Genomic DNA, 288,358 nt, shown 5'->3' with positions numbered 1-288,358 from the left:
AGCGATAATGAATAATACATCAAACAATGGAATAAAGATCGGTTCTCTCCATCTCTAGCTATCAGTGTATTGGATTATGGCAATACATAGGGTTGTCATGTTTATAATTAGAGGTGGAATGGGCTGGCAAATAAAAGAGGATTTAATAGTAAGCTTAATAATTAAAGGAATACAAAACAAGAAGGTTGTATTGGTTTGGCAAGATGTCACATTTCATTGTTTTATTCCGTTTATTTATTCCTTTCATGCCTAAGCCTATTTCTCACATTTGTTGCTTGTAAGTTAAAATCCGTATTTTTTGCTAGAAAATTACTTTGAACCCCCAAACATTATATATACCGTGTTTATCGGCGTATAACACACACTTTTTCACCCTTAAAATCAGGGGAAAATCGCGGGTGGGTGTTATACACCAATCCCCAGCAGTTGTGAGCCTCTGGGCGGCTTTCAGCTGCCTTCGGCTCTTCTCGGTGTCTCTCTCGCCCACCTTCGGCTCTTCTTGGCAGCTTTCGCGCCACCTTCGGCCGTTCTCACCAGCTTTCTGCTGTTCTCGGTGCACGAAAGATGCCGAGAACGGCCGAAGGCAGCCTAAATCTTCAGAGAATAGCTGAAGGCGGCCAAAATCTTCACAGAACGGCCGAAGGTGGCCGAAATCTTCCGAGAACGGCCGGAGGCAGCCGAAATGCTAATTGTCCAGGCGTGGGCTGGCTTTATAATAGGCCCAGAGCTAGAGCCAAGGCCTCACCCAACAGACAGGAGGTCTGTGCATGGGAGTCAGGAGGACTCCCATCCTCTCTAGGAGTCAGAGAGGCTGCTTGGGAGCAGCCATAGCATGCATTTCTGTAGGAGGCAGATATAGTCTGTGACAGAGCAGCAAGGAGCTGATCGTGAGTAAGCTATGAGAGAACTTGTCTTTAAGGAACTATTTGTATTGGTCTGAGGAGCAGACCTAAGGCCTAGGCTTGAGGCCTGAAGCAGCCGTGTGGCAAAAGAGTAAGCTAGGAGGCTAAAATATAGTGATTGTGCAAGTTACAGTAATGGTGGGTCCCCCCATATATAAAATAGGTGTCTAAAAATCAATGATTCACTGTTCCTGCACCCAGGACTCCTGTTAGAAATCACTGACAAGGCCACCTCCCCGAAAATATCAAAACGATATTTTCACTAAATATACCATAAAATCATTTTTAGCCGACACAAACACAACATAACTTACACAATTCCTATTAAATCTAAAAGATAAAACGGTGTTGAGTTAATAAAGCTCTGTGTGTGAATGAGGTCTTGGGGCTCCTTCTCTTGGGTGCTGTACAGCCGCTGCATGCCCAAAGAGAAACAGGCAGCTCCACCCACTCAAACAACCACTCATTTACACTGTATGGGCCAGAGAACCTGTGTGAATAAGCCCTTCATTTTTATTTTTTTTACAATTTTTTAAAATTATGTTTTACATTTTTTTTTTTTTATTTCTCTTTTTTTGAGGGGGGAAGGGGGCTTTAATGAAGTTCCGGTGGGCGGAACTAAACATGTAGATGCCGTTCACATAGGGACGAACTCCCTACTGATGACCTATCAGATGGTCCAACCACAGGCTTTTCAGTACAGCTGACTCCCAATATGATACCACGCTGGATGTTCTCACATGTCACCAGAGCATACCGGAGTTTACAGCCACCATCACCAATTACACTCTACACGAGGTATGGGAATTCAGGAGAGCATTTGTGCATTGTGCACTATCCCTATGAGATTGGAAGCACCTAAGGATACCCACACCTGCTCTTTTGAAAAACGGCTAAACGTAGGACTGTGAGCATGATATGTAACATCCCGCTTATCTGGTTATTACACATTGGAAGTTATGTGTACAGGTGGAGAGGTACTCATTTGATCTGCGACCCTCCCTGTGTATGCTAGCAGCGAATTCTACCACATGCCTGTGATCTCACACTTACCAATGAGGATGTATTATGTGCCCCGATGAGTGTTTACCTGCTGGTTTCTGGGTTATCCCCACATATGGATTCAGTCCATACTACTGACTCGCTGGTTGATTGATTACCTAGTCTACTTTACATCTATAGGATGGATTGCCACTGCCGTTTATAGTCTCTGCAGCTAATGAACTTCTTTCCTGGCTCAGTCTTCAGGGACTTTTCAGCTGCCTGCAGTGTGACTTTCCATTCTTACCATCCTTGGCTATGACTGCCCATATCTAGCGGGCATTGCGGGAGGTTTGTTCCTGTGTTGGGCTCAGTCAGCAATGTGGTGAGGTGCCCCACTCGCCCATTAAGGTTTTTAAGGTGCGACACCTTTAGCAGTGGAGCTACATCTTACCACAGTAGTTATTTTAGGGCCATTGTTCTGTAGGGGGTTCTTCTGGGGATAGGTTAGGCCCAGCTCCCTTGAGCTGGCATTCCACACCCCATTCATTTAGAGGTGTGTGGGGGGTTCCCCTTTTGTCAGGGTTGGGTTTTGGAGAGGGTGGGTTAGGGTGAATTTTATGCTGGGTGGAAAGGTGCATTGTCTGGCTTCTAGGGGGGTCAGTTTGCTGTCATACACTGATATTTATACTTTTTGATAAATAAACTTGTTGGGTTACTCTCTATGGGTGTGTTATATCTCTTGTTTTTTTTTTGTTGTGTTTATTGTTTGTGCATCTGATTTTCTGATACACACCCTCCTGATTTTCTGATATGCAACCACACATCTCATCTTTAGCAGGACTCCCATATGTCTATGTTTATTGGGTAGAGGATAGTGAACAGGAGAAGGTATGATCAGCGGGGGGGGGGGGGGATTCAGGATCTGATCCCGTGTGACTCTCCCTGTCACACAGGGGATGGGTTCCTGTGCTTGCCCTCCACCTCCCCTTCCCCGCCACACTGGTCGCCTCCTCTCCTATCAATAATCCAATTCCCCCTGCTGCCCATGCTTTGCTTATGAACTGATTGGACCCAGGCCCCATAAAGAAGGACCGACTGTACCCCACTATTGGCAGCCCTTCTAGCACTCTCAGTGGTATATTTCTGTTTGGAGAACAATGCAGCTGGCATAGAAAGCCCAACCTGGTTTGGGTTGCCGTTTGGGCTTGCATGGTTTAAGGCAAACTCTGCAGGTTCAAGATTTGGGTCCTGGAAAGTTTATGCACAGATTTTCCTGGGAAAACTTTTTAAAGCCATAATGCACTGCATGGCCTCTAAACTATGACCAGCAGACTTAGAATGGCCAATAAGGGGGCATGTATTTGGCATACCTGTAGAATCCCCGTGGAAGCTGGAAATCACAGCAGTAGCAGTGCTACTACAGTGATCTCCCCTAGCTTCTTGGCCCCATTCTATACGGCCACACTGCTGCTTATTGAACACAAAGGGTCACTCATTTGGCAGGAGAACCATTCAGAGAACACTTTGCATTTTATCAATGAATGCAAAGTGCTCCTTGATTGGACAAGGTAGAGATTGTGATGTCAACGTGTCTAATTAGAAAAACACTTTGCATTCATTGAGAAAATTCAAAGTGAATGGCCCCCATGTTGAGCAAGCAATCTCCTGTGTTTACAATGTAGCCTAGGCTAGGAGACATCATCCTCCTTCTGGAGAATGTATATGCCTCCAAATATCAGCAATGCCGCGTACACACAATCGGACTATCCAGCGGACCAGAGTCCACCGGACAATTCGATCGTGTGTGAGCTCCAGCAGACTTTTTCTTCCCAAAAGTCCAGCCAACTTTGAAAGAAGTCTTGACTCAAAATTGTCCGCCGGACTAAACTTTCTAGCGGACAATCCGTTCGTCCATGTGCTAGTCCGGCAGACCAAAAATGACGCATGCGCTGAAGCAAGTACAGGACGGAAGCGCTCGGTCTGGTAAAACTAGTGTTCGTATTGAAGCTAGCACATTAAATCTTTTAATACAGCACATTCTTTTCTTCTTTATATGCTAGAAGAATTAAGTTGCTTTGCTGCTTATATTCACACAGAGTTATCACAAACGTCTTTCTTCATTATTTATCCTCATCTCATGACTATTATTCTAGTTTTTAAAAGTCACATCTCCAAAAATGTTTACAATTATTTTTTAGACTCGTCTTTTATGGTTTTAGATTCCAACAATATATATTTTTTTCCAATACCAAAAAACACAAAAATCTAGGGCTTTCCATTTTTTTCGATATTTTTTTTTTTTTTGAGTTTCAAGTTACCACAATAACATTGTTAGCTTGTATTTTTTTATGAGCCTTAATGAGGTTGGTGTCCCTTGTTAAATTGACATAGGGGGGTTATTTACTAAAGGCTAATTCATTTAGCACTACAAGTCCAAAGTGCACTTGAAATTGTTCAGAAAGAGCACTTGGAAGTGCATTCGCTTTGGATCCAAGGGGCATATGCAATGGAATGTCAAAAAACAGCATTCTAGCTTACACATGATTGGATGATAAAATCATCAGTTTCCCCTGATTTCAGATATTACCCTCAGATTTACAGCGACTGCACTTCCAAGTGCACTTGCAGTGCAATTTCAAGTGCACTTTGCACTTGTAGTTAGCACTTGTATTGCAAAATGAATGTGCCTTTTGTAAATAACCCCCATAGTCTTTTGACATGTACCTGCCTACTCACAAAATGTTGTTTTGGAATAAAAACACATTACATTTTTTGGGGAAAATTAAATGTCCATTTATTATGATTAAAACAAAATAAAGAGGAAGGCAACACTGGAGGTCACTTTTTGAGTTTGTGAAGCCTTTTGTCCCCAGGGCACACATTAAGTCAGTGGCCAACAAAATTGGGATCGTGCATAGTCAATAAAATAGAGAGCACAACATGGTCCAGGAATCCCACAGACCAGGAACAGCAGCAGATTACATCTATGTCCCCAGGCTGTGGTGCTACAACAGCCTGCGTCTTCTGTCAGACCAGACTGAAGCCAGGCAATCACTTCTGACTCTTCCGTGCAGCGTTCCCTCCACGCTTCTCTGCAGCCTTCCTTGGAGGCTGTGCCTCTGGTGGTGGACTTGTGGGAGGAGGAGGAGGAGGAGTAGGAGTAGGGGCTGCATCATACAGATGGGTGTTTGATGTATGCTTGCCCCTCAAACCCTTCTGAAGGGCCTAAAAAATACAATTGCACAGTTGTCATTGGCCCTTCTCCATCTCCAGCAACCTGGATGTTCCATAGGTCTCTCAGCATTGGGGGGTTGGCTCAGAAATTGACTTGCCTCACGAATAAGAGCAAGTGATTCCTCCTCAGTTTGTGTCATCCTCCTGGGCCTTCTGGTGGTAATGTGGAGGGGAGGGACTTGGCTTTCTGTCAGGCTCCTGCTGGGCCCAGCCACCTCCTCTATACCACTGAACCCGACCTCCTCCTGGGTGAGCTCATCCTGTGTATAAAAAAATGGACATAGTTTTATTTTTTACTTCATCAATCACAGACAATTTTCTGTTTCTCACTTGCAAATAGATTTTTCCACAAATATAAAAGGCTATCATTTTGACCCCAGCATTTTTCAAGCTGATCACAAAGATTTTATCTACATTTTTGGCCACTACTGTATAGTGATATGTATACATAATATAATTTGGGATTAAATCATAGATTTAACTTTACATCTTTAATATTAGGACAATCAATATTTCCTAAAATAAAATATACCTGGCTCCAGCTGGGAGCATCCACTTCTTCCAGGATGGAAGGGCCTGGTTCTTCCTGGGACGCCTCAGCTGGGGTGGAGGGAAGGGTCGAAATTGATTGTCTTGCTTCCGTCTGGTCATCCAGAAAACTGAGTTTGTTGTAGTACCACAGCTAGGTTACATAAATCTTATCTGCTGCTGCTCCTAAAGTGCAGGACTTCTGGATCTTGTTGTGCTCCCGCTTATACATATTACGCATGATCCCAATTTTACTTTCCACAAACCTAATGCCTGCCTCAGGGAGTTGAGTCTTCACAAACTTCAAAAGTGTCCCCAGTGTTGCCTTCCATGCTTCTAGAATACAAAGGGCGCTTTAGCTCCCACAGGTTTCTGTTTGTACAATATAATTCAATGAAATGGCTCATATAAGCCTCCTCCTTAAAGGGATTAGGGTTAAATGTAGTCATTTCTGAAAGACAATACACAAGACAAAAACACGAATGTCAGACCAAACTCACAGTATTATTTTTCTCACAATATAGGCCACACACCACACACACACACACAAACACACGCACACCACACACCACACACACACCCAAGAATATAAAACACCTATGGTCAATCCAAAGTCTCAGCATCTTGTCTCAATTTAGGCCTATATTATATACAGAAAGATGGCGGAGACATTTTCAGGAACTAGCGCAGAGGAAAGCCCGGAACCCCATACATCAAGATCCAGGAGGAGGTTTAAGGCCACCAACATGGCCTTTGAAGAAATGGTGGAGATTGTGGACATCTTGAGGAGGGGGAACTATGATGGCAAAAATGATCCGTACCCCCGACCCAATTTGCAGAAAGGACCAAATTGAAGAAGCTATGGTCCGATAATAAAACAAGGGAGCCGGATCAGTATCGAAGAATCAAAAAGGTGATTAAAAAAAGTAAGTACTTGTCGTGCGTTCTTATTCTGATACTTAACTTGCATGCTGATCAATGGACTTTTCGTTTAAACTGTTTCATGTCCATGGTCGTTTGTAAATATCATTCGTATATATACACGTTTGTAAATAACGTTAATTTGCTGATAATATATACAATATGAGCCAGTTCACACAGGGGCGACACGACTTCCAGGACGACTTTGTGAGGCAACTTGGAGACGACTTGAACATGACTTAGACACGACCTGGGGCGACTTACAACACAACTTTAAGTCGCCCCAGGCCAGGCGACTTTTGCCGTGGCCAATCAGAGAATGAGCTCTGAAGGGGGAACTCCACGCCAAATTTATGAAAAGAATTTGGCGTGGGTTCCCCCTCCGAGAGCATACCCTTAGGTCTGGTATGGATTCTAAGGGGAACCCCCTACGCTGAAAAAACTGCGTGGGGGTCCCCCCCAGATCCATACCAGACCCTTATCCGAGCACGCTACCCGCCCAGCCAGGAAAGGGGGTGGGGACAAGCGAGCGCCCCTTCTCCTGAGCCATACCAGGCCACGTGCCCTCAACATGGGGGGTGCCTTTGGGAAGGGGGGGCGCGGCCCCCCACCCCAAAGCACCTTGTCCCCATGTTGATGAGGAAAAGGGCCTCTTCCCGACAACCCTGGCCGTTGGTTGTCGGGGTCTGCGGGCGGGGGGCTTATCGGAATCCGGGAGCCCCCTTTAACAAGGGGGCCCCCAGATACCGGCCCCCCACCTTATGTGAATGAGTATGGGGTACAATGTACCCCTACCCATTCACCTGTAAAAAAAGAAAATGTCAAAAAAAACACAACACACAAGGGTTAAGATAGTTTATTGCACAGCTCCGGGGGTCTTCTGTCCGTCTTCGGGGGTCTTCTCGCCGGACTCCTCCGCTATCTTCTGCTAGCTCTTTTGCTAGTGGAGGAGTAAGGCTTTCTTCTTCGCCGCCGCCCTCTTCTTCTGACTTCGGGGGTCTTGTCCCCCTCTTCGGTTCTTCTTGCCAGGCCACCGTGCCTTCTTCTAGCTCTTTTACAGGCAGTGGTCTTCTGTCACTGATGTTGCTGTCTTCTGTTCTTCTCTTCTTCTCTTCAGATGTTGCCTCGTCGCTCCCTCCGCTCACAATGGCAGGCACGCGGCGCGCGGCGACTTATATAGGGACATCACCGGATGATGTCCCCGCCCATTATGATGTCACAGTCCCAGCATCCTCTGGGACTGTGACATCATAATGGGCGGGGACATCATCCGGTGATTTCCCTATATAAGTCGCCGCGCCGCGTGCCTGCCATTGTGAGCGGAGGGAGCGTCGAGGCAACATCTGAAGAGAAGAAGGGAAGAACAGAATATGGCGACAGCGGCGACAGAAGACCAGGCCACCGCCTGTAAAAGAGCTAGAAGAAGGCACGGTGGCCCTACAAGAAGAACCGAAGAGGGGGACAAGAGTCAGAGGATCCCAGGACCCCCCAACCTCACCAGCCTGATTGGGTAGTTAGCCCAAGCCCACCCGAGGATGTGGAGAAAGGAGTGGTGGTGGAAGTGGCTGAGATATGCACCCCACCAAGTGAGTGTCTGACACCCCAGTTTAAGGTAATCTACTTATGCCTGTATATGTATTAAAAAAAAATTTGTACACAATTTTTAGGTGATATTTCTGGTGGTGGAAGGGCAAGCTGCAGAGCCATTTACCTGGAATGGGCACACTGACAATATGCGCAACCAGATACGCAGCATGCGCAACCAGGTGGACAGGATGCAAAATCAGCTGGGCACCATGCAGCAGGAAATGATCATGTTCTTCATTTCCTTTGTAAATCAGAAGATTGTTATTTTTTAAGATTTTGAAGATTTTATATGCCAAATTTTGAAGCTGCACATGGTGTGTCAACATGTGATATCTGCCATAAGGGGATCTCAATGTACGTATTTTGTGTTTGCAACCCCTTCCTCATAATGCTAGTAGGTGAGAGGAAGGGATTGCACCCACAAAACACGTCCATTAATCCCCCATGATGGGAGATAGCACATGTTGAGATTACGCATTTGGACTTCCAATTTGTGTGCATCTTCAAAATGTAGCTTTTACATGGGTGACATCACCTGATAATTTTTTACATGTTGAACTTTGTAAGTTCCAGAGTTGTATATTTTATTTTTTTTATCAAAAAACCTTGTTTTAAAATACACATTTTCAAAAAAATTAAATAAAAAAATGCAGAAAATAAACAAAAAGAAAAAAAATATTGTTTCCCCCAAAAATTTAAAAACAATATATATATATATATATATATATATATATATATATATATATATATATATATATATATATATATTTTAGCTTGAAATAAAAAAAAACATAAAAGTTTTACCAAAAAAAGAAAAAGAAAAAAACGCACATGTTTGAATGTGCACTAATAAAAATTTTAAACAACAACAATGTGTGTGGCTTTTTCTTTCAATACTCAATACCAGTTTTGGAATTCATTTTGTGTTTTCAGTGACAAAGGGGCTTATTTACTAAAGGGAAATGCACTTTTCACTACAAGTGCACTAGGAGAACCTAGGAGACAGCCAAAAAGAAAAGCAAACAAGAAGAAAAACTCAAGATTTTATCATACAAAAATGTCTTTATTATTAAATTTTAATGTTTAAAGGTGAGCTGGCATTGCAATGGCCCCCTTACCATTAAAATAATTAACGTATCTGTCAAGCACTTGACGTGCTGTTTGGGGGGGCCAAGCCAGGACGGCCAAGATCCAAGCCTGTGAGTTGTGGTGATTGTGTAAGTCCGGCCTCAGGCCCAAATGATTGCAAATAAGTGACAGAATGTCTCCTTAAAAAATTATGTAGCACACAGCAGCAGAAGATTAGATGGTTTAGCTTGTACTCTGCAATGTTTATAGGAACCAGCTGGCCATAATTCCGAAGGCATTCTCAACAACTCTTCTCGCTCTGGCCAGCCGGTAGTTAAAAACCCTCCTCTCCGGGGTGAGGGTCCTTTGGGAGAACGGCCTCATCAGGTGGTCGGCCAGACCAAAGGCTTCATCAGCAATGAAGAAAAAGGGGAGTCCCTCCACATTATCCACATCAGGTGGCAATCCCAGGCCACCAGTCTGGAGACGATGGCAGAAATCCATCTGGTTGAACATTCTTCCATCTGACATCTGGCCGTTCTTCCCCACGTCCACGTATAGAAAATCATATTGTGCCGACACCACCGCCATCAAAACTACACTATGGAACCCCTTGTAGTTATAGCAGTAAGACCCCGAATGGGGTGGTGGCACAATCCGCACATGTTTCCCCTCGATCGCCCCTCCACAGTTGGGAAAGTCCCAACGGTCATCGAACTGGGAATCCACAGTCTGCCATTCCTGTGGCGTGGAAGGAAACTGTGGAGTCAAACAAAAATAAAAAAGTATAAGTACTTTTAAAACAAAAACTTTGCAAACAAATTAAGCAAAAACATTTTTTAACAACAGCAGTATAACATTTTTTAGAAGTAGTATTTAAATAAATAAAAGATAAGGCCCACTTATCAGATTCCTCACCCCCTCTGATGGCCCATAGAAAATAATTTATGGGGGTGGGAGAGGGTTCTAAATGATTTGAACACCACGCATTACACCTGAAGACATTTAAAAGAGGGTGGGGGGGTTTTAAATGATTTGAAGACCACACTTTACACCTGAAGACATTTAAAAGAGGGTGGGGGAGGGTTCTAAATGATTTGAACACTACACATTACACCTGAAGACATTTAAGAGGGTGGGGGAGGGTTCTAAATGATTTGAAGGCCACACATTACACCTGAAGACATTTTAAGAGGGTGGGGGAGGGTAACGCAGTACAATGGAGCTGACAATATAAATTGTTAAAGGGACTAGGCTATGGATGTATATGGGCCCAGGATTGCATGCTGGGGAGGTTAGTGAAGGCAAATATGCATGTAGGCCACAAAAGGAGAAATAAAAAATAAACAAATTTTAAAAATGCATGCATGAATATAAAGGGGACATTCACAGCATATTCCTATCATGGTAATTAGGTAATGATGAATGTTAAATTATAGTGTAGCGCTATGAAAGAAAGGAAAAGTGACCTATTTATGACCACATAGTGATACAACAATATATATAAGTGTCAAAATTAAATAACATTCATAAATGATGCTTCTCAGAATACACCACACTTGCATAGAATCGTGAAAAAATGAAAATAAAAAAATCGAATATTGTGAAAAATCCAAGAAAAAGTCCAAAAAATGATATACAAGAAAAAGTCTCTTATTTATTTTAAATCCAATCCACACGTGAAAGGGAAAGAACCATCAACCTTCTTCTTATGAAGACCGCATGCAGACACCTTGTGGCATTTCCATCACCAAATAGGATGTAAGCTTACCAGATTAAATGGATCCAAACGAATATATATTCGAAGGATCACTCAGGCTTTGAACACTCTTATGCAGAGCTATCCGACATAAAAGACTCTCCAGGGAATTTTCAATCAAGTACTCAAATGATGAGAAAATCTTCCGCTTTAAACTCCAACGCACATTGTAGAACTCATACAGAAAGGAAATGAGGGCCACAATAGTGTAAATCCGTTTAAAAAAAATTTAATAAAATAAGTAATGAACTTACATGTATCCAATGAATCAAGCGCTTATATCATATAAAAAACAGAGCTGCAGTAGGAGTCCCGACGCGTTTCGTCCTCAAAAGACGTCATCTGGGGTACTACTCCACTGCAGACCACTTACTTATATACTAGACATACCAATCTGGGCGAAAATTCAATCTGCCTGTGTCACCGCATGTTACTTCCGGTTTGACATGGCGTCCGGCGTGCGTTCCATGCCTCGTTGCCGCGTTATCATATAAACGACCCCATAATAGTATGTCCCAAAATATTGAGAATAAAACCTTCCATAATTAGTGTCATGACTGACTTTAAAATCGCTCTATGCCCCAGAAAAATAAATATTAAGGACCGCGACGCTTTGTACTAAACGTCACTTCCGGGTCATGGCTGACAATAAACTAATCAGCTGGATATATACGATCCGTTCCCATTTCCCGTTTGGTTTAAATATAGAATGGGACATTAATGCGTTCATCAATGATGGGTAGGTTAAAAAATGGCCTTATGTGAACATAGGTTTTTCTGTATATTTTATTTTCTGTGTAGCTGCTATTTATGTAATGTATGGTTCCTGGGATAGAATTCTATCTGCCTTTTGTGTCAACGCATTGGTTTCTATGTGCCTACTGACATACAGTAAATTATGGTGTGTATTATATGCCCATATGTGTATTACCATGTATATATTTATTCTTGGTAATTTCTGGGATTTAGGGACCATTTTACTGAGTTTGTGGTAAAAATCTTTTTACTTAGTATAATCTGATATTTTTGACAAACATAATCTGGCATGTAATATTTTTGCCAAATTTAATCTGGCATGTAATATATTTGTTACGTTTGTTTAAATTTTTTTATATTTTATTTTATTTTTCATATTTATTTTTTCTTTCTTGATATGAGGGTAGTGTATTAATCTTATTTATTTTTTCGCCTGTTCCTTTTTTCTTTTCTTTTTTCTTTTACCGTTCTTTGAGACCCGGAATTGTTATGAGTTCAGCTCGTAATGTGTGCGCTTAGGCGCACGTCCATTTGCGTTCCACCAGTAACCTGTAGTGGGGCGTGTCTATTGACATCATTTTTGGTGTCTGATGTATCCCCACATTAAAGTTTTATCTCACAAGGTGTGCGCTCCGGCGCACGTCCATTTGCGTTCCACCATTAACTGGCATTGGGGCGTTTCTATTTGACATCATTTCTGGCGTCTGACGTATCCCCACGTGGAAGCTTTATATGTGCGGTGCGTTTCAGCCTCTGTCTGGTCGTAGCCTAGCGTAGACCGGAAGTGATGTCTGAGTGGCTTTGGGTCGCCCCTCTGATTGGCTGATTAGTTTATTGTCAGCCATGACCCGGAAGTGACGTTTAGTACAAAGCGTCGCGGTCCTTAATATTTATTTTTCTGGGGCATAGAGCGATTTTAAAGTCAGTCATGACACTAATTATGGAAGGTTTTATTCTCAATATTTTGGGACATACTATTATGGGGTCGTTTATATGATAACGCGGCAACGAGGCGTGGAACGCACGCCGGACGCCATGTCAAACCGGAAGTAACATGCGGTGACACAGGCAGATTGAATTTTCGCCCAGATTGGTATGTCTAGTATATAAGTAAGTGGTCTGCAGTGGAGTAGTACCCCAGATGACGTCTTTTGAGGACGAAACGCGTCGGGACTCCTACTGCAGCTCTGTTTTTTATATGATATAAGCGCTTGATTCATTGGATACATGTAAGTTCATTACTTATTTTATTAAATTTTTTTTAAACGGATTTACACTATTGTGGCCCTCATTTCCTTTCTGTATGAGTTCTACAATGTGCGTTGGAGTTTAAAGCGGAAGATTTTCTCATCATTTGAGTACTTGATTGAAAATTCCCTGGAGAGTCTTTTATGTCGGATAGCTCTGCATAAGAGTGTTCAAAGCCTGAGTGATCCTTCGAATATATATTTGTTTGGATCCATTTAATCTGGTAAGCTTACATCCTATTTGGTGATGGAAATGCCACAAGGTGTCTGCATGCGGTCTTCATAAGAAGAAGGTTGATGGTTCTTTCCCTTTCACGTGTGGATTGGATTTAAAATAAATAAGAGACTTTTTCTTGTATATAATTTTTTGGACTTTTTCTTGGATTTTTCACAATATTCGATTTTTTTATTTTCATTTTTTCACGATTCTATGCAAGTGTGGTGTATTCTGAGAAGCATCATTTATGAATGTTATTTAATTTTGACACTTATATATATTGTTGTATCACTATGTGGTCATAAATAGGTCACTTTTCCTTTCTTTCATAGCGCTACACTATAATTTAACATTTGTAATTTTGTTCACGTTTTTATCCTTGTGATCGTGTTAGCAGCTTTTTTTCGTTTATAGTTTTTTTGGGGATAGCGCAGTGTCGACTGATATTGACAGTTTTTGGATACACAATTAGGTAATGATGAAATGAATACAATACATTAGCAAACATTCAATACATAGAATGTAATGTTAAAGGAGAAAACTTACCTTAATATAGTCCTTCTGCAGGACCTGAATAATGTCAGAACAGGTCTCTGGACTAATGATCCCCAGAGCCTGGGGGGAGAGGCCTGTCATGAACTTGAGGTCCTGCAAGCTTCTCCCTGTCGCCAAGTACCGCAACGTGGCAACTAGCCTCTTCTCCGGAGTGATGGTTTGCCACATGTAGGTATCCTGCCTGCTAATAGAAGGGGTCAGCAAAGCCAGCAGACTGTGAAAAACGGGGTCCGTCATCCGGAGATAATTCCTGAAATCCTCAGGATTATTCTCACGGATCTCACGGAGCAAAGGCATGTGCGAGAATCGGTCACGCTGGTGCAGCCAATTCTTCGTCCATGAACTCCTCCTCGCCCTGTTCATGAACTGGGCTCGGGTCAAAGTATTAACACCAACACCAAGCCCCCATATAGCACGAACTCGAGAACGAGTACGTCCACGCACCATGGCTTCAAAACGGCCGGCTGGTCAAATGAACTTAACAGAACGCACTGAAGAACAGCAAGGCCTATGAAGAGCGACCTGAAGAACAAGAACGAGCGGGCCAGAACTGCCTGCAAATAGGTACGAACTGATCCACACGCACTGAAAACCAGATACAAACCTCACAAGCACAGACTGAACCGCAGAAAATTATCAAATTAAGCTGAAGTCTGAAAAGCGCAAATCGTCTCTAACCAAATTTCTACTAACACGTGATTAGCAGAAGGAGCCCAAAGGGCGCCGTACTGGGTCTTGGACTTCCTTTTTCTAGTCCTGTCGTACGTGCTGTACGTCATTGCGTTAGAAACCGCCGGACTTTTGGAGTGATCGTTTGTGGCCAAGTCCATTCGCTTTAAAGTCCGATCGTGTGTACGGGGCATTAGAACTTTTCCAGCACTGTGCTGCAATGTCTTCTTGTTACCGTATTTGCCGGTGTATAAGGCGACCCGGCATATAAAACGACCCCCTAATCTTACAGGACAAAAACGCTTTTAAAACTGTACTTACCGTATAAGACGACCCGGCTTTCGAGGCTTCCAAGGCTTCATATTTCTTCCTTCTTCCTGCATTTGCTGGAGCCAATCACGGCGAGCGATGTATTCTATTAATGAATACAAAGCCTGCTTGGATTTGCAGAGGCTGTAACATCATCAGCCAGCGCCGCTCTGACTCTCCAAGCCAATCAGAGCAGGCTACAGAGTAGCCTGCTCGGATTGGCAGAGGTCGTTACTCCAATCCGAGCAGGCTTTGTATTCATTTGAATACATCGCTCACCAGGATTGGCTCAGCGGTATATACTGTATGTAGCCGAAGCTACATACAGTATTACTGAACACCCAGCCGGCATCCGAGGGGCTGACCCGGCGTATAAGACGACCCCTGCTTTTTGGCCAATTTTTTTACATGCAAAAGGTCGTCTTATACGCCGGAAAATACGGTAGATTTGGAGTGGTCACCATCTTGATAGCAGAAGGATAACATCACCCCATGCAACACAGAAGCTGAATCTTTTTTTTCCCCTGACAGGTACAATATTAATATTGGGTGGGGTCACTTAAAAAGCTGATCTTCTGCAGAGTGCAAGGTCAGCATTAAACTAACACCTACAAAATATAAGGCAAGGTTTACACTGCTGCGACCCCATAGTGACGTGCCTTTCAGTGTAACTGTGCATTGCAACTTGCTTGATGTGACTTCAATGCTTCTTTCATGTGATTTTGATGTTTTATGACTTTGGCCTTGACAAATCATAACAATATAGAGTGTGACACATATTTTTGAACTTACAAACCCTCTGAAGTCGCAGCCAAAGTTGCATAGATAAGACAAAGAAACAATTTCCTTGTGATTTTTGCGATTTTAACATTGTGACATTCATGATGCAAGGAAGACTCAGAAAAGTAGTGTAGGAACTATTTTTTTGTCGCTGCAACCTAAGTCGGACCAAATAAGATGGCACCGATTGAAAAAATGTGTTATGACTTGTCATGCAACTTTCTGTGTTGCATGTTACAGCAAGTCACATAGGAAGTTGCAAAGAAATAAAAAAACACACATTTAAACATTCATTGCTGTATGTGCAAAGCTAGAATGTCCAGACAAATATATGAAAAAATGTGTCCAAAGAAAAAATGGAACAAACAGCATGGAAACAAGTGAAGAGTTCTCAGAATTTTCCAAAGTATCTGTGTGTGATACGATGAAGTGAAGACAGTCCTACACCTTCTCCAAGGAATAATCACACAATCACCGCGTGAACCCTCCACCGCATAAAATGGGGGCTTACCAGATTTAATAGATCCTACTCAAAATTATATTTGGAGGATCATATATGCTTGTAGATATACATAGGCTGTTTTTGGGGTGTTGTCCTTTTCTGAAAGACTTTCAAGTGTGGCTATTTCCTCTGCGGTATGTCTCCATCCACATAAATCATCATAGGTAGTGGGATAGATATAAAGGAAGAAAGCAGGGACCACAATAGTGTAACTCCGTTTTTCGTTTCAAGTAATTTAATAAAAAATTATCAAACTCACGTGTACAAAGAACATAAGCGCTTTTTCAATAAAATCTCAGGCTGCAGTGGGACTTCACTGCAGCCTGAGATTTTATTGAAAAAGCGCTTATGTTCTTTGTACACGTGAGTTTGATAATTTTTTATTAAATTACTTGAAACGAAAAACGGAGTTACACTATTGTGGTCCCTGCTTTCTTCCTTTATGTGGATGGAGACATACCGCAGAGGAAATAGCCAATTATAATTATAATTATAATTACTCCAAATATAATTTTGAGTAGGATCTATTAAATCTGGTAAGCCCCCATTTTATGCGGTGGAGGGTCCACGCGGTGATTGTGTGATTATTCCTTGGAGAAGGTGTAGGACTGTCTTCACTTCATCGTATCACACACAGATACTTTGGAAAATTCGGAGAACTCTTCACTTGTTTCCATGCTGTTTGTTCCATTTTTTCTTTGGACACATTTTTTCATATATTTGTCTGGACATTCTAGCTTTGCACATACAGCAATGAATGTTTAAATGTGTGTTTTTTTATTTCTTTGCATAGTCTAATACATGTATTGACTACATTGGTCACATTGTAATGTGGTAAAAACAAATAAGCGCTACACTGTTTTTCACAAAATTTATTATGTCACATTTGCACACCTAGATGTTGTGTTAGCTGCTGTTTGTATACTGGTTACACATTTGAATAGCGCAGTGTTTTTGCTCTTTTTGACATAGGAAGTTGCAGCAGTGTGAACCAAGGCTAAAACCTTCTGTAGTACACCCTATGTAGGGGCTACAACGGAAATGGAATCCCTCACCTGCACAGCCAGGCACACTGAAATTCCACAGGCAGACTTGAGACAGAAAACAGTCCAGTGCTTAGTTTTTATTAAAATTTTATTGAGGGAATACAACTTGGATGGGGGAGTAAGGATGTTATGGGATGCCCAATTAACTTCATACAACTTCAGGGACAACTTTCCTATATAAAGTCTATATACACTCCTCCAGCACTAGCTTGCTTGCAGAACTTCAGCTGGCGTACTGTTGGTTAATCCGATAAAGACTCAGCCAGACTTTCAGCAATAGCCTTTCACAGGAAGGGAACCCGGGCCCTTTTGGTTGAGTAGCAGCGTCCAGCATTCAGCTTATATCCCTGTGGCTAATGATTCCAGCAACACCGTTTCAGGCACTGCCAACCCACCTGGCTGCAGCTGCTCCTTTCACTAGCCCTCCTGGCAGAGCCGGTACAAGGGGTGGGCAGAAGGGACGGATGCCCTGGGCGGGACCATTTACTGGAGGAAGGGGACGCAGTAGAGGCCACGCTACAGACTGCCTGTCCTGGGACCGCTGTGTGTCAGGGAGCTGGATCTGTGTGTGTTTGGCAGCGCCGTAACAAGGTCCCGCCCCCTTACACCGGCTCATGTGGTAGCAGATTGAATCTATGTTCCGCCTATCACACGAGCTGGTCTAGGGGGGGCGGGACCTTGTTATAGCGCCACTCAACACACACACAGACCCAGCTATGTGACACACAGTGCTGCAGGAGATGTGTGATCCAGGGCAGGCTATGGTGAGTCTGCATTCATAGGCAACGTGAGGCTGCTATTATGGGCACAGAGATGCTGCTATTATGGACACCTAGAGGCTGCATTTATGGGCACCTAGAGGCTGTGATTATGGGCACCTAAAGGCTGCGAGTATGGGCACCTAGAGGCTGCGAGTATGGGTACCTAGAGGCTGGGAGTATGGGCACCTAGAGGCGGAGATTATGGTCACAGAGAGGCTGCGATTATGGGGACCTAGAGGCTGTGATTATGGTCACAGAGAGGCTGTGATTATAGGCACCTAGAGGCTGTGAGTATGGACACCTAGAGTCAGTGATTATGGTTACAGAGGGGCTGCGACTATGGGCACCTAGAGGCTGCAATTATGGTCACAGAGAGGCTGTGATTATGGGCACCTAGAGGCTGTGAGTATGTGCACCTAGAGGCGGTGATTATGGGCACCTAGAGGCTGTGAGTATGGGCACCTAGAGGCTGCGATTATGGGCACCTAAAGGCTGCGATTATAGTCACAGAGAGGCTGTGATTATGGTCACAGAGAGGCTGCAAGTATGGTCACAGAAAGCCTGTGATTATGGGCACAGTGAGATGGCATTGATGGGCACAGTGAGACGGCATTGATGGGCACTGGTGAGACTGCATTGATCTCTTGTATCATGTCGGCAGTCTCTGACCATCTCCTGTGTCATGTCCTCAGTCTCTAGCCATCTCTTATCTTATATCATGTCTGCAGTCTCCGATGGGAGTTTGCTTAATTAGCAATGGTATTGGTAATATGCAGCAGCAAGGGGGTTAATGCACTGTCACTGATGCATTAGTATAGAGCCCATCGTCTGTAGGCGCTGTGGCTTTTCACAGCGGGGGGGTGGGCGCAGGTTTTCATCTTCGCCCTGGGCACCGAATGAGCTTGTCCCGGCACTGCCTCCTGGCCACTACTCATCAGTCCTCCCAAACTGAGGACTGCACACTCTGCTGGAGAACTCGTGGACATGCTGACCGGCTCCTGCTGCCCTTTCCTTGCTCCCATACCCCCAGGAAGGATATCCTCCATGTGTTGTAGAGGGTCCATCCAGCACTCGAGCCCCAGGCCCAGGGTCTCCCCCCAAACTAGGGGGCACCATCAGGGGCCACCGACAGCCTCCTCAGCACTCCTTCTCCATTTTCCACCTGACTGCCCCTGCTTGAAGAGTTTTTCCAGTTTGCTGGGGATTGGCTGGGGTCCTCATCAATACTCCAAGCAGCTCCTCCTAGACTCCACCCTCTACTTCTGGAAGCTTCTCCAAATACTTATTTTCCTTGCTGTAAATGGGGGGTGTCAGAAGTGGATAACAGAAATTTATCTGATAATGCCCCTTTCTCATTGTTGTACTTTTGTTGTGCTTTTGCAAGGCAACGAAAGTGCATGAAAGCTATTCCCCATCAAATACTGTGTAACTGTTCACACTGCAGGTGTACTGCACTTTGAAAAGTCCTGCATGCTGCATCTTTGGTGCAGTTTTGCAAAAGTCTTCAGCTTTCCGACTCTGCTGGTGCACAAGCATAACATCCAGTTCCAGACTTTCGCAGAAAATCACTTTTAGATGGACTTTGGTTTTATTTTATTAGGATTTCTCACTGTTATCATTGATTATGTGGTATGTGTTGTGTTTCACATAAGGACATCATTTTATATCATGTTTTTGGGGTAGCACTGCACTGGTGTGGGCTTTAAAAGTCCCAGAAAAAAGTCCAAAAAATCTTGAACACCTCAAACTTTCCCCGAGAGGACAAACTTTAGTGATACATCCATCCACACCATCCACCAATAGTGAGCACATGGAGCCTCTACCAGAGAATATTGACCCTCTAAATAAAGAGTGGTAAAATATCACTTTTGTGTAAACCTGCAAGGTTTCACAGCCTCCACCCGATCTGATCTGTTTCCACAGGCTCAGATGGGCCCTTCCTTAAAAGCCTGGAACTTTCTATCTGGTCCCAGTGTGAAAAGCTTTCCAGGACCCTCATTTAGCCTTTTAGAACCAGTGTAGAAATATATCCAAAAGGATAACACAGACTTTATAAATTCACACTGTTTATTAATGTATGTGGTTATCTTTTACATATATTTTTGCGCTTCACTTTATTTTACATCTGTTGTTAGAATATGTTGGGAACTAATCTTAATTGTAAGCTGCTCTGACTTTACAAGGAGCTTGAGTGTATTGTGTATATTTTTGAGATACTGGTGTGGGATAGTTAGTGGGGGAAGTTAAATCACCTTTGAGTGCTAGCTGGTAGCCTCTATATCTATTTATATATATATATATATATATATATATATATATATATATATATATAAAAGATCTTTTGGACAGCTTCATGACCCAACTTTGCGGAAACATTTTGGGGATGGCTGCTTTCTGTTTCAACATGACTGCACACCAGTGCACAGAGCAAGGTCCATAAATACATGGATGAGCGGGTTTGGGGTGAAGAAACTTGACTGGCCTTCACAGAGTCCTGACCTCAACCCGATAGAACACCTTTAGGATGATTTAGAGTGGAGACTGCAAGCCAGGCCTTCTTGTCCACATCAGTACCTGACCTCACAAATGTGCTTCTGGAAGAACGATCAGACATTCCCATAGACACACTCCTAAACCTGGTGACAGCCTTCCCAGAAGAGTTGAAGCTGTTATAGCTGCAAAGGGTGGGGCAACTCAATATTGAACCCTGACTAAGGCCTCCCTATACAAAAATCAGAAGGAAAAATTTGTAAGCTGTCTACGGATTTTTGGATCATTAGTATGGTGCTTTCAAAAAGTCGATTTGACTTTTTTGTCAGACAAAACCTGGATGTGCAGGCTATAGAATTTTTGTCGGATGTAACCCAACTTCTTATTAGAGATCGTCACACAAAAGTTGAAAGTACAAACACGCATGCTCGGAATGAAGGAATGACTGGGAAGAGTCCGGTCTTGTAAACTACTGACTCTTCTTAATATAAAATTAATATTTGTGACGCGGCAATTGATGAGATGCAGCGTACATTCTCATCTTCTTTAATGGGATAATAATGAAGCTGCTTTGCTGGTGATACTGATGTAGTTATGCCAAATGTATTTTAAAAGGAATTTGTTTTGTATCATCTGAAAATTGTGAATCGGCGCTCACCAAACTTCTACTAACATGAAATTAGCAGAAGGGGTGGCAAAGGGTGGCGCTTGAGAAATTAAATTCATCTTTATATTCTCATAGTACGTCAATATGTTCGTGTTTTTCAAATGACAATTTACGGATAGTTAGTATGCTAGACAAAATCCTGCACACGCACTTTTGACAAAAATCAGACAACAATCAAACCGTGTGTACGAGGCCTAAGACTAGGATGCCATTAAAATTCATGTGTGTAAAGGCAGGCGTCCCAATACTTTTACCAGTATAGTGTATATGGTTTAAATGTGAGGTAGGCTGCTAGAGCACTTAGTGTGGATGTCAGGTGTTGCATGGGAGTGCGATCACATTACACAAGGAATTTTATTTACCGTATATACTCGAGTATAAGCCGAGATTTTCAGCCTCTTTTTTGAGGCTGAAAGTGCCCCCTCGGCTTATACTCGAGTCACCGCTGTCTGACTGCTCGATCAGCGTATCGAGCAGACAGACGGCGGACATTAAAATTTAAAAGCCGCGCCTCCTTCTCCGCCTCCGCCTGTGATAGGCGGAACACTGAATTTCCCAGCAGTCAGTGTTCCACCTATCACGGACATCCGCTCATTCTCATACTACGGACGAGTATGAGAGGATGTCCGTGATAGGCGGAACACAGGCTGCTGGGAAATTGAGTGTTCCGCCTATCACAGGCGGAGGCGGAATTTTGAATTGTAGAATGGCCGCCGAGAAGAGCGGCGATCCATCGGCACGGCACGGGACGGAGGAGGCACGGCACGGGACGGAGGAGGCACGGGAAGGAGGAGGCACGGCACGGGACGGAGGAGGCACGGGACAGAGGAGGCACGGCACGGGACGGAGGAGGCACGGGAAGGAGGAGGCACGGCACGGGACGGAGGAGGCACGGGACGGAGGAGGCACGGCACGGGACGGAGGAGGCACGGGAAGGAGGAGGCACGGCACGGGACGGAGGAGGCACGGGAAGGAGGAGGCACGGCACGGGACGGAGGAGGCACGGGACGGAGTAGGCACGGCACGGGTCGGAGGAGGCTCGGGACGACGGCGGCTCGGGACGGAGGCTTGGGACACAGGTAGGCTGGACACACACACAAGGCTGCACGGACACACACACACACACACACACACACACACACACACAAGGCTGCACGGACACACACACACACACACACACACACACACACACACACACACACAGGGATGGATGGATGGATGGATACACACACACACACACAGGGATGGATGGATGGATGGATACACACACACACACACACACACACACACACACAGGGATGGATGGATGGATGAATACACACACACACACACACACACACAGGGATGGATGGATGGATGGATGGATACACACACAGGGATGGATGGACACACAGGGATGGACGGACACACACACAGGGATGGACAGCCATGTCTCACCCTCGGCTTATACACGAGTCAATAAGTTTTCCAGTTTTTTGGGGGTAAATTGGGGGCCTCGGCTTATATTCGGGTCGGCCTATACTCGAGTATATACGGTATATGAACTTAAGCAACACTTGACTGTAGTTCACTTACTTATTGACACTTATATCATTTGTATTTTTAGCACATAAATTGACTATATATTGATATCATACTGATGCTTTTTAAATATTGTTTTATAAATTTGTTTAATTTATGTGTTTATGTATTTACACAAATCTTTGCAGCATTGGTGATTTGAATGCACCCAATAATAACCTATTGAATTTATGTTTTTTATTTATTTATGCAATTGTGCATTTTGCTAATTTTATAAACTCTTTTGCAGTACCTAGTTTTTCATATTATTACCCAGAGGGGAAAATATATTTTCTTACCTTGGCTTTTTTCACTGTATTTTATATTTTCATTTTTTCACATTTTTTTTTTTTATTCACACAAGTATTATGTGACTGTAACAAAGTGACATATCAAGAACACAGCAATGGGGGTTATTTACTAAAAGGAAAATCCACTTTGCACTGAAAGTGCATTTGGAAGTAAAGTCACTGTAGATCCGAGGGGGACATGCAAGGAAAATAAAAAACAGCATTTTAGCTTGCACATGATTGGATGATAAATTTAGCAGAGCTTCCTCTCATTTCAGATTTACCCTTTAGATTTAAAGCGACTGCACTTCCAAGTGCACTTGCAGTGCAAAGTGCATTTGCCTTTTCATAAATAACCCCCAATATCTCATTTTTATTGAATGTAATCAGATGACAACAGGATTGCTAATTTGGTATAACACAAAGACATAGTTTGGCCCTACGTGTCATTTATATTCTTGGGCCATCTTTAATGATACCGTACACTTCCATACCATATTCCTCAATACTATAAGGGAACATATTACATATGATATGAGCCTACACCTGAGAATCAAATTGATCTCTTACAATTAAAGTCAAGTTCTTTTTATCTATTGAATTAATGTCTTATCTCTGTAGGCTACATGGTTCAATTGCAGCAGTGAAAAATAAGAAAGAATACATTATTGTGTAGCTGGCAGAAGGAAACAGCATGGGGTGTTTTCTTCAAATATTTATGCCAACTTCACCCAATGAATTACAAAATATTTTTTTTAATATAAAACAGTGACAATAAATACTGTTTGAGAATAATATTTTGCAGTTAATATGATATTAATAGCTATAGAATAAAACCAAGTTGTTATATAATATGTCATATTAAGGAATAGGATCTGTTGGTCACGTACATGTTATATATTAACAGATCTGTAGCCAGGCATCAGGAAATTAATAATAAATTCTTCACGTGCGAAGAAAAAAAATCAATTTATTACTAGTGATTTGCGGATTAGCCAAGGTTAATTTTACCCAGGGTTTAACAAAGCTTGTTCAAAATTGTGTGAGCTCAAAGTTTAGGGGGGTGGGGTGGTTTGTCGTATGGGCAATGCAATGGGGAATTTGCATTAATGCAAGGAAATAAAAAAAAAAAAGAAAAGAAAGAGAGAGAAAAATGCAATTTGTGATTTTGAGAGAGGAGGGGGCTGGGGATGAGATGGAAGAAAGTAGCTGGGGAGGGTGAAGGTCAGCTTTAAGAATTAAGAGATGATAAAGCAGTAAAACATTGACCATCAGCAGGACATTTTCAATGAGTCAGAATTGGCCATCATTTAATAGTAGTTACATTACATATTTATTTTCTTGTTTTGACCTTAGTTCTTTTTTAAATCAACCACAAGAATAAAATGAATAACAACCCCTCCCCCCCCCCACAAAGAAAAAATTGAACTAAAGAGGTATTAGAGGGGTTGAATGCCCAATCATAATTAAAGTACATTTTTCTAAATGCCCCTAATCTTTCACCAACGCAGTTTGTCAGCTTCTAATTCATTTTCACTATGGCTGCTCTGTGTCCCTCCTTTTATAGTGTGGAGTTGGGTTATTAAAAAAAAAAACCCTTATGGTCTTTATGAAGCTAGCCATACACAAGTAGAATTTTGTTTAAAAAAATTCATTTTAAGAACGTTCTTCTGATTTTCGAACATTTGTGGGATCAAATAGATGTTTGTTTTTGACCACAGTGATGAGAATATTCAAAGCTGCAAGATGGAAGATTTTTCTTCAACTGAATTAAAGTGGAACTTTAGTCTGAAAATTAGGTCCTGCGAGATAACTTCAGGCTGGCCCATTTTAAAAGGTATAGCTATGTAAAACATAAAAAATAAGTGCCTATACTGTGTAAAGTCCAGTAATGCACTGTCTTATGCTGCTCTGCACATGCTCAGTTGCTCTCCATTTTTAGGCTCTTTGTAGCGTGCAGAGGCTGATCTGCTGGCCTCCTTAAAGCAGATTTAAACCCGTCTATCTTTTGCAGCCAAGGAAGCTGCTTCTGTTTGATCTGCAACTGCCATGGTGCTGCACATGTGATCAGTTATGACACCAGCCATTTGATGGTTTGACAGTTTGGTTGAGGACACACAGGCAAATGTGATAGCAATCTCAGCATTCCAGGAATGTAACTGTTTTTTTAAACTGTTAAATCAAAGGGTTTAGTTACACTTGATGATGTACTGCTGCTCAGGGGCTCTGGACTTCAGCAAAATGGCAGCCTCTGACAAGAAGAAGCAGGAGAAATGCTGGAGGCAATTTACAGCACACACTAAATTTTGGTAGCATAATTATTAATGTGGAATGTATGTTCTTTGCTAAAAAAACATTATTTTTTATCAAGTAGTTATGGGTAAAGTTTCACTTTAATTCTAACAGTGTATGTGGTTTTTGTTTGGGAAAGCCTTTTCATTTCAAAATTGAATGTTAAAAGCAAATGTTTTTTTAATTACTTTTGATCGATATTCATCAAGTCAACTGTACTAATGAGAATTTTTGTACGAATGTTCAAATATCAATTGGTGTATGGCCAACTTTAGCCTGTTGACTATAGGAAGTGGGGTTTATTTTCTAAAACTGGAGAGTGCAAAATCTGGTGCAACTCTGCATAGAAACCAATCAGCTTCCAGGTTTTTTTTGTCATGTAGTTGAACAAGCTGAATTTAAAAGCTGATTGGCTGCCATGCACATCTGCTCCAGATTTTGCAACCTCCAGTTTTAGTAAATCAACCCCAGTATATTATGGTTGTAAAAAATTCTCCTGGGGCGAACCTGTTGAAACATTCACTGCAACAGAAAATCTTGAACCCACAGATATCATCTTGAACTCATGGTAGCTGTCAACCTAAATCTCATCCCTAGTTATTGCAAATGGGGAGACAGTAAACAAGATCATCTAATGATATCAAATAGATGCAAATCTGTCAGTATTTGAAACTTAGCGTGGACTATGTTTATTACACTGGGAATTTTCTTCATTCATTATAAAACACAGTGGCTGTTTCTACAAAAAGCATGTATTTAAACTGATGTTGCATTGTTATTGAACTGTACTATGTTGTCTTGTTTATAACTTAGCCTCCAGCTTCAACAGAACATATTGGACCCTGGCTATATGCTGTAAAGAAGATTGCTGCTCTTTGTGTGAAAACAGCGGTCTCTCTGCAGCTGTCCAAAATGCTTCCTGCTGAGTCATGCCACGTACACACGATCGAATAGTCTGGCAGACTTAGTCCAGCAAACAATCCGGCAAACAATCCGCCGGACTTTCTAATGAACGGACTTGGTCACACACGGACACTCCGAAAGTCCGGCGATTTCTAACGCGATGACGGACAGCACATATGACGGGACTAGAAAAGGGAAGTTCAATAGCCAGTAGCCGATAGCTTCCTTCTCATACTTGCGTCTGAGCATGCGTCATTCTTAGTCCGCCAGACTAGCACACTGACAAATTGATTTTCCGCTGAAAGCCCAGTCCGGCGGACAAATTTTGAGTCAAAACTACTTTCTAAGTCCGCCGGACCTTACGATGAAAAAGTCAGCTGGAGCCCACATGCGATCAAATTGTCCGGCGTAATGTGGTCTGGCGGACTAAGTCCACCGGACAATTCGATCATGTGTACGCGGCATCAGAGTTAAAGACTTTTCTCTCACACAGATAGCAGCGGTTATCACTGTGGCATTATGCTAAGTTTTGACATGGTCTGTTGAGGACAACCAAGTTGGCAAGTAGGCAACTTCTGCTCTGGTGAAAACCCTAACCATTCTCATTATGATATGCATTGTACAAAAAATAAAATAAAAAATTAAGCATTATGGGGTTATATAATTCTTTGGCACAGGAATTAGTTAATTCACCGAAAGGAAACATTTGTGTCCATTCTTGTAAGTCTTCTGCTATTGTCAGTGACTCGTCTTCATTAAATTTCACATATATTTGCAAATACTGTAGTGCTTTAGTGTATGTAATTGATATACATTTCTGTTATACTTTGTGAGTATAACTATTATGCCATTCATAAAAAATAATGCTGTTGCTTGAAAGTAGAAAATAGGCGGCAGAAATCTGATGGTAGAGAAGTCAATAAATTTGATAGGAATAAGCAGTGTCAAGAATTGATAGTCATAATGGGACTATAGACTCAAATGTTCAGCACCATGGACAGAGAACTCTAATGGGCAATGAACAAGTATTTGTGAAACAAGCATGCACTGATGCACACGACGGAACTAAAATTCACTACACTTTCAGCAACCACTAAGACCAAAAACATGGCCATACAAGGCCATTTTTAAACTGGTAAATTAAGCAGAAAACTACTGTATATATCGAATCAGCAGATATTGTAAGTATTGGTGTAATGTTCACCTCAAAGCAATTTTTATGACTTTCATTTTTTTTTGTAAATGTACTTTTCGTGATTTTCATGACTTTATTTCAAATTAATGTAGCGGCCATAACCCTTGGCAGGGCGGCCTTAACTTTTGGGCTTACCGGTTACCTCCGCTTGGATGGTTCTTCCACATCTAGGGGTTCCCAGGGTTAGTACCCAACAACTTTGGACGCTGACACCATAAAAGTCCTTTAGAAAAGGTTTTTAATTGCATGGGTAACATCCAACAAACACAGTCTCATATGGGAACAGAGGGCAAGGGTGAAGAAACTCAGGCACCTTGAACCACTAATATCAGAAAGTCTCTAATACAACCCAGAGAGTAGCCACTAGCAGCTGGGCTCTTCAAGGCTGAACAAATCTCTAGCCAGAGATTATGGCAGTCAGCACTTTGATCCAGAACTTGTGAAATCTTTGACCTTGAGTAACTGGTAACAGAAGTTAACAGGAACCTTTTTCCTCAGTACCTGGAACGTTCTCTGTCTCCTTGACAGTACTGGAAAAAAGCGTGAATTCGTCAGTGTCCTACCGAGACTCTGGAACAGATGGATCCCTACCCCAGACCAGGCGGGTCTATTAGGGTTAGCCAAATGAAGCATGTTGCGGAGCGACGAACGCTCCCGTGACCAGGACCCCTCGCGGGGCTACCCCGGTCCAGTATCAGGAACAGGCCGCTATGGCCTCATAAACGAGCCTAGAACACGTGACTTCAACATCTTAAGTACCCTTCTCTAGACTCCTCAGTGGGGCCAGGCCACCCACTGATTGGCTCCGGGAAAGCTGATACCTAAAACGTCCAACCAGGCCTGGTTCTGAGCCTGTCATGTGCACCTAACTGTACACAAGACCAGGCAGAACTCTAACACAGCCCAGCCAAACTGATGTCAAAGTTAAACCTACACAATTAACCTTCAGAACCCCTGTACTGTTCTGAGGCAAAAACTAAGTTTGTACATGACAGACACTTTGTCCAAAGTGTCATCACTACATTAATATTAATAGATTTTCTCTCTTGTTGTGATTTGCATATCAAATAATCAGCATCCCATCTGGAAATTAGCTAAAATATAATCTCATGAAAAGTGTATTATTTTCAGTTTCAGCAGAATGATAGACTTGCTTTGAGAAAGAGGAAAAGTAGAAAACAGGCAGCACTGTAGAGGAAGTAACCTGAACCTGTATATGTAATGGCTAAATATGGCTGCACCCATGCACAGTGATAATTACAAATTGTACATAGTGTGAGGTACTGGCTGTCAGGATATGGACAGTGTACATGGGCCACATCGGTTTCTAATTAACACATGGTGAGATATCCAGGGTATATGACTAAAGTGGAGAAAAAAAACGTTTTCTTTTCACAGACTCTTAATAAGTTCTGTTCTAAGTCCAAAGCCTAGTGGGCTAACAGTCCAGACAGGATCATTGCTTGGTCCATGACTGGACCGCGGTCCGCTATTTAATGACAGCTGGCCTAGAGGATTTGTAGAGCTTTGGGTGGGAAAAACATACTAAATGGCTGTGTATCTAACTGGGTGGTGTAGTGACCAACGGCTGGAACCAATTAAAGTAAAAAAAGAAAATGTCAGCAGCACACTAGGGATCTGTCTGATGAAGGGGTCCTGCGTGGCCCTGAAACCTTGCTTTCTGCTGTAATGATCTGAACGCTAATAAAACTTTGGACCCGTTTTAGAGATCCCTGGTGTAGGTAGCGGTCCATCCATTAGGGGCGCCCCCTCTAGCCATGGCTGCCACATCCTAATTAATGCTCTATGATCCCCAGCTGCTATCCCCTATTCATGCATCTGGCCCATTTCAGGACGCCAGGCGCATGATTTACAGCAGCAGGGTTTTTTTTATAAACACCTGATTAGAGCCAGAGGCTTTAATAGGCTTCAAAATAGGGTGGACTTGTGGCGCAGAGAATTGCGCCATGAGCCCACCCAGGTGTTACAACAGAAAATTAATATTCGCTGTTGTAACACTGATCCTCCTCCCAGCCTGACACCTGTCACCTGATTGGCTGAAAGGAAAGGCGATCCTATTGCCTAGGAGAAGGGGAGGAGACGCACGCTGGAAGAGAGGAGGAGAAGACACAGGAGCCGCTGCCGATCCCTGCTGCTGCCCGATCCCAGACGCTGCCCATCCCCACCGTTGCCCGATGTACCCGACGATGCCTGATCCCCACCGCTGCCCAATATGCCCACCGCCTAGGTGGGTTAAGTGCCAGTGGACCGGCAGACAGTGAGGTGAGGGGTTGAGGAGGTGCCGCGAGACTGGGGTGGCTGTTTGCCACCCCCCCAAACAAAAAAACACCAGCTGCCACTGCCTGGTGTGCTGGTAACATTTTTGGGTGGGACCACAGCTCAAGTCATAGCCAGACCTCATTACTAGTCTCAGATGTCCATGGGCCTTTTAGCCAGGGGTCTTCCCATCATTGAGTATAATTGAAACCACGCCGCATTTTTTTCAGCCCATCCCAAACCACGTCTACAAAGAATGCCCCGCCCCTCATTAAAATAATACTCCACCTACAGACAAAAAAGTGCCCCTATACATTTTTTCAGAATGTTGGCAACTATGCAGTAGGTTAGAAAATAATCTTATTAAGCTTTGTAGAGGGTTATGGATTAATATTTCCATTTACAAAACAAAATATGGACCATATTAGAAGAAACTATGGCATAAAGAAATCATGTACCCCATGGAAGTATGGATATAGTGTATATATATCACATCTCTGAAAGAAAGATGTAAAGAATAAAGAGGGAATATATATTGCCCATTACTCTCTCCCATAAAGGACATGAAACGATACCCCTTCCTTCCCAACACAGAAAGGAGAGGCTGCTTGGGCACCTGGAAGTTAGATGGTTTAACAAATTAGCAGTAGCGCAGCATGAAAATTTTCAAAGCACCCATTGCTCATGCTATGTGCACAATTTGAGTAAGGCTTTCAAACATTTTACAGTAACTCTGGTTTTCCATGACTGGAGTACTGCAGACTTACCGGCTGCTGTGGCCCATACCTCAAAACCCCCAACAACCTTAGTAATAAATTAAAACACCACAAATATCTATGGGTTTTAAATGGCCATAGCAGCCTTTTATTAAACATATTGTAAAAACATAACCAAACATTATTATATATATTCCTGAGACTAAACTGGCTCTTGAAAGCAGGTGTTTTGAAGGAGGAGCCACGGCCCACAGCCGCGAATGATCTGGCTCGAGGACACTTTTATCAAACCTTACCAGCCTGATACAGCCCCAATACCAAAATTGTCAAGATGACGTCACTGAATTATAGGAGGGTCCCATACCACAGATGAGACCCTCCCACCATACACCACCTAACCTCTTGACCATGCCCACCTTCAAAACCCTGAAACCCCTGCCACCAACGCCACAAGTGAGAAGCCTCACACTTGTGCGGCCCGCCACACACTCAAGGCCCGCTGGATTCCATCCTGCAGGCCCAAGCACCACATGTCTATCCCAACAGCGTTCAAATGAACCCCGTCACTCCTCAGGTAGAGCCAGTTATCCCCCTCCAATTCGGCATGGCGCACAGCAAGGCCACCATTCCGTACAAAAAATCTAGCCACCTCCTTATTGAGCTTGATCCGAGCCTTATTCAGCCTCTCCACCGATCTTGCAAGACGCCAGGAGGCCCTACCCACAATGTCGGACCAAACCAGAAGATCAAACTTTATGTCCCTGATCAATTCCCTAGCAGGACGGAGTCCTAAATCATTCACCCCAGCGTGCACTACTAAAATATCAGGAGGCCGGTCCAATCTGGCATAGCGGTGAACCTCTGGCAACACCCTTGACCACACCATCCCCGGGACTCCAATCCAGTGCACTCTTGCCAACCTTCTAGGGAAGCCGAGTTGGTGGCCGTCCGGGTGAACCGCAGCCCGCTTTGCACCCCAAAACACATAGGAGTGTCCATGGGCGTCCGCAGAATTTTTTTCAGGGGGGGGCATCATTTTATGGTCTGGTCATGTGATCTTACCTGTGTCAGTCAACAGCGGCTGCAGGGGAGAAAGAGCTTGGCAATGGCTGATAAAGCCTGATGAGGTGATGTCACCCCTAGATTTCCATGTCACAGTTGGTATTGTTGCTCCCCCCTCTCCCCTGCATACGCTGCTGGATCACACAGGTGAGATAACATGACCAGATTGGAACAGTCTGAAAATAGGTTAGTCCACATAGGTCTTAGGGGTAAGTGGACGGGGGGCAGTTTTTAAGGCTAGCGCAAGCTGGAATTCTACTTTCAATCTACCCTCCCTATTGGTGGTTTGTGGCAGTGTTAAAGCAGAGCTCCACCCAAAAGGGGAAGCTCCACTTGTTTGCACCCTCCCCCCTTCCACTGCCACATTTGGCACTTTTTTGGGGAGAGAGTATACCTGGTTTTGCCGGAGCGATCTGAGCCACATGTAAAACCATGCAAAAAAATATGCTGCAAGGGACCACAGCCAGTGAAGGTATAAATAACCATACAATTAGGCAATCAATTACAAAAAAAAACAAAAAACCTACACCTGCATGGTGCAGCATTGGCTTAAGACAGTGGAGATTTTCAAATATGTATGGACACAATAGCATCTTTATGCTGTTGTTCCCATATAGCTGCTTTTGTGCCCATATTGAAGCTGGTGTGCTTCTATATGGGTGCAACAGCATCTATATAGGCACAATAGCATAAAGATGATATTCTGTCCATACTGTATAACTCCTATTGTGGCCATACAAATGCTACTGTCTCCTATGGTGTCCAGTGACACTGAACTTGCAGTGCTCCCAGTGATGGGACAAGTTTTTCTGGTGACCAGAGCGAAGACGCCAAACTGCGCTTAATGTTGGGCATCTTTAGTTAGCCTAAAATACAAATTTCTTCAAAAATATTAACAGCTACATACAGAATGCCCAAAAAGATTTATACTGAGTGAGAGATTTTTAGACATTTGTAACTGACCTTAAAGAATATGTAACTGATCACATGCTTGGTCAGAAATGAATTCTTGCAGACGCTCACCTCCTTTGCAATCAAAACATGTAGCCTTAAACATGTCCATTACAGATTTGTAATGAGCCTGGGAAGTAGTCCTGGTCTGGGGTCCTATCAGAGTTGCTGGATACTTATAATTAAATAGTAATCTGCGAGCACTGGTGATTACAGACAGACCATGACACAGAACAAGCTGACACTAACCCAGCTTGTTCTACAAATATCATTTAGCACTTCACCTTAATGGCAGCTTCCATGGCTTCAGGAACTTCTTAGCTGGTCTGGGGTGAGCTCTGGTGACTGTTGGGCTGGACAGTGGCTGCTGAGTGAACTTTATCTTCCTGCTCCGCCCACCCTCACTGCTGCTCTGACTGTGATCACTCTGACTTGGACAGCAGACAAACCTGGGAGAATCGTCTTCCTCCTGTCTGGTACGGCTGCTAAAGTGAAGGAGGCAAGCACAGCCTCAGTTCAGTGTGCGGCTGTATCAGAGGTCAGAACATGGGGCAGTGTGGCAGTTTGGCAAGTTGCTCAAGAACTTCTCCTGAGTGTTATGAGCATAGTGAAGCTCACAATCTGGCACCCCCCCTCCTCCCTGCCGTGCCTGCAAAGACTGCTCATGGACACCAGTGTCTCTGTGCAGACACCTTGCCGATTCCAGGGGGGGCACTTGACCCCCCCTTGCCTCTATCTGTGGACGCCCATGGGAGTGTCCGATAATCCACACCAAACACTCGCTCTCTAAAAGACAAAATACAGTAAAAACAAACAACACTTAGACAAACCCCACCAACACATGGAAACACAGTACATACCACAACACGACCACCAAAAAACACACCCAGGTAAACACGATACAGGATACATCACAGGAGATGTGGACGCACATACAAACGAAAATGCCGGGATTCCCAACAACCAATTCTCCTTCCCTGGCTAATTACTGACTGACCCTGTCAAACCCCCCTTACAGCCTACACCCTCTTAGACTCCGCCCTGACTTGACCTACTCCCCCTACCACGCTTTCCCCTGACCCAATGCCTGTGTACCTCAATTCTTGTCCTAACCCCTTTTAACATCTGCCCATCTACAGCCTACCCTGCCCCCCCCCCAGTCATGAGGGCCTTCCACTATCATGCTCTGCATAACATTCCAGGCCTTCTCCTTGTTTGTTCATTAAAAAACTGAGCTGTATAAAAGATCAAGTTACATCACATGTAATAACAGAATATAACACATAATACCTGTACCTAGACTGTGATGTATTTCTAATCAGTGTAGAGTAGCACACTGTAAAAGTAATCTTGTTGCCATTCTTTCCAAACACCAACTTGAAGAATCACTGGTGGACCTTTAAATCAGCAAATGAGTGCCACCATGTGGAGAAAAGTGTTAGTCCAAGCAGATGTGAAATGAGATGTGAAATCAGATCAGCCAATCTTTGGAACTTTGCTTAAAATAAGTAAAGACAAAGACAAAACTTTTTTTTCCATTTTGGATAGAATAAGGGATAATCATAACCCTGTTTTCTTTTTTTCTAGGTGTTTTTCCTTTATTTTCACCTACTGATCCAGCTAGTAAATCCGTTTCTTTTTCAAAAGTCCTTTAACAGACCAACCTGTTCAGCAAAATTGACAATTTAGAAGGTTGAAACAAGCAATTTAACAATGACAGGAGTGCTTGCAATGGTCATTTTTTTATTTATTTATGTAAAACCTTTATCCCAAAAGGAAAAAAATATGTTGCTATAGCTGCTTGAAAAAAGTTAACCGGATATTTCACCCAAATTTGCTAGTGCATCTAAAGCCCCATACACACTATCAGTTTTTCTGCTGAGTTGTTCCTTTAGATTTACCAAAACCATATAATATGAGGTCAAACCTTAGGAGTTTCAACTTGTATGCAATCAGGCAGGCCCTTTCACTACATGGTTTTGGTAAACCTGAAGGAAAAACTCCACAGAAAAACTGATAGTGTGTATGGGGCTTAACACCACCCTCTCCAAATTTATGGCAGTGCTGCTGTCCAAAGGTGTCCACGTTGCTCCATCCAGCCAGAGTGAAGCTACCTTAAAGGGGTTGTAAAGGTAAATGTTTTTTCACCTTAATGCATTCTATGCATTAAGGTGAAAAAACATCTCACACTGCCGGCGCCCCCAGTCTCCCCGTTTTACTTACCTGACCCCTCGAAAATCCCGCGCTCGCCCCCGCCGTCCTCTTCGCCACTCAGCCTGGCCGCTGATTGGCTGGAGTGGATGGATTGAAAGCAGCGCAGCCATTGGCTCGCGCTGCTGTCAATCACATCCAATGACGCAGCGCGCCGGGGGGCGGGGCCTTGTGATACAGCGAGCGGCTATAGCCGCCGGCTGTATCACGGGAGCACGCCCACAGTGCTTCTCACCAATGCGAGGGAGCTCGCATTAACGTGAGAAGCACCTGCGGGAGGAAGCAGAGACAGCCGCCGAGGGACCCCAGAAGAGCAGGTTCGGGGCCACTCTGTGCAAAACGAGCTGCACAGTGGAGGTAAGTATGACATGTTTGTTATTTTAAAAAAATATTAATTTTTACTTTACAACCCCTTTAAATCAGGAAGTGTGTTACTGGCTGAATTACTAGATGACAATAAAGAAAAACATAAAAAGAAAAGCCACAACATTTAAGGATTGGTAAGCTGCATTATAATAAATATTTGATTTTGGGTTTATATACACATATTACTATTTACTTTCCATAGGTGAAATTTGGTTTGGCATTCCCCAGTGCTGAATGTTGCGTCTGTGCTACCTAGGCTATGGCTATATTGGTTAATGGTGGTTCCAATACTTGGTATAAGATTGCTGATTACTGTTGGAGGCTGTCCACATGTAACTTGAGCTACATAGAGCTTTGTCACACCAGTTATGGTAAAATATATATATATAAAAATAAAAATAGACCACATTAAATGCAAGCTATGTCAGATCATATTTTTTTTTATGTTTCAATATTTTTTTTATTAAAGGTTTTTCACCAAAAAAATGAAAGAGATTTCAGCATTGATTCTGAACAATATGTAACAATTTGAATAACATACTGTATAAAAATGGAAAGTCATACTTTATAATTGCATAAGTATAATGCGAAGGACATATTACCACAATCCACATAGCGATAGGCCATGCTTTCTCAGACAACTTGCCTCTTATGTTTCAGAGATATATAACCATAATCTGTAATAATGATGCTCTGTTAATCACAGTCTTGATTGTTGTCTCAAAACAGGCTGAAAAACCTAGACGTCTCAGTATGTTTTTCTACGTTATGATATCAACTCAGTTTAGCATGATTCAGAGTACGCTCCTTTTGCTAAGAAATGTGCATGCTCCCACTCAAGTAGAGGAGGATGCTCCATCCCCGAAAAACATGGAAGCACGCAGTCTGGGCCCCTTAATACCAAAATACAAAAAGGGTAAACCAAAACCAACAAAATAGGGATGAAAGGAGGAAGAGGGAGAAGAAAGGAGAAAGGAAAGGACTCCGCGCTCTGGTCCATGTCAATGAGGAGGAAACCTAGCCGGTCATAATCCGGGGATCATTAGTCAAATATCCGATCCATGGACCCCATACCTTTTCAAACACCCTCAATTTATCCTGTAAGATTGCTGTCAACCATTCATTTAACATAGAAAATGTGAAGTCAGTCAGCGCAAAATAATAATAACTTTAAAAATATAACAAAGCAGCTTAACACTAAAGGTAGATATAAAAAAAACTCAAACAGACATTAGATACATAACAGTGCAGCGCTGATAATAAACCCACTAACACTTAAAAGTCTTTCAGAAGATAAAAAACATAAAAAGTTGAGGTAAAGGTTTTTACAGCGATAGTTGATATTGATGGTCTCCTCTGTGATGATAGAGATACATGCAGATATCCTTATGGTGCAAACTACATTTGTGATTCCATCACCAGCCAACCAAACTTCTCACCTCAAATTATAGACCCCTAAGTTAACAGATGGGTCAAATGCGCATTTCACCATTGACAGTGGTCACAAACCGGGATCTTGGTAGACAGATAGATGAACTAATACTTCTTATTGTTTAACGCTGCCACCAATAGTTGCTTTTGTTCTCCAAGCATGATGTCATAGAATGGAAAAGGGTATATAGTGCAGACCATATAGATAAAATTCTAATTTATTTCAAAAGACAGGTACTCACATGCAAAACACTAAGCCCTAGTGCTGGGTTACAAGCATAAAATCATTCCAAACGATATGATACAGTAAGGTGGTTGCAGTGACATTCCAGGGTCCCCCCGCATGCGTATCGTCCAAAACAGGACTTCCTCAGCTGAACCACTTGGAGAACAAGAGCAACTATGGGTGGCAGCGTTAAACAATAAGAAGTCGTAGTTCATCTATCTGTCTACCGAGATCCTGGTTTGAGACCACTGTCAGTGGTAAAATGCGCATTTGACCCATCTGTTAACTCGGGGTTCTATAATTTGAGGTGAGCGGTTTGGTTGGCTGGTGGTGGAATCACAGATGTAGTTTGCACCATAAGGATATCTTTTTTTTATACTGTTTTTATTATTCTTCAACACATAAAGGATACATTTACAAACGTATTACATAAACGATTCCTTATACATTTTTCAAATCATCAACAACTTATGTCAACCATAAGAATATCTGCATGTATCGCTATCATCACAGAGGAGAACATCACTATCAACTATCGCAATAAAAATCTTTACCACAGCTTTTTATGTTTTTTATCTTCTGAGAGACTTTTAAGTGTTAGTGGGTTTATTATCAGCGCTGCACTGTTATTTATCTAATATTCATTTAACATAAGCTATCTTAATTTTAGCAGATACAAATATAAATGTGAGGCGTCATCTCTGAGTTTTGGAGGCCTCCTTAACCTTACATCTCAGTAACGTGTGTTTTGGGGACAGGTTAATTTGAGTAAGTGTAAAAATTTAAACTCCGATCAAGAACCACCATACCATGAGGCATTGCCGTCATATGTGGTAGGCCACCCCTTCCTGCCCACAGCCTCTAAAACATTTAGAGGAAGCCCCCGGGACAAAAGTAGCCAATCTGGCCAGTACCAAATACCACCTCAGTAATATCTTATGGTTTGCTTCTACAATAGAAATGTTGATGAGTGACCTTGAAGCTGCTGGCGCTATCAAGTGCCATTCCTCAAGTTCAAGGGTTTCCTGGATATCCTGTTCCCATCTAGCCATATGTTCATATTGGGTTTTTTTTGTTTGTTTTTTATTTGTCAAAATGTCGTGATTGCATTCCATGACTATAAAAGCAGCATAGTAGTATAGATTCAGAACATTAACGTTAAAAATACATAGCTGCTATACTTTATTAAAATTATTTCTGTAAACATTCATGATTGACTGTTATTCTTCTTACATAACGGTCCTATTAATTCTTGATGCACCTTCATTAGGTTGTAATATGGATTGTGGAAATCAGTTGGCAATGAGAAATGTTTCTATTTGCACACTTCCTGCTTGTATTGCATGTGGTAGGGACAATAGATTGTAAAAACTGGGAGACAGTGACTGATGTGAACGGAACTACAGTATGTACTGCTATGTATTATGTTAATGAGACTAGTGGAAATAAATACCCTGTAAATAAACTATTATTTAATTGTCTTGTGTAGCACTACCCCCTAAGGAGCCACTGTTATCTATCAAGATCTTTCCAAAGATTCGTGCAGAGGCAAATAGTTCACTTACTCTGGCTCAGTAATCAGTCTCTAGGGGATGTCTTTTTAGGATTTTTATTGTTGAAGAACTTGGATGGGATATAGGGTGATATGGGATATTTCAAATTTCTGAATATTTATATATATATATATATATATATATGTAGTCAGTCTTCTTTCATTGCTGAAAATGTCTTAAATAGGAAAAAAATACACTTTCATGAATTAAAAAAAAAAAAACAGTAAAGTTAGCCCAATTTGTTTGTATAATGATAAAGATGATGTTAAGCCAAGTAAATGGATACCTAATATGCTTTGAAATTACGCATGCTTGCGGAATGGCAACAAACTATGGTACTTACAAATCTCCACAGGAGATACTTCAAAAATGTCTATGGGTTACCTATTTAGAGTTACAGAGAATTGAGCTAGAAGTATTGCCCTTGCCCTAACGATCGTGGGCCGTGGCGATATCTCACATGTGTGGTTTGAACACTGTTTACATTTACGGGTGCGACTTACAAATGCTTTCGCTTCTGCACGAACACGGAGGGACAGGGCGCTTTAATTTTTATTTTTTTCCCCTTTTGTTTTTATTTTTCCACTGATACATTTTTATTGCTGTCACAACAAATGTAAAAATCCCTTGTGACAGTAAAAGGCAGTGACAGGTACTTTTTATAGAGGAATCTGGGGTCTATAAGACCCCAAATCCCTCCTTTGCTCTTAAAAGAATTCAAAACGGCAAGTTTGGCAGTTTTGAATGCTGTAATTTTTAAAGATTTGGCATCTTTAAGTCTTCAGTAAACCGGAAGTGATGTCAGTACATTGCTTCCAGGTTACTAGAACCGAGACCCGATTTGACACGAATTCTGGCTTCATTCAGGTCTCCGGCAGAGCCCGGGCGAGCCGTGGAAAGGTGGTAGGAAGGGGGATGTCCCCTCTGGCTCCTTGGGATAACAGCCGAGTGGCTATTAACCACATCGGTTGTTACCCCAAGAAAGCCAACCGCCGGCTCTAAAAAACAGTACCGGGGTGGTGAATGCAGCTGTGTACAACCTCTTCAAGCCAAGGCTGCATATCTGTGTATAGTCGGCGTGAAGGGGTTAAACTTACCTGCAAACATTGTCCTTGCTGGAGGCTGCATCCATCTTCACCTGTTTTCTTTCCAGGTTTGCAGACTCCGGCTGTGTGACTGGCCGGAGCTGCGTGACATCACTCCTGAACATGGACTATAAGTTCAACAACAAAAAGCATGCCAAGGTTGCCTACACCTGTTATAGATTCTTCACTGGCACCTCTCTGTACTGAATCATTGAGCCTAGTACAATTTTTGTTCAACTGTTTATGCTTGGCATGCATGTAGTAGACTACCGGTACATGTAAAGTTACTCCTAAGAACATTCAAAAGATATAGAAATGCTTCCGAATATGAAGGATTTTATTTTCCATTTTTCAATACAGAATCAGTATATGTCAGTTATTTCATATATTTTATATGATCTTCTATGTTTTACCTGTTCTGCGCTTCCAATTGCTCAATTAAACTAACCTTTTTTTTTTAAACACTTTCCCTTCAAAGCCAGAAACACAGAGTAAAACAGTAGGAGATAAGATCAATGAAGGCAGATGTTGGCATTTTTGAATACCTGGCCTGTCTGCAGTATGTTATAGCCCTACCTATGATCCCTTAGATGTTAAGATCTGAGAACCTGAAATATATTTTTAGGTGTGATGTCCATTGTAGTCTAACAATTCCCTGGTCAGAGATGAAATAGAAGAAACATTTGATCAATGCATTTAAAAGTTCAAAACTTCATATTTTTTCTTATTCATGTTGTCTAGTTCTACAGATGGGCAGACTGGCATTCTCTAAGCAGAAAACATAAGATATGTCAGTCACTGTGAACCAGCTGACATCCCATCACTTCTATTCCCTTAAAAAGTGTAAAATGTTATGGTACTATCTATGGTTCTCTTGTTATGGACATTCAAAAGGCAACATACGTAAAGGGGACCAAAAAGGAACTGTCACTCCCATCCACAGTCCACATTCTTGGCGGTCCCACCAAGAGCTCGCCTACTTTCTAGGTGGGCTTATTACTATATATGTGGGAATCCCCCCATTGCAGCTGTTATCCTCTCAGTTATCCAGGACAGTTGGCATTTATGTATTAAATAAAGAAAATATTAGTACTAGTATTAGTAATATTAGCAATATGTGTACAGAGCTTAGACAAAGGACTTGTTGCGCTCAATTGAAAATAAACAAAAAAAACTAAGGAGCTGCTCACACAGTATTGCTGGTTACAATATGCATAATGTGGGTTGAAAATGTGGCACTTAGTAATATTACAAATACAATTAATAAAATAAATTCATCTAAAATTTAAGAAAAATAACAAATGCAAATAGTCCAAATGGGAAAGAAATTCCACCAATCAGGAACAATTAGCCATCCACCATATCAAATAGAAAAGGGATAGTAGGGTCCCATCACCTTCACCCAATACAACTGACCCTTACCATCAGTGCATGGGTAATGCACATATATTACAGGAACGGCTCAGATAGTGAATCCTCCCAGTCAGCGTAATGATGTGGACTTCCTCACAACATAGGACAAAGTTGGAGACCTCTAGATATGGCTCCATGATCATGAAAATATAGAAAGACACCGCTCATTGCGCAAACATCTTAAATTAGGTTCAGCGTTTTATTATGTATAAAAAAATATACTCACATTTTAAAGTCCGAATGTGGCAAAATAAAAAGCGACCAGCGCTTCTAACTATTAAGGTAGCAGCTGTGCTCCGTTCGCGCATATGTAGTTCCACCCAATGTTTCGTCATTAGTATGCATCATCATGGGCCGCCCCTGATGATGCATACTAATGACGAAACGTTGGGTGGAGCTACGGATAAAGCGGAACGCGAACGGACCACAGCACAGCCAATCGTATGTGGGCTCCATCTGACTTTTTCCGTGGGAATTTCCGACACACAAAGTTTGAGATCTGGCTATAAAATTTTCTGACAACAAGATCCAATTGTTTAAATTCCAAATGCCACGCATGCTCAGAATAAATTACGAGATGAAAGCTAGTGGCTACTGGCTTCTTAATAGTCCCGTCGTACGTGTTGTACGTCACCTCGTTCTGAACAATCGGATTTTCCGACAACTTTGTGCAGCCGTGTGTATGCAAGACAAGTTTGGGCCAAAATCCGTCAGAAAAAAACAGACGGATTTTGTCTGCGGAATGTCCAACCATGTGTACAGGGCATTAGGGATTGTTTCCCATTGACCAGAATGGGAAAGTAATGTGACAAATCATTTAGTATTTTGTTGCTGTTGAGCCCTCAATGTGCAGATTAATCATTGACTGTAGAGGAGTCGGTGATGGCATACAAAATGCATCTCTGCAACACACTTCAAAATGTTGATTCATTTGTTTTGTTTTTTAGTTACCTGGGAGTTTTGCCAGCATTACCAGCAGAATATTTTCATTCAGTAACGGACAGTGATAGTGTCTTCCAGATGATTCATTCATGATATTTTATAGCAGAACAGAGATCAGACTATAGACTTAAAGCTTTTAATTTCCCTTAGTACAGAAGCCACGGATAAAGAAAACCATTCACTGTGTGACCCAATAAAATGTTTACTCGAAAAATACTGCATTTCACCATTTGTATAGAACTGACAATAGAACATCATTTTAATGAAGTTTATAGTAGAACTAAAGACAAAACATTTTTTCATCTTAACTAGAGCATAGGAGATCTTTAACCCAGTTTTTTTGCCATTGGGATCCCGTTGGGTAGATTTTCATTTCTGTGCAATAGTCAAAACAATACAAGGGTGGAAATACTTCTAAAGTAAGGCAATCCCTGGTTGTCACCAGAACTATTGTCTCCATTGCAAGATTTATCCTCTATTCCTGTTCTAGGCACAACAAAACATTGAGATTTTTTTTTTTACTTTCATAGTGATCAACTGGACAAATTGAAAGGGGGGATATCCTGAACTGGGACACAGACAGAAATGAAGATCAGACAGGTGTTCTAATACCTCTCCACTGTATCTAAAACAAACAAAAAAAGGTTTGACATAATTATACTTTAAGAATAAAACAATGTACTAAAAAACACGCTATTTATGGGGTCTGTGCGACTCTAGTGGTTATGCATAAGAGGGAATAAAAAAAAAAGAATAAGAAGCCATGAAGCCAGTCTTCTTTCATTGCTGAAAATGTCTGAAATAGGAAAAAAAAAAACATTTCTTCCATGAGCCATCAGCTCCTTTCCTTCTTGTGCTCAGGAATAATGATACAATAATCGGGGTGGACACAGACAGGCACCAACAATATATTATGCTGGGTTTGAAAAACAGTTAGTTTTCACATTAGCAACTTTATAAACTCACCAGATTGTCATGTTAAATGTAATAGCTTGCTATTTAAGGCTTGATTATACTGTTGTGCTACGTTTGCACATATATGTTATGGCGTGTGTTCATGCGTGTTGTGTTATAGCAGTCCATTTATTTAAATGGGCTGCCTAATGCACCAAAACAAACCAAAAAAGGTGCATGCAGAATTTTCAGCAGTGCTGCAACATTGAGGTGTGTTGGGGTGTCATTCAGAATGGATGGTACCACATCCCAACAAAAGTTGTGAGCATAAGTTTGGTATTACTCACATTACTGCAGTACAACAGTGAGGGTAAAGCTATGAAAAATTTACATTTTGTTTCTTTTAGACAAATAATTAAATAATTAATATTAATATAATATAATTAATATATATATATATAATTAATATTTAAACTATGTGTGGAAGAAAAACAGAAATGTCAAATTTCTCTAGGAATCTACCATTCAAGCCAACCCTTGACGGCCTTCTAATGTTAACCCCTAACTCCCAGTGACCTCACAATGAAGAACTCATAGAAAAGTGGACAGGGGTATGTGATTTACTGGGTTTGCTAGGCGCAGGGGTTTCAACTGTTAAAGCAGGGGTCCCCATCCCCCAGGCAACAGCTGCAGCTGGAAATCTGCACAGAGAAGGCAGGAGTCTTTCATATTAACAAGTAGGTAAATACCCTCTTGTTAAGATGATAACTTGGGCATCTCCTGCCCCTTTCCCAGATCTGCAGCTCCTTTCGTCCCCTGCCCTGTTGATAGGATGACATTGTTGGCAGAGTGGAAAACCTGGGAGAGGACACACGGGCTAATAATTGCCTCTGCCCTGTCGAAGTTAGGACTGTGCAGGGGAGGCAGAGAGTGAAAAGGGGTAGTACAACATTAGAAAGAAAAGGGGGCAAAACTGTAAGGGGCACTGTGATGAGGGGCTGTGATTTCTAGGGGCACTGTGATGAGGGGGACTGTGATTGCTAGGGACACTGTAATATAAAGGGGACTGCACTGTAAAGGGCCACTGTAATGATCAAAATGCCCCTTTGCAGTGCAGTCCCCTTTGTATTACAGTGCCCCTTTACAGTGCATTCCCCTTAACATCACAGTGTCCCTTTACCTTACAGTGCAGTCCCCTTTCCATCACAGGCTTCCCTTTACAGTGCAGCCTTTATTACATTAATGTAAAGGGGCTGCAATGTAAAGGGAACTGCACTGTAGTGTATAGGGGCATGATAATGTTAAAGGGGGACTGTGATGTAAAGGGGGGCTGTTGAGACTGATACAAAGGGGGGTATTATGTAAAAATTGGCTACCAAAAATGTTGGGGACCACTGTGTTAAGTATAACTATACAAAATGTACAGTTATCTTTTAAAATCTCTATTAGAGGTAAAACTGGTTACCAAAGAGTTCATTCACAGCTGGTGCAATGAACTGCATTGACCTGAGTTGATGTCAGTCAATCTTAGTTGTTCAACACAAGGACACAGCAAAAACAAGTGATGTGTATGTGCCTCGGTCCTACCAAACTAGTGCATTGAAGAAAAATGAAGGTGTGCTACATCTTTGTGTAACTTACAAAGACACCTTACAATGTGTGTCAGTGGGTCACAATGCGCTGTTGAGCACTGCAGTGGTTCAAAACAATGCCATCCAGGACATGTTATGCACTCCATGACACGTGCCTACTGGTGTGAACTATCCTGTGGCAGTGCGGTACCCTGCCAAGGTCTAAATAGAGGTTATAACCCATGATTCTCAACCAGCCAGGTTGAAGGGTTCCAGGGGGTTGCTTAATGTAGAGGAAACTGGCTGTTCAGTTTCCTCATTGTTTTGTAAAGTCCGTTTTTAGGACCTGGCGCCTACAGTTCATTGAGGTGTAATTGCTCTTCTAGTTAATTACAACCGGCTGCCGCTGCCCACTGCCTTCCCTGGTGGAGTGATACTATGATGCTCTGATTAGCTCCAGCCTCCCATTTTCGTGTGCCGACTGCCAAGACTGAGGTGAGGAGATAGGGGGCTCAGTGGATGAGAGGGAGCAAGAACCTGGAGGACAGCTTGTCTGCACCTGCACTGCACGCAGTGGAGAACAGAACATAGACCTCACTGTGTCTCACTTAGGCTTACACATAGCATAGCAGGTATGATTATCAGCATTATGATAATCACACAGGCAGCACAGTCAGCATGTACCCTGTCAGGGATCTGTCACAGTGTGTCATATTGCTGTTTGGTACTTACCCAGTACAGCCATAAGTTAACAAAAAGTCAGCACCCAAAAGCCATGTGACGCTGTGACAGAGCACATGCTGACTGTGTTGCCTGCATGATTATCATATTTCTAATAATCATCAGATGCAGAGATATGCTACTTTACACTTGCATTTGGGGGGGGGGGGGTCAGTAAACATGTGCCCCCCAACCCCTCCCCTTTAATCGCTTCCTGTCCAGCAAAGTACTGGTACGTTGCTGGATTGGAAAGGTGATATCTTGGTCATCACTGCAACAATGATCAAGATATCATTTTTTAGCCCCAATGAATCTGCACACATTTTTTAGCCCCAACTAGTCTGCACAATGTAAAAGTAATCCGAGTGATTAGGAAGCCCCTGGATTACTTTTACAGGCAGTGGAAGGGGGTTCCACCAACGACACCCTACCACCTTTGCTGGGCTCTGCCGTGCAGTCAGGGGTCCCATTAAGGATGTGAGCAGCAACATCCAGTTCCTGGGACACAGTGAGAGGAACTTATGTTTTTCCTCCTATTGTGTGACATACGAAACCAGAAGCGACAAGGATTTCAACACTTCTGGTTTCGGTCTCATGTAAATAAGCCATTACTGGCTTAAACAAGCATTTGATCAAATCGATCTTAGTTTGATCAGCTGCTTTGGAGGCCAGAGGAGAGATCTGGGGTCTAATAGACCCCAAATCTCTCCATAAAGAGGACCTGTCACTGCCCCATGCTATCACAAGGGATGTTGTTCATCCCTTCTGATAGCAATAAAAGAGATAAAAAAGAAATTAAAGATACAGCGTAAAAATATTTTGTAATAAAATAGAATTGAAAACGTTTTTTAAACCACCTCTGTCTCCCTGTACTCATGCACAATCATAAACATATGGGCATATGTAAACTGTGACAAATCTACAGAGGTAGGGTCAAGAGAGGAGCCTGGGGTGGGGTCAAGGGCGGGGTTAAAGGGTGCCCCCGTTGGGTAGGCTGTACGGGGCCCCATGATTTCTAACAGCGGCCCTGGTCACATGACACCAGGGAGGGACAATGGCTAATTGGGCCCAATTTGGACATTTTTACTTAGGGGTGTACTCACTTTTGTTGCCAGCGGTTTAGACATTATTGGCTGTGTGGTGAGTTATTTTGAGGGCACAGCAAATTTACACTGTTATACAAGCTGTACACTCACTACTTTACATTGTAGCAAAGTGTCATTTCATCGGTGTTGTCACATGAAAAGATATAATAAAATATGTACAAAAATGGGAGAGGTGTACTCACTTTTGTGAGATACTGTATATGTATAAACATATATATATATAACCACGCTGATGGGTGTAGTGCAAAAACAACCCATGCAAAAATATAGAAAGTATAAATGTGATATTGCGGCTCCTTTAAAGGTGTAATGCCTTTAAATCATGTGAATGTGTGAAAAAAAAGGGCACTCTCGCTGTGAATCCTAATATCAAATTCATCTAAACAAGTATATTAAACTCATATATACAATATTTGAATGTTCAAAATTCAAAAATCTATTTAAAAAAGTCCATCATAATTTTTGATATTCGTAATTGAATATTAGTTGTAGCTGTAGTGCTAAGTGCTGTAGACAGAATCAGTGCAGTCCGTGCTCCCCTCCTATGTGCCTACTCACAAGACTCCCATAACAGAAGTCATATGTGCTTTTATAAATCCTCTTAGATGCTGGGATTAGTTGTCCTCCAACAATATTCCTTCTTTACAATAGATTTTTCTCATGTGTAGTCAAGTGCCATAGACTCCCATGACAGAAGTCATATACGCTTTGCAAATCCTCTTAGATGCTGGGATTAGTAGTCCTCCATCAAGGCTCCTTCTTTATAGATAGAGACTTTCCACCTGTATAGTATTATCGCAGAAAAAAAAGGGCAGGTATATAGCGTAATTCCATTTATTAAAAATTGTATTAAACACAGCAACCCACTCACATTTTTACACAGTAAAATAAGCATAAAAACGGATGCCAGAAGTCTACCGCCACTTGGTTGTCACCGGCTGGATCTGACGTCACCACCTGTGGTCAACTGACGTGTTTCGTCCTACCCACAGGACATTATCAAAGGCAAGAGCTGTGAAAATGTGGCATAGACTCCCTTAAGTACTAGTTCTGGCCAGCTCAGTAGATTGTTTTTTTTTTAGAAAGGAGCTGGATGCATTCCTAAATACACAAATGTGAATAGCTACTTACAAGAATAGGTAATAACACAAGGGGTTGTAGATCCAGGGAATAGCCGATTGCTTTCTGGGGGATCACGAAGGATTTGTTTCCACAGCTAAAGCAAATTGAATCATGCCTTGTTGTTTTTTTTTCTTTCCTCTGGTTCAACTGTGGGTCTAGGACTGTATATATGGAGCTGTTGGTTGTTTCTTTATTCAACATGATTAAGTATGTAACTGTAATTTTTTTAGTGAGATGCACATGATAGGTGTAGTTGTGGTCTTGTTTTCTGTGGTCAATTTACCATGTGTGCACCCTAATTCATACATGTTGAGCACCCACTGGCACAGTGATCGATCACTCAAAAGTGTACACGCTAAGCAATTTAATGTTTGATAGATGGTGAAACACATGGCTATTAAACTAACAGAGTGTGTGGTTGTGACCTAACTCAGGGGTCCTTGAACTTTCTAAACAAAGGACCAGTTCGCTGTTCTTTAGACTTCAGGGAGCCAGACTGTGCCCAGTGGGAACAACAAATTCCCTGGTGTCAGTGGGAATAAAAAAATGTCCCAGGGTTTGTTAGCAGTGAAAGTAAAAAATGGCTCTGCCACTGATGTCAATGGGAGTAATAGTGATCCATCATTGGTGTCAATGGGAACAACCCTCCCCCCCCTCCCCCCCCCATTGTTAGCATCACTGGCAGAAATAGTGTTCCATCATTTCTGTCAATGGGGAGAAAGTGCCCCATCATTGGTATCAATGGGAGAAGTACTGACTCAACATTGGTATCAGTGGAAAGAATAGTGCTCCATCATTGGTGTTAATGGGAAGAATAGTGCCTTTTGTTAGTATTAGTGGGATAAATAGTACTCCATCATTGGTGTCAGTGGGAGAAATAGCACATCATTATTGGTATCAGTAGGAGTAATATAGCCCCTCTATTGGTGAAAAGGGGAAGAATAGTACCTCATCATTGGTGTCAATGGGAATAATAGCGTTTGATCATTGTTATCATTCGGAGGAATAGTGCCACATCATTGTTGTCAATTGGAAGCATAGTGCCCCATCGTTTATATCAGTGGGAGAAATAGTACTCAATCATTGGTGCCATTGGAAAGAATAGGGCTCAGTCATTTGCATCAGTGAGAGAAATAGTGTTTTATCATTGGTGCCAGTGGTCAGAATAGTGCCCCGCTGTTGGTACCAGTGGTTAGAATAGTGCCCATGATTGATATCAGTGGAAGGAATAGAGTTCCATCATTGGTGTCAATGGGAAGAATAGCGACCCATTATTGATATCAGTGGGACGAATAGTGCTCCATCATTGGTGTAAAAGGCAAAGAATAGTGCCCCATCATTGGTGTCAATTGGAAGAATAGTGCACCATCATTGTTATCATTGTAAGGAATAGTGCTCCATCATTAGTGTCAGTAGGAAGAACAGTGCCCCATCATTAGTATAAGTGGGAGAAATAGTGCTCCATCAGTGATGTCAATTGGAAAAATAACACCCATCATTGGTATCAGTGGGAAAAATAGTGCCCCATAGTTGGTGGCAGTAATAGTCCTCCATCAGTGGTGTCAATAGGATTAATAGTGGCCCGTTGTTGGTTTAAGGGGGAGGAAATGTGCTCCATGATTGGTGTCAATGAGTAGACTAGTGCCCTATCATTGTTGTCAGTGGGAAGGATAGTGCCCCATCATTGCATTGGAAGGAGTTATGCCCTGTACACACGACTGGTTTTCCCATCGCAATAAACTGTGAAGGTTTTTCCGATGGAGTTCTGATGGAATTCCGCTGAAACTGTCTTGCGTACACACAGTCACACCAAAGTCCGATTGTCAAGAACGCGGTGATGTACAACACATACGACAGGACTAGAAAAAGGAAATTCAATAGCCAGTAGCCAATAGCTTCCGCCTCGTACTTGCTTCAGAGCATGTGCTGTTTTTGGTCTGTCGGAACAGCATACCGATGGCGGTTTCCCTGATAAGAATTGGTTCCGTCGGAAATATTTAGAACATGTTCCATTTCTAGGTCCATCAGAATTTTTGACATAAAATGTCTGATGGGGCATACACGCGATCAGAATATACGATGAAAAGCTCCCATCTGACTTTTTCTGTTGGACATTCTGCTCGTGTATACGCACCATTAGTGCTCCATCATTGGTGTCAATGGGAAGAATAGTGCCCTGTTGTTAGTACAAGTGGGAGAAATAGTGCCCCATCATTGGTAATCAGTTAGAAAAATAGTGCTCCATAGTTGGTGTCAGTGGAAGGAATAGCTCTCCATCAGTGGTGTTAATTGGAAGAAGAAGAATCCCAGAAGGAAGCCTCATCATAAAGATGGTGCACAAAAAAAGCCCTCAAACAGTTTGCTGAAGACAAGCAGACTAAGGACATGGATTACCGGAACCATGTCTTGTTGTCTGATGAGACTAAGATAAACATATTTGGTTCAGATGGTGTCAAGCTTGTGTGGTGGCAACCAGGTGAGGAGTACAAAGACAAGTGTGTCTTGCCTAGTATGCCTACAGTCAAGCATGGTGGTGGGAGTGTCATGGTCTGGGGCTGCATGAGTGCTGCCTGCACTGGGGGGCTACAGTTCATTGAGCGATCCATGAATGTCAACATGTACTGTGACATACTGAAGCAGGGCATGATCCCCTCCCTTCGGAGACTGGGCTGCAGGGCAGTATTCCAACATGATAATGACCTCAAACACACCTCCAAGACAACCACTGCCTTGCTAAAGAAGCTGAGGGTAAAGGTGATGGACTGGCAATGCATGTCTCCAGACCTAAACCCTACTGAGCATCTGTGGAGGAGCACAAGGTGTCTAACATTCATCAGCTCTGCGATGTTGTCATGGAGGAGTGGAAGAGGACTCCAGTGACAACCTGTGAAGTTCTGGTGAACTCCATGCCCAAGAGCGTCAAGGCAGTGCTGGAAAATAATGGTGGCCACACAAAATATTGACACTTTGGGCCCAATTTGGTCATTTTCACGTAGGGGTGTACTCAATTTGGTTGCCAGCGGTTTAGACATTAATGGCTGTGGGTTGAGTTGCTTTGAGGGGACAGAAAATGTATACCATTATACAAGCTGTACACTCACTAATTGTAGCAAAGTGTAATTTCTTCAGTGTTGTCACATGAAAAGATATAAAATATTTACAAAAATGTGAGAGGTGTACTCACTTTTGTGAGATATGTATTATTATATATATAAAACTCTACATCAAGCTCACTATATGAACCCCTTATATATTTATACATGTTGGTCATATCCTCCCTTAATCTCCTCTTCTCAAGAAAGAATAACTTCAGTTCCTCTAATTTATCCTCATAGCTGAGCTCCTCCATGCCTCGTATCAGTTTGGTTGCTTTTCTCTGCACTTTCTCCAGTTCCCTGATGTCCTTTTTGTGTACTGTACTGGTGCCCAAAACTGAACTGCATATTCAAGGGGAGGTCTTACTAATAACTAGTACAGGGGCAAGATTATATCTCACTCTCAGTCTTTCTCTCTCTTAATACAAGAAAGGACTTTGCTCACTTTAGGAACCCCAGCTTGGCATTGATTGCTATTATTAAGCTTATTATCTACCAGAACACCCAGATCTTTCTCCACCATTGATTCCCCCAGGTGTACTCCCCCTAGTATGTATGAAGTATGCATACTTTTAGACCCCAAGTTTTAAACTGCATTTGCCACATAGTTGCCCACTTAAACAGTGCATTAAAGTGATTCTAAAGGCTAGAGTACTTTTTAGTCTTAATGTATTCCCCGCATTAATCACTTGACCTTGACCCCAGACCTTCTCTGGCACTTTTTGTTTACATGTAACAATCAATATTTTTTTGCTGCAAACTGCAAAATATCTTAGGACCTCAAACATTATATATATATATATATATATATATATATATATATATATATATATATATATATTTTTTTTTTTTTTTAAGTAGAAGCCCTAGATAATAAATTGGCGGGTTTTTAAATTTTTTATGTCACATGGTATTTGTGCAGCGGTTTTTCAAATACAATTTTTGGGGAAAAATATACACTTTTTTAATTTTAATGCAAAAAATAAAAATAAAACACAATACATATGCAATATTTTGTAAAATATAAAAGATGTTATAATGGGTAAATAGATACCCTGTTTCCCCGAAAATAAGACCTAGCGTGATTGTCGGTGATGCGGCTGCAATATAAGCCCTACCTCCCAAATAAGCCCTAGTTAAAGTCCTTGTAGGTCTTATTTTCAGGGTAGGGCTTATTTTAGGGGAAAAGGGGTAGGGCTTATATTGCAGCCATTACCGACAATCACGCTAGGTCTTATTTTCGGGGAAACAGGGTACATGTCACAATTAAAAATTGTGCACGCCCATGCAACGGCGACAAACAGTGTACATTTTTTTTTCAAATATACATTTTATTGTTTTTCAAGAAGAAACAAAGGCAAAAGGACAAAGAAAACCAAATGGAAAACAATAGGCAATACAGTACAATGCCACCCTTAACAACTGATGTGCACAGGTGAGTACATGCAACAATGATGACAGCAATATTGACAGAAACCATGAATCAGACCGAGACAGAAGTACAATTAAATCACACTTGTTTATTAAATAAAAATAAAAAGGTAGATAGAGAAAGCGTAGTCAAAGCATAGCCAGAGTCCAGTAACCGGATCGAGTAGTCAGCCAGTCCAGAGTTTAATAACCAGATTGGGAAATCAGCCAGGCCAGAAGTCAGGTATCCAAGTAGAGAAACAGCAAGCAGGATAAGGAGCCAGAAGGGATGTCAGCAATCCAGTCTTTGAACAGAACAGCAGGAGATGGTTTCTTGTGATGTGACCAAGGCTAATGCAGATATGAAGTGAGCTGGACAGCTTTAAGTAGGCAGGTCAGACGAGCTGGATAAGGAACAGCTGGTAACTGTGGAGAGAGATGGGAGCTGGCAATTAGCTGACAGCTGAGCAGCGAGCCCAGAGAAGGAAGGGCTAAGCCAGCCCTTACAAATATCAGTACTAGCCATAATCATGGTGGTACAATAATCTTACGTACTCTCTATCTACAAGATAAAAAAGGGGTGCACTGAGCAAGAAGTCTCACCACATCTTTGTAATTGCAAGTCTGGTTGTACTGCCCAATCCCTGAGTCCAAATACCTCATAAAACCAGAGAAGACAGAGGGGAAAGGGAACGAAGAAGAAAGCAAAGGTGTGGCAAACGGTGTAAATTTTACTACCTATAGGCGACACTTTAAAAGCCTTTACAGGTTACCACTTTAGATTTACAGAGGATGTCTGGTGCTATTAGTATTTTAAATTATAGAGACAGAATATCAACCAAAAATGCAGAAAAAACAAAACAAAACAAAATACAAATGTTATAAATTGAGTTGCAGCTCAATGAGTAAAATAAGTATTTGATCCCCTACCAAACAAAAATAATTCTGGCTCCCACAGAATGGCTACAGTATGTGCTACACAGATTAGTCCTGTCAATTTAAGGAGGTGCCCCTAATGACAACTCGTTATGTGTATGAAACACACATGTCCACAGAATCTTTCTTCCATTCAGCCCAGGTTGACATCGAGGGCGGGCTTGAAATCATGCAAGTTCAGCTGAACTCGCATGATTTTAAACCGACCATGCAGTCTGACTTTGGGGGGATTTCACAGATATCTGTGCTTGTTCAAGCACAGATGTCTATTCAAATTGCCCCCAAAGTCGCCAAAAGTAGGGCAGGAACTACTTTTGGGAATCGCTGCGTTGCTGCAAAGTCAGCGTCACACCGATTGGGATGGTGCCCATTGCCAGCAATTTATCATGCGATTTGACATGTTAAAATGGCCCCATGCGAACGTGGGCTCAAACCTCACCATCATGGGCAAGACCAAAGAGCTGTCAAAGGACATCAGGGACAAGATTGTAGATCTACACAAGGCTGGTATTGGCTACAAGACCATCAGCAAGAACCTTTCTGAGAAGGAGACAACAACTGTTGGAGTGATTATTTGCAAATGGAAGAAATACAAAATAATCATCAATTGCCCTCGGTTTAGAGCTCCATGCAGGATGTCGCCTCATGGGGTAAGGATGATCATGAGAAACATGAGAGTTCAGCCCATATCTACAACGTCATGATGTGAGAATAAGCACAACATGATGTCGGCACGCCGTCTGATGTGAGGATACGGACAGGCCACCACTCCGACCACTCCCTCTGTGCAATATTGCAAGGACCCGAGAGATCTCCGTCTACACTCTTAGCGTGCATAGGAGACATGTGGACCTTGGAGGAAAGTGTCCCCCCTACCTTCTAAGACTTTAACCCAGCCATAAACAACTGGATTTACTACCCTCAACTAAGGACTTGGACGAGACAGATCTCAAACGCATGGAGAAGTGGTGAGACCTTTCCAATATTTATTTGGAGTTATCTAACAATCTACTATACTCACCTCTGTCCGATAGGATCCAGTAGCCAGTCCCCAGCTACGAGTGCTAACTGGGTAATTTATGTATGATATTAAGGGGGACGCACCTACTCTAACCCAAAACCAAAGTGGACTATGCCATTAGGGGTATTACTTGACACATTAAGTGGACATTACTATCCATTCAGTCATCAGACGGATGTCCGCAGTATTGACTTTACATTTATTAGCATTTTGCTAGGATCACTAAATGGACTGCTTTGCTCCTTCATGTTTATCCCCAATTTGTGTTTGGAATAGGATTTAACACAGAGACCCAGCTGCGCATTACAATAGAGAGGCCTGTATGTCTGCTTGTGGTGGCCACCCGTGTCCTTAGACAATTGTCTCATTTTATATGTATGTGGTGGAGGTTTGGTTTCTTTATTCATTAGGTATTCTTGCATAGCAAGACCACTTACTGTTATCTCACATATATATTATTATAGCCAAATTTACCACCCTAACTCCTCCCACAGCTTTTACACTACATACACAGTAATATACCAAAATGTGCGGATTGTTCCTGATTGGTGTGCTATTACTTTGTTGAACGTTTCGCCGAATGGTTCACGAAATATAGTCATTTTTGCGGCGAAATTTGTCCCATAGGAATGAATGGCGAAATGTTCAAAACGAGAGTGGGAGGGGACAAAAGCTCTGAGGGGAATTATAGCTCCTCCCACACAGCTCTAAGGAGAATTATAGCTTCTCCCACACAGCTCTGAGGTGAATTATAGCTCCTCTCGCACATCTCTAAGGAGAATTATAGCTCCTCCCACACAGCTCTGAGGAGAATTATAGCTCCTCCCATAAAGCTCTGAGGAGAATTATAGGTAGTCCCACAAAGCTCTGAGGGGAATTATAGCTCCTCCCATAAAGCTCTGAGGGGAATTATAGCTCCTCCCACAAAGCTCTGAGGGGAATTATAGCTCCTCCCACACAGCTCACGACAATTATAGCTCCTCCCACACCGCTCTGAGAATTATAGCTCCTCCCACACAGCTCTGAGGTGAATTACAGCTCCTCCCACACAGCTCTGAGGGGAATTATAGCTCCTCCCACAAAGCTCTGAGGAGAATTATAGCTCCTCCCACACAGCTCTAAAGAGAATTATAGGTAGTCCCACACAGCTCTGAGGGGAATTATAGCTCCTCCCACACAGCTCTGAGGGGAATTATAGCTCCTCCCACACAGCTCTGAGGGGAATTATAGCTTCTCCACAGCTCTGAGGGGAATTATAGCTCCTCCCACACAGCTCTGAGGGGAATTATGAAATTAGGAAATTTAGAAAAAAAATTTTTTTAGAAAAAAATGATTTTAGAAAAAAAATGAAAATTTGAAAAAAAAAAAAAAATAATTTAAAAAATAATTTTAGAAAAAAATAATTAAAAAAAATATTTTAGAAAAAAATTTCCATCCTAGATTCCACCAGAGGTTCTCCCCCAGTGTAAAGATGGCATTCATATTTTTGCCACCCAAATGCACTATTTTTTTTTTAACAAGAAGTAAATGCATTAATTTACATTTTTCCACACTAAACCTAACCTCTAAAGATTGTTTACCCCATTCTCCAGGTTGTTTATGAACAAATTACATAGGATTGGTCCCAGGACAGAACACTGGGGGACCCCACTACCACCCCTGACCATTCCAAGTACTCTCCATTTATCACCACTCTCTGAACTCGCCCTTGTAGCTAGTTTTCAATCCATGTACTCACCCTATGGTTCATGCCAACTGACCTTATTTTGTACAGTAAATGTTTATGGTGAACTGCTTTTGCAAAATCAGCTCCTCACAGAAGGTTAATTCTTTGGCAAGAATGATTCATGCTGATTACTGATAATGATACCATTTTAATTACTAAAATCTTGTATATAGACCCTTATCATCCCCTCCAAGAGTTTACATACTATTGATGTTAGGCTAACTGGTCTGTAATTCCCTGGGATATATTCTGGGCCCTTTTTAAATATTGGTGCTACATTGGCTTTTCTCCAATCTGCTGGTATCATTCCAGTCAGTAGACTGTCAGTAAAAATTAGGAACAATGGTCTGGCAATTACTTGACTGAGTTCCCTAAGTACCCTCGGGTGCAAGCCATCCGGTTCCGGTGATTTATTAATCACAGTCACCAAACAAACCATTGGTAACACAATACACCGCCATAAATTGAAATTCTGCAGTGCCTGCAAGGTCCCCCTCCTGAAGAAAGCACATGTACAGCCCCGTCTGAAGTTTGGCAATTAACATGTAAATGGCATCTTTGGCATTAACTCGACTCGCCATGTTTGGAGAAAGAAAAAATGCTGAATTTGACCCTAAGAACACAATCCCTACAGTTAAGCACGGAGGTGGAAACATTATACTTTGGGGCTGTTTCTCTGCTTTCTCAGGCTGACTTTGCCACATTGAGGGACCAATGGATGGGGCCATGTATTGTAAAATCTTGGGTGAGAACCTTCTTCCCTCAGCCAGAACACTGAAGATAGGTCGTGGATGGGTCTTCCAGCATTACAATGACCCAAAACATACCGCCAAGGCAACAAAGGAGTGGCTCAAGAAGAAGCACATTACGGTCATGGAGTGGCCAAGCCAGTCCCCAGACCTTAATCCATGGGCCTTCAAACTATGGCCCTCCAGTTGTTCAGGAACTACAATTCCCATCATGCCTAGTCCTGTCTGTGAATGTCAGAGTTTTACAATGCCTCATCGGATGCGTAGTTCCGCAACAGCTGGAGGGCCGTAGTTTGAGGATCCCTGCCTTAATCCAATAGAAAATGTATGGGTGGAGCTGAAACTTCGAGTTGCCAAGCGACAGCCAAGAAACCTTAAAGTGTAACACGGACCATAAACTTCTCTCACGTTTCCTTAGATCTCAGCAAGGACGCCAGGTCATGGGTAGAAAGAAAAGAGCTAAGTGCTCACAGCTTAAGTATAAGATTAAATGTTTGTGTTCAAACACAAACTACTCACATAAAGATGATAAAAACACAGCATGTAAAGCCGGTAATCGTGATAGTTCCGTAGGGCAGCAGCGGGTGACATCATGCGTAGCTCCTCCCACATATGCGTTACGTTCAATCAGAACTTTGACATCACCAGACTCCTGCCCCCTTCCCTAGCAGACGGAGGCACTTGGGGAAATGGGGAGGAGTCCGGTGACGTCAATGTTCGTAACGTCACCGGATCTCCGACGGAACTCCCTGAAGACCCGGAAGCCGGCAGAGAGGTGAGTACCAATCAAAAAAATTTTGATCGATCAAAAAAATTAATCGATTAATTGAGGAATTGATTTTTAATTTCCACAGCCCTAGTTTTTTTATTTTATTTTGCTTACATATTGATTATTAATACATGTTAACCACTTGCCACCCGCCCTATAGCAAATAGACGGCGGCAAAGTGGTGGCATAATCCTGACCGGACGTCATATGACGTGATCAGGATTATGAGCCGCTGCGCGCCCCCGGGGGCGTGCATCGCGGCGATCGTTGTTGCGGGGTGTCAGTCTGACACCCGGCAACTACGATCTCGGTAAAGAGTCTCCGACGGAGACTCTTTACCACGTGATCAGCCGCGTCCAATCACGGCTTATCACAGTGTAAATAGGAAAAGCCGGTGATCGGCTTTTCCTCACTCGCGTCTGTCAGACGCGAGTAGAGGAGAGCCGATCGGCTGCTCCTCTGACAGGGGGGGTCTGTGCTGATCGATTATCAGCACAGCCCCCCCGAGGATGCCCACACTGGACCACCAGGGACGCCACCAGACCACCAGGGATGCCAAGGACAAGGTATGCCACCCTAGACCACCAGGGATTCTAGTCAGTGCCACAATGGATGCCAATCAGTACCCATAATGGATGCCAATCAGTGCCCACAATGGGCATCACTGATTGGCATGCATTATTGATTGGCACTGATTGGCATCCATTAGTGCAATATATTATAATACAATGCCGCCTATCAGTTCCCATCTGTGCCGCCTATCAGTGCCTACCCATGCCCACCTGTGCTGCCTACCCATGCCCACCTGTGCCACCTACCCATGCCCACCTGTGCCACCTACCCATGCCCAACTGTACCGCCTACCCATGCCCAGCTGTGCCGCCTAACCCATGCCCACCTGTGCCACTTATCCATGCCCATCCATGCCAATTTGTGCCACCTATCAGTGCCCATCCGTGTCGCCCATCAGTGCCACCCATCAGTGCCACATATCGGTGTCCATCAATGCCACCTCATCAGTGCCACTTCATTGGTGCCACCTCATCGGTGCCCATCAGTGCCGCCTTATCATTGCCCATCAGTGTAACCCCATCAGTGCCCATCAGTGAAGGCGAAAACGTACTTATTTGCAAAGTTTTGAAACTGAAACAAAAAAAAAACTATTTTTTTTTCAAAATTTTCGGTATTTTTTTATTTGTTTAGCAAAAAATAAAAACCGTAGAGGTGATCAAATACCACCAAAAGAAAGCTCTATTTGTGGGGAAAAAATGATAAAAATTTCATTTGGGTACAGTGTAGCATGACCGCGCAACAGCGCTGAAAGCTCAAAATTGGTCTGGGCAGGAAGGTGTTTAAGTGCCTGGTATTGAAGTGGTTAATATTGATCTGTTTTGGGGTGGAGACGCACATTGTAGGTGTATCTGCGGTGCGTTGTAATCGATCGCTGGATTGATGGGTGAGCTCTGGCTGTCATTACTAACCATCCCCGGAGTGCTGGGTGACGCAGCTCTTGTAGAAGAACAGGTACATTGCACACCATAGAAGGACATGGTGGGGATCACAGAATCCTCCATTCATACCTAATACAAAGGAAGCCCCAATCCCTGGAAGCTGTATTGTCCTCAGTGATGAGCCCTGTGCTCTACTCTACCCAATAGCCTGTTGTATAACTGACACCCAGACTCCTCCCCCCTCCTGGGTCGCAGCATCCGGCCGCAGCCATGACAACACCCCAAACATAGACGAGGCGTGCTGCTTCTCACCTATACACCGGCTATTACCGAGGCCAGCCTGACACCCCATAATACCGCCCGTCCCCAGGCGAAAAGCCCCGCGAAGCATCCAATCATCCCTCCACCACAAGTCCCCACCAGCTGGATCGCCGACCCCCCGCGCGGGGCATGCTGGGAGATGTAGTCTGCTGCTCGTGCACTGATTGAGACCTCTGGCCTTCTAGAACTACAAATCCCGGAACCCCCGCGGCCGGCAACTCCATCCCTGATCACAGCTTCATTTATCCCTATTGTGGTGATTCTGCTGGGTGAGAGGACGGAGCTCCCTCCACTGAGGAGGTAAGACTGTGCTATAATCATACACATACTAAGGAGAGAAGACTGGCCTGTCATACTACATAAAGGGCTTCATTTACTAATACTGAGGAGTGCAAAATCTGCTGCAGCTTTGCATAGAAACCAATCAGCTTCCAGGTTTTATCGTCAAAGCTTGATTGAATAAGCTGGGAGTTAGAAGCTGATTGGCTGCCATGCACAGCTGCACCAGATTCCGCCCTCCTCAAGTTTTAGTAAATCAACCCTCCAGGGAAGAGATGGCTCGGTTCTGACATCAGTCTGATACTGGCATATATTGGAGATTCTTGGACCAGCTGGTTGGAATGACTTCTGTTTAGGTTCATTACCATGTTATGGTGGACCATGTCAGGAAGTCTGCTATGTGATGCATCTATTGTGACAGGTTCTCCTAATGAGCCACCAAGGGTCCAATAGACCCCTGATGTCCCGCCTGTCCCCCAATGAAATTAATGCAGGGCTTGTGCAAGGATTTTTTACACCCTAGGCAAAACCTAATTTTGCCGCCCCCGGCTCCACCCCTGACCCCACCCCCTTTCCCTGCCCATGTATATCCTACTTTTTTAATGTAGTGTCCAAATGCAGCCTCACCAGCATCTTTAAAATATAGCCTCACCAGCGCCCTTAAAGAGGAAGTAAACCCTGATGGGGTTACTTCCTCTTTGATTCCCTGCAAAGGGTAAAGCATAAAGGACTACTATGCATCGCATAGTAGTCCATTATGTGTCACTTACCTGACACAGGAGCCAGCGAAGTCACCGCTGTCCCCTTGTGTACGGAGCCTCCATCTTCTTGGTGGGTCTCGCTGCTCCGTAGCTGTCATTCGACGGAGCCGCGATGACGTCTCTCCCGCGCATGGGAGCCGCCACTCACGGCATATCGGCATTAGCATGGGCGCGCTCAGTGCGCTTGTGCGCCGCTGTCTGTGGTGCATGCGCTGTAAACAGCGGTACTTGTCTTTTGGCAAACATCTCCTAAACCGTATAGGTTTAGGAGATATTTCTTGGGCCTACAGGTAAGCCTTAATCTAGGCTTACCTGTAGGTCAAAGTGGTTTGTAAGGGTTTACAACCACTTTAAAATGCATTTGATGGGTGCTGGTGCAGCCTCACCAGTTCCCCTTTAAAGAGGACGTAAACCCTGATGAGTTTACTTCCTCTTTCATTCCCTGCAAAGGCAAAGCATAATGGACTACTATGCATCGCATTGTAGTCCATTATGTGTCACTTACCTGACACAGGAGCCAGCGAAGTCACCGCTGTCCCCTGTAGTTCGGCGCATCTATCTTCTCGGTGGGGTCTCGCAGCTCCGCTGCTGTCATTCGGCAAAGCTGTGATGACGTCACTTCCGCGCATGCGCACGGGACCCAAGATGTGCGGCATTGCACGGCATCTTCGTCATCGAGGATGCCACGCTCAGTGCGCCTGCACGCCGCTGTCTACGGTGCATGCGCCATAGACAGTGGTGCCCGTCTTCGGGCAAATATCTCCTAAACCGTGTAGGTTTGGGAGATATTTCTTGGACCTACAGGTAAGACTTAATAGGCTTACCTGTAGGTCAAAGTGGTTTTTGTATGGGTTTACAACCACTTTAAATGCAGCCTTCACCAGCGCCCTGAAAATGCAGCCTTGCCAGCGCCCATCAAATGCAGCCTCACCAGTGCCCATCAATGCAGCCTACCAGTGGCCATCAACAAAATGTTTTCTTGCGTCCATTCATTCATTCGGGAGTCGGACACACAGTCCTCCAACACCACTGCACCTCTGACACTATGTACGAAAGGAGTGGCCACTCCCTGTTGATGCTGAGACTTAAAGAGATTAGGAAAACCAGTGGCTGGGCACCCCAGGTAGCGGGGCACCCTAGGCGCTGCCTAGTTTGCCTAGTGGTAGCACCAGCCGTGAATGAATTCTGTGTAGATTGCACGCTATTCGATTCTTCCCCAGCCATACTGGATGAGGACAGTGACACTGGGACTTATGGCACACACGATCCAAAAATCAGATGAAAAATGTCGCTTTTTAAAGGATCACGCAATAATCAGATCGTTCGTACAGAACTTTCGAGAGCTGATCACAACAGTTCATTAGATATTATCCAATTGGACAAACACAAACATTTTTCTTGTATGATACCAGATGGTACGATTTTTGTTTTAATCAGTACAGTTGTCATCTAAAAGTACAATGGAAATACACTACAACATATTATATCACTTTTGTAACTTTAGTCACCTCTCCATTTTCAATATGCAACTAGCATACAAAAAAAAAAAAAAAAAATATGTCATCTGATTTTCGGATCGTGTGTACGGGCCATTAGAAATGACAGGAAGGGGAGATCTGCAAACTCCCTCCCCTGTACCTGGAAGCACCTACCATGCCAATCCCAGGTCCACTGATGGGCACACAGAGCCCAGGAAACATGGTGGGGACTAAGGATGAGGTCAGGCGTGTTCATATGGTCCACATGCAGAGCCTGCCAGGAAGTCAGTGCAGCGCTGCGCAAATCACATGCAGTGAGACATTGCCCGATCTCTGCAGCCGCACATCAGGCAATGTCTCACTGCCTGTGATTAGAGCAGTTCTGCGCTGACTTCCTGGCAGGCTCTGCACGTGGTCCATGCGAACACACCTGAGCTCATCCCTAGTGGGGACATGTGGGAGGACTAGCAGTTCCCGAAGTGTATGAAAGCGATCAGGCAACTCTACAGCTGCTGGATCACTTCCATCTGAGAGCTGACAGCTTGTCAGATTCAGCCTGGGTTCACAATTGTGCGTTACAGGCACTGCATGTGATTTGTACGGGAATAGCACTGCATTTCTGTGCACATCACGATGTCTGTGCAGTGCGATTTGAGCCATACTTTTTGTATAGCTCAAATTGCATCACATTGCATCCACACCAAAATGGTGCAGGACCCTTTTTTTTTTTTTTTTTTCTCTGCACCTTAATAGCATCACATGGTGGTTCACCCCCATGCGATTCCAGCAACCGCACTGCATTTTGCGATCTGTTTCAGGGTTTCGTTAATCTAACATTGACACCCGCAACAGATCACATGAATGCCGCGAGATTGCAATTCAGCTCTCGCTGCTGTCAGTCATAGCCACTGAGCCAATGAGGAGGGAACAGGGGGCAGGGGCGAGCAGCGCTTTGTGTGTGACTGGACACACACAAGCAAAATAGCATAATACTTGTTATTGGGGTCACTTGGCAGGGAGTCCGGACCCAAAAAAGAAGAGGATTGGGGCTGCTTTGTGCAAAAGCATTTTACTGAGCAGGTAAGTATAACATGTTTGTTATTTAAAAAAATAAATAAAAATTACAACTTTTAGAATGATTTTAAGGTGGCAATATGTGGATCAAAATTCAGCTGGTTCAGCAGGGACCGGCCAAATTTAAATCCATGTATGGGCAGTCTGGTTGTACAGAAATCAATCTACTGATTGACTGACTGCTGTACAACCAGCCTGTTGGATTTTCTTCACTGTCAGTGCTGATCCGTGTATTCTGACAGTAGGGAAGTTTCCCCATTGTTAGAATACAATAGCTCAGCAGAGAGGGTTCCCCCATCCATCTCAAACATGTAGATGGGAGAATCAAGAGTTTTTTCACTCAACCCGCTGCTTGAAAAAAAGAAAAAATTGACTTGTGTATGGGTTGCCTTACACACATTTACAGCAGAGTGCATGCAAAACCCCCCACTGCCACCAACATACTTGCCTGCCAGCACAGTTTATTGTACATTCTGGCCCCAGTCCTGTGTCCCAGGACAACTGAACTCATGCACATGAGCAGGAGTGACATTATTATTATTATTATTATACAGGATTTATATAGCGCCAACAAATACAATACACTTTAACCACTTCAGCCCCGGACCAATTGTCAGCCTAAGGACCAGAGGTCTTTTTACAATTTCGCACTGCACTGCTTTAACTGGTAATTGCGCGGTCATGCAATGTTGTACCCAAACGAAATTTGCGTCATTTTCTTCCCACAAATAGAGCTTTCTTTTGATGGTATTTGATTGCCTCTGCGATTTTTATTTTTTGAGATATAAATGGAAAAAGATATTTTCTACTTTTTGTTATAAGAAAAATTGAATTAACGAATTTTTAGTCATACATTTAGGACAAAATGTATTCAGCCACATGTCTTTAGTAAAAAAAATGTCAATAAGCGTATATTTATTGGTTTGCGCAAAAGTTATAGCGTCTACAAACTAGAGTACATTTTCTGGAATTTACACAACTTTTAATTTATGACTGCCTATCTCATTTCTTGAGGTGCTAAAATGGCAGGGCAGTACAAACTCCCCCCCAAATGACCCCATTTTGGAAAGTAGACACCCCAAGGAAATTGCTGAGGGGCATGTTGAGCCCATTGAATATTTTTTTTTTTGTCCCAAGTGATTGAATAATGACAAAAAAAAAAAAAGTTTACAAAAAGTTGTCACTAAATGATATTTTGCTCACACATGCCATAGTTATATGTGGAATTGCACCCCAAAATATATTCTGCTGCTTCTCCTGAGTACGGGGATGCCACATATGTGGGACTTTTTGGGAGTCTAGCCGCGTACGGCACCCCGAAAACCAATCACTGCCTTCAGGATTTCTAAGGGTGCAAATTTTAGATTTCACTCCTCACTACCTATCACAGTTTCGAAGGCCATAAAATGCCAAAATAGCACAAAACCCCCCAAAATGACCCCATTTTGGAAAGTAGACACCCCAAGCTATATACTGAGAGGCATGTTGAGTCCATGAAATATTTTACATTTTGCCACAAGTTGCAGGAATATTACAATTTTTTTTTTTTTTGCACAAAGTTGTCACTAAATTATATATTGCTCACACATGCTATGGGCATAAGTGAAATTACACCCCAAAATAAATTCTGCTGCTTCTCCCGAGTACGGGAATACCACATGTGGGGGACTTTTTGGGAGTCTAGCCACGTACGGGACCCCGAAAACCAAGCACTGCCTATAAGTGACACTTATACGGTAATCGCTGGTGAAAGGGTTAACTAGAGGCAATCAGGGGGTTAAAACCATTATTGGGTAGTATATCGGGGTACCTAGCGCTATAAAAACCTGGCGGTGAACCTAAAAAAAATAACTAGCTACTTAGCGGCACCAGTGACACTAATGCAGCGATCAGAAAAACGATCGCTTAGTGACACTGGCAAAAGGGGGTGAAATGGTTAACTCTAGGGGCAATCAGGGGGTTAAACCTTTATGGGGGGGTAGGGGGCTACCCTGGACCTAGCACTAACTGCCCTGACAGTTTTTACTGTCACAACTGACACTGAATGCAGTGATCAGTAAATAAATGATCACTGCAATCAGTGACACTGTGACTGGGAGGGGGAGGGGGATCGGGGGGGGGGGGTTTGTGTGCCTATGTGTGCCTACATGTTAGTGTAGTGTTTGGTGCACTTACTTTCAGTGTTCTCCTCGTAGTCCGGTCAAAAAGACCGCCCCGCGGAGAATTACATCACTTCCTCCCTGCCTGTGTTTACTATACACAGCAGGGGGAAGCTTCTCATTCGCCAGGAGCGATCGAGAGGGGATGGCCAGAAAATAATGGCCATCCCCTCATCCCGGATCGCTCCTGCAGCGAAACGGACCACCGCATCCAGCGGGAGGGCGTCCGATCGGACCCCCCCACCTGCTGGAAGGCGAGCACGTACATGTATGTGCTTGTGCCTGTCGGTGCCATTGCACCGACGTACATTGCCATGCGGCGGTCCTTAAGTGGTTAATACAGTAGGAATCAGAGGGCCCTGCTCCTTAGAATGCAAATTAGCTGTTTTAAGGCAACATCCGACCGTGTGTACGCTCCATCAGACAAACGTTTTCATTTTTTATCAGACTTTTGTTGGCTGTGCGAACGGACAAACTTTCTGGCAACAAAAGTTCGATGGAGCAAAGTCCAATCGTGTATACAGAAAACCATAGGACTTTTGTACAAAGTACAAACACGCATGCTCAGAACCAATGTAAAAGATCAGACAACAATACAGAAGTTGACCAAAGGTGGCGGTAAAGAGCAGAAAAAAACCCTGTGATTTGATGAAAGTTGGTTGAAAATATCCTGCCGTGTGTATGCAATACAAGTTCACAGCCGACGCCCTTTGTACAAAAATCCACAGGAGAGTTTGTACAAAGTCCAATCATGTGTATGAGGCTTAAGAGGGAAGGTCAAGGGTTATAAGAGGTAGTAATTGTGGGAGATGTGCTGATTGAGAAGATAAATGTACAGTTGTTAGGTGGGGGCCAGATAGACTTCTCTGAAGAGATTCGATTTCAGGGATCGTCAGAAGGTGGATAAAGTAGGAGAAAATCGGAGAGATTGGGGTAGAGCATTCCAGAGGATGGGAGAGGCTCTGGAGAAGTCCTGAAGGCGAGCATGGGATGAGGTGACAAGGGAGTTTGAGAGCAGGAGGTCTTGGGAGGAGTGAAGAGAACGATTAGGTTTGTATTTGGGGGCCAGGTTGTGGATGGCTTTGTAAGTTATAATTAGTATCTTGAATTTAATTTAGTGGCTGAGTGGCAGCCAATGGAGGGATTGGCAGAGGGGTATAGCAGATGGTGAGCGGTTTGTGAGGTGGATGAGCCTGGCAGCAGCATTCACGATGGACTGAAGTGAGGATAGCCTATTTAGAGGTAGGCCAATGAGGAGGGAGTTGCAGTAGCCGAGGAGGGAGATGACCAGGGAGTGGATTAGAAGCTTTGTGGTGACATTGGTTAGGTAGGGGCATATCTTGGAGATGTTGCGGAGTTTGAGGCGGCAAATTTTGCAAATCGATAGGATGTGGGGCCGAAAGGTTCGTTCAGAGTCCAGGATTACACCGAGGACCTTGGCGTGGGGGGACAAGTTGATAAAGGGAGGAAAAGTCATGAGCTTGGTTTTGGATAGGTTAAGTTTGAAGAAGTGATGTGACATCCAGGCTGAGCCGGCCAATGAAGACCACCACAGCCTGGCACCTAGAAGTAGGTGGGTGGAAGGGGCCAGTAAGGACACTGGGCAATTAACCACTACAATACAGGCCACTTTCGCCTCCTTCCTTCCCAGCCCAATTTTCAGCGCTCTCGCACTTTCAATGACAATTGCGCGGTCATGCTACACTGTACCCAAATACATTTTTTATCATTTTGTTCGCACAAATAGAGCTTTATTTTGGTGGTATTTATTCACGACTATTTTTTGCGATTATATAAGCGCAAAAAGAGCGTAAATAAAAAAAAACAAAAAAACTTTTCTTCTTTCTATTTTAAAATAAATCCAATAAAATCTAATTTTGTCATGAATTTAAGCCAAAATGTATTCTGCTACATGTGTTTGGTAAAAAAAAAATCCGTTAAGTGTATAATAATTTGTTTGTGTGATCATGGACATATGTACGCAAATGATCATGTACAGATGTGTGCAGATAATCATTGGGATGTGATTTTAGTGGGACATATGTGGGGGACATGTGTTTTTATTATTTGAGGACATGTGTGACTAGTGATCAGTGAGTAAAAAGCTGTAAAAACAGCTCATACTCACTGATCACCAGCCGGCTGCAGCGATCCGCTCTCCTCTCCTCAGCGATGACTTCCGTGCGAGGAGAGGAGAGCCGATTGCCTAGCAACTGGCTGTTTGATTACATCACATGACGGCTGTGATTGGACATCATGTGATCAGGGGGGCCAATCACAGAGCCCTCCTGCCGATCCGAGATGCGCCGTGTCCGGGTGACACCCCCTCCTTATGAAGGACGTTCCTGAATGTCCAGTCAGAAAGAGGAGGCTCCCACCCGGCCGTATATATATACATTGGAAGTAGTTAAAGGAGAGGTAAGTAAGTATCATTGTTTTGCTATTTTCGTACGTATGTGCATCTGCCATGTGTGTTTATGTGCTTATGTGTGTGTACATGAGGGAAACATTTTTTATTTTATTATGTTACTTAGAGTGGTTCTAAATCTAAAATGTTTTTTTACCGAAGGTAAATAACATTTTGCCAGTTGCTGTGTCCCCCCCCAAACACTTACCTGAGTCCTGTATTGCTCCAGCGCTGTGCCCATCTCCAGTTCTTCTTCCCTGTCTTTCTCTTATCAGAGAAGGATCAGGCAGCAGTGCTAGCCATTGGCCTCGTGCTGCTGTCAGTCAAATTGGGGGCGAGTGAATTGCGTTGGGGACGTGGCCTGGTCAGACCCCATATTGAGGTTGCCACTACATTCATTGCAGTAGGATATCAATGATGTGCGTATTCCAGGGGTCACCCTTCCTTCCTTTAACCTTTGCAGGAGCCAGGACGGGCTCCATCCCCTGTCAGCACTCTAGCAGCAGCTGCAGATGCACTGTCTACATACCCCCTCCCTATGGAGCCTGAGCGGCACACACACTTTTCCCTTCCCTGAGCCCACCTGTACAGTTTATGTCTTTATACACCACACAGTGGGCAGGGGTGGACTTGTGATTGATCTATGGGTGGTCAGGGTGGATTTGTGTCCATCAACATCAGACTACCTGATCTGTGACATTTTAGGTCTGGAAAAGCGCAATCTTTTTCCATTTTTTCTTCTTCTGGACCTGAATGGACGTGGAGGTAGGTGTAGACCTACATGGCGCTTTCAGTTCGGTCTGCTTGAAAAGCTGACAGACCCCCTAATTAGAGTGGTTGGGGGCAGTAAAAACACAGCTCTTCTGTGCATTTTTATTGACTCCCCCCAAATGCATGTAAAGTAGCATCTTACTGTCTCTTATGATCATCAGCATTGGATAATCACACAGCACAGCGGGTGATCTATGGCTCTGTCAGTGTGACACATGGCTGTTGGGTGCTGACCTTGTTATGGATGTACTGAGCTACAGTGTGTAACTCACAGAACATCCATAAACTAACAAGGTCAGCACCCAACAGCCATGTGTCACACTGACAGAGCCATAGGTCACCTGCTGTGCTGTGTGATTATCCTAATGCTGAGGATCATAGGACAGAGTGAGCATTCTAGAGGCTCTATCCAGATATTAATGTGACAATTATGCCTCGTACACATGTTCCGATTATCGCACGACGTATCGAATACAACAGTGCAAAATGTGCTCTGTGAATCGTTCGATTTTTGTCATGCGATTCTGGAAAAACCTTCCGCTGTGCTCAGCTACGTATTTGAAATTATGTCAAATACGCGTGACCCCTGTGTCTTTATGGTTTATTTTCATGTTTCCGATCATGAGTGGTGTTCATCTATCGATTTTTAGCAGACGCATACTGTACTGAATTAAACGATTGTCGTACGATAGGCCGTCGTTCAAGCAAAGTTTTCGTGTTTGTCCTTTCGGATTTTGTTAGACGGCTGTCGAAAGTTGTGTACTAACGATCAGATTATGGAATGATCAATCCAAAAGCGATTTTTATCATCCGATAATCGGAACGTTTGTATGAGGTATTACTGTGTGATTAAGTGCTGCCACGTGACGCTCCCACAACCGCCAAGGTTTAGTACTGCTGCTGCTCGCTGTTAGTGTCTCACATCAGTCTCTGTACCTGTGCTGGGGGGAGATGAGCATGTACAGAAGATCACACCGCAAGGGAAGGCAGCCGGCTGGAACTTTATTTTAGCAGTGCAGGTTGCGGTGTGGAATTGCAGTATGTACCTGCGCCCAGAAAATGATTAAGGCCCCTTTCACAGGGGGCGGATCCGCTCAGCTCAGTGGGGGGATCGCTCCATTGATCCCCGCTGAGCAGGCGGATGACAGGTCTGTCTCTGCTCACTGTGCAGGGGCGGACCTGTCAGAGCCTCGTTGTTCTCAATGGGAAGATCGGATGAAAACAGACAGCATGTCAACTTTCATCCGATCCAATCCACTGGACGGATGGCGAACGATTTAATCGGATTGCAGGAGGACACATCTCCGCTAACATGCGTCTGCTCATGCAAGTCAGTAGGCGACCCGCTCGGATCCGCCTGAAAATGGACAGGCGGATCTTTGCAGGCTGATCATGTGAAAGGGGCCTAATGCCTGTTGCACACTGCAGCTTGTAAAAGCTCAGTACAGCTTTTTTTTTTTTTTTTGAGCTAAAATATAGCCTAATAATTGTAATGTGCCTATGCACACAGGCGCGTAAAAAAAGCGCGGTGCATTCTTCAGTTAAAAAAAATAAAAGTTAATTCTACCCGTCCAAGCTACAGTGGTGTGAAAAAGTGTTTGCCCCCTTCCTCATTTCCTGTTCCTTTGCATGTTTGTCACACTTAAGTGTTTCGGAACATCAAACCAATTTAAACAATAGTCAAGGACAACACAAGTAAACACAAAATGCAATTTGTAAATGAAGGTGTTTATTATTAAAGGTGAAAAAAAATCCAAACCATCATGGCCCTGTGTGAAAAAGTGATTGCCCCCCTTGTTAAAACATACTATAACTGTGGTTGTCCACACCTGAGTTCAATTTCTCTAGCCACACCCAGGCCTGATTATTGCCACACCTGTTCACAATCAAGGCATCACTTAAATAGGAGCTGCTTGACACAGTAAGGTCCACCAGAAGATCCTTAAAAGCTACACATCATGCCGAGACCCAAAGAAATTCAGGAACAATTGAGAAAGAAAGTAATTGAGATCTATCAGTCTGGAAAGGGTTATAAAGCCATTTCCAAAGCTTTGGGAATCCAGCGAACCACAGTGAGAGCCATTATCCACAAATGGCGAAGACATAGAACAGTGGTGAACCTTCCCAGGAGTGGCTGGCCGCCCAAAATTACCCCAAGAGTGCAGCGACGACTCATCCAAGAGGTCACAAAAGACCCCACAACAACGTCCAAGGAACTGCAGGCCTCACTTGCCTCAGTTAAGGTCAGCGTTCATGCCTCCACCATCAGGAAAAGACTGGGCAAAAATGGCCTGCATGGCAGAGTTCCAAGGAGAAAACCACTGCTGAGCAAAAAGAACATCAAAGCTCGTCTCAATTTCTCCACAACACATCTTGATGATCCCCAAGACTTTTGGGACTACATTCTGTGGACCGATGAGACAAAAGTGGAACTCTTTGGAAGGTGTGTGTCCAAGTATATCTGGCGTAGAAGGAACACTGCATTTCATAAAAAGAACATTATACCAACAGTAAAATATGGTGGTGGTAGTGTGATGGTCTGGGGCTGTTTTGCTGCTTCAGGACCTGGAAGACTTGCCGTGATAAAAGGAACTATGAATTCTGCTGTCTACCAAGAGATCCTGAAGGAGAATGTCCGACCATCTGTTCGTGTACTCAAGCTGAAACGAACTTGGGTTCTGCAGCAGGACAATGATCCTAAACACACCAGCAAGTCCACCACCGAATGGCTGAAGAAAAACAAAATGAAGACTTTGGAGTGGCCTAGCCAAAGTCCTGACCTGAATCCTATTGAGATGTTGTGGTATGACCTTAAAAAGGCCGTTCATGCTCGAAAACCCTCTAATGTAACTGAATTAGGACAATTCTGCAAAGATGAGTGGGCCAAAATTCCTCCAGGACGCTGTAAAAGCCTCATTGCACGTTATCGCAAATGCTTGGTTGCAGTTGTTGCTGCTAAGGGTGGCCCAACCAGTTATTAGATTTAGGGGGCAATCACTTTTTCACACAGGGCCATGATGGTTTGGATTTTTTTTTCACCTTTAATAATAAACACCTTCATTTACAAATTGCATTTTGTGTTTACTTGTGTTGTCCTTGACTATTGTTTAAATTGGTTTGATGTTCCGAAACACTTAAGTGTGACAAACATGCAAAGGAACAGGAAATGAGGAAGGGGGCAAACACTTTTTCACACCACTGTATATCATGAGATCCCCAGCTTCTGAGATCAGCTTCTAGTTTACAGGTACATTGGCGGGTAGTTTTCCTGATAAAGGCGTTCAATCTTAGACGTATTATTAAGTATTTAATGGAGGTATCACTCCATTCAGATTTATAGGTTTTCTGTAGGTGGGAGACCAGGGAGCCCGAGAGAGATACATTCAAAGCCTGGGACTTTAACATATTGACCTGGAGGCCCAAAATCACTGCAAAATTGTTTAATAGTGTGCATATTGTTGGGAGGGAGGTTACAAAAAGCAGAAGGTCATCTGCAAATAAGGCGCATTTATGTGTTGTGTCTCCACACTGTACCCCCCCCCCCCCCCCATGTCTGGGTGTTTACGGATAGCGTTTGCTAGAGATTCTATCATTATGGCAATTTTTTATTTTTTATTTTTTTTTGTGATGCGGCTCTGCATTGCTTTAACTGACCGATGCAACGCTGTGCCCAAATAAAATTGATGTCCTTTTTTTCCACAAATAGAGCTTTCTTTTGGTGGTATTTGATCACCGCTGCGGTTTTTATGTTTTGCGCTGTAAACAAAAAAAAAAACCCAGACAATTTGAAGAAAAAAAAACAATATTTTTTACTTTCTGCTATAAAACACATACACAATTTTTTTTATTTCTTTATCAATTTAGGCCAATATGTATTCTGCTACATGTTTTTGGGGAAAAAAATCCCAATAGGCGAATGCTATGACTGGTTTGCGCAAAAGTTTTAGCATCTACAAACTATGGGATATTTTTATGGACTTTTTAAAAAAAAAATCTTTTACATTCACTGACTGACACAGCTCCTTTATTCTTGACCATTGGGTTGTTACGCCACCTTCAGGAGAAGGCAGAACATAGGCAGAACATGTTAACATGTACAAAAAAACAGAACTTTCTAGTTCCGCCCAAGGGACGGTCACTTCAGTAACAACCCTCCAGCCTGCTTCCTGCAGCCTCAGTTTTTTTTTCTGCCTAGTGAAGAAGGTCCTAGGAACCCTGCGGGCCCATCGGTCTGTGGATTTTTTTTCTGCAGAAGTTTGCCTTTTGCGCAAGATTAAGATCCTGTGATCTGCTATCAACAGCCGGCTGGGTGACAGGCTGGATACCCTTATCCTTGTAGTCTCCCCAGCCTGGCCAGCGAGCGTGTGCAGACCAGAGCTCCACACTGGGGTCGGCCACGACATGCCTCCCAGGCTCCAGGGGCGACCGGTGAGCGTAATGCTCTGGGGCACACATATGACCAGACTACTGATGTCTGCATCACAGTGTGTCGTGCCAGCAGCAACTCCGTACTGATTGGAGAGTGGGTCTGTGATGGAATGTTCCCCAGCTCGTCAGGACTGGTAAGTACAGCTCTCCCTGCCTCGGTGGGGCTGAGCAGCTGAGCATTCCCTGGGAGGTCAATTCGGGGGTCCCTCACCTCCCTCTCCTCTCTCCCTGATTCTATCTTCCCTCCCCCCGGGGGATGCTGCATGGGCTTCTGAGCGGTGTGTGTGCCACATAGACAGGGGTCCCTTGGGGGGGCTCTCACCTTAGGTGGGGGGCTGCGCTGGGTGCCTGTGCCCTGGATGTCTGTTGTCTCTCCCCTGGGTGTCTGGAAGTCTGTGTCTGCTGATCGCTGTAGCGCTGTTTACTGTCATTTCCTCTGCCTGTGTTTCACTGTCCCTCTCTGCATACAGTGTTCGGTGGCCATTTTTGGTGTGACCAGGGAGAAGCATGGTCAGTAACCATTTTTCTGTAGTTCGGCGGCCATTTTCCCTGTGATTATGTGCTTTGTACTGGGAGCTCTGTGGCCATTTTGTTGTAGCCTAAACACGCTTTCATGCCTCAGCGCTGTTCCCTGAGAATCAGCACAGCGCGGTTTTCTCTCACAATTACCTGGGAGCTGACACAGGACATGGGCACACCTAGCTGGACAGAGCAGAACTCGGACCAGGTGGTGAGTCCTGCTGTGGTGACCCCTCATCACTGTCCTAAGTCCCCAGCATGTGGTAGACAGGGTAGGGTCAGCATGGCTTCAGAAACTGGTGTTTCTTCCCCCAAAATCCAGGCAATTGCAACTGGTTCTGCAGATGCTGCAGTGCCTCTGGACTCTTGACGGCAGTCCTTAACACGTTCATTGCCAAGATGGAGGCGGTGCGTGGGCGCAAGGGTGGTAAAAAGCCCCCGCCCTCCGGGGAGAGCTCTGACGCAGACTCGGGCCCCGCTGAGGCTGGTGACCCCTGCTCTGTTGTTTCAGATGACGCTGACCAGGACCGATCAGACAGTGAGGATGAACCCCCATCCGGGTCCGCGCACAATAAAAGCGCTTGTTGGAGCACTTATCACAGCTGTGCGTGATACCCTGAAAATTCAGGACACAGCAGATTCCTCTACACCTAAGTTTTTTCCGTATATGACTTATTTCGATAAGTTAATTTACAGGCATGGGGGCGACCGCAACTGATCTTTTTAGGTCCCAAAACGCATGGCGGTGCATCCCCCTTGAGGAGAGCCTTCCTAAATAATGGTTGATTCCTCCAGTCGTGGACCCCCCAGTATCCAGGTTAAATAAAAGTAACCACAATCCCGGTAGAAGACGTTCCTGTGTTTTAGGACCCCACGGGCAGGAACCGAGACAGTGGCCCGCTCCTTATTTACGGTTGGGGGGTCAGCAATATGACCAGTACTGACCACAGCACTTGTGTCGCAGACACTTACTGAATGAGCAAAACTTTGCACCGCAAAATGGAGAAGCAGCAGGCTACTCTCGTCTGCGTGGAACTAGCAGACCAGTTAGTGCACGGTCATAAGAACGTTGTAACGTGGCTCTGGATATGTTTCCTCTGATATCCAGGGTTTCAGTGTCAGCAGTGGTGCTGAGGCGCCTGATTTGGCTGAAAGGCTTGTCGGTGGACCAGGCATTTTAAAAAAGCTTTGACGGATTTACCCTTCCTTGATGAGTGGCTCTTTGGAGCCTCGTTGGATGACATTATTAAGAATGTCACAGGTGGGAAGAGTACCTTGCTCCCACAGGCCAGGAAGACTAAGGTGCCACGCCGCAGGCAAAGGCCCTCATTTTCCGCTCAAAAGAGGCTTTTCCATCCGTCCGGGACTTCGGCTAGATGCTCCCAGTCCAACAGGACGATCCTTGGGGGCAAAAGCGTCCCTGGAACCGCAAGCCTGCGAGAAAAGTGCTACCGCACGAAGGTTTGCCCCCTCATACGGGGGGGGGTCACCTTTTTGGGAGTTTGCAGCCCGGTGGGCCTCTCGGCTATCTGGCCAATGGGTCTGCAAACTGATTTCCTTGGCTACAAGATAGAGTTCTTCTCTTGGCCAAAAAACAGATCTTCCCTTCCAGCATGCCCTTACTCCCTGCTCGCTGGGGGGCCCCATGGGGGCAGTATGGGACCTGCTAAACCTCAGGGTGATAGCGTCTGTTCCGGTGTTGGGAAGTTTCAAGGGGTTATACTCCAATCTGTTTGTAGCCCCCCAAAGAAGGAATGGGTACGTCCAATCTTGGACCTAAAAAGCCTCAATTGCTTTGTTTAAGTAGAGGCTCAGTGTGAAATCAGTTTGCTCAGTTGTCACTGCACTCCATCAGGGGGGCTCCCTGGCGTCACATACCCATATACTTCAGGCATCAGAGGGTTCTGTGAAATGCAGATGGGAAAGCCCACTTGTGGAGACAACGCGGGATCGTAATCCCAAGTTACCAGGACGACTATCCTTCTGAGAGCAGCTTCCGCCTCAGAATTAAAGGAGGATGTGGCGATCACCATGCAAACCCTGCAGGTATTTGGGTGGCTGTTGAACCTAAAAACCGATTCAGCGCTGCAGTGCCTAGGCTTACCCCTGGACTCCATGGAAGTGAGAGTTTTCTCCCTCAAACTGCAGACTCTCAGAGCCGCGGCAAAACTATCGCTGAACTGCAGGTGGTCGTCACTGCATTTCTACATGCGAGTTCTGGGCCTCATGGTGACCTCCTTCGATGCGGTACCATACACCCATTTTCCACCAGATTCTTGCAGAAGGAGATATTGACACAATGGGACATATCTCCGTTATCCCTGGATCAGCAGATTGTGGCTGAGGTCCCCATCTTTTTGGTCCGGGAAGTCATTCCTACCTCTGCATTGGGCTGTGATCACAACAGACACCAGCCTGACCAGCTGGGGGGGGGAGTACTAGGAGTACAGTCAACCTAGGGTCTCTGGTTGGGTGAGGAACCCAAGTTGCCGATCAATATGCTTGAACTCCGAGTGATCAGGCTTGCCTCGCCACATAGTCGATGAGACTACGAGGGCGTGTGATCAGGATCCAGTCAGACAACGCCACGGCGGTGGCATATGCCAACCATCAAGGAGGAACAAGTAGCTCGGCTGCAGCACGGGAGGTCGCTCACATCCTTCAGTGGACAGAGCGACAGGTACTGGCCTTATTGGCCATTACATCCCAGGAGGAAGAAACTGGCAGGCGGACTACTTAAGTCAAGAGATGCTGGGCCCAGGAGAATGGGCATTGCATCCAGACATGTTCAGGCTATTGTGCATGTGGTGGGGCACACCAGACGTGGATCTCCTGGTTCCTGTCTCAATCGGTAGGGGCCCAGATTCATATCCAGGATAAGAGATCCTTGGACAAACACGTCAATCGCGCTGGTGGCTCCATGGGATCAGTAGCGGCTGATCTACGACTTTCCTCTGCAAAAGCTACTACCACGTCTGCTCCACGGCGTGAAGGCTTAGGGGATTCCAGTAATACTAATATCCCAGATTGGCCTTGGCGTCTCTGAAGTGCCGACCTAGTACGCCTGGTTGCAAAGGCTCCCTGGCGACTGCCGTTGCGAGAGGACCTTCTGTGTCAAGGTCCGATTCTCCATCTTGTTTTACCATAGCTGGTTTTAACGGCATGGCTGTTGAGAGCCAGATGCTAAGGTACCGAGGCCTATCAGACATGATTATCTCAACTATGTTGAGAGCACGGAAATCTTCTTCTCAGAAGATATACTGTCGTCCCTGGAAGGCATGCATCTCTATGTGGAGGAGAAAGGATGGCATCCGTGCACCTATTCAGTTTCCAGGATCCTGCTGTTTCTACAGCGAGGAGTAGACCAGAAGTTGGTTTCAAGCACCATTAGGGGACAAATATCAGCCTTGGCTGTCTTTTTTTCAGCGACCCCCCTAGCGTCTCACTTTCTAGTGAGCACTGTTGTTCAGGGGGTCCAACTTGTAGTTACCCCGTGGGATCTGAACATGGTGTTATCGGCGCTTCAGAAACCACCATTTGAGAACATCAGAGGAATTCCCTTGTTGATTCTTTCTCAGAAAAGGGAACTTTCTGGTGGCCATTACATCGGCCAGGAGGGTTTCAGAACTGGTAGACTTGTCTTGCAAGTTGCCCTATATGGTTAACCATAAGGATAAGGTGGTGTTGGATTCACATCATTCTTTTCTGCCGAAGGTGGTTTCGACGTTCCACATCAATGATGATATTGTGTTACCATCTCTGTGTCCTGTGACACATCCTAAGAGGTGGCCCTTTATTCCCTGGACATGATCAGGGCTATAAGGATATATTTGTCTGCCATGGCTCCCTTTCGGGAGTTAGATCTTTTTGTTTCGGTAGCTGGTCCGAAAAAGAGGTATGGCGGTCTAGTTGATCACCATTTCCGGGTGGGTCAGACAGATGTGGTACAGGCCTACACCTTGAAGGGACAGGCGCCCCCCTTTCCTGCAATGGCCTATTCCACCAGGACAATTGTGGCCTCTCGGGCTTCTGACATCAAGTGTCAGTCGCTCTGGTGTGTAAGGTCACGATTTTAGTTGTCCGTTCATTTTTACCAAATTCTGCTGAGTGGAGGATGTAAGCGCATCATCTCATGCCTGCTTGGCCGCAAGTTTCTTTATCATACATCACGGGACACAGAGCAGTTATTCATGACTATCTGGGTTATACGCTACTTCTAGGTGATTGGACACTTGCAACCAATAGCAAGAAGGTTCCTCCCATATAACCCATCCCATACGGGAATTACCTCAGTTTTTTCGCCAGTGTCTTTAGGTGATGGTCACGAACGTGAAGCTCTTCAAAATTTCGTCAATTGGGTGTCCCAGTGATGACGTTGTAATCGGATCCGTTCGAATGGCACGAAGCTAAAGGAATGGTACCCGAGCCTCGATGCAAGAACGAGGTTTTGCTTGTAATGTGTCCTTTTTTTTTTTTTTTTTTAGGCGCTGGACCCTTGGATAGTGGTATGCTGGTCATTAACTTGCCCAAGATAAACCCAAAGGGTGCTTTACAGGCCCAAGGGTGTGGTCCCCAAGATGGGGGACACGGTCGTTGAATGTCCACAGAGGCACTCCCCGCCGTGATGGGGGAAGATTGGGCCTGGCTTTTCAGGTCCTGCAGCGTGGACTGGTGAGTACTCCCTCTGAAATTGCTGTATTCCCCTCTGTCACTGTGTCTTTTCAAAGCTGTTACAGAATGTCTCCATACTGTGTGTTTTATAACGATGAAATGCTAGTGCATGTGGAGACGCCGGTGCCGTACGAACGTGCACACGTACTGTTGCTATACGGTCGTATGCGTGCGTCATTGAGGTGATTTTGCCTCGTACAGTAGGCGGTCTTCAGGCACGCATGCGCCGTATTTTGGAGCCACTTGCGGTATACGCTCAGATGCCACACCTTCCACACGGATCGAACATTTAGAACCTTCTAAAAGAGGCAGTTCACCTGGTGTGCGCGTGGAGGCATAGAGCTTGTTGGGCATGTGAGTCTGCAGGTTTTTGGACACAGTTGCATCAGGTTAAATGGGACAGTGTTAAACTGTAATAGCTGCTGTATACTGGATTGCAGTTCGAAGCTCAGAGGGAGTGCTGTCTTCCCATACTTGTAAGCAATGTCTTCCAGGAAAAGAGGAACAAGGAGCAAGACCAATACAGGGTTAAGAGTACCTCCTTTAAAAACAGGAGATCAAACTCTTGAGGATATTATCCCAGTTTCCCCTGAAGGTCCCGCGGCTTCTAGTTTAGCTGAGCCGTTGCATTTGTCAGGCATTGTGGCCACAACTGGTGTCCCTGCCTCGGCTTATGTTACTAAAGATGATTTGGCATCTGCCTTATCTGGTCTTGAAGGTAAAATAGCAGGTATGATTGCCTCGGTAACACAAGCAGGGAGAAAACATAACAGATCTCCCTCTCCAGAGCCTGATCATGATGGTGAGTCATCTGAGCATCAGGACTCTAATAACCAGGCAGGGCCAGGGGACCCAGACCCAGAGTGGGAGGAGGATCTGGTCGCAAAGGATCGGGAAGAAGAAGCTGAGGACTCTTCAATGGGAGAGTCTAGCTCGGATGAGCCATTCTCAGCCTCCCATTCCCAAAAATGATTTGCCCATTCTCTGACAGAGATGGTTTGAGCTGGATTTAAGTTCAGGAAACTGGACCCTCCTGTTCTACTTTGGGTTCTCTTCGACCTCAGCAGGGTTCCCAGGCATTTCCTGTGCATCCGTTGTTAGAACAGGTGATCTATGCAGATTGGGATCATCCTGACAGGATATATTTGCCTCCAAAAAGGTTTCCCCTCTTGTATCCTATGGATTAGAAATTCAAGAAGAAGTGGGGTACACCTCTGGTGGATGCCGCCATTTCTTCAGTAAATAAAAATTTGGCCTGCCCGGTGGATAACGCCCAGGTATTTAATTATCCTGCCGATAAAAAGCTAGAAACCTTGCAAAAGGCCTCCTTTACAGTAGCTGGTTCAGCTGTTCAGCCAGCGATAGCGGCTATTGGCATCTGTCAGTCCTTTAAAAGATTGTGTTAAGAAATTGGTCAGGAACCTTCCTTGTCAAGGAGAAGCTACCGAGGAATTATCGGAGCTCCCTCGCACCTTGTGCTTTGCAGTAGACTCATCAAAAGATGCGATCTAACAGATGTCTCGTTGTGCACTTCTGTCTGTGCATATGCGCAGGGTCTTGTGGCTAAAGAACTGGTCGGCCGAGACACCATGCAAAAAGCTTCTTGACGCTTTTTCCTTTTCATGGGGAATGCCTGTTTGGTGAAGATCTGGATAGGTAAATCCAAAAGATCTCAGGTGGGAAAAGCACTTTGCTCCCTGTTAATAGGAAGAATAAGCGACCCTCCTTTAAGATTCTCCATGCTCCAGGACCTAGTTGTTGTTCTCCCAATCAGTATCGTTGGCCTCAGCAGTCCGGTTTTAAAAAGCCGCAGGATCAGAAAAAACCCTGGACTCCAAGGTCAAACAAGCCCAGTCCCAAGTCTACCCTGTGAAGGGGCGCCCCGCTCTTACGGGTGGGGGGAAGACTTCGGCTGTTTTTGGATGCTTGGGGAAAAACAGGTTCAGGACAAGTGGATCATTAGGTCAGGTTACAAGATAGAGTTTCGGGAGTTCCCTCCAACTCGGTTCTTGAGCTCAAGGGTTCCAGCGGAACCAGAGATAAGGAAATGTCTGCTCCTAGCCTTAGAGCATCTGCAAAAGCAGGGAGTAATCATCGAGGTCCCGCACAGGGAAAGGTTCAAAGGGTTTTACTCAAACCTGTTTACCGTACAGAAACCGAATGGGGAGGTAAGGCCCATTTTGGACCTCAAATCTCTCAATCTGTTTCTTTTTTTTTTTTGCCAACTCAGTGAGATCAATTAATAGCCATAGGACCTACTTCAGCTTAACGCTCAGCGTCCCTTCCATACAATCACATCATTGTGGCAGTTTTTGAAATATATATATATATATTTTTTTTACCCCAGGCTTATTAATTTAGCTTATTTACCATACAAACTTCGGTAAACATCTAGAACCCAATCTTTCCCCTCCCACCCTCTAGTTCCACTAAGTCATCCCCAACCTTCCTCCACCCCCCTCCTCCTGCCTATTCTGTGGACCACCTTTTCCTTATTTTCCCTATTTGTACCTTATTTGTACCCATGTGAGGCCTTATCGCCTCAACCCCTCTGAGATAAGCCATTTCTTCTTAAATTCTTGCCAGCACTTCCATTTCTCCATCGTGTGTTTATTACTCCTCTCTTCCAGACTACCTCTCAAACACTCCATCTTATAGATCTCTTCCACCGTATCCACCCATTCCCACATTGACGGCGCCTCCTTCTCGTGCCATTTTTTGGGTATTAATTTTTTTCCCGCGTTCAACAGGTGTGGGACCACAGATTCCCTATATTGTTTAACCCCAGTTTTTGTCCCGTGAAATAACACCACCCAGGGGTCAGCACTCACAGCCTTATTAGTAATCTCTTTAATATATACTAAGATTTGGTTCCAATACTTTTTTATATTTGGGCAACCCCACCACAGATGTGTCATCGTTCCCAACTCCTTACATCCACGCCAACATTCCCTGGCACTATCCAGTTGAAATTTACTGTTCTTTTCTGGGGTGTAGTACCATGTCGTCAAACATTTATAACTCATTTCCGCCGTTTTGGAGTCTACAGCCGAACTATGAACTAATTTAAATATTTTTCCTATTGTTGCATTATCTATTTGTGTCCCAAGTTCCCTCTCCCATTTTTTGATGAACGCAGGCACCCCCAGCTCTACTCCCTCCAACAGCATTTTATACCATCTCGAAACATTCTTCCTTGGCGTCTTTGATGTACATAGCTGTTCCAAGGGAGTCAACTCTTCCGCCGTTCGAATCCACGGCGGCAATTTTTTTATGAAGCGAGAGAGCTGCACGCACCTCCATCCATCAATTACCATCATCTCTTTTTTTTGGGCCAACTCATGATATGGTGCTATACCTCCCATTCTCATTACATCTTTTAATTGTGCCTCCTCCTTCACCCAATTCCCTCCAATCTCTTGACACCCAGGTGAAAAATATATATTATTTTTTAGTGCTATAAGTGGTGAATTATATTTCCCATTAAAATGCTTATATATCTTGTCCCAAATCCGCAAAGTGTTTCGTGTAATACTATTTCCATCCAAAAATATATTCCTCTTGTGTGGGGCATTCCAAATTTGCTTCCCCAAGCGTGCTCTACATATTACGTGTTCCAGGCTTACCCACCTTTTCTCTGTGTTCTCCCTCTTAGTCCATTCACTCACCCTAGACAGCACAACTGCTTCATAATAAGTCTGTACGTCTGGAATTGCTAATCCACCCCTATTCTTTGATTGTCGTAAGGTAGCGAAAGCCACCCTAGCTTTTTTATTTTTCCAAACAAATTTCATTAGGACAGATTTTAGTTTCGACAGATAAACATTGGGCAATAATAACGGCAGCATCTGAAACCTGTACAACATTTTTGGGAATATTATCATCTTTAATGAATTTATTCTCCCCAGCCACGATAATGGTCTATAGCTGCATCTCTTGCACTCTGCTTGTATCTCATCTAATAGCGGGATGTAATTAATACGGTACATTTTCTTCTCTGTTTTTGTAAACTTTATGCCCAAATATTTAAGTTCACTCCTCCACGGGAATTTCCATTCCCGCTGCATACTTTGTGCCTCTTTCTTATTAATATTAATATTCAATATCTCAGATTTCAGCCGATTTATTTTAAAGTTGGATACCTCCCCATACTGATCCAGCAGACTTAATAACTTTGGCATGGATGTCTTAGGCTGCGTACACACGGGCGGACTGTCTGTCCAACTTAGTCCGCTGAAACACATTTCAGCGGAAAGTCCGCTCGTGTGTGGGCTTCAGCGGACTTTTTCAGCGGACAGTCTGGCGGACTAAGTCTTTCGGAATTTCCGTAATATTGTCCGTCCAACTTTGGTTTCAGCGGACAGTCCGCTCGTGAGTAGGCAAGTTGGATGGACTAAGTATGGCGCATGCTCAGAAAGGATTTACACGGCCGAAGGTTGCATTGCAGTGTATTGGACGTCGTATTTCTAGTCCCGTCGTACGTGCTGTACACGTCATCGCGCAAGCTTTCAACGGACTGTCTGTTCATCGTGTGTGGTCAAGTCCGTTCATTCAAAAGTAGGACGGACTGTCTGTCGGATTGTCTGACGGACTTAGTTGGCCAGACAGTCCGCCCGTGTGTACGCGGCTTTAGGGTTATTTATATAGAGTAATATATCGTCCGCAAATGCGGAGTATTTATATTCGTCTTTATCCACTTTTACCCCTTCTATTTCTGTTTTTTCCCTAATTGCCGCTAGGAGAGGTTCTAATGAAAGCACAAACAGCAGGGGTGACAGCGGACACCCCTGTCTTGTTCCCCTCTCCATTTCAAAATGTGCTAACTCCTGGCCATTAACTTTTATGCGTGTCTTTGGATGATTGTATAGCACCCTCACCTTCTGCATCATCTTCGGTCCTAACCCCATCCCTTCCATTGTCTGAAACATGAACCCCCAGTCTACTCTGTCAAAGGCCTTCTGTGTGTCCAACGACAGAAGCAGACTGGGGGTTCCACTCTGTCGCATCCGCTGAAGCAAGAGAAGTGTCTTTATTCCATTATCCTTACCCTCCCGGCCCCCTACAAACCCCGTCTGGTCTGGGTGGACCAATGATGTCATTAATTCCCTCATTCGCTCTGCTAATACCTTGGCATATAATTTTGTATCTGTATTTAACAGCGAAATCGGCCTATAACTGGTGCATTGTGATGGATCTTTACCCTCTTTCTGAATTAATGTAATTGTTGCCGTTAGGCCTTCTTTGCTCATTTTATATTCTTCTCCTAGGCCATTCATATATCTGCATAGTTTGGGGACAAGGACTTCTCTAAATATTTTGTAATATGATGTTGTAAATCCATCTGGTCCAGGGGATTTTCCTGGGGCTGATTTTAAAAGCGCTCTCACTATTTCTTCTTCTGATACTGGCCTCTCAAGCATCTCCCTCTCAATGGGGTTTATTTTGGGCAGTGTAATTTTACCTAAAAATTCCCTGATCTTCTTCTCTTTTTCCCTGGCTTTTGCTCCCTGGTTCCTGTCTGCAAATATCCCCTCAAAATATACTCAATCTGTTTCTAAGTGTCCAAAGTTTCCGTATGGAATCAACTCGCTCAGTGGTAACATCCCTAAAGAAAGGGTATTACTTAGCATCCATAGATATCAAAGATGTATACCTTCATGTGCCCATCTGCATACCGCATCAACAGTTTCTGTGTTTTCGCGGTAGAAGGGCGACATTTTAAATTTGTCGCATTGCCGTTCAGTTTAGCCTTGGCTCCTCGGGTCTTCACAAAAATTCTGGCCCCTGTATTGGTGGTCCTAAGATCCCAGGGAATTGCTGTGGTAGGATATCTGGACGATCTTCTTTTGAAGGATCAATTTCGTCCCATCCTGGTCCAAAACATCTTGAAGACCATACAAATTTTACAACACCTAGGCTGGATTCGATATAAATAAGTCAAACCTTCACCCCACTCAAGTATTAACGTACTTGGGCCTAAACTTGGACACTGTCCAAGAAAAGGTGTTTCTATCTCCTGTAAGGATCAACTCCATAGTGGAGCTCGTCCGGAGGGTGAAAAGAGAAGAAAAAACATCTGTTCGCCTTTGTATGAGGCTATTGGGCAAAATGGTTTCGTCTTTCAGCGCAGTCCCTTATGCTCAATTCCACTCCAGGTTGTTCCAGAGCAACACTTTAAGGGCTTGGAACAAAACCACTCTAACTTTGGATCATCCTATGGTCCTGTCTCAACAGACTCTATGAAGCTTAACTTGGTGGTCAAAAACCAGCAATTTTAAAGGTCGGAAAATCCTTTCCACCAGTGGCCTGGAAAGTTGTGACCACGGATGCCAGCTGTCTGGGCTGGGGAGCAGTTCTGGGGGAAGTGTCGGTCCAGGGACAGTGGTCTCAAGCAGAGAGGGCCTTGCCCCAATCTCTTGGAGATTCTGGCAGCCCGACTAGCTCTGCATTTCTGGACGACCAAGCTGCAGGGTCTCCCAGTCCGAGTTCAAACCTACAATTGCACAGTGGTCGCTTATATCAACCACCAAGGGGGCACCAGGAGCTTAGCGGGTCAGAAAGAAGTGGATCACATATTAAGATGGGCAGAGAGGCATGTGCCGTTTCTGTCAGCGGTATTCATACCGGGCGTAGACAACTGGAAGGTGGACTATTTAAGTCGCCAAAAGTTATTGCCAGGGGAATGGTCCCTTCATCCCCAGGTGTTTCTCCAGATTTGTAAGCAGTGGGGGACCCCGGATGTGGATCTCCTAACATCCAGGTTCAATGCCAAACTGGACAGATTTGTGTCCAGAACCAACGATCCTCTTGCAGTCGGGACAGACGCATTAGTGACTCCTTAGCACCAGTATTCCCTGCTGTATGCCTTTCCTCCAATCCAAATCCTGCCGCATCTGCTGTGCAGGATACAAGAGGAACTAAGACCAGTGATCCTGGTGGCCCCAGTTTGGCCCAGGAGGTCCTGGTTCACGGAAACTGTGAAATTGGCAGTAGGGGACCCGTTGCTTCTTCCGTTACTCCTGGATCTATTGTCCCAAGGACCAATATTCCATCCTGCTTTACGGTCCCTGAATTTGACGGCTTGGCTATTGAGGCCAGGGTATTAAAGGACCACGGGGTTAGAGGTACAGCCTTGTCCACTTTGATAAATGCTAGGAAACCGGTTTCCAGGGCCATTTACTACAGGGTTTGAAAATCATGCATTTCCTGGTGCGAAGGGAAAGGTTGGAACCCTCGTAGGTTTACAATTGGAAAGATCCTTGCTTTCCTTCAGGCAAGAGTACGCTTAAGATTGGCCTTGGACACAATTAAAGGTCAGATTTCGGCCTTATCTGTTTTTTTTCCAAAGACCAATTGCAGCCCATTCCTTGGTGCATACCTTTGTTAAGGGAGTGACGCACCTAAGACCACCGATTAAGCCCCCCTTATGCCCATGGGACTTGAATTTGGTACTATCAGCCCTTCAGGATCTACCCTTTGAGCCTATTAAGCAGATTCCTTTAGTCCTATTGACCAGGAAATTAGTCTTCTTGGTGGCCATAACTTTGGCCAGAAGAGTGTCAGAGTTAACTGTCCTTTTATGCAGAGAACCTTACTTGATTCTGCACCAGGACAGGGCAGTCTTGCGCCCTCGTCGGAAATTTTTGCCAAAAGTAGTTTTCCAATTTTCATTTCTATCAGGATATCATTCTGCCTTTTTTCCAAATCCCGGGTCTAAGGAAGAAAAGTTACTCCACTCGCTGGATGTAGTAAGGGCTATTAAAGTCTACTTAAGGGCGTCGGCACCTTTCAGGAAAACGCACTCTCTTTTATTATTCTGCCTGAGGGTCCTAAGAAAGGACAGGCAGCTACGACTTCAACTATCTCAAGGTGGATTCGCCAAACTATCGTTCAGGCATATGAGTTGAAGCATAGGATTTCACCGAGGCACCTGAAAGCACATTCCACTAGAGGGGTCAGTGCTTCCTGGGCAGTGCATCGACGGGTGTCTATGGCTCAGGTCTGCAGGGCAGCCGCTTGGTCTTCAGGTCACACATTCACCAGATTTTATCAGGTGGATGTCAGGTCTCGAAAAGAGACAGTCTTTGGTCATAACGTGTTGCAGGCAGCCTTATAGGGCCAAAGGACAGTTGGCACCTGTCTAAGCTGTGTATCCCTCCCCTCAGGTGCATTGCTTTAGGACATCCCAGATAGTCATGAATAACTACTCTGTGTCCCATGATGTATGATAAAGAAAAACAGATTTTTAAATACAGCTTACCTGTAAAATCCTCTTCTTTGAACACATCATGGGACACAGAGATCCCTCCCCTCTTTCCTGGGACTCTTCATTGCTTGCTACAAAACTGAGGTAATTTCCCTATGGGAGGGGTTATATGGAAGGAACCTTCTTGCTATTGGTTGCCAGTGTCCAATCACCTAGTGGTAGGATATAACCCAGATAGTCATGAATAACTGCTCTGTGTCCCGTGATGTATTCAAAGAAAAGGATTTTACAGGTAAGCTGTATTTAAAAATCCGTTTTTTTTTCTTTTTTTTCTACAGAGTGGATGTAAGGGCATCGTCTGATGCTTGCTTGGCTGCAAGTTTGCGGGTGGCCGTGTAATGTTGCAATCCTGCACTACTTTTTCTGTTTTAAAGAAAATAGTTACTTTTGAGTATAATGCACTGTTGCATTGTTACTGCTGAAGTTCTGATGCCGTCAGATAAGGTGGTGACTCCCTTGTTAGGGAGCACTTCTGATTGTGGGTGAAGTTCTTTTATGCTGTTTCCCACCCCTCATTATGATACTGCTTGGGGACGTCCCTATGGTCAAGAATAAAGGAGCTGTGTCAGTCAGTGAACGTAAGAGAAAATAGGATTTTTGTACTTGCCGTAAAATCCTTTTATCTGTAGTTCACTGACTGACACAGCACCCACCCCTCTTATTGTTTTACGTTGTACTGCTTGTTGGCATACTGAGGCTGCAGGAAGCAGGCTGGAGGGTTGTTACTGAAGGGACCGCCCCTTGGGCGGAACTAGAAAGTTCTGTTTTTTGTACATATTAACATGTTCTGCCTAGTCCTCTCCTGAAGGTGGCCTAACAACCCAATGATCAAGAATAAAGGATCTGTGTCAGTCAGTGAACTACAGAGAAAAGGATTTTACAGTGAGTACAAAAATCCTATTTTTTTTTTTTATTGGTTTTTACTAGTAATGGCGGCAATCAGTGATTTTTAGCAGGGCTGCAACATTGCAACGGACAAATCAGACACTAAGTGACATTTTTTTTGGGGACCAGTGACACCAATACAGTGATCAGTGCTAAAAAAAAAGCACTATCCCTATATAAATTACACTGGCAGGGAAGGGGTTAACACCAGGGGAACTCAAAGGGTTAAGTGTACTCCTAGGGAGTGCTTACTAACTGTGGGGGGGAATGCTGACACTGAAGGAAAAGAGACCCGTGCTTCTGCTTAACAGAAACACAAGATCTCCATTTTCCTCTCTGGCAGAACGGCGATTTGCCTTGTTTACATAGGCAGACTGCCGTTCTGCCTCTCCTCTGAACAATTGGCGGATCTTGGCGGCCAAGATGGCCACTAGACCTGCTGCGTGGCTCTCGTTGTGTCCAATCACAGTGGGAGCGGGGCTCCGGCGGCACGTGCACCAGAGAAGAGACAAAAAATTACGTACCAGTACATGTCTTAAAGGGCAGCCCTGCCACTGTATATGTACGTGGGGCGGTCCTTAAAGGGTTAAGGACCACCCCACTAGTGACCCCGCCCCCCCCCCCCCCCAGTGAACACACAATGGGGCCTGGGAGCGAGCACACATGAGTGTCCCCATAGTAAGCAGTGTGCTGGGGGGGAGGAGCCAGGAACGTCAACAGTGGACCCCAGAAGAGAAGGATTGGGGCTGCTCTGGGCAAAACCACTGCACAGAGCTGGTACACCCCTCACATTTTTGTAAATATTTTATTATAACTTTTCATGTGACAACACTGAAGAAATGACACTTTATTACAATGTAAAGTAGTGAGTGTGCAGCTTGTATAACATTGTAAATTTGCTGTCCCCACAAAATAACTCAACACACAGCCATTAATGTCTAAACCCTGGCAACAAAAGTGAGTACACCCCTAAGTGAAAATGTCCAAATTGGGCCCAATTAGCCATTTTCCCTCTCCGGTGTCATGTGACTCGTTCGTGTTACAAGGTCTCCGGTGTGAATGGGGAGCATTTGTGTTAAATTTGGTGTTATCCCTCTCACTCTCTCATACTGGTCACTGGAAGTTCAACATGGCACCTCATGGCAAAGAAAAAAGAATTGTTGCTCTACATAAAGATGGCCTAGGCTATAAGAAGATTTCCAAGACCCTGAAACTGAGCTGCAGGGGCCATGACCATACAGCGGTTTAAGAGGACAGGTTCCACTCAGAACAGGCCTCGCCATGGTCGACCAAAGAAGTTGAGTGCACATGCTCGGCGTCATATCCAGAGGTTGTCTTTGGGAAATAGATGTATGAGTGCTGCCAGCATTGCTTCAGAGGTTGAAAGGGTGGGGGGGGGGGTGGGGGTGGGGTCAGCCTGTCGGTGCTCAGACCATATGCCGCACACTGCATCAAATTGGTCTGCATGGCTGTCGTTCCAGAAGGAACCCTCTTCTAAAGATGATGCACAAGAAAGCCCGCAGGCAGTTTGCTGAAGACAAGCAGACTAATGACATGGATTACCGGAACCATGTTCTGTGCTCTGATGAGACCAAGACAAACTTATTTGGTTCAGATGGTGTCAAGCGTCTGTGGTGGCAACCAAGCAAGGAGTACAGAAGTGTGTCTTGCCTACAGTCAAGCATGGTGGTGGGAGTGTCATGGTCTGGGGCTTCATGAGTGCTGCTGGCACTGGGGAGCTACAGTTCACTGAGGGAACCATGAATGTCGACATGTACTGTGACATACTGAAGCAGAGCATGATCCCCCTCCCTTCGGAGACTGGGCCGCAGGGCAGTATTCCAACATAACTACCCCAAACACACCTCCAAGACGACCACTGCCTTGCTAAAGAAGCTGAGGGTAAAGGTGATGGACAGGCCAGGCATATCTCCAGACCTAAACCCTATTGAGCATCTGTGGGGCATCCTCAAATGGAAGGTGGAGGAGCACAAGGTCTCCAACATCCACCAGCTCAGTGATGTCTTCATGGAGGCTTGGAAGAGGACTGTGAAGATTTGGTGAACTCCATGTCCAAGAGGGTTAAGGCAGTCCTGGAAAATAATGGTGGCCACACAAAATATTGACACTTCGGGCCTAATTTCAACATTTTCACTTAGAGGTGTACTCACTTTTGTTGCCAGTGGTTTAGACATGAATGGCTGTATGTTGAGTTATTTTGAGGGGACAGCAAATTTACACTGTTATACAAACTGTACACTCACTACTTTACATTGTAGCAAATTGTCATTTCTTCAGTGTTGTCACATCAAAATATATATTAAAATATTTACAAAAATGTGAGCGGGGTGCTCTATTTTCATGTTTGTTATTTTAATTAAAAAACGACTGAGCATTTATAATCATTTTATGTTCCTAGGGGTGGGGGGATCCGTGTGAGTTTCTGGTGATGGAATATCTCCCTTTGGGGTCCTGTCTGTGGTCCTTAGGAAGGGGTTCCATCCCCCCTACTGAATGTTTGTTTTATTTTATATTCTGTAGAATGAAACAGAAGCGAGGACATGCAAAAGTAGACAAGACAATTGGCAGGGAGATCTCACAGTTGCAATATCCAAGACAAAGATGAAACCAGGAGCCGCCTAAGCTTGCCATGCTTCACATTTCATTAGAAAATATTACTTTTGGGTGGACTGACTCTTTAATCATTTATAGCACAAATATTTAGACTCTCGCCTACCCTAGTTAGGCTGATTTAGAAGCAATTAAAACGGGTTTCTGCGCTCAGGAAAAAGCAAGAAAACAGCATGTGGTTTAATGCAAGCTTGGTGACAGATTTCCTTTAAAGAAAACCTGTATAGTATAGCTTTGTAGAGCGCCTGTTACCAGAACAAAGACACAAAACTTCAAAAGCATTTATAGTTTTTGTCTAAAGTCGTGTTTCCCAGGAAACAGCGGATCTCATTTAGGAAAGTGCCTAAAGGAGCAACTGCCTGTGTAGCCTAAAGGAATGACTGGTCTGCTTTCATTTCCAAAGCTGCACTGGAAGACTGTCTTGTATTCTCTTTGCAGAAGATAATGGTACCCTCTTCATACAAAGGGATTATGTATGTTATATTTGTGTTTTTTATTCAATATACAGTATATTTAGTGCATCGTTTTACAAAAAGACGAATGATACTAAACATATACTGTAGATTTCTTTCTAAAATAAAAATAAACTACGAAATCCGTAGAAAATTAATGCAGAGTTCCACCCAAAAGTGGATCTTCTGCTTTAAAGTGGAAGTAAACCCTTCTATCGTTTTCAGTCAAGGAAGCTGCCATCTTGGCCTCTAATGAGTCTTCAACTGCCATAATGCTGCACATGTGATCAGTTATGAAACCATGAAACCAGCCATTGGATGGTTTGAAAGTTTGGTTGAGAGCACAACCAATGTGAAAGTTAGCATTTCCGGCATGCCGAGAACATAAGTGTTTTTTGAAACTTGGTTTACTACCGCTTTAAGCACTCCTCACCCCCTGACCTGCCACGTTTGGCATGTCTTTTTTGTGGGGGGGGGTGTACCCTTTTTTTCGTGGGACTTCCTGCCTCCTATCTTCGGCCACCTAGGCGACTCCTCCTCTCGCCCTAGACGGCCCCTCTCTACCAGCAATCTTTGGGACACAACTCAGGTCCTAGAAGATTGGCTGGAGAATAGGAGAGCACAGTGTGACTCACGCATGGGCAGTGCTTTCCATATATTAAAGAGTAAGTCCACTCTGGGTGATCTATGTACAGTGCAAGAATTTTTACTTTGTTTCAGATTCCTACATTTTATTATTCTGAACAAATAGCTGGCTGTGTCCGTGTCCAGAGTCTGTGTAGGGGGGGGGGGGGTTTAATTATCAGTCTGCTGCACCTGCAGGGCTCTAATGAGGAAGGTGGCACTGTCTGCTTCCCTTTAGAAATGATCACCCTTTTTAGGAGTATCTCACCAAAAATGACATGTTTAATGCAGGGGGATGCCCAAAATCTGACTAGTATCTTAGTGCAGACTTCTAGGAAAAATTAGTAAGCCAATCACATAAGCAGGAAATTACATTTCTGGGGGATGTTCTGTGTGCAAAACGCCTCCAGGGACCATATTGCATTTTATATTAGGATTACAGAGCTGCAGATTGAAAAGGAAAGGTAATTCTTAGGGTTGCATCGATATCGGTGCCGATACTAAGCATTTTCACGCGTACTCATGCAAATGCTTGGATACCTAAAACCGATACCTTTTCCGGTGCGGTTTGAGCTCATACAAAATGAGTAGGCTCAAATCAATCTGCAAAGAATTGCATGTGATTTCAACAGGGGTAGAGTGCGATCGAAGGCCCCTATCAAAGCAACCTGGGCTTCCATAACACCTCAGCAGTGCCACAGGCTGATCGCCTCCATGCCACGCTGCATTGATGCAGTAATTCATGCAAAAAGAGCCACGACCAAGTATTGAGTGCATACTATACTGTACATGGACATACTTTTCAATAAGCCAACTTTTCTGTAATAAAAATCCTTTTTTTTTAATTGGTCTTATGTAATATTCTAATTTTTCTGAGATACTGAATTTTGGGTTTTCACTAGCTGTAAGCCATATTCTTCAAAATTTTTAAATAAATAAATTCTTGAAATGTATCATGTGTAACACATCTATACAAAATATGGGTTTCCCTTTTTTTTAAATTTTATTTAATTACTGAAATAAATGACCTTTTTGATGTTATCATTTTTTGAGATGCACCTGTATACAGATTTTCATTATCACTAAAAGATATAACCAACATCTGAAATTTTTTTTTATATTACGTTTTATTACTAATTCTCTCAACAGCAGGCTTGAAATGTGTGTTTACAGCTGTGTGTTTTCTGCAGAACGATGTGACCTTTTCTACCGAATTCTGTCTACATTCTCTAGACTCCCAAGAATGAATCTGGCCGAGATGTGCGACAATGCTAAAAAGGGCAGAGAATACGCACTGCTTGGAAATTATGACTCATCTATGGTTTATTACCAGGGAGTAATCCAGCAAATTCAAAAACACTTCCAGAGTATTAGGGATCCAGTGGTGAAGACCAAATGGCAGCAAGTGAGTTCTCTGATTGTGTGCTGTGTTGTTACCTTGTATTGTATTCCATGCCTTACACTGGGACATATTATGACTCAAAGAAAACTTAAGTTCATGTATTTTACACCTGGGATAGAGTGGCACAGTGGTTTAGTGGTTAGCACCTACAGTGCCTTGAAAAAAATATGCATACCCCTTGAAATTTTATAACCAAAAACATAAGTGTATTTTATTGGGATTTTATGTGATAGAGCAACACAAAGTGACACATAATTGTGAAGTGGACCCCTGGCTCCATTCCCAGTGTCTCGGCTACGGATTATTCAGTGATGTATGTAAAGAACTCGTGTTTGGCTTTATTAAAGTGCCCCCTCCTAGGATTTGCACTCGTATATTCATGTGCCCTCTGGGCAATCAGGATTTCCAGCCGTATGGGATACTGAATGGAAACGCCACTGTTCCGAAGCCTGGAACCAGCATGCATTCTAAACACCCGGAAGTGACGTCACCGACTGTGCCATCAGCATCCTAGTCCCGTCTCAATGTGTTTCAACCAATTGGAAGGTTTCCTGAAGATGCCCGATGCAAATCTTCATAGTTCACCTGGGTATATAATTTCCTTTTGTCACAGTGCTGCAAAGGATATATGTTAGTTTGCTTATACACTGGGTGGTTAATCATTATCCATTTAGGGGTGCAGCTAGCAGTGGTTGTCACAGATTTAATTGCATTTTAATTTTATATGATAATATACAGTATATATGCACTTTGTTCCTGTATTTACATGTTAAAAGACCGTGAGAACCTACATAGTGCTCACTATTATTTTATTTTAAAAAAATCTTAAAAATAGAAAGCCACTCACCTGTAGGAAGACCAGACATGAGCATATACAGCATATAGCACTAAAAAGTTCCCATCTGCATCCATCAGGGTGGAGGGCATTGGATTGGATCCTTCAATGTAAGTCTGTATTGCCAGCTTGCTCTCTGTCTGTGCCATGAAGCCACAGCCATGGCGTGGGATACACCATAGTCAATGTGTTTTTCTACTTGTTCATTCTTGCAGCACTTACTTGGAAGTGATCTATATCACAAGTTGTATGGGACTGCCCATTCATTTCAATGGGCAGGGCGCTTTGGGAGCGCTAAATACAGCGCTCTCAAACCGCCCCAAAGATGCTGCTTGCAGGACTTTTCCTAACATTTCGCAAGGGCACTGCCCCGGTGTGAAAAAGACACACTGAAATTAATGGGAGGCAGATTTCAAATGCTATTTCTAGCGCTAAAATGTCTGAAAATTGCCTCAGTGTGAAAGGGGTCTAAAAGGTTTTCCTTTTACTGCGTTTTTTTTTTTTTTTTACCAAATCCACCCCGCGTTAAGAATTTTATGAACTGGCAGGATGTACTCTTTTAACGTTTCAATAATGTCTCTTACTAGCTGCCCTCTCTCAAAGTGAAACTTGGGCCCTCCGATTCCATTTGTACCAAATTGTATTGTAACTGTAATGCCTGCCTTCATTTTGTAAAGCACTGAGCAAACTGTTGGTGCTATATAAATCCTGTATAATAATAATAATATGCTGTGAATTTTAGTAGACTTTTTTTTTCCTGGAGAACCTTCCCTGCATCTGTTCCACAGATATTGAGATATGCCATACTTGTGCATTTGCTTAAAGGTTTGTAAAGGTACATTGTTATTTAAAAAAACTAATCCAAACCTGTAATCCAGTAACTTTTTTTTTTTTAAACCAACAACACTTGTACCTCAATGATAACAACAGGAGGAAATTAGCTGAATGCCCTTCCCTGCCCACAAAGGCCCAGAGCCCCGGCAAGACCAGAGCACCCATCACCTTCCCCCTCAGGTATCATAACTTTATGCATAAAACCATAGGCAATGGTAAATAGAGTATAGTACTCTACAGCCCCATAATTTATATCAGTGTGTTGTACCTATACCCCCACTCTCAGATCTACATCTTCCTTCAATGTATCCTTCCAGTCAACCCACCTAAACCATGCCTTCCTAAAGGTAAAAAATGTTTAGGCTTTACAACCACTTTAAATCTTTGCAATGTTTGGCTTAACGCAGTAGTAAACCGCAGTTAAGGTAATAATGTGCTAGTATGCATCCCATACCAGCACATTATGACAGACTTACCTGAAAATGAAGCCCTCCAGCGGCACGCTGTCACTGCTTTGACCATCTTCAACCAGTCTTCTTTGCGAGGTCATGGGCTTTCGTGGTATGCATAGCGGAGATGACAATGATGTCAATGCCGTGCATGCTTGTGGGAGTCGCTGTTTACAGCATGGCTCTGACGGAACGGCACTGGTATGCTGTCCCTTCAGAACACATGCGCCAGTGATGCCACCGGCTGCATCTAAAGTAAATATCTCCTAAACAGTGTATGTTTAGGAGATATGTACAGTACCTACAGTGGTGTGAAAAAGTGTTTGCCCCCTTCCTCATTTCCTGTTCCTTTGCATGTTTGTCACACTTAAGTGTTTCGGAACATCAAACCAATTTAAACAATAGTCAAGGACAACACAAGTAAACACAAAATGCAATTTGTAAATGAAGGTGTTTATTATTAAAGGTGAAAAAAAATCCAAACCATCATGGCCCTGTGTGAAAAAGTGATTGCCCCCTAAACCTAATAACTGGTTGGGCCACCCTTAGCAGCAACAACTGCAACCAAGCGTTTGCGATAACGTGCAATGAGGCTTTTACAGCGTCCTGGAGGAATTTTGGCCCACTCATCTTTGCAGAATTGTCCTAATTCAGTTACATTAGAGGGTTTTAGAGCATGAACGGCCTTTTTAAGGTCATACCACAACATCTCAATAGGATTCAGGTCAGGACTTTGGCTAGGCCACTCCAAAGTCTTCATTTTGTTTTTCTTCAGCCATTCGGTGGTGGACTTGCTGGTGTGTTTATGATCATTGTCCTGCTGCAGAACCCAAGTTCGTTTCAGCTTGAGTACACGAACAGATGGTCGGACATTCTCCTTCAGGGTCTCTTGGTAGACAGCAGAATTCATAGTTCCTTTTATCACGGCAAGTCTTCCAGGTCCTGAAGCAGCAAAACAGCCCCAGACCATCACACTACCACCACCATATTTTACTGTTGGTATAATGTTCTTTTTATGAAATGCAGTGTTCCTTCTACGCCAGATATACTTGGACACACACCTTCCAAAGAGTTCCACTTTTGTCTCATCGGTCCACAGAATGTTGTCCCAAAAGTCTTGGGGATCATCAAGATGTGTTGTGGAGAAATTGAGACGAGCTTTGATGTTCTTTTTGCTCAGCAGTGGTTTTCTCCTTGGAACTCTGCCATGCAGGCCATTTTTGCCCAGTCTTTTCCTGATGGGGGAGGCATGAACGCTGACCTTAACTGAGGCAAGTGAGGCCTGCAGTTCCTTGGACGTTGTTGTGGGGTCTTTTGTGACCTCTTGGATGAGTCGTCGCTGCACTCTTGGGGTAATTTTGGGCGGCCGGCCACTCCTGGGAAGGTTCACCACTGTTCCATGTCTTCGCCATTTGTGGATAATGGCTCTCACTGTGGTTCGCTGGATTCCCAAAGCTTTGGAAATGGCTTTATAACCCTTTCCAGACTGATAGATCTCAATTACTTTCTTTCTCAATTGTTCCTGAATTTCTTTGGGTCTCGGCATGATGTGTAGCTTTTAAGGATCTTCTGGTGGACCTTACTGTGTCAAGCAGCTCCTATTTAAGTGATGCCTTGATTGTGAACAGGTGTGGCAATAATCAGGCCTGGGTGTGGCTATAGAAATTGAACTCAGGTGTGGACAACCACAGTTATAGTATGTTTTAACAGGGGGGCAATCACTTTTTCACACAGGGCCATGATGGTTTGGATTTTTTTTCACCTTTAATAATAAACACCTTCATTTACAAATTGCATTTTGTGTTTACTTGTGTTGTCCTTGACTATTGTTTAAATTGGTTTGATGTTCCGAAACACTTAAGTGTGACAAACATGCAAAGGAACAGGAAATGAGGAAGGGGGCAAACACTTTTTCACACCACTGTATAGGTAAAAATCACACAAAGGAGTTTACTTCCACTTTGAGATTGAACCCCAGCCTTAATGTGTAAGTAAAGGCAAAAACACTTTTTTTTTTTTTACGTTTTTTTACGTTTTGGACAGAGTGGAGATGGATTAGAACACCTGTCAGTTTTTATTGCTCTCTGCGCCATTGTTGGGGAGATTCACCCTTCCTATTTGTCTTTTTTACCATTATCATCAAAAGCGAAAGCAAGCACTTGGAGAACACCGATAAGGCATGATAAGAACATGTTTGTAATGTTATGTTTTCTTCTTGCAGGTGTGCCAAGAGTTAGTGGAAGAATATGAACAAGTGAAAATCATTGTAAATACATTAGAATCCTTTAAAATTGAAAAGCCTGCAGATTTCCCTGTTGCTTTACAAGATGAACCGGCGAGGGACCCAGCAGTCTGGCCTCCACCAGTGCCAGCAGAACACAGGTGAGTGTATATAATGGTGGAAAGTAATGTTGGCATTGAGAATCTCAGATGTTGAGAACATCTGTCTAGCTGCCTTTAACCTATGTATCCTGGAGAAAACTATCTGCAAATTCAAAACCTGCTATTAAAACTGTTCTCTTGTTGCTCATAAAGGTTTTGCATTGTGATATTTTTGATATGATGAGGAGTGCTTATAGTTCCTAAAGCTGTAATCCTTTACAAACCTATTTTGGTCCTTCAATAAACACGCAGAGCAGGAGTTCTGGCTTAAGGACCCATTCACACTGTACGTGTTCCTGATCAATGGGAAACCTGAGGCTGGGACAGTGCAAACAACCAACTTGATGAAATTAACTTCACAGTAGAGGTCACCCCTTCACATCAGAGACCTCGCTTTACATTTGAAGCCCCCTATACATACGTCCCCACCATCACAGAGCCCCCAAATCACATGGTCCTCGCATCACAGATTCCCCAACCACAGAGTCCCTTCATCAGTTTAGAAGGGCCCTAGATTTTGTCTCCAGCAGCATGGCAGAAACTGGAGGACACAGACTTCTGTCCTCTTGTAAATGTTGGTGGCTGCCCTGTATGTTGCTTTGCCCTGGAGCAAGGTCATCCATTGCCATGGAGTGGCTGAGTCGGATACTATCACCATGGCAATAAATAACGCAGTGCGCCCTGGCCATAGAGCAGGGGTGTCAAACTGATTTTCATCACGGCCAGCATCAGCATTATGTTTGCCCTCAAAGGGCCAGTTGTATCTGTAAGATTGGATGTTCAGAGCCCCCCCCGCCCCCCATCATCATAAGTCAAGAGTCCCTCTATCCTCCCTTACATCAAAGTGCACCCCCTTACCTTGTGCTGCTGCTGGGAAGAACCTGGGGGCAGAGCTGGAAAGCAGAAAATGCAGGTGCTGGAGGAAGACCAGAGGAGGGCTGGAATTCGTTGTCAGAGTCTGCTGAATGCAGAGACCAGGGGAAGAGGAGACAAGGGGGTTCTGTGGCTGCACAGAGAGGCATAGGATCTGGTGGAGGAGTTCAGTCCTCCTCTCTGCTGCTGAGACATGGCGGGGTAGAGATGAAGGGGCTCCTGCAGCTGGAGGAGAGGTGCAAGGGCCACATTAAATGGCTTGGGCCACATTTGGCCCACGGGCCTTGTGTTTGACACATGTGCCCTAGAGTGTCATTGGTTGTTATGGTGTTGGCAGCTGACCCACACCGCATTATGCCAACTCGTGATGCTAATAGAGGTCAAACTGGTTCTCATGCACAAGGCACCCTGGGAAACCCAAACGGCACCCCAGGGTGCCACGCCATCCTGGTTGAGAAACAATATGTATAAAACCAATCTTCAAACTCTGGATGCTTTAAAGAGGAAGTAAACCCTGATGAGTTTGCTTCCTCTTTCATTCCCTGCAAAGGTAAAACATAGTGAACTACTATGCATTACATAGTAGTCCATTATGTGTCACTTACCTGACACAGGAGCCAGCGATGTCACTGCTGTCCCCTGTAGTCCGGCGCATCCATCTTCTCGGTGGGTCTCGCTACTCCGCCGCATGCGCCATAGACAGCAGTGCCTGTCTTTCAGCAAATATCTCCTAAACGTGTAGGTTTAGGAGATATTTCTTGGACCTACAGGTAAGCCTTAATCTAGGCTTACATGTAGGTCAAAGTGTGTTGTAAGGGTTTACAACTACTTTAACATTTTTAATGGAACTTCAAAGGTAATTTTCAACATTTTAAAATCTGCAGCTTTTATTTAAACAATAAAAGAACATGAAAAGAAAAGGAAACGGATCCTGTGCAATAAAATGGTTTATTTATTTGGTATAAAAATAAATTTACTTAAAGGCTTAAAAAAAAGAGGAGAATATGCTAAAAACTCATCGTGTAGCCCTCCACCTGGACAGAGGTCCGGAGACCGAGATTGCTGCTTTCCCTGAGCTCTTTCTAGCAAGTCCTGATGGGAAAACTGACAGCCACCAACAACTGTGCTCCAGTCCCACCACTGGTCACAGAGTGGGCTACTACTGACTGCCTTCTCCTGGCCTAAAAGGCATACTGTTCTTTGGCAACGAATTGTGAGTTGCCAATTTGTTTTTATAGCAAATACATTTTTAATTGTTCTTGCACAAGATCTGTGCGCTGGACAGGAAGTAGCTGATAAGAGAATATGGGATGTGCAGCACTGAATAATAGGGAATGTGCAGCACTGAGATACAACAAAGGATAAGCAAAATTTATATTTAAAAAAAATTTAATTATTCATGATACACAGTGCAATAGTAAACACAATTTTGCTCAGTCAGGGTTTCTGCTGTAAAAACGCTCTAGGAAACTCTACAAAAACAATTTTTTCCCCCTGCTCCTTGATGCTGAAGCTCAAAAAAAGATAATAGCCTAAAGTAGTGTGCATGGACACACATGGTAACACTATTTAACTTCTAGGAGCAGAAAGTAGAAACTGGTGTATTTAAAAAAAAAAAATAAATAAAGAAAAATGACCTTACACTTGAGATGGCTGTGAGTAATTTTCTTGTTTTATTGTACAGCTAACATAAGCTTTTATATACTGACTGCTATCTCTATGTACCCATGAGAATGTGGTTGAAGCAAAGACCAGTTTAAAATGGAACTCTACATGTATATAAAATACAAAATTGGTGTCTCTACAGCAGGGACGTCCAACTCGTGATCCACGGGTCACATGTGGCCCACAAAGCACTCTGATGTGGACCACAACCTCAAACCAGAGAAGCGCATATCCATGCTCTGGGATGGCGGGTTGGCAAGCCTGGATCGCGATCAATGGGTTACCGACTCGCCATCCAAGAGCATCTGGGTGCATCAAGACGGTGCGAGCAGCCAGAGAAGCAAATTGCCACGTGGGGAGCAGGAGCTGTATAAGCTGATGCTTCCTTTATAACGCTGCCTCCTGTCCCATGCAGAGTGATACCATATGCACTTCGCCTGGGACCTTTCTAGCAGCTTGGAGAGTGATGCAGCAGAAGCTGGGAGAGGAAAAGGGTCAGTGTATTAAACAACACATACACTGCTCTTTTGCAATGGGCATATTGGCACCTATAAAAGAGTTAACAACAATTAGGGTGCTTTCACACGGATTGGCTTTCCTGATGGTTAGCTGCACTGAGCCATAGACTTCTACTATGCCCTGCAGGTTTGGTGCATTTACAGAAAGTGCACCACACCCACAAGATATAATAGAAGTCTATGGCAAAGCGCAGATAGCCCGCAGGAAAGCTGCACATGTGCTGCATTGCACCCGTGGTGTGGGTAAATCACAATTCATCAATGTGAAAGCAGCCTTCTAAGGGGACTCGGGACAGTAAGGGCTTGTTTTCATTTGTGGTTGAAGGGGGCAGTAAAACCCCATAGTTAAGACGTTTTTACCATACACCCCCAACCACTAGTGTAGTGTCAGGAGTTGCATTGGCGACTCTGCCCCATGCTCCAGGGGACCCATGCAGCCTCCTTGTCACATTCTGTTTTACAGTTGGATGGAATGGGAGGTGGGGGTGGCATATATAGAAACCAATCCCTTTTTTCACTTTCCTCCTGCAGCCACTGAAATTGATATAGGGGTTGATTTACTAAAACTAGAGAGTGAAAAATCTGGTGCATGGTAGCCAATCGTCTTCTAACTTCAACTTGTTTAGTTAAGCTTTGACAAAAAAAAAAAACTGGAAGCTGATTGGCTACTATGCACAGCTGCACCAGATTTTGCACTCTCCAGGTTGTAGGCTTGGTTCACATAAATGCGAATTGGATTTTTTTAATCACATCCAATTTTCATAACATGTTAATCGGACCGGCTTTCAGTGGAGCCGGTTCACACATATCCGGGGCGGCTGTGGTCTGTTTTTTAAAAAGGGTCCTGTGCGATCTTGGGTCTGGTTTAGGTACAAATTCAATAAAAAATTTGGACCTGAATAACACCTAAACTGTTGAACAAAACCGCACCGGACTCCAGACTGCAAACTGCAGTCAGACATGTGTGAACCCAGGCTTATGAAATCAACCCCCTAAAGTACTTGTAAAAAGTTACCAAAGTCGGTGTTTACACTAGTGTCATCTAGTCTTTCTTCTTGTTATTTTGATTAAACAGTAGGTAAACATCCAATGGGGATTGGTCCCACGGAAATGATGATCCTGATTTTGTATTTTAATGTCTTCATTAGGCTATTCATAAATTTCAATCTTTTTTCATTTTGAACTATTTAATTTCATTATGGCCAACGACCCGTTACCAAATCACTTAAAGTGGTTGTAAACCCTTACAAACCACTTTGACCTACAGGTAGGCCTAGATTAAGGCTTACCTGTAGGTCCAAGAAATATCTCATAAACCTACACGGTTTAGAAGATATTTGCCGAAAGACAGGCACCGCTGTCTACGGCGCATGCGCCGCAGACAGCGGCGCGCATGCGCACTGAGTGCGCCGCAGTTAATGGCAATATGCCGCGAGTGACGGCTCCCGTGCGCATGCGCGGGAGTGACGTCATCGCGGCTCTACCGAATGACAGCGCCGGAGCAGCGAGACCCACCAAGAAGATGGAGGCTCCTTACACAAGGGGACAGCGATGACTTCGCTGGCTCCTGTGTCAGGTAAGTGACACATAATGGACTACTATGCGATGCATAGTAGTCCATTATGCTTTACGTTTGCAGGGAATCAAAGAGGAAGTAAACCCGTCAGGGTTTACTTCCTCTTTAAGTGGCCCTCGCTCTTCAAGAGATTGAGAGCCCCTGCTCTACAGCATAACTCTGAGTGAGGCTTACTTGCTCAAGGTTTCATCAATCAAGCCCATCTAAATCAATAGGCATCTAACACTTATTTAATCCCAGACTGATAACACTTCTTTTCAAAGATGCCTCAGTTTTAAAAGAGAAGTATGGCCAAACCTATTTGGCCATACTTCTCTCATGTAGGGTCCAAGGAGTATATTTATTGTTGTGCTCCTGTGACCCAGAGTCACCTGATGGTGGGTCTGATTGACAGCTGACTCTGCCTTTCAGCACGAAGCTGAGAGCCAAAGCCAGCTGTGCCCACGTCTCCCTAGCTTGGCGTTTCAGTGAGTGCTGAAGAAGCAGAGCAGAGAGCAGTGGCTGACAGACTCTGCTCTGAGAAGCCTGAGATCTGTCTGATCAGTGGTCATTGGTCATATGATTGTTTAATGCTCAGTCTTAAAGCTGGCATGGGTTGCTGCAGCATAGAGGAGAGATCCTTTTGTACAAGTGCTGTTACGTAAGGCACATTTTAGGGCAGGTTAATTCCACTTTAAGATTGCAAACCACTTTTATGATTTCATCATTTAATTTATATTGAACATGTCAATGCTATCATTATGTCCACCATTCACAAACCCCAAAATCCATCATTATCTATCTGCAAAGCTTTCACAGTCTGCTTGCTGAAACCATGCTTCAGATGAATCTTCGATCGGTTTGACCTTGTAATAAATACCTAAAGCTATTTACTGTGGACGCTGTCTTTTTTTTCTGACATGCATTTCCTTGCAAAAGCTTCATTTGGTGGTTTTGTGCAATCAATAATATCTCCATTTGCTTGTAGGATTGTTACATCTGCTCAGAGGGATATTTTTATGAATTGTCTCTTGGTTAGTCTGTTTTATTTTCAATATGTCTGGTAGCTGAATGATTCCATCCACGGTGGTGTAATCTGTCTCAGAGCTACATTCTGCCACCTTTTATTTAAAAGCAGCGTGTTGTTGCGGAGCTATGAGACAGACGCATTTAATATTAGATTCTGCTGTAAAGACATCATTTGTCTGGCATTGACATGTGGACAAAGTTACTGGCAAAAACAGCTCATCTTGTTTTTTTACAGCATTTGGTCTTCAGACAGCTAAAGCAATCCATCTTATTTTTTATTTATTTTTTATAGTCATTCTATTTGTTCTATTTTCCATTAAGGTAGTATGGGATAAACATAATACCGGAGGTAACATTTATATACATAATTGCACATCAGTTTGTGTATATATGTTGTATGCAAAAATGTTAGCATTGATCTTTTGGTCTGTTTTGCATCATCATGCAGCCAAAAAAATATCTGTCTTTAAATGATGTTAAATAAATAGGTTAAGGGGGCTGTTCAATTAGTTGCCAGAGCCCGTTTATTGACCGGCAAGACCCAACCTCGTCAGCGCCACCACATATCCCTTCTGGAATCCATTTCTCCATCCACGGGAAAAAGCCAATATTACCAGCTAAATATTGGGGCTGTAATGTTGCTATAGTCTAACACAGGGGTGTCCAATCTTTTGACCTTCCTGGGCCACATTGGAAGAAAGAATTGTCTTGGGCCACATATAAAAAAACACTAACAATAAGGAAAGCTGATGAGCAGAAAAAGTCGGGCAGATCACAAGTTAATGATCACTGATATAGATAATGTATCTATCGGAGTAAAAAGAAAAATCATATTTTCTTTACCGTACATCACGGGACACAGAGCACCATAGTAATTACTATGTGAGTTATAGACCACCTTCAGGTGATGGACACTGGCACACCCTAAACAGGAAGTTACTTCCCTATATAACCCTTCCCATACCGGGAACACCTCAGTTTTTTCGCCAGTGTCTAAGGTGTTGGTCACAAGAGAAGATGTGCTCTGAGGAGCTCCAGAAGGGATCTTTGCTGGATTTAAATTTAAAATTGAAATAGCCTCCATAGACTGGATCCATCCAAAGTGCCACTGAGGCCAAATTGGATGGTACCCAGGCCTTGTATCTGCAGCACAAGGTTTTGCCTGTAACGCCTCTCTTCGCAGGGCTGGACCCCGAGACCGAGAGCTTAGGTCATGCTACATTAGCTAAAGTATTTGCTGGCTGGGTGCTTTTACAGGTCAAAGGGAGTGGAAACCCAATAAAAAGGGACCCAGTCCTTGAAGGTTTGCTAAATGCAGCCCGCCGTGATGGGTGAAGTTTGGATCTGTCTGACTTCAGCAGTATGCTGCGGCGAGGATAAGGTAAGGAAAGAAGCACAGGAACTGAAAAGGTCCACCTATGATTTTTCTTCCTTAAGGGAAAAATGTTGTCATGCCTTAAATCCTCCACTAGACAGTGTATGCACATACCTTTTCTGTTGTCTTCACTTCAGCTCAGTGTCAGTCCCTGTGTGACAGCAGCAGCTTGAACAGTGGGGATTCCTCTTGCAGGTAAGAGCTCTGCCATCCTGCATTTCTCCCCCCCCCCCGTGGTTTTACTCCCCTCTGCGCCCCCCCCCCCCTCATGTTGGGTCTGCAGGACCTGAAGGCTGCCCGCGTGGGAACGTTTGAAAATTCAAACGAAAGGTGGGGGCGGGTTGTATGGAGGGGACGGGGCCTAGGTGCCACGCTGTGTGTGGGAGTGTGGGACATAAATGTCCACAAGGACACATGGCGCAAGCGCAGAGAGGAGATATTGCTTGGAGGTGTCTCTCCTCTGCTGTACAGCAAGGAGAAAGCAAACTGGCTAGACTTTGGACAGAGGAGCAGTGGGGCATATAAGGGTGCAAAAAACAGGCATTCTTAATAAGGAAGGGCATTTTTTTCCAGCACTTGACTGAACTTGTATAGCGGCATTATTCTATCAGACTATTGTTCAGCGATTTGTGCATTTAAATAGTTCCTCTGCTCTTTGTGCTTAGGACTATGTCTGCCAAAAAAGACACCACAAAAACCTCATAAAAGGTATCAAAGATTTCAACCCCAGGCGCTGAGAACTCCAGCCGTGCCTCCACACTGCATCCTCGCCTGAAATACCAGTTGGGGCAAGCCAGGGTGAGTCATTGGAACAAATTGGTGGTGCAGCTGCTTCTCACATCTCAGCCCCTGCATATGTGACTGAAGATGCATTTTCCTCAGCCCTGTAAAGCCTAGAGGGAAGATTAGCGGCTTTCATCGCATACTCCATCCAAATAGATAGGAAGCGTGTTAGATCCCCCTCCCCCACCTTAGACCCTTTGCAAGGGGATCTGTGGGTAGAAGATGAGGTATTACCCTCAAGCGATCAGGAGGAAAGACAAACCTATTACTCTTCTGCGGAGGAAACAACGGTAGATGAACCCTTTTCAGCCTCGCAATCTGAGAATTTGCTGGTACAATCTCTTACGGAGATGGTTCATTACACTTTCACGCTACCCCTAATGGAGTCAGCTGAAAGTTCAGTTTCTTCCTTGGGTTTCTTAAAACCCTCACAGCCTTTGCATGCGTTTTCTGTCCATGCATTACTAGAACAGCTTATTTATGCTAAATGGGATCACCCGGATAAGCATTTTCTCCCTCCAAAGAGATTCTCAGTTCTCTATCCCATGGAGGAGAAATTCACCAAAAAAATTGATTATACCAGCAGTTGACGCTGCGATTTCCAGTGTGAATAAAAGTCTAATTTGTCAGTCGACAATGCACAAGTGCTTATGGATCCAACAGACAAAAGGTTGGAAATTCCTTTTAAAATCCTTTTTGTCTTTAGCAGGTGTGGTTCCTCAGTCCGCAGTCGCTGCAATAGGCATCTGTCAATCCCTAAAGGATCAGTATAGACAGGCCCTTAAAGAGGTTCCTGCACAACAAGCCCGGGATTTGGCCCAACTACCAAGAGCATTATGTTTGCCATAGACGCCATTAAAGATTCTATTCTCCAGGTGTCCCGCCTTTCGCTTGTGCTAGTACACATGCGTAGAATCCTGTGGTTAAAAAAGTGGTCAGCCGGAGCACCATGCAAAAAGCTCCTGACTGGTTTTCCTTTCATGGGCATTGGCTATTTGGGGGATGATTTGGACAAATACATCCAAACAATTTTCAGTGGGAAAGTACTCTTTTGCCAGAATACACACACTTAATTTAAGCAAGCTCTTTCTCCTGTGCCAGGGGCATCTGCCTCTAGGCAGTGGCCATGGCCTCTGCTGTTAAACTCTAAGAAAGAAAACCTCAGGGTCAGGCTCAGGCAGAAAAGAAGTCCTGGGGGTGGAAACCTGCAAAACAGAATTCTAAAGCCTCATTATGAAGGGACACCCCCACCCCCCCATCACCAGGGTCGGGGGAAGACTTCTGCAATACCCAGAAGTCTGGCAAGAGGAAATTCAGGACAGATGGGTCATCTCCACGGTGTCTCTAGGGTACAAACTAGAATTTTGGGAGTTTTCACCATCTCGTTATTTTCTGAGGTCAAACGTTCCCAAAGATCCAGGGAAAAGACAATCTCTGTTTCAGGCACTAGACCGATTTACTGGCTCAGGGGGGATCATACAAATCCCCAAAGAAGAGCAAGGTTTGGGGTTTTATTCAAACCTCTTTACGGTACCAAAACCGAATGGAGCTGTCAGACCCATTCTAGATCTAAAGAATCTAAATCCTGAAGATCCGCTCCCTTCGCATGAAGTCGATCAGGTCAGTGGTTTCTATCCTACAAGGAGGAGAACTTCCAGCGTCTATCGACATCAGGGATGCATCTCTGCATGTCCCTATATTTCTCTCACCAAGGGGTTCTGCGGTTCAAGATAGAACGGCAGCATTTTTAGTCTGTAGCCTTGCCCTTCGGCCTAGCTACAGCATCCCTGGTGTTTACAAGTTCTGGTCCTACCTCTAGCCAGGTTAAGGGCATAGGGCATAACAGTCTTGGCATACCTAGACAATCTATTGTTAATAGACCAGTCGGTGTCTCGTTTGGAGTAAAGCGTGTGCATTATCAAATACCTGAAAAATCTGGGTTGAATTCTCAAACTAGAGAAGTCTTCCTTTAAAACCACTGAAAATCCTGGAGTACTTGGGTATGATCATAGACACAGCCCAGAAAAAGGTGTTCTTGCCTCAGGCAAAGATCGTCACCATAAGAGAGCTGGTGCAGATGGTCAGGTCGAAAAGAGATCCCTCCAGTCGCCTTTGTATGAGGTTTTTGGGAAAGATGGTGGCTTCATTTGAAGCGGTTCCCTATGCCCAGTTCCATTCGAGACGGTTACAAAAAGTATCCTGTCTGCATAGAACAAAACAGTTCAAGCTCTAGATTTGCCAATGCGGCTGTCCCCAAAGGTGTACCAGAGGATCAGTTGGTGCTCGGTATCCGGGAATCTGCAGGGGAAAAATCTTCATACCAGTTACCTGGAAAGTGGTAACGACAGATGCCAACCTTTCAGGTTGGGGAGCAGTACTGGAAAAGACAACTGTCCAGGGACAGTGGTCTAGAACCGAAAAAGCCTTGCTCATCAACATCCTAGAGATTTGGGCAGCGCTTCTGGCTCTGAAGCCCTGAACATTCAGGTTCTGGTATTGTCTTGTCAGGATCCAATCTGACAATGCCACAGCTGTGGCCTATATCAATCGGCAAGGGGCACTAAGGGTCATGCAACTCAGAGTGGTGGACCATATTCTAACTTGGGTGGAAAAGGATTTTCCTTGCCTATCGGCAGTATTCATTCCGGAAATAAAGAATTGGCAGGCGGACTATGTGAGTCACCAGCAGTTGTTCCCAGGGGAGTGGTCCCTTCGCTCCAAAATCTTTCTGGCTATATGCCAAAGATGGGGGATCCGGGACGTAGGTCTTTTGGCATCCAAGTTCAACATGTAGTTGGTCAACTTTATGTCAAGGACAAGTGATCCACTCGCAAGCGATACAGATGTGTGATGACCCCATGGGGTCAGTTTTAACTGAGTTAGGCTTTTTTCTCTATTTAGTTGCTGCCATGGCTTCTTTGCAGGATCAAGCTGGAAAGATAGCCGGTAATTCTTGTAACTCCAGCATGGCCTAGAAGGTCCTGCTATGCAGAAATCGTAAAAAGATGGCGGTGGAGGATCCATGGTCCCTTCCACTATGGCCAGACCTACTCTCACAGGGGACAATATTCCATTCTACCTTACAAACTCTAAGTTTGAAGGTTTGGCTATTTGAAGCCCACATTCTGAAGAGACATAGTCTGTCCGGGTCAGTGATTTCTACCTTCATTAATGAAGCCAGCTTCCAGAGTCATATATTATAAACTTTGGAGGGCTGATGTTTCCTGGTGTGAATACAAGGGTTGGCACCCTCGGAAATATAACCTAGGTAGAATTCTTGTTTTTTTTTCCTACAAGTACAAGTACAAATGAAGCTAGCCGTGAATACCATTAAGGGGCTTCGCATTCTTTGGTCCAGGTTTTTTTTACAAGGGGTAAAATGGCTTATTCTGCCATTTAAACCACCCTTGAACCCTTGGGACTTGAACTTTGAACCGTTACAGAAGGGGTGCCCAACCAGTGGCCCGCGGAACCCTCTGATGTGGCCCGCGACCTCCTTCTGTGGGATGGCAGATTGGCAAGCCCAGATCATGGGTTGCAGACCCGCCATCCCAGAGCATCTGTGTTAATGAAGCCGGCAAAGCAAGCAGCTGTGGAGCAGAGCTGTATAAGCTTCCTGTATGGCGCCGTCTCTTGCCACAGGCGGAGTGATGCCAAATGCACTCTGCCGGGGACAGCAACAGCAGGCAATACCTGAATGGAAGACTGTTATTAAAGGTCAGTTTATTACTAAAATTGCAGTGTATATATGGGCATATCTGCGCAGTGGTTACTGGGCTGCTTTCAAACTGATCCGCAGGTACAGTGCACCTTCAGGTTACCTGCACTGAGGCATAGACTTCTGTTATTACCTGTGGGTTTGGTGAGCTTTCAGAAAGTGCACCACACCTGCAGGATATAATAGCAGTCTATGGCAAAATGTAGCTAACCGGCAGGAAAGACACAGGTGCACTGCGCTGCATTTGTGTGAAAGGCCCCTTTCACACAATCGGTCCAACTCAATCGGACCCTCCATTCACCTCTACGAAACGGCAGATGTAAACAGATTTGGGTCTTTTCACACCTGCCTACCTCCATTCTGATTTGCAAAAAAAAAGGGGATCAATCTCCTTCTATCCCTAGGGTGGATAGAAGGACCCATAGAGTAGAGTGGGCTGTGTCTGCTCTGCACGGACTTGTCATCCGCCTGCTCATTGTGGCCCGCGACCGGTTACCAAGTCGCTTAAGGAACCCTCGCTCTTCAAAAGGTTGGGCACCCCTGCATTGCAGCATACTCCCTTGGTCCTTCTAACAAGGGAAATAGTGTTTCGGGTTGCTATACCCTCTGCAAAAGGGTATCGGAGTTGGCTGTTCTTTCCTGTAAAGAAGCCATATTTAATTATTAAGGCGGTTTTAGGTTTTCACCTAACCAATATATTGTCCTACCATTGTTTTTTTGCAAAACCAAGTTCTAGGGTAGAGACGACTGCTCAGGTCTGAAAGATTGATGTTTTTATTATACTGCGAGAGGGTCCTAGGAAGGGACAGGCAGCGTCAAAATCCACTATTGCTAAGTGAATTTGGCAAGTTATAATTCAGGCTTAATGGTTAAAAGGTAAAGCTTCACCTTTTCATGTCAAAGTGCACTCTACTAGAGCAGTTAGTGCTTCTGGGGCAGTGCATCACAAGCCTCCATGGCTCAGATCTGCAAGGCCCCAAATTGGTCTGCAGTCCATACATTCACCAAATTGTATCAAGCGGATGTAAAAAAGGGCATGAGGATATTGCCTTTGGGTGTAGTGTGCCGCAGGCAGCAGTAGAATTCTCAAGTCTGTTGACACCCTACGGGTTGTGTCTCCCTCCCCTCAAATAGCATGGCTATGGGATGTCCCACATAGTAATTACTATGGTGCTCTGTGTCCCCTAATGTATAATAAAGAAAATAGGATTTTTATAACCGCTTACTTGTAAAAGCCTTTTCTTGGAGTACATCACGGGGACACAGAGGTCCCACCCCTCTTCTTCTGGGGTGTATTGCTTTGCTACAAAAACTGAGCTGTTCCCGATATGGGAGGGGTTTTATAGTGAGGCAACTTCCTGTTTAGGGTGTACCAGTGTCCATCACCTGAAGATGGTCTATAACCCACATAGTAATTACTATGGTGCTCTGTGTCCCGTGATGCACTCCAAGAAAAAGGATTTTACAGGTAAGCTGTTAAAAAAATATTTTTTTTTTATTGTAAAAGAGGGCAACATATGGAACCTTCTAAATAATGACAGTGAACTATGTATCTTGTACTGTATAATATATTATGTGGTGTTTGCCTTATATTTCTTTCTTTTTTGAAAATTCTATAAAAAATTCAATAAAAAAAGGCAACATAAAACTAGTGCAATATATTTGACACTGGACACTGTAGTAGCAATTCTCAATGAATTATCCATCAGATATTTTTCCCTTCATGTACTTCATCCTTGATACTAGTAGCTCAGAAATATAGGTGCTGCCCAAAACTGATGAAATGAATAAGGCTTGATTGTAAAGAGAGCAATGTTTTTCTTTAGGAAAATAACTTGTAAAAGCCCAGTAAAGAGACCCTGTTACAAAACATAACCCAGAAAATCAACATTTTTAAGTATTTATACGATTTTGTGTTGTGCCACATTCATAGCCAACTTGGACCGCATGTTGGACACCCCTGGTCTGCAGTGGCACCTCATTACCCACTTAAAGACTGCCCAGTAGCAGTATGTGTGTGTGTGTGTGTGTGTGTGTGTATATGTGTGTGTGTGTGTGTATATATATATATATATGTATGTGTGTGTGTGTGTGTGTGTGTGTGTGTGTGTGTGTGTGTGTGTAAATATATGTGTGTGTGTGTAATTCTGCACTTCTGCCTACTGGTCGCTTCTGGATGTCCACTGGCACCCGCCGTTTTTCAGTAAAATACACAGAACAGGGATCTGCCTATGTAAACGAGACATATCTCTGGTCTGACAGGGAGAAGAGATGGAATGTGTGTTCCTGCAAAGCAGGGAACAAAATCCATATCTTGCCTTAGTAAAAGCACCTAACACAGTACTCAAAAACACTGTCTAGGCACACAGTTAACCCTTTGAGTGTCCGATGGTCCACCGCAATATCGCGCTATAAGTCACTAATTGCCGCCATTACTAGTATAAAATAAATACAAATTTCATAAATATATACTATAGTTTTGTAGATGCTATAATGTTCCTGTAAACCAGCCAATATATGCTTATTGGGATTTTTTTTTACCAAAAAACACATAGCAGAATACACATTGGCCTAATTTCTAAAGAAATTTGATTCATTTTTTTTTTTTTTTTAAACTGTCGGTCGCTTTTTTTGTTTATAGCGTAAAAAATAAATGCAGTGGTGATCAAATACTTCTAAAAGAAAACTCTATTTGTGGGAAAAAAAAATGACATACATTTTATTTTGGTACAGTTTGACTGTGCAGTTGTCAGTTAAAGTAATACAGAAAATGGCCTGGTCATGAAGGGGGGTACATTTTCCGGAGGTTAAATGGGTAATGTAGGATAAAAAAAAAATAAAAAAAATATCCAGCATTTCAATACCTGCAGTTGCAATGGTGCAGAACTAAATTTTACATGTTTACCTGTTACCCAAGAATGGAGAAGTGTAATTCAGGAACGGACAATAAAAAGTGTGTTCGTGTTCAGGAGCTCAGTGGTTCCATTTCTCTCACTTTCTATACCATTAACTTCTGGGATTGAGATAGGAAGTGAGGGGATAGCTCTTCAACAGGGATGGTAAACACCTGTAAGAGGTTAAAACCATTCTCCACGCTATCCAAACCTAGGAAAAAAGGTTTAGCTGACACTCTAGTTGTGCATTCATAAGAACCAGCTTTAATTTTGATTGTTGGTGCTTACACAAGATTATTAGTGTAAAAAAAAATATTGTTGTGAGAGCTAGATAAAAATAACATGTCTGTGTTGTCTCTTCAGGGCTCCTCCACAAGTTAGAAGACCCAACAGGGATGTAAAGCCTTTGCGGAAAGAGTCTCCAGCAATACAAGCTCATGGTCCAGTGGGCAGAGCCCATCCAATTTCAAAGAACGAGAAACCCTCAAACCGAGACAGGGATGCCAGAGGCAGGGCAAAAGATGACAAGGTAAAAATTGTGCATATTATATTACTTTTCAAAAACTGTAATGCACCATACACACGATTGGACTTTTCAACAACAAAACAATTTATATCGGAAATATACCCATATATATGTAGTGGAAGTATTGAAGGACCAGAACTCCTCAAGAGTAGGGGAAAATGGAAAGAAGATCTAGGGGAAATTATGGAAGAGCAATGAAGGAAGGTATTAGAGAGGGGGCACTTGGTATCGGTATCCCCTGCACAGAAAATTTCAGGTCTGATGCTAATACACAGAGCATATTACACCCCTAAGAGACTATTCCAGTTTGGGCGGAGAATTGATGCCAACTATCCAAGATGCCAGGATACAGGGAACTTGCTACATATGGCATGGAGATGTCCGAAATTATTACGATAGTGGACCAGAGTTCTCAATACCTAAAATATAATATACGATATTAAGTTAGAAATGGACCCAAGGTTGTGTATTCTGGGACTGGGCAAGGAAATATGTCGTACAACAAATAAAACCAAAGTAGTGATAAGATGCCTCTTCCAGGCCGGGAAAATAATAGTCCAGAGGTGGCAAGCAAAGAAACCCCCCTCAGTAAAAGAATGGATCAACACAATAACAGAAACGGTATGCAGGGAAAAGGTAGTATACACAAAAAGAGGGAACTTTAAGGAATTTGTAAGAATGTGGAAACCCTGGATGGAGAGGATGGGTTATCCCATATAAGGTAAAGAGCAGGATGAAAGTAGGAAGCCCCCTGAAATAAATAAGTAGACTCTACTAAAATACACTATAGGATAGTAAAGGGTGGGTGGGGAGGGGGAGGGAGAAGGGAAAGAAAGGGAATGGAGTAATTAAAGAACCAATAGAAAAGTTATAAGAAAATATTGATGGCCTGAATGTGGGCATATATCTGTTTGTATAGATTTTTGTAAAGCATGAAAAAGAAAATATAGAAAAAAAAACCCTTAAAAAAAAAAAAATGTGTGCATATTGTTACTTTTCAAAAACTGTAATGCACCATACACACTATTTGACTTTCCGACAACAAAACCGTGGATTTTTGTTCAAAGGTTGTTGGCTCCAACTTGTCTTGTTTACGCACGGTCACACAAATGTTGGCCTACAATTACAAACGTAGTGACATACAAGACGCACGTGATATCTCTATTACGAACGCTAGTTTTACAAGACTGAGCGCTTCCGGCTTGATTCCGAGCATGCGTGGACTTTTGTGCGACGGACTTGTGTACACACGAACGGAATATCCGACAACAAACATTTGTTGGCGGAAAATTTGAGAACCTAGCCAATATTTGTCGGTGGAAAGTCAGACAAATGTTCGATGGAGCATACACACGATCAGACTTTCCGTTAATAAGCTCACATCCAACATTTGTCGGAAAATCTGATTGTGTGTACACAGAATAAAAGGCAAAGTGGATCAGCTTCCTGTTTTTAATGCTCCCCCGATCACCCACCTAAATCCTGACTTTTCAGCCAGATGATGTAGTACAAGCTTTGTGGCCACATTCAATTTAACCTGACTGGCAGAGTTTGACAAACAGACTATCCCATTGAGGTTAATGGAACCACACCACTTGGCTTGCAGTTGCGGCACAGTACTTCAATACAAAATCCACCTTGGGATTTACAAATACCTTACTTTTTAAAGGAGGGTAGAGATTGCTGCTTTTGTGAAAGAGCCCTAAGACACAGAGCTTGCATACTGTAAGGGCTTGTTCCCACTTGACTAAATATCTAACGCTCAACAAACACTCCTGTATGGCATTAGTATGGACGTCAGACAGGCATCAATGAGCTTTAGTATGGGCATTAGACAGGTGTTTTACAAGCTTAAATGAGGAGTTAAAAATGCTCCCCAAATGCCCTATGGGCAGTTATGAAGCATTTGACGAGTGTTAAAGCTGCTCCACAAACGCCTGTCCAATTACCATAAATGAACTAATCTAAACACCTCGCAATTGCCCCTAAACTGCCTGCCAGAGCATTTGCAAGGCGTCACCATAGACTTGAATGGGAGGTGTTGAAAGGTTTCAAACACCTCCTGACTTGACATGAGGCTTCGACTTTGTGTGAACAGCACCACGTGCTGTTTATTGTATCTTGTGCATAGGCATTTGAGGGGCCTTTTTAACACCTTTCAAACGCCTGCTCTTAATGCCAGTATGAACTCCACTTAAAATTCATTGCTTTAGATATGTAAAACACCAATGCAGATTCTTTAAACAAATGCACTCTTTAGAAAATAATAAAGCTTATACATGGGCAAAAAAATCCCAAAAAACTATTCAGTACATCTTTGCAAATACATGCAATCTCCTCATCGTATATCATTTAAAAACTCTACAAGTACAGAATGAAATTGAGGACAGAGGAGCATTTAGCGATCCCTCCAAGGCTCCTAGTGTTGCATACAGTCTTACTGACTGGCCCCTCTACGTCATCCTGATCCTTCCACACTCTGGCCATGCTCTGATTCCCTATGTTTACCTTCTTGCCCCCTCTGGTTAACTCCATCACTCTCACAAGTTAATCTTTAGTATTACATTACGTTTCATTGTATGTCACTGTTTGTACTGTTTTATTACCTGCCCCTACTGGAATTAACTTGCCTTATGTTCATTGATGCAAACTTTGTAAAACCTAAAGAGGTCCTATAAAGATTTTGTGTTTAAAAAAAAAAAAAAGTCAAGGAGAGGGGAAGTGTCTCTGTAAAGGCTCATTCATTTGGGCGTACTACAGCATACACTCATGCAAGGACTGTTAACCCACACAGGGATGCACAGGTGTTCTGATCATCCCCATGCAGGCAGTCACATTCGTGTCATATGGGAAGCAGCGGCTGCAGGGACACAGATGCTGATCCTAGTTTGACATCTGTGCGGATGTGGATGCACGGCCCTATAGAACACTGTTTGCGTTCAGGGTTGCACACCGCTATGGATGTCAGATTGGAAGCAGTGCTGCACATTCAGCTGCTGCGTCCCAATTGACTTGAATGGGACTGCCTGCATGGGGATACATGGAACACCTGTGCATCCTTGTACGTGCTTATGTTGTAGTATGCCTGTGTGAACTGGGCCTAATCCAGCTTAAGATATGGACCTTTGGTTATGGAGCTGGAAGAAGTAAACATTCAACTACAAATACAGGTCAACACACTTGCGTTCCATTGAGAACTACGAGGCCCTCTGTCACAATGGCAAATGGGACTTTTCGTTTTTCCATTCACAGATCCTGTTTGGCATTTCTGGCAGAACCAAATTCAGAATAATAAATGATGCTACGAGGAGAAGAACCCTGCAATGCAGATAAGCGGGGGGGAGGCCATTAGAGGATGGGGGCTGCAGAACCTCACCATGCTACATGGTATATCCTAAATATGCATGTGACATGAAACCATGTATGAAAGGTGGATTTAGCCTTCATAGTGTATCTTATCCCAAGAATAAAAATGTCATATATTGCAACCTACTTATACTTGGATATTCATTAAAGGAAAAGGAGAATTTTGGGACTTTGAATGAGGCTGGCACTAAAAGAATGCCTACCTCCATCCCTATCAATATTATATGAGAGGAGAGAACAGAACTGGGACTTTAAATGAAGCACACATCAGTAAGAGAATAAGTCAAGTGACTGCAATAAATATTTATTTTGTATAGTCCATGATATGTCATACAAACATTTTGGGCATCAACCTCTAAAATGCTCTGGGCATACAGCCTCCATACAATGAGTCATGGACTAATATTTCACAATAATTTACAATCCAAAAAGCATTCTCATAAAATACAAAGAACAGTATGCATGTATGTACGTTATTTTGCTGTGGTTGAACCCAAAATGGCCAATATAACCATGGTAACTAAGTAATAAGTAAATCAGTTAAAAATGCCTAATTAATAATTTATAAATCAAAAAAGATCATATGATTCTTGATTTTCCATGATTGGGATAGAGGATAATGGCTAAAAGCTCTACGCGTTTCGCGGTATTCCAACCGCTCATCAGGAGCATACATCATGGCATAATTCTACAGAATGTATAAAAATAAAAAATAAAAAAATATTAATCTTTTTATTTAATATATAAATTAGGTAAAAATTTGCAAAATAATTTAATAATTATAAATTATAATTAATTTGAAGGCTAGGCGTCCAACTCACGTCTGCATCAGCGGGCCAGTTAAATGGCATCAGGGTCTGCAGAAAAAGCCGCAGTGCACGGCCGCCAAGCACCGGGGCAGCCTGCAGAACAGGTAACCACCAAAATGGGCACTCCCAGGGTGGGTAGAGGGTGCAGGGTCTGTGGAATGAATGAAGATATCTATGTGAGAGATCTATGAGGAATAGACCACATATGGATCTGTGTATGTGTTGTGTATAAGATATGTGTGCTGGAAATAAATATGGTGAAGTGACAAAGTGCCCCTTTGTCACTTCACCATATTTATTTCCAGCACACATATCTTATACACAACACATACACAGATCCATATGTGGTCTATTCCTCATAGATCTCTCACATAGATATCTTCATTCATTCCACAGACCCTGCACCCTCTATCCACCCTGGGAGTGCCCATTTTGGTGGTTACCTGTTCTGCAGGCTGCCCCGGTGCTTGGCGGCCGTGCACTGCGGCTTTTTCTGCGGACCCTGATGCCATTTAACTGGCCCGCTGATGCAGACGTGAGTTGGACGCCTAGCCTTCAAATTAATTATAATTTATAATTATTAAATTATTTTGCAAATTTTTACCTAATTTATATATTAAATAAAAAGATTAATATTTTTTATTTTTTTATTTTTATACATTCTGTAGAATTATGCCATGATGTATGCTCCTGATGAGCGGTTGGAATACCGCGAAACGCGTAGAGCTTTTAGCCATTATCCTCTATCCCAATCATGGAAAATCAAGAATCATGTGATCTTTTTTGATTTATAAATTATTAATTAGGCATTTTTAACTGATTTACTTATTACTTAGTTACCATGGTTATATTGGCCATTTTGGGTTCAACCACAGCAAAATAACGTACATACATGCATACTGTTCTTTGTATTTTATGAGAATGCTTTTTGGATTGTAAATTATTGTGAAATATTAGTCCATGACTCATTGTATGGAGGCTGTATGCCCAGAGCATTTTAGAGGTTGATGCCCAAAATGTTTGTATGACATATCATGGACTATACAAAATAAATATTTATTGCAGTCACTTGACTTATTCTCTTACTGATGTGTGCTTCATTTAAAGTCCCAGTTCTGTTCTCTCCTCTCATATACTTGGATATGGTGGCTTCACTAGTTTTTTTTTATCAGGCTTTTATCTTTTATTTTCACCTGTTGATTTTACTGGTAACACACATCCTGTCCTAGGTTGACACAATTCTCACTCACCATAGTGCATCTATGGAGGAGCAGTGTTGTCATTCCAGGACAGGACTACAATAACCTCTTCTCTGTACCACATTGGTTCTGTAGTCCTCAGATACATAGTGCATTCATATGTATTCAGACCCCCTTCACTTTTTCAATTTTGTAATGTTGCAGTCTGATACTACAGTTGTTTACATTAATTTTTGCCTTCATTAATCTACACTCAGTACTCCATAATGACAAAGTGAAAACAGAATTTTAGAAATGAAAATATCACATTGTCATAAGTATTCAGACCCTTTGCAACACTTGAAATTTCGCTCAGGTGTCATCCATTTGACTTCATCATTGCTGAGATGTTTCTATACCTGCATTAGAGTCCACCTGTGGTAAATTAGGTTGATTGGACATGATTTAGGCCTCTTTCACACTGACGCCCCGTTCAGGCCCGCCTGTCAGTTTTTCAGGCGGACCTGAACGGGTGCTCCATAGAGGTCTATGGAGCGTCGGATGTCAGCGGTGACATGTCCGCTGACATTCGACCCGCTCCGATCCGAAAAAGTGTAACACAGGAAAAAGCTATTTTTCCATCCGTCTGCGGATCGGATCGGGTGACGACGGGCACTGCGGTCCGTCGTCATCCGATCTCCCATAGGGGAGAGCGGCGCTGTGACAGATCCGTCCCTGCGCAGTGTGCAGAGACGGACCGGTCATCTCCCTGCTCAGCGGGGATCGACGGAGTGATCCCCGCTGAGCAAACGGATATCCACGGGGCGGATCAGAACTGATCCGCCCCGTGTGAAAGGACCCTTTAGAAAGGCACACACCACTCTATTAAAGGCCTCACAGAAGACAATGCATACTGTAGCAGAGCAAAAGCCATGAGGTAAAGAAACTGCCTGCTGAGCTCAGAGACAGATTTCTTTTGGAAGAAACAGATCTGGAGAAGGCTACAAAAAAAATCTGCTGCACTGAAGGTTCTCAGGAGCACAGTGGCCTCCATTATTCTGAAATGGAAGAAGTTTGGCACAAACGGGACTCTTCCAAGAGGTTGCCCGGCCAAGCTGAGCAATCGGGGGAGATGGACCTTGGCAAGAGAGGTGATCAAGAACCCCATGGCTACTCTGACTGCACACCAGAGATCCTGTGGAAATGGGCAAAATTTGCAAAAGGACAACCTTTACTGCAGCCCTCCAGCCCCCTAGGATTTATGACAGAATGGCTAGAAGAAATCCTATCATCAGTGCAAAAACATCAAAACCCACTTGGAGTTTGCTATAAAAAGGACCCGAAGGACTCCAGACTGTGAGGAACAAGATTCTCTGGTCTGATGAAACCAAGATTGAACTGTTTGGCCTTAATTCTAATACATTTCTGTCTGGAGAAAACTAGGCACCATTCATCACCTGCCCAATACCATCCCAACAGTGAAGCATGGCAGCTTTGTGTTGTGGGGGTGTTTTTCAGCCCTAGGGACTGGGAGACTGGTCAGGGTTGAGGAAAAGTCAAATGGAGCAAAGTATAGAGAGAACCTTAATGAAAACCTGTTCCACAGCACTCAGGACCTCAGGCTGGGCTGAAGGTTCACCTTCCAACATGACAAAGATCCTAAGCACACAGGATCCAACACAACACAGGAGTGGTTCAGGGACAACTCTGTGAATATCCTACAGTGGCCCAGCCAGAGCCCAGACTTGAACCCTATTGAATATCTCTGCAGAGACCCGAAAATGGCTGTCCGCAGATGGTCCCCATCCAACCTAAGAGGATTTGCAATGAAGAATGGCAGAAAAAATCCCCAATCCAAGTGGGAAAAGCTTGTTGCATCGCACCCAAAAAGACTGCTTCAACAAAGTACTGAGTAAAGGGTCTGAATACTGAAGTACGTGTGATATTTTAGTCTTTCTTTTTAATAAATTCACAGACCTTTCTAAAATTCTGTTTCTTTAATTAAGGGGTACTGATTGTAGAGTAATGAGAAAGAATACATTTAAACAACTGTAATATTAGGCTGCATACTTTAGGAATGCACTGTAGTTGGTAACAATGTAACTGATGATAATAAAGCAGAAGTGTCAATTGACAAGATTTATGTCAGGAACAAAATGTGTGTGTTTGATTTATTTATTTTATTTTTTAATTTTACACTTATCAGTTTAACGCAGGTTAGTGTGACAGTTAAAGTGATTGTAAAGTCTCATTTTTTTTTTTCTATTGAAATAACAATATACTTATATATACTTGCCTGCTCTGTGCCACCTGGATCCTCCTCTTCTCAGGTCCCTGGCTAGAGCCCCTGGCCCCTGCCTACTGTCGCACCCCCCAAGGTGAGCTGCAGCTCCATTCAGACACGGAGCTGCGATTTCGCCCCCCCCTCCCCCCGATTGGCTGACTGAGTTTGATTGACAGCAGTAGGAGCTTATGGCGCTGCCAATCAGGAGGGAGAGTGCCAGTTGGCTGATTCACATTGCTGGATAGAGAAGGGCGCTCAGGTAAGTATTGGGGGGGTTGGGGGGTTGGGCAGGTGCTGCACACAAAAGGCTTTTTATCTTAATGCATTCAGATAAAAAAAAACTTCTGCCTTCACTATAACTTAAAAGTACAACTATAGGAAAAACCTTTTTAGTTTTGGATAGAGTGAAGATGGATTTGAAAACCTGTCAGGTTTTTTTTTTTTCTGTGTGTCCATTAGGGAGATTTATATTTGAAAATGAACGTAAAAAAAAAAATACAACATGGTAATGGAAGAGAAATCTTCCAATAGGGACACTAATTCTGTTGACCTGGGGGTCCCCAAGGGATTCCCTAAATTTCCTAGAATTTTCCCTCACCGCCTGTTTTGGCTATGGCGCAGGAAGTGGAAGGATAAATCTCCCAAACAGGGCACAGATGGCAAAAAGACACTGACGGGGTTATGACCCTCCCTTACTCTATCCAAAATGAAGAGAAAAGTTTTGCCTACAGTTCTACTTTAAGGAGGAAGTAAAGTCCCATTTATTGTTTTTTTCGTATAGGCAAGCCTAATAAGGCTTGCCTATAGGTACTATAAATATATTTACTGTATATGCAGTTGTATATGTCATCAGTACATGCACTCTGAAGGAATGGCCACCCGTTTCTTCAGAACCCTGCGGCATGACCGGTGGCTCCTGTGTGAATGCGTGAGAGTGACGTCACGTGGCTCCGGCCAGTCACACAGCCGGAGTCTGTGGACCCTGAAGGAAGATGGGTGAAGATGGATGCGGCCTCCAGCAGTGATGACTGGGGCTTCGTTTGCAGGTAAGTGTAACATAATGTGCTAGTATGCAATGCATACTAGCACCTATTATGCCTTTACTTTTGTAGGTCAGAAAAACCCCCCAAAAAACGTTCAATGTTCATTTGCTCTAGTAGGATAGGAAAAAGTTCTTATTTTTTTTTTTGCTCACCCCATCAGTTGAAAATCTCCTCTGCTCTTTAATACTTTTGTAAAGTGAACGGTTGCTTTGTGTCCTTACCAGACAGTTGCAGTGTGTGTGCGTGTGCGTGCGCGTGCGTGCGTGCGTGCGGGGGGGGGGGGGCACTACAAGGTTAACTTATGCTACCTAGCGTTAAATTTTAACAAAGCAAAATGGACAAAAATAAGTGGATTTACATACCCTTTGTCCTAGCCCTGTCTCATATTACAGATTTAAATATATCTGTTTTGTACGGGAAACATTACATTTTAGAAAAGCAAAATTTTTTTTTTTTTATATTTAAACTATTTAATTCTGTTGCCATGGTTGTTATCCCTGGAGACAGCGCAGTCAAGACAATGCAAAAATAATAATAGCCTTTGTTTAGCAGTACTTATCACAGGCAGAGTCCTCCCTGGAAAAGCTTAGCTGCATTTTTACAGTAATGATATAGACTGTTGTTTACTACTAGGCTAGCAGCAATCTCCCTTTCCGGTTCTGTCTGTGGCACAGTCTAGTGAAGATGCGTGTTGCAATAAATTGATGACGCTGCGGAACCATAAAAAAAAAAAAAAAAGAGAGAAACACGCAACATATTGATCAGTGCTGCTTAATAACTCCCACTTGCCTAGCAGCATCTGCTGTACATTTTGTGTATCTGGCAGGCCTGTGGTTGTGTTCTTGCAGTAGTTCCCACTGATAACATCAGAGGAGCCACACAGAAGGAACGAAGAAACAGAATTTTATATGATCAAGGCAGCATTTCCAGAACAAGCTGACTTCATAATACTTTCCTCTGTTTGATTTTTTTTTTTTCATTTAATAATCCTATAATGATGTCATTTTACATTTTTACATTACATTTTGTCACACCTGTATATTGAACATAATTCGTAAAGCGTAACTCCCCTCTGGGTGATCAATGTACATTAAAAGGATCTTAACAAACTTTGTTGCAGATTCCTACCTTTTTATTATTCAGAAGAAATCCCCATGTGTTTGTCTGTGTCCATGTGGGAGAGTGCGTCTCATGGGAGTGATTTCATAATTATCAACTAGCTGTGAACCTGCAGGGCTCTAATGAGGAAGGCTGCAGTCTGCAACCCTTTAGATATGTTCCTATCTCACCAAAAACAATGTTTTTGTTGTAGGGGATGCCTGAAATCTGATTTGAATTGTAGTGCAGACTTCTGGGAAAATCAGTGAGCCAATCCCACATGTAGGAAATTGTGTTTGGGGGGGGGCGTTCTGTACACATTCAAATCCAGTGACACGGGAGCCGGGGTACAGGGCCGAGTCCTGCTGTCTGTGTCAATGGACGCAGCAGCAGGACTCAGGAGCGCACTCACACGAGTGCCCCAATGGAATGTGGCTCTCCGTGGGGGCACTCGAAGAGGGGGAGCCAGGAGTGCTGCCGGGGGACCCCAGAAAAGGAGGTTCAGGGCCTCTCTGTACAAAACCCTTGCACATGTTTGGTTTTTTGTTTTTTTTTAAATAACCTTTACAACCACTTTTAAAGTCAGTTTTGATAAATTAAAGATTGTACAGTTCGATTATAACATGCATGATGAACTTGGAGATTATGGGGTTGATTTACTAAAACTGAAGTGCAAAATCTGGTGCAGCTCAGCATAGAAAATCAGTTTCTTTTTGTCAAAGCTTAATTGAATAAGCTGAAGTTAAAAGCTGATTGGCTACCATGCATAGCTGCACCAGATTTAGCATTCTCCAGTTTTAGTAAATCTACCCCCGTCACGTTGACTGTTTAAGGGAAAATGATGGTATATTTGTAAAGGGCACCTCCCCCAGGAACACCCTGATACCCCACTTGCTAGCACTGCCTCTGCCGCAGCTAACAACAATACCAAATGCTTCCAGGTATAGGGGAGCATGAGACCTTCGCAGTATGAGAGTTCTTAAAGTTTAAAAGCCAAATTCTCGGCCTGAGACTGTCACATTAATGGAGGAGAGACATTACTGCTCTCCTTAACATCCAACACCAGCTGACACTAAGGATTTCAAGCAGCGGCTAAAACAAGGGCAGGAGCAGCGAAGGTAATGCTAATCCAACCAACTGAATGTATTGCAAAATTATTGAAGGATTGTTATGTAGACAAATGTGCCAAAATTTAACTTTTAAGCAAATAGAGGCAAACAAGTCTATGAATGGAGGCCAGGCGGATGAACGAGATGCCTTCTCCATTCATATATTTCATTCATAGAGGCTATAGCACAGCTTCTGTGAATGGAAGAGGTGGGCGTAATAGGCTCTATTGATGATTGCATATGACAGGTCCCTTGGCTATATTAACCCTTGCTGAACCAGAAGATTACAGAGGTGGGGGTGGGGGGGATCAGAGGATGAAGGTTTCAACTAATGCAAGAGCCGGCAGCATTAGGGATTGATCGTAAATAATGCCACTTGTGCTGATTTTAATTTTTCCCCCCTAATTAACTTTTTTTAAATTTATTTTTATTATATTTATTGAGATTTTCACAGTGCAATAAGAGATACGTGTACATAACATCAATTTTAACCACTTCCCGACCGCCTCACGCAGATATACTGCAGCAGAAGGGCACGTACAGGCAGATTAACGTACCTGTACGTTGCCCTTTAAGAGGCGGCTTGCGGGCGTGGGTGCACCGTGAGCCTGATCGCAGGTCCCGCGGACTCTGTCTGCGGGGATACCGGCTATCGTCTCACGGAGAGGAAGAACGGGGAAATGCTAATGTAAGCAAGCATTTCCCTGTTCTGCCTAGTGACACTCCTGTAATCGGGAGCGGTGATCAGTGTCATGTCACACATAGCCCAGCCCTCCCCACAGTTAGAATCACTCCCTAGAACACACTTAACCCCTACAGCACCACTTAGTGGTTAACCCCTTCACTGACAGTCACATTTACACAGTAATCAATGCATTTTTAATTGCGCTGATCGTTGTATAAATGTGAATGGTCCCAAAAGTGTCCGATCTGTCCGTCATAGTTCTGCAGTCATGATAAAATCGCTGATCGCCGCCATTACTAGTAAAAAAATGTGATTTAATAAAAATGCCTTAAAACTCTAACCTATTTTGCAGACGCTATAACTTTTGTGCAAACCAATCAATAAACTCTTCATTACAATTTTTTTTTTACCAAAAATATGTAGAAGAATACGTATCGGCCTAAACTGAGGAAAATAAATGTTTTTATATATTTTTGGGGAATATTTGTTATAGCAAAAAGTAAAAAATAATGCTTTTTTTTTTCTTTCAAAATTGTCGCTATTTTTTTGTTTATGGCGCAAAAAACAAAAACCACAGAGGTGATCAAATACCACCAAAAGAAAGCTCTATTTGTGGGGGAAAAATTGACATTAATTTTGTTTGAGACGTCACACGACCGTGCAATTGTCAGTTAAAGCCACACAGTGCCAAATCGCAAAAAGTGCTCTGGTCTTTGGCCAGCCAAATAGTCCGGGGCTTAGGGGGTTAATAGCTCTGATGCAAAATTGTGAACAAAAACAAAAAACAAAATCAAACACGGATAAGCGAGGGGGAGCATTGGAAGGGGGGAGGGAAAGGTCACAGGGGAAGCATATTTACTCATAAACACTAATTTTTTTAAAGTATTTTAAGAGCAGTACAAACCTTACATATGTTATTACATATAACCACATTTAACATTTTTCTTTGTACAAAAACCGTGAGGTCACTAGAAAAGGTAGAGGTAGTTGTATCATTCCCTTGGCGTAAACTAAGAGCATAAGATCAAGACATCTAAGATAGCCATATATATATTTACTAGATGTTTACTTCTTACTTATATTTACTTCTAGATTGTAAGCTCTAACGAGCAGGGCCCTCTGATCCCTCCTGTATTGATTTGTATTGTAAGTGTAATGTCTGCCCTCCTATTGTAAAGCGCTGTGCAAACTGTTGGTGCTATATAAATCCTGTATAATAATACTAGGGCCCATTGTTTCAATATCCTCAAAATCTAGGGTAACAATATATTACCGTATATACTCGAGTATAGGCCGACCCGAATATAAGCCGAGGCCCCCAATTTACCCCCAAAAAAACTGGCAAACTTATTGACTCGTGTATAAGCCGAGGGTGAGACATGCCTGTCCATCCCTGTGTGTGTGTCCGTCCATCCCTGTGTGTCCGTCCATCCATCCCTGTGTGTGTGTCCATCCATCCATCCATCCCTGTGTGTGTGTGTGTCCATCCATCCATCCATCCCTGTGTGTGTGTGTGTCCATCCATCCATCCATCCCTGTGTGTGTGTGTCTCCATCCATCCATCCATCCATCCCTGTGTGTGTGTGTCTCCATCCATCCATCCATCCCTGTGTGTGTGTGTCTCCATCCATCCATCCCTGTGTGTGTGTGTCCGTGTGTGTGTGTGTGTGTGTGTGTGTGTGTGTGTGTGTGTGTGTGTGTCCAGCCTACCTGTGTCCCGAGCCTCCGTCCCGTGCCTTGCCTCCTTGCCTCCGTCCCGTGCCGTGCCTTGCCTCCGTCCCGTGTCGTGCCTTGCCTCCGTCCCGTCCCGTGCCGTGCCGTGCCTTGCCTTGCCTTGCCTCCGTCCCGTGCCTTGCCAGGATTGCCGCTCTTCGTCGGCGCCTCGGCGGCCATTGTAAAATTCAAAAGCCGCGCCTCCGCCTTCGCCTGTGATAGGCGGAACACTGAATTTCCCAGCAGCCTGTGTTCCGCCTATCACGGACATCGTCTCATCCTCGTCCGTAGTACGAGGATGAGACGATGTCCGTGATAGGCGGAACACAGGCTGCTGGGAAATTCAGTGTTCCGCCTATCACAGGTAGTACGAGGATGAGACGATGTCCGTGATAGGCGGAACACAGGCTGCTGGGAAATTCAGTGTTCCGCCTATCACAGGCGAAGGCGGAGCCGGAGGCGCGGCTTTTGAATTATAGAATGGCCGCTGTCTGTCTGCTCGACACGCTGATCGAGCAGGCAGACAGCGATGACTCGAGTATAAGCCGAGGGGGGCACTTTCAGCCTCAAAAAAGAGGCTGAAAATCTCGGCGTATACTCGAGTATATACGGTACATCTGAAACAAATGGGCTGCCCTGTGTGTTAGGTGACCTATAAGACATGAGCAGAGCATCCTTCAACCAAAGCCATCCAAGTCCCTCGTAGGACCCTATTTAGCTAGGGTCCTAGCTATTTTAAGCCATGGGGGGGGGGGGAAGTCCCCCCCAAAAAAAGACTTTACAATCACTTTAAGAAGATTTTAACTATGAAGGAGAACAGTTAACCACTCTCTTTCCCTCGTAGTAATGTAAAAGCTTCCTGCCAATATGCATTTTCCAGTCTTTTTAATGCTGAGCCAGAAGCATATATTGTTCATTTTACTGAGAGGAAGAAAAGAAGAAACAATTTACTATATATATATATATATATATGTGTTAAATTGTTTATTTCCTATTGCCCATTTCTCTATATGCAGCCAGAGAACATCCAAAAGAGAAGAATGTACTTGGAAGTATAATTCTCTTCTTTTTTTTTTTTTCTTCCCCCCCCTGTAAGACTGATATCAGATAAACAATTGAGTGCTGAGGGTAAATTGCCAAGAGCAAGATCGCTAAAGAGTCTGCCTGTCTGTTCAGACGCAGCAAGATGGTGCTCTCTTGCTTGCCAACCACAGCTGAATCTCGATCACTAGTGATGGGAGCGACATCTTGCTGCTTCGGCTACAGAGGTAGTGATTCCTTAGGGACAAACAGGTAATCTATTAACCCTTTAACGTTCTGCTCCACCATTTGGTAGAGCACATTTTGAGTCACGCTAGCTCATTGAAAAATGTGTACTTTAAAGGGTTAAACTGGCCATACAGTAATATAATTCACCATCTAGCATGGTTAGTAAGGTTGAATAAAGACACCAGTCCAACCTGAGTGAGTACACACTCAAATCAAATAATTTCCTAACCTAAAGGAGCCCACAATCCAAGGTCGCCAACTCACGCTCATATACTAGGGCCAATTTTTTGGACAGAAGCCAATTAAACTACCAGCATGTCTTTGGAGTGTGGGGAAACCGGAGTACCTGGAGGAAACCCATGCAGGCACAGGGAGAACATGCAAACTCCAGGCAGGTAGTATTGTGGTTGATATTCGAACCAGCGACCCTTTTTTACTGCTAGGCAAGAGTGCTAACCACTATACCACTGTGCCACCCCATGGTAGATTCCTCATAGCAGATTCCTTTGTTCACACTATACAGCGTGGATGGACAAACCTCTAGCCAAGAGTATTGTATTCTGACAACCAATGCCAATGGCTGTCACAATACAGTGGACGCTACCAAGCAGTGACTGCATCTGCTTCGCTGCAGTCACTGTTCGACCTTGAATTAATTTTCCAGCTCCCTTGATTTTTGGATTGAAGGGGGTAGGGCCATTTCTCAGAAATTGTCTGTAATATGATCAGTGTGTGACCTAAAAGACATTTATTTTCCTAAATGGAAAGGTGGAGGAGCGCAAGGTCTCTAATATCCACCATCTATGTTGTCATGGAGGAGAAGAAGAGGACTCCAGTGGCAACCTGTGAAGCTCTGGTGATCTCCATGCCCAAGAGGGTTAAGGCAGTGCTGGAAAATAATGGTGGCCACAGAAAATATTGACACTTTGGGCCCCATTTGGACATTTTCACTTAGGGGTGTACTGACTTTTGTTATCAGTGGTTTAGACATTAATGGCTGTGTGTTGATTTATTTTGAGGGGACAGCAAATTTACATTGTTATACAAGCTATACACTCACTACTTTATATTGTAGCAAAGTGACATTTCTTCAGTGTTGTCACATGGAAAAATATAATAAAATATTTACAAAAATGTGAGGGGTGTACTCACTTTTGTGAGATACTGTATATAATACCCAAATGCCTTGTTTTTTTTTTCTTTTAAAAGTGATCATGTTACCTGTTTTCATCTGCATAAGGGTCTTGGAGAGGTGGGGTGGAGACTGTAGTGGGGCAGAGAAGCAGCAATACACTGTCCTTCCCAGTGAAGAGCTATGCAGGGAGTTGTATTAGCAGACCTCTGACCATCGGAGTACGGGCAGGATGTGCCCCCAAGTAGAACGCAAAAAAGAAAACTCACCACTCCACAATGGATGGGCTTCCATGTCCTGGTGTAGTTTGAAATAGCAAAGCAGAAGGGCTGGCAAGATCATCAGCTATTTCACACAAAGGTAGCAATGAAAATAAAAACAGGATACTTTTTTAATATAAGTGTGTTGGGCTAACAAGCTGAGAAAAGAATCGGATTGGTTGCCATGCATGTATGCTCCAGTTTTCATAAATTCCCCCCATTGTGTTTATTATTTGGTGCCTTAATACACATAGGGGGTTATTTACGAAAGGAAAATCCACTTTGCACTGAAAGTGCACTTGGAAGTGCAGTCGCTCTAAATCTAAGTAGATCTGAAATGAGTGGAAGCTCTGCTGATTTTATCATCCAATCATGTGCAAGCTAAAATGCTGTTTTTTATTTTCCTTGCATGTCCCCCTCGGATCTACAGTGACTGCACTTCCAGGTGCACTTGCAGTGCAAAGTGGATTTGCCTTTCGTAAATAACCCCCAATGTACCATGTATAAAAAAAAAATGGAGGGGGGGCAATGACCAGCGTGTGATGACTCTAAAGTCTGGTACATGCCACCACTACATTGCGGTACTAACACAAGCGATGTTTAGTACAGCAATCTTTCCCCGCTGTGCTATTGTGTTCTGATGGCGGTACCACCCCCATCACCACCAGAATGCACTATTGGCTACAAGCACTGATTGGATACTGGGCGGCTGTTGGTTTTCAAGCATCCTCGTTTGACAGAAGCTAGCATTATGGATATATTTATGGGGCGGCACAGTGGTGTAGTGGGTAGTACTCTCCCCTAGCACTAAAAATGGTCACTGGTTCAAATCCCAACCAAAACACTACCTGCCTGGAGTTTGCATGTTCTCCCTGTGTCTGCGTGGGTCACCTCCGGGTACTCCAGTTTCCTCCCACAGTCCAAAGACATGCTGGTAGGCTAATTAGCCCTAGTATATGAATGTGAGTTGGGGACCTTGGATTGTGGGCTCCTTGAAGGTAGGGACCGATGTGAGTGTGCACTCAGGCCGAACTGGATGGACTTGTGTCTTTATTCAACCTTACTAACTATACTATTTGTAAAGCAGTGCATATAACATTCACCAAACATACACTGCAGGTGAATCTTTCAGGGTCATGTGTTTTAAATGACAGTGACTATTTAGTGAAGTTACTTCTTGATAAATATGGCCCCTGCAAGTGTATTATAAAAGGGACTGGGGTCATTTTGTTACCTTCTACTTGATGATGTTCCTCTGTAGTGCCCTGTAGTGACCATACTGTTCATTTACCACCAGCAAACATGCTGAAGAACCCAAGTAGAGATGTCCTTCTGTAGAACAGCCATTATGGTAAATGATATCCAAATACACTTGTTTGACATTAACAGGTTGCAACAAAGCATGCAACCTAAAATTTAATTTAAAATAATTTCAGTTTCACTTGTTAAATATTAGCCCTTGTACAAACGGTCGGAGATTTCCACAACCAAATCCGTCGGATTTTGCCCGTCAGATTTTGTCCGTCGGATCTTGTCCGAAACTGTTGCATACACACGGTCGGACAAAGTTGGCGAAAAATCCGATCTTTCAGAACGTGATAATTTTGTTACGATGGGACTACATTCAGGCTAGTAGCCAATAGCTTTGATGTAGGAATTTGATCTGAGCATGCGTGGCACTTGGTCCGATGAAAATTCTCTACACATGATCGGAGTATGTCCGATCAAACCAGTTGGTCGGGAAATATTTCCAACATGTTGGAAAATTGGGTCTGACGGATATTCCGACGGAATCAGTCCGATGCATACCACACACAGACGGATTATCCGACGACACGGTCCGATAGGACACATTCCGACGGATTCTCCGACCGTGTGTACAAGGGCTTAGAGTTGTCTCCTGAAATACTAATGTGAGTCACAGCATTTTTTTTATTATATTTTTTTTTATTGCAGTTTGTATGTTTTAGGTTGGATGGAAATGTTTCCTTTATTTTCCTGGATTTTGAAGTGATTTGAAGTGAGTTTAAAAATTCGAAGAACAATTGACTGATGCTATTCTAATTTGATTACTCTTTCATTGGATTTATGTCTTCCACTTGGTCGTCTTCCTCACCTGATTGATGTGAGGATGTGGATAATAAAGGCAGAAACTTCAATTGCTTTAGTCTGCTTTGATCCTAACTTTGTCATCCAGCATGAAGACACAATTATTTTTTTTATTCCACATACTTTAAATGTACCTGTTTTAAAAAAGAGAATTGTATAGCTTTCTCTTGTTTTTTTTATCCATGTATAGAGTGTGCAGCCCGCCCCCTTCAGCCCCCTTAATACTTGCCTAAGCCCGATCTTGATCCAATAATGTGCACAACAGCAGCGGCTCTCCCAGGTCTCTTACTCCTCATTGCTTGAGATGTAGGGAAGAAGAGGTGGGACTGAGCTGTGCTCTGTGTGTCTTATGTACATAGAGAGTGGGGCTTGGGAGCGAGCAGGTACGAGTGCCCCCTTAGTAGAGCTGCATGATTTTTCATTAAAATATTGCAATCTCAATTCAACCCCCCACACGATCTTAATCCAGCGTATCCATGATTCATGTAACTAGTGCAGAGCAGTTCCCTGACTCAAAAAAAAACAACCGGCAATGTTCATCAACAACATTGCTCAGCGCTGAGAGATAAAAAGAAACATACATTTCTGTTCATTTACAGATACAAAGGAATGAACTTCAGTCTGCAAATTAAGTCAGTTTAAAGCAACCTTGCCAATTAACTTTAAAAAAAAAAAAAAAAAATTGGTGGTTGTAAAGTCTGAAGGTTTTTTTTTCTCTAAATGCATTCTATGGATTAATATTAAAAAAACAAAAAAAAAAGCAAAAAAAATAAAAAACCTCCTGTTAGCAGCAACCGCTTAAGCGCCCCTAATACTTACCTGAGCCCATCTCTCTCCAGCGATGTACACGAGTGCCTCTGCCGTCTGGGACTCTCCCTCCTAATGGCTGGAACACAGCAGCAGCGCCATTGGCTCCCGCTGCTGTCAATAAAAGTCAGTTAGCCAATCGGGAGAGAGAAGGGGCAGAGCTGAACCGGGGCTCGGTATCCCCATAGCAAGTTGCTTGCTATGGGGACACTTGACAGAAGGGAGGGGCCAGGAGAGCCGAAGAGAGACCTGAGAAGTGCAAAACCACTGTACAGGGCAGGCAAGTATAGTGTCTTATTTTTAGAGAAAAAAAACGAGACTTTAAAATCACTTTTAAATTATTCCTCTGTTTAACCCCTTATTAACCCTTAATTATTCAAATCAGCCTTATTAACTTCTTATTCCCCTTCTCCATTTAATTATTTTTCTGCAGATTTTTTTTTTATTTACTTTGTTCATTAATAGTTTTACACCTTTAACGTATATATTTACACGTTTTACATTGAACAAAGCGCAAAATTAGAAAAAATACATTTATTTAACCACTTCAGCCCCAGGAGATTTGGCTGCTCGATGACCAGGCCATTTTTCACGCGACTCTGTACCCAAACAAAATTGACGTCTTTTTTCCCTACAAATAGAGCTTTCTTTTGGCGGTATTTGATCACCTCTGCGTTTTGTTTAATTTTTTTTGCCTTATAAACAAAAGAAGACCAACAATAATAAAAATAAAAAAAACTAAATATCTTTTTATTTTTGCTATAATAAATATCCCAAATAAAAAAAAATAATAATTTTCCTCAGTTTAGGCCGATATGTATTCTTCTACATATTTTTGGTAAAAAAAAAATACAATAAACGTATATTGATTGGTTTTGCGCAAAAGTTATAGCTTCTACAAAAAAGGGGATAGGTTTATGGCATTTTTTTTTTTTTTTTTTTTTTTTACTAGTAATGGCGATGATCAGCGATTTTTATTGGGACTGCGATATTGCAGAAGACACATCAGACACCTTTGACACATTTTTGGGACCAGTGACAATTGTACAGAGATCAGTGCTATAATATATGGATATATAAATGCATTAATTACTGTTTAAATGTTACTGGCAGGGAAGGGGTTAACACTAGGGGGCAATCAAGGCTTAATTGTGTTCCCTAGTGTGTGTTCTAACTGTGGGGGGGAGTGGGACTGACTAGGAGGAGACAGAGATCGGTATTCATACTTAGTATGAACACACAATCTGTCTCCTCTCCCCTGAAAGAACTGGGATCTCCCTCTGTCACAAGCGCTCGCGGGTGCCCGGTGGTCATCACACCCACCGAGCACTTGCATTGGCTCCGGGGGTGAGCGCGTGCCCCTTAGTGGCCAAAAGGTGAAGCGATGTAAGGCAACGTCGTTTTGACCAGGGGAGCCAACCTGCCGCAGTACAACTGTGGCAGCTGGTCGGAAAGTGCTTTATACCATTGCTGACAGCTGCAGTGCAAAACAAAAAAAAATATGGGGAAGGTATTGGTAATTGGTATCGACGAGTATTTAAAAAAAAAAAAAAAAAAGACCCTAATTTAACTTAATGGTATTTTTTTCTTTACACGTTACATTATTTAGATTTAGATTCGATTTCTTTAAATGGGATTGCAGCAAAGAGTATTATGTCTTATTTTATTGCTATCTTGTTTGATAACGTAATGTTCAGGGGTTGGAAATCTTTAAAATAAAATAAAAATAAAAAAGACTGGCATACCATTAAAGTTGATGTGCGTGTAAAGGCAGGCGTCCCAATACTTTTGACAATATAGTGTACATTCTTGTGCGCATATGGCCCTGTTTGCAAATACTGCACATTTCAGCCTGTCATGGATTTAGACAGGCTGTACTTGCCCCCTGTGACTTCCAAGGTCCAAAATATGCCTTTTTTTCTCTTATGCTGTACGGTGAATGCATCCCGTGTTCATGCGCCTTTAGAAAATGACAGCCCTGGCCTTTCGTTAAATAGATTACTTGAAAAGTGAAGTCTTTATCTAGGTCTTTTTATGTCCTTGCTAATGAAATATGTTTTTTTGTTTTTTTACACTGTACGAAGAGCAATTTATTTTTGTGTGCGTATGAGAAGATTGTCATAAAAACGCAGGCAGACTGCAGTTTGTGTAGGTTTCTGAACAGGGTTTTGGGAGAGCGGCTCATTAGTGTGTGACTGGCATGCAGGCACACTGATTGAACAGCAGGCTTGCTTAGCAACCAGCCACAAGTGTCAGCAGAAGTGTTGCAGACGGCACCGCCGTTCCGATCATTTTCAGATCCTGCATAAAGGATTCTGTCCTGCGGGCTTTGCTTGGTGCCTTATTAATGTCTTGTAGAATATAGGCTTTATTTACCTCCTTTGTGGTCTTCTGAGATAAATGGAAAATGGCTCTTGCTTGCTAAAACTCATGCTGTTTAAATTTCCCTGCACCTTAAGCTTTGCCAAAAATAGGCTTGCAACTTAATTATGCAATAAGGGATACAAATCTATTTGGTAGACACAGTTATGTGAGCAGGAGTGGCAGAATTCTGCAGTCTGATTCATTTACAGTGCACAGCACATATTTTTTATTTTTATTTTTTTCTGCAGACAGTTAATCTGCTTGGTACAGGTCTAGGAGGAATGGGGTTACTACAAAATAGTATTGTGCTCATCTTCCAGGATGTACTTGTGTAAGGTAACAGGAAAATATGATGCATACCTTAATGCTGTCTGGCTTTCCAAATCATTCTGTGCAAGGAGCAAATATGTGCAATAGTTTGCAACTACCTATAGTTAGCCACCCTTGATTTTCCAGCAGCCGAGACAGTTGAAAGGCTGGTGCCATGGAAGTCACCTAAAACATGGTTTTATTATTGCATGTGAACAACAGTCAAAAGGAAACCAACGTGTTTCAGCCTTCAGGCCTTAATTATACATGATTAAGGCCTGACGGCCGAAACGCGTTGGCTTTCTTTTTGACTGTTGTTCACATGCAATACAATATTTTAGCTGACTTCCATGGCACCAGACTTTGTGCTTCTTTGCATGGACTATATGGAGGTTTACAGAGACTTCACAGGCTGAGTGCTGTTTTCTCGAGGCTCAACAGGCATTGCACGTTGGGTAGCAGCTTGGATTCACCTGTTCCAGCTGAAACTTTGCTATGAGTTATGATTCATTGTGCCAGCAATGCTAACTCTACACAACGATACATAAAATAAAAATCTTCCTAGTAATAAAATAATTACTAGGAATGAGCTCTGTTGTGATACGTTTTGCACTGTGCTCAGCACCTTCTTAAAGGATAAGTGCACCCTAACACTAAAACCCTTAGACCTACAGACATCCACAATCTAACACTAACCTATCAAACCCTGTAAAGATGAAATACATACCTTTTTTGAAGCCGATCCAACCCGATTCCACACTGAGCTGCCAGCTGCGGCTTCGCTGTGGAGGCGGGTGCAGAGGACACAGCCGACAACAGAGGCCCCATAGTAAGTCTATGGGTGACGTCACTCCCTAGTCATTTCACAGCCGTTGTCAGCTATCTCCTCTGCAGAGCCCCTGGAGATCTTCTTTATAGAGCTAGATAAGTTAGGCTTATATTGCGGATGTATGTGGATGTAGAGACTTTTAGTGTTAGGGTGGCTTGTCCTTTAAAGAGTGTGCAACACATCAGTAGAACTTGTTCCTGCTGGCTTTTAAGGCCCGTTTTACAGGTGTTTTAGGCTGTTTTTTTTGTTTTGTTTTTTTCCTCTAAACTCCCCTTCATGATTGCCTATGTGTCTACGTACACATACAGTAGGTGTTTAGAGGCAGGGGATACCCAGTAACAACACTTTTTGGTGTTTAGGATTAGCAGTTGCTAACTTACATTGCATGTCGGATCACATTTGAAGCCTGTAGTGCTGAATCCAAGGACGGGCCAGAAACGATGGAATAAGTGTGCACTGACCTTCTAGAAGCTTTTTTGCTGAATCAGAGAGTCCCATATGTTTAATTTGTATAAAATGTATACAAATCATGTATACATTTTAAATTTACTTTGCTAATCCGCAGTGCTGATAGTGTCAGACATCTATATTTGGGTAACTGCCTCCTGAATAAAAATGTGGGGAAGACTCTTCAGAGTTGCATGTTGAGGACATAGTGAAGGAGCAGGTTTTTGAACATCTTATTGCTTATCGGTGATGGTCTACAGGAACTCAAAACCCAATTAAAGTGGATGTAAACCCGATTTTTTTTATTTTTAATTTTTAATTAAGGCTTTCACCTTTGTACAGTATAGGATTTCACATCATCTGTACCTAGTCTTGTCATGGAGAGTTAATCCAGCTCTGAGCAATCCTCTTATCTTTTTTCAGTAAGATAAAAATGGACACACATATAAATAGTAGTCAGTTCTTCCCCCTTGCTACCAGTGACAGGTATTTTACATACAGTGTCTCATGAATGAGCCTGAGAGACATTCACTGTACTTCCTTTACCCCCTCCTTTCTTCTCCAGCTCTCCCAGGATTGGCTGCTCCACACTTCAGCATGATTGGGCATGTCAGATGTGACCTTTCTGGGTTTTGACTGGATTTTGGTGATCATAGCAGAAGTTCAGTGTAAGAAATACACAGGAGAAAATGCATGTTTAAAAAGGGAGTGTAGAGGTGGGCAGGGAGTCTACCATCACGACTCCACCCACCAAGCTCCGGACAACAGACCCACCCACAGAATCTGCCGTTTTTGGGGTCCCATTACAGACAGAGGGGAGACATTTGACAGGTAAGGATACATGCAGGAGGCATGTATATCTTTATAGATCAGCACTATGGCAATAGTTTAGAAAGGATGAGGGTGGATTTACATCCACTTTAAAGCAGGTCAGAAGTAAGTCAACTGCAGGTTAAATGCACCTGTCAGTGAATTGTGAATGCTCTCAGAAGTTTCTCAAACCGATGTTAACCACTTAAGCCCCGGCCCAATATGCAGCCTAAAGGACCAAGCCCCTTTTTGCGATTCGGCACTGCTTCGCTTTAACTGACAATTGCGCGGTCATGCGACGTGGCTCCCAAACAAAATTGGCGTCCTTTTTTTCCCCACAAATAGAGCTTTCTTTTGGTGGTAGTTGATCGGTTAAATTTTTTTGCGCTATAAACAAAAATAGAGCGACAATTTTGAAAAAAACTAAATATTTTTTACTTTTTGCTATAATACCCCCAAAAATATATTTAAAAACATTTTTTTCTTCAGTTTAGGCCGATATTTATTTTTCTACATATTTTTGGTAAAAAAAAATCGCCATAAGCGTTATTGATTGGTTTGCGCAAAAGTTATAGCGTCTACAAAATAGGGGATAGTTTTATGGCATTTTTATTAATAACTTTTTTTTTTACTAGTAATGGCGGCAATCAGCGATTTTTATTATGACTGCGACATTATGGGAGACACTATGATTGATAGAGAAGGAAAAACCACAGCTCCAAGATAGCCCTCCAGGGCAAAAGCTCTTTCTCCTATTGATGAGCCCCAGGTGCTGGCTGTTACACACACTATGGGCAGGTAGACTGAACAAAACTCTGGATAGCCGCACACTGGAAGAAGACTTGAAATCCCGTATTTTATTAAAAAATCGTAGGTCACATCACATCAAATATTCACAGCAAAAAAAGGGGGTGCAATAGAGCGTTTCACACTGAAATCAGTGCTTACTCATAGCTTTTGTTTTTTGCTGTGAATATTTGATGTGATGTGACCTACGATTTTTCAATAAAATACGGGGATTTCAAGTCTTCTTCCAGTGTGTGGCTATCCAGATTTTTGTTCTGTCTATCTGCCCATTATGGCAGACACGTTGGACAATTTTGACACATTTTTGGGACCATTGGCATTAATACAGCAATCAGTGCGATTAAAAATGCACTGTTTACTGTAAAAATGTCACTGGCAGTGAAGGGGTTAACCACTAGGGGGCAGTGTAGGGGTTAAGTGTGTGTGTTTTTTTTTTTTTTTTTTTACTGTAGGGGGGTGTGGCTTGGCGTGTGACATCACTGATCGTCTCTGCTTATGACAGGGAACAGGCAATCAGTGCCAGGCTCACTAGGAAGCATGAGGAGAGGTTTGTTTACACTTACCTCTCCCCGTTCTTCAGCTCTGTGACCCGATCACCGGACACCGGCGACTATCAGGTCCCGCAGTCACGGAGCTCAGGACCGGGTTGTGTGTGACCCAAGGCTGGGCACTTAAAGGGCAATGTACCTGTGCGTGCTTGTGCCCAGCCATGGCATTCTGCCGACATATATCGGCATGAGGCCGTTCTTAAGTGGTTAAACTAATACCATTGACTTTAGCCCAAAGACCATCGATATGGGCCCTTTTAGCAGTGAGCAGAACTAGTGTAATGAGTCTCTAATTATCCATCCCTCTAATCTCTTATCTTTAATTTCTGTATCTTTCAATAAGTTTTCTTAAAAACTCTAAAGAGACTATCCCCTCAAGTACCTATGTTCCTGTCTTTAACATTTGACACTTCTGGGAATTTAAAATGCCTATGTGTTCCAATTGCGCTAAGTAGTTCTTCTGCTATGACGGGAATCAATGCATGGGATACAGGCATTCAACAATCCCAGGAGTGTTTAATGCTGAAGACTTTGCAGGAGACTGTACTGCTTAAAGCCAGTGGGATTGGCTTCTCGCCAAAAAGGTAAGTATCCATTGTCTTCTCTTGCAGGTTCCAAGCCTTTTCATCTTTTGAGAAGTGACAGAATTTCTTTAAAGCTGGACTCAAGGCAAGCGGCTAAGCACGCTATTGAAATACATACATGGGGGACTGTAGCTTGCCAAACCATTTGTAATTCGGCATAGCCAGTTTAAAATTCCTAAGCACCTTGCCTAGCCAGATGCATGTCTACTCTTGAGTGAATCATATGCAGTTGATGATAAAGTACACTTTGCTTCTAGCAGCAAGACTCTATTGTTTGTAAGTGCTCTGAATAGCAGTTTCTTGGTACAAGCAAGTACAAGCAACTGGCAACTCCTGATGGATCAAAGTGATTGAAACCATTAGAAGATGGATAAATATGACATCAGAGCTTTTCTTTAAATCAGGTCTTACCTGTTAGGTTGGCATGGAAATAATATTGAACAATTACGAATAAAGCCCTGTACAGCTTTAAAACTGTATGAAGGTTGAAAGCAACAAGGTACTCATAAGGCTAATATTTTCTTCCGTCAAAGTTCTCTGTTGCTACTGCCTACCTTTCTCCCAGTTTTGCCATGTAACTAACCAAAAATCGAATTAAGCAAAAAATGGTTACAGTGGACACTATGGTTAAATGAGAACTGTATTTGTACTCAGTCTATATACGACCGCTTCTGTTTGGTCCATTCATGTCAGGCTCCCATTATGGTCAATGGTGTTTCCTGCTCACATCAGTTTGAATGAATGCCCGATGAGTTTTCTGTGGGTAGTCCCATACGGCAACATTCGCAAATATACAAGTTCTCTCCCAAACACAAACTAGCATGTAGAGCAGGGATAGGCAACCTTTCAGAGGTTGAGGTCTACCTGGAAGAAATCAAAGATCCTAATGAGTCACTGAGCTATCAAACTCATTGATTATTTTTACACAGACACTAATTGTGATTTAAAAAGCTACAGATGTGGGAAATTAACCATTTAATTGCAATATTAACCTGTGTGCCACTTTCTGTGTCTGTACCAAGGCCAAACATTCCAGGGTATGTAAACTTTTTATCAGGGCCATTTGGGTGATTTCTGTTATTATGATTTAAAAAGGTATCCAAAAAACTATGTGATAATAAATTACTTCATGTGATTGCTATCCTTAAATGAAAGACAGTTTTTTTTTTTTTGTTTTTTTTTTGTTTTTTGGGCATGATCAGCCATATTTTCAATATTAATGCCAAAATGTCACAATTTCTGCCAGGGTGTGCAAACTTTTGAGCACGACTGTAAGCGAAGGACTTTAAAATCAAACCAACTACTCCAGATTTCATGAAAATTTAAATGGGAATCATTAAGTAGATGTATCAACTCTTCCATTAACCTGGTTCTATCTACCTCTCTAAAACAATCCGACATAGTTGGTGTTTTCTTTATTTTCTATTATATTTATTTTGGGATTAATTATTTTGCTGCATTCAACAAAAATGAGATAATAGACATTTTATATTTTTTTTCCTTGGCTCACTAGTCTCTTGGAAAAAACATTGCCAGGGATCTTGCCCAGTTTCAAAATGGCTAATCATTCTAATTATAGAACTACAGCTGTGCTCTTAAGTTTACATACCCTGGTAGAATTTATGATTTCTTGGCCATTTTTCAGAGAATATGAATGATGGCACAAAAACATTTCTTTTGCTCATGGTTAGTGTTTGGCTGAAGCCATTTATTATCAATCAACTGTGTTTACTCTTTTTAAATCATAATCACAACAGAAACTACCCAAATGACCCTGACCAAAAGTTTATATTCCCTGGTGATTTTGACCTGATAACATGCACACAAGTTGACACAAAAGGGTTTGAATGGCTATTAAAGGTAACCATCCTTACCTGTTATCTGTTTGCTTGTAATTAGTGTGTGTGTGTATGTGTGTGTGTGTGTGTGTGTGTGTGTGTATAAAAGGTCATTGAGTTTCTGGACACCTGACAGACCCTCGCATCTTTCATCCGGTACTGCACTGACGTGTCTGGATTCTGAGTCATGGGGAAAGCAATAGAATTGTCAAAGGATCTGTGGGAAAGGGTAGTTGAACTGTATAAAACAGGAAAGGGATATAAAAAGATATCAAAGTAATTGAGAATGCTAATCAGCAGTGTTCAAACTCTATTCAAGAAGTGGAAAATGAGCGGTTCTGTTGAAACCAAACCACGGTCAGATAGACCAACTACAATTTCAGCCACAACTGCCAGGAAAATTGTTCAAGATGCAAAGAAAAATCCACAAATAACTTCAGGTGAAATACAGAACTCTCTGAAAACATGTGGTGTGGCTGTTTCAAGATGCACAATAAGGAGGCTCTTAAAGATGAGCTGCATGGTCGAGTCACCAGAAGAAAGCCATTACTGCGCAAATGCCACAAAGTATCCCACTTACAATATGCCAAACAGCACAGAGACAAGCCTCAAACCTTCTGGCACAAAGTCATTTGGAGTGATGAGACCAAAATTGAGCTTTTTGGCCACAACCATAAACACTGCTTTTGGAGAGGAGTCAACAAGACCTATGATGAAAGGTACACCATTCTTACTGTAAAACACAGAGGTGGATCGCTGATGGTCTGGGGATGTGTGAGCTACAAAGGCATAGGTCATTTGGTTAAAATTGATGGAAAGATGAATGCAGTATGTTATCAAAAAATACTGTATTTTCCAGCCAGGAAACTGAGCATGGGACGTACTTGGACATTCCAACATGACAATGATCCCAAACACAAGGCCAAGTTGACCTGTCATTGGCTACAGCACAATAAAGTGAAGGTTCTGGAGTGGCCATCTGAGTCTCCTGACCTCAATATCATTGAGCCACAAAAAATTACAGGAACTGGAGGCTTTTTGCCAAGAGGAATGGGCAGCTTTACCATTTGAGAAGATAAAGAGCCTCATCCACAAATACCGCAAAAGACTTCAAGTTGTCATTGATTTTAAAGGGGGCAATACACGGTATGTAAACTTTTCATCAGGGTCATTTGGGTAGTCTCTGTTGTGATTATGATTTTAAAAAGAGTAAACACAGTTGATAATAAATGGCTTCAGCCAAACACTAACCATGAGTGAAAGAAGAAAAGTTTTTGTGTTATCATTCATAATCTCTGAAAAATGGCCACGAAATCAGAAATTCTGAAGGGGTATGTAAACTTATGAGCACAACTGTATATTTAATTTTTTTGCTCTTTCCTTCATCGACGGACACAGTGCCTCCTTACTCTTGACCATTGGGTTATATCGCCTCTGCAGGAGTAGGACTAGGCAGAACAAAAAACACCTGGCTACGCCCATAGGCTGTCCTCAGTCAGTATATAACCCCCTCCATGCTCTAGGTATTCAGTTTATTTCTGTCTAGTCAGGAGTAAGAACCTAGCTGCTTGCTGGGATCTTTTCGTCCTAGCAAGTTTTACTTTTTGTCTTTCTTCCATGCATTTTCTGCTGGAAGATCTGCAGTCAACTGCCAGGCTGGTGACGGGCTGGATAATCTAGATCCAGTGGTCTCCCCAGTCCAGCCAGCGAGCATGTGCAGACCGCAGCTACACGCTAGGTCGACCACTGCATAGCCTCAATGGACAGAGGCTGGCCTCTGAGTTAAACATCTTGCAGAGTCGCATACAAATGGGCTCTGGTCTGAGTCGCAGTGGTCCCTTGGCCGACAGCCCCCCACTTCAGTGGCAGGGAGTTCTGTCTGGAGGGTCACCTGCACCATGGATCGGTAAGTACATTCCCCCTTTGTGTGGTTTGAAGTAGATGCAGGTACCCTCCAGGGATGGTCGGATCTCTCCTCCCATCCTAAAGTCCCTTGGTTAAACTGGGCTTGCCCCTGCTCCCACGGATTGGTGGGAGTCCCAGGGCAGGCAACAGAGACCCCTGGGGGTCTCCCCCGCCATTCCTCTTCTGGGTGTGTGTGTCCTGCCCTGGCAGTATGGGTATGGGGGGATTCCAGTGCAGGAGACCCCTAGGTGCATGCCCTGCTGTGTGTGCAGTGTGAGGTAGTGTGCACTTTGAGGGTCCCAGTGCAGAGAGCACAGTGGTGCAGAATGCACAGCGGTGTCCCCTTAAATGTTTACTCTGCCTGGTAGAGTACAGTACCTTTTTGGAAGGGGGTCCCCTTACAGAGGGTGCAGCGATGTTGAAGACACCGAGAGGATCCTGGCAGCATGCTTCAGCATATCAGACAGCCGGTGGCCATGGTTGGGTGGTCCGATGACATCACAACAGCCATTTTCTGTTGGTCTGGCTGGCGGCCATGTTTGTGTAGCTGATGTCACTGTGGCTATTTTTAGTTAGTCTAGTGAGACGCTAGAGACGGCCGAAACCTTGTGGAGATGCCAGAGCGCCTTCTCTTCCTCTTCCTCTCCTATGCTTCTCTTCTGGTCCCAGGATATATGAAATGGACGCCAACATTGGTGTTGCTGGGTCTGAATTGCAGCGCTCTTCCGTTTTTGGTAGGGTGAGTCTTTGGGGGTCCTTGTGTATCTCCCTCTCTGCTGATAGGTACCCTGGCCATTGGGGTGTCCCTTAGTGGTGCCAAAATTCCTTTGTACTACAAGGTCTTCTTCCCTATGGAGCCTCAGGGTCACTCCCACCCACTGATCCCCTCATGGAGGTGGCAGGTCCCTCGGAACCCCAGCTTTCCATGGTTGCGCTGATGGCGGTCTTTGAGTCATTGGTATCCCGGGTGGAAATAGCGTGTGGGTAAAGACCCAGGAGGTAGTGTCCCCCATCTTCCCCCTGCTCAGTCTGTCTCATCTGATTCTGAGCCTAATGCCGCCGGGGATGTGGCCTGTCCAGGGGGGTTTAATATCTCTGCAGCAAATATGGAATCAGTGGGAAAATATATATATATATTATGTAGAGCTCACCGAATAAATATCGGGGGGTGTAATCAGTATTATACTAAACCAACAAACAAAAAATTTTAAATACAAAGACTTCTACACACCCTAAAGAGTTAAACTACAACATACATTCAGGGGAATTGACCTGTCGGTGTGTTCCCAATACATATGGTCTTTCCAGCTGGCAATTTTTGTATTCTGACGATGTTTCGGGTGTATAGGAACGAAACATGTAAACATCTAAACGCTGGTACAGACACCCCCGTTCCCTACTTGGCTCAGCCACCTACTTTCAGGGATATTTTATCCTGAGCATTCGATGCGCAGATGCACAGAGCGGAGAAGTTCATCGGACTGGAGAAATTCATCCAACCTCCTCTCAAGGACTCTGGAGAATCACTATACTTTATACTGAAATAGAAATACTGATCAGCACAATCAGATTCTTACAGTCAAGGAAATTGCCAGCTGGAAAAACCCGTATGTATTGGGAACACACCGACAGGTCTATTCCCCTGAATGTATGTGGAGATCTCTGTACAGTGACCAACGGGATTTTGGAGTAAATTTAGCATGAAGAAACATTGAGCGTTACCTATAATTGGGAGTGAATATAATTACCTGCACGCTGTGGGAATATTTTCACTTTGCCATGCTTTACTTCACTTGAATCTGTTGCAATCTCCTATGTACAATGAATGAATATCTGAGCAGATTGGATCAGTATTGTGCATTTTATGCTGTTTTTCTCCAGTGATGTTATATCTCCTTGTTCTCAGTGACTACCTGGATTAGGCAGTTGGGACTGATTATAACCTTCATTACACTCACATGGAATACAGATGTATAAATATTTGACTGCATTATGATATGCTCATGTTCAATCCCGTTATCTTTTCAGCCCCTATGACTGATGGACGTATGACAAGGGTAGCTTTGTAGATATTATATAGTGTGGTTCTTATTCTGTGCATCTTTCCTTTACGGGATAGTGTGATAGTTTACATGTGTTTTACACAGACACACACTGCTCCTTTTAGGAAAGAGCTGCAGGGATCCTGTTTTTTTTAGCTGGCTTTGAAACATTATTTAGGAATCAAGGGGGGTGCTTTGCATTGGGGAGGGTGGGCTTGCCTATTGTGTTTTTTTTTTTTTTTTTTTTTTTACTTTTTTGACCCTCGGTCATACGAGGGATATTTTTGCCCTACATAGTGTGTTCGGTTTGAAGAGGAATCTTTTTGGGGAGGGTTGGATTATATGGGGGTCTTGGGTCATTATGCTAATAAATTGTTGTATGTCGCTTCTTTTAGCAATAAATTTATTTTTGTAGTTTAACTCTTTAGGGTGTATAGAAGTCTTTATGTTTTTTTATTTTTTATTTGGGGGTTTAATATTTCGCCCCCTGACCCGGCCAATAGTGAGTCTCAGCAGCGAGTGAAAAAGCGCTGGTGGACGCACTTGTTAATGTAAAGTAAGTACTCCCGCGCTACTTAGGAAATAAATAGAAACGCTGTGAGGGTCAAACGCTACCCATGAGTAAGTAAAATAAATCAATAATTGGTGTTGTGCTCCTAAGTAAATGAAATAGTGTTCACATATAATAAATTGTAAATAACTTCACAATGTATAAATAGGCAACATGTAACCAATACAGTGCAAATGTCCATAAATAATAAAGTATGGTAATACAGTGCATAAGAAGTGAAGCAATATAATCACGTGCAGGTGTGCTGAGCAGGGGACTCAAGTGGATGATAAAAATATCTAAAAGGACTTTAAGCTAACCATCAATAAATAAATGAAATATATAACATATAACGTATAAATAAATGCGTCCATATAGCAAAAGTGCAAATAGTGCTGATGAAACGTAAAGGACACTCTTCTGGGTCCAAAGTGCAGAGTGCAATGTGGAGGTGTTCTATAGTGACATCAAGTAACACTGTGACTTTCAGTGACAGGTGGATCCTCAGTGTGTGTAACACCCGTAGGTGTACTAAATTATTACTTTACAACTGTAAGGTATATAGCATTAAGTGGGAGAGAGGGAGTAGATCACTCAAGGTGGAATAATTCCTGTGTGTTCCTCCTTTCCTGTGGGTCCCAGTGTGTGTAGAGCTTTAATGGAGAACTCCTTTCATTCCAATAGAAAGGATAGCAAGGACCGCTAAGCCCTTGTATACACGGTCGGACATTTCGACAACCAAATCCGTTGGATTTTGTCCGAAACTGTTGCATACACAGTCGGGCAAAGTTATCAGAAAATCCGATCGTAGGTAACGTGATGACGTTATTTCATTACGACGGGACTACGTTCAGGCTAGTAGCCAATAGCTTTGGTCTAGGAATTTGATCCGAGCATGCGTGGCACTTTGTCCAATCGGAATTCTCTACACATGATTGGACAAAGTCCGATCGGATCATGTTGTCGGAAAATTTTATAGCCCAGCTGGAAAACTTGGTCCGTCGGATACTCAGACGGAAACAGTCCGATGGAGCCCACACACTGTCGGATTATCCGACATTGTCCATCAGAATGTCCGACCGTGTGTACAAGGGCTAAGATGCATAAAAAACCGGGCATATATGGAAAAGGATATAGAGCCTCTATGGTGTAGTATGTTTGTTTGTAAAACTGATTAAAAATTATAACAGAATTTACTCACAGTTGGTAAGAGAATAAAGTGCAATGTAAAAAAAACGAACGCTGAGCTCGAAGCCTAAGCGTCACTTCCAGTGTCCGTCTGCTTGTGCTGTATATGTTATATATTTCATTTATCTATTGATGGTTGGCTTAAAGTCCTTTTAGATATTTTTATCATCCACTTGAGTCCCCTGCTCAGCACACCTGCAAGTGATTATCTTGCTTCACTTCTTATGCACTGTATTACCATACTTTATTATTTATGGTCATTTGCACTGTATTGGTTACATGTTGCCTATTTATACATTGTGAAGTTATTTACAATTTATATGTGAACACTATTTCATTTACTTAGGAGCGCAACACCAATTATTGATTTATTTTACTGGACACACTTGTTACTGTGGTGCGGGAGACTCTAAAGATGGAAGATGCAGCTGACAGGGCCACAGATGTGGCTGTGTCCTTTGGTACGCATAAATCACCTCGCACACCAAGGGTGTTTCCTTATCTGCCTTATTTTGATTGGTTGTTCCCATTCCTTATAGACAAACCACTTTGTAGTCCGCAAAAGTTTCTCAGTATGCTACCCCTTTGAAGAATCACTTTTAAAAAGGTGGACTACCCCACCAGTGGTGGACCCTCCTGTTTCCAGGTTGAATAAAGCAACCATGATCCCAGTAGAAGAATCCCTGTCCTTTAAGGACCCGGTGGACAGGAAAGTGGAAGCTTTGGCACGCAGCATGTTTACTATGGCTGGGTCTACATTGTGTCCAGTCTTAGCCTTGGCCCTGGTGTCACAGACCCTAACTGAATTGGCCAAGCTTTTGCACCAGGGTCTGGGTAGTGAGCAGGTTCCCACTGCTTCTGTTGATTTAGCGGAGCAGTTGGTCCATGGGCTACAGTATATATTTGTGATGCAGCCTTGGATGCAGCTCCTGTGCTGTCCAAGCTTTCTATTTCAGCAGTGGTGATTAGACGTGTGTGATGTTGCATAAAAATTGGTCGGCAGACCAAGCCTCTAAAAAAAAAAAACTCTCATTGATCTGCCCATTCAAGGTGACTACCTGTTTGGGGCTACCCTGGATGACATCATTGGGTGTCACAGGGGGAAAGAGTACCTTCCCCCCTCAATCTAGGAAAGAGAAGGAGCCTCGTCGCAGACGGAGGCCTTTCTTCTCAGCCCATAAGAATTTCTTCTGGGCTCCCGGCACTGCAGAGGGAAACAGATCTCTCAAGTCTTCCCCGGGAAGTTCAAGGCAATCTTGGTCTGGTAAGCCTAGAGCAGGCTTCTCCGGATCCACTGACGAGACTCCTTCAGCATGAAGGTCTGCTGGGGTGGGGGCACAGCTTGGCTGGTTTCCAGATTCATGGACCTCCTTCATGAGAATCAAGAGGGTCCACGAATTGAACCCTTTGGGAGTACCAAAGAAGGGTGACAGAACTTGTCCTCTTCGGTGGGCCCTGTGTGGGTATAATTCCTGTAAAGGTTCAGGTGACATCCAAACTACTCAAGGTCCCCTCTAGCCCTGCCCAGGAAATTGGGTTACCTGGGTCTAACTCTGGAGTATATGCTGACCAGGTTAGTAGTTTTTCTTCTCAAATGTCAGCCCCTTAGCAGGTTCGGTTCAACAGGAAGTAACTGAGGCTCGTGGCAATCTCGTGAGTTCCTCTGGTATATGCCCCAGTCGTCCTGGTGCCACTGCAGGGCTAACACCTTCCTCTTCTGCGGTGCCTGCGAAGGACTGAGGGCTAAAATGTTCTGGTGGTCGTAAACGTCCCTTGGAAGCTACCTCCTGAAAGAGGACCAGTTGTACCGAGGAATGAGCTTCCATCCTGCTTTATAGTAACTGGTTTTAATGGCCTAGCCATTGAAAGTCAGGTACTGAGAGATAGCGGTCTGTCGAAATCAGTGATCCCTACTATGGTGAAGGCGAGGAATGTCGACCCCCAGTAAGATATACTATCATACGTGGAAAGTGTACGTTTCTTGGTGTGAGTCGATTCACCCTCGATCCTTTTCTGTGGCTCGGATCTTAGCTTTTCTTCAACAGGGCTTTGAGCAGAAGTTGGCTTTGAGCACCATCAAGGTACAAAAAAGGCCAAGGATAAATCCAAGGGAAAAACCAAGCTTAACTTACCACCAGCCTGCAGACAACTAAATAACTTACCTTAACAGTATGCGTTAAAAGCGGGGGTTTAGTCTGCACACAATTGCAAATGCATGGGTATGCCACAGAGCCTCGTCAAGGCACCCTGGTATCTGTGTCCCCATATGCATTCTGATGGATAGGTGAGAGCAGGTGGACTGAAGGGGAGCCACCCCTTCTTAAAAGGTACAAGGGCACACTGAACACCCAGCATATAGCACAATGACTGCAAAGGTGTCAGTGCTACCTGACCAAAAAACATGACAGTGATACAAAAAAGACGTCACTTGCTCCCATCTATAGCTGGCTATTGAGCACCATCAAGGTCCAGGTGTCTGCCTTAGCAGTCTTCTTTCAGTGACCCCTAACCACTCATTCTTTAGTTCATACCTTCATTCAAGGAGTCTGGCATGTGGCTCCGCCTGTTCGGTTTCTTTTGCCACCATGGGAATTAAACTTGGTGCTATTGGTTCTCCAGAAACCTCCACTTGAGAATATTCGGGAGATTCCCTTACCTACATTGTCCCAGAAGGTGGCATTCCTAGTGGCTATTATCTCACAGTTGGCGGCATTATCCTGTCGTAGTCCCCATTTAGAACTCCATAGGGATAAAGTGGTTCTTCGTCCCTGTCCTTCATTTTTGCCCAAGGTTGTCTCTGATTTCCATTTGAATGAGGACACTGTGTTGCCGTCCTTTTGTCCCAAGCCAGCTCACCCCAAGGAATTTGCTTTACATACCTTGGATACGGTTGGACGGTGCATTCTACTCGGGCACTTAGTACTTCTTGGCCCTTCTGTCATCGAGCGTCAATATCAGTTTTTCAAGGCGGCCACTTGGTCGTCAGTGCATACCTTCACTAAATTCTATAAAGTAGATATTTTGGCATCTGTGGATACTTCTTTTTGCCGCAAGGTTTTGTAGGCTGCTGTTTAAAAGGGGGGTTCCCTCTTTAGGAGTGTTTTTTCCTTAAACAATTTTTATTTCAGATGGGGCTCTTGTGACCCGGATAAGGCTCCTGTGTCCTGGTTAGGGCTCTTGGGTTATTTTGTCCACCCCTCATTTTTCTTTGGCACTGCTTTTGGATGTCCCAATGGTCAAGATTAAAGAGGTGCTGCTTTCGTCGATGAATGAAACAGAAAATGGGATTTTTGTACTCGCCGTAAAATCCATTTCTCTGAGTTCATTGACAGACACACCACCCACCCCATCATTGGAGTTTTTGATACTTCTATTACTGCTTGCTACTAAACTAAATACTTATAGCAGGGAGGGGGTTATATACTGACTTGAGGCCAGCCCATGGGCATAGCCAGGTGTTTTTTGTTCTGCCTAGTTCTACTCCTGCAGAGGCGATATAACCCAATGGTCAAGATTAATAATGCGCTGTGTCTGGCGATGAACTCGGAGAAATGGATTTTACGGTGAGTACAAAAATCCAATTTTTCTAAATTAATTGAATCATTGGACACTGCCACCAAATATGGGCATGTGTTCCTTCACACCCCATTCTCTCCAACACTCCAATGCTAATCTTATGTAATTTTGAAGGAAGATAATGCCACCTAGTCAACAGCTTGTAATTGATTTCTTTTATCCTCATGTCTATTGAGGTAGAGTGTACACAATCAAAAGTTTTATGCTTCAGGGCCTTTGGGATAGGTTGATTTAATTCATGCTCTCATCCTTTCAAAAAACATGAAGTCCCAGTGTCCAGGTGCAACATCAGCACCCTATAAATATTAGAAATACCATGTCTAATTATCCCCCCCTGATCTATGAATCTCCATCGGATTGAGTTTACGGATTGATTGGAGTGGTCTCGTCAGAGAGTGCATGAAAGGCCTAAACCTCCAGGCATCCCAAGATGAAGAGCCATAAATGCATTTTAATTTTGATAATGACTAGAGGGAATTTATATTCAAAACCTCTTTTAATCTCAAGCAATCTGAAGTTGTCAATTTTAAATAGGCTTGATTCTCTTTCCCAGGTAGAAAATAATTTGTACCTGAAAGTGGCATTAAGGGCTGTTTTTTTGCTTTTCCTAATTCTGTGCATTAAGAGAATAGTTCTCAAAGCATTGTCTCTCACTTCCCTCCCAGGAATAACTCCTGCTTGATCCTTCTCTATTCAATCTGGCATAAAGCGCTTCAGCCGCTCCGCCAATAATTTAGCATATAATTTCATATCATCTTTAATTAATTATATTGGCCAGAAGCTGGAGCATAATGCTGAGTCTTTCCCCTCCTTAAAGAGGACCTCCACCCTGAAGTGGAAGTTCCACTCATCTGATCCCTCCCCCCTCCGGTGCCACAATTGGCACCTTTCAGGGGGGAGGGGGGTGCAGATACCTGGATAATCCAGGTATCTGCACCCACTTCCGGGTCAAGCTAGCCGCAGATGCCCGGGCCCCCCTGTTGTGTTCTGGGAAATACACAGTTCCCAGGACACAGCGGGGACCAGTGGAGACGCGCAGCGCGACTCGCACATGCGCAGTAGGGAACCGGGCAGCGAAGCCGCAATGCTTCACTTCCTGATTCCCTGACAGAGGATGGCGGCAGGGGCAGCGGAGAGACGAGCGATTGCTCGTCATCTGCCGCCGATATCGCTGGACCCTGGGATAGGTAAGTGTCAATTTATTAAAAGTCAGCAGCTGCAATATTTGTAGCTGCTGGCTTTTAATATTTTATTTAAAGGTGCAGCTCCTCTTTAAGGAGGAGTGAAATGTAAGCCAGTGGTTCTCAACCTCAGTCCTCAAGTACCCCCATCAGGCCCTGTTTGCAAGTTTTTCTTCATCTTGCACAGGTGCTTTAAATCAGAGTCAATGGCTTGGTATTTTGGACAGCTATTTAATCTAAGAGAAATTTCAAAAACATGGCCTGTTGGGTGTACTTGAGAACTGAGGTTGAGAACTAGTGATGTAGGCCACTAAAGCTTCCGAGTGCATTTCTGTATCTCCCCTGATAGAGTTCATATATACCTGAAAATAAGGTATTAAAATCCCCTGTATAGGAATGGGCTCCATCGTGTTCAGAATTCTTGTCCAAACCCACCTGCCCAATCCCGCCAGGAAGCAGACACTGCACACTGCTAATCACAGGCAGTGAGACATTTCCCGGTCTGCAGCTGCACAGATTGGGAAATGTCTCACTGCCTGTGATTAGTGGTGTGCAGGGTCAGCTTACAGGTGGGATTGGGCAGGTGGGTTAGGATCCTGAAACCACCCCAGCCCATGTCTAGTTGCTAGCAACCAATCGCCTGCTGATTAACTTGCAAAGTAAACTAAAGCAGCTGCCATGCTCCCACCCTCCATCCAGCATGGTTTGGCCTCTCGCTCCACTCTGCTAGTAAAAGGACAGCGGTGTCGGCGGAGACTAGAGGAACCATCGGCACAGCCTTGATCATGATCTACTTGTCGGCTTCCCATGATCGACAGGTAGATCGCACTCCAAGGGTTGCCGACCCCGGATGTAGAGTATATGGCCAGAGTAATGGCACGTACATACGACTGGACTTTCTGGCAGAAAAGGTCTGATGGAATCATTTTATCGCATATTCCGATCGTGTGTGGGCTTCAGCTGACTTTTTTTTCAAAAAGTCTGACTGACCTAGAAATAGAACATGTTTTAAATCTTTCTGACAGGGCATCAATTCCTATCGGGAAAACCATTTGTCTGTATGCTAGTCAGACGGAACAAATACGACGCAAGGGCAGCAATTAGCTACTGGCTATTGAACTTCCTTTTCTAGTCCAGTTGTACGTCAACGCATTCAAAACGAACGGACTTTGGTGTGATCGTGTGTAGGCAAGTCTGTTCGGTCGGAAACTTCGTTGGAAAGACCGCCAGAGTTTATTCTAACGCAAAGTCCGGTCGTGTGTGCGTGGCATAAGACTTACTTGGAGAATATTTCTCCTGGACATTGTAACGTAGTGGATGCAGTTGGGGAGACTGTGCCAAATCGTATGGATTATACCTTTTTTACATCTGTGCTCCTTTCACTTATTAACCAGACTTTCTTTCATAGGCCTAGCTTTAGAAAATACAGCTTTTGTTTGGACCAAGCAGATGCGTGTTAGGAAATAAAAAAGTGCTGAATGTGTGTACTGCAATGTCGCTTGATCCTTTGACTTTGCTAGCTTTAAAATTCTCTATTTATTACGCGTTTAATGGAAAGTTTGAATTTTTTAGCTAACACGCTTTCAGTGCGTATTCCGTGTTCATTGGGCACTAAAGCGTAACATAGCAACAGTTATTCTGCCGATCCAGAGAAATTCATTTATACAATAGAACTGTTCGGGTTTTCTTATGCAGATTGTTTCAACGGAGGCCAAATCACTTTAGTTTTTGGCTTTTCGTTACAGGGTCACTTTGGAGCTTTTCAATTTAACTGAGAAAAAATCCTACAATTTAAAAAAAAGTTATTAGCAGAACTCCAACCAGTAATTTCAGAATTGATATTGTGACCAGACTTATGATCATAATTCTAGATAATTCTTAAAGTAGAACTACACTAAAACTTTTATTTTTTTTATTTTTTTCCATCTTTGGCTAGAGACTGTTAAAATCTAATCCTTAAAGCAGTTGTAAAGGCTGAATATTTTTTTCTAAAAATATATAAATAATATAATAAACCTGTTGTGCTTACCTGCTTCGTGCAGTGGTATTGAACAGAGTGGCCCCCTACCTCCTTTTATGGGGAGCTCCTTCTCTTCTCTGAGTGCCCCCATAGCAAGCAGTAAGTGTGATTATTATTTTTCTCTGCTGTTTGCATGAGTCACTTCTGACAGGTTTTCTCAACTCCAAGAGAGAGATCAGGATGAGGTAGGGAGCTCTAGCACACAGCCTGTGATTCACAGCCTCAGTTGGGCATTGTATCGTGTGTGTGTGTGTGTGTGTGTGTGTGTGGGGTTTAATCAGGGCTCAGATTTCACTGGGCTCTATGCTCCAGCTCTGTAGAGCATGTGAGGTCAGATCTCCATCTTTGATCTATGTATTTTACAAGACTCTAGAGAATAGAGGGCAGCAGGAAAAAAAGGTACTACTTTATGTATGATTTGTTTCGTCTCCATGTATTATCTAAAGCTAGTCACTTCACTCATTAAATGTAAGGGTTTACAACCACTTTAACCTCTACATGGCTGGTGTGAATCGGCCCTTAAAGCGGCAGTAAGCTACATATAAAAAAAAAAATAGGGACTAGGCAGTTTAAGACCCCTTTCACACCAGGGCGTTTTGCAGGCGCTATAGCATTAGAAATAGCGCCTGCAATCCGCCCTAAAGAAGCTGCACCATTGTGTGCAGTGTGAAAGCCCTGAGGGCTTTCACACTACAGCGGTGCGCTGGCAGGACGTCAGAAAAAAGTCCTGCCAGCAGCTTCTTTGGAGCGGTGAAGGAGCGGTGTGTTTACCGCTCCTCCACCGCTGTTCCCCATTGAAATCAATGGGGCAGCGCTGTAATGCCACCGGCAAAACGCCGCTATTGCGGTGTATTGCCGGCGGTTTTAACCCTTTCGCGGCTGCTAGCGGGGGGTAAAAGCGCCCCGCTAGCGGGCAAAATGCGCCGCAAATCCGCCGCAAATCCGGCGGTAAAACGCCGCTAAAAATAGCGGCGTTTTACCGCCGACGCTATCAGCGGTGTGGTGTGAAAGGGGTCTTAGTCACAATGTGGCATGAGATATGACAGACTTACCTGAAAATGAAGCCCTCCAGTGGTACGCTGTCACCGCTGAAGGCGCTTCCATCTTTACCTAGTCTTCCTTTCGGTTTGCGGGCTTGGACAATATGAATAGCTGATGATGTCACTCTTGCGTATGTGCCCAGGAGTCGCTATTTACGGCACGGCTCTGAAGGAACGGCATGGGTATGCCGTTCCTTCAGAGCGCATGCACTGGTGACATTACCAGCTGCATTTAAAGTAAAGAGAACACCCCACTATATACTTGACATAGTTCACATAGCATGCCTAAAAATATATTTTAAAACATATTTCTTACATTTTAAATTTTTCTCAGGAGGTGTCGTGACTGACTGCAAGAATTTTTGAACAATGTTCAATTGAGTCTGTCGTCGTTAAGCACTTGCCGCCCGCGCTATACCTGAAAGATTGCTACAGCCCGGACTTAATTTGCTGGGAGGGCGTCCATAGATATCCTCCCATTCTCCTGCTTCCCACATGCCCCCATGAGGCGCCTGGTCGGCGCGCTCTGTAAAAGCTGAGTCTGTGAGACTCAGCCTATCATAGATTGGGTAAAAGGCCAAGCAGGCCCTTAACCACGTGATCAGCTGTCAGCCAATGATAGCTGATCACGAAAATAAAACAAATGCCGGTTATCGTTTTTTTTTTTTTTCTTTCATGCTGTCAGCGTGAAGGAAAAAGAAGCCGTAGCTGCTGTTAGAGAGACATCAGTCCCGAACGTGCTGCAAATCAGTGCACACCAGTGCCCCATCCCTCCAGGAAGCCGACACTACACACTGCTAGGCAGTGAGACGTTTCACGCAGCTGCCCAGATCAGGAAATGGCTCACTGCCTGTGATTAGTCCTGAGCAGTGTTGGCTTCCTGGTGGGATTGGGCAGGTGGGTATAGTGTAAGGCCTCATGCACACGAGACGCAGTTAAACGCGCGTTCAGATGCAGTTGGACAGTTTTTTCAACTGCCCCTGAACTCATTCAATGTTATCCTATGTGTCCATGCACACAGTCTCGTTTTTTTCCGTTTTTATGCAGTTGCGTTTAATCTCGTTTTTCCAGAAGCAAAAAAATGCGTTCAGAAGCAAAAATGTCCACGTTTCAGACGCAAAACGCGGTAAAACGCGGCAAAACGCCGCTACCGCGTTTAGCCGCGTTTGCGTTTATATGCGTTTTTAAAGGTGACCTTTTTTTTTACATTAAAAATCTCAAAAATGATTGCAAATGATGAAAAACCATTAGAAAAATATTTTAAACAATTGCAATTGCAAGTGGACAATCCACAACTTGTGGCAAGTGACATGGCAGGTGGCAAGTGACGTGGCAAGTGGACAATCCACAACTTGTGGCAAGTGACATGGCAGGTGGCAAGTGATGTGGCAAGTGGACAATCCACAACTTGTGGCAAGTGACGTGGCAGGTGAAGTGGCAAGTGACGTGGAAAGTGGACAATCCACAACTTGTGGCAGGTGACGTGGCAAGTGACCTGGCAGGTGACGTGGCAAGTGGAAAATAAACAACTTGTGGCAGGTGACTGGCAGGTGACTGGCATGTGACGTGGCAAGTGGACAATCCATAACTTGTGGCAGGTGACGTGTCAAGTGACGTGGCAAGTGGACAATCCACTTGTGGCAGGGGACGTGGCAAGTGACGTGGCAAGTGGACAATCCACTTGTGGCAGGGGATGTGGCAAGTGACGTGGCGAGTGGACAATCCACAACTTGTGTCAGGTGACGTGGCAAGTGGACAATCCACAACTTGTGGCAGGTGATGTGGCAAGTGATGTGGCAAGTGGACAATCCACTTGTGGCAGGTGACGTGGCAGGTGACGTGGCAGGGGACGTGGCAAGGGACGTGGCAAGTGGACAATCCACATCTTGTGGCAGGTGACGTGGCAGGTGACGTGGAAAGTGGTGTGGCAAGTGGACAATCCACAACTTGTGGCAGGTGATGTGGCTGGTGACGTGGCAAGTGGACAATCCACAACTTGTGGCAGGTGACGTGGCAGGTGACGTGGAAAGTGGTGTGGCAAGTGGACAATCCACAACTTGTGGCAGGTGATGTGGCTGGTGACGTGGCAAGTGGACAATCCACAACTTGTGGCAGGTGACATGGAAAGTGGACAATCCACATCTTGTGGCAAGTGACGTGGCAGGTGATGTGGCAAGTGACGTGGCAAGTGGACAATCCACAACTTGTGGCAGGTGACGTGGCAGGTGATGTGACAAGTGGACAATCCACATCTTGTGGCAAGTGACGTGGCAGCTGACGTGGCAAGTGACGTGGCAAGTGGACAATCCAAAACTTGTGGCAGGTGACGTGGCAGGTGACGTGGCAAGTGACGTGGCAAGTGACGTGGCAAGTGGACAATCCACATCTCGTGGCAAGTGACGTGGCAGGTGATGTGGCAAGTGACGTGGCAAGTGGACAATCCACAACTTGTGGCAGGTGACGTGTCAAGTGACGTGGCAAGTGGACAATCCACAACTTGTGGCAGGTGGCATGGCAGGTGACATGGAAAGTGGACAATCCACATCTTGTGGCAAGTGACGTGGCAGGTGATGTGGCAAGTGACGTGGCAGGTGGACAATCCACAACTTGTGGCAGGTGACATGGCAGGTGATGTGGCAGGTGATGTGACAAGTGGACAATCCACATCTTGTGGCAAGTGACGTGGCAGCTGACGTGGCAAGTGGACAATCCAAAACTTGTGGCAGGTGACGTGGCAAGTGACGTGGCAGGTGACGTGGCAGGTGACGTGGCAAGTGGACAATCCACAGCTTGTGGCAAGTGACATGGCAGGTGGCAAGTGATGTGGCAAGTGGACAATCCACAACTTGTGACAGGTGACGTGGCAGGTGATGTGGCAAGTGGACAATCCCCAACTTGTGGCAAGTGACGTGGCAAGTGACGTGGCAAGTGGACAATCCAAAACTTGTGGCAGGTGACGTGGCAGGTGATGTGGCAAGTGATGTGGCAGGTGATGTGACAAGTGGACAATCCACATCTTGTGGCAAGTGACGTGGCAGCTGACGTGGCAAGTGACGTGGCAGGTGACGTGGCCAGTGACGTGGCAAGTGGACAATCCACATCTTGTGGCAAGTGATGTGGCAGGTGATGTGGCAAGTGACGTGGCAAGTGGACAATCCACAACTTGTGGCAGGTGACGTGGCAAGTGACGTGGCAGGTGACGTGGCAAGTGGACAATCCACAGCTTGTGGCAAGTGACATGGCAGGTGGCAAGTGATGTGGCAAGTGGACAATCCACAACTTGTGACAGGTGACGTGGCAGGTGATGTGGCAAGTGGACAATCCCCAACTTGTGGCAAGTGACGTGGCAAGTGGACAATCCAAAACTTGTGGCAGGTGATGTGGCAAGTGATGTGGCAGGTGATGTGACAAGTGGACAATCCACATCTTGTGGCAAGTGACGTGGCAGCTGACGTGGCAAGTGACGTGGCAAGTGGACAATCCAAAACTTGTGGCAGGTGACGTGGCAAGTGATGTGGCAGGTGACGTGGCCAGTGACGTGGCAAGTGGACAATCCACATCTCGTGGCAAGTGATGTGGCAGGTGATGTGGCAAGTGACGTGGCAAGTGGACAATCCACAACTTGTGGCAGGTGACGTGGCAGGTGATGGGGCAAGTGATGTGGCAGGTGATGTGACAAGTGGACAATCCACATCTTGTGGCAAGTGACGTGGCAGCTGACGTGGCAAGTGACGTGGCAAGTGGACAATCCAAAACTTGTGGCAGGTGACGTGGCAAGTGACGTGGCAGGTGACGTGGCAAGTGATGTGGCAAGTGGACAATCCACAACTTGTGGCAGGTGACGTGGCAGGTGATGTGGCAAGTGATGTGGCAGGTGATGTGACAAGTGGACAATCCACATCTTGTGGCAAGTGACGTGGCAGCTGACGTGGCAAGTGACGTGGCAAGTGGACAATCCAAAACTTGTGGCAAGTGACGTGGCAAGTGGACAATCCACAGCTTGTGGAAAGTGACATGGCAGGTGGCAAGTGGACAATCCACAACTTGTGACAGGTGACGTGGCAGGTGATGTGGCAAGTGGACAATCCCCAACTTGTGGCAAGTGACGTGGCAAGTGACGTGGCAAGTGGACAATCCAAAACTTGTGGCAGGTGACGTGGCAAGTGACGTGGCAGGTGATGTGGCAAGTAACGTGGCAAGTGGACAATCCACAACTTGTGGCAGTTGGACAATCCACAACTTGTGGCAGATGACATGGCAAGTGACGTGGCAGGTGATGTGGCAAGTCACGTGGCAAGTGGACAATCCACAACTTGTGGCAGGTGCCGTGGCAAGTGACACGCTAAATACAAGTACACTGCAGCTCTCACAGCTGCTGCTACTCACTCTGGTCTCACAAAATTGCTGAAATAGTTAATTTTTGAGCTGGGGAGGGTCTATGATGTTAGCTTAACTAAACGCTTCTAGACGCAAACGCGGTAAAACGCGGTAAAACGCTGCTAAATCGCGGTAAAAATCGCGGCAAAACGCGCGTTTCTAAACGCCGGTTTCAACATGTGTCCAGCAGCGTTTGCATCTGCGTCTCGTGTGCATGAAGCCTAACTAAAACAGATATGGCACTAATCTTTTACACTTTTAAAAATTGTTAGATCATCTAATGTTTTATTCCCTGTAAGTTTAGCACCATTGATAAAGTAGGGTAATTTCTTTGATCACTTTGTTTTCTCCATACAGCATGTTTATTTTCTACACTTGTAATGCAATGAGGTTTAGCCAGCTTCTAGAGCTGATCCTCCCTCTTCCAGCCAAATTGCTGCTGTGTGAAGGATTACAGAAAGCTGACACCAAGAGAATTTCATATTTGCTCATATTGCATTTATTGAATTTTACATAACAGTATTAATTGGTGTTTTGTATGTCTTCTTAATGTTTAGCTTTAATAATTCTGTACACTGCGTTCATTTTCTGTACATTGCTTTCTGTGATTATGTGACTATTTCCTTCTGAGGCAGCTCTAAAACATTCAATTTAAGCCTTCCTGTGCACATTGCCTAGCAAGATGCAGGTCTACTTTGAGTGACTCAGATGTAAAAGGCACTTGACGATAAAGTATACTTCACTTCTAGCAGCAAGAGGAGAATGTGTGTAAGCGCTCTGAGTAGCAGTTACTTGGTGCAAACAAGTACCTGGCAACTCCTGATGGATTAAAGTAATTTAACCTTTTCGGGTCTTAAATGAATCCCCTAACAGTGATGGCGAGCCTTGGCAACCAAGATGTTTTGGAACTACATTTCCCATGATGCTCATGCACTCTGCAGTATAGTGGAACATCATGGGAAATGTAGTTTCAAAACATCTGGGGTACCAAGGTTCGCCATCACTGCGCTAGGACCTGACTAATTATGGAATTGTGTGATTTTGTTTTTTAATCATGTCTGACCTGTTAGCCCTTGTACACACGGTCGGAGATTCCGTCAGAATGTGTCCTATCGGACTGTTTCCGTCGGAATATCCGTCGGACCAATATATTTTCCGACAAACTGCTCCAATCGGACATGCTCCGATCATGTGTAGAGAATTTTGATCGGACCAAGTGCCACGCATGCTCAGATCAAATTCCTACATCAAAGCTATTGGCTACTAGCCTGAACGTAGTCCCATCGTAACGAAATGACGTCATCACGTTCTGAACGATCGGATTTTCCGACAACTTTGTCCGACCGTGTGTATGCAACAGTTTCGGACAAGATCCATCGGACAAGATCCATCGGACAAAATCCGATGGATTTGGTTGTCGGAATCTCCGACCGTGTGTACAAGAGCTTAGATTGAAATGGAATTAATTTTAGAATAAAAGCGGTGCACAGCTTTAAATTGTTTGAAAGTTGAAAGCAGCAAGATCCTCAAAAGCCTATGGTCTTCTCCCATCACAATTCTCTGTTCCTTCCCTCTGCTTTGTCATTTTAGTCCTGATTAAACTTTAACAGCCATAGGTATGGAATAAATACAGTATATTAATTATCACATACAGAAAAGCAATACCTGAATGGTTAAGATGGGCACTTTATGGTTAAATGAAGACTGTATTTGTATATAGTTGTCTACATAGGACCTGTTCTGGTTGGTCCATTTATGTGTGGACACTGTTTGGTCCATGCGCGGACACACTGTGGGGCATTCACGCTCCGCACGGACACTGGTTGGTCCATTTGCACGTGGTTCTGTTAGTAAATGTGGCATTTTCTTATCATACAATTTGACCAAAAAAGGTGCAGAGTAAAAGACAAACTAGGAGGACGCAGTTTGAGGAGAGCAGAGACCAAAATAGCCAATCTTTGGAAGACATGAAAACTAAAGACTTCCCTCTTAAATATGCATTAGCATGTAGAGCATTTAGTGAAGATAAGACTTGTTTATAGAACATAGAAAGGAATTGTTGCATACATATCTGCTAAAGCAGGGCTCGACAAAACCCGGGCGCCAGGTCGCATTGGCGACTATAAATAGCGACCTTGCGCCTGGGGCAGCACAGCTGGGGGTATCCTGTCTCTGTGGACCCCCCCAGCGTGATCGCGTCGGGCCGTTCCGCCGGCGGCCGAAAATTTAGGCCGCGGCTTTGAGGCCTTCTGCGGTCCTATGATTCCTTATGGAATCTGGCGCCCTCTTGTGGTCGCCGTTGGTATGACAAACCAGCAATGCTAATGAAGCTTCCTCTGAGTGTTTTATATTACCTGCCTCTTCTTCCCTTTATTTAGAACCCCCTAAACATTATATATATTTTTTATTCTAACACCCTAGAGAATAAAATGGTGGTTGTTGCAATACTGTCTGTCACACCGTATTTGTGCAGCGGACTTACAAGCGCACTTTTGTTGGGAAAAATAATTTAGTTAATAAAAAAATAAGACAACAGTAAAGTTAGCCCAATTATTTTTTATATTGTGAAAGATAATGTTACGCCGGGTAAATTGATACCCAACATGTCACTCTTCAAAATTGCACCCACTCATGGAATGGCGACAAACTTTTACCCTTTAAAATCTCCATAGGCGACGTTTAAAAAAATTCTACAGGTTGCACGTTTTGAGTTACAGAGGAGGTCTGGGGCTAGAATTATTGCTCTCGCTCTACCGATCACGGCGCTACCTCCTATGTGTGGTTCGAACACCGATTTTATATGCGGGCAGGACAGGGCGCGTTTAAAAATTATTATTTTTTCTTCTTATTTTAACTTTTTTTTTTTTTTTTTTTCCACTGTTCTTTTAAAAAAAATGTTGTGTCACTTTTATTCTTATTACAAGGAATGTAAAAATCCCTTGTAATAGAAAAAGCATGACAGGTCCTCTTAAATATGAGATCCGGGGGGTCAGAGAGACCTCGGATCTCATATTTACACTAAAATGCAATTGAAAAAAAAATTGTCATTTGAAAAAAATAAATAAAATGTCCCTCTAAGAGCTATGGGCAATGACTTGGAGACTGGGGGGGGGACGGGGGGGGGCGGCGACGGCGCTGCTATCTTCCCCTCACTCGTCTCCATGTCAGGCCAGGGACAGGTCCGGATCGCCGTCACGGACCTGGCTCCTAACTTTTTAAGCTGGCTCCTAGATTCCAAGCAAATTTGTCAACCCCTGTGCTAAAGAGTATGGAGTATGTAAAGTAGTGCCTCCAATTGAGGAGACTCTGCCAAATTCTATGGGGTTGGCCTTTGACAGTTGTGTTCCTTTCACTTAATAAACCTCATTTTCTCTTAAAGGCCTTGCCATAGCAATTACAGATGTTGTTTGGACCAGGCAGATGTGTGTTAAGAAGTAAAATGATGCTGAGTGTGTGTACTGCGCTGTCACTTAATCATTTGACTTTACTGGCTGTTAACGTCTCCATTAATTACATGTTTAATGGAAATGTAGAATTTTTCAGCTGACACATTTAGTGTGGATTCCGCGTTCATTGGGCACTAAAGCATAACATAGCGACAGCTATTCCACAGATCCAGAGAAAGTCTCTAATAACAATAGAACTGTTCGGGTTTTCTTGTGCAGATTGTTCCCTGGAGGCTGAATCACTTTACTTTTTGGCTTTTTGTTACAGGGTCATTTTGGAGCTTTTCTATTTAACTGAAGAAATCCTAGAATTGGAAAACAAGTTGTTAGCGGTACTTCAATCAGCTGTGCGCTCGCTTCAAGACCTGTGCAGTCTTGTGGTCAGAATGATAGATAAATGTTAAAGTATAACTCCAATTAAACCTATTTTTATCCTTTAACTATTTCTAGAGGTACAATTGTTAAAGTGGATCTAAGCCTTAAAGCGGAGGTCCACCCTAAAGTGGACCTTCCGCTCATCGGAACCCTCCCCCCCTCTGGCGCCACAATTGGCACCTTTCAGGGGGGAGGGGGGTGCAGATACCTGTACAGTACAGGTATCTGCACCCACTTACGGGATAGCTCTCTGCGGAAAGGGGCGTAGATTACGCCCCTTTCCGCAAGTGCCCCGCTGCCTGCTGGGAAACACACAGATCCCAGAGGCAGCGGGGACCGTCCTTATTGCGCAGCGCGACTCGCGCATGCGCAGTAGGGAACCGGGAAATGAAGCCGAAAGGCTCCATTTCCTGATTCCCATACCCAAGATGGTGGCGGCAGCACCCGAGAGACTATCTAGAGATCGGCTTCGGGTGCCGACATCGCGGGCGCGCTGGACAGGTAAGGCCGCGTACACACGCGGGGACTGTTCGCCCAACTTTGTCCGTCAAACAGTTTCGGCAAACAGTCCGCTCAAAATTAGCATGGACGGACATGGCCACACACGACGAACGAACAGTTTGCTGAAACCGTGCGCGATGACGTGAACGGCACGTACGACGGGACGAAAAATACGACGTCCTATACACTGCATTATAACTTTCGGCGTGTTAAGCCTTTCTGAGCATGCGCGGAACTTAGTTTGTCGAACAAGCCTACACACGGGCGGACTGTTCGCTCAAACAAGGTTTCAGCGGACAGTTTTACGGAATTTCCGAAAAACCTTGTTCGTCAAACTGTCCGCTGAAACTGTCCGCTGAAAGCCCACACACGAGCGGACTGTCCGCCCAAACACTGTTCAGCGGACAAAGTTGGGCGAACAGTCCGCCCGTGTGTACGCGGCCTCAGTGTCACTATTTTAAAAGTCAGCAGCTGCAGTATTTGTAGCTGCTGGCTTTTAAAAAAAAAAAAAAAACGCGGAGTCCCGGTGGACTCCCGCTTTAAGTGCATTACTTTTGTTTTTGTTTTTTAAACATTGCCTAATTAGGAAATGCTGCCTGCTACTTTTTATAGCGCTAGCATTTCCTGTTGAAGAGACCAGTCATCCCTGCCAGCAAGGGGGTGCCCTGGGTGGCGGAGAGGTCTCCCCAACACCCCCTTTGTTCTGCAGGTTGTACCTATGTTCTGTAGTAGAGGTCGACCGATATGGGTTTTTCTCTGGCCGATGCCAATGCCGATATTTAGAAATCATGGCAGCCGATGACCGATATATGATGCCGATTTATTTATTTTTTTTTTTCTTTTATCCCCCTTCATCTCATAAAATCTAACAGACATCTTTCCCACTAGGGCGTTTTTCAAGCGCTTTTGGGCTAAAAATAGCGCCTGTAAAGTGTCTGCAAAATGGCTCCCCTGCAGTCTCCGTGAAAGACAGAGTACTTTCACACTGAGGAGATGCGCTGGCAGGATGTTAAAAAAAAGTCCTGCAAGCAGCATGTTTGGAGTGGTGTATACCCCTCCTCCACCTCGTCTGCCCACCACTCCATATTAATGGGCACCACTGCCGAAGTGCATGCAATGCGATTTGGCAGCGGTGCTTCACGGGTGCATTTAAACTCTTCCTCGGCCGCTAGCTGGGTTATATGTACCCCACTAGCAGCCGAATAGCACCGCTAAAATGATGGTAAAGCGCCGCTAAAACTAGCAGTGTTTTTTCCATCAACGCCTGCCCGCTCCAGTTTGAAAGCAGCCTTCATAAGTGATACAGAAAATTTCTTACATTTAAACATTTATTAACCACTTCCCGACCGGCGCATGGCGATGTACGTCAGCAGAATGGCAAGGGCAGGCATATTGGCGTACAGGTACTTCCAATTTTAAATGCCACCCTGCCATCGCGAGCGTGCTGCCGCCGGTGTGCTCGCATGTCGGTCGGGACCCCCGTGAGTCCGGTCGCGTGTCCCGCGGACTCGATTGCCGCGGGCATACCCGCGATCATCTCACGGGCAGCTCAAACTGGGAGATGCCCTTGTAAACAGCATCTCCCCGTTCTGCCTAGCAACAAGTGACGCTGATCTCTGCTCCATGTGATTGGAGCAGAGATCAGTGTCCACTAAAAGAAAGCCCAACCCCCCACAGTTAGTAACACGTCCCTAGGAACACTTAACCCCTACACTGCCACCCACTGGTTAACCCCTTCACTGCCAGTGTCATTTACACAGGAATCACTGCATTTGTATAGCAGTGATTGCTGTATAAATGACAATGGTCCCAAAAATGTGTCAAAAATGTCTGATGTGTCCGCCATAATTTCGCAGTCACAATAAAAATCGCTGATCGCCGCCATTACTAGTAAAAAAATAAATAATAAAAATGCCATAAAACTATCCCCTATTTTGTAAACGCTATAACTTTTGCGCAAACCAATCAATAATCACTTATTGCGCTTTTTTTTTTACCAAACACATGTAGAAGAATACGTATCGGCCTAAACTGAGGGAAAACGTTTTTTTATATATTTTTGGGGGATATTTATTATATCAAAAAGTAAAAAATAATGTGTTTTTTTTCAAAATTGTTGCACTGTTTTTGTTTATGAAAAAAACGCAGGGGTGATCAAATACCACCAAAAGAAAGCTCTATTTGTGGGGAAAAAAGGACATCAATTTTGTTTGGGAGCCACGTCGCATGACCGCGCAATTGCCAGTTAAAGCGACGCAGTGCCGAATCAAAAAAAGTGGTCTGGTCTTTGTCCAGCAAAATGGTCCGGGGCTGAAGTGGTAAACAAAACAAACCTCCAATCAGTTTACTTGTATGTATGATTTAGATAAAAAAACAAAAAAACAAAACTATATATTAAATAAAAACAGGTAGTCAAAACTTTTGAACGAAAAAAAAATGGGCTAACTTTACTCTGTTAGTTTTTTTTTTTTAATCATTAGTGTAGTTTTTTCCCAAAAAAATTGCATTTGAATGACCTCTGCGCAAATGCCGTGTGACATAAAATATTGCAACAACCGCTATTTTATTCCCTAGGATCTATGCAAAAAAAAATATATATAATTTTTGGGGGGGTCTAAGTGATTTTCTGGCAGAAAATACAGAAATTTTACTTGTAAGCAACAAGTGTGAGAAAAGATTTAGTCTTTAAATGGTTAAACTGAGAACTCTACACACTGAGTTGAATTCATTCAGAAGGGTAAACATTGTATCTCTTTGCTCTTTTCTTGGCAGCCTGCCCAGAGAGGAAGAAAGTCGCTTCTATGAAGACTCAGGCAACTTACACTGACTTCTATTACAGAAGTCATTTGCAAGTCGTGCTGTAGTTCTAAATCGGTCTTTTTATCAACATAATCGGCCGATGCCGATTAATTAAATAATGGCAAATATCGGCCGATATATCGGTCGACCTCTATTCTGTAGTCAGGCAGACTTTCCTGTATCATGGGAACAGGAAGCTGGGGTCATTATGTCACTCGTACAACTGACAAAATACCCGTGCTCATTGGCCCTGTGCTGATCACATGCACCATTACAAGAAAAAAAAAAAAACTCTCCAGCAATACACACCAAACTGAGCATGTGCAGAGTGACTCTAAGGCTTTGTACTATCAGGAGATGGTTTGGGGACAGAGTATGAAGGGGAAGATCGGAGAAGACAGGATCAAACCAACCTTTTTACACAATGCAGAGGATTAACCCCTCCGGTTCCACAGTGAATATAACAAGCATGCTTTACTGCATATACAGACTGATTTTACTGTTGTGAGTTTAGTAACACTTTAAATAAAAGCTGATCATTGTAAGCACCCCTGCCAGTGTTAAACGGTTTGCCTCATCTCTGTAACTGATATTTCTGCAAGAGAGCTTTTTCTTCTGAAAAACCACAAACTTACTGACCAGATCAACATGTGAAATAGTAAAAAAAAGGCCTAAAGGAAAACAAATGCAGGCATCACATCTAAAAATTGATAAGTTGTAGTATAATATATGTTTGTTATTGGGTTCCGTTTTAAAATCTTATCCAAGGTTTGATTTTTCTGTCACGAAGATAATGAAGAATTTTATAAATCCATTCATCCCATATGTAAATATAGGTGTAAACTTTAGTGTATTGATTGGTCTCTTCAACCAATTATACTAATAAAAGGGGAATGCAGGATAGTCTTTAAAGTAGAAGTTCAGCTTAATACCAACTACATCTACATGCAGCTACATTCTAAAGGCCCATACACACGATCAGACTTTTTGGCAACAAACATGCAAATTAGCTGTTTTTGAGCAACATCCGACCGTGTGTACGCTCCATCGGACTTTTGTTGGCTGTGCGAACGGACGAACTTTCTGGCAACAAAAGTCAGATGGAGCAAAGTCTGATCGTGTGTACAGAAAACCATAGGACTTTTGTACAAAGTACAAACACACATGCTCAGAACCAATGCAAAAGATCAGACAACAATGCAGACCAAAGGTGGCGGTAAAGAAGAAAAACCACATGATTTGGTGAAATTTGGCTGAAAAAGTCCTGCCGTGTGTATGCAATACAAGTTCTCGGCCAATGCCCTTTGTACAAAAATCCACAGAAAAGTTTGTACAAAGTCCGATCGTGTGTATGAGGCTTAAGACTAACCTATTTAGCCCTGTAAAGAGGAAATACCTTTTTCTGAAGCCCCTCCGGTCCCACACTGAGCTGTCAGTGGCGGCTTTAGTGTGCAGGAGTGTGCAGGAGAAGCAGCCGACAACGGAAGCTCCATAGTAAGTCAATGGGTGACATCACTTCCTAGACATTTCCCAGCTGTCTCCTGCACAGAGCTTCCGCCACTGGAGACCGGACCAGAGCAGCTTCGGAAAGAGATTTATAGTGATTTTTGCTTTACAGGGTTAGATAGGTTAGTCTTATGCCCCGTACGCACGATCGGATTTTTTGACAAAAAATGTTGGATGTGAGCTTGTTGACGGAAAGCCCGACTGTGTGTATGCTCCATCGAACATTTGTTGTCGGACTTTCCACCAACAAATGTTGGCTAGCAGGTTTTCAAATTTTCTGCCAACAAATTTTTGTTGTTGGACTTTCTGATCGTGTGTACACAAGTCCGTTGCACAAAAGTCCACGCTTGCTCGGAATCGAGTGTAAAATATTCATGATAGTAATACTGTTCCCAGACATGGCTAGACTGGCACTCAACTAAGTAGGAATTGTTCCTACTTAGGAAACGCGTGGGAACGTGCCTAAACACAACTAGCATTAATGCAAGTTTTTTTGCTAATTTTTTATGCTCAAAAGCTCCATTCCTGAACGCACAAGTTTTTTTTTTTTCTGCCGCTAAACCCCCTGCCTGTAAATGCCTCTAAACTCCTGTGTGTACATGGACACGTAGGTTAACATGGGGGGTCCTTCAGAGGCAAAGAAAAAAAAAATAATCTTTAATGCCTGTAAAAGCAGTATTTTTGAACTTGAGTGTGCATGAGGCCATTTTCTGCAGGTGTTTCAGTGTATAATAAAATGACTGATGTGAAAAACCCGTGGAACCTTTTAATTTTTTTTTCTCTAAGCACAGATGAGGAGTATACAGTATTCAACATAAATGATTACACCCCAACAGAATTGTCAGAAAACCTTTACTTTCAGAATCAACATTTTCTATGGGACGCGATACTACAAAATACTCCCACAAACACACAAAAAAAGTATTTTTCGGTACAAATTCATTCATAACCAAGTTGCAAAAATGAATACACCTCAATGAAAGTCTTAGCAGCAAAGATACATTTTAGACAACAAAATCATAATTAATGAATAATTAGACTCGCCTGTAGTTGAATTCTTGTTGATTAGGTGTCCAGCAGACAGATTATAAAAGGGCGTTACTTAACAAAGAAAACCCCTTCCCAGTTCATGGTGTCAACAATGGCACCATATGGAAGAGAAATGTCACAACGTCTGAGAAAGAAAACCATTTCTTTAAGCTGGGTTCACACTGTCTTCGCAAGCGGCTCACGGCAGGGGTCTGGTGCGTCCCTGTTCTCCGTTTCAGGGAAAAATCATGCCCAAATTTTTGCAATTTAACCTTCTTTTTTTTTTTTTTTTTTTTTTTTATATTTTATTTATTACAATTCTTTTTTTTATGATTTTCTTCTTTTTTGACATCTCCCTTTTGAGACATGGAAAGGGACTGAGGACACAGATTCCCTAGTCCCTTTCTCAGCAGCCACAGCACTGAAAATGAATGAACAGGAGACAGAGGCTCCTGTTCATTAATAAACTGAAGCAGAGTAAACAGTGTTTACCATGCTCAGTAACAGTTATGAATGAACAGAGTCAGTGATCACTGACTGTGCATTTGGAAAAGGAAAGAGCTGGTAGATTACATATTTACCGGCTCCTTCCTCCGCTCTTCATCCATTCCTGACAGATCGAGCACGGAGGGGGACCGGAGCACGGAGGGGGACTGGAGGAGTATATTGGGGACAGTCAGGGACTATCGGTATGACTCTGGGGGGGGTTACTATCACTAATCCCCAGTATCCCCATTTCAGTAAAGCAGCTGAAAGCTGCGGGAGGGAGAGGAGGAGAAGTGGCTGTGAGATGTTTATTGAAATGTATACTGGAGATCGGTGATTGTAACTCCCCCCAAGTGCCCCACACTGATCATCCCTGACTGTCCAGGTATCGGATTAGGCATCAAAGCATTTGCCCGAGTACAAGTACTCGGACGAATACTCTGTATTGGTGCAACCCTACCTAGAAGGCTTGGTGCTGTCCTTACAAATCACAGAGGTCATACAAAATACTTGATGTAGTAGTTTTTGTTGTCGGGTGTATTCATTTTTGCATCAACTAATTTGAGTAAAACTGAAGATTTTGTAATCCAAGTTATATTATTAAACTTACTTTCATGTAATGAGCTAAACAAATGTTCTACAAAACTCAATTTTGTCAACATTTTGGAAATCGTTCATTGAGATATTGATTAAAAGCTTACTTTTCAAGCACTGTATAATAGGTGTATCTACGGTATGTAATCAGATCTGAATGTCTCTTTTAGTAATGGTCACTAGATGGCAGGCAGGAAATAGCTTTTAAAATGTGTGCCACATAGAATACTGTAGCTTTCTAAAATTCAGTAGGACAGAGATAAGTCTATACACTCAACTCCTTTATAATGCTGTCTTGACAGCTCTATAAAAGAGTGTTTTCCTTATAAACCCAGAGATGAAACCGAACCTCTCTGATAATTACATGTCAACTGTGAGATATTCAAAGAATCCAAAGTAACTGCAATTTTCAATATTCTAATAAGATTTATTATACTTTTTTTAATATAGAGATTATATTCGTTTGTAGTTGACTGTTCAGGTCCCTGCGGAAGGCTTGTGATTAGTATGAAGGTGTCATGGCTTTACAAGGACTCAAAGCCCTAGGCCTTCAGACTATAATTTTTAAACTACACTTTTGCACAGGTCCCTTCCCTAGGTTGCCCTTCCCAATATTTACAGTAAATAAAGATGGAGACCTCAGATCAGAAGGCTCAATGGTAACCGCTAGCAGATTGCCAGTGTATCTGCTGCAAGTATAACAGCACTGCATCTGAGCGCCACAAACCCAAAATGCTGTTTAATTGATTCTTAATGTTCAAAGCAAACCCCCCCTCCCCCCGGCATTTCTGGATGTGGCCGGCCATGTTGAGTGGCACGGTGGTGTAGTGGTTAGCACTCTCACCTAACAGTAAGAAGGGTTGCTGGTTCAAATCCCAACCACGACACTACCTGCCTGGAGTTTGCATGTTCTCCCTGTGCCTGCGTTGGTTTCCTTCGGGTACTCCGGTTTCCTCCCACACTCCAAAGACACGGAGATAGGTTAATTGGCTTCTGTCCAAAGTTGGCCCTAGTATATGAGTGGGGACCTTGAATTGTGGGCTCCTTGAGGGTAGGGACTGATGTGAGTGTGCAATGTACAGGGATAGGGACAATTGTAGACACTCAGGTTGAACTGGATGGACTGGTGTCTTTATTCAACCTTTCTAACTATGTAACTATGAGTAAGGTCAGATAATTCTGGTCATTTACTTACTGGAATTCATCTGCCATTAGCTCAGGCATGCAGGTAGGAGTGTGATTAGCTGAGAAAACCCCTTCCACCCTCCTGAAGACACCTGGGATGTATGTCATCATTTGCCTAGGCAAGAAACCAGGCAGTAATTGAATAAATGTAAAAAAAAAGTAAAAAACAAGTAAATATGATCTATTTTCCTATCTATTTACTAATGCTAACAGCATAAGGATTTAAAATAGTCAGTGTGACTGAGAGAGGGAAGTTCCGCTTGAAGTACCATGCAAGTGTGACGAAGCTGCTTAGAATTCAGGCTGGCCATCCATCCATCCATCCATTCATAAGTTTATGGTCAGGCAGCCCACAGAAGCACAGTAAACATGGGGCAAAGTGGGTTGCTAGACTGCAAAAATGTAGTCTTTAAAAAGTATACTGTATGAAGGTGCAAAGAGAACTGCATTCAGTACCTGTCTCCAATACGTGCAAATTTCCCCATGTTTTGTTGCTTTAAAAATGCCGCAAGTACAACAAAGGGCCTATTGATCTGCTAAAAATCCAGTGAGTTGCTGTATTTTCTGCCCCTGCTGCACAAAATTCACAAAAAGTGCTGTCAGACCGTCCAAATTTCCTACAGACCACCTCCCGCTTATTTTTATATTGATTAGTAGAGGGGAAGACATTTTGTATTCCCAACACGCTTCCCGCCCTAGTGTGACAATGCACTTCCATAGATACAGTACAATGAGTGAATGTTGTCACTTTAGTACAAAGGGTATGGTACTGGCAGGATGACCAGGTGAAATTAAATGGAAAGAAATAAAGCTAACACAGCCACCATCTCTAAGGACCGGTAAGCTGCTAAACAGTACATGCACCATATTAGCAAAATTATTGTGACAACTGCCTTTACACACACATGAACTTTATTGGCATCCCAGTCTTATGCAGGCCATACACGGTCGAATTTCGAACGAATTTTCTTTTCAAAATCAGAAAATTCCTTTTTTTTTGTGATCCGATGATGCCACCATTGATTTTAGAAATTCGGCCGACCAAGCTTTCAATTTCACCTCATGTTGCTACAGAAAATAATTTTCTTGGCTGGGAATCTTCTTTTCTCTCCGTAAATTGTCTTTCATCTCCGTACATTTTCTTACGTTTCTCGCAAGATTCTCCCATCATTGATTAGAAAATCGTTAGTTTTTCAAAAAATTTCCAACATGTCCGATTCCTCAAAATCGGCTGTTGCTGCAGCCCACTAATGGTGCAAAATTCATACGAAAATTCTTAGATACGATTTTTGAAAGAAAATTCTTTCGAAATTCGAACCGTGTATGGCCGGCATAAGTCTGTAGAGTTCAATATTGAGTTGGCCCACTCTTTGCAGCTGCACTGCTTCAACTCTGCTGGGAAGGCTGTCCACAAGGTGTAGGATTGTGTCTATGGGAATGTTTGACCATTCTTCCAGAAGTGCATTTGTAAGGTCAGGCAAGCCTAACCCCTGAAAAACCCTACAGACTGAAATGCCATTAAAGTTAATGTGCGTGTAAAGGCAAGTGTCCCAGTACTTTTGGTAATATAGTTTATTTGTTCTTGGGATTAGGTACACTTGAATATTATTTCCCCCTTTTTTTTTATTTTTTTCTTTTTTTTTTCTTTTGACTTAGTGGGAGGAATAGAACCCTTTCAGGTTTTCATTTGCAGTCTGTGTTCCCATTGGGGTGATTTCCCTCATTTCTTGGCTCTGTAATGCCGTTTGGAAATGGGGGAGACGTCATCACTGCAGTAGGAAGGCATAGATAGCAAAATAGCTTTAACAGCAGTTCTAACCCTTACCAGTATTTACATGTTTCCTACATCTTGGCAGATGGGCATCTCAAGCAGGTAGATTCATTCCCCAAGCATTTGGTGCCATAGAGAGCATGATGTTCTCTTAGGCTGCATTCACACCTGAGCATCGCGTTTTTTTTTGGGCATTTGTATGCACGTTTTTAAAGCATTTTTGAGCTTTTGTGTTTTTTTTTATTAGCTAGTAAAGAAACATATAATTTGTTTAATCATTTGTTGCTATGTTTTTCAGCTTTTTTATCCGCTTTATTTGTTATTATTTATTCATTGTTTTACTTTTTTTTTTTTAAAGGGGTTATGGTTAGGGGTTACTTTATATTTTATTTTATGTATTTATGTTGGTTTGGAGCTTCCAGTTTCAAGCTGCAAAACACTAGGGTGTGAATGGGAACTTGTACACCAGCAATTAATTGGAATTGCTGGTACATGAGTGATTTAGATATTTTAAATGGATCATATAGTGGGATGGAGTCGATGTCTTGAAACCTGCAGATACAGTGGTGTGAAAAAGTGTTTGCCCCCTTCCTCATTTCCTGTTCCTTTGCATGTTTGTCACACTTAAGTGTTTCGGAACATCAAACCAATTTAAACAATAGTCAAGGACAACACAAGTAAACACAAAATGCAATTTATAAATGAAGGTGTTTATTATTAAAGGTGAAAAAAAATCCAAACCATCATGGCCCTGTGTGAAAAAGTGATTGCCCCCTAAACCTAATAACTGGTTGGGCCACCCTTAGCAGCAAAAACTGCAACCAAGCGTTTGCGATAACGTGCAATGAGGCTTTTACAGCGTCCTGGAGGAATTTTGGCCCACTCATCTTTGCAGAATTGTCCTAATTCAGTTACATTAGAGGGTTTTCGAGCATGAACGGCCTTTTTAAGGTCATACCACAACATCTCAATAGGATTCAGGTCAGGACTTTGGCTAGGCCACTCCAAAGTCTTCATTTTGTTTTTCTTCAGCCATTCGGTGGTGGACTTGCTGGTGTGTTTAGGATCATTGTCCTGCTGCAGAACCCAAGTTCGTTTCAGCTTGAGTACACGAACAGATGGTCGGACATTCTCCTTCAGGATCTCTTGGTAGACAGCAGAATTCATAGTTCCTTTTATCACGGCAAGTCTTCCAGGTCCTGAAGCAGCAAAACAGCCCCAGACCATCACACTACCACCACCATATTTTACTGTTGGTATAATGTTCTTTTTATGAAATGCAGTGTTCCTTCTACGCCAGATATACTTGGACACACACCTTCCAAAGAGTTCCACTTTTGTCTCATCGGTCCACAGAATGTTGTCCCAAAAGTCTTGGGGATCATCAAGATGTGTTGTGGAGAAATTGAGACGAGCTTTGATGTTCTTTTTGCTCAGCAGTGGTTTTCTCCTTGGAACTCTGCCATGCAGGCCATTTTTGCCCAGTCTTTTCCTGATGGTGGAGGCATGAACGCTGACCTTAACTGAGGCAAGTGAGGCCTGCAGTTCCTTGGACGTTGTTGTGGGGTCTTTTGTGACCTCTTGGATGAGTCGTCGCTGCGCTCTTGGGGTAATTTTGGGCGGCCGGCCACTCCTGGGAAGGTTCACCACTGTTCCATGTCTTCGCCATTTGTGGATAATGGCTCTCACTGTGGTTCGCTGGATTCCCAAAGCTTTGGAAATGGCTTTATAACCCTTTCCAGACTGATAGATCTCAATTACTTTCTTTCTCAATTGTTCCTGAATTTCTTTGGGTCTCGGCATGATGTGTAGCTTTTAAGGATCTTCTGGTGGACCTTACTATGTCAAGCAGCTCCTATTTAAGTGATGCCTTGATTGTGAACAGGTGTGGCAATAATCAGGCCTGGGTGTGGCTAGAGAAATTGAACTCAGGTGTGGACAACCACAGTTATAGTATGTTTTAACAAGGGGGCAATCACTTTTTCACACAGGGCCATGATGGTTTGGATTTTTTTTCACCTTTAATAATAAACACCTTCATTTACAAATTGCATTTTGTGTTTACTTGTGTTGTCCTTGACTATTGTTTAAATTGGTTTGATGTTCCGAAACACTTAAGTGTGACAAACATGCAAAGGAACAGGAAATGAGGAAGGGGGCAAACACTTTTTCACACCACTGTAATAACATGCTGGTTTCTTGGGACTTGCTCCATATCACACAGATTTAAAGCAAAACCAAATCCCCTTGACTTAACTATTTTCCAAAACAGTTAGGCTGGGTTCACACTATTGCGAATTGGATGAGGGTTTCCTCGTATCCAATTTGCATGTTAGGAGACTGACCAGCTCTCAATCAAGTCGGTTCACAGCTCCGGGACGGCTGTGGAGCAAATTGCAGGGGAGTTCTGTGCGTCTTCTGGTTCTATCAGGTACGAATTCAGCCAAAAATTCAGACTGAAATCGGACCTGAAATGGTGAACAGGGACGCACAGGACCTCTGCTGTGAGCTGCTCCGCATGGCAGTATGAACTCAGCCTTATACTCAAGGCATGCCGTGAATGATAACTGCTATAATCCTATGTGCTCTCAAACGGTCAAGCCGTCAAATGGCTGGTGTCATAGTGATCACATGCAGCACCTTGGTGACTACAGATCAAAAAGAGGCTAAGATAACAGCTTTCTTGGCTGTAAAGGATAGGAGGGTTTAGTTCTGCTTTAAGTAAAAAATTCCTCAAATGATATATGTAATATTAGTAGTGGCTCTTGGAATGGCTGCTGGTTATAATGCAAGAGCTTCTTCAAAGGACTATTGAATGTTTGCAAAACAAAGTCGGGCACTATTACACAGTGAGATGCCCCCAGCTTCTGTTACTGTAGGAGAAGTGCAGGAGAGCGTCCAAAAGGCGAAGCTAGGTGGGATGAGTCTGACTCAGGATGTTGTGGTGACCATCTTGAGGCAGACTTCCTCCAATATTCACCTTGTAGATGCTGCTTGGTGTCCCGAGCTCCATGCAGTGTATGGGAGGAGCTGCAGGCCTTAAAAGGTGCTTTTTTTTTTGTGGCTTTTCTCGGTCTGTTTTGTTGATGTTTTATGCTGGGTTAGCAAATATGAAGTTATTCTTAATGTTTGGGTGAGAGTAGAATAATGAGGGGGACTATACTGTAAAATGTATATGTGTTCTGTTTTTTTTATTTTTAGCCGAATCATGCTAAATATGTTTCCCTTCTTTGTGCAGGGTCGGAAAAATCAGCAAGACGTAGGTGGAGATGGTGAATTAAAGAAGTTTGATGGTGCTGGATATGACAAAGATCTGGTTGAAGCTTTAGAGAGGGACATCATTTCCAGGAATCCCAATATTCACTGGTATGTTTATAGTCTGTGGTGCCGTCCGTCCAGCACAGTTTCGTAAGCCTTGAACAAGCCTTGAACAATAAGAACAATACTGCTTTATTGTGACGATGATGTTCTCAGGGTGACGTGCAGCATTTGGCTGTCTGCTATGCTCAAAGCAATTAGTGCTAAGCCCAACAAGTTACATTTTGACTTATCAGAACACTACTTTTTTCAAATACAGTATTTGTTGCATCTTTCAAATGCTTTTCTTTATCATCCCAGGGCACAGGAATTCACAGTTGGTCCCTTAGTAGTAGCTATCTGGATCAGTGTTTCCCAAACACTAGCTTGGGACACTATACCCCACTAGACTGGATATGCAGGGCTAGTCTGAAATGTGACCTTTAGGCACTGGGTTCTGCATTGTGGCACTTTTCATACCAGAGTGTGCTGCATTAATTAGTCGTTGAGTGCTTTCCAGGTCGAGAGCCATGGCACAGCCCCAAGATTTACAAGGAGTAAGGCCTGTCAGGTTGAAGCACTGGGAGCTGTCTTTTTGTTTACATCACTAGGTGCCTAAGGAGAAGACATTTTTACTTATCATCTAGCATAGATTCTGCACCACATCCCCTAGTAGATAAATATATAATTCGAGGAATAAGGTTTTGGGGATTTTAGAGGTGCACATTTACAACAGGTTATTTAGAAAACATATATATTTATTATAAAAAAAATATAAAAACAAACATCCAAAGATGATATTACAGTACATTTACAGGTGCAAACTGATTTGATCTCTACATGTTTCGCTTTGGTTATTGGCTTCTTCAGGAGAATTTTTGATATCAGGCACAGTATACACTAGAAGTAGAAAGCGTTTTTAAGAAAAAATAACATAATAAACAGTCAAAATACATAACAGGTATCCAGCAAAACATATACAACCTTGTATTGTATATTATATTTTATATATTTTTTAATAAAAACTATTTTTCTAATAAATTTATATTCTTTCTTAATGACCTGTACAAAATATAATATACAATACAATGTTGTATATGTTTTGCTGGATACCTGTTATGTATTTTGACTGTTTTTATTATGTTATTTTTTCTTAAAAATGCTTTCTACTTCTAGTGTATACTGTGCCTGATATCAAAAATTCTCCTGAAGAAGACAATAACCAAAGCTAAACATGTAGAGATCAAATCAGTTTGCACCTGTAAATGTACTGTAATATCACCTTTGGATGTTTGTTTTTATATTTTTTCTAATAAATGTATATTTTTTTTCTAAATAACCTGTTGTAAATGGGCACTTCTAAAATCCCAAAAACCATATTCCTCGAATTATATATTTAACCACTAGGTGCTTGTTTAAATTTCCTGCCACCGCTGTTTTACTGCAATAAGGGCTAGGCTGAAGCGCAGAGTGCTACAGCATCTGGTGGGTGCAGCGATCTGTATGCAATGGGTACTCCTTTCTGCCTTTCAGCCTAGAGAGAGCTCCAGGTGGATCTGGAGTCTGTTTCAGTTGCCTGCCTATAATGACCTGGCCACCTTCCACCTTCATTCGCACAGGCTGCATAGGCATATGAGTATTAGAGGCCTTGCCTCACATGCATTACTGCTGCGCAGAAGCAATATGGCTTTGTTAAGAAACAGAGGGGACATTCCTTCTGCCGCGGGTGACCGGTAAACTAGGCCCATTCTCTTCTAGTGTTTCTGCGGGGGATGTGGACCTGGGATCCTCAGGGAAAAAAGCAGACACCTGTAATCTAGAATCTGGGACCCCTTTTTGTTATAGGGTCATCATCATTGGAGTCTTCATCAGCTCCGTTAGATGAGACAGTGGGGTTGATTCACTAAAACTGGAGAGTGCGAAATCTGGTGCAGCTATGCAATGTAGACAATACAAAATAAAAAAATCAATCAGCGCAACCCAATATGGTAAATATTATATAGGAATGCAGGCTGGAAACTTAAGGCAGGGCTCGACAAAATCCGGGCGCCAGGTCGCATTGGAGACTAGAAATAGCGACCTCGCGCCTGGGGCAGCACAGCTGGGGGTATCCTGTCTCTGTGGACCCCCCCAGTGTGATCGCGTCGGGCCGTTCCGTCGGCGGCCGAAAATTTAGGCCACGGCTTTGAGGCCTTCTGCGGTCCTATGATTCCTTATGGAATCTGGCGCCCTCTTGTGGTCGCCGTTGGTATGACAAACCAGCAATGCTAATAAAGCTTCCTCTGCCTGTTTTATATTACCTGCCTCTTCTTCCCTTTATTTAGAACCCCCTAAACATTATATATATTTTTTATTCTAACACCCTAGAGAATAAAATGGTGGTTGTTGCAATACTGTCTGTCACACCGTATTTGTGCAGCGGACTTACAAGCGCACTTTTGTTGGGAAAAATAATTTAGTTAATAAAAAAATAAGACAACAGTAAAGTTAGCCCAATTATTTTTTATATTGTGAAAGATAATGTTACGCCGAGTAAATTGATACCCAACATGTCACGCTTCAAAATTGCACCCGCTCATGGAATGGCGACAAACTTTTACCCTTTAAAATCTCCATAGGCGACGTTTAAAAAAATTCTACAGGTTGCACGTTTTGAGTTACAGAGGAGGTCTGGGGCTAGAATTATTGCTCTCGCTCTACCGATCACGGCGCTACCTCCTATGTGTGGTTCGAACACCGATTTTATATGCGGGCAGGACAGGGCGCGTTTAAAAATTATTATTTTTTCTGCTTATTTTAACTTTTTTTTTTTTCCACTGTTCTTTTAAAAAAAATGTTGTGTCACTTTTATTCTTATTACAAGGAATGTAAAAATCCCTTGTAATAGAAAAAGCATGACAGGTCCTCTTAAATATGAGATCTGGGGTCAGAGAGACCTCGGATCTCATATTTACACTAAAATGCAATTGAAAACAAAAATTGTCATTTGAAAAAAATAAATAAAATGTCCCTCTAAGAGCTATGGGCAATGACTTGGAGACGGGGGGGGGGGGGGGGGGCGGCAACGGCGCTGCTATCTTCCCCTCACTCGTCTCCATGTCAGGCCAGGGACAGGTCCGGATCGCCGTCACGGACCTGGCGCCTAACTTTTTAAGCTGGCTCCTAGATTCCAAGCAAATTTGTCAACCCCTGACTTAAGGTAATTTTCCCAATACCTATATAAAACATTGACAGCAACAAAAGTGCAGTGCAAACCAAGTTCATATACAATCCAACATTAAAATTTTAAAACTGTAAAAAAGTATAGGATGATCCATTAAACAATACGGTGAAAAAGACATGAGACTAATAGCCATCCAGGTGACAGATGTGTTGAAAACCACCACCACCGAGCAAAAAGTTAGCTGGCCACCTCAATGATGTGACCCCTGAGCTAACAGAATGGTCAAATTAGGAATTCCTTAATGGGGTACATCCATAAGCCGAGGTGTCGGCATTAACTCTCACTGTTTAGGGCTCCATCACATACACTTGTCAAATAGCAATGAAAAAAGAAGCAACAGAATAGTGCCCTCCGTTTCACAAGATTTTATAATTCAAAGCTCAAATTAATACACTCACATTTTATTTATGGGCAGTATCCACAGTGCAGGTAAAATCACATGTAATATCCAAACAATCCGAACTGTTAGCAAGAAGATAGCCGTGGGTGGTTCCGGCATCAACAAAAGGTTCCACCCTCTGTATGCATTACATCCTGGGTGGGACTTCGTCAGTAGGGATGGAACCAAGACGTCACCCCGCATGTAAAATAGCAACTCCAGGGCCATGGAAACCAAACGCCACTGAGGTTCTACTTGCCTTAAATGGAAACACTTCCTATAAATAGTGACTCCACACATATTAACAACTTGCTGGCCACTGCATGCCGATATACATCAGAACAATGGCAGCGGTGGGCAAATAGGCATACTTGTACGTACTTGTTCCCCTTTAAGAGGCAGGGATAGCAGTGACCATGCCGCATACAGCGTGACTGTGTCCGCGGGATCGGTAATTGTGTCACGTAGCCACAGAATGGGGAAGTGCCTATGTAAACAAGGCATTTCCCCGTTCTGCCTTGTGTCATGACAGAGACCACTGCTCCCTGCCATTGGGAGCAGTGATTGCTGTCATGTGAGTTGAAGCCCCACCCCCCCCCCCCCCCACAGTTAGAATCACTCCCTATGACACACTTAACCCCTTCATCGCCCCCTAGTAGTTAATCCCTTCTTTGCCAGTGTCCTTTACACATTAATCAGTGCATTTTTATAGCACTGATCGCTGTATAAATGACAATGGTCCCAAAATAGTGACAAAAGTGTCCGATGTGGCCGCCATAATGTCGCAGTCCTGATTAAAAATCGCAGATCATCGCCATTACTAATAAAAAATAATAATAATAAAAATGCCATAAAGCTATCCCCTATTTTGTAGACGCTATAACTTTTGCGCAAACCAATCAATATACGCTTCAACAAAAATATGTAGGAGAATACATATCGGCCTAAACAGAGGAAATATATAATTTTGTGGGATATTTATTATAGGAGAAAGTAAAAAATATTTTTTTCAAAATTGTCACTCCTTTTTTGTTTATGTTGATAAAATACCACCAAAAGAAAGCTCTATTTGTGGGGAAAAAAGGACGTCAATTTGGTTTGGGTGCAACAACGCACGACTATGCAATTGTCAGTTAAAGCGGCGCAGTGCCGAATCGCAAAAGTGCTCTGTCAGGAAGGGGGTAAAATCTTCTGGGGTTGAATCGGTTAATGTGGCAGTGCATATGGTTAAAAAAAACAAAAACCTAAGGACAAATGAAAGTATTAATGGAAGACAAAAACCTTCTCGCACAGTCCCAATTCGGAACAATAATGCAAACTATAAAAAAAAAAAGAAAGCCGTAGCTGTTTTTCGGGTTTCTAGGCTATCTCTCACATATACAGAATAGCATATAAATTTAAAAAATACATGTTCAAAAAATACAAGACAAGGTAAAATAAATAAACTCATCTATCAGAAATTTAAGCAATTCAGATCGAATTCCACATTTTAAGCCTGTAGGGACCAAGACTCTAGTCTCATATATCCAATATAATTCCTTACGGCTAAGCTGCCTAATGTTATTCCCCCCTCTCCAGTGATTTCAGCAATCCAACATTGTAGGCTACTCGGATCTTTATTGTGATGGATCCTTAAATGTTTGGAAACCTTATGGTTTTCATCACCCCTTTTGATATTGTTTACATGTTCTCTAATGCCCTGTACACGCGGTCGGAGATTCCCGACAACAAAATCCATTGGATTTTTTCAGACGGATTTTGTGCCAAACTCGTCTTGCATACACACGGTCGGACAAAGTTATCAGAAAATCAGCCAATAGCTGTGGTCTCTTAATTTATTCTGAGCGTACGTGGCACTTTGTCCATTGGAATTTAAATGAATGGATTTTGTTGTCAGAAAATTTAGTTTTCTGCTCTCAAACTTTGTGTGTTGGAAATTCCGACGGAAAAAGTCTGATGGAACCCACATATGATCGGATTTTCCGACAACATGACCCGTTGGAAATTCCGACCGCGTGTACAGGGCATAAGTCTTATATGGAGAGATCTGGAAGTTCTCCTCAGGTACTGAAGGCCACACCCACATTCCAACATGTATATACTACTCCTTTAGTATTACAGAGACGATCCTGGCCAGCCCTCTGTTTAAACATCTTTGCTGTCCCAGTCACATGACTTGAAAAAGGCCCACGCCCAAAACATGTTCTCATGACAGCTCAGCCCACTTCCAGCTCAAATCCGACTGGACTTCCGGCCAAGTAACTTTCCCGGATACATATCCAGTGTGCTGCTAAGTGGCACCGACCTCACACTGCCCAGGTGACAGTGGCATCTGTCTGTCTTTCCACCACAATTCATCCTTGTACCATCAGGACCTGCACCCTTGGATTATCTGGGCGTAGTAGTTTTCCTTTCCCCACAGCACTGGAGCGCTAGTCTAGGGCTAAGTAAGCTTTTGCAGTGGAGATGTTTGTGATATATGAGCGCATCTAGCAATTACTGGTTTACTTAAGAGCTACATGGGCTGTTATGTTTTGTTCACCCTTGAGATATGAACAATGACTGTTCGTTTTTACTTTTAATACCTTTTCTTATATTTACATATAAACTGTGTCACAGTTACCATTATTGGAACCCTTGGGACTGAGTGCTGTAAAATTACATAAAATAAGAATACTCCCTAGCACTTGACCTTTGGAAAATTTTGGTAGCATATTTGCTTTTCTTGCGTCATTCCTGGTGTATCTTTCCTACAAGCTTCTGGGGCGTTTCAGGCACATAAGACTTTATTTACATCTTGTTAGCCCCTCCATTTAGCATCTGAACTTTTTTAAGTTGATGTGACTAAGCAGTTTTGGGGGATGAGGATGGCTTGGCTGCATAAAAAGGGTGAATTAGTCCTATCAGGTTGATAAACATTTAAAATCTTTACAATGACCAGCATTTGTTATGCTCAGTAGGTTTGTCTGGCCCTGTAGCTCTAGCTCCATCTTTCTGGAAATGTTTTTCTTGCCTTGATATCATGGCTGATTAAGCCAAGATCTTGTTTCTCTGGGTGATATGTTGGAATAAGATAAGCATACCTCCCGTTTTATATTATTTTTCCTAACTAAAGAATATTGTTTCTCCATATGCAGAAAACCAAGAGGCAGCAGTGCAGTTAAACCCTGCTCTTTACAAAAGTACTTTTGGAAATTGTTACTGGCTTAAATGATTTATTCCTAAGTAAAATAGGGCTATATTTAAGCCTGTAAATCCTGCACCTACCTGGGAATTTATTCTCCAGTTACTTGAAATGTAATATGTATTTACAATAAAGCTGCATCTTTGGGCCGGCTGTTGTATTAGCAATGAGATGATTTTTTTTTTTTCATAGGAGAATATCTTGGTATTATAAATAAAAAGCTTGTGCAGAGTACTGGTAAATACTGCTTCAAAGTCCCATGTCTGGAGCTCATTTTAATAAATGCCATAGGCTACTATGTAGTGTGCAAAATCTAAATCCTAGCTTAATGGGAAAATATATTTCCTTATTATAAGGAGGGTTTATTTTAATTCTCTGTGCATGTTCAGTAAAATGAAGAAACTCACTGGGGTGATATTTGGAAAGCAAAGAGAATTTGTGTTTGCAAAAACTGTGCTTCTGTGGCCCTTTCTGAGAGTACATACCACTATTACCCATTCTTGAGTGCCCTGAGACTTGTGTTTATTATGACTTTTGTCACTCATTAATTTATAGTCTAATGCCGCGTACACATGATCAGAATTTTGGTCAGAAAAAGCTCTGATGGTTTTCCCGATGGGATTTCACTCAAGCTGTCTTCATACACATGGTCACACCAAATTCCGACCATCAGGAACGTGGTGAGGTACGACGGGACTAGAAAAAGGAAGTTCAGTAGTCAGTAGCCAATAGCTTCGGTCTCGTAGTTGAATCTGAGCATGTGTGAGTTTTTGCACGTCGGAATGGCATACACACAAGCGTATTTTTGGATAGGAACTTTTTCCGACCGAAAAATTGAGAACATGCTCTCAATATTTTGCTGGCTGAAATTTGGCTAGCAAAAGTCTGATGGAGCATATACACGATCACATTTTCCGACCAAAAGCTCTCATCGGTCTTTTGCTGACCGAATTTCCGATTGTGTGTACGCAGCATTAGGCCTCTTGCGCTCTGCATTTTTGGACGTATTTTTTTTGGCAAATTCTTTATTTAAAGTATCCAGCACTCATCAAAATACAGAATACAGAGGAAGCATTTGTTAATATAGAGACATAGCTATGTACTAGAAACCAGCTGGAGGCATATCAACAAATACATATATATGTATTTGTTGTTAATACTAGGTCTAACGAGGTGCCTACTGCCTTGTAGACTTATCTCTATTACTCATGTTTGACAAGTTTATTATGCTCCAGGAATATAACTTCCGGAGCTTGGATGCTGCTCACTGTGGTCTCCCTTCCTTCAAGAGCAGAGTCACTGAAACTGCTATGCCTGTTCCTCCCCTCCTACTGCTCATTCACAGAAGCCTTTATTTTATGTAAACTCAATCAAAAATACAAAGGCCTCTGTGAATGGGCAGCAGAGGGGAAGGGCAAGCATAGCTGCTGTATGTGCCTCTCTCCTCTCACAGCTGGAGTATGTCCTTTTGGAGTGCAACAAACCTGTCCCATATAAGTAATAGAGATATATGTCCCAGAGTGACATGCACCTAATTGGACTTAACTCATAGTGTGCCTGCACATTCCTGAAATTTGGCTTTAGGATGTTAATGTGGTTTTAACCACTTGCTTACTGGGCACTTGAACCCCCCTCCTGCCCAGACCAATTTTCAGCTTTCAGCGCTGATGCACTTTGAATGACAATTGCGTGGCCATATAACACTGTACCCAAATGACATTTTATCATTTTTTTCCCACAAATAGAGCTTTCTTTTGGTGGTATTTAATTACAGCTGGGAGTTTTATTTTTTGCTAAACAAACAAAAAAAGATGCAAAATAAAAATAAAAATCATGTTTAATAGTTTGTTATAAAATTTTGCAAACAGGTCATTTTTCTCCTTCATTGAAATGCGCTGATGAGGCTGCACTGGTGGGCACTGATAGGCTGCACTGGTGGGCACTGATAGGCTGCACTGGTGGGCACTGATAGGCACAGTTAAGGTGGCACTAATAGGCACAGTTAAGGTGGCACTAATAGGCACAGTTAAGGTGGCACTAATAGGCACAGTTAAGGTGGCACCGATAGGCACAGATAAGGCAGTACTGATGGGCACAGATAAGGCGGCACTGGGCAAAGCTGGGTACAGATAAGATGGCACTGATGGGTGGCACAGATGGGTGGCACTAAGGGGCACTGATAGGTACCACTGATAGATGGGACTGATGGGCACTGATAGGTGGCACTGATAGGTGGCTCTGATAGGTGGCACTGATGGGCACTGATGGGCGGCACTGATGGGCACTGGTAGATGACACTGATGGGCACGGATATGTGGCACTGGGTGCAGCACTGTTGTTGAGGCAGATTGTGGGCACTGATGGGTGGCACTGTGGGCACTGATGGGGGGCACTTTTTTATTATTTGGGTGGCACTGGCAGGGGGCAGGTGGGCACTGATAAGCTGGCCATGATCGGGACATCAGTCCCGATCATGGCCGCCGGTGATCGGCTTTTTTTTTCTCCTCGCGCTGTCAGCACGAGGAGGAAAAATAGCCGATTACGGCTCTGTTGTGTCACATGATCAGCTGTCATTGGCTGACAGCTGATCACGTGGTAAGGGGTCGGGATCGACCCCTTGCTCCGATCCGTGATCAGGCGAGTCTCATAGACTCGCTAATCACGGAGCGCGCAGGCGCGCATCCCACTCGTGCACGTCAATAGACGTAGTCCCGGCAAAGCAGGTCCGCACTGTAGCTGTCATTCGGCTATAGCGCGAATCTCAAGCGGTTAAAAGTCATTTTGGTAATTTTAAAGGTTAAGTTCACCTTTTGTTACATGTACACCCATATTCAGGGTGTGACATGCTACAGATACCTTTGCAGCTGTCAGCTTGTAGTTCTCAATGAACTACCAGGGCAATGTTGGTCGCTCTAGGTAGTTCATTGAGCTTCTTGTCAGAATGTCACAGCTTGCCCATGTGAGGTACAAGCAGACAGATACACAGACAGTCTGCAAGAGCCTGAGATTTCACCTATGATTAGAAGATCGCGGGTGCAATACTTTGCAGGCTCCTAGTAAAAACTAAAATAAATGCACATTTTTTTACCTGAAAAAAGATAGGCATTTTTTTTTTTTACATAGTGAACTTATTCGTTAATGTCCTGTTTCAGGCACTTTCTGTTATGGTAAAATTAAAAAATAACCAAACGCCTAAGTACTCCTATAAGTGAAAACTCAAAAATACAGAAATAGTGTGAAGCCCTTAGGAACGTCACATGACGCAACGCATTGTGAGGAGCTGGTAACATCATCCTGTTACCCAGAAGTGAACAGGCAGCCATCTTGCTGGAGGTCTATCCCATTGTATTGCCCTATACTGCAGTGCACCAGTTTTGTGCACTTTTAAGCCAAGCACAATACTTTTTTAATAAAAAAAATAACATATTTGTAGCAAAGAGCACTATATACTCTTCTTAATTTTGAGTTTTATATTATCCTGGACCTTAACATGATGGAGGATGGAAGTGGATCGTGAAACGTCCACATATTGAAGTGGAGATCATTACTGTGGCTTGTGAGAACTCCATTTAAGGGAGAAGGTGTATATGACCTAATATCTCTTAGATCTAGGTATAAGCTGAGAGCCTAGGTATTCTGGTAATGGGCTGTGCACTGTCTGAGGATCTACATATTTAAAGTCACGGTGGGAAAATCAAGACCTTGAAATAAGAAGCAGCATTGATACATTTAGAGGATTAATAGGATAAACCTATGTTAAATGGTATATGCGGATAAATTGAGTACATATGAATTTTTGGCACTGCATTTTGTTTGATAAACATTGTGCCAATTTAAAGGAGAACAGACTTATTTTTTTTTTTCTTATTAATTTTGCATGAAGTATGTAGTAACTGGGTACATATGGATTTTTGCACTGAATTGTATGTGGTATACACAGTGAAGTCTTAAAGGAGGACACAGACACTTTTTGATTTTCTCTTTTTTGTTTATTTTGCATTGTGGTACATTTGTACAAACAGAGTACATATGGATCATTTTATTGATCTTTTTTTTTTTGTTATTGAATCTGGGAAGATTTTTAAGAAAAGTACACGGACACTTCATATTATTCTTTTATTTTAGGTTTAATAGCAGTGAACATTATGTTCTATATAATTGCACACATTCACCTGGTATATTATGTCTGAGTACTGTGCGGCACTCATTTTTATTTTTTTATTTTTTTTCTACATCTGTTATGGGGTGACAGCCATCTCCTACTTGTGCTACTCCAGCCACCCTGTCAAATGAACCTCTGGTTGAGACAGACTGTGCAGGGACACAATGTGCAGAGACACACATTACACAGACAATGGTCTACCTTTGTCCCTATTGGTAAGCTGGTGTGGAGCAATGATGTGCAGTTTTTTTTTTAATGGTGATGATCAGCGTCTTATAGCAGGACTACGATATTGCGGCGGGCATTTGTACACTAACTGACACTTTTTGGGAACCAGTGACACTAATAAAGTGATCAGTGCTAAAAATATGCACCTGACACTGTACTAATGACACTGGCTGGGAAGGGGTTAAATGTGTGCCTAGCCAGTGTTTGTGTACTTTTTGTACTTTGTCTTTGCAGCGAATTCATGACGATCATCGGGTGCTAGCGGTAATCCATTGGCCAGCACCCAGTGATCAACATCTGCTGTGATTAATTACAGCACAGTGGTGTTCGTGCGTAGCCCCCTACCCAGATGTGTCAGGTCACACACTAGGTAGGGATCTGGAGCAACCGAGCCGCCTTGCCCACCGTATATCTAGGTTATGTGATCAGCAAGTGGTTAATGAGAATAGACCCCTATTAGTATCAATATGTTTCCAAAGTACCATGAAGTTACCTTATGTTACAACACACAGAAATATGTTTTGACTGCACATCTAACCCATTTAAACCTCTTTCATTATTATTGCAGGTTTATGTCTGTAGCTCCTAAATTGGCTCCATAGTGTCAGATCACATAGAGATGGATAAATTGATACATCTTCCCAATGGTTTATGTAAAGATTATTGATGCACTATATGACTTACAGAATTTCTTTTGTCTGTCTTGTTAAATAGGGAGGACATTGCTGATCTAGAGGAAGCAAAGAAGCTATTAAGAGAAGCTGTAGTCCTGCCAATGTGGATGCCTGACTTCTTCAAGGGTATCAGAAGACCCTGGCGGGTTAGTATAGAACCAATAATATGGATATTTTGTTTTTAAGGTATAGATACAGTAAAAGTGAGATATATATAAAACATTTTAAAGATTAGTACACACAACATTTTAAATTTCAGTAATGGGAAGGAACTGGGTGTATACCTCAGCTTGTTACATCTGGAATTTTGGAGCCAGGATAGTTTTGTTGAAGGAGTTCGAAAATTTTGGTGACCATCGCTTCAAGACCTCTGTGAAGGAGTATGTGGCAGTCTCAGCAAGGGCTCCAACCAGCCCATGCCCCAACGCATTTCGCTCTGCCCCGGAGCTTATCATGGGGCAGATCAACATGCATTTGGGGCGTGGCCTGGATGGAGGCCTTGGTGAGGCTGCCACATACTCCTTCATAGAGGTCTTGAAGCGATGTGAGGCTTATGGTATATTTTTCCTGCTACATAATTAAATGGGTCCTTATTACATTTTCCTGCTTACCTTTAACCTGTCCCTTTTGCCGCCCATCACAATAAATGACTGATTGGGGTGCTTAGAAGGTAGTGTAAGGTTATTGCAATAAATTAAAGATTTGCATATACGTGAGGTGCCTCAACCCCATCATCTTTTAGTTGTTTCGACATATGGTTTCTCCTGAAGTTAACTTCTTGTGCATTTTTTGATTATGCTCTGATTAACATACTCTACTTGAATTGCATAGATGTGTGAAAGGTTTAACAAAAAGAGAATAAATTCCTTTATCTCGTCACTAGGAGAATCCATTGACTAGCTCATCCCTTGACCTACTTATGCTCAACTACTTTCCCATGCTTTTATGGCCTGATTCTTTCTTTGCTCCCACAAAATACCCTGTGCTTATGGAGATATATATATATATATATATATATATATATATATATATATATATATATATATATTATATACACACACAGTGCCTTGCGAAAGTATTCGGCCCCCTTGAACTTTTCAACCTTTTGCCACATTTCAGGCTTCAAACATAAAGATATAAAATTTTTATTTTTTGTGAAGAATCACCAACACGTGGGACACAATTGTGAAGTGGAACAAAATCTATTGGATTTTTGAAACTCTTTTAACTAATAAAAAAATGAAAAGTGGGGCGTGCAAAATTATTCGGCCCCCTTGCGTTAATACTTTGTAGAGCCACCTTTTGCTGCGATTACAGCTGCAAGTCGCTTGGGGTATGTCTCTATCAGTTTTGCACATCAAGAGACTAAAATTCTTGCCCATTCTTCCTTGCAAAACAGCTCGAGCTCAGTGAGGTTGGATGGAGAGCGTTTGTGAACAGCAGTTTTCAGCTCTTTCCACAGATTCTCGATTGGATTCAGGTCTGGACTTTGACTTGGCCATTCTAACACCTGGATACGTTTATTTGTGAACCATTCCTTTGTAGATTTTGCTGTATGTTTGGGATCATTGTCTTGTTGGAAGATAAATCTCCATCCCAGTTTCAGGTCTTTTGCAGACTCCAACAGGTTTTCATCCAGAATGGTCCTGTATTTGGCTGCATCCATCTTCCCCCTCAATTTTAACCATCTTCCCTGTCCCTGCTGAAGAAAAGCAGGCCCAAACCATGATGCTGCCACCACCATGTTTGACAGTGGGGATGGTGTGTTGAGGGTGATGAGCTGTGTTGCTTTTACGCCAAACATATCGTTTTGCATTGAGGGCAAAAAGTTCGATTTTGGTTTCATCTGACCAGAGCACCTTCTTCCACATGTTTGGTGTGTCTCCCAGGTGGCTTGTGGCAAACTTTAGACGAGACTTTTTATGGATATCTTCGAGGAATGGCTTTCTTCTTGCCACTCTTCCATAAAGGCCAGATTTGTGCAGTGTACGACTGATTGTTGTCCTATGGATAGACTCTCCCACCTCAGCTGTAGTTCTCTGCAGTTCATCCAGAGTGATCATGGGCCTCTTGGCTGCATCTCTGATCAGTCTTCTCCTTGTCTGAGCTGAAAGTTTAGAGGGACGGCCAGGTCTTGGTAGATTTATTAATACCAGTTTAGGCAATTTTTTACACTAGCAGGGTTTACCGAAGGGCTCATTCACACCATGTGCACACAACTTGTCTGCATTTTAACACAATGCAAAGCACATGAACGCATGTAAATGCAACACAACACACCACAACTGCATAAAGATCTAAAAAGTTTAATTATTAGGATTTTGAGGCATCCAGGGACCCGCCACTTCACAATTGATATGAAAATGCACGGCATAATGCATGAAAATGTCACACAATGCACATCAACACCACATACATTTTTGATGCTTAGCTGTAAATTTATGCTTATATTCAGTATGGTATGAAAAGGAAACAAACAAAAATTGGGTAAATTGGGTAATGTTTTACATTTCTAAACCTATATTACACATACCATAGACTCAGATAGTGATTAGAATGTAATAAAGCATATAGATGAGATAATGGATTCTCTTAAGCCTTGTACACACCACTAGTTTTTTTGGGTTTAACAAAAAAACTGACCACTCTGGTCGGAGCCTCTGTACTAACAATTTGATGTTAGTACAGCGATCTTCACTACTGTTGTGTTCTAAAAGAGGTTTGCCCCCCCCCCCCCGCCAGAACACTCTGGTCAGCGCTATCAGCCATTGACTGAGAGTGCTGATCAGGAAGCGGTCAGCAGACCTTTTTCGGACATGAGTCTTTGATGCGAACGGCCAGCTTCTGTCGGACTGGTTGCCATACACACGGGATAAATGTTAGATGGTTTCTGTTGAACCGACCAACATTTGGCCTGTGTGTACATTAGGCTTTAGTGTCAGTGAAAGATATGTATTTTCTACAGAATTCAGTGGCATAAGCAATACTAGCTTTTAAATTATTTTACTAGATTTGAAGTACAGGAATTCGAAAAAAATATATACTTCAAATGATTTCATTTAACCACTTGCCTACTGGGCACTTAAACACACCTCCTGCCCAGACCAATTTTCAGCTTTCGGTGCTCTCACACTTTGAATGACAATTACTCAGTCATGCAGCACTGTACCCAAATTAATTTTTTGTCCTTTTTTTCCCACAAATAGAGCTTTCTTTTGGTGGTATTTGATCACCTCTGGGTTTTTTGTTTTTTTGCGCTATAAATGAAAAAAGACAGAAAATTAAAAAAAAAAATTTTTTCTTTGTTTCTGTGATAAAATTATGCAAATTATACATTTTTCTTCATACATTTTTCCCATAATTTATACTGCTACATATCTTTGGTAAAAATAACCCAAATTAGTGGATATTATTTGGTCTTTGTGAAAGTTGGCACGGATAGGTGGCACTGGGGACAGGTGGTACTGGGGACACGTGGCACTGACAGGTGGCACTGGGGACACGTGGCACTGACAGGTGGCACTGGGGACAGATGGCACTGATAGATGACATTGGGGACAGGTCGCACTGGGGACAGATGGCACTGCTAGGTGGCACAGGGGACAGATGGCACTGATAAGTGGCACTGGGGACAGGTGGGCATGTGTGTGTGTGTTTCACTGTGTGTGTGTGTTTCACTGTGTGTGTGTTTTACTGTGTGTGTGTGTGTACACTCACTGTCAGTCACAGATGCTGCAGCTGCAGCACGGAAGCTCTCCCTCCTCACTCGCTGTCTCTGTGTGAGGAGGGGAGTCGGTGATGAGAGATGATCTCATATGTTTACATATGAGATCACCTCCCATTGGATAGCCCGATCGAGTGCTAAATGGCCACTGTGATTGGCCATTTAGCACGATCTGTGATTGGCTGTGTCCGAGGAACACGGCCAACACAGAACTTCCCCGATGCGCGCCCGCGCCAGCGCACATTAGGGAAGTAAACAGAAGAACGTCCGGGGACGGTCCTCCCGGCTGTTAGCGTCCGCTCTGTAGCCGCCTTTTGGCTATAGGGCAGGCGCGAAGCGGTTAAAGGGACATTACTATCTAAATAAATAAACATAAAATGCACATAGACTGTATGTAGCAAAGTAACTTAAACTATCTGTCAGTTTAATAAACACTCTGTAGTAATACGCTTATGTAGTGATATATTATACACTGGAATATTTATCAAGTGGCACCCAACTGCTATTTACTTATTTAAAATAGATTAGATCTGCAACTTTATCGCACAAAAAAGCAGTCGGCGCACAAGCTGAATTACATACTAGTAATTTAAAGCTAAACTAAAGCAAGGCATAAAAGACATGCATTAATGTAGCATTTTATGAAGTAATAAATCATTAAAGCATATTTATCCTCAACATGTAAAGTCATATATTCATTTCCACATTGTACAATTATTTCTAGCCTACTCCTATTAATCTGAATGATCTTGAAGTTTATAAGCTTACCTTGTGAAACTTTGCTTTCTCAATCAACATTAACTATTTACCCGTATGCTGCTAGCATTAGTAAATAGATAGGAAAGTATATTAAGTTTACTTGTTTTAAACCTTTTTTTGTTTACATTTACTCAGTTACCTCCTGGTTTCCAGACCTAGAAAAATTATGTCATACATTCCAGGAGTCTTCTGGAGGGGAGGAGGGGTTTTCTCAGCTAAGCACCTCCTGCCTGCATGCATGCATGAGATAAGGGCAGATGGATTCCAGGAAGTAAATACTACATGAATCATCTGCCCTTACTCAAGATGGCCATGGCCAGAAATGCTAGGGGGGCTGTTTTTCAAAGTGATTTCTCAGCAGAATAAAGCGTGGGTGGGTGAATTTGCTTTAAATGTCAAAAATGAATTAAATAGCTGTTTGGTTTGTGGTGCTCAGATGCAGTGTAGTTCCACTTTAAGCTCTCCACACCCCCCCTTAAATTCTGTGACATATATTCACTATGCCCTGTGAGTAGGCACTGCTGTGTCACACATTTTACAGAACCTGACTTCTGAACTACAGAGGTGTTGGAAGGAATAGTTTCAGGATTTGGAGTAAGTACAGGAATTGCCACTTACAGACAGCAAGGTACCATGGGATATATAGTCCTTATAAATTGAAAGTAAAGAGTAGAACAAAAGCTGCAAAGCTTGAAGGGAAAAATGGAGGTTGTGGAAATAGATACCCAGCAGACAGGCAGAACTCACAACATGAAAGTAGATTTTTTTTTTTTTAAATAAGCTTACCGTATATTGGATTGTCAAAAATAACTATTGTTGGTATTGCTATTGCAATGCTGATGCTATAAAATGTATGCTGTACCGTAGAACTCCTTTCAATTTATTTTTTTAAGCTGAACTCCAGGAAAAGTTAAAATATTCCCTTGCAGTTGGGGCTACATGCTTGCTTATGTCTAGGGGATTGGGAAAAGCAGTTTTGCTTATCTGATCCTCCACTCCTGCAGGCCCCTCCCACACACTGCAAGACTGGTCCTTCAGCCTGTTCTCCCCAGTTGGATGCCCTCTAATGTTGGGACTGATGCAGGACTCATAGCCTTGCAATGGGCATGGGAATGCTGAGGAACTGTCCATTACTAGGATGTAGGGGAGCACTGGCTCCGGGGGGAGCGGAAGGTAAGTAAAACTGCCTTTCCCTTCCCCTAGACATAAATGAGAATTTACCTCTTGCGCTGCAGGCACTGCCCCGCTGTAGGGGAGGATTTTTACTGTCCTTAAAAGATGTATATGCCTTGGAGGGAACAGGGAGGAGGTGGGACAAGCGCCGTACACACACAGGAGAATTTCCTGTTTACGGGCAGCTTCTGTAATAGGAAGTCCCATCTCTGGTGCTGCCATTGGACGACTGTTCTGTCCATCAAAGAAGGCGGGATGTTCTATTAAAGAGGCCGCCGTGTAAACAGGAGATTCTCCTGTGGGTAATGTTTGGCGCTCGTGAGTCCATTCCTGGCAATGGTGCTGCATTCCTGGCAATGGTGGGTGCATTCCTGGCAATGGTGGGTGCATTCCCGGCAATGGTGGGTGCATTCCCGGCAATGGTGGGTGCATTCCCGGCAATGGTGGGTGCATTCCCGGCAATGGTGGTTTCTGCATTCCTGGCAATGGTGGATGCTGCATTCCTAGAACGAGTGAGGCTACATTCATGGCAGTGGTGGGTCTGCAGATGGGCACTGACCCTTATTTTGCTTCACAGTTCTTTATTTACATTTTTTTTTTCCTGAAACTTCCTTCTTAAAGTGAAGGTGGATGTTATACGCCAATAAATACGGTATATCCAAATAATACGCCCAAGCTCATCTCTTTACTCACACACAGCCAGAAAGGAAAGATAATTCTTGTTGGCCAGTGTATTAGTGCTTGAACAAAAACACTTAGACCAAATTTTAATGGTTCAAAGAATGTCAGGCAAAATGGTCGACCCTCAGGCATGTTCACTTCATCAAATCTGGCCCTCTTTGAAAAAAGTTTGGACACTCTTGCCTTATAGATACCCCCCTAATCTTTAAATTCGATTAAAATTTCTTTAAAACATTGTATTAAATAGAGTTTTTTTTTAATTCTAAGTTTGCCTATAATTTGCATATAAACAAGACTGTAATATAAACCCAATATTTTTCCTTTCAGGGTGTTCTGATGGTTGGACCGCCTGGAACTGGAAAAACTATGCTGGCCAAAGCTGTAGCCACAGAATGCGGAACAACATTTTTCAATGTTTCTTCTTCAACATTAACGTCCAAGTACAGAGGGGAGTCTGAAAAGCTGGTCCGCTTATTATTTGAAATGGTACATTCTTTGTAATTCACTGCATGATTCAGCTGCATCTGTCTAAAATGTTAAAAAGCAGCAAAAATAATGTTTAAATGAGAATAAAATTAAAGAGGGAGTATCGTGTGGGAGTATTTGCAGTGTTCTAAAATGCTGATTTAATATAGTAAGGTATGGAAAGTAAACAAACATTCTGGGGGTTATTTACTAAAGGCAAATCCACTTTGTACTGCAAGTGCACTTGAAAGAGCACTTGGAAGTAAAGTCGCTGTAGATCTTAGGTCGGTACGCAAGGAAAATATTCTGCTACTGCCAAGACTTCTTTGCAGGATCAGGCAGGAAAAGAAGTCGGTGCTTCTGGTGGCCCCAGCATGGCCCAGAAGAGCTTGGTATGCAGAAATAGTGAAGATGGTGTTAGGCTCTCCTTGGACCCTACTGTCCCATCCAGACCTGCTATCCCAGGGACCAGTATTCCATCCTACCTTACAAATGTTAAATTTAATGGTTTGGCTATTGAAACCCACATTCTGAAGAATCGTGGGCTTTCGGGCCCTGTGATATCTACCTTGATTAATGCAAGAAAGCCAGCTTCCAGAATGATTTATGACAGAGTCTGGAAAGCATATGTTATGGTGTGAATCCAGGGGTTGGCACCCCAGAAAATATGTCATAAGCAGAATCCTCGAATTTCTGCAAAATGGGTTAGAGATGAAACTGGCCTTGAGTACCATCAAGGGCCAATCCTCGGCTTTATCGGTTCTGTTTCAACGTCCACTTGCTTCGCATTCTTTGGTCCGAAGCTTTATACAAGAAGTAACGCACCTTAATCCTCCAGTTAGGGCGCCTCTGAACCCCTGGGATTTGAATTTGGTTCTGTCAGCTTTACAGAAGCAGCCTTTTGAACCGATACATCAAATTCCCTTAGTTCTGTTGACAAGGAAATACATTTTTCTGGTGGCCATTTCTTCTGCCAGAAGAGTATCATAATTAGTGTCCCTCTCTTGTAAAGAACAGTATCTGATAATGCACAAGGATAGAGTGGTGTTACGCCCTCATCCTAGTTTTCTACCAAAGGTGGTCTCAGGTTTTCACCTAAACCAAGATATTGTTCTGCTTTCCTTTTTTCCAAATCCCTGCTCTATGGAAGAGAATGAATTCACCACATTCTTTGGATGTAGTGCGAGCAGTCAAAGCCTATCTGGAAGCGACTGCTCAGGTTCGCAAAATGGATGTTTTGTTTGTATTGCCAGAGGGTCCTAAGAGAGGACAGGCAGCGTCCAAATCTACCATTGCTAAATGGATTCGACAAGTAATTGTTCAAGCTTATGGTTTTAAGCAAAATATTCCTCCTTTTTAAATCAAGGCGCACTCTACTAGGTCTATTAGTGCTTCGTGGTCAGTGCATCACCAGGCCTCCATGGCTCAAATCTGCAAGGCTGCAACCTGGTCATCAGTCCATACATTCACCAAATTTTATCAGGTGGATGTGAGAAGGTATGAGGATATCGCTTTTGGGCGTAGTGTGCTGCAGGCAGTGGTATAGGGTCCTCTGGTCTGATTACACCCTATGTTGTGTGGTTCCCCTCCCCTCAGATAGCATTGCTCTGGGACATCCCATCAGTAATTACTGAGTCTCTGTGTTACGTGATGTTCGAGAAAGAGAAAATAGGATTTTTATAACAGCTTACCTGTAAAATCCTTTTCTTTTGAGGTACATCACGGGACACAGAGGTCCCTCCCCTCTTCTAATACACTTATATTGCTTTGCTACAAAATGGAGGTACCTCCAGTAGGGGGAGGGGTTATATGGGAGATTTGAACTTCCTGTCTAGGGTGTGCCAGTGTCCAATCACCTAGTGATACCCTATAACCCATCAGTAATTACTGAGTCTCTGTGTCCCGTGATGTACTTCAAAAGAAAAGGATTTTACAGGTAAGCTGTTATAAAAATCCTATTTTTTGTGGCCCACAGTTTGAAAATGAAGTACCTTTTTGTAGCATTCTATTTTAATGCTAAAACTTCAATTTCTTGTACAAAGTGTTGACACAGACGCTATTCGTGAGCGGTCATGACAAGCGCAGCTGAGGATTTCCAAGAAGCAATTGTGTTGAAGGAAAAACTCCAGTCTCAACAAAAACATTTTTTTTGTCATTTTTAAAGGCAGAAACTAGTCTTTATAAATAATTAGCTAATTAGTTTGTTTTGAATTCTAAACTGGATTGGATGGCTGATACTAATAACGGTAATCCTCTAAATTGGGCACCTAGATATATTGCTGCTTGTGCCTGCCGTATTTTGTAGCACATTACAGACTGAACCGTTCACATTAGTCACAATCTTTAAAGCAAAGTACCTTTTAATGACACTGCAATCATTTAAGCAGCTTCATAATATCGTCAGCAAATAAACTGAAGGCGTGTTTTTGTGTTGTGCAGTAAAATTACACAAACTTCAGAACTGTTTTTTTTTTCTTTTCTTTATTGTACATCACAGGACACAGATCAGCCATAATAACTAACTGGGTTATACGCCACCTATAGGTGAATGGACACTGGCAAGTACCTTCGTTTTTTCGCCAGTGTCTTGTAAGGTGATGTCATGGTTGGAGAAGCTCTCCATGATCTAGCTAATAGAATGGTCCTGGAAACAGAGCCTGATGGATTTAAGGCACTATATAATCTGATCCATCCAGACAGTGATGCACTGAAATGGATGGAACCCGAACCTCGATTGTTGCCTGTAATTTTGGGTACTGGACCCTGGGATCTGGATCCTTGGTAAGAAAAACTCCAAAGGAGTTCTGGCAGGGTGCTCTACAGGCCTAAAGGAGTGGCCCCAAATTCAAGGGTACCCGGTCTTTGAAAGTCCAAGAGACAGGACCCAACCGTGATGGGAGAAGATTGGAGTCTAGCTTTTTAGGCCTTGGAGTCCTACTGCGGAATTGATAAGTGGTTTAAAACTCTTATCTTTTGCAGCTCAAACTGTAAAAAAAAAAAAAATGCAGACCAGGTGTCACGTTTTCTCTATCCACTTGGGGACAGTGGTGTCGCAGATCCAGCAGGGGCTTTCTCGTGCTTTAGCAAATTGGATCATGCTCTGCTGGGGTTTTTTGCCTTCCTCTGGATCAACTGTGGGTATAGAATTGGGTATATGGGATTGTATGATATTATTATTGTTATTATTATTTTTTTTTTAAATGTTGTGGTTGAACTGGATGGACTTGTGTCTTTTTTCAACCTGACTAACTATGTAACTATGTGAAAGCTGGTTAAACCCAGCAGGAGGCGTGCGGCTCTTGGATCCTCCTGCCTACACACCTAGTTTCTACTCCAGCGACCCTTTCCCACAGCTATTAATGTGGCTATAGTGGGCATGCACTTGCGTGGGAATGGCGCGAGGGAGGGACGTAAGAGGTGTGCGGGACGGTACGAGCGCGCTAGTGGTAAGAGCGTACATGCCAGGCATGCGCAGTATAGGCAGAAGCAGCCATATTTATGCTCCTGTGAGCAAGCTGGAAGGGACACAGAGCAACGTGAGCTGGGCATGTGAGTCACAGTGGGTGGATGGACCAGGGCACTGCAGGTCCTGTACGAGCTGTGTACTGCAAAGACTGGGTGCAATATTTTGCAGGACAGTTGCGTGCATAAGGGTTTTTTTTTTTTTTTGATAACTCAAGTTTTTTTTGTCTCAGGCATGTCTTCCCAGAAGAGGAGTGGAAGAGGCACAGCAGGAAGGGATGTGAGAGCGCCACCATCAGTATCGGAGAATTATAGCCATATATCTGCTGTGTTAAACGATTGTCAGACATTGTAGCGACAGCTAATGCTTCTGCCTCAACCTATGTCACAAAGACTTAGCATCAGCTTTAGCTGGGCTGGAAGGAAAGATAGCAGATATGATTGCTTCAGTTTCCCAAGGTGGAATGGAATGAGATAGATCCCCTTTACCTGAGCCCCCACCTGCATTAGAACAGGATTGGTTAGAAGATGTAGAAGAAGTGGCAGTTAATGATTGGGAGGAAGGTCAGGTCATGGACTCCACTTCTGAGGATAGAGGAGGCCAGGAGAGTGGCCACCTCTCAATCCCAGAGACTGTTAATTCAGTCCCTCACAGAGATGGTGAACCTGAGGTTTCTTTTTCATCTTTAGGCTCTATTCGTCCTCTACAGAGTTCGCAGGCCTTCCCCTTGCATCTGTTGCTAGAGCAAATTGTGTATGCTGACTGGTATCACCATGATGAGCTTTTTATTCCTCCTAAAGCCCCGTACACACGAGAGGACTTATGTCCGACAGACTTCCGAAGGAGTTCTGCCGGAGTTCCGACAGAGTTCTGACGGACTTTTCGACTGAGCGGACTTGGCCACACACAATCACACTAAACTCCGACGGATTCGAACGTGATGACGTACGACTGGACTCGAATAAGGAAGTTCATAGCCAGTAGCCAATAGCTGCCCTAGCGTCGGTTTTAGTCCGTCGGAATAGCATACACACGAGCGAATTTTTCTAAGGGACCGGGTCCGGCGGAGTTCCGTCGGAAAAATTTGAAGCATGTTCCATATTCTAAAGTCCGTCAGACTTTGGTGAATCAAAAGTCCGTTGCAGCCCACACACGATCGAATAGTCTGACGGAATCAGTCCGTCGGACTTTGGATGTTGAAAAGTCCGCTCGCGTGTACGCGGCATAAAAGGTTTGCACCTTTGTATCCTATGGAGGAAAAGTTTATAAATATATGGAGTATGCCATCGGCAGACGCTGCCATTTCTTCTGTAAATAAGAGTCTTACCTGTCCTGTAGATAATGCCCAGGTGTTTAAGGATCCAGCGGCTAAGAGTCTTTATTAACCACTTAAGGACTGCCTCCTATATATATACATCGGTACTTTAAAGAGGGATATCTCGGTAACGGCAGCAGCTGCTGCCACAACCGAGATATCCATCTTTACAGGAGGCGGTCCTGTTTACGATGATGGTGGTCTCCACAGTGGGTTCGCTGCAAGATCACCGTTGGCGGCGGGAGAGGGGCCACCCCCCTCCCGCCGCTCTCCCGTGCCCTCCGCCGCTTAGCAGAGCCATGGGTAGCGGCGGGGGCGATTGGGTCCTTTCCTGTGATGGGTATGGAGATGAGTGAGGCTAAGATGGCCCACTCATCTCTATACCATAGGAGGGTCATATATGCCAAACGTCACTTCCGCACATACCTCTTAAAGGAACATTTTTTCAGTGCCATTTTTTCAAGAGCTCGCGCGCAGAAGCAAACGCATACATGAGTAGTGGCCTGCATATGAAAACAGTAGTCAAACCACACGTGAGTTATCGCCGCGATCGGTAGAGTGAGAACAATAATTCTAGCCATAGACCTCCTCTGTAACGCAAAACATGCAACCTGTAGAATTTTTTAAATGTCGCTTATGGAGATTTTTGAGGGTAAAAGTTTGACGCCATTCCACGACCGGGCGCAGTTTTGAAGCATAACATGTTGGGTATCAATTTACTCGGCATAATATTATATTTCACAATATAAAAAAAAATGGGCTAATTTTACTGTTGTCTTATTTTTTTATTCAAAAAAGTGTGATTGTAAGACCGCTGCGCAAATACAGTGTAAAAAAAAAAAGTATTGCAATGACCACCATTTTATTCTCTAGGGTGTTAGAAAAAAAAAACAATATATAATGTTTGGGGGTTCGAAGTAATTTTCTAGCAAAAAAAACTGTTTTAAACACTGAGTCTGAAAAAGAGGCCTGTTCCTTAAGTGGTTACAGGCTTCATTTGCTATGGCTGGGTCTGCTGCACAATCGGCTGTGGCAGCTATAGGCATCTGTCAGTCTTTAAAGGACCAGGTTAAGTGGGTAGCTAATCAGGGGTTGACTGCTGAGGAATTGGCAGAGTTATCTCATGCCTTATGTTTTGCAGTAGATGCTCTTAAAGATTCCATACAACAGGTGTCCCGGTTTGGCTTTCTATCAGTAAATATGCTCAGGATTCTTTGGTTTAAAAACTTGTCTGCGGAGTTACCCTGAAAAAGATTATTAGTTGGTTTCCCGTTTCATGGTGAGCAGCTTTTTTGTGAAGATCTGAATAAATATATCCAGGGTAAAAGTGCACTTCTAACAGTTAAGAAAAGAAGCAGACAACTTTCCTTTAAGGTATCTAGTGCTTCACTACCCAGCACTTCCAATTTCAGGCAGTTTCAACGGCCTCAGCCATCCGGGTCCAGAGGAAAACCTCAAGGGCAAGAGCAAAAGAAGCCCTGGGCCCAGAGGCCCCCTAAATCCAGTCCCAAACCCGCCTTATGAAGGGGTGCCCCCACTCAGACGGGTGGGGCGGAGGCTATTGGAGTTCTCAGGTGCTTGGGATGAAGTGATCCAAAACAAGTGGGTTAAGGTCACAAGAAGTGATTTCAGAGGTTCCAGCCAACGAGAGGTTCAGGGGCTTTTGCTCAAATCTTTTTATAGTCCCAAAGCCAAATGGAGATGTGAGGCCTATTCTGGATCTCAAGGCTCTGAATCATTTTCTAGACATTGGCTGTTTTCGAATGGAGTCAATTCGGTCAATCGTAGCCTCCTTGCATAGAAAGGAATTTATGACATCCATGGACATCAAGGATGCCATTCGCAGTAGGCAACCAACATTTTCAGTTTGTAGCACTGCCCTTTGGGTTAGCCATGGCATCTTGTGTATTCACAAAGCTACTGGCTTTGGTGTTGTTAATTCTAAGAGCTCAGGGAATATCAGTTGCAGGATACCTGGACGATCTATTATTGATAAATCAAATGGTTCCAGCCCTGGGGCAGAATGTAACATGGGCGGTTCAGTTCTTGGAATGCCTGGGTTGGGTTCTGAGCTGATCAAAGTAGGCCCTGCAGCCAGTTCAGCGCCTAGAGTATTTGGGGTGGATATTAGACACTGTAAAGGCAAAAGTATTTTTGCCACCACTGAAGGTCAGAGCCATGAAAAACCTCATCCAGGTCATAAGGGGGAGAAAATTATTCCTCCATTCCCCTGTGCATGAGGCTACTCGGGAAAATGGTGTCTTAATTCGAAGCAGTCCCTTATGCACAATTCCACTCCAGACAACTGCAGAACAACAGTCTGTCTGTCTGGAACAAGACTGTCCAGGCTCTGGATTGGCACATGTCTCTTCGGCTGAAAGTGCATCAGAGTCGGTTGTTGGATGATAGCCAAGAATCTGGAAAAAGGAAAGTGCTTTTTACCTGTGGTCTGGAGGGTGGTGATGAGACATAGACCTGCTGGCATCCAGTTTCAACAGGAAACTAGACAGTTTTGTGTCCAGAAACAGGGACCTGCTTGCATTAGGGACAGATGCCTTAGTAATTCCATGGGATTAGTTCTCTCTGATCTTTGCCTTTCCTCCAATCTGGCTGTTGCCAAGGCTACTGCGCACGATCCGGGAAGAGAGAAAGCCGGTGATTCTAGTAGCTCTAGCCTGGTACAGAAGATCTTGGTACGCACAAATTATAAGATTGCGCTGGGAAATCCATGGGTTCTTCCACTCCATCCGGATCTGCTCTTGCAGGGTCCGATATTCCATCATGCTTTACGGTCTCTAAATTAAATGGTTTGGCTATTGAAACCAGGATTTTAAAAGACCAAGCATCTCTGAGCCAGTATTGTCTACCATGTTAAATGCTAGGAAACCAGTCTCTAGGACTATCTACTATAGAGTCTGGAAATCCTACATTGCATGGTGTGAGGCCATGAGATGGCTTCCCCGAAGATATATCATCGGTAGAATTCTGGCATTTTTGCAAAAAGGGGTGGAAATGAATCCGTCTTTAAGTACAATCAAACGTCAAATTTGGGCCTTAGCAAATTTTTTTCAGAGGCCTATTGCTGCTCACTCCTTATTATGAACATTTGTACAGGGGATGATTTATGTGCTTCCCCCAGTCAGGTCACCTTTGTGCCCATGGGATTTAAATTTAGTCCTGGGGGTCTTACAGAGGTAACCTTTTGAGCCTATTCGGCAGATTCATCTGGTCATTTGGTTGCAGTGACATCAGCCAGGAAGGTGTCGGAATTGGCGGCTCTGTCTTGTAAAGAACCATATTTGATCTTGCACCAGGATAGGGCAGTTTTGCGGCCAAAACCGGAATTTTTGCCCAATTTTCATTTGAATCAGGATGTCATTCTGCCTTCCTTTTTTCCAAATCCGCAATCTACAGAGGAGAAATTACTTAATTCTCTTGATGTAGTACGAGCTATCAGGATCTATCTGAAGATGTTGGATCAGATTCGGAAGACTGATGCTTTGTTTATATTGCCAGAAGGTCCCAAGAAGAGACAGGCATCGTTTAAGTCTTCTATTTCCCAATGGATTCGCCAAATGATTGTTCAGGAGTATGGATTAAGGGCACACTCTTCAAGGAGGGTGAGTGCTTTATGGGCAGTTCAACATCAAGGATAGATGGCTCAAATTTGCAAGGCTGCTACTTCGTCTTTGGTGCATATGTTCACAAGGTTTTACCAAGTTAATGTTAGGACTCAAAAGGGTGTTGCATTTGGACGCAGTGGACTGCAGAACAGAAATATAGATCCTGTTGTTCTAATGGTGTTTCTTTGGTCATAATGGGTTCCCTCCCCTCAAAAGCATTGCTTGGGGACGTCCCAGTTAGTTATTATGGCTGCTCTGTGTCCCCTGATGTACGATAAAGAAAATAGGATTTTTTTCTACAGCTTACCTGTAAAATCCTTTTTTGGAGTACATCGTGCGACACAGAGAGCCTTCCTCTCTTGTCTGGGAAGTTTATTGCTTGCTCCAAAAGGAGGTACTTCCTGTGTGGGAGGGGTTATATGGGGGGGCTTCCTGTCTTTTTTTGATTTGCCAGTGTCCATTCACCTATAGGTGGCATATAACCCAGTTATTATGGCTGCTCTGTGTCCCGTGATATACGCCAAGAAAAGGATTTTACAGGTAAGCTGTAGAAAAAAATCTAATTTTTCCAACCAAAGATGTTCTCCTTTATGCAATATGAACCCTGGACCCAATGCTGCAGTACAACAGTGCTAACCACTATATGATCTAAGACTTTGAGGGGAATCCAGTAAATAATTTACAACAGATTTATGGGTGCAGTACCTGTGTCTAAATCCGGCAAATATAAATATTTCTGTGATCACCCTTAACCCCCTTAATCCAAGCTGTTGTATAAATATCTGGCAAGCATTTGCTCCTGTTTCAGTACAAGTATGGGCGCTTGCGACAAATTCAAGTAATTCTTACTACCCCCGCTTTGAGAACATGTCGCTATGGCATTGCCAGAATTACCCTTAGTTCCCAAGTTAGGAAACTGGCAGTAAATAAGACCAGCTCTAGGCTGGTATACAGGGGCATGCCAGTTCTCAGAATAGAGCATCTCTGTGCTGGCAAACTGTTAAAAATGACACTGCTTCCCACACAGGGCTCTATTCCCTGACAGATTTGGCTGTTGGCTTGGATATCCACACACTGCCATCTGCTGTCAATTAGAAGCAAGGCAAACCTGAGGGAGAACTAGTCTTTAAGTTCTCTACCCATACCACTACAAAACCAACCAGGAAAGGAATGCACTCTGGAAGGAGTGACCAGGGTGTACATTCCTACCTCATAGCTGGCTACAGACAGATTCATGTACCTTTTTTTTCTGGCAGTGTTGAGGCCCAAGAAAATTCTAAGGGGCATATATGAAACCCATTATGAACTACCCCCTTTTGATTTAGTTTACATTTCTAAAAATATATTTTACTTCATGTAATTTTGTTATACATGCACACCCATACATTTATGATTTTCTATTATTATATATTTTATCAGTAACAAAGTTATTGCTTCCAACAGGCAAGATTTTATGCACCTACTACTATTTTCATTGATGAAATTGACTCAATTTGCAGCCGTAGAGGAACATCTGATGAACACGAGGCCAGTCGAAGAGTCAAGTCCGAGCTGCTCGTTCAGATGGATGGTATGGTAACCAACTGTCATGTCTGTTCATGGATTATCATTGTGTGACATGTATCTAAAAATATATCTAGCTCAATTGCAACCAAGTGCTGAATTGCATCAGAGAAACCAGGGCCACTAGCTCTGATGAGGGCAATTTTTGTTTAATTGTTCAAAATACCATACCAATTATAATAATAATTAAAAAAATAAATATATATATATATATATATATATATATATATATATATATATATATGTGTGTGTGTATATTACAAGTATTTACAATGGCTAAATATAAGATGGCTATATGCATATATATACATTTGCAAAAAAATTAAAAATTCTGTATGAGAAAATTATCATTTGTAAAAAAATTTTTATTAAAAAAAAATATGTTTTAAATACATTTTCTGATTATACTACAACATTTAGTAATTAAAAGCCATTGTGACTTCTAGAACAGTTCAGGGCCATATCCAAATTTAAAGATGAATTCCAGGCACAATATATTTTTTACATAGTTGCATTGAATATAGCTTTGACCAATGTAAGTTTTGTATATACCATACCTGTTGATGCCTCTGAAAGCTGGATCTCTTGCATTGTGAACACAGGAGATTGGCTGCTTGACATGGGTGCCATTCAGAGAATGCTTTGCATTTTCTGAATAAATATAAAGTGTTCTCCAGTTGGATGAGGTCTAGTGGTTGGGGGTTATGTCACGCTCTCCATCTCATCCAATCAGGGGCTATTGCCGAGTGGCCGACTTCCTGTGTTCACAATGCATCTGGCCAGCCGCTTAGCAAAATACCCCGAACAAGTGGAGATCACTGAGGTAGTGATGTCTAATTTAGTGATTTCCAGCTTCCAGGGGCATCACCTAGGTATGGTATATACAGAGTTAGATTGGTCCAAGCTGACAACAACTTAAAAGCTTGGAATTTCCCTTACTTTCAGTTGTGATAACAGTAGGCATCAGGACACATCAAATGAATCGCCCCATTAAGGGCATAGACAGCAAAAAAAAAATAAAGAAGTTCCAGCTCTTTCTCAGTCTATCCAAAGCAAAGAAATTAAGATTTTATATACAGTTAAAGTATTCTGCTGGGTAAGGCACAAAATGATAATTAGTGAGATTTTCCCAATGTGTCTGTTAGGACTGCACCTGATAGATCATATCTCCTCCCACCAGAGACTGGAAACGCTTCACCACCAAAGATTAAAAGGAGGCTTCTGCCTACCTAGAACACCTTGTAACTTGAAGGAGGCTAGGATCCTTCAGGGTTTTCCTGGAAGGCAGAAAGTCTCCTCTTACCTATTTCTTTTCTTATGAGGCTTCTCCCAAGCATCCCCTTGGTATGTGTGAGGAATATTATGGATCCTTCTCTTTTTTCCGTGCTTGGGGAGAGTCTGTATTTGTTGTCTTGCCTGGGTTTTTTCCTCAGAAGCAGTGCATGGCAAGCGATGTTGTGTTTCTTTTTTCCTCAAAAGCTTGTAAGAGGAGATTCCCTTTTGAGAAAGACCCATAAGCCATATGGAATAAATTACCTGAACTAGACATGTATTTTCTAGGTCTCAGAAAGTACAAATTTAGCTTTTGAGGCAATCTAAAGGAGCCATTTGGACAAAAGGATGTATCTGCTACTTAAAGTGGTTGTAAAGGCAGAAGTTTTTTTTTTATCTGAATGCATTCTAAGCCTTCTGTGTTGCAGCAGCCCCCTAATACTTACTTCTCTATCCTGCAATATCCACGAGTTCCTCGGCCATCAAGGACCCTCCCTCCTAATTGGCTGAGACACAGCAGCGGTGCCATTGGCTCCTGTGCTGTCAATCAACCTCAGCCAATTAGCAGAGAGAGAGGGGGCAGGCAGAACCACGGCTCCGTGTCTGAATGGATACACAGAGCTGCAGCTTGGCTCTGATGCCCCCATAGCAAGCTGCTTAGGACATATATGGCAGATATTTCCAAAGAGGAGGTTTTAGAATCTTTCTCCACTTTAAGTCTAAGGGTTACATTGCAGGTGCCCCAGCGAAATCCATACGACTGTCGGCCAGATCAGAGTCACTTGCAAACTCTGCTATGAGAGCTTTATGGCTCAAAAATAAGTTTTTCCTGGTTAAATTGAAGAAAGAGTAGTCATCTAGACATTTTTTTTGTCCTCAAAGAACAGAAAAAGGAAAACTTAGACCTTTTAAAAGCAGAAAAAACATTTCATCCTCCTGCACAGTTCGAGAAGTCCCAATGACTGCAGGGGTTTCTTCCATAATGGGAGACCATCCCTTCTGTTGGTTAATTTTGGATATGGTCTCCCAAAGTTATGTCCTTTAATTTGCAGGTGCCCCCTGTCCCCCCAAAGAAGATATTTAGTAACAAATATTCAGAAGAATACGATCAAATCTCTGGCCATGAAGTCCCTGATGCAGAACTGATTCTGCAGAGAGTTATACCAGTACTGCCAGAAGAACAACAGCAGGGGTTCTCTACTCCCTAGTGGAAAAACCTTCAGGAAAGTTGTTTACATAGTTCTCAATTTGATACCACTGAACAAATTGGTCCAATACAGAAAGTTTCAGATTGACTCTTTTCTGGTGAAAAATCTATTCATGCAAGATTGCTGCCAGGGCATCGATAGACCTAAGAGATGCCTGTTTCCACATTTCTATTAACCCGCAATGTCAGAAGTTCCTGAGGCTAGCATTGAAATTGGAGGATTGGGAGATTGAATTCTGCATCAGTTCAGGGTTATCCAGTTTGGCCTTTCATCCACCTCAACAGTGTTCACAAAGGTAATGGCAGAAGCAATAGATCCTCTGCGGCTGAAGGGGATAGCAGTGATTCTTTATCTTGATCATCTCCTTTTCTTTGGAGCCTAAGTGGAGAGGTTGTGGCATGATTTATTTGTAGCTTGCAAACATTTGGAAGCTCTTGGTTGATTGTCGAATATCCAATAGTCAAATTTATTTCCTGCTCGTTTGATCAATCTCATGGAACAGAAATTTTTTCTTCCAGGAGACAAGAGGGAGAAGTTGCAGGCAAAATCCCCAAATTGGAGAGTGTTAAAGGCTATTGCAAGGACCTTATCAGTTTTTTTTCAGGACTTTCGGACAATGTCCTTTTGGACAATGCTTCGGCCATGACCTAACTCAACAGACAAGGAGGCACAAAGAGCAGAGCATTACAAACTTTGGCAGAGGAGATTCTTGTTTGGGTAGAATGCATCTTGTCATCCTTATTGGTAGGCCATCTCCGGGGCACTTTGAGTTTGGTGGCCGACTTCCGGAGCAGACACTGGGTATTAGAAGAAGATTGGACTTTAACCACTTCAGCGCCGGACTATTTTGCTGGCCAAAGACCAGACCACTTTTTGCAATTTGGCACTGCGTCGATTTTAACTGACAATTGCACGGTCGTGCGACGTGGCTCCCAAACAAAATTGACGTCCTTTTTTTCCCACAAATAGAGCTGTCTTTTGGTGGTATTTGATCACCCCTGCGGTTTTTATTTTTTGCACTATAAACAAAAATAGAGTGACAATTTTGAAAAAAACACATTATTTTTTACTTTTTGTTATAAAAAATATCCCCCAAAAATATATAAAAAAAAATTTTCCCTCAGTTTAGGCCGATACGTATCTTCTACATATTTTTGCTAAAAAAAATCACAATAAGCGATTGATTGGTTTGCGCAAAAGTTAGAGTTTACAAAATAGGGGATAGTTTTATGGCATTTTTAATAATATTTTTATTTTTTTTACTAGTAATGGTGGCGATCAGTGATTTTTATTGTGACTGCGACATTATGGCGGACACATCGGACATTTTTGACACATTTTTGGGACCATTGTCATTTATACAGCAATCACTGCTATATAAATGCAGTGATTCCTGTGTAAATGACACTGGCAGTGAAGGGGTTAACCAGTAGGTGGCAGTGTAGGGGTTAAGTGTTCTTAGGGGTGTGTTACTAACTGTTGGGGGCTGGGCTTTAATTTAGTGAACACTGATTTCTGCTCCAATCACATGGAGCAGAAATCAGCGTCACTAGTTGCTAGGCAGAACGGAAAGATGCTGTTTACAACAGCATCTTTCCATTCAGCCGCCCCGTGAGACGATCACAGGTATGCCCACGGTGATCGAGTCCGCGAGACCCACGACCGGACTCATGGGGGTCCCGACCAGCACGCGAGCGTGCCGCCAGCGGCGCAATGCGATGGCAGGGCAGCAAATTTAAAGGGACGTACAGGTACGCCCATTTGCCTGCCCGTGCCATTCTGCTGACGTACATCAGCGTGCGCTGGTCGGGAACCGGTTAAATATGGAAATTTTTGGGTTTCTATCATTTCAAAAATATGGGTCCTCTGCAAATCAAGAGAATGCAAAGGCCCCTCTGTTTTTTATCTCCTGAACAGAGAAGACCGTTCCCTGGGAATGGATGCTCTAGCGCATCCCTTGGAGTTCCAACTTTATGCCTTTCCTTTTTTTCACTTGATCTTACAGGTTCTAAGGAAGATTCGGAGAGAAAGAACTTCAGTCCCCTTAATAGCACACTTCTGTTCCAAAAGAGCATGGCTCTCCATGTTTCTTTATCTGACAGACAAGCCATATTGGCCTCTTCTAATCAGACAAGACTTGCTGCTTCAAAGGCCTTTATGTTACCCAGAGGTAACTAAATTAAAGGGGTTGTAAAGGTAAATATTTTTTCACCTTAATGCATTCTATGCATTAAGGTGAAAAAACATCATACAGTACTGGTGCCCCCAGCTCGCCCCCCAGCTCACCAGGGGCAGGGCCGAGTGATACAGCGACCGGCTGAATCACGGAAGCGTGCCCGCAAGTGCTTCTCACCATGCGAGTGAGCTCACATGAATGTGAGAAGTACTTGCGGAGGGAAGCCAAGACAGCCGCCGAGGAACCCCAGAAGACCAGGTTCAGGGCCACTTGTGCAAAACGAGCTGCACAGTGGAGGTGAGTATAACATGTTTGTTATTTTAAAAAAATTTAAAAATGTACTTTACAATCCCTTTAAGCCCCACAACCTGGTTCCTGCGGAGCAGCTTTTAAAAAATAAAAAGTTCTTGGAACATCTTGTCTCTATTCTGGCAAACCATAAGAAAATGGCTACAGTCATTTATAATAAAGTGTAGAGAGTATACAGCTTGTGGTGTGTTTCTTCTAATCGTCTGCCAGAAGACCTCTCCTCTATTCTAGAATTTTTACAAGGGAGTGCAGACAGAGGCTCTAGCAGTCAGCACTGTCAAGGTGCATGAAGCTGCTTTAGGTGTATTTTTGGAAAGCTCAATTTTTATCTGAATCTTTTGGTTGTAATATTTTTTTTTTTAAGGCTCTAGTTCGGCCTAGACTTGCGCCGATTAGAGTCTTTCCAAAATGTGATCTGTCAGTAGTACTGCAGGCTCTAATTAAATAATTTTTGAACCATTGGATGCAGCATCTCTGAAGCTCATTACTTTAAAGAGGGTTCTTCTGATAGCAGTTACTTCTGCATGCAGAATCGGCAAACTCCGTGCTCTGTTTACTAGGAAGCTTTTTTGACAGTGTTCTCCTGGATCAGATTATTTTAAAAATAGAGCTCGGATTTCTTCCAAAAGTTTATCGCCGTTCTAAGGACATTGTACTTCTGACCTTTTGCCCAAATCAGTTGGGGGAGAATGAAAGAAATTTCCATTCTTTGTATGTGAGAAGAGTAGTGTTAAGTTACCTGGAGGTAAACAAGGAATTTAGAAGCTCGGACTCTCTTTATGTTATGTATGCTAATGCCAAAAAGGGCCAAAAATTCTCAAAAGGGTCAATGGCTAGATTGCTAAGGACGCCTATGTCAAGAAGCCTATGTCTGTATGGATTTGGTCCCACCTTTGGGGAGTCATGCTCACTGCACTAGAGCTCTGGTGGCTACATGGACAGAAAAGGCTAGTGCCACCCCAGAAAAAATCTGCAAAGCAGCAACGTGGTCAAGCTTAGCCACCTTTGTTTGCCACTACAGATTGGACCTATTGTCTGTGAGGGATCGGACCTTTGGTAGAAAGTACTTGCAAGCTTTTGTCACTTCCTAAGATTGGTAAGTTCTCGTTTATCCTCTCAGGTGCTCTCCTGAAAGATGTTTTGGGAAATTTAAAATAGATTTACAGGTAACTTTCCAGTCTTTCAGGACAGCAACTGTTGTCCACCTATCTGTTATATTATACTTTCTTGTACTTGTGTGTTTCAGTTTGGCTGGAGCAGGGCCAGATTAACGTAGGGGCTATTGGAGCTGCAGCTCCAAGCCCCTACCTTTTAATATAGGCCCAGCAGGGTTGGACTGACCATTTGGCCACTGCCATTGCCCTACTGATGCTGTCCACTGCCAAAAACCCAGCCCCAAATGCATTTTGAAAAAAAAAAAAAATTGTAAAAAATAAATGATAAAAAAAAAAATGCTGACACCATCCACTGCACTACTTACACCATCCACTGCCCTCCACTGGAAAAAAAATAATAAAAAAGTATAATTGTAAAAAAAAAAAAAACATAAAAACAAAACAAAAATAACAATGTAAACAATAAAAGATTGCAACAAATAATTAAAAAAAATTAGAAAATGTAAAAAAAAAAAAAAGTATACAGAAAATTTGGGCTAATTCCCACGGGTTCTCTTGCACATATTGTGAATGAGCAGTTTGTTAAAAATACCTAATAAAAAATTTGTTTGCGTTTTTAATTTTATTTATTAACCATAAAAATGGCCCTCCAAAGTCCTCAGCACCGGGCCTATGATGCTCTTAATCCGGCCCTGGGCTGGTGGTACTCTACTACAATTGAGGATGTGTGGGGAGAAGTCTCCTTTTGGAGGTGAAGTGTTTCCTGTTTCTGGAGGGAAGAGCTACAATTTCTCAGGTGCTGTCCCAAAAAACTAGTGTAAAACAAGTTACAGAGAAGTCTAACTTGAATTTTTTGCTGATAAATGTTCAAAATGCTTGCAAACGAAGCTGTCAGAATACAATTGCCCAGCAGGTGTATTCTTCCAACTGTGCTGTATAACTTAGATAGAGGAATCTGTTACTGGTAGAAACAAATTCTATTCTTGTATGTACACTATTAAAGTATAACAGAAGTTGTATTCTGCAGAATTTACAGCCTATATTTTCTAATTATGAAGAACATCAGGAGAGGACTGAATACCTCTATAGCTAAACCAGAAAAAAAAAATCATAAAAGCAGGAGATATACCTGTGAAACTGCTGTAAGTCAAATTAGCTATATGCTCTTATGGGCTCAGCTTAACAAAGATAACATTAGTAATTGCGTTTTGAGGGAAGTGAATACAGTTGTATATGTAACCCATTTTCCTCTGCAAAGCGCTAGTTATTTAATGTTCAACTTTCAAGGTTCAGTCTCCAGTCTCTATGTACACAGATATCATCTGAAAGATTGCCTGAGTCATTCTGCTTTATAAATGTATACCTCCTTGAACTATAAGCGCAGTCTTGTGTATTTCTGAAATGTAATGACAGAATTTCAGAATCCTTAAAAGCATTGATGGGAAGTTTGACAGTAAAATCATGCTGCATATTTTGTTCTACTAGTTTGTTCTTGTTGTTTACTTCTGCTAACATCATCTTCTTTAATACACTAGGTGTTGGAGGTGCCCTGGAAAATGATGATCCATCTAAAATGGTGATGGTTCTGGCTGCTACCAATTTCCCATGGGACATTGATGAGGCTTTACGAAGAAGATTAGAGAAAAGGATATACATAGCCTTACCTACAGGTGAGGACGGAGACAGCAGTACATCATATTTAATCACTCTTGCTATATCATCTGTATCCCTAATGGGTTTTCCAAGTACCAAAATATCAATCATAGTTCATGTTAGATCAAGAATTAAAGCCCTGCTCCAGCCAAAACATGTTTTGATCTTGAGTGAGTGGGTACATTTTAGAACCTCTTAAGTTATTATTTCTTTGTTCATCCACATTGGTAGATTCTCTTGTTTCTTGTTCTGGTGGCACTTGGCCTCATACTGATACATAGGGTATCACTTGGGACAGGAAATGCAGGCAAATCTACCCAACTGGAACACAGTCAGTGATACAATGCCGATGGAGGGCTTAAAGTGTTAATCCAAAATCAAACCTTTATTATACTGCAGCTTACCAGTTCTAACATGTGGCTAAATTTGTTTTATTTTTTTTAAGCTTTTTTTCCTTTTTTCACAAGGTGATCTGACTAGACAGACCATTAACCACTTACAGATGTCTTACAATGTTCAGCTTTTATTTATTTCTGTAAAACCTTTATTCCAGAAGGAAAATAACTTTTTCTGTGTCTGCTTCAAAAGTGTTAGCTGGAGTTTAGCTACAATTTGTTAATGCGTATAAATCTGCTAGTACATCGAATACCCCCCTCCGAGATTAACAATGCTCCTGTCCAAAACTGTCCCTGTTGCTTTTTCATCCAGAGTGTAGGCACTCTTATACAGGAGGTTTGTTTCTGGCTAGATCACCAGGAGAAAACTAATAAAAAAAACGAATGCAGCCACCACATCTCAGGATTAGAAAGCTGCAATATATTAAATGTTTGACTTTGGGTTTACTACTACTTTACAGGCTCCGAGGATTGCTATTTGCTCTTCTTTCTGGCACCAAGTACCATCTAGAGATGTTTTTGAAGTTTGTTTCGAAAATGGGAACATTTGGGTAGCAGAACCTGATGATAGACCACATCTGTGCCCATGTTTCAGTGCTAAAAAGGGAACCTAAATTTGCATTCAATTTTGTAACATATGCTTGGGGTGACTTGGAAAGTAGATTTCAGGAGTAGAAAGTAAAGTAGGGCGTTTAGGCCTGGACTGTGGGTATGTTCCCAATATTTGAGCTTAAATTGTGTATGTGTCCTTTGGTTGCTGTGATTTAACAGTGCTTACGATGAAATTTCTATTATGAATGTATAGGAAGAGTTTGAAGACAGGAAGCTTGTATTTTTCCTGAAATAATTGGAAGGGTTTTATGGCATCCACAGAGTAGAATTTATATAATAATGTAATGTTAGAGTAAATCTATCACCTGAAAGATTTAGGAGAATTAATGCCCAGAGCAAAAGAGGGGTTATGTTGATGAGAGGTTGCTAGCGTATTTATTTGAGTCCCAAACTCTTTTGGAATGGGCTGTAATAGGATTTGTTTTCAGAGAAGCCATAAAACATTTATTCTAATGCTGCGTACACACGACTGGATTTTCCGGCAGACTAGGTCTGACGGACTTTCGGCGGAGTTCCGATGGACTTAACGAACAGACTTGGCCACACACAAAGGGACTAAGTCCATTCGAAAGTCCGTTTGTTTTGAACGTGATGACGTAAGACAGGACTAAAAAGGAAGTTCAATAGCCAGTAGCCAATAGCTTCCCTTGACACATATTTGGTCCATTGGACCAGCATATAGGCGAATGGTTTTCCCAATAGGACAGATTTGAAACATGTTCTATTTCTATGTCTGTCTGATTTTTTTAATGAAAAACTATTGGATTAGCCCACACACGATCGGATTGTCCGATGGACTGATTCCGTCGGATCTAGTCTGCCGGAAAGTCCAATCGTGTGTACGCGGCACAAGAGATTAAATTTCCATTGCCTTGATACTCATCTAAAAGGGGGTTTCTTTCACTTGAATTATATTAGAAACTATAAGAAACATAGACACTAACAAAGTGCAAGAAGATTGTACGATAACGGTTATAGATTCAAAAGGAGTTTCTCTCTGAAAAAATATCGAACATTAAGCAATGATGTAATGATAAAGAAAATAACATTAAATTGTAAAGGTGGAAAAATATCAGAGCCATGCTTGAGATTGCAATACACTTCCAAAGAGACAACCCTTCAGCTGGGAACCACAGAACTGAAGACAATCTAAAAGTGGGTTTCAATTGTGGTATGGCACTTTGTTAGTTGGCTGATTTGTGCCACTTATGCCACGTACACACGATCGGACTTTCCGAACGAGCGGACCTGCCCACACATGACTGGACTTTTCCGGTGAGCTAGGTCCGGTGGACAACCCGCCAGACTATTGCGGGAGTCCGCTGGACTTTTGATGAATGAACGGACTTGCCCACACACGGAGAAAAGTCAGTTCATGTTGAACGTGGCTCCAGGTAGACGGAACTAGCGAAGGAAGTGAATGTTGCCACCTCCATTGGGGAAATTGACACCTCGCTAGCCCCGTCGCCTGGTATGGATTTAAAGGGGAACCCCTACGCAGAAAAAACGGTGTGGGGGTCCCCCCAAAGTTCATAGCAGACCCTTATCTGAGCACGCAGCCCGACTGGTCAGCGCCCCACCCCCCCCTCCTGAGCCGTACCAGGTCGTGTGACCTCAACATGGGGGGGTGCTTTGGGGAAGGGGGGTCCTGCAGCCCTCCCACCCCAAAGCACCTTGTCCCCATGTGGATGAGGACAAGGGCCTCTTCCCGACAACCCTGGCCATTGGTTGACGCGGTCTGCGGGCGGGGGGCTTATCGGAATCTGGGAGCCCCCTTTAATAAGGGGGCCCCCAGATACTGGCCCCCACCATATGTGAATGAGTATGGGGTACCTTGTACCCCTACCCATTCACCTGGTGAAAAAAGTGTAAATAAAAAAACACAACACAAGTTTTTAAAATAATTTATTAGACAGCTCCGGTGGTCTTCCATCTTGGGGGGTCTTCTCGTTGGACTTTTATTTTCTGCTCTTTTGCTAGCTCTTTTACTAGCGGAGGAGCCCGGCTTTCTTCTTCGCCGTTGCCGCCGCCGTCTGGGGGTCTTCTTCCGACTTCGGTGTCTTGTCCTGCTCTTCGGGGGTCTTCTCTCGCTCTTCGGTTCGGTATTGGGGAGCACTCAGAAAAGGTAAAAGTGATTTGTAAAGTTACATTTTTTTCCCCTAAAATAAGCACATTATACTAACCTTCTCTGTGCAGTGGTATTTGCACATAGCAGTCCCAAACCTCCTCTTCTGGGGTCGCCTGCTGGTGCTCTAGGCTCCTCTTCTATTGCGTGTGCCACTATAGGAAGCTGCTTCCTGTTGTGGTACATGTGCACACTCGCTCCTGAACCGGACTCTGTGTGTCCATTGCCACCCCTCGCTCCCTCCTCACTAGATTTGACTGACAGCAGCAGAGGCCAATGGCTCCTTCAGCCAAGCCCATGCAAGAGAGGAAAGAAGTCCTGCAGATGAGCACAGTGGTGGATTGATACAGGATTTACCCCCTTCCTGACCAGAGCATTTTTTGTGATTCTGTACTGCGTTGCTTTAGCCGACAATTGCGTGGTTGTGCGACATTGTACCCAAATAAAATTGACTTCCTTTTTTTCCACAAATAGAGCTTTCTTTTGGTGGTATTTGATCACCTCTGCGTTTTTAATTTTTTACGCTATAAACAAAAAAAAAAGCGCCAATTTAAAAAAAAAAAAGAATATTTTTTACTTTTTGCTATAATAAAAATCCCCCAAAAATATATAAAAAAACTAATTTCTTCCACAGTTTAGGCTGATATGTATTCTTCTACGTATTTTTGGTAAAAAAGTTTGTGGGACCCGTGAGCGATAGGCGGCAAATTTAAAGGGACGTACAGGTACTCCTATTTGCCTGCCTGTGCCATTCTGCCAATGTATATGTGTGTGCGGTGGTCAGCAAGTGGTTAAATGAATCAAGGGATTGACCAATCAGATCCATTTGACACAGACTTTATATGCTTAGATAAATGGTACCCGAGCTTCACAAAGAAGACTCAAGAGGTTTTTCCTGTAATACTGCCTGGACCCTGTGAAGTGGAATCCTGGACACCACAGCACAAAGGCATTCCTGTAGGGTGCTGTACAGGTCCAAGGGAGTGGACCCCAAACATGAAAAGGGTACCCACTCCTTGAAGGTCCTCAGGTGACAGGAACCCGCCGTGAAGGGTGAAGATTGGGCTCTTAGTTTCTAAGCTTTCCTACGCCTGGACGGGTAAGTGAAACCCCTTTATTATTGTGGGGTGCCCCAGTGATGGTAACAATCAGTCTAGCTAGCTAGAGGCTGGACACCTGTGTGCAGTGACATACGGGGGAGTTTTGGGCTAGCTGTGGGTGTTTGCAAAGTGTACCTTTTTTTTTTTTTGCTTGTGTCTGGCAGTTTTTTTAACTGTATGATGGCTCACAACGGTGCGCCATTTATCCTTGGTTCACCATGGTGCAGGTGCGTTCGCAAGAGTGCCGCTGTACTCAGCAGTTTGTTTAGCGGCCATTACGCACACGGCTTTGCCGCACATGCGCAGTAGCCTTTATCTTGGAGCATAAAGATTTGCATCATATACGTATACAGCCACGTCCGTTCGCCAGGATGCTACACCCTTTATCACCAAGGATGAACTGTCCTCGGCCCTAGCTGGGTTAGAGCACAGGTTTGATGGTAGGATTGCCTCCATCCCTCAGGGTGGTAAGAAGCGCATCAGATCCCCCTCCCCAGAGCCTCCTAGTTTGGATCAGGAATGGGTTGAGAATAGGGAAGAACTAAAAAGCTCAGGATTATGTGGAGGGCCTTGGCGGATGAGGCTGCATCCAGGCAATCTGGACAAAAGGATACCCAGTTGATGTCTGCCTCTCAGCGGCAGAGGCCTTTCATCCCGACTCTGACTGAAATGGTTTGTTCTGCCTTTAAGTTGCCTCTTGTAGAGTTGACTTGAGCCCCCCTGGTCCTCTGCTGGAACAGGCGTGTATGCTGATTGGGAACATCCTGACAGGATTTTGTTCCTCTTAAGAGGTTTTCCCTTTTTATAACCCATGGATGAAAAGTTTGTTAAAAAAGGGAACATGCCAGCCTTAGATGCAGCAGTCTCTTCCTTAAACAAGAAATTAATTTGTCTGGTAGATAACGCACAGGGCTTGAAAGACCCTGTTGACAAGAAATTGGAGTCAATATTAAAGGTTTCCTTTTCTTTGGCCAGTTCAGCTATTCAGCCAGCTTTTTCAGCAATTTGTATCTGCCAGTCTGTAAACGATCAGGTCAAACGGCCTGATATGCCTAACCAGGAGGATGATCTGCCTGAAAACAATACCAATATTCCTGCTGTGTTTTGCTGTTTATGACTTAAAAGGATTCAATACAGCAGGTTTCTCGTTTTGGCTCTTTGTCTTTACATATGTGCAGACTTTTTTGGCTTAAGAACTGGTGAGTCAAGCTTCCTTATGAAAAGTTATTGGCAAGTTTCCCTTTTCATAGGGAACACTTATTTGATGATCATTTGGACAAATAAATCCAAAAGATTTCCGGAGGGAAGAGTTCTCTACTTCCTGTGAAGAAAAGCACCAGGCGTCCCTCATTTAAAAAATCAGGGACTGCTTCCTCAAATGTCTCAGCGCCAGGGCGCTAGGGCCGGGGCAAGCCGCAAGGCCAGGGCCAGAAAAAGCCATGGATCCAAAATTCTTCTAAACCCAGCACCAAGCCCCCCTTTTGAGGGGACGCCCCCACTCCATCGAGTGGGGGGAAGGCTGCAGCACTTTGCAGACATTTGGAGAACAATAATTCAGCACGTGTGGGTCACCTCAATTATATCTTGTGGTTACATGCTGGAGTTGCAGGGGGTTCCCCTCAGAGGTTTTTTAAAATCCAGCGTTCCCTTGGATCCTCCAAAAAGAGACTTATTGCTTCAGGCGCTAAATAATTTAGTGCATCAAGGAGTGATTGTACAGGTTCCTGTATTCGAAAGAGTGAACCTGTTTTACGGTTTAAAAACCAAACGGGGTCACAATGCCCATTTTTTGGACCTAAGATCCCTAGACCAGTATCTCCTAATCCAGTCCATTTGGATGGAGTCTGTCCGCTCAAGTGTAGCCTTGCTCCAGATGGAAGATTTTTTAGCCTCCATCGATATAAAAGATGCGTATTTACACATGCCTATCTTTCAGCCTCGTTAGAGGTTCCTGCGATTTGCAGTAGAGGAACATCATTTTCTGCTTGTGGCTCTACCCTCGATATATATCCATCGATATAAAAGACGCATATTCACACGTACCTATCTTTCAGCCTAATCAGAGGTTCCTGCGATTTGTGATAGAGGAACGTAATTTTCAGTTTGTGGCTCTACCCTTCGGGCTTGCTACAACTCCCAAGTTGTTCACAAAGGTCCTAGCATCAGTACTGAGTCTTTTAAGGGCCCAAGGGATCCTGGTGCTTGGGTATATGGACAACCTCCTGCTCAGAGATCACTAATTACAGGCTCCAGAACAGAGCATAACGTGCACAGTGCGGTATTAGGCTGGTTCCGAAATATCAAAACTGAAACCAGCTCAAGGTCTAAAGTATTTAGGTCTAATCCTAGATATGGTCCAGGCAAGAGTATTCTTGCCATCCGCAAGGATCTGTACCCTAAAGAATCAGGTACGTCAGATAAGGGGTACCAGACAACCCTCCATTAGGCTCTGTATGAGCCTTCTAGGGAAGATGGTATCCTCCTTCGAGGCAGTGCCCTATGCCCAGTTAAATTCCAGGCTGCTACAACAAGACATCTTGTTGGCCTGGAACAGAAGAGGACAAGCCCTGTATTATCCAATGTGCTTATCTGCTCAGGCACGCTTAAGCCTAAACTGGTGGTTTCAGGATCAGAACCTGCAAAAGGGAAAATTCTTTCTCCCGGTAACTTGGAGAGTACTGACTGCAAATGCCGGTCTCTCAGGCTGGGAAGCGACCCTAGAAGGGCTCACAGCTCAGGGGAAATGGTCAAGGACAGAACAGATCCTGCCCATCAACATCCTTACGGACAGTATGTCTGGCCCTACAGCTTCAGGACTGCCCTATCAGGGTTCAGTCCGACAATGCCACTGCAGTCACCTATATAAACCACCAACGCAGTACCAGGAGTCGTTCAGCTCTGAAGGAGGTGAACCACATACTAGCCTGAGCAGAGGGACATATCCTGGGAGTAGAGAACCGGAAGGCAGATTACCTCAGTTACCAGCAGAACTACCCAGGGGGATGGTCCCTACACCCAGGGGTGTTCCAGGAAATTTGCTGGCATTCGGGAGGGCCAGAGGTCAACCTATTGGCATCCAGGTTCAACAACAAGCTACATTTGTGTCCCAAATAAGGGATCCTCTGGCAATCGGAGCAGATGTTCTGATAGTTCCATGGAGCCAGTACTCCCTGGTTTATGCTTACCCTCCAATTCCTCTCCTTCCACATTTGTTGCGCAGGATTCTGAAAGAATGTGTTCTAGTCATTCTGGTGGCACCAGCCTGGCCCAGAAGGCCTTGGTTCCCAGAGACTCTGAGACTGACAATAGACGGGCCCCGAATACTGTCTTGAGGTCCTATATTCCACCCCAATTTACAGTCTCGAAATTTAAAGGCATGGCTATTGAAGCCAGGGTGCTGAAGGAACGTGGCATCTTGGGACCAGTAGTGTCTACCTTTTGTGAATGCTAGAAAAGCTGTCACTAGAAAAGTTAATCATAAGGTCTGGAAGGCTTGTATTGCTTGTTGTGAAGCCAGAAAATGGCATCCTTGGAAATACGCGATTGGGAGAATTCTCTCCTTTCTACAATCAGCTGTGGAAATCAAATTGTCTTTGAGTACAATCAGAGGTCAAGTTTCAGTCCTATCAGTATTCTTCCAAAGGCCTTTAGCCTCCCATTCACTGATCTGAACCTTTATGCAAGGGGTAACTCGCTTGCTTCCCCCCATTAGGTCACCTATGTGTCCTGGGGACTTGAACTTGGTGTTGTCTGTGTTACAGAAACAACCATTTAAACCTATCAAGGAAATTCCATGAGACTTGCTGTCACACAAGCTAGCCTTCCTGATGGCCATCACCTCGGCTAGAAGGGTGTCGGATTTGGGGGCCCTTTCGTGCTATACTTGACCCTTCACCACGATAGGGTCATGTTACGACCTGTTCCATCCTTTTTGCCAAAAGTGGTGTAAGCCTTTCACTTGAATCAGGACATTGTTTTGACTTCTTTTTTTCTCCAATGAGAGACTACTGCACTCATTGGACGTTGTCCAGGCAGTCAAGGTTTATTTGTCTAGATCTGCGGAGATGCGAGGATCAGACTTGTTTTTTGTTTCACCAAAAGGACCCAAGAAGGGGCAAGCAGCTTTCAAGGCTTCCTTTGCCAGTTGGGTCCGTCAATTGATCATTCAGGCCTACGGTCTGAAACATAAAGCTCCTCCCTTTAGGATGAGAGCTCATTCTACCAGGGGTGTAGGAACCTCCTGGGTTTTTCTCCATCAGGTATCTGTGGCTCAGATTTGTAAAGCTGCTACCTGGTCTTCAGTGCATACGTTCACAAAATTTTATCAAGTGGATTTTCGAGCAGCCGAGGATTCGGCTTTTGTCCGCAGTTTACTGCGGGCTGCCGTATAAGTTCTGATGCCTATTGTTTGGCAGGGTGTCTCCCTCACCTCAAGGCTATTGCTCTGGGATGTCCCAGTAAGTTAATGAATATTAGCCTGACTCTGTGTCCCATGATGTATGAAAAAGAAAACATGTTAAAAAAAAAAATATATATATATATATATATATATATATATATATATATATATATATGGTTTGAACATGCACTACAGACATATTGAGTCATTATGATATATATAATTGTTCATTTTTTATTTTTACATCGAATTTCTATATAGCTTTAGTCATAGCCTTGACTAAGATTTTAGTTCTAGTCATATTTTAGTCATCTGAATTGTTTTAGTTGTATTTTAGTCAACTAAAATAGTATTAATTTTGTCACCAAAAATATTTTGTTCATTGTTGACAAAATTAACACTTACCACCAAGGTCAGGAAGGGGGTAAATCCTTCCAGGGCTGAAGTGGTTAAGAACTGTTTGTGGGACTAGAGACCTGGAGCCCAGAGAGCTCAAACAAACCGTGCCATCCACCTTGCAGACACTGGTAAAAAACTGAAGTGCTTATTTGTGTGGGAGGGGTTATATAGGGGATCACTTCCTGTCTGAAGACCTTTGGTCTACCAGTGTCCATTCACCTGGAGATGGAGTATAACCCAGTAGGTAATGAATATTAGCCTTACTCTGTGTCCCATGATTTACTCAAAGAAAAGGAATTTACAGGTAAGTATGACAAAAAAATCCTATTATATTTTTACTCCAGGAGTATAAAATGAGAAATTCTTGAGAAACGCTTAACTCATGCATTACAGTTTAACTAAACCCATTCGATTTTAGTAGACTAAAATTATTTTAGTCTACTAAAATGTAGATTATAGTCAACTAAAATATGACTAAAACTAAAAAAATTCAGATGACTAAAATACGACTAAAATGCCATTTTAGTCAAGACTATAACTATAACTAAATCAAAATTTTACGTCAAAATTAAGTTAAGAAGTAAGAAGTTACGTAGTGAAATGATAGAGTTGTTTTTATAAATGGACAGAGTATTTGTTATGTACCTTGCCAGTACAAGGCCCTGGATATTAATGTTGGTCCTTATCAATTGAGCCAGAGGCTCTGTGAGTTTGTGGAGCTCTCTAATTATGTGTTTTTGTTAATTAAGATATATTTACCTCTGCTTGCAGAACTGCTTACAACATTCCCTCTGACTTTGAGTATTTTTATGCTTCATTGGCAGCAAATTAATTACCTTAGTCAGCAGGCATTAACATTTTGTTAGTGTTGGGTTCATATCTAAAATTACTTAATCGAGCCTTCGTATCAAAAAATTCTGTATGCATCATAAACATGCTGCATTAAAGCGAAACTCAGCCTGCCGCAGGATCTTGAAGCTCCTGCCATAATGTGCAATGTATCAATCTTCCTCAGCCAAAGAACTGTGAACAAATGAACTACAAGTCCCAAATGCCACCATTGCTTTTTTTTACCTGCAAAAAATGTGCATATGTAATTTTTTTTTTCTTTTTAAACTGAACTTGGCCTTTAATGGCTTCCCGTGCCTTTCAAAAGAAAAGGAAAGTACCCATCCTCAAAGTTTTTTTTTTTTTTTTTTTTTTTTGGAGTCCATTAACCACTTGCCGACCGCCTCACGCCGATGTACGTCATCAGAATGGCACGGGCAGGCATAAGCACATATATGTACGTCCTTTGCCTCCCGCGGGTCGGGGGCCCGATCGGGCCCCCGCCCGGTGCCTGCGGCGGTCGGTTTTCGTTCGGGAGCGATCCCGGACGAGGGGACGGCCATTCATTCATGGCCACCCCCTCGCGATCGCTCCCGACGAATGGAAATCCCCGGTGACATCACTTCCTCTCCTGTAATGTAAACACAGGAGAGGAAGTGATGTATTCTCTCCTCCGTGTCGGTATTTTTCGTTCCGACACGGAGGAGAGCGGATCAGTGAGTTGCACCAACACATCCCACACACAGTAGAACATGCCAGGCACACTCACACCCCCCCTTTACCCCCCGATCACCCCCCCAATTACCCCTGCCCCCCAGTCACAGTGACACCAATGTCATTTTTTTTTTTTTTTTTTTTTTTTTTTGCATTGGTGTCATTTGTGACTGTAATAACTGTTAGGGCAGTTAGGGTTAGCCCCCTTTAGTTCTAATGTACCCCCCTAACCCCCCCAATAAAGGTTTAACCCCGTGATCACCCCCCGTCGCCAGTGTCACTAAGGCTGGGTTCACATTGCAGCGGTTTATGAGAACGAATGTGATTCGCACCGCACTGCAGTGCAAATCACATCCGATCTCTGTGCGATTCGAGTTCAGCCATTCGCCGCACCCGCCGCACCCGCCACACCCGCCGCACCCGCCGCAAATTCGCACGGGACCCTTTTTTTGGCCCGCAGCAGAATCGGATCGCATGGGTGTTCACACCATGCGATCCGAGTTTGCAGATCGCACTGCGATATGCGAACTGATCTGGGGGTGTCAGTAACATTTCACTGACACTCCCAGCAGTTCGCATAGGGCAGTGTGAACTGCCGCCGGGAGGCATGCGATGCGGGAACCCGCCGCGGATTTGCGGCGTTTCCGCATCGCTCCAGTGTGAACCCAGCCTAATAAGCGATCATTTTTCTGATCGCCGTATTAGTGTCACAGGTGACGCTAGTTAGGCAGGTAGGTATTTAGGTTCGCCGCAGCTTTTTATAGCGCTAGGGACCCCCATATACTACCGCATAAAGCCCCCTGATTGCCCCCTAGTTAACCCTTTCACCAGTGATCACCATATAACTGTTACAGGTGACGCTGGTTGGTTAGTTATTTTTTTATAGTTTCAGGGCACCCGCCATTTATTACCTAATAAAGGTTTAACCCCCTGATCACCCGGCAGGTGTCATTTGTGACTAATAACTGTTAGGGCAGTTAGGGTTAGCCCCCTTTAGTTCTAAGGTACCCCCCTAACCCCCCCAATAAAGGTTTAACCCCGTGATCACCCCCCGTCGCCAGTGTCACTAAGGCTGGGTTCACATTGCAGCGGTTTATGAGAACGGATGTGATTCGCACCGCACTGCAGTGCAAATCACATCCGATCTCTGTGCGATTCGAGTTCAGCTATACAGATAGTATGGCTGAATTCGTGTCGCACCCGCCGCAAACTCGCACGGGACCCTTTTTTTGGTCCGCAGCAGAATCGGATCGCATGGGTGTTCACACCATGCGATCCAAGTTTGCAGATCGCACTGCGATATGCGAACTGATCTGGGGGTGTCATTAACATTTCACTGACACTCCCAGCAGTTCGCATAGGGCAGTGTGAACTGCCGCCGGGAGGCATGCGATGCGGGAACCCGCCGCGCATTCGTGGCGTTCCCGCATCGCTCCAGTGTGAACCCAGCCTAATAAGCGATCGTTTTTCTGATCGCTGTATTAGTGTCACAGGTGACGCTAGTTAGGCAGGTAGGTATTTAGGTTCGCCGCAGCTTTTTATAGCGCCAGGGACCCCCATATACTACCGCATAAAGCCCCCTGATTGCCCCCTAGTTAACCCTTTCACCAGTGATCACCATATAACTGTTACAGGTGACGCTGGTTGGTTAGTTATTTTTTTATAGTTTCAGGGCACCCGCCATTTATTACCTAGTCTCACTAGTGTACCCCTAAATTTAGGGGTGTCTACTTTCTAAAATGGGGTCATTTGGGGGGGGGGGTTTGTGCCATCTTGGCATTTTATGGCCTTCAAAACTGTAACGCCCTTAGAAAGCCTGAAGGCGGTGCTTGGTTTTTGGGGCCCCGTACGCGGCTAGGCTCCCAAAAAGTCCCACATATGTGGTATCCCCGTACTCAGGAGAAGCAGCAGAATTTATTTTGGGGTGTCATTTCACATATGCCCATGGCATGCGTGAGCAATATATCATTTAGTGACAACTTTGTGAAAAAAAAAAAAAGTTTGTAATTTTCCCGCAACTTGTGGCAAAATATAAAATATTCCATGGACTCAACATGCCTCTCAGCAAATAGCTTGGGGTGTCTACTTTCTAAAATGGGGTCATTTGTGGGGGTTTTGTGCCATCTTGGCATTTTATGGCCTTCAAAACTGTAATAGGTAGTGAGAAGTGAACTCAAAAAATTACGCCCTTAGAAAGCCTGAAGGCGGTGCTTGGTTTTCGGGGCCCCGTACGCGGCTAGGCTCCCAAAAAGTCCCACATATGTGGTATCCCCGTACTCAGGAGAAGCAGCAGAATTTATTTTGGGGTGTCATTTCACATATGCCCATGGCATGCATGAGCAATATATCATTTAGTGACAACTTTGTGAAAAAAAAAAAAAAAAAAAAAAAGTTTGTAATTTTCCCGCAACTTGTGGCAAAATATAAAATATTCCATGGACTCAACATGCCTCTCAGCAAATAGCTTGGGGTGTCTACTTTCTAAAATGGGGTCATTTGTGGGGGTTTTGTGCCATCTTGGCATTTTATGGCCTTCAAAACTGTAATAGGTAGTGAGGCGTGAAATCAAAAATTGACGCCCTTAGAAAGCCTGAAGGCGGTGCTTGGTTTTCGGGGCCCTGTACGCGGCTAGGCTCCCAAAAAGTCCCACATATGTGGTATCCCCGTACTCAGGAGAAGCAGCAGAATTTATTTTGGGGTGTCATTTCACATACGCCCATAGCATGTGTGAGCAATATATCATTTAGTGACAACTTTGTGTAAAAAAAAAAAAAAAATTTTTTTTTTGTCATTATTCAATCGCTTGAGGCAAAAAAATAAAATATTCAATGGGCTCAACATGCCTCTTATCAATTTCCTTAGGGGGTCTACTTTCCAAAATGGGGTCATTTGGGGGGGTTTTGTACTGCCCTGTCATTTTAGCACCTCAAGAAATGAGATAGGCAGTCGTAAACTAAAAGCTGCGTAAATTCCAGAAAACGTACCTTAGTTTGTAGATGTGACAACTTTTGCGCAAACCAATAAATATACAATTATTGACTTTTTTTTTACCAAAGACATGTGGCTGAATACATTTTGTCCTAAATGTATGACTAAAATTGAGTTTATTGGATTTTTCTAATAACAAAAAGTAGAAAATATCATTTTTTTTCAAAATTTGCGGTCTTTTTACGTTTATATCGCAAAAAATAAAAATCGCAGAGGCAATCAAATACCATCAAAAGAAAGCTCTATTTGTGGGAAGAAAAGGACGCAAATTTTGTTTGGGTACAACATTGCATGACCGCGCAATTACCAGTTAAAGCAGCGCAGTGCCAAAGTGTAAAAAGACCTCTGGTCATTTACCAGCAAAATGGTCCGGTCTGAAAGTGGTTAAGGGCACAAGTGTGCTCATGATTATGTTCTTGGTACTGCGTGCTAGAAACGGGGGCATGCTGGTAGTAAGATGGGTTATCCTGGGCTGGCCTTCAATTTATTTGTTTGCCAATGTCCAATCCTCCTATAGGCGGCAGAGTAAGAGTGTCCCTCAATGGACTCCAAGAAAATAATTCGATGGTGAATGGGAAAATACTATTTTTTTTTTTTGTCAGAAGAAACATATAAAGCCTATTCTAGAAAAAAACTGTACCTGCAAAACATATTATATTAAATATAAAGGACACAGGGTTATATTCAGCATTCCTTCAGGTAATTGGACACTGGTGAAGAACTTTGCCAGGACTGCCCTAGGTGCACTCTCCTGTAACCTCACCCACTCCATGAAACTCCGTTTTTGTTTTGTTTTTTGCTAGTGTCCATAGGTGATAGACCTCTTCTGCTTTTGGAAATGTTTCTCTCTTTAACCAATTAAGCCCCAGACCATTTGGCTGCCCAAAGACCAGATCACTTTTTGCAATTCGATACTGTGTCGCTTTAACTGACAATTGCATGTGATGTGGCTCCCAAACATCCTTTTTCCCCCACAAATAGAGCTTTCTTTTGGTGATATTTGATGACGTCTGCGGTTTTTATTTTTTGCGCTATAAACAAAAAAATTGCGACAATTTTGAAAAAAACACATGAAAAAACCCTCACCTTACTCAAGAACATTTTTATCTGCTTTAATCTCTACATCAAGATAGCTTCTGGCTAAAAACAAACTTTTGTCCCTCACCTGAACTGGTATCCCTAGAGCAGTAGGCAACCCATGGCACGGGTGCAGCAAGCTTCACGCAAAGCCCCTTTTGTCAGCACTCCACTCTCTCCTCATCAGCAGAGCAGCGCAGGGAAGTGTCAGACACTAATGCATTCCAATCCGTTCTCTAACTTTGCTGTAGCTGCGATCGTCAGCTTCTGTGATGGGAAAGAGATTGGGTGCAGTTCTGCTGGGGGGGGTGGTCCCTGTTTCCAGGAGGAGGAGGACTGTCTTGGCCAGTACTAAAGCCAATCACAGTCCTGCTAGCCCCGTCCACCATCTGGAGGAAGATGACCCACTTGGTTGCCACTACCAATCTCAGAAAGAAGGGAATTCACTGTGATTGAGAAAACCACAATCAGGTGACAGCTTGTGGAATAAATGTTGAGCTTCTGGGAGCTTTGTTGAAATTATTTCTGAACTTTTGCGTCACTTACTACTGAACCCCTGCACTCTGTGTCCCTTTAAGCCACAATCAGTATTCAGCTCAATGAAAATCACACCAACTACTTCAGCTGCGGGGGCCCAACTTATGATCTTGCACACATGCCCACTGCTTTCAGAAAATACCCAGAGGTGAGACAGATGTGCAGTTAAGTTCAGTGTTAGGACAGATGAGAAGGTGATTCAGTAGTGAGACAGAAGAGCATGGGGATAATGCGGTGAAGCAAATGTGCAGGGAGGTACAGTGGTGGGGCAGATGAGAAGAGGGGTACATTGATGGTGCAGATGAGCAGGAGGGTTACAGTGGTGGGACAGAAGGGCAAGGGGATACAGTGATGGGGCAGATGTGCAGGAGGTTCAGTGGTGGGAGGGATGAGAAGGGGGTTCAGTGGTGGGACAGAAAAGCAGTGGGGTTCAGTAATGGGGCACATGAGCAGGGGGTTACAGTGGTGGGACAGATGAGAAGGGTGTTACAGTGGTGGCAAAGATGAGCAGGGGGCTAACGTGTTGGGCCAGATGAGAAGGGCGTTACAGTGGTGGCAAAGAGGAGCAGGGGGGTTCAGGGTTTGGGCAGAGGTGAAAGTTCATACATTGGTGGAACAGATGAGCAGGGGGTTAAAGCGGTGGGGCAGAGGAGCAGGGGGTACAGAGGTGGGGCAGATGTGCAGAGGAGAAAAGAGGTACATCGGTGAAACACATGAACAGGGGGTTACAGTGGTGGGGCAGAAGAGCAGGGGGAACAGAGATGGGACAGATGTGCAGGAGGTACAGTGGTGGGGCAGATGAGAAAGGGGGTTACAGTGGTGGGGCAGATGAGAAGATGGTTCAGTGGTGGAGCAAATGTGCATGGAGGTACAGTGGTGGGGCAAATGAGAAAGCTGGTTACAGTGGAGGGGCAGATGAGAAGATGGCTCAGTGGTGGAGCAAATGTGCATGGAAGTACAGTGGTGGGGCAGATGAGCAAGGGGGAACATTGGTGGGGCAGGTGTATAGAGGGTTACAGTGGTGGGACAGATGAGCAGGGTACTACAGTGGCGGGGAAGATGTGCAGGGTAGTACAGTGGTGGGGCAGATGAGAAAGGGGTACGTTGGTGGGGCAGATGAGAAAGGGGTACGTTGGTGGGGCAGATGAGAAAGGGTACGTTGGTGGGGCAGATGAGAAAGGGGTACGTTGGTGGGGCAGATTAGCAGGGTGGTAAAGTGGTGGAGCAGATGAGCAGGGGGGTTACAGTGGTGGGGCAGATGAGCAGGGTGGTACAGTGGTGGAGCAGATGAGCATGGGGGGTTACAGCGGGGGAGCAGATGATCAGGGGGGTACAGTGTTGGGGCAGATGAGCAAGGGGGTACAGTGTTAGGGCAGATGCGCAGGGGGGTTACAGTGTTAGGGCAGATGAGCAGGGGGTTTACAGCGGTGGAGCAGATGAGCAGGGGGGTTACAGTGGTGGAGCAGATGACCAGGGGGTTACAGTGGTAGAGCAAATGAGCAGGGGGGTTACAGTGGTGGCACAGATGTACAGTGGTGGGGCAGATGAACAGGGGGTTACAGTGGTGGGGCAGATGAGCAGGGGGGGTTACAGTGGTGGAGCAGATGAGCAGGGGGGGTTACAGTGTTGGAGCAGGTGGGTTACAGTGGTGGAGCAGGGGGCTTACAGTGGTAGAGCAGATGAGCAAGGGGTACGTTGGTGGGGCAGATGAGAAAGGGGTACGTTGGTGGGGCAGATGAGAAAGGGTACGTTGGTGGGGCAGATGAGAAAGGGGTACGTTGGTGGGGCAGATTAGCAGGGTGGTAAAGTGGTGGAGCAGATGAGCAGGGGGGTTACAGTGGTGGGGCAGATGAGCAGGGTGGTACAGTGGTGGAGCAGATGAGCATGGGGGGTTACAGCGGGGGAGCAGATGATCAGGGGGGTACAGTGTTGGGGCAGATGAGCAAGGGGTTACAGTGTTAGGGCAGATGCGCAGGGGGGTTACAGTGTTAGGGCAGATGAGCAGGGGGTTTACAGCGGTGGAGCAGATGAGCAGGGGGGTTACAGTGGTGGAGCAGATGACCAGGGGGTTACAGTGGTAGAGCAAATGAGCAGGGGGGTTACAGTGGTGGCACAGATGTACAGTGGTGGGGCAGATGAACAGGGGGTTACAGTGGTGGGGCAGATGAGCAGGGGGGGTTACAGTGGTGGAGCAGATGAGCAGGGGGGGTTACAGTGTTGGAGCAGGTGGGTTACAGTGGTGGAGCAGGGGGCTTACAGTGGTAGAGCAGATGAGCAAGGGGGTTACAGTGGTAGAGCAGATGAGTAGGGGGGTTACAGTGGTAGAGCAGATGAGCAGGGGGGTTACAGTGGTGGGGCAGATGAGCAAGGGGGGTTACAGTGGTGGGGCAGATGAGCAAGGGGGGTTACAGTGGTGGGGCAGATGAGCAGGGGGGTTGCAGTGGTGGGGCAGATGAGCAGGGGGGTTGCAGTGGTGGGGCAGATGAGCAGGGGGGTTACAGTGGTGGGACAGAAGAGCGGGGGTGTACAGTGGTGGGACAGATGTGGAGGGTAGTACAGTGGTGGGGCAGATGAGAAAAGGGTACGTTGGTGGGGCAGATTGTCAGGGTGATACAGTAGTGGAGCAGATGAGCAGGGGGTTTACAGTGGGGGAACAGATGATCAGGGGGGTACAGTGGTGGGGCAGATGAGCAGGGGGGGTACAGTTTTAGGGCAGATGAGCAGGGGGGGTTACAGTGTTAGGGCAGATGAGCAGGGGGGGTTACAGTGGTCAGAAAAAAAGAAAGAAAATAGACTTTTCCCCTGCTGTTGTGTCTCGCTTTTAACTTGCGTACCAACACCAGGAAAAAAGAAAAGTAGCTACCTTAGGTTTCGGTGAACACATAGGACATTTGATTAATATCAAAAATATTTTTATTTCTTTCTATACATAAAACAATAAACCTTGATTGAATTGCATCAATCGATCCTAGATGTTTACACAACATTAACCAAAGATGACAAAAGAAAATCATCCTTATCTGCACAGTTCATACATCCTGACTTTCAACAAACAAAACCAGACATACTCATACATACGACAATAAAACAGATAGAGGCGCCTCCTATGGCCATACATGTGGTGATATACCGAGTATGATCAAATTGTACCAATATTACGCTTCTATTAGGAAGCATGAGATAAAAATCTCTTGGAAATCTGCACATGTATGGCCATCAAAGTAGCAGTAATTGGAAATGGGGATAATTATGACCAGACAACGGTCCTAATCTCTCATTAGTACCTCCATTAAACCTACATAGCAATTCTCTTTGGTTGAAACAGTGGTGGCGCAGATGAGCAGAGGGTACAGTGGTGGCGCAGATGTACAGTGGTTGGGCAGATGAACAGGGGGTTACAGTGGTGGAGCAGATGAGGAGGGGGGGTTACAGTGGTAGAGAAAATGAGGAGGGGGGGTTACAGTGGTGGGGCAGATGAACAGGGGGGTTACAGTGGTGGGGCAGATGAGCAGGGGGTACAGTAGTGGTCCAGATGAGCAGGGGGGTACAGTGGTGGAGCAGATGAGCAGGGGGGTTACAGTGGTGGGGCAGATGAGCAGGGGGTTACAGTGGTGGGGCAGATGAGCAGGAGGGTACAGTGTTGGGCCAGATGTGCAGGGTAGTACAGTGTTGGGGCAGATGAGCAGGGGGTTACAGTGGTGGGGCAGATGAGCAAGGTATTACAGTGGTGGGGCAGATGAGCAGGGGGTTACAGTGGTGGGGCAGATGAGCAAGGTGATACAGTGGTGGGGCAGATGAGCAAGGGATTACAGTGGTGGGGCAGATGAGCAAAGGGGTACAGTGGTGGGGCAGATGAGCAAAGGGGTACAGTGGTGGGGCAGATGAGCAAGGGAGTTACAGTGGTGGGGCAGTGATCTGAGGTGTGGAGTTGCAGAATATTAATTTCTCACTATTAAAGTAGTTTACAGCATTTACTTTATAAAAAATCCTTTTCGTAAATTGAGAGTGTGAAGTTGACATTTTTTCGTTATAAAATCGGCACACTCAATTTCTTTGAAAACATTTTTTGGCACACTGTGCTCAAAAGGTTGCCTACCCCTGCCCTAGAGTATATGTTCTGTACAATAGGCAGCCTAATGCACATGTTAGATCCTTTTGTCGGAAATTCCGACCGTGTGTAGGCTCCATCGGACATTTTCAGTTGGAATTCCTGACAAACAAAATTTGAGATCTGGATCTCAAATTTTCCGACAACAAAATCGGTTGTCGGAACTTCCGATCGTGTCTACACAATTCCGACGCACAAAGATCCACGCATGCTTGGAATCAAGCTGAAGAGCCGCACTGGCTATTGAACTTCATTTTTCTTGGCTCTTCGTACATTTTGTAGGTCACCGCATTCTTGGTGATTGGAATTTCCGACAAGATTTGTGTGACCGTGTGTATGCAAGACAAGTTCGAGCCAACATCCGTAAAAAAAAAAACATGTATTTTGTTGTCGGAATGTGCGATCGTGTGTACACGGCATAAGTGTCATTCACTACTGCTGTATCACAGGTGTAATATGACAGTGGTCCACTGTGCATATAGGTCTTTATTTGAAGTTAATGCTTTTGTTTTATCATTGAATATTGTAGCTAAAGTTAATTTATTTTGATAGGCTAATATTTTGGAGAAATTGTGCCTAGTCTTTTTAGATTATCATAAATTGGAAATGGAATATTGTAAAGTTCTGGTTTTATTGTAGGAAAATGTAAAATATCTCTCCCACATTCTAACCAACAGACAAAGAAACAAAATTATCTTTTCCTTACAGCTTCTGGAAGAGCTGAACTGCTTAAGATAAACTTACGAGAAGTTGAGTTGGATTCTGGAATAGACTTGGATGTCATTGCTGAGAGAATTGAGGGGTATTCTGGTGCTGATATAACTAATGTTTGCAGGTATGATATTTTTTTTTAAATTCTTAGTTACAGAAAGCAGAGACAGTGTGAAATGTTAAAACATTGAATGACTGCATGTGAGGTAAAGAATGTTTAGGAGATGTTGTTTGGATAGTGAGTAGAATCTGTAGAACTGTTAAGAGTGGGGCTTATCCAAGATGACCGACAGACCCAACCCTTAGCTACTACTCCACCGTCCCTTTCAGCACAAGGAATGACCTCAACGCCTTCGTGAGCTGCCCACAAGGTTGTGGACATGACTAGGGGCAAACAATCAGCACTTCTATAGCACGCTCAGTTATCTGGCTCAACTCTTCACTAGACATGGCCATGGCCTTCACTTCTAACATGACAATGCAGATGGAGCAGGAGGTAACTCAGCCTGACTTAAAAACTATTATGCTTGTCATTACAACCTGCCAGTTGACCATAACATGAGCGTTAAATCTATAGTTGAGTAACCAATGGTAGGTGATGAGATTTGTTAAGAAAAAGAGTTTAGGGGGTAAAGACAAATTTTGGAGACTGAAAAGTTATGAAAGGGGCAACATGTGGGAGCTGCACGGAAGTTGAAGGGGATGGAGTGTGTGGAGGTGGAGGGGATGCAAGCATAGAGCTAGTCTTTAAAGTACATTTAAAATCACATATATAGCTAAGACTACCCAGTCTATAGGGTGACAACAGTGCTGTTCAATTTGATTGCAAAATAGAGCAATGTTACGCTGTTAAAGGAAGTGAAAAAATAAGTATCTACTGACAGGTTAACGGGTAATAAAAATATTTTATGATGTTCTTTAATATGCGTTCATCTTGGTGTCATAATATGCCTTTATGACCACATTATAAATCATATGCTAAAAAACATTACATTCTGTTTAACCATTCTAAAAAATGGTGGATGGCCAAGAGCTAGACACAAGCTGATTGAATGTGCACAATGTTAATGTGAATATGCGCAATGTTAATGTGTAATTTTCCTTCATTGTAATGCCCAATTCATTTGACTATTTAACGCTAAAGGTGAAACCTCACTGGATGAAACCGTAATCTTTTGTTAATAATTTAGTAGTCCATTAGCTGTCAAAACTGCCTGTACAATTAATCATCTGTTTTTAGTTCCTTCGAAGTGTAATTACAAATTGGAATATCTCGGCAGTATTTTTGCAGTTTTATTTAATTATCTTTTGCATGGCTGTTTCTCTGTAAAGATACATTTTTACACACACATTAAACCATAAGTGCACTTTCAAACATAGTACGCTTATCTTTTTTTATCTTCACACCCTACCCTCAAAGGGCTAAATGGTCCAGCCTTTTTCTTGTTCAATATCTCTACATGTTTGATTAAAAAGTACAGGCAATAAGACAGTGGTGTTACAATTTTTTAGTACAGCAATACAGTTACACAAAATGTGTATGGCATAGAACATACAAAGATAGCTGGTATGGAAAAACATTGTAAAGTGGCTATGCTTTAGTTTTTACAAGGGGTGTATGATATGTAGGTATCAAGATGTCATAACTAAATGGATAGAAAAAAGCAAGAATGACGAAGAGAGGAGGTAGGGATAGCTGGGAGAAGGGGAGACAACTGGGCAGTTGATTTATAAGTAGAGATAGTGTCAGAAGACAAAAGTCAAAATTCCTTGGGAGGAATATAGTGCCTGAGGTTCCCAGTTTTTTTCATATAGAGTCATTCAGCCTGTTATTTTGGCCATCTGTTTTTTGAAGACCATGGTCTGAGACGGTCACACTTTTACTTCCGAAAAGGAAGCAGACGCTGCGGTATGTAGGGGCAGAGGATACTACTGAAGTGGGGATGATGTGAACGGAAGCAAAGGACACTGCTTTGGGTGGGAGTGGGGTCACAGGGGGTTTGAAAAAATTCAAACTGAGTCACCCCCCCCCCCCCCTTACCCAAGTAACTTTTATTTCCTCCATGTTGTCCAGGTAGATCTCAACCTCTGAAAGGTTGCTTATCCCTGATTTAGAGAAATGTATGTATGACCCTTAGATGATACCAAAATCAGTAGCAAATAGGTTAGGTAAAGATGTCATCAGGTTTGTGATAAAATGTGTGATATCACAAAAAGGTTAAGTTTGTGGTGGAAGCCAGCTATGGCAATACCCATGTTATTAGGATTCTATCTGATAAGTTGTGCCAGTGGTTTGATGGACCACGTAAGTGGCCTACTCCCTTTTTTTTATACATCTTTCGCTGTTCATTGTTGCACAGTGAATTACAATGGACTATAGAAGTCTACATGGACCTACGGTGTAGACACAGCCAATCCACAGCAGCTCTGTGAGAAGGATATAAACAAACACTGGAGGTCCAACCCTATTCAAATTTGCTAGGTGCAAACAATAAAAACCCCAATTATTAGCAAAACAAAAAAAATAGACCTTAACTTAGATCCAGGCTTTCGCCCTGTTTCCTTAGGTGAGGGTGTTGCCACTCCTCCTAGAGAACTCAAGGATCCAAAACCACAAGAATGTACACCTGCACAGGACAGTCTTCTTACAATGGTCACCTCCTTCAGATGCTTTTTTTTATTCATTTTTAACTGGGCCCATTCCAGGTGCATCAAAGCAAAAGGTGTGCAAAGTCTTTCGGTTTGTTTTATTTAGAAAACCACAGCTTGAGTAGAACCCTTGCTTTCCATGTTGAGACAGTCTTTTCTGATGAGGCAGTATCTGCTGTGTAAAGAAATCAACACTTTTATTGTTTTGATGAAATGTATTTAGCGGATCTAAAATGCTTAACGCTGAACTGCACTCACCTGCTTGCACACTACTCTATTTTCTGGAGCTGCCATCGTCTATACCACTTTTCCAAGTCCCACGTTGCTGATGTCCTTTCCTTCAGTGGCCACGTCTGATGCTTTCCCAGAATCCGACAGATGCCAGAAATTATCCAGGGTGTACACTGCACTGTACATGCTCCACAGGCAGTGTACACCATTTAAAAAATTGTTATGGGGGGGTTGCTTTCAGCAGAAGAGATATGCAAAGTCTGTTCTGAAAAAAAAAAAAGGGGGCATGTCCTGGATGCTGCTGAAGATGGCTGCTCGGCTGTGAAGCTCCGCTGACACTTAGATCTCCAAATCAGCTCACAACATCAGTCATCCGCAACTGCCCCACAGGGAGGCCACCCCTCAAACACACAATTAGGCTACGTCAGGCAAAAAAATCAAAGCACCAGAAGCGCCCCACCTCACAGACTTCTACATACTGTCGGTGGGCAGATGAGCACAAGATGATACCGAGGAGAATCTCCTCCTTCGCCTCCCCAACAGTCAGAAGAGGTGCTGGAAAATCTCTGACATGAAGGAATCCTCTCACCATGCCTCACCAGTAGATCAGGGTAATAGAGCTGCACATTCCCTTGCACATTCCCCTCACAAGCTCCCCTCTGCAAAAAAAGCACCATTCGGCTGACACCTCAGGCACACAAGCAGAGCTGCAGGCAGAACACACAGCGTCTCTAGCAGCTTTCCCTGCCTCTAAGAATACTCCGAAGGCCATGCTCCTATCCCTCTAAATAGGTTTGCAAAATGAGCTGCGCTCCTCTCACCTCACTAACAGAATTGATGATATTGATGACCGCACTAAATATCTGGAAAACCAGATAACTGAAGTGGTCAAAGCACATGATGAGATGGTTGATGCGCATGAAGAACATGCTGAGCAGATCCGTAAACCCCTAATAAAAATGGCAGACCTTGAAGACCGCTCATGACCAAATAAGATAAGGGGTTCCCTGAAGCAGTTAAGCCAAATTACCTGATCCCATATCTGCAACTTTTTCTGAAGTGAATTCCGGACCTGACCCCCAGAGATTTCCTCATGGATAGGGCACACAGGATGCCAAAACTTGCCCACCTTCCAGACACAGTCCATAGAGACGACCTGACAAGGATACATTTTTACCACATCAAGGAGCGGCTTCTCCATGTGGCTAGAACAGCTCACAACCTCCCTCGTCCATTAGGCTGGAGTACTTCTATACCAAGACCTGGCTGCAACCTCTCAGCACAGAAAATAATTTGCGACCATCACAGCAACTCTGAGAGACTGCAATATCATCCACCACTGGGGCTTCCCCACAAAGCTCCTAGTCACCTACCAAAGCCAACAAATCATCATAAACACCCCAAAAGATGGATACAAGAAGCTGCAGAATTGGGTCTCTCCCTACCTCTTCCGTCCAATCCGCCACGCAGCAATGTAAATCAGAAATCCTAACTGTCAACAACTCTACTAGAACAATAATGAAAGAAACCCCGGTTAGTTCTGTTTGCCACCTTATGCACTAACTTAGTAAATAGGCTGGATCATATTATCCATGTTACACAAGAGCCCTGAGTATTGGGAAATTTGTGAATATTCTTTTTCTTTCTTAGAAGTTCATACTGGACTTACAGTCATGATTAATTCACACACACCCCCAGCACGAAGTGTGCTATGCATACGGCTTTGTATAAGGATAATTGTTACCACTATATTCAATGCAATTTGTTCTGTATATCTTTGCTCTTCTTTTTCATATACTACTGTTCTGTTTTTATTATTGTAAAGAGCACAAGTACAGGTATCATCTCCCCCTCCCTACCTACTTATATCTAGAAGTGCCTTAAGACTGTTGTAGTGATTCTTCTTCGCATCTGCACTTCATCACCAACAGCACACAAACATGTCAATACGTATCATTACCATTGACGCAAAATGCCTCAACTCCCCTTTTAAACAATCCAGACTGTGGCAAGAAGCCTTATCCCAGAGAACGTACATTTTGTACGTGCAAGAGACATCTTTTAGGCACGGTAAAGCTCCCCATGTCTTCATCGGTCATACCCGCTCACTTTCCATGCACACACAAAAAAGGGCAGGGAATACTATACTCCTACTGTAGGTGAGCCGCTGGAAGACCCCATCACAATAGATGAACTTCAAAAGGGCTATAGGGGCCACTAAACCGAGGAAAGTGCCAGGATTAGATGGCTTCACCATAAAGTACTACAATACACTACTCCCCTCTCTAGTTTATTTTATAGTCAAACTGTAAAACGCATTGGGATCAGGAACGTCTCTCCTGAGGGAAACCCTACAGGCCCACATCTCAGTAATCCCGAAATAAAGCAAAGATCCTACCTCTTGTGGGAGCTATAGGCCAATATCCCTACTAAATATCGACCTCAAATTATTTACAAACATTTTAGCGACCAGATTACAGCAACATCTACCACATCTAGTCCACTTAGACCAGGTAGACATTGTACCAACACCAACCACAATCAGTGTATCTTTCTAGGAATGGATGCCGAAACGTTTTTGACCGGGTTAATTGGCCTTTCATGTTCTCGGTCTTAAGATATGTGGGATTTGGCCACACTATGCTTAACTGTATTTATTCAATCTACTAAAACCCTACATCTCAGGTCAGAGCAAATGGTGTTTTATTCGAACCCTTTACGATAACCAATAGGATGAGGCAGGGTTTCTCCTTGTCACCCCTTCTCTTTACGCTGTCATTAGAGCCTTTCTTTTGTAAAATATGACTACACCCAGATGTCACAGGTATTAACGTGGAAAACTCTCAACAGAAAGCGTTGGCATATGTAGACGACATGCTGTTTTCTCTTACGAATCCTGCAATCTCGCTGCTGAATCTCCGAATTTGTAATTGATGGTGCACTATCAAACCTGAAAATTTTTGCCAAGTCCAAAGCCATGGGGGTGGGTATACAGCAGCCTCTTCTATTACGTCTTCAAGCAAGCTTTAAACTAAAATGGATGAAATCTGCCTTGAAATATCTAGGTTCGCTCATCCCCTAAACTCTAACAACGATTCGACCTGAATTTTCACCCACTTCTGAAAAAAGTTTTGAATTTTTCTAAATACATGGCACACTGGACTGCATTTGTGGTTTGGCCACTGCAATATACTCAAAATGAGTATCCTTCCTAAGTTTACATACCTATTTCAGGCTCTGCCAATTTCTTCTAGCTACTTCAAACAGACACAATCATTGTTTGTGGACTTCATTTGGGCCCACAAACGTGCACGACTATATCGAAGACTACTTTCATTACCCAAATATGGTGGATCAGCAGTGCCAGACATACGAAAATACTGCTATGCAACACATTTGGGTAGACTCATTGACTAGTGTTGACACCAAACTCTGGCCCCAGTTGGAACAAGCCCAAAGTGAAGTGCCTCTTCACAGGGCTCCTTGGTGTTATCAGTCACTGCCCATAAATATGAAATGCCACCCCATTATTGGCCCCACTACATGAATTTGCTCACATCTTTTCACACAAGCCCCTCTCTCCTCTAAAAACTCAGCATTATTCCCCATATTAGGGAACCCATTGTTTACCCCGGGATATCAGGATGTCGCCTTCCAAAATCTGTCAGACTCTGGCCATTTTCAAGCATCTTACTTTCTAATCTTGGGGAACTGGCCATCGATACCTACCCTTACGAATTCCTCAGGTACGTTCCAGCTAGACATTTGGAGGGCTCTCAACTTAGTCATTTCCTAAAGTCCATACCGCCCTCTGGTAATTTTAGTCAACCACTCACTACTCTTGAAGAATACTGTTCAGACAACGCTTCCTGCCACATGTGCTCTCTACCACTTATAAATTATTGATTACACCCCCAGAAAGCCACCAGCCATCCTGTCTAAGTGGGAACAAGACCATAAGTTTAGTCCAGACCAACGACAACACGTCATTCAGTTCACATACAAATCTTTCATCTGCACTAGAATACAAGAGACTAATTTAAAAATTCTGGAGCAGTGGTATCGTTCACCATTACATTCTTTCTGTCCTTCAACCTCAGATCGCTGCTGGCGATGCCAGGAAGAGCGAGGAACACTCCTCCACCTCTTTTGGTCATGTCTCAAGCTCAATGTATTCTGGAAGGGGGTCCGTCAAACCATACAAAAATTCACGGAACGCCCGATCCCAGATGACCTTTCTTTCTTTCTTCTCCATGCCTCCACTTTTCCAGAAAAGATCTACAAAAAATCTGTTATATACCACCTTCTTGACGCTACCAAAATGTGTATCCCTCTTAACTGGAAATCTCCAAAGCCACGGCCATTGGCCGGTGGCTTAGGAGAGTGGAAGAAATAAACAAAATGGAAGATCTTATCCCTTAGGCACGGTGCCAACATGACCTCTATTCCAAAACTTGGACATTTATAGAATATGTTCGTCTTCTCTGAGGGACAAGATCTTCTTCTTCTTCTTCTTGCACCTTCTTGATCTACCTTGATACCGATCTGTCTGGCAGATACAGTATTTAGATGGCACCTTTGACAATACACCACAAAGAATGCACACACTTATCAATTAAGCCCACTGGAGGGCAAAGGCATCTGAGGGACCTCCCCTGCGGGTGGAGAGAAGAGCTTAATTCAGTTTTGGTCACAGTAAGTTGCCATCCTAAGTGCAATTGGCCACTATTTTTCTGTAGCGTATTGAAGCCTGACAAGCGGTTTCGTACAATCTGTTTTTCCACATTACATATTATGTTGGTTGATATCCATGATAGCAATAGATTCAGGGGCATTCCAGGATACCAGCTGCTGTAGGTATTGTGAAACTATCCAGCTTCAGCTGATTTAGCAACCGACTCTACGATATCTTATGAACACTACTATATCTCTCTTTGCAGTTTTTGTAGCATATTATATTTTTTATGTTGACTTGTTTTCCAGAGATGCCTCCATGATGGCCATGCGCAGGAGAATCCAAGGCTTAACTCCAGAACAGATCCGTGCTTTGTCGAAGGATGAACTACAGATGCCTGTGACAATGGCAGACTTCGATTTGGCTTTAAAGAAAATCTCAAAATCAGTTTCTGCTGCAGATCTAGAGAAATATGAGAAATGGATGGGCGAATTTGGTTCTGCTTAATGAATTTATACGTGTGTGTGTGTGTGATTGATTACACTGGTACTTTGTGTAGGTTTCATTTTTACTCCTTTTTTGATATTGGCCAATCACTCTTCGTGTTGTTTACTTGAAGACCCATACTATGTTTTCTCCATGGCGCAACCTCAGAAGATTTGTTTTAAAAAAAAATAGAAAATAACTTTATTGTTTATTAAAATGTGACTCATTTTATTCCTATCTCTGATAGCCTTTACTGAACTGAACTGTTGGGGGGGGGGGGGGGGGTCAATATATGATCCTGCAGTCCTGGAAAATGGCGCCCAATTAGGACTTCAACTCTCAGAAAGTGGGCGCGTACATACAAATGGAAAGTCGCGCTATTGCTGGCGAACATGCCTGTCAGTTTGGCATATGCGGCAATAGTGGAAGTCAATGAGGCTCCAACCTGCAAAATCCAAAGTTCTCACTGAAGGCTTGTATGCAAGTTCTTTGCCATAAAAAGTATATGGGGACTCGGGTCCTGCCCCATGGGATATGTATCAATGGAAAAAAAAATATTTAAATGCCCATTTTTTCACGAGCAGTGATTTTAGTAATGCTTAAAGTGAAACAATAAAAATGAAAATTTCCTTTACATATTGTGCCGGGGGTACCCTTAGTCTGCCTGTAAAGTAGCACATGTTTCCTGTGTTTATTACTGTACCACAGCAAAATGCCATTTCTAAAGGAAAAAATTTAAAATTGTTCTCGGCTGTAATGTATTGCCGGATCCCGGCAAAATAGATTAAAAATCAAAGAAAAAAATGGAGTGGGTTCCCTCCAGTCCACACCAGGCCCCTCGAGTCTGGTATGGATATTAAGGGGAACTCCACGAAAAAAAAATGGCGTGGGGGTACCCCCCCCCCCCCCCAAATTCATACCAGACCCTTATCTGAGCAAGCAGCCTTGGCAGGGCAGGGAAGGATGGGGGGACCCCCACATCAATTTTTTTGTAAATTTTGGCATGGGGTTCCCCTTAAAGTCCATACCAGATCCGAAGGGCCTGGTATGCACTGGGGGGCCTACGCCGTTTTTTTCCTTGATTTTTGAATAGCTGGATTTTTGGAATTCCACACCATAATATTATTTAATAATTACATACTATTGCATGCATTTGAAGAGTTAAAATTATGGAATAAACCAAACTGATGCGCATTTGCTACTTATGCTGCTGAGTACAATGCATGTTTTCAGGAGGTGATACCATTGGTGGGATTCAAACCCATGGCTTGAGCCTTTGAAGTTAGCAGGGCTTACCATTATGCTACGGAGCTAAGCACAATCATCCATAGAAAATACAATTGCTAATTTTTGATTCATTTCATTCTCTACAATAATGTTTTGCATTTGAGGCATCAATATTATGGTACCAACCATGCTCATGTGGCATTGGCATTGGGTAGGGATGAGCCGAAACCCCCCCCCCAGTTCAGTTCGCACCAGAACTTGCAAACAGGCAAAAAATTAGTTCAAACACTGTTAAACTCTACGGGACACGAACATGAAAAATCAAAAGTGCTAATTTTAAAGGCTCATATGCATGTTATTGCCAGAAAAAGTGTATGGGGACCTGGGTCATGCCCCAGGGGACGTGTATCAATGCAACAAAAAAACTTTTTAAAACTGCCTTTTTTTTCAGGAGCAGTAATTTTAACCAAGTCAATACAGGGCACTTTCACCCCCTTCCTTCCATGACCAATTTTCAGCTTTCATCGCTGTCACACTTTGAATGACAGTTACACAATCATACAACACTGCACCCAAATGAAATTTTTATCATTTTGTTCACACAAATAGAGCTTTCTTTTGGTGGTATTTAATCACCACTGGGGTTTTTATTTAAAAAAAAAAAAGAATGAAAATTTTCAACAAAATTGCATTTTTATTCGTTTCTAAAATTTTGCAAATAAGTAATTTCTCTTGATAAATTTTGACCAAACATTATGCTGCTAAATTTCTTTGGTAAAAATAACCCAAATCAGGGTTTATTTGGTGTTGGCAGTGATGGGGGGCAGGCAGATGTTTATGGGGACACTGACATGTATGGGGACAGGGGTATCAGTGGAGCTTGGTGTACTTTTTTGTGGGGTGATCTGTCACAGATCTGCAGATTCCCCCTCTAGCTTAACTAAGTTCCGGAACTGGGGGGGGGGGTCAGACTTATCACTTCCTTATTTTTATGGGCTCCTCTGGCCCTGCAGGCTATGTCTTTACCTGTTCTGTCAGTCCTTTTAAAGCGTTCCTTTTCCTTGTCTTTTTCTCGCTATTTTCCTTTCCTTCTGTTCCGGGTCATGGCAGCTGATGTTCTTCCATGGCTTCTATTTACTGGTCCGGTAGGAGGGGAGAGAGCAGCTTCATGCAGCAGGAGTCTTGGTCTTCTTTTAGGTGTGGGGCAGCCGCCGGATGCTGTATGATGGCATTGGGCCACGCTCAGTCCGCACATGTGCACTGACCGATGGAAGCTCCGGGTGCCATTTTGGAACGGGGCAAAGTATCCAATTTTGCCCTCAGCAATAGGAGGAGCCTGGGGGCGGGTTCTCCCATACCCCTGAGCATTTAAAATGGTTGGTGGGGTGGAGGGGGCAGGCAGTGTACAGCATCCTGTCTGTAGCTCCTGGCTTCCAGTTATCCTGGACCCAGACTCGGAAAGCTTCCGTGGCACCCTCCCTCCCTTTTTTTTCAGAAGAAAAAAAGGGGAATTATTATTATTTTATTTTTTTATCGTGCTAGAGGATTACTGGCTATCTCCATCCTTTTTTTCTCTGTTTCAGCTATTTCTATCTTCTGCTGGCCATCCCTTTATCTCTACTACCATGAGTCAATCACCACTTATGCAAGACCCTCAATGCTTAAGGTGGGGGGACCACCAGTTGGTAAGTTTGTAGGAGACTTTAAAAGAGTGCACGCTGATGCAGTTTGTTTTGATCTCTTTCAGCCCCGCATGCTCACACTCTCAGAGTTCAAGAACGAGAGAGGACAGGCACTCCTCAAGGGAGCATAGTTCTAGACATCACTCCCAGTCAAGAAAGAAGTTCAAAAAGAGACAACACGCCTCCTCTTCTCCAGAGCAGTGCAGAAAATCATGCTGGGCTTGTGGCGCAGTTCCCCTATTCAACAAATTGGTGTACAAAACTGCCTTGAAGAATTTGCAGTGGACAGGGAACAGGAGACTGCGCAAGTCTCATCATTACTAAAGAAGGTAGTGCGAGAATCCTTATCTGAATTTACATAGCTTGTCCCATCAGCCCAGCCACCTGCTAAAGAGGTCCCATTGGAAGATCATCTTTGGGCTTTGCCCAACTTCCCAGAAGAGCACTTAGGAAAGTTATATGCCTCCAGGATGTTTAGGTCTTTAGAAGAGCTCTTTATAATTCCAACAGGGAGGTACTAGAGGAAGGAGGCCACTGCAAGAACTTTGGCAAGATGGATTGTCAAACTCATACGCAGAGCGTACCCAGCGCAGCTCTCATCAATGTGTCCATGCAAACCAACTGTAGAGCAGCATCTTGGTCCACTCAGAACACTTTCTTAAGACATTATAGAATCAACCCAGGCCCCTTGTCATCTGAAGAAAAACATTTTGGTTTTGTCAAACAGTACCCACCCTGTCAGCTAGTTATTTATCACTAGTATGCTGCCATGTTGGGATCAGGAAAATGGGAAATTGTATCAAATACCGTAATTTTCCTTTTGTGACACCAAACCATGGCAGCATATGACCCCACCCATGTACATTCCGGTATGTGGCTTGTTATGAAGAATGGGAGGGGGGGCTCGTCAAACAACTCCTTTTTTTATGCTATTCACTGGTCCTTAGGGAGTGGTCAAGAGGCGGAGCTCTATCACTAGTATGCTGCCATGGGGAAAAGGAAAGGAAAATTACGGTATTTGATACAATTTTTCATTTTCTAAAGGAAAAAAATTAATTAAAACTGCTCGCGGCTGTAATGTATTGTCGGATCCGGCAATGTAGAAAAACATAATTGAAAAAAAAAAACAGAGAGTTCCCCCAAAGTCCATTACCAGGCCCTTTGAGTCTGGTATGACTATTAAGGGGAACCCCAGACCAAAATTGTAAAAAATTGCGTGGGGGTCCCCCCAAAATCCATACCAGGCCCTTCAGGTCTGGTATGGATATTAAGAGGAACCCTGCACCAAAAAATAAAAAAAAAGACGTGGGGGTCCCCCAAAATCCATACCAGGCCCTTCAGTTCTGGTATGCATTTTAAGGGGAACCCTGCGCCAAAGCCGGTTTTTGACAATTCCTTTATTGTAAAATAGCTCTGAGCCATCTTCTCCTCCGAGCCGTGTCTCCCGATGTCATCATCTCCTGGTGCTGTCTCTCTTGTCGCTATCGCCCCCCAGGCTGGTGTCTCTCCCACCACTGCCTACTATTCCCGCTGCTGTGTTCTTCCTCGCCGCCATGTGCTTCCTCGTCGCTGCCTTCCTCTGTTGTGTTGTCACCCGCTGTCTGGCGTCTCTTACGCAACGGAGGAAGACTGCGACAAGGACCACAATTCGAATTTTTATTTTTGTTTAGTTGCAGATATGTGAATCTGTATTTCTACATATAACGATATTTGAAGGCAACCTTAAGGGAGTTTGAGAAGAAATGGTGTCCCTGTGATTGCAGCAGGTGAATTACAAAGACAAAGGTCCAGTTTAAGCCGCTGACAGCGGGAATAAAATTGTGTGCGTTCAGCTGAACTTGCACGATTTCATTCCCACATGTCAGTCCAGAGTGTGGCGGAAATTTCAGAGACATCTCTGCAGGTTTCTGCACAGATGTCAATAAAAATCGGGTAATTTTTTGAGTTTCCACTGTCTTGGTGCTACAAGAAGTGTTATAGGCAGTCAGGAAATTAGATGCATAATTTATACTACTTGAAAGCCTAAATGTACTCCTTGGATTTTGGGCCCCTCTATGCATTTAGGCTGCAAAAAAGTCTCCAACATATGGTTTCCCTATAATCAGACAGGCATAGCAGAATTCGTTTTGGGGTGTAATTCTAAGTATGCCTATGCTGTGTGTAAGAAATAACTATCATCCAGACGAAGCTATGTAATTCCTTTTGAAAAACGCGTTGATGTCACAGCGTCATGTGACGACGCTTCTTTGCTGTGTTCCGGAAGCGAGCCTATGGAGATTTGGAGAGTCGGGAAAATTTGAATCGGTGGAAGTGTACAACTGACATACAGCACGAGGGCTGTAGAGTGGAGAAAGGGCATCTGTGCGCTGTATAGCGCCAACATCAAAGCGGAACTTCTGAGGACTGTACCAGACCCAACACAACAAGCCGTGACAGTGGAAATACTACCGCTTGGAATCAACACCACAGTGGGAAGGGTACAGTATGGCTGGTCATTCTATAGACTGCTAATTATAGCACAATATACAGACCCTAATAGAGCCAAGTACCCCGATTCCCCTATATACCATTGTGATAAAGTGGGAATGTAATCAGGACTATGCAACTACTGTTGGACTATTCTCCGTATTGAAAAAGATACAAGTCTGCCCTGGACTCCAATACCGTCATATGTTATCCTTGGAAGTGGGTACGATCTTCAACACTGTCATTGCAGCTTTGAATAGGAGGGAGAGTTGCTTCAATTATCTCCACATAGGACAGACCTCTGTCACATATTGCCCCCCCCCCCCCCCATATGGCCTTTTCCTCCAAGTACCATCCAGTATACTCTACAGCACTGTTTCCCGCTAATGTAATCCTCGCTTTATTATCAGCTTTCATATACTGGCTACTCTAAACAGACATCAACTTTTTATTTAGAGGGGGACATTTATGGTTATTATTATTATTATACACTTTTTAGGATTTACCGGTGTACTACATATTGTCAGGTCATCTTCAGGCGAGGTGACAGGTGCACACCGTAGGGATCCGGAGTGCACCGCAAGGTTGTGGACCCTACGGCTGACTGCTGCAGATGGGGGACAGATCCCACTGGGGATAGAGCATGAGATTCCCTGGGGCGCGGAGTCTAAGAGCCAGCAGGTGTTCACCAGAGCCTCCAGTGGTGAGGATGGACTTGGCTGCAACTGGCTCCAGGTCGCGACCCCCAGGGTCCCCCAGCTCACACCCACAGTAGGCAACAGGAGGATAGGGATGGTGAGGGACAAAGCCAAGGTCGGGGCCACAAGCAGAGAAGGATAGTCGGGTACACGCCAAAAGGTCAGGGTCACAGGCAAGCAGGGATAGTCGAGACACGCCAAAGTCGGTAACGGAAACCAGTAGCAGAGCACACGGCAGGAAACAGGACGCTAATGCACAATGGATACACAATGGTTGATCAGCACTGAGGCCTGCAGTGCACAGGTTAATATAGGGCTCCCTGATAGGCCTGGGGTGGAGCCATGCTTAGAGGAGAGGTTATAAAAACCACCAGGTGGAAGAGGCTGGCTTCTTAGTCTGAAGACATGAGGGAAGGTAAGCAAACACAGGAAGATCACTGCATAACCATGACACATATACCATCCCCTTCATCACTTTTTCTCTTTCCCCTTAGTACTACAGGGCTTTAGCCTTCCGGGGACCTTCACACGGATACCTCTGCCTAATTTACACTATTCTATAATTCCACAAACGACTTTTTGTTGTGGCATAGGTATCCGTGTACAGATTCTTGGCGTCCGGACGTGTGTTTACATGTTTTAAGTGTAGTGTGTCCTGTTTTTTGTCTATATGTTGCCACATCTGGAGATACCATGATGTAAGTTTCTCTGGAGGTTATCTAGTTGTATGTATTCATACTTTTACCTCCCATTGTGGAGTATTTAGTATTTTTCTACTTCATAATAAATTTATAACTTTTACATTGTACGTTGTGACACTCATTTGGTCATCTGATTCTTGTCAGCCTTGACAAGAACAAATCAGGTTTTTTTTTGTTACGCTTGCTGTATTTTCGACCAGAGTAACACTGCCTGCATAGGGTAGCAATGATTTGAAGCATCACTAGTGTATTCATACACAACATTTCAGGCCCTTTCCCCTTTGTTTTTTTTTTTCTGGTATCCATAGTCTTTACCATTAGTGTGAGCTGTTATCTATAACACGGTACTTTATTCATAAACAGCAAGTCAAGTGGATCGCCTAAACAAAATCATAGTAGGTAAAATTATCCTAGGATTAGGTAATTCATCTGTCACTCTTGGACAAATGCCAACATTTCTTCCTTTGTCAGCAGTCTTTGTCTGAAGACGTTGATCGATGATGCATTTAAATAAAACCAGCTGATAAAGACAGAAACATGATTATTATGCATACAATTTTATATGAACAAATGTGTATGAAACTATTAAAAAAACAAAGAATGGTATGTCAAATCCCACAACAAACTACTAAATATCAAAAACTAGTTGTTTGGAGCAATTGCTTTTTGAAATGGAAAGAACGCCATTGATAAAGAATTGATAAAATAGCTCTGTTCCTAACTCTAGTTTTTCCGTCACTTTAAATAGTTTGTTGAGTAACCTCTGATTTTCAAGCATAGTTTGGAGCATTACTTATATTAGTGTGGAGAACATCTGTGGAACAGCTGACAGCGCGAGGAGAAAAAAATAAGCCGATTACCAGCTTGTGTTTATATCCTGTGATCAGCTGTCATTGGCTGACAGCTGATCGCGTGGTAAAGGGCCGGGGCTAAGCAGTGCCCACCAGTACCCATCAGTACTGCTAAGCAGTGCCCACCAGTTCCACCTATTAGTGCCCATAAGTGCTGCCAATCAGTGCCCATCAGTGACACCTCTGTGGCACTGATAAGTATGTTTTTAATGCACACTGTTAGAAAGGATAATTTGGTTTGTCTCTGCTGGTCAGCAAGTAGAGCTTTGAATTTTCTTTGGATTTATCCTTGGTTGACTTTGTTACCACCTCTCAGTGATGCCTATCAGTGGCACCTCTCAGTGCCCTTCAGTCCAGCCTATCAGTGCAGCTTCATCAGTGCACCCTCAGCGCACATCAATGAAGGAGAAAAATTACCTGTGACTATAAAAACTTTTTTTTCTTCAAAATTTTACATATTTTTTTGCTTGTTTAGCAAAAAAATGAAAACCCCAGTGGTGATTAAATACCACAAAATGAAAGCTCTGTTTCTGTGAAAATAAATGATAAAAATTTCATATGGGTACAGTGTTACATGACCGCACAATTCATCCAAAGAGTAACAGTGCTGAAAGTTGAAAATTTACCTGGGCAGGAAGGGGGTATATGTGCCCAGTAAGCAAGTGTTTAAGAAGATGGTCTGCTTGCTAAAGGGCTGAAAAAATATTTGTATCATGAAGAATTTAGTTATTTTATACAAAGAATTTTGGTTGATACACTAACCTTTTTTCTTTTGTCTCGTGTTGTCACATTTTTAACGTCTTGTTATCAGCTAGTGATTCATCAAGAAAATTATAATTATATGTAATAAATAATATTTTTTTGCCTTTCCCCTGTCTGTACAAGGCAGTTGGAGACAAATGTTTCTCTTCCCCTGCATACATTTAACAGGCAACACCAACTATGGTAAAGGACAACAAATTCTAAAGTTTGACTGTCTATCAGGATCCACTAAAATATTTTAAGGGACAAATTATTCAGTAAGAAATGCACCTTTATCATATAATAGATTAAAAGCAGCAAAGCCCTTCTGCACATGTAACAGTGCTTAGACACTCTTTGTTCTTCCACCCGCATGGGAGTTGCCTATCAAAACTCAGGAGTTTGATAGGCATATCTTGTCTACTTCTGATTATTGGATTAAATTGATGGAGTCATCAGTAGAAAGTGAACTTAATATCTTCCCTTCAGTGTCACAATTGGTTTCCTGAAAGGGAATTAATCTCAAATTGGTTTAAAATATATTTATATTCCGCAGAGAATGTATATTTGTGCTAATAAAACCACTTCTTTAGAAACTGTTCATGAGTATCTATCTGAATAGATAAGATCCTCCATTGTGTTTATATTTTTGACCTTAGTCAATCACATAGCAATTGATGGGGGTTGATTTTGTTTCCAAAGATTAGGTATGCAACTTTTGTCTGCATTAAAAAGGTGGGGTAAAGTAGATTGTTTATGTCTTCTTTGGTATGGAATGATGATGTAAAAGAAAACAAGCTGGTTCTAATGGGATTTGGTGTATGGTACATTTTTGAGAAATTCTCCTAACTTCAGCCCAAAAATATTGAAGTGAATCACATGTCCAAAAATCATCTAGGGTGTCTCAGAGTGAGTTTCCACATCTCCAACAATTGTTAGAAGAGAGTGGGTATATATTGTTAAGTTTAACCGCAGTCAAGCACCATCTTTTCAGAATCTTATAGTTCAGTTCCTATTTGGTACTTATGGAGATTTTGTGAGAAAAGAAAATGTTTTTTGTCAAGTTGGTCAGGAGTAAAAGATAATTGCAGGTCACTTTCCCACTTAGTAATGAAAGGAGGTTTAACCACTTCGCACCTAGGCCAATTCTGACATTTCTCTCCTACATGTAAAATACCTAATTTTTTTGCTAGAAAATTACATAGAACCCCCAAACATTATATATGTTTTTTTAGCAAAGACCCTAGAGAATACAATGGCGGCTATTGCAACTTTTTATCTCTCATGGTATTTGCGCAGCAATTTTTCGAACATGTTTTTTTCAGAAAAAAAAGTTTCATGCTTAAAAAAAAAAAAAACAGTAAAGTTAGCCCAATTTTTTTGCATAATGTAAAAGAGGAGGATACGCCGAGTAAATAGATACCCAACATGTCACGCTTCAAAATTGCACGCGCTCGTGGAATGGCGCCAAACTTTGGTATTTAAAAATCCCCATAGGCGATGCTTTAAATTTTTTTACTGGTTACATGTTTTGGGGTACAGAGGAGGTCTAGAGCTAGAATTATTGCTCTCGCTCTAACGTTCGCAGCGATACCTCACATGTGTGGTTTGAACACCGTTTTCATATGTGGGCGGGACTTACGTATCCGTTCGCTTCTGTGTGCGAGCTCACGGGGACAGGGGTGCTTTACATTTTTTTTTATTGTTAATTTTATTTTTATTTTTTTAGTTTGACACTTAAAAAAAAAAAAATTATGACTTTTATTCCTATTACAAGGAATGTAAACATCCCTTGTAATAGGAATATGGCACGATCGGACATATTTACAGTAAGATATGGGGTCAATAAGACCCCATATCTCACCTCTAGGCTGGGAAGAATAAAAAAAAACGATTCTGGCTTCCCTGCCAAATCGGCGCCGTTAATTTGAATACCGAGGCCGGGCGCGACGTCATAACATTGCGCCCGGTCTCCGAACGATCATAGAGACTCCGGGGACGATTTGGTCCACCGGAAATCTCTATGGTAACTGGCGGGGGCCGGCGGATCCTGTCACCGACTCACTGATGGAAGCGGTGAGTCGGTACAAGCACCAGAGGGCGGCGGGAGGGGGCGTCCCCTCCCGCCGTCCGTAAGAACGATCAAGCTGCGGAACAGCCGCTATGATCATTCTTATGGTGCAGGGAATCACCAGCTGAAAACGCTGATATCTGAATGATGTCTGTGGCCTCAGGCATCATTCAGATATAACCACCGAAAGCCCATGACGTCAATAGACGTAGTATGGGCGCCAAGTAGTTAAAGGTTATGGAGGGAGCGTTAATATTATAAATGTGAAAAAAACTTTCCGCAGTATCCCTGTGTTTAAACCACCTATTACTCAACTCTATATACTATAGGAGGCAGCTTACACCACTATGCATCCAACCACCTGTACAAGATGCAATAAATATATATAGTTACAAAAAAAAGTGCAATGCTCGCCTTCAATATAGTGCATTCAAATTTTAGTTCATAAATAAAAATCTGAAAACTGTTTAAAAATCATCCATATATAATAAATTTACATGAGTCCATCTTTTCTTTTAAACATATATATAGTCCATAAATAAATGATTCAATGTTTGTGAAAAAAAAAAAAGGTTGCAGTCCCATACACCAAAAACTCTTCAGTAATTGCCTTTACCCCATATATGGGTGTCTTCTCACCTGCTTAAATGGACCTCACTAATTAAAGGAGGTCTATATGCGCTCTGCAGTGTTATAAGTGGAACTGCTCCCACTGGCTGTACAGTCCAAATCTGTAGCTCTCAGCAGCTCTCAGCGTGGTGTCATATAGGAGGCAAGAGGAAAGAACAAATAGTGCAAATCGCTAATAAAAAGTATTTATTTCCATATAAATATCCACTCACATTTCAGAAGTAAAAAAACAGGCATTTCACAATACAATTCTCAGCATATACAGCTCCACCTAGTCCAAGCATGATTACGTCACCGCACACCTCACACATAGCGCCCAATGAGCTTTCTCAGAGCTTCAGGCTCTTTTTTTTTTTTTCACGGACTTTGAATCCTTTATTTATGGACTGTATATATGTTTAAAAGAAAAGATGGACTCACAGAAATGTATTATATGTAGATGATTTTTACGCTGTTTTCATATTTTTTTGCACTATAATTTGAATGCACTATATTAAAGGAGAGGGCTGAACTTTTTTTTTTGTGACTGTTGATAATATACATAAGCGAAATAGAATGTTTAAGTGGGGTGGTAGCCTTTCAAAGGAGGTGACATTTTGTTTAAAATTTGAAGCTGGAGGGAGTTTGGACATAAATTGAGAAAGTAGGGTTTTTGCCAGGAGTCCTAAAAATTTAAGTTGAGGATGAACATCCATTGTCTCAATCAAAGGCCAAGAATCCCCCCGTGGTTAATTGATGAACCCTAAGTACTTTGTCAACCATGAGCTTTTGAAAATCGGGCTCTATCAAACCAGGTCGGAAAGGAAGGATTCCTAAGAATATGAAACAATGGGGAAAAACCTTCAGAAATTCCATCCATGGGAAATACCTTTCTACAAATCTTCCAAATTATTCCAATTGTAGGGTGGATTATAAGGACTTTGGGGGCAATAATTGAACACAGGGGAGTACAACAAGTGGGATTAAAGATGTAGCCTGTTCAATCATGACCCATTATTTAAGCTGACCATGTCAACAACCATCTATTACTCTGGTTAAATGACTAGTGATGTAGTATCCAACAATATCTGGTAGAGAGATAAGGTTTAGCCAAGTTTAAGATCTTGTATTGGAGATGTCGTGGTTTATATGCCCATAAGAATTGGGAAAACAGTCTGTTCAAACTCTTACTAAAAGAGGCTGGGACATGTATCAGAAAGGGCTTGAAGGAGATATAGAATGCGTGGCACAATATTGATTTTTAGAATATTACAGCCAAACCACGAGAACTCCCCTTTATACCACTTGACTAAGTCTTGTTTAATCAACTGAAGAAATTTATTTATAAGGTTGTTCTTAGATCTGCAGGGAGATGCATTCCAAGGTATTTGATGTGTAAATTAGACCAATTAAATGAATATTGTTTTTGTAAGTTCTGGAATAATGATTTTGGAAGGGAGATATTGAGAGCTTCTGATTTGCGACAGTTTATTTTAAAGTTGGATATGGAGCTATAGCAACTCAATTCTTCTAGGAGGTTGGGAAGTGACACAATTAGATTTGTTATGAAAAATAACATATTGTCCGCTTATGCTGCAATTTTGGAATGAAAGTTAGGGCTCATTACTAGGCCTGAAATATCAGGATGTAGTCTGATCCATTGCAAAAGTGGCTATAGGATCACAATGAATATAATTGGTGATGAAGGGCAACCCTGACATGTCCCATTTGAAATAGGAAAGTGTGATGAGAGTTCCCCATTAATTCTAACTTGTGCCGTGGGATGAGAATAAATAGCCTTAAGCCAATATAACATCTTGTCTCCCAAGTCTATATGACATAATGTCTGCTCCATGAAAGACCAATTCACTCGGTCAAAGGCCTTCTCTGCATCTTTGGCAAGTACCATCAGAGGAATTGACTTTGAGCGAAATAGAATGAAATAGAGCTACTGCTTTCAAAGTATTATCTTGTGCTTCTCTTGTGGGGACAAAGCCCACTTGATCAAGATGAATAAGGTCAGGAATGAATTGCATCATTCTAGTAGCTAATATTTTGGTAAACAATTTGAGATCTATGTTAATCAAGGATGTGGACCGGTAACTAGAGCAGATTAATGGATCTTTACCTTCTTTGGCTATTACTGTCACGTGGGCTCGAAGGGAGTCTATGGGGAAACAAGTCTCTGGTCCAAGGGCGTTGAATGCTCTCAGGAAAAAAAGGTGTCAGCTGCTGTGCGAAAGTTTTATAGTATGAGAAAGTGAAGCCATCAGGTCCCGGTGCTTTACCAATTCTAGTCTGAGCCAATGCAGTGATGAATTTTTCCTCAGTAATTGGAATATTTGGGTATCTGATGATAGGTTTTGCCTATGTAAGGTATTTATTAATATCATCTAATGACCTTTTGTTTAGGGGGGAATTTGTTTCTAGGTTATCTAAAGATTCATAATATTTATTAAAGACTTCCCGCAATGGTATGGGAGTGAAAGTGTTTAGTCTGTTTGTTATCTAGAATTTCAGATATGTAAATGGAGGTTTATTTCTCTTGAAGTGCATGTGCTAGGAATTTTCTGCATTTGTTACTGTGTTCATAATACATTCGTCTACAGACGATTGCCATTTCTTTGGCTTTGGACAGATCTAAGAACTTCAGGCATTCTCTAAGAATTGTCATTTCTGCTAAAGCAGATATTGCCAAAATGTATGTACTGTTTATAAATATCTGCTAGGAGCTGCTCCTTACGAGCTATTTGTACTTTTTTTCAGATAGGAGTCGATCTGAATCAAGATACCGCAAATATAAGCTTCATGAGTTTCCCATATGATCATGGGATTAAATTATGTGGTATTATTTGTCTGAAGAAAGAGGTGAAGTTCTTGTAACACTGCTCCCTGGATTTTTGGATCCTGAAGCAGTGTGTCGTTAAGTCGCTAATTCCAGGTCGATCTAGGAGATGTTGAGATGCCTATATACATTCCTATAGGGACATGATCTAATATTGCGATTGAACCTATTGTAGCATTTATTTCTATAGGCAGGAATGCATGTGGGATCAAAAAGAAATCTATTCTTGTGTATGTGTTGTGGGGGTGAGAGTATATGGTATAGTCTCTTTGTGCCGGGTTAAGGATTCGCCAAACATCGACTAACTGGTGGAGTTGTTAAAATGTTTTGACTGTAGAAAATGAGATGTGATGCACCTTTGGCTGTATCTATAGTTGGATCTAATGTAAAGTTAAAATCTCCCACTAGAATGAAAACCCCTTAGGAGAATTCCTGTAGTCTAAAATTGATTCCAGAAAAAGTACCTGAGCCGTGTTTAGCAAATATAAGTTTGCTAATGTACACAACTGATGGCCAATCTTTCCCTTAAGGAAGAAGGGTCTATCATCTTGATTGCACCAAATATCATAGAAATGCCAAGACTACCGCTCCAGGAAAATGTCCTATGATGAAACCCTTGGGGCGGGGCAAGGGCGCTGATGTCAATACGCTATCCATGATCATACTCGCGGCTTGCATTCAAACTTAGTGGCCAGAGACAATTGAGAATACACAGATGCATTCAATCCCTAGTGGCTGACACTCATGAAATGTGTGTGAACTTTTTAATGTTTTAACCACTTTCAGACCGGACCATTTTGCTGGCTTAAGACCAGACCACTTTTTGCGATTCGGCACTGCGTCGTTTTAACTGACAATTGCACGGTCGTGCGACGTGTCTCCCAAACAAAATTGACGTCCTTTTTTCCCCACAAATGGAGCTTTCTTTTGGCGGTATTTGATCACCCCTGCGGTTTATATTTTTTGCACTATAAACAAAAATAGAGCGACAGTTTTGAAAAAACGCATTATTTTTTACTTTTTGTTATAATAAATATGCCCCAAAAATATATAAAAAGTTCAGTTTAGGCTGATACGTATTCTTCTACATATTTTTGTTTAAAAAAATCACAATAAGCGATTATTGATTGGTTTGCGCAAAAGTTTTAGCGTTAATTGGGGATAGTTTTATGGCATTTTTATTAATATTTTTTACTAGTAATGGCGGCGATCAGCGATTTTTTTTTTTTAATTGTGACTGCGACATTATGGCGGACACATCGGACATTTTTTACCCATTTTTGGGACCATTGTCATTTATACAACAATCAGTGCTATACAAATGCATTGATTCCTGTGTAAATTACACTGGCAGTGAAGGGGTTAACCAGGGGTGGCAGTGTAGGGGTTAAGTGTTCTTAGGGGTATGTTACTAACTGTGAGGGGCTGAGCTTTGTGTTAGTGAACACTGATCTCCGCTAGGCAGAACTGGGAGATGCTGTTTACAACGGCATCTCCCAGTTCAGCCTCCCCGTGAGACTATCGCGGGTATCCCCACGGCGATTGAGTCTGCAGGACCCGCAACCGGACTCACGGGGATCCTGACCGGCACGCAAGCGCGCCGCCGGCAACGTGCGCGCGAGGGCAGGGTGGCATATAGAAATGGACGCCAATATGCCTGCCTGTGCCATTCTACTGACGTACATCATCATGCGCCGGTCGGGAACTGGTTAATAATCCCATAATTTGTGAGAAAATATATAAAAAATATAAAGAAAATGCAGTGCCATGTTATAAATAACCTTAATTATGCAAGAATAATATCATAAACAATATCATCAAAAGTGCTAGAAAGACGGTAGAGGAGACAGTCTCATGTGCATTTGAGCAAGCTGCTGGCATACACACGTTTGGAAGCTGTTTGGAGAGGATTTTGATATCAAATGTTTATAGTTTGGTGCACTGGAAGCACCTTCAAAATGTGAGTACCCTGATGTTCTTTTTCTAAATAAATTTATATTCAAATCATAATACACTATCCAGCCTCTTTCTTACTTTAACATTGAGGATATCTTCTCTGGATTTTTACATGGGATCCTACTGAGCCTGTGTTTACTTAGAGCCCATGTTGGTTCAACATCTTATGTGGACCAAACTTAATTGTGCGGTCACACTACTTGAGGTGAGCACAGTCACAGAGAGGGGGGGGGGGGGGGGGGAGCACGTGTGTGAAGTCACCCTCTTTTAACCAAGATTTTCATCACAAGAGTCACTTTATGGGACATCTTTATATACACTTCAATTTATGTGGATTTGAAGATAAGTTTCTTTGGACACATATATATTTTAATAAAAACAAGGGGATATGATGCGCTATGGAGTTTGTTATACAGAGAGTATATATAATGTAATATAGGTAATATATATATTTTAGCACTTTTGATAATATTGTTTATGATATTAATGATATTATCCTTGCATAGTTAAGGTTATTCATCACATAGTGCGGCATTTTTTTATACATTTCCAGTGTGTTAAACTGTTTTCCACTAATCCAATTATAATGATGTTATGGAATTATTTCTGATTGGGACTCTAAAAAACAGTTAATACTGCAGCTGCAGGAACAGATTCTTAGGAAGAAATCACTGTGTTTAAAAATGTCAGTTCAGTGCCAAAGTTTATTATTACATGTTATTTTATACATAGATAAGAAAGGGGTGAGATGTTATTAAAAACTAACAAATAGAAATATATTATTAAAAGCTAGCGAAAAAAAAGAACAATTGCATTTCCCTCCTTTTGTTTATTTGACACCATTCTTCTCCACATTATATTCAGCCGATTGCTGGTAACTCCTGTTACATTGGCGCAGAGCTCTCTCCTTGTTTTCTCACTAATGGGTTCATCAGGGTTGGTGGACCATTTGTTGGTACAGTGGGTACTCACACAGAGGCACAGCCTGATGAGGAAGTAAATAACAAATATGAGAAATTGGAACATCACAAAGTAAGCGCCTAGTTTCTGTATCCATGTTGCTATGCCATATAAAATGTCACCAAAACCTCCTAATCCCTTAAAGGGGTTCCATCCATCTTTAGCAATATCTCTGGCCTTATTCGGTAGTTCTCTTATCTTAGCAAGATGCCCTTTAATAATGTAATGTCCTCATTATACGAAATGTATTTACAACTTTCAGTGTGAAATACCTTCCACATCCCACCTTGAGCTGCAGTGAGATAATTTAGCGTTAATCTATGCTCTAATACTACTTTTTTAAGATGAGCCATTTCTTCACTTAATAAACCTATATCGGTGGTAATAAGGTTAATAATCTCATCTACAATTCTGGCGTAATTATTTATTCTTTTCATTGCTTCAATTCCCTATCCTGTCCAGGAAGGGAACCATGATCATGTCATGTCACCCTCAGTGAACAGCTCTCTTTTGAACACTAAAGGGTATTCTGGACTTTGATCTGGTCGCACTGTATCTTTGCAAACAGCCAAAGCAGGTGCTAACTTCCCAATATAACATGTACCTGTAACATTAGTAGGAAGCCAGGCGCAAGCTTTATCTCAACATAAATAATATAATCCTCTATGTATGGATTGTATACCTGCTCCTAAAAAACTGGAAGCAATAACATGGCATCTCAGGTGACCGATATTTTCACATATTGGGAAATGTGAGCAGTTTGTACTATAAAGGATTCTGTTTAGTTCTGGATCTGGGATTTAAGAATATTGACCATAGTTTCCTCCATAAACTGTAATTTCTGCTCCAGTGCAATCTGAATTGCCCAACCGTATTAAACGGGCATGTAATGTTTAGACAAATCTGTGGAGTGTCTATCTGTTTTGAAACCATCAAAGTTACTGATCTGTGCTCATTAGCTTTGGACACGATGTATGAGCCATTTATTCTGGTCCTGTTTAGATCAGTGAAATTGAGAGGAATTGCTATCATGGGCATTGTTCTTGTTTGAGGATGTAAGTGAGAACACACCTAGCAGTTACTATTGTTGCTATGGGTTGCATACAATTTTCACATTTGGATGAAAGGGTTATTTTTCAATGTCTCAGTTCTCACAAACAAAAAGAAAAGAAACATCATCATTATTTTTTCAAAGGATATTTTAACTTCAGGATTTTCTTGCAGTGACTGGTGTGAATCCACGTAGGCATTCCTTCCAACTTGACTGCAGAACCGGTTGTCAAAAGCACCAAATGTCAAATTTTGATTCTAGCGGCTTTCTGATGTGTCGCTTGACCACCACCCAATCATCTGGTTGGATTCTGTGAATACCTGTCGCAGAATCTGAGTCGGGGATAGATTTATCAACACCTTCATGTATTTTATTCAATGTTCTTTGCAAAATCTGAACATATTCTAACAGACTAAAGGGATTTAAAGTAACACATCGTTTGATAAATTTGATGGAGCAAAAAGAGCAGACTGGTACTTGTCAAATCTACTGGCAGACACATGTCTGGTATTTACTTGGTTCATGATTTCCTGTACTGCATGTGGCACATGGTCAGAGCAGAATCTATTACAAGCTCAGTTACTTTGTCTAGCAGCAAAATGCAGGCTGCTCTGGCTCACATGCAACTGGGTGAGCCTTTTGATGACAGGGTCTAATGGCTGATACATACATCACAGGCCTCTGTTTGTCTCCATGTAGCTGGATGAGTACACCTGCAGCAAATTCATTGACTTCATGACAGAATGAGAACGTCTTAGTATAGTGAGTTCCTTCATCTGCAATTCATTGTCCCATGTGAGTTTGAAAGGGTTTGTAGTGGTAGCCCCATCTAGAGGAGCCATACGCTCTGATGCCTTTGGAATCCAGTCTCTAAAATATCCCACTAACCCTAGGAAGACACGTAGTTGCCGTACATTTCTTGGCTTTTATAATTTTTGTAGCATTTTAACTCGATCTGGGGTTAGGTGATGGATTCCATATGAAATGCAGTGACCCAGGAAGATCACTTTCTCTTGGCAGTATTGTAGCTTATCTTTGTTGTTACTGTTGTAGAGAAACACGAGAAGGCTTACTGTTTCTCTGCTACAGATGTCCTTTGTATCAGAACAAATAAGCAAATCATCTACGTACTGAAGCAAAACTGTGTTTGGTTGTGAGGGGGACCATTGGTCAAATACCTGCTTTAATGCAGTATTATAGTCAGAGCGGCTACTCGCACAGCCTTGGGGCAATCTTGTCGATGTTGACTATTGGGCATCATGGGTAAATGAAAAAAGGTGCCAGCAATCTGGGTTCAGGGGCACCGAAAAGAAAGCATTTGCAAGATCAATCACTGTAAAGTAGGTGCTGGAGGCAGGTATTCCACTTAGTAAAGTGCAGGGGTTGGGCCTGATTGGGGTATCTGCCTCTATATTGTTTATGGCTCTCAAATCATGCACCATGCGGTGTTAACTTTCCCACCTTTCTTGTCTGGCTTCTTTGCAATAGGGAACAGGAGTGTATTGGCTTGGGACTTAATTGGTACAACAACCCGTGCTGCATTCAGTTGAGTGATCTGATTCTTTATCCCCTCAGTCTGAGCAATACTCAGTGGGTACTGTTTAATCTGTGGGAGATGTGCTCCTGGTTTAATTTGTATCATAACTGGGGTGCAGTCCAGCAGACCTACATCATATTTGCTAGTGGCCCATAAATCAGCGGGAATCACCCCCAATTCTGGTGGAGTTGAGTCCTGGATTAAAAATACTCCACAGGCCGAATTTAAAACTTCTCCTGACAGACTACTGACCACTTGGTCTCCTATAGAAGTGTAGTCTGTTTGCTAAAATTTGGTTCAAAATGTAAGATTGGTAGGAACTGTGTCTGAAACTAACACTTTAGTGACAATTTCTGTTTGCTGTCCTAGTCTGAGTTTAAGTGGACTCAACCAAATCAGTAGAGGTCCCAGTTAGGCCAACACCAGAGAAAACATTTGTAGCTAATAATCCTAGAGGTAAATCCTCTATATTAAAAATGCTTCAGCTTGTACCAGTATCTATTAAAAAGGTTAATTCTGTTTCTCCTCCAGGATAGGGAGAGTTCTTGTAAAAATGATTTTTCTCTGGCCTTGGGACCATTATCTCCCCTATTTAACATTACTGATACTGGCATGCCATTTTCTATGCCTGATCCACTGCCTTTAGCAGAGAACTGGGATCTGCATGAGGTGCCTCTAAGCTCCTTTCCAGTCTACAGTCAGGAAGATGGCAGAATTTGGCTTTGTGCCCTTTCCCATTACAATTTTAGCATATAATTGGTCCCCAATTGCCATGATTTCTGAAATTGCCTTTGGCTCTTCCTCTTCCTCTCTGTTTCCCCATGTACATAACCTTGGGTTTGCTGTCTTTCTGGTTAATCCTGCCTTGCTGTGAACAACTTTTCTTTCAACCAGGGTATTAAACCATTAAGAAAACTTTGTTTCACCAGATGTGTAGATGGACTTGCAGTTTCTCTTGCCTTCTCTTCCTCTATTTTAAGGCCTGCTTTCTCAGCCATAATGCTTAACAATCTCCTAAAAGCCCCTGCGGCTTCCTCTTTCCCTTGCTTAGCATTCATAAATTCAGCATGTCTGATTTGTCCATATATTTGGGGCAATTTTTCCTTCAATTTTTCATAAACCTTCCACCCACTAACCATCTTATCTAGATTTTTTACATCTACACAAGCAGACAGACACTCCACATTCTTTAAGTTTATAACCAGACATGTTGCTTCCCACTGCTTTAATAAGAAGCTGAAGAATGCCAGTAGCAGAATCCTCATATGCTTCCTGTGCAGAACTAAGTTTGTTTGCAAACCCAATTGGATTCTTTCTAGGATCTCCCAATCCCTCTAATATGGCTCTCATTTCTTGGGGACTAAAAGGTAGATGCCATTTAATTTGAGACTTACTGTCAACATTACCTTCAAAAACAAATTGGGTTCTGACAGGATAAATTGCAACAGATTGCTCTGTGACAGGGGCCAGAAGGGGTGGCGTCTCCCTTCCTTCTCTCTTCGTCTTGCTGCCACAATTTGGAAATTATGGTTTGCTCCAGAAGTTCAGGCTCTATCTCTCTTTCTCTGGCCAAAGCCTTAAGTTCAGAGAGATCTAGTTTTGCATATGTGCATTTTGATTTATGCCAATCGTCTGTTTCTAGGATACAAGCCAAATTCCTCTGTAGGTTGATATGGGGCTGTTAAACCTCTGCTCTCTACTATATAGCTTCGGTCTCCCATGTTCCTTCCCATGTTCCTTCACTGCCCAGTAGTGGGCCATAATTGTGCAGAAAAGTTTGCCATACTTGTAAATCAAAAGTCCCTTCAGATTTTAAAGGTTTAGCTGTTCCTTTTGTCCATGCTACCCATTTATCTAGGGGCTCAGTATAGGCAGAACCGTACCTTCGGTTCACATATTCTCTAGCGCTCATCTTGCACTGGGTGTTTTATGAACGCCTCTCACCCTTCCTTCCCTTATTTCATTTAATGCCCATAATGACTGGTCAGTCTTCTCTACTTGTGCCTATACCCTCTTGCCTCTAAAACAAATAGTACTGCAAATCTGCAGATTTACAAAAATAGTCTCCACTTATCTATGTGGATAGAAGGGGTTTATGATGATAGACAAACACTCACTAAGAGACCCTCCTTGTCTCCTCTTCTCTGTGGGTTTTATCTGACCCTACCATGTGCCTCTGACACAGGTTGCCCACAAGGAGTCAATGCAGGGAACCGCAGAGTATTCTCCCTATTCAAACACAGTCTAACCTGTGAAGAGGGACACAGACACTTTCACACACACACATTACCCAACCAGAAAGGTCCAAGAGTGTTCTGGTTTCCTTGAGAACCGACAGATAGGATACTTAGAAAAGGCAGAAATATAGCAAGCTTAAGGACAGCTTACCTAGCCATCATTTAGAGCTCTGCATTTCCGATGATCCCAATCAAAGAGCGGTTCCTTCTGGAGACTCTGCCAAACTCCTGGCTGGCTCGCCAACCGTTATGAAATTATTTCTGATTGGGACTCTAAAAACAGAAGTTAACACTACAGCTGCTGGAACAGATTCATAGGACAAAATCACTGTGTTTAAAATGTCCGTTCAGTGCCACAGTTTGTTACATGTTATTTTATACATAGATAAGAAAAGGATGGTGTGAGATGTTATTAAAAAACTAACAAATAGAAATATACTATTAAAAGCTAGTGAATAGAACAATTGCAAAAGTAAAACCTTGAGAGGGGAGGGGGAGTAGAGACAGAGAGTGCTTCTAGCAGACGATGTGTCTGTGTGTTAGATGAAGGTTACAGAACAAATTTCAACAAACTGAACAAAATGGAGTCTCTTGTGCTTAAATGAACAATACAGTGAAAGTCCATGTCAATGACATTCTAGAAATAGATGATGATATCCTAGCTGGCAGGAAGTATTCAGAGTCTCCAGCTAAGCAACAGCCAACAACCATAAGCAATATGCCGAGCTTTCAATCCTGTGGTTGGAGGCAAATAGGAATTCCCTGAGTTTGATACCATTGTAACTGAACCGTGATTGTAGAACTAAAGCAGGACATGAACACTGGCTTCCAACTGTTAGCTGGCACACAAATAGAGCATATTCAATGGATAGGAACAAACAATTTTGCTCCAGAAAAGGTGGCCTATCAACAGACTTGTCATTGATGAACCTGATAGCTAATGCATTCAGTTAAATAAAATGTGTTACCACCTAATGCTGTCCTTAGACATATCAAGCCTTCCAACAATCTTGGCTGCAGACAGATAGATTGCTATACATTTGGTCATCTGCTCTGGTAGAAAATTCTAATCAACAAATATTTTCTGTTTACATGCTATAGTTCTGCCCACGAAGGGGATAGCATTGACAGTTGTAACAAGGGTTAGCTTAGAAAAACTGCCAAAATGAGGCAATGTAAATATGAAGAAAAAAACAAGAGTTAACACAGCAGGATAGAAAACGCCTTTATCATAAAGCCCTAAGAGTCAAGGGGTCTTGAGGAGGTTCCCTACAACAATGGAGCATCCGAAGGGCCCACCCATACTCTTGCAGTGGTGGAATGTACAGCCTATACAGATCTGAAAGGAAAGGCAGATCGTAAATATGAAGGAATTTAGGCAGAAATTTGGCGCTAAAGAAAGGGAGAATGCGCACCTGACAGGTAGGCAGCCAGGGAAAGGCTAAGGAAAGCTAGAAGAGAAGGGGGGGCAAGAGGGTTAGAGGTGGAAAGAAGGGGGGAAATAAGAGCTCAGGAGCATCAGGACCCTCCAACTTAGGCAGCCTAAGCAGGCTGAGGGAGAGTAGGAAAGGCATATGGCAGCCATGGTTCCCAAACTTTAAGGAACTTCACATCAGAGTCCTTGCGGATGCTAGACATCTGTTCATTAAGCATCAATGTGGTCATGCAATCTCTCAGCCCCTGGAAGGGGACAGATGTTTTTTTCCCGGCTTGGACAATTGTTCTTGGCTGACAAAAATAGGTAGGAAGCGAGGTTCCACTGATAGGCGAACAGGCCCGGAGTTGCTAATCAACACGTATTTTCACCCAGACTGTCAAAAGGCCATATCATATCATGCAGGGAATGCTAGAAATGAACATAAAAGATCCCCTAGATGCAAATGGAGCTCTCCAATCAGAATTTACAAAATTCCTTGGATGTCAACTGAAGCACATACATAAGTGGCTGTTGGTGACTTAGGTAGAAATGAGATCCCTTATATTAATTAAGATAATCACCTCCTTTGTGTAAATACCTTGTTAAGTCACATAAATATGAAAAACTGTTTATTTCACCATATTGAAAGCATATACCACAAAAACCTGTAAAACTTTCCAAGCCTTTATTATACATAAACACAATCATTAACATATAACATAAGCTTAAACACATTAATGTAGCCCAACTTTTAATATTTTTTAAATCTGCAGCTTTTATTTATAAAATACTTGGTTGTTCCTGCCATGAAGATTTTGTTCAGGACTCTTCTTATAATCTCACAGTGTTCTGTCTCTGTACACTATTGGACTGAAAGGTGTTTTTAGAATCTGTGTGTTGGGACCGTATTTTTCATTTTGGCAACAAGCAAAATGTAAGCATTATTATTTAATTCATGGGCAAATATTTTAAGGTGCATGCCTGTAAAGTGTATGTAAAGCCATACCCTTTTTTTCCTTTAGGATAGAATATGGGATAGTTAAGCCCCTAAGGTAAGATTTAATAATTTATATAAATTTAAAGATTGCAATCTGTGTCCTATTTTGGAAATTTCCCCTCACTTTCTGTTCCAGAGACATAGCAAAACGTAAGAAGAGATCTTTCCAAAGTGAGGGATGGGACTAGGTGGTAATGCTAGTAAACTGGCCTATGCCTGGATGATACAAAAAAAAAAAAAGATAGGATTCTTCTGGAAGATGCACCCTGCAATTCAGATAAGGGGAGTGGTTTGGGTTTTGGTGTTTATACCATGTTTCAATTTACACCCTAAATATGAATGAACAATTGTAGAAATCGTGTTGGACTATACTTTTGAATGAAATTAGAACCTCTCTAACTGCAGTTGGCATATAGTGCACTGGCAACATGAGAAAGTTATATAACATCACTACTTTATAAATCAAAAAAGAATTACTGTATTTATAATAAAATAATGATAATAAAAGTTAATGATTTTTTTGTGTGTTCTTAGTAATGGTTAGCAGCCATTATCTACCTACCTCCTGACTGGCCATTGTTTTTTATTGGATGGTTGGGAAACCTGATATTCTAATAGTATATTTCAGAACACCCTTGTTTTTACATTGGGGTGCATGCATGATAAACAGTACCTATTGGAGTGTATCTGTGCCTTGTGATCGCTGTGAATCAATCAAAACGATCACAAGGGTAAACACAATCATCACCAGCATTATATCTTTCTGATGTAAATAGGGGTCTGTATTAGGGATGAGCCGAACACCCCCCGGTTCGGTTCGCACCAGAACTTGCGAACGACCCCCGCGTTTGGTACGAACGTTAGAACCCCATTGAAGTCTATGGGACTCGAACGTTCGAATTGGAAAGTGCTAATTTTAACGGCTAATATGCAAGATAGTGTCCTAAAAAGGGTTTGGCGACCTGCCTCCTGCCTCAGGGGACATGGGTCACTGCAAAAAAAAGTTTTAAAAACTACCGTTTTGGTGGGAGTACTGATTTTAATGACGATTAAAGTGAAAAAAAAAAAAGTGAAATATTCCTTTAAATATGGTGCCTGGTGGGTGTCTGTAGTATGCCTGTGAAGTGCCACGTGTTTCCCGTGTTTAGAACAGTCCCTGCACAAGATGACATTAAGCGGAAATAACACCATTTAAAACTGCTTGCGGTTTTAATGTTATATCTGGTTCCTGCAATATGGTTGAAAATCATTCAGAAAAATGGCATGGGTAGCCCTCCCTGCCCATTACCAGCCTATTTGGGTCTTGTACGCATATTAAGGGGAACCCTGTACCCATATTAAAAAAAGGAAATGCGTGTGGCCCCCAGGCCCTATATACTCAGAACAGCAGTATACAGGCGGTGCAAACAAGACTGGGACTGTGTAGGTTTGTTGTGTTAAATTGAATCTGTTTGTAATTTTTAACTGGTACATTTTTAAAGTGTAGCTCCAGTCAAAAAAAATATTTTTAAGCTTTTTGGAAAACATAGGGAAGGGTTATCACCCCTGTATAATTTGTTTTGTCGTCCATCTTTTTTCATCTCACTTGCTGTTGTCTCCTTCCGTTTGCAAGTAGGAGATGTTTGTAAGTTGGATGTTTGAAAGTAGGGGCCTGCCCTATATGCTCTGCAGAAATGGCGGAACAAGGTGTTGGTTTTGCAACAACATTGTAAGCCCTCAAAGTGACTCTTGGTGGGCGCTGGAGCGCCCTGCTGTGAACGATTATATCAAGAATTGTAATTACATGCCATTGTTGAACAGTGGTAGAAAAATTGACCTTTGGTGGTTGTGGTGCTGGTGCCACAACACTATAAGTCCTCACAGTTACTCTGGGTGGGCACAGGAAGGGGCCCTCCTGTGAAATATTATATCAAGAATTGTAATTACATGTCCCTGTTAAACAGGGGCAGAAAAATTGGGCCTTAGGCACTGGTGCCATCACACTGCAACCTCTGCCATACACTATAGTTTTATTGCAGGAATTAGCCCTGCTGCAAAGCATTGCATCAAAAATTTTACTTAAACGCCCCTGTTAAACAGGGGCAGAAAAATTGGGCCTTAGGCACTGGTGCCATCACACTGCAACCTCTGCCATACACTCTAGTTTTATTGCAGGAATTAGCCCTGCTGCAAAGCATTGCATCAAAAATTGTACTTAAACGCCCCTGTTAAACAGGGGCAGAAAAATTGGGCCTTAGGCACTGGTGCCATCACACTGCAACCTCTGCCATACACTCTAGTTTTTTTGCAGGAATTAGCCCTGCTGCAAAGCATTGCATCAAAAATTGTACTTAAACGCCCCTGTTAAACAGGGGCAGAAAAATTGGGCTGCTGGCATCACCCAGAACCAAAAATGTTCTTCCAACATATCAGCGGAGGAGGAAGAGGATAGACAATCAACATAACAGGACAGTCACTCAGCATCAGCATAGGCAGTCTTGAAGGGATGTGGTATTTCAAAAAAAATTATTCGGTTACATCAGCTTCAGGTGCTTGGTAGCTGTGGGTGATCCAAGACTGATTCATCTTGATGAAGGTCAGTCGATCAACTGATTCGGTGGACAGGCGCACCCTGTGATCGGTAACGAAGCCACCAGCAGCACTGAAGGTGCGTTCTGAAAGAACGCTGGATGCAGGACAGGCCAGTAGCTCAATTGCATACTGTGCAAGCTCTGGCCAGTGATCCATCCTCAAGACCCAGTAAGCCAGAGGATTTTCAGTGGGAAAGGTGTCCAAGTCTGACCTTGCCCCTAGGTATTCCTGCACCATGTAAATTAGACGCTGGCGATGGGTGCTGGAACCAATCATACCTTGGGGCTGCGGACTAAAAAATTGTCTGAAAGCATCAGTCAGACGGCCACCTTCTCCACCGCTCCTTCTGGCTGATGCCTCAGCAACACGTTGTCCAGGACCAGGAGTTTGTGACCTCCCAGTCTCTGGGAACGCGTTGCACAGAGCTTTCTGCAAGGCCTCCCGGAGATGTCTCATCCTCTGCTCCCTCTGCGATGGCAAGATAAGGTCGGCAACCTTACCCTTGTACCGTGGATCAAGGAGAGTGGCCAGCCAGTAATGGTCCCTCTCCTTGATCCGAAGAATACGAGGATCCTTCCGCAGGCTTTGCAGGATCAGGGAGGCCATGCAGCGTAGGTTAGCTGAGGCATTCGGTCCGGAGTCCTCTGGGTCACTAAGGACAACATGATCCGCAGCTACCTCCTCCCAGCCACGTACAAGTCCACGTGTTTCTTGGGACTGTAAATCATCCCTATAAGACTGCTGCTGCTGATGCTGAGTGCCAGCCTCCACCTCCATGCTGACATAATCATCCTCCTCCTCCTCTTCCTCCTCCTCACCCTCTTCCTGTGTGATGGGTGGCACAGCAGGAACACTGTCTGGATAAAGGGGGCCTTGAGAGGCAAGGAAGTCCTCCTCTTCCTGCCTCTGTTCTGCCTCAAGTGCCCTGTCCATTATTCCACGCAGCGTATGCTCCAAGAGGTGGACAAGAGGTATAGTGTCACTGATGCATGCACTGTCACTGCTCACCATCCTTGTGGCCTCCTCAAACGGTGACAGGACAGTGCATGCATCCCTGATCATGCCCCACTGGCGTGGTGAGAAAAAACCAAGCTCTCCTGACCCTGTCCTGGTGCCGTAGTCGCACAGGTACTCATTGATGGCCCTCTGCTGCGTGTGCAGCCGCTGCAGCATGGCCAATGTTGAGTTCCATCTGGTGGACATGTCACATATAAGGCGGTTCTTGGGCAGGTTCAACTCCTTTTGGAGCTCAGCCAGCCGAGCACAGGCATTAAATGATCGGCGGAAATGCACACAGACTCTCCTGGCCTGTTTCAGGACATCCTGTAAGCCGGGGTACCTGCCCAAGAACCGCTGCACCACCAGGTTAAGGACGTGAGCTACACAGGGCACATGGGTCAGTTGTCCCTGTCGGAGGGCGGAGAGGAGGTTGGTGCCATTGTCGCAAACCACCATTCCTGGCTTAAGCTGGCGTGGCGTCAACCACCTCTCGGCCTGCCCCTGCAGAGCTGACAAAACATCCGCCCCAGTGTGGCTCCTGTCCCCCAAACAAACCAGCGCAAGCACGGCATGGCATCGTTTTGCCTGCGTACTTGCGTAGCCCCTGCAACGCCTACGGAGCACCGCTGGTTCTGAGGACAGAGCACTGGAAGAGGCCATGGAGGAAGAAGAAGAGGAGGGGGTGGAGGAGAGAGGTGTGTCACAACCAATAGTAGCATTTTGGAGGCGTGGTGGCGGAACAACCTCCAATACTACTGCACCTTGTCCTGCATCCTTCCCAGCAGCCAGAAGAGTGACCCAATGGGCCGTGAAAGACAGGTAACGTCCCTGTCCATGCCTGCTGGACCATGAGTCAGCGGTAATATGCACCTTACCGCTGACCGCCCTGTCCAGCGAGGCAAGGACATTGCCTTCCACATGCCGGTAGAGAGCCGGAATTGCCTTCCGTGAGAAAAAGTGGCGTTTGGGGACCTGCCACTGAGGAACCGCACATTGTACAAACTCACGGAAGGGGGCCGAGTCTACCAACTGAAAAGGCAGCAGTTGAAGTGCTAGCAATTTAGCCAAGCTAGCATTCAACCGCTGGGCATGTGGATGGCTGGGAGTAAATTTCTTCCGCCGGTCCAGCAGCTGGGGCAGGGACATTTGTCTGCTATAATCGGACGTGGATGTACCACTAGCAGAGTTCCCGGAAGCACTTGGCTGTGACACACCTAATTCTACACCTTCATTCCTCTCAGAGCAGGTTTCAGAGAGGACTGAAGGTCTAGTGGGGTTGGAGATGCCAGCTGATGAGGAGCAAGGAGAGGTCCGCTTTGTTCTTTGGTGTGGGTCTTTGAGGTATGCTTGCCAACGAGCTGCATGGCAGGTCAACATATGTCTGGTCAAGCATGTGGTGCCCAAGCGGCTGATGTTTTGGCCGCTTGAGACATATGTTGCAAATAGCAGCGGTGCGATCTGATGCACTCGTCTCAAAAAAGGCCCACACCAAAGAACTTTTAGAATAACGCGCAGAGGAAGCGCTCTGCGCAGAGGAAGCGCTCTGCGCAGGCGGAGCTCTGCGGTGTGATTCAGTCGGTGTGCTGCCCCTAAGCTGGCCCCCGGAGGGCATCCTGCCTCGTTGGACATGTGCCTCCTCCTCCTCCTCCTCCTCCCTCCTTCCAGGCACCCACGTGGAGTCAGTGCCCTCATCATCCCCTCCCTCTTCATCGCTGTAGCAAACCTGGCAGTATGCTGCAGCTTGTGGAACATGACTGCCAGATTGCTGTCCTTCTTGAGCATCCCCTCTCTCTGTGCTCACGCTACTGCCTTCCTCTAGCTGAGTGTCATCATCAGAGCCCACCAAACACTGGGCATCCTCCTGGAGCATGTACCCAACACTGTGCTCAAAGAGTTCAGGAGACTCCTCAGGAGGACGTGGTGGGTCTAGGGAAGGAGTCACTGATGATGACATTGAGAGGAGGGACGACGATGTGTTGGCAGCTGCTTTTCTACTACCCTGAGACTGGGTGAGAGAGGATGAGGAGGATGAAAAGGGCTTGGTCATCCACTCTACCAAGTCGTTGGCATGTTGCGGTTCAACATGTCCAGCTGCAGAAAAGAAGGACAAGCATGTCCCATGGCCACGTGCTGATGACAATGCACCGCGTCCACGACCAGCACTGTTGTCTCTAGACACAGAGCCTGCTTGCCCTCTTTTATCGGCTCGCGCCTGTCTGCCTCTCCTTGCTGGCCTTCCAGACATGGTAATGGCCTGAAGGGAGTTGGGTAAAACAGTAGTTGGGTAGTTTATATTGTGCTGGAGGCACACAACACCCACTAACTCCTGCAGATGCCTTTTTTATAGAACAGCAGAGTTAAAGGGGTATATACAGATGTATACTGTGCTGTGCTGGAAGCACACACAACTTCCAATAACTCCAGCAGATGTCAATCGGGCCCAAATAGAGAACAGCTATGTAGGTGGATAATAGCGGTATGTACTGGGTACAGAGCAGGCACACAGCACGCACTATCTCCTGAGTGACACTGCTGACTGCAAGCTCTATTGTTAAAGATGGACCACTAGCTATATAGGTGAGGTGAATATCACGGTGTATACTGCGGTCAGGGCACGCAGACAATAACCAGAAAACAGCAGAGTTAAAGGGGTATATACAGATGTATACTGTGCTGTGCTGGAGGCACACACAACTTCCAATAACTCCAGCAAATGACAATCGGGCTCAAATAGAGAACAGCTTTGTAGGTGTATATAGTGGTATGTACTGGGTACAGAGCACGCAGACAGCACGCACTAACACTACTGACTGCAAGCTCTATTATTAAAGCTAGATCACTAGCTATATAGGTGAGGTGAATATAGTGGTGTATACTGCGGTCAGGGCACAGACAGTAACCACTACACAAGAGCAAAATAGTAAATCAGCCAAAAACGATTGGTGTGTAACTGTGTTGAAGGTACACAGAACACCCACTGCTTCAGATGCTAACAAACACTACACGAGGCCGCCTGAAAGGCAGCTTTATATAGTGTGGGGCGTGCACTACACAGTCTGAGCTATGATTGGCCACAGGCAGGATGCCTGTGGCCAACCATTGCTCTCCTCGCTACTGGCGCTGCGATTGGCCAAGCATGCGGGGTCACAGTGCATGCTTGGCCAATCGTGAGACAGCAATGCATTGCGCCATCGCAGTGCATTGTGGGCCACACGAATTTTGCCGCGAACGGCCCAAACGTTCGGAATTCGGCGAACGCACGAACGACCGATGTTCGAGTCGAACATGCGTTCGACTCGAACACGAAGCTCATCCCTAGTCTGTATGAACAAAGTGAACAAATATAAAACATTACCACACAAGCAAGGAAAAGAATGTTAAAGACCCAATGACAGAAACAGAGGAAGAGTCCAACAGCCATTTTTGGATTTAGACCTGGGGGGGGGGGGCATTTCACATTTAGGGTTCCCTTAACATAGTATTTAAATGATATGACATATTAAAAAAGGGAACTGAAATAAATGATAAAGCGCATTTGTTCTAAAAAGGTTCAGAAGAAGACACTTGGCCAATGTTGTTCATTCTATTGTCTTGACTGTAAGAATACACATTACACAGGTAAATGGAACTGGCAAGTCATGCATGTCAGTTATGCATCACACTACAAATTTTCCAAAAAATCTTTCTTCCTGCATTTAGCATCTGCAAAATCTTTAACTAACTCATCAAACTGTATCATCTTGAGGACACTGCTCTCGACAAGCAGTAGGCACAGAGCACTTAGTCTTTCATGGGTCATCGTGGTTCTTTAACAGTGCCAATTTGCTGAACAACCTTTCTCCCGAACAATTAGTGACCATCATGCTCAAATATATTCTAAGAGCTACATTAACACTTGGAAATGTATCAGCAAGCCCTTCATCATGTAATAAAACTGCCTGTTGAGATGGAGTGAGGCATGACTGGAGGCTGAAAACTGGAAAATTTAATCAACTAGCACACTACTAAAGTCTTGAGGAATAAGTAAAAAAAAAAATTTATAAAGAAAGTCTGGGCCCCACATGGCAGGGGGGTCCTCTCTGGCAGGGGGCTCAGGGAAATTGACCCTTTTGCCCCTTATAAATCCAGCACTGCCAACAGCCATGTGTCCCCTTAACAGCTCAATGAATTCTAGAGGAACCAAGCGTTGGAGCCCACATCTTCATACCAGCCCTATAGGCAGGCAGATTAAAGTTTTTTTTCTTATTTAGAAACGGGTGTTAGAAATTTTTTGGGTGTGGAGATGAGAGACACAACACTTTTTCTCACATTGGTGATTGGAGACAACTTGCAGGACATTGGACTTTCCTATGCATATATTTTTGTTTTTTAATATATTTATATTTTTTATTTTGTTCATTTTTGATAATTATCTTATCGTATGATATTTACGCTGCACTTTATTATTCTATTGGCAAAAGACATGCACCTCTGTACTTAAAGGCAGCAACTGACCCTGAAGACAGGCCACCCTCGGTGGTAAAAATAAAGTTCTGTATATACAGACATCTGAGTTTACATAGTTTCCTCAACCACCCTAATACCAGCATATTTCCCCATACTTCAAAAAAATTGTGTCAAAAAATGAGATCTCCAAAATACTCATCATGCCTTCTAACAAACGCCGTAGGGGCTTTTCATTTTCCAAAGAGAAAGCTTTTCAGGAGATATTAAACAAAATAAGACCCATCTTTAAAAAAAAAAGGTATAAAATTAAGTAATTGTAAGTCAAACTATCACAGTACTGAAGGCTAAAAAATGTCCCGGAAAGGAAAAGATTTAGTATGCTAACATTGAGGTGGGTAATCTTTATCAAGCAAACTAACATACAGCCTAAACTTTTGGTGTGCACAGAACACAAACCCTGCTTTTGTCTATGTAGTTTGAAATTAGCCATCACACACAATGCTGTTTGAATGCTTCCTAATTCAGAGTTGCTGAGAAAATTTTTGCATCCCTTGCTGAAGGTATTGATCTTGCTTACATAAGAAGCTGATATTTCATTCTTGTTACTGGAGCTCCGTAGCTAAATGATTTCATATGATACGTCTCTGCTTTACCAATGTGATTTTCCCAGATTGCACGCACTACAATCCTTTTGTTGTGCAACTTGTGTATGTAGCTGAACTATTCACATAGGTATTTAAGAAGATCTCTTACTTTCTAGAAATCTTGCAGAAAACTTGAAGCTGTAAAATGAGTGTTTGATTGAATGTGAATTGCTAATTTCTTGCCCAGTAGTCAGTGAGTTACAATTTAAATTTGGCAATCACTGCTTTTTTTCCTTGACCTCACGTTTTTAAGTTATGAGATTCAATTTGCGATGTTATGATAAAGTAAGTTGTCTTGTTAAAGCTGTCATTACCAGTTTCCTGGAACACTTAATTAGGCTCCAATGAATCTTGGCTTGTCACTAATCATAGCAGAACTATGCGATACTTCTTTGTGACATCAAGTCAGTTTACATCAGACAGCCTGGTGGACAATGACGTTTAATAATACTGATGCCACATTTCAGGATTTGGAGGGTGTGTTAGACAACATTTTCATTAAAAGAAAAATATTAACATTAAAAATCTCAAATCGCAACATAGTGTAGCCATAAGCAGCTCAATAAATGCAAGCAATGTCCCTGTTTCTGAGCACTGCTTGCAATTAGCAATAGCCAAGCCAAGCTCTTTCTGACCACCAAGGGGAAGATACCAAATGCTGCTGGTATTTGAAAGTATTGTTATCACACAGGGATTTTTTTATGTTATGAAAATTCTTACCTATAATTCTCTCCATTCTTTGATGCATCTATGTAGAACATAGAAGGAACCACAAATACTGAGATGAGAATTTTGTCAGATTCACAGCTGCAATAGCTCAGATGGATGTCTCTCTGCCAGGGTATGATGATGTCTTAGACACACTGAAGGATGGCACTGTTTTGTACAATCCCCTTGTGTGTCACTTGTTTCTTATTTTAGTAAAAGCGAATGATAGAATTTGCTATTGGAAGTATGCTTTTTTTTTATACACAGTACTATTTTTTAATTGTATTTGCTGTACAACTAAACAAAAGGAAGGAGAGAGGGTTTCATATATCCTGAGCAATAAAGAGGCTTTCGACTTCTCTCTGCATTTCATACACCTCATTACTCTTTATTTAACTTGCTGAATTTAGCAACACATATCTACATGAGGGCAGAAGAGGAAATTAAATTATAGCAACAGTTTTCCTGATTTGTAAATTTGGAAGCTTAGTGCAGTTCCCCTAACCCTATGTCCCTAGGTCAGTGATGGCGAACCTTGGCACCCCTGATGTTTTGGAACTACATTTCCCATGATGCTCTGGCACTCTGCAGTGTAGGAGAGCATCATGGGAAATGTAGTTCTAAAACATCTGGAGTGCCAAGGTTCGCCATCACTGCCCTAGGTATTGCCCCACTTGTGTCATTACAATACTGTTCCCTCTGTTTCTTTCTGCTGACCAACCAAATTAACCTGTCCAACAGTCTGCATTAAAAACAGGGGTTTAGTTAGCACGCATTTGCAAACGCAAGCTACAAGGCCTCTTCATGACACCCTGTGTATGCTTGCAGTCCGAAACGCTACTGAATTTATAAGCATCTCCACAGTGGGAGCACATGCATTCAATGGATAGAGAGTGAGTTTCAAATAATCGCTGATAGCACTAAAATTTATGAATTGCTAATACATTTCCACCAGGAAAAAAAGAGCGAGAGCGTATTAACCGTTTCCTGCTGAGAAACCCCCCAGCCGTCTGCAAGTTCAGCACTGGCACGTATGCAAAGCACGGCATTGCAGAGCAGCATGGTATAGAGAAGTCCAGCTCTACCCAATAATAATAGAGTGGTACGACTGGTCTCCCACATCCCTGACTCTATCTGCTCTCGGTCAAGGTTGCATGCTTGTCCACACAACATACATACAGGGTTAGCCCTGCATTGTATGGGATGATGCCAAGAAAGAGCCCAGCTTCGGGTAGTAGAAGACAGCACTGGAGTTGGCCAGAGTGAGGAGTCAAGATTTAAAAAAAAAAGCCCTGACTGGCTGGAGACTTGTGTAGAAGGTACTCATCTAATTTTGTACAGAAAGGGCTACATTTTAGGATTACTGTGGGTCAAGCCTTTAGAACAGCCTTTCTCAACCTTTTCAACACAGAAGAACCCTTGAAACAGTTCTCTGGTCTCTGGGTTTCCTCTACCCCCCCCCCCCCCCCACAGCCTAATTGCCTTTATAATCCTGGTTGCCTTATGCCGCTCTAACTTTGAGAAAGCGCATGCATGCGAAACATGTAAGTTTAAGTCGGCATGGCAACCCGTCCCTGCACGAGGCTCTCCACTTAAGGATCAGCTACGCGGTGGTTGTGGGCGTCACGTGGTCCACTCGAGTCTTCCTTCACGCTGGTCTGTGCAATACTGAGAGCTCTGGCTGGATTCATACCTCCCAGCGTGCACAACGTCATCTGTTCAAGTCAGTGACCACCCCAATCGGCATCTGCTCACTTACTGACACCTCCACTGGAGTGATCCTCTGCCTTTCTTCTGACAGTAAGTTATATGTAAAGACACTGTCTCACTACTGGCGTTTTGTGAGCTTTCCTACCTTGTACTATCACCTTACTCCGGACACTGGGAATTAAGAGAACATTAACCCCTTGCGTCCTGGTCCTCTGGTGGTATTGTTAACATTTTAAGCTAAAGTTTTATCCTGTATGAGGTTTGACAATCAAAACTGGGACCTTTTTCAACTGCAGATTGACAATTGCTTTTCAGATCCCAGGAGGTATCTGATGTCTTTGTGAAAGTGTTTTTTCATAACTTTTAATAAATGACTTTCTTTTTTTAACATACAAAGGTCCCTTTGGTGCGCTGTTTTTTTTAGTTTTGTTTTGGTCCTTAATCCACTAAATTTTGGGTGGTTAACAGCTGCACAATGGTACTGAATTACACCAACATTATTAAATAGTGGTTTCTTTCACAGTAAACCATTTCTTGATATAGACAGTTCATGTGAGCGCCAAAAAGACTTATTTCTGTGTTAATTAAATGGATAGATGAGGGGCAGGTGGGCCTGGAGGCAGCCCAATCCACCTTAAAGGAACAAGAGCACACTGGACACCCAGCACGTAGCACAGTGGCAGCAAAGGTGCCCAGTGTGTCCCCGGACCATAGTTACACCAGTAACAAACAAATGGCCCCTGTCCCCACCTATAACTGGCACAAAGGGTTACAGCAAGGAGCACATGGAAGACTGAACTTATAACACTTCCATCAGTTCACCCTCCACAGTTATAACCTTTTGTACCACCTGCCCCACCCCCTTTTAGATTGTAAGCTCTTAAGAGCAGAGTCCTCTTAACCTTCTTGTATTTTATTGTAATGTAACGGTATTGTCTCCCACAATATATCACAAACTGTTGGCACTATATAAATCCTGTATAATAATAATAATATCGAAAATGGTTAGAAGACATTTCCTATCGTTATAATTTTCCCATTTATAAACCAGTGTTAAAAGTTACTTCTACTTACCCCCATGTCCTTCTCCAAAAGATAAATATAAATGGTATTCCAAGGAGCCCATTCCTGTAAAGGGACCCAAAGACTGACACTGTTCAAATGCCATCGACTGTCTATGGTCGCCTTTATATGTAGACTTCAATCAGATGCTAAGAAATTATTTTATCATTAAAAGACCTTTTCATCACCCAGCATATACACAAACATATATGCAGACAGTTATTTTGTGTTATCTGGTGTACTAACCATGGATATGGTACAGTGGCCTGCATATGTGTGAGTTTGAGCCCAATAAAGACAGGAGCAGCATTACATACAGGCTTCATTGCCTGCCACAGGCCTCAAATTCTTCCAACTCTTTATCAAAGCTGTATACCCAATAAATTGTATACATTGTGTTCTGCTTGAAGTTCTTATTCAGAATAACCCTTTTCATAAAAGAAGAAATGAGGTTGAAATTATAGATCTCTGCAGAAATTCTAATTGCTTGGCTTTCACGCTGGTGCTTTAAATTTCTATCACAGACCTGGGACAAGAATATATCCAAAATTCTGCCACTTATCTAATTCCTATTTGCTGCATGCTTCTTCCAGGTGGTATGTTTGTGAAGGTTCACATTTAGCCAGATTATTGTATAATAGCTTGTGTGTGTTTAACTTGTGGACCTCCAGCTGTTGTGAACTACAAGTCCTGTCATGCTTCTGCCTTTGGGATAACTGTCAGCCTTGCAATGCCTCATGAGACTTGTAGTTCTGCAACAGCTGGAGGGTCACAGATTGAGCACCCATGGACTATAGCAAGTTATAGTTAGTCTTGCTTAGCTAGGGGCCTGTTCTGTAACGCTGAGGACTTTTTGTAGCTTATCTACAAAACTTATTCAGTTCTAATGAGTTTATTGATCATATCCCAGCATTTTTATCCATACAGACAGCACAGAGTCCTTTATCCAATCACCATGGAATGTTTAGATGTTGATTTTTCAAGAACCAGGATTGGAGGTATGAGAGTTATGGAACCACCCTGGTAGCCTAGCACTGAGGAAGGGGGTACGCCACACCAAAATGCATCAGTTGATATCCCTACATGATGTAACTGGAGTATGTGCATCCACACTGCATGGCATCTTGTGTTCCATTGGTTTTTATCAGTTGCTACTTTGTGAGTATCCATTTGTAGCAATTTTTTTATATCGCTAATGTTTTTAGTGATGCACTAGGTGAGTGTGTCTTCTTGCCCGTTTTTTTGTATGAAACCACCCTGTTCTATTTACCAAATCCCATCCCTCTGTGTCAACATTGGTGTTAATCATTTGATTTAAATTGTCAGAAGACCAGGGTTAAAGAGGTTAAAACAGCACTGGGGAATGTACCTGACACTCAGTAGAATTGGTTTGGATAAGATACAAAACGTCTTTAATATTACAAAACAAGTTCAGTTGAATGTGATTTTTCTAATACTTCTTCAAGGTCCATATATCAAAAGTACGAAAGACAGGTACAGCCAAGCAAATATTATTTAGAAGAGCAAAAATCGCATCCCACAAATTTCTCATTACAATTGTATTTTAAGTCAATTTATATTTTCAAAATCCATATGTAATTCTACTTTACTTCAGGTGCCTTTCAAAAGAAAACACTTTTATGAAGCCTGAATCTCCAATATCTTTATTATGAGACTATTGTGCAATGTCCTCCAGTATGAGCTGCTGTGATGCGCGAGGAAGTAATTCGCCAAAACTGAAATAAAATATTCTAATCAAATCGCAGCTCAATACTTCCCAAAAGCTTTCAACATTATTTCCTCACTCGTTTTTTTTTAAAGGGTGCGAACAACAGTTGCTGCAGGCAAAGTGGAAGCTATTTTATTCATTCATAAACGTGGGCTTATTGCTAAAATTTCAATTTGGTCAGTCTCCCCTTGCTATTGATTTATTGCATTTTTAGCATTTCTTTCTTCATCAGCAGGGAGGGAGCTAAAGTAAATTGGCTACCTTAAAATATGTTTTTGTTAAATTCTCTACACAGTATAAAACACACATTCAAATTCATAAATAATAATGTTTCCATTATAAGATGTTTATGCCCATGGTCATCTTTGAGTTTTACAAGTATCATTTGTGTGCATGTTATGCCTACTGATTTGTGGACCTGTGCTGACACCTACTGTGTCCTGCTAAATCCTCTTACAGGTTTAAAGGAGCTCTTCCAATGACAGCTGTCAATACAGGCAGCTTTAAAGCAGAATACCATGTTTGCTTAACCCCTTCCAAGGACAACTAACAAAAGCATTCATACCTTTATTCTAAAAATCTTCAAAAATATTTGCTCTTCTAGTCTAGCAGTGGCAGCAGGCAGGCCTTACCCCCACACCGAAGGGTGCTCAGTTACTAACGTATGAGCACTGTCTAGTGTAGTAGCATAGTGAGCCCAGGCTTCCACGATTAAGAGAGGCCAAGAATGGAGGGACTGGAAGGAGGGGTAATGGAGGGCTGGACATGACAGTGTGTCCGAGGCAGATAGGAAGGGTTAAGGAGAATGCCAAGGGGAGGGCCTGGGAGGAAGAGGAAGAGCAGCGTAATGGAGAGGGCAGGGGTCATATGAAAAGGGGTGGAGCTGGATGAGTCTCAGTGCAGAGAGAGAACAGCAGGAGGAGGCAGCTTTTACCACTGCTCCTCCATTATGGCGGAAATCGAGACGATCCTGAGGAGGACGGCGGCAGTGCGGGGACCGGACTGGCTACGGTGGCAGGTGGCGGACATAGTGGAGGATGGGTCAGGACAGTCAGGATCAGGTGAGGCGGCACAGCGCGTGTGGAGGTCGCGGCCTCCGGCGCGTTTTTCACCGGAGCCTGCACCTCGGCCACCTCGTGTGCAAAGGAGCCCGGGGGAGGACCGATCGGGCCCCCCACGAAGGGGCTAAAGTGGGAGATATTAGGCCCTGGGTGGCCAACACACCGCCGGCCTATCCTGGGGGAGAGGGGCCATGGGCTGGAGCAGCACCAGTTCACCGCCTGTTTACCCGGAGCCTGGACATGAGGGTGCAATGTCAGAAGGGCCCAGTGGGGGGACAAAAAGAAAGGACAGCGTGCTGGCCAGTGGTATAGAAGTGGCAGGCAGGAGGCCTGGGAAGAGCGTGAGGAGGCGGGGCCCAGCAGAGAGACATGCGGCTGCAAAGTCTGGAGATGGAGGGCAGTTAACAACTATGCAGGGGTAAACCAAGTCTGGTTTTCTTTGCCAGTCTGGGGTGGGTGGAGCTCCTGCGGTGGACAAAACATACCAGCAAACACATGCCACGGCCTCTGGGGCTAAGTCACCTGGGGACTCGCAGCACCTCCCACAGGGGGTCAGGATGAGATATCAGAAGGAGAAGTGTCCACGGACAACAAACCACAGGTGCCAGCGGGGGAGAGCGCCAGAGCGGCTGTTGGGCGTGCTGGTCAGCCCAGTAAGTCCATTGAACACGTATCATTTTCAGATCCACTGCAGGGTCTGCTGGGGGTGGTTCAGGCAGGCACAGGGGCAGCGGAGACAGTGGGTAGGTCGGATGTGGTTAGGATCGTGGATGCAGTGAAGTGCAAGGTTTACGTGTGCTTCGAGGGCCCGCTGGGAGCACATCTGAAGCCTGAGGTCCGGGAAAAAATAGGCAAGGGTGAGTATGTGGAGATATTTTCTCTACTCTCGTTGGAGAAATTAAACTTGGATAGGGTCAAACCCAAATACTCCAAGAAGGACGATGCGGAGAAAAGGCGATACAGGCTGATCCCGCATACGTTTGTGAATTGGTTACAAGCGTTCGCAATACTGGCAAACGTCATCGGAAGAAAAAACCTTGAGCATTGCTTATCGTTGTTTTGCTATATGGGTGCCATCGGGGAAGCGCATAGAGTGTATGGGGGCGTAGCCTGGCTCAGGTACAATGAGCATGTCCGGCAACGCAAAGCGGTTCGCCCAGAGTTGTGATGGGATCACAAGGAAATTAGCCTCTGGATGAGGCTTATGTCCTCGGCGCGGGCCCCGCCTCTGTTTTTTAAGGGGCGGCGGGGGTACACCTTCCTCAGGACTGCCGGTCGGAAAGAAGTGGGAAATGTGCTGGCAGTATAATGAGGGCGCCTGCAAGTTTGGGGGTGCGTGCAGATTAAAGCACGAATGTTTGGGGTGTGGGGGAGCCCACACGTTGTCTCGGTGCTTCAAGAGAGGAAAGCGTGCTGGCGACTCTACTAACAAAAGGGAAGATGCTGGTGAGGGTGGAAAGGATGCTTCCTTTCCTAAGTAAGTATCCCGACAGGGCAGCAGTGCGGTTATTGGCTTCAGGTTTCCGGGAGGGTTTTAGGGTACCTTGTGCACTGATGGTGGTCCCGCCAGTGGCCAGGAACCTAAAATCAGCTTTGCAGCATCCTGGGGTGGTGGATGAAAAATTGGGCAAAGAGGTGGACATGGGGCGTATGGGAGGGCCGTTTACGAAAAGGTCTTGGCAGGACTTAGTGGTGTCTCCTTTGGGGGTAGTCCCCAAGAAGGAGCACAATAAGTTTTGGCTCATACACCACTTGTCGTTCCCAATAGATGGCTCCGTCAATTACTTCATTGACCCGGAGTCATGCACGGTGTCCTACACTTCATTTGACGCGGCAGTCGGATGGGTGCGGCGCTATGGAAAGTGGGCGCTCATGGCAAAGGCGGATATCGAATCGGCATTTAGATTGCTTCCAGTGCACCCGGACAGCTTTCGGCTGCTGGGATGCCACTGGCTAGAGCAGTTTTATGTGGATAAATGTTTGCCCATGGGTTGCTCCATTTCTTGTTCAATGTTTGAGGTGTTTAGCTCTTTTCTGGAGTGGGTGGTTAGAGATGCATAGGGACTGGAATTGGTCATTCACTATCTGGATGACTTTCTGTGCATAGGCCCCCCTGCTTCTGCTGTGTGTGCGATTCTTCTTTCAACGTTGCAGCACATCACAAGCATTTTCTGGGTGCCATTGGCAGCAGAAAAAACGACGGGCCCGGTGTCGGAACTGAGTTTTCTGGGGATAGTGATAGATTCTGGGCCATGGAGTGCCGGTTAGCAATAGCCAAGCTGGAGGACTTACAGGGGGAGATTCGGGAGATCCAGGGACGACGGAAGGTGCAGCTGAGGACCTTGCAGTCATTGTTGGAAAACTGAATCTTACTTGCAGGATCATCCCAATGGGGAGGGTGTTCTGCCGACGGCTGTCAGCAACACCAGCGGGGGTAAAAGCCCATATTCATTTCATTTGCTTGACGAAGGAACATAGAGAGGACTTAAGAGTGTGACATGATTTCCTATCCTCGTACAACGGCCGGGCAGTATGGATGTCCGGACCAGTGAGCAATTTTGATGTGGAATTGGTCACTGATGCAGCGGGTTCAACAGGCTATGGCGCATTTTTTCAGAGCAAGTGGAGTGCGGTACCGTGGCCGCAGTCTTGGGAGAAGGCAGTTTTCCTTGGGAACTTGGTGTTGCTGGAACTCTTTCCGGTGGTGCTGGCCAAGGAACTTTGGGGGGAAGAATGCAGAAACTTGAAGTTGAGGATAAACTGCGATAACATGGAAGTGGTGCAGGTAGTTAATCGCATGTCAGCCTCTTTGCCACCGGTCATAAGAGTATTGAGGCAACTGGTGCTTAGGTGCTTGTGGTTGAATGTTTTTATGTATGCCGTTCAGATTCCGGGGGTTGACAACGCATTGGTTGACTCACTGTCTCACTGACTCACTGTCTCACTGTCACTTTCAGTGGGACAAGTTCAGGTAGCTGGCGCCTGGTGCGGAGGCGGAGGGGGTTCCTTGCCCGGAATGGATCTGGGCGCTGCCCTTGGAGTTGCCGTGGAATGGATACGGCAGTACCTAAGTGAGTCCACCTGGATGGCATACGTGAAGGTATAGAAAGAGTGGGGGGGATTTCTGCAGAAGGCAGGGGCAGACGAAAATGGGGCTGAAATGCGTTTGGTGCTGTACTTCGTGGCCAGGAATATGGAAGGTGGGCTTTTCGGCTTCGTCAATTGAAAGGAAACTGGCGGGTTTGTCATTTCTTTTTAAATCATTGGGGTCGGAGGACTGGACAAAGGATTTTTGGGTGCGGCAAGCGCTGAAGGGTTATTGGAAACAGAATAAGCGGAGGGATGCTAGACGCCCAGTCACGTTTGAGAACCTGGTGACCATATGTGCGAAATTGGGAAAATTGGGAAATTTGCACATCGCACTATGAGGCGTTGTTGTTTACAGCAGCATTTTCATTGGCGTTCTATGGGGCGTTTCAGATAGGGGAGTTGGTCAGCCCGTCAAAGAAGGTGCCTGGGGGACTGTTGGATCAAGATGTGCGAGCAGGATTTGGTAGGGTGTGTCTGTGGTTGCGAAGGTCGAAAACTGATCAACAAGGGAAAGGAGTGGAGGTGTCCCTGTTTGCTTTGCGGGGGTCGAGGGTTTGCCCGGTGGTTGCAGTGCGTGAGTATCAGAAGGTTAGACCTGGGGGGGCAGGGCCATTCCTGAAGCATGAGGATGGGTCCTACCTGTCTAGGTTTCAGTTTATGTCGGTGTTTAGAAAGGGTTTAAAGGCGGATGGGTTGATAGGGGCGGAGTGTGCCTCACACTTCTTCCGCACAGGCGGCCACAGAAGCTGCCAGATATGGGTTAGAGGAGGCAGCGGTGCGCAGAATTGGTAGATGGGAGTCTAAAAGATTTCGTACATATATCAGGCCACAGCTGGCAGTTGGGCACTCATTAAAAAAAAAAAAAAAATAGGATTGATATAGGAGAGTTGCTTCGGTATGTGTTTGTCATTTGTTGTTGTGGTTTCTCGTTTCAGATGGAGGTTCAGTATGCCTCGTTTGGATCATAGGCCACTCCTATATTTGTTGGGGGCCAGGAGAGGAGACATGAGGCCAGATGGTAGGCAATTGGGTATTTCCAGGAGAGACAGTGATTTAAGTTGGCTAGGAATACCGGGATTGAAGTGGGACAGAGTGATGGTAAAGGTGGAGAGGTACGTGCGGCTGGATAGACCACCGGACGTATTAGTGATTCATGCCAGGGGGAATGATTTGGGGGCCCGGACGGTCAGGGACCTGATCGCAGACATAAAGTCGGATTTTATGAAGCATCGGTCAAAATTTCCTAGTACCATTCTGTTGTGGTCTGACATTGTGGCCAGGACAATGTGGAGGTGGGCTAGATCCGTGGTGAGCATCCAGAAGGCACCAGGCATCAGGATCAATAAAGTGGTAGGGAGGTTTGCGGTACAGAACGGGGGTATGGTGATTAGACACAGGGAGCTTGAGACTAATGTGGGGCTCTACTTGTGGAGGAATGGTGTTCATCTCTCCGATGTCGGCATCAATTTATGATCCATGGGATTACAAGAAGGAATCCAAAAGGCTCTGCAGGTGTGGGGTTGCCCTCAGGGCTAAGGTAGTCACCCTTTCGGGCCGTGGCAGTATCTTTCTGGTGGTCTTTGATGGGGGCGGTAAAACAGAGGTGATCTGAAAGGGGCGGGGTCTCATTGATACTATGGGCCCCTCCGGTGTATTCCTGAATGGTGGATGGAATACTGGGATGGTTTCACTGCAGGAAGGGGTTGTCTGAGTGGTCACAGCGGGAGGCCTATTATGTTAAAAGGTACCGCAGTGAGTTGGTGGTATGTGGTAAAGTTGGGTCACCGTCAGAGATCACCAGACTGGGTTTAGCAAAATAAGTTATGTTTGTTGTGGTTTTATATATATATTTATATATATATTTTTTTTTGGAGTGAGTTATTTTTGGTTGTGTTAATAAAGGCTGTTGTGGCCATTTTACACCAAAGAAAGTTGTGGTCTCATTATTATAAGGGGTAATGAAGGGGTGGAGTATAAATGGTTAAAAGGGTTTAAGTGAAGGAGACATTTGGGCTACACTGGTCAAGAGAGGCCCGGAATAGAGGGACTGAAAGGAGGGGTAATGGAGGGCCGGACATGACAGTGTGTCCGAGGCAGATAGGAAGGGTTAAGGAGAATGCCAAGGGGAGGGTCTGAGAGGAAGAGGAAGAGCAGCGTAATGGAGAGGGGAGGGGGTCATATAAAAGGGGGGTGGAGCTGGATGAGTCTCAGTGCGGAGAGAGAACAGCAGGAGGAGGCAGCTTTTCCCACCCTCCCTCCCTATGGTTGATGTTTATGGATCATGTTGTTGTGGTGTTTTTTTCTGCTTGTTTTCTTTCAGGGGAAGACTGAAGGTCATCATGACAGTGGAGATGGGCTCCCTTTTGGGGACGTGGCAGTATCTTTCTTGTGGTCTTTGATGGTGGCGGTAAAACAGAGGTGATCTGAAAGGGGTGGGGGGCTCATTGATACTATGGGCCCCTCCGGTGTATTCCTGAACGGTGGATGGAATACTGGGATGGTTTCACTGCAGGAAGGGGTTGTCTCCGAGCGGTCACAGCTGGAGGCCTATTATGTTAAAAGGTACCGCAGTTGGTGTTATGTAGTAAAGTTGGGTCACCGTCAGAGATCACCAGACTGGGTTTAGCAAAATTTGTTATGTTTGTTGTTGTGTGTATATATACAGTGGTGTGAAAAAGTGTTTGCCCCCTTCCTCATTTCCTGTTCCTTTGCATGTTTGTCACACTTAAGTGTTTCGGAACATCAAACCAATTTAAACAATAGTCAAGGACAACACAAGTAAACACAAAATGCAATTTGTAAATTAAGGTGTTTATTATTAAAGGTGAAAAAAAATCCAAACCATCATGGCCCTGTGTGAAAAAATGATTGCCCCCTAAACCTAATAACTGGTTGGGCCACCCTTAGCAGCAACAACTGCAACCAAGCGTTTGCGATAACGTGCAATGAGGCTTTTACAGCGTCCTGGAGGAATTTTGACCCACTCATCTTTGCAGAATTGTCCTAATTCAGTTACATTAGGGGGTTTTCGAGCATGAACGGCCTTTTTAAGGTCATACCACAACATCTCAATAGGATTCAGGTCAGGACTTTGGCTAGGCCACTCCAAAGTCTTCATTTTGTTTTTCTTCAGCCATTCGGTGGTGGACTTGCTGGTGTGTTTAGGATCATTGTCCTGCTGCAGAACCCAAGTTCGTTTCAGCTTGAGTACACGAACAGATGGTCGGACATTCTCCTTCAGGATCTCTTGGTAGACAGCAGAATTCATAGTTCCTTTTATCACGGCAAGTCTTCCAGGTCCTGAAGCAGCAAAACAGCCCCAGACCATCACACTACCACCACCATATTTTACTGTTGGTATAATGTTCTTTTTATGAAATGCAGTGTTCCTTCTACGCCAGATATACTTGGACACACACCTTCCAAAGAGTTCCACTTTTGTCTCATCGGTCCACAGAATGTTGTCCCAAAAGTCTTGGGGATCATCAAGATGTGTTGTGGAGAAATTGAGATGAGCTTTGATGTTCTTTTTGCTTAGCAGTCGTTTTCTCCTTGGAACTCTGCCATGCAGGCCATTTTTGCCCAGTCTTTTCCTGATGGTGGAGGCATGAACGCTGACCTTAACTGAGGCAAGTGAGGCCTGCAGTTCCTTGGACGTTGTTGTGGGGTCTTTTGTGACCTCTTGGATGAGTCGTCGCTGCGCTCTTGGGGTAATTTTGGGCGGCCGGCCACTTCTGGGAAGGTTCAACACTGTTCCATGTCTTCGCCATTTGTGGATAATGGCTCTCACTGTGGTTCGCTGGATTCCCAAAGCTTTGGAAATGGCTTTATAACCCTTTCCAGACTGATAGATCTCAATTACTTTCTTTCTCAATTGTTCCTGAATTTCTTTGGGTCTCGGCATGATGTGTAGCTTTTAAGGATCTTCTGGTGGACCTTACTGTGTCAAGCAGCTCCTATTTAAGTGATGCCTTGATTGTGAACAGGTGTGGCAATAATCAGGCCTGGGTGTGGCTAGAGAAATTGAACTCAGGTGTGGACAACCACAGTTATAGTATGTTTTAACAAGGGGGGCAATCACTTTTTCACACAGGGCCATGATGGTTTGGATTTTTTTCACCTTTAATAATAAACACCTTCATTTACAAATTGCATTTTGTGTTTACTTGTGTTGTCCTTGACTATTGTTTAAATTGGTTTGATGTTCCGAAACACTTAAGTGTGACAAACATGCAAAGGAACAGGAAATGAGGAATGGGGGCAAACACTTTTTCACACCACTGTATATATATATATATATATATATATATGTATATATATATATATATATATATAATTTGTAGTGAGTTATTTTTTGTTGTGTTAATAAAGGCTGTTGTGGCCATTTTACTCCAAAGAAAGTTTTGGTCTCATTATTATAAGGGGTAATGAAGGGGTGGAGTATAAATGATTAACAGGGTTTAAGGGAAGGAGACATTTGGGCTACACTGGTCATGTATCCCCAGAGGGTGTGTTCATGACAGCCTGGGTTTAGTGGAAGTGAATTAAATAGGGCTGGGTGTCATTAAGCCTGGAAGACTGCCAACATATTTTTTATATAACTTATTATTTTATTTATTTACGCGGAATGTCCGACAGAAAAAGTCAGACAGAATCTTTTCATCATATATTCCGATTGTGTGTATGCCTCATCTGACTTTTATTTAAACGAAAATTCTGATGGACCTAGAAATAGAACATGTTTTAAATATTTCCGATGGAACCAATTGCTATCGGGAAAACCGCTCGTCTGTATGCTGTTCCGACAGACCAAAAACGATGCATGCCCTGAAGCAAGTACGAGACGGAGGCTATTGGCTACTGGCTATTGAACTTCCTTTTTCTAGTGCCGTCGTACGTGTTGTACATCACCACGTTCTTAACGATTGGACTTTGGTGTGATCGTGTGTACGCAAGACAGTTTCAGCAGAACTCCAGCGGAACTCCGTCAGAAAAACCTTCAGAGTTTATTCCAACAGGAAAATCGGTCATGTGTACGCGGCATAACATGTCGTATATTAATTTTATATCTAATATGAATTATTATGAGACAAATGTCCTACTCTTTTACACATATTTTAGATATGTTAATTATAACTCCACACAACACTTGACCCTACATGTACTTAATTTAAAGTGGTTGTAAACCCTTACAAACCACTTTGACCTACAGGTAAGCCTAGATTAAGGCTTACCTGTAGGTCCATGTAATATCTCCTAAACCTGTATGGTTTAGGAGATATTTGCCCGAAAACAGGCACCGCTGTCTACGGCGCATGCGCCATAGACAGCGGCGCGCAGGCGCACTGAGCGCGGCATTCTCAGCGACGGAGCTGCCGCGCGTGTCGGCTCCCGTGCACGGGAGTGACGTCATCGCGGCTTTGCCGAATGACAGCAGCGGAGCTGCGAGACCCCACCAACAAGATGGATGCGGCGGACTACAGGGGACAGCGGCGACTTCGCTGGCTCCTGTGTCAGGTAAGTGACACATAATGGGCTACTATGCGATGCATAGTAGTCCATTATGCTTTGCCTTTGCAGGGAATGAAAGAGGAAGTAAACTCATCAGGGTTTACTTCCTCTTTAAAGTCCTGCTTCCTTGTTCTCCTTTGTATATTTTAATAGGGATGGAGGCTGATGACATCATCTCCTCGTATAAAGTCCTATAGACCCCTCTTTTAGAGAAATAAAATAAAATTAATTATACCCTAAATTAATGAAAACCCCAAAATATTACATCCTGAAATGAAAGTGAAAAAATGCAGCAAAGGGGTTGATTGCCCAAAGAGCTAGTAATCCTAATTAAAGTAAGTTTCCTAACAGTTTTACTAGCTCCCTATGCAGTTTTTCAGCTTTGCCTATGCTTTTCCTACAACACATACCAATTCACTGACACTGTGCCTGCTCTGTGCTCCCTATTCTTCCGTGTTATCACATGAAAAGAGATATATTTACAAAAATGTGAGGGGTGTACTCACTTTTATGAGATACTGTATCTGATTCAGTGTTGAACTTCCAGGCCAGAATCCACTGAGTAACTACGTAGGATTTTTACCAGTGTGCTTTCGAAGGAAAGAATAGAGATTAATGGGGTATATTGTGAATACAGTAGGAGCAGCCAGGGACAAGGTCAGTCCCTGGAGCAGCCAGTCGTACCTACCCTCTGTCCATTCCAGAGACCCAGGCCATGTCTGAGTATGTCGCCGAGAATCTGGAGAGGTCTCATCTGGAAATTCTCATCGCCTGCAGGGGCAGGGTTCTTTTTCGTTGCCAAAAAGGATGGTACCCTCAGACCCTGCATCGACTATAGAGGTTTAAACGCAGTGACTATAAAAAAACGATACCCCTTACCTCTAATATCTGAGCTATTCGACTGGTTGAAGGGAGCTTACATTTTCACCAGGCTGGATCTCAGAGGTGCATACAATCTCATTCGAATAACGGAAGGTGACGAATGGAAGACTGCGCTTAACACTAGGGAAGGGCATTACGAGTACCTGGTTATGTTTTTTGGTTTGTGTAATGCTCCAGCTGTGTTCCAGAACTTTGTCAATGAAATCTTCAGGGATCTACTGTACCAGTTTGTTATCATCTGGATGAAATTCTCATCTTTTCCGAAAATCTGCTTGCTCACAGAAACCATGTCCGCATCGTACTTCAGTGCCTTAGAGAGAACAATCTCTATGTCAAGATGGAGAAATGTTCCTTTGAATGTTCTGAGGTCCTGTTTCTGAGATGTTTTGTTTCTAGTTTGGGTCTTTGCATGGATCCCGGAAAGGTGTTGGCCATTACCTCAAGGCCACACAGCTCTTTCTTGCCTTCACAAATTATTATAGGCAGTTCAAAAGGAATCACTCTTCCATTGCCGCTCCTATTATCGCTTTGACCAAGAAGGGTGGGAATGCTAAAGACTGGCCTCCCGAGGCTGTTTCTGCATTTCACGATCTGAAAAGGGCCTTTTGTTTATGGACCTCTCTTGAGGAGACCAAATCCTGGGGACCCATTTTTTATTGAAGTAGACACTTCTTCAATGGGGGTGGGAGCTGTGCTTCTTCAGTTATTTGAGAAGAAACGTCAACCATGTGCGTTCTTCTCCAAAAAAAAATTCTCAGGCAGAGAGAAATTATGCCATTGGTGATCGGGAACTTCTCGCAATTAAATTGACGTTGGAGGAGTGGCGTCATCTCTTAGAAGGTTCCCTTCACTTCATAACGATCTTTACTGATCACAAGAATCTACAATACCTACAGAATGCTAAACGTCTGAACCCCAGACAGGCCAGTTGGAGTCTCTTCTTTTCCCATTTTAAATTCACGATTACGTACAAACCTGGTTCCTGCAACGGTCAGGCTTATGAGCTCTCTAGGTCATTTGACACTTTGAATGAGGAGTTCACCCCTGATCCTGAGCCAATCATTCTGACCTCGTGCATTGTTGCCCATTCTACCACCCTGGAATCAAAAATTCCTCCTGGCAAGACCTTTGTTCCCACGGAGCTAAGAGCAAAGATCCTTTGTTGGGGACATGATTCCAAGGTGGCAGGTCATGCTGGGTTCCTCCGATTCTTCCTGCTCATCAATCGTCACTACTGGTGGCCTAATCTACGATTAGATGTTAAAGACTACGTTAAGGCTTGTCACATCTGTGCTCAGTCTAAATCTTCCACTCAAGCCCCTGCTGGTCTTCTCATGCCCTTGCCCATTCCTAAGGAGCCCTTGTCTCATATCGCCATGGCTACTGTTCAGGAATCATTCAATTCCGTATGGGCTGACGTCCATGATTCCCTCCAGAAAGCTGCCAACAAATTCAAGAGTTTTGCTGACCGTCGCAGGTGTAAGCCGCCTTCTCTTCAGCCAGGAGACAAAGTCTGGCTCTTCACCAGGAACATAAAACTCCAGGTTCCTTCTCTCAAATTTGCCCCAAGATTCATTGGTCCGTACACCATAATTTCTTAACTGAATCCGGTTTGTTTCAAGCTCCATATTCCCAAAAGCCTCAAAATCTCTAACTCCTTCCATGTTGCCCTTCTGAAGCCTTTAGTCCTCAATAAGTTCTCTTGTCCTCCCTCTACCGCAGCGCCGGTCTCCGAGGATACTCAGGAGTATGAGGTTGGATTCCCGACTCTGTAGAGGCATTCTCCAGTATCTTGTGCACTGGAAAGGGTTTGGTCCTGAGGAGAGGTCGTGGATCACGGCTTCCGAGAAGGTCTTTGCACCTCGTCTGTTGAGGAAGTTTCATTTGAAGTTCCCCTCTAAACCTGGTCCCAGGCGGGGAAGGAGGAGGCCTCATAAGGGGGGGGTACTGTCATGGTTAGGCAATAGCGTTTGTCAGCTTACCTGTCTCCATGTGTTCATCTCTAGAGACCAGCCGACTCTCACCTGACTGCTTTTATAATCCCTCCTCTGGCACGGCTCCACCCTAGCTCCTATCAGAGAACTCTATATTAACCTTTGCACTGCAGGCCAACCCTGCTGATCAACCTTTGTGTGTTTGGCTTCCTGTTACCTGCCTGCCGTGTGCTCTACATTTTGTTTCTGTTACTGACCTTGTCGTTGTCTCAACTATTCTTGTATGCTCGTGACCCTGACCTTTTGGCATGTCCCTGACTATCCCTGTTTGCCTGTGACCCTGAACCTTTGGTGTGAACTCTGCTGTCCTTGTCTGCTTGTGGCCCCGACCTTGGCTTATTCCCTTGCTATCCCTATCCTCCTGTTGCCTACTGTGGGTGTAAAATGGGGGACCATGGGAGTCGTGAGCTGGAGCCAGTTGCAGCTCAGTCCATCCTCACCGCTAGAGGCTCTGGGGAACACCTGCTGGCTCTGCGCCCTAGGGAATCTTACGCTCTAACCCTGGTGAGACCCGTCTTGGTGTTCCAGCGGCCCTGCTTTCCTTACCACCTTGACTCCCATCCACAGCAGTCAGCCGTAGGCTCCACTACCTTGCGGTGCACTCCTGATCCCAACGGTGTACATCTGTCACCTAGCCTCAAGGTGACCTGACAATAGTACACATCAA

At 43.4% G+C, this 288,358-nt stretch overlaps 1 protein-coding gene across 2 annotated transcripts; it reads left to right on the top strand.

The window, feature by feature from the left end:
• The first annotated feature begins 58,269 nt into the window (after positions 1–58,269).
• On the top strand, positions 58,270–237,469 carry KATNAL1 (katanin catalytic subunit A1 like 1). 2 transcript variants are annotated; one of them, XM_077484086.1, is made up of 11 exons: positions 58,270–58,646; positions 90,942–91,156; positions 95,493–95,653; positions 110,427–110,592; positions 172,797–172,924; positions 184,746–184,851; positions 191,370–191,528; positions 201,352–201,478; positions 209,087–209,221; positions 229,195–229,321; positions 237,061–237,469. In XM_077484086.1, exons 2-11 carry the CDS (start codon positions 90,995–90,997, stop codon positions 237,257–237,259), a joined length of 1,470 nt encoding a protein of 489 aa, XP_077340212.1. In that variant the 5' UTR covers positions 58,270–58,646; positions 90,942–90,994; the 3' UTR covers positions 237,260–237,469. The 2 variants fall into 2 exon arrangements, with proteins under 2 accessions (XP_077340212.1, XP_077340211.1); XM_077484085.1 differs by having other exon boundaries at positions 58,271–58,646; positions 90,985–91,156.
• The last annotated feature ends 50,889 nt before the right edge of the window (positions 237,470–288,358 follow it).

This window comes from Lithobates pipiens, unplaced genomic scaffold, assembly GCF_037356315.1.
Source record: "Lithobates pipiens isolate NorthernLeopardFrog02 unplaced genomic scaffold, aLitPip1_a1.2 Scaffold_16, whole genome shotgun sequence".
Taxonomy (NCBI): domain Eukaryota; kingdom Metazoa; phylum Chordata; class Amphibia; order Anura; family Ranidae; genus Lithobates; species Lithobates pipiens.
Note: the sequence above shows the minus strand (reverse complement) of the source record. Positions and strands in the feature narration are given on the sequence as shown.

What these genes read in the sequence shown, in the direction of transcription:
- KATNAL1 (XM_077484086.1), top strand. Translation starts at nt 90,995, where the DNA reads ATGAATCTGGCCGAGATGTGCGACAATGCTAAAAAGGGCAGAGAATAC. An exon ending in AGGAATCCCAATATTCACTG is followed by an intron (nt 172,925 to 184,745) that starts GTATGTTTATAG and finishes CTTGTTAAATAG; the next exon opens with GGAGGACATTGCTGATCTAG. An exon ending in GATATAACTAATGTTTGCAG is followed by an intron (nt 229,322 to 237,060) that starts GTATGATATTTT and finishes CTTGTTTTCCAG; the next exon opens with AGATGCCTCCATGATGGCCA.